The following is a 277,914-nucleotide window of genomic DNA, read 5'->3' on the forward strand; positions in this document are numbered from 1 at the left end:
GGACTGAGAGGTACTCCATGCATTTCCTGGTGACCAGTCACGCATGCAGCCCCGCCCACCCGCACATGCCTCGCTGCCCATGCAACCTCCTGCTGATTGGTCATTATGTGGGCGTGATGACCATTTGCATGTTAGCCTTTTATTATGTAGGATTGTCTTTTTCTTATGGATTCATCTATTTAGGAAAGTAGCTTGTTGGCTGTCATACATGTTGCTTCCTTGTCTTTCATCATTTGACTTTTTTTTAAAAAAGTATTACATTCCATGAAGAAATGTAGAATGACTCTTGTCGGACAAGCTCAAAAGAGTCAGAGACTTTGGCTAGAAATAAATGACAAAGATTTATTCGAGGGTCTTAATGTTTGAAAATTGTAAACACAATTAGGCAATTCCTAAAATTTCCCACAGGAGAAAGAATTTGTATAATAGCACATGTTTGTGGGGGGAAAAAAAGTCTATCCTGCATTGTGAGCCTATGGGTTGACTAAGGATGGCTATCTTTCAGATGTCCGGTGGTCTGCATAATGGTGCCAGGTGGTCTGGATAATGAAACATTCTTTCTTTAGCATGACAAGTGGTTATCTGTAAGAGATGTATGAACCTACAGCACACAAACATTCTTGAGGTTCTTCAGAGGTTTATCTATAAAATTTAGGTATATCCAGGCATTAACACACCACTGAAAAGCCAAAAGTTTAAGTTTCACGCTTAGTTAAAGCAAGATTAGAATAATTTCTTCATGCCTCAATCTATTTGATTGTAATAATGTAGCAGCTTGACCATAGTAACTCCATTTTCTTTCTTCCTTCTTCTCCTCAGTTTTTTGTTATGACTACAAGTATCTGAATACCAAGATGATATAAACAAATCATGCCTTTTGTTTTCTTTAGAAACCAGAGGCTGTATATTAGGGGATGGACAATGAGCAATAGTTCTGACTGTGCAGGAGGGAGCCAAAAAGAATGTCTTCCTCTCCTCTCCAGAGAACAGCAGCCAGTTCCGCCGTGAGGACTGTGGGACCCCAGGTCCAGGCAGGTTCAGAGAAGCCAAGCAGGGCTGAGGAGCTGGGGTTGCTTGTTTGTTCATAGCTGGGCCCAGAGGGCCCTGGGAAAGCCAGTTGGGAGGAACAGTGAGTGTGTGCTTGGTGTGTATGCTTGGATAGAACATTTCAGAGGTGGGAGTGCGTCTTTGGGGAAGGCCAAAGGCTCTGGGGGATTAACTAACTGGGCTCTGGATTCTGCCAGGAATCTCCAAGGTGGCCTCTGTGAGGCTAGTGGGATCCCGCGTCTAGATGAACCACTGGGCTGGGGAACAGGAGTCTGTCTTCGGTCTCTGTGTTAATAGCTGCTTGTGAAGCCCTCAGAGGGTGTTGAGGACCTAAATTCTTTCCAAAAATCAGAACTGTTTTAAAACGCCGCGGGACAAGGGACAAATTGTTAAAAATTGGGACTGTCCCGCCGAAAGCAGGATGTCTGGTCACCTTAGTTTAGGTGTGCAGCCTGGCACTGTGTGGGCTAGCAATGCTGACCCATGAGCGCACAGACTGGAGGAAAAAGGCAAGGCCTGGGGCGCCAGGAATGCTTCGGGGAGGGGAGGGAGGGCGGACACTGGGCAGGCCCTGGAATGGGGAAGTGCTGCTCTGGGGAAGGCTGAGCTGGGGCCTGGGCAGGGCTTGGTCTGAGGTGGAAACCTGGCAGCTCATTGGGAGGGGCTAGCGGTGACCACAGGCTCTCGGCCGTCTGCTCCAAAGGCTCCCCAGGGCTGCCCCGCTATCCCCTCAGAGTAGGTCTGGAGAAAAGGGCCGTGCAGAGGTGTGGCCTGTGTGGCTGGAGGCTACTAGGAAGGGAGGCGGGTGCTTAGCTGTCTCTGAGTTCAGCGTTCCCGTTCTAGCCCAGTGTTTATCCATCTCTAGGGCTGGGTTTGAAACTCCTGGGAACCTTTAAGCAGAAAGATGGCAGGGTAGGAGGATGGGGGGAGTGTCGGAGTGCAGATGCTAGCACACCCACAGACACAGATGCAAAAGTGCTTCCCCAGGCACTCCTTCCCCTGGACCTAGACTCCACTTATACAAGAATGTCAGGCATGCACACAGCGTATGTCTCAGTGTGCAGGCTGAGAAGCCCCATCGAAATGAACGGACATCCACAAAGTGTCCCGAATACACACAGGCATCCCCTCCCTCCACAGAGGCAAACAAGTGGACAGGACTGATTTAGGGGTGGGGGTGGGGGTGGGGGAACTCAGGCCCAGGGTAACCATTCCCCCCCCCATTCCCCCCCCCCCCCCCCCCCACCTCTCTGGGCTTCACATGCCTACTGGAGTGAGGAGGAGAGGGGGAGAAAGGGGTTCATGCCCCACTTGGCCATTTCTCTGTGGAAATGAGGTGGTGGCATGTGGCTAGGGAAACCCTAGGCCAGGCCACCCTGGGTCAGATGACTCAAGAACTGAGCTGTATATTAGGGATCTCTCAAGGAGGAGCAGCACCTGGAAGGGGCTGTTAGGGAGTGCTTTTCTGGTTTTCAATAGTGTGGAGGCGGGTGGGTGCGGGGTGCCGTGCTGACTCCTGGCCTGGAGCTTTTCTGTCCACCTCTTCCGCAATCTTCTACCGCTTGATTGCCCTGGCCTGACCTCAGGAGTGGATCTCCTTCACTCACTCCCCCAGCCCCTCCAAGAAGCTGCCCTGACTGGGTAGGCTCTCCCAGACTACCACCGCCCTCCTCACTCCGGACTGTTCTGGTTCGGACTGAGAGCCTGGCCTTTGCCAGGGAGGGCGAAGGCGGAAGCGCTGCCCTGGGAGGGCGGGGAGGGGGGGGGGCGCAGAGAAAGGTGGCCGGCTGCCAGCCCCGCCTCTACCTGTGTAAGCCGCGGGCCGGCGCCTAGCGGATAAAAGTGGCCAGGTCTGCCTGAAGGTCAGCGAGTTCGGCTCCCTGTCGCCCGCTACTAAGCCCAGCCAGTCCAGCCCAGCCCGGGGCCGCCGGCATGTCCACCCACTTCAGCTCCCAGGTCTTCAGCTCGCGCTCCGCCAGCTTCCCGGGGCGCGGGGCGCAGGGGCGCCTGAGCCCGGGGCGCGCCAGCGGCTCCCGCGGCGGCAGCCTCTACGGCCTGGGGACCCTGCGGCCGCGCCTGGCCGTGCACTCTGCCTTCGGGGGGCCGGGGGGCGCCGGCATCCGCCAGGTCACCGTCAACCAGAGCCTGCTGGCCCCGCTGCCGCTGGACATCGACCCCTCCATCCAGCAGGTGCGCCAGGAGGAGCGCGAGCAGATCAAGATCCTCAACAACAAGTTCGCGTCCTTCATCGACAAGGTGAGCGGCTGTACCCTGCCTGGCCCGCCGCGCTCCCGCCATCGCACCCTCCGCCCCGGCTGCACCCGGTCCGGCGCTGGGAGAACGAGGCTCCTTTTCCGCCAATGTCCGGAGCCCCAGAGGCCCGGACAGGAGTGCCTCTTTCTGGGCCCCTTTCTCTGAGGGGGCTGTGTGGAGTCAGAAGTGGGGTAGGGGTGAAATGCAGTTCCCAGCTGGGGAGCCCGCCTCTCCCCGCTTCCTTAGCCCCATTGTCTGCCCTAAGGCAGGTGCTGAAAAGAAAGGGCCGGAGGGCGGTGGGGAGGCTCCCACCACGCCCACCACGCCCTACTTGGTCCTCTAGCTTCCCTTTGGTGTTAGAAAGTGAGGTTGGGACAGGGAGAGGGAGGGGGAAGGGACCTTTGGTAGGTGTTTTTCCAGAGGGATGGGGCTGGGGTGGGAAGTGAGAGTGGGGGGTGGAAGGAAGGGGAGCAGGCTTGACTGGTGGGTCTAGATGTCAGGCAGAGTGGGGCTGGACTCAGGAACTGAAAGCTAACTCTGTTGGGCCCACTGGCTAGGGTCTCCTCCCTCAGGTGTAGACCAGGCCTTCCCTCTCCGACCTCTCCACTTCCCCACACCTCCAGTGCCCACTTCTCCTTCACCATTCAGACCTTGCATGCCCTTCAGGCTCTGCCCAGGCCCAGGCCTTCCAGGCCTCCCAGGCCACCCAGGCCTCCCAGAACCAGGCTCCTTCCCTGCTGTTGAGCTGCTCTGTCTCACTGTCCACAACCCCCAGGTCCTGCTGCCCTGAGTTGCTGGTTCTGAGAAGGCTTGCTTTCCACTCCCAGTCATACTGGGTGCTCCTTAGGGCCCTTTTGGGCCCCAGGGCGGGGCACATAACATGTGCATATTTTACATTGACTGGTTGTAGCACTCTGTCCTGAGGCCTTGTTGGAAGAAAGGGGAAGAGGAGAAAGGATACTGAAGGAGGACAGGCAGGTCCCAGTCTAAAGGGAGGAGGCCAAGAGATCCAGGACACTGACATGAAGGACACAGAGAGGGAGGTGGAGATTACCCATCATTCAATGGGGTGCATAGGAGGGAGAAGACCTTAAATTGAGACACACTGGTGAACCAGGGACACTTGACCCCTGGGTCACAGTCTAAGACACTTGAGACTGAGAATCCTGGAGAAGAGGCTTGTTCAGGGTTATTTTCCCAGAGGAGAGGACCAAGGGCTGAGGACCCAGGGTGAGGGGACAGCTACTGGGAGTTGGGTTCTGATGGGTGGCTGGGGGACCCTTCCAGTCCCACTGTGGGCAGCACGGTCTGCCCCTCATCAGTTTCCTCCTCCATTTCCCATTTTAGGTGCGGTTTCTGGAGCAGCAGAACAAGCTGTTGGAGACCAAGTGGGCTCTGCTGCAGGAGCAGAAGTCGGTCAAGAGCAGCAGTGTCCCAGGCGCCTTTGAGGCATATATCGCTGGCCTGCGGAAGCAGCTCGAGGCCCTGCAGATGGATGGGAGTCGCTTGGAGATGGAGCTGCGGAGCACACAGGACGTGGTGGAAGACTTCAAGAACAAGTATTGCCTCCCAGTGTGAACTGTGGGGTCTGAGGGTCCTGGTGTGCACCTATCAGCTGGCCCTCTGCAAGTCCCCTCTGGGATAGGGGTCAGAGGGTGAAGCTGCACAGTAACACAATAACCCCGAGTTGTCTTGACTAACACATTCCCTGCCTATCCTAGTCCTTCTTTGTCCCTGAGGGCTGTTTCCAAGTCATCCTGGTCTTTTTATCCTGAATTAGTAAAATATCTCTGCCCTGCCATGCCATTTCCTTTTGGGCACCAGACCAAGACCCCAAGAGCAGGTAGGACAGAAGGTATGACAGATGTTCTTCAAATTTGCACAACCCTCATTTCGTTCAGGTGAGGAATTAGAGACAAGAGAGCTCAGGGACTCGATCAAGATCGTATAGCAGATCACTGGAGAGCTGGGACTGGAATTTTGGGCCTCTGGTTCCCTGGAGAAGACATGGCACCTACTTGGTCTGGAAAGAAGTAAGGAGAAAGAATAATCATTGTGAGCCAGGAAAGAGGGTGCAGAGGCTGAGGGGTGGGTATGATCAGGGCAGGAACCAGAAAGGGCGTTGTGAGAAGGAGTCCAGGGTCCAGGAAGGCTGTGGTTTTAGGGACAGGCTTTTGAGGTGTCCACTAAGTTTTCTCACTGAATAGAAACCAAAGCTTGAGGCTTGAGCTGCCCCACCCTGGCATGCCTGCACAGTGGGCATCGGGAGTGAGTGAGCTCTGTGCTATGCCTGGAGGTGCATGACGAAGCCAGAGCAGGGACACTGGCACTGACTGGAGGTAGAACAAACAAAGGCCTCTGAGGAGAGTGCTCACCCCTATTTCCCTAAGGCCACAGTCAACAGCTAAGCCTCACAGCAGGTGGAGCAAGCAGGTGCAAGGCAGGAAAGGCCTGGGGCAATCAGTGACCCCCTTTTGTTATGTGCATTTGAATTTGTGGGCACACATATTATACTTGCCCTCACCCCAAAGCCCACAGAGCTTTCCTGTGAGTCAGGCTGCTCCAGGCTGGGCTGAAGGAGGCACGGGAAGGGGCGGGGGCAGGGGGGGGCGGGGAGGGGCCTCTGGGTGCAGTATACCCCCTATCTCATCAATAAAGTATCTCCTTGGGTGAAGATTTAAAAAATTAAATGAGCTAATGCATAGCTAGTATATAACAGTGTAGGCCCCTTATGAAGTGGTCTGTAAGCATGACTTTTATTCTTTGTTTTCTCCCAGCATATACAACCTTTGTCCTTTAGTTCACATGTTCTCTGCCCCCCCCCCCCCCCCCCCTCCCCCTACCCCATGCCAAGACTCAAAGCCTTAGAAGCCACCATACGGGAAAGTTGGGGGCATTAGTTTTCATGGCTGACCCTTGTTTTCTCAGGGGTGTCATTAAGGAGAGGGTGAGGGTGATGCAGGGTAGATTTATATATATATTATTTTTTATTGAGAGAAAGGGAGAGGAATAGAGAGTCAGAAACATTGGTGAGAGAGAAACATCGATCAGCTGCCTCCTGCACACCCCCTAATGGGGATGTGCCCACAACTGAGGTACATGCCCTTGACCAGAGTCAAACCTGAGACCCTTCAGTCGACGCTCTATCCACTGAGCCAAATCGGTTTCGGCTGCAGGGTAGATTTTCACACCTGAGGGAGGTGGAGACAAACCTGCACCAACACCATGCCCTCCTCCTCTCCTGCAGGTATGAAGAGGAGATTAACCGGCGCACGGCTGCTGAGAATGAGTTTGTGGTGCTGAAAAAGGTGAGGGGGCAGATAGGAGGGATGGGGCATGTTGTCTGAACACATGGGATAGGGGACCACGTGGCCCTCTCTCCTGAGCAGCCAATGGAGACCTGTGACCACGGTCTGCTCTAGGGACTAAAGAAGGGAATGATGGGCTTGGAGAAGGAGAAATCTGGAAGTCTGGCATTATAGCATAGCCCAGTGGTTGGCAAACCAAGGCTCTTGAGCCACATGTGGCTCTTTGACCTCTTGAGTGTGGCTTTTCCACAAAATACCTCTGCCTAGGCGAGTCTATTTTGAAGAAGTGGCGTTAGAAGAAGTTTAAGTTTAACAAATTTGGCTCCCAAAAGAAATTTCAATCATTGTACTGTTGATATTTGGCTCTGTTGACTAGTGAGTTTGCCGACCACTGGCATAGCATGTCTTGCGTTCGTATGAGTGCGCTCATGCACTGTGTGTGTGTGTATGTGTGTTTGTATGTGTGTGTGTTTATTTGTGTGTGTCTGGTTAGTCACTAGACTTGTTTCTGGGCCTGGAGGGGTTAGAATTAATATCAAAGGATGAAAGTTAGGGGAGATTCCAACACCAAATAAGGAAGTGTTCTAGCACAGTCAGAACATTTCATTACCGACAAATGTGGCACATGGCAGGCTGGAAATACCTGCTGAATGAGTGAATGGGCTGCCTCGAGGCAGAGTAAGTTCCCCGTCCCTGGAGATGTGCAAGCCAAGCTTGGAAGGTCTTCAAAATATCTCACAGGGGCTTGATTTAAGATTCTGATTCAATGCACATTCACTGAGCAGCTGAGTTTTCCAGAACCATTCACATAAATGCAGCTGCCACCTCCTTCCTACCCCCCAAGTGCTGGGCCCTTGGAGATTCAGGGATGCACTTCCTATAGGAGTTTAACCACAGGAAAGTGTGGCTAGAAGGGATCCAGACATCATCTGGACCTGTGGTGCTATCTGTGGTCCACCTGTGCCAGACTCCCATGCTACTAGTTAAACACTCAGGCTTGAGATGTTCCGTATCTGAGAGCAGTGCCCTGGAGTCTGAATGGTTTTATGTTCTCTTATCTGACTGATCAGAAGTTGAGGCTCATAGCTAGTTGGTGGCAGAGCCAGGGGAGTGTCTAAACCACCAAAGCCTTTAGGAACAGGTGAAGTGTTGGGTTTGGGGCTTTAGACTGCTCTGGGCTTCCAGAACGGAAAAAGTACCTCCAGTCCTGGGGCTTCATGGAGATGTCAGTCATGCAGCCTGGGAGAACCGAGTGGAGGAAACTTCCTGCCGTGAGCATGTCAGGCAGCCTGAGAAACTGTATGCTTCTTGGCAGGGCAGTGGTGTTGGCTCTGTAGGTTGGACAGTGCTAGTCTACTCCCATCCCTGCTGAATGGTCTGTGTACTTCTCACCCCCCCCTCCCAGGATGTGGATTTTGTCTACATGAACAAAGTGGAGTTGGAAGCCAAGGTGAATGCCCTGAAAGAGGACATCGACTTCCTCAGGACCTTCTATGAGACGGTGAGAACCTTAGGAGTGAGATACATGTCCTACATGGCCTAACCAGAGGGCCATCTGGTCTACCCCCACCTCTGGGCTAGTCTGGGTGTGTGTTGACTGTGTGGGAGTACCTTTATCCTTAGGAATCTCAATGGATGGGGAGTTTGGGAGGAGCTGGTCTTAACAGAGCAGGGTGGTAAGGATTGGCCTTTCAGAAACATTGAATGACCATTATTCTGAAAGTGGGATAGGGAGGGACTGAAGGAGCCAGGATGATGTCAAGGGATCCCAGGCTGTGATGGATTTCATTGGGGGGCGGGGAGGGGGATAGGGGAGGCAGGCAAGGGAGCTGGAATCCGGAGAGATGAATACCTGAGAGTTTCCACCCAGAGGGACTGGGTGAGGCTGCCTGCCAACTGGCCACTCTGTTCACCCTCCCATCTCATTCTTTCCCACTCACTCTTGCCCTGTGCTGGGCTTCTAGCTCTTTCTGTCATGGAACCTAAAAATCCTTTCCACTGCCATCTGTGTGAGGCTGTGGCCTGAGGCAGAGGATAGGGTGGCCAGTCATCTGGCAGGACTGGTCTGGGACATAATTAGGTGTTAACCTATGTACAGTTCTCATTTCTCATTTCAGTCTAGTCTGTGCCTGAATATTCAGCCTTCATTGGCTCATCAGAGTGAATTTCCACATGTTAATTTCATGGGCTGGATTCTTGAGGCTTTCTTTAGGCATTTTAATCTTAGTGCAGGTCTTCATACATATGTCACATGCCATATTTATATTTATATATAACTGTATGTATATGTCTGTGTGTGTATTATATATATATATATATATATATATATATATATATATATATATATATATATATATAATTATGTTCTTCTCATTATGAAATAGGTACTCATTGCAAAAAAATCCAGAAAATTAAGTAAAGCATAAAATTAGAAACAGGTCACCTATACCTGCTCTTTATCATCTTGGTATTTACCTTTCCAGACATTTTTTGTATATATATACACATAGAGATAGCCTATATAATAAGGAGATAATATGCAAATTGACCATCACACCCTCACACAAAATGGCCACCTCCATGTGGTCACAAGATGGCCACTGCAAGATAATCATCAGGGAAGAGCAGTTGCGGGCAATTGGTCTGGTAGGGGAGCAGGTAGGCATTGATCAGGCTGCCAGGGGAATGGTTAGGGGTGATCAGGCTGGCAGGCAGAGTGGTTAGGGGTAATCAGGCAGGCAGGCAGAGTGGTTAGAGATAATCAGGCAGGCAGGCAGGTGAGCGGTTGGGAGCCAGCAGTCCTGGATTGTGAGAGGGATATCCGACTGTCGGTTTAAGCCTGATCCCACAGGGGCCCCAGATTGGAGAGGGTGCAGGCTGGTCTGAGGGACACCACCCAGTGTGCAAATTTCATGCACTGGGCCTCTAGTAGAAATATATATTTTAATAAAAACAGAACCATACTTTTCCCATATAACAGTATGCCACAGGTACATTTCCCTGTTTGTAAATACAACCATGTCATCAGACTTAAAAGTTGCAGAGTGTTTTGTTATAGAACTTGATTTATTTTACTCACCCCTAATGCTCCCCTCCAGAGTAGAGCTCACACCTGGCAGCACCTCATGGCAGGAGCCATCACAGCTCACCATGCCCTCTCAGATGCTTAGTTGAGGAGTTGCTAAGGGGCTCTTCAGAGAGCCAGGGTGGGTGGAACTATTTAGCAGACGTTGGCCTGTACCCTCTCCCTGCCTGGTGACTCATGCCCAATCTGGCCTCTTCTCCCTTTTTCTTTCCCTGGTGCGTGGGGACTCCCAGGATGGGCATGGGTATGTCATGCTCAAGGTCCCGATGTTCTGTCTGGTCCCTACAGGAGCTGTCGGAGCTACAGTCCCAGATCTCCGACACATCCGTGGTGCTGTCCATGGACAACAGCCGCTCCTTGGACCTGGATGGCATCATCGCGGAGGTTAAGGCCCAGTATGAGAACATCGCCAACCGCAGCCGGGCCGAGGCCGAGACTGCGTACCAGACCAAGGTGTGCAGCCACTGGGGACGCTTCCTCCTCCTGCAGGGTCCTTGGTGGCAGTTTTCCTTCCTCACTCGGTTTTAAGCCTTTAGGGCCTGGTCTCACAGTTCTGGCAAGTCTGTGGTGCTCGCCAGTGTCCTGTGAAAAACAGGATTGCAAAGGACAGGGCCCTGCCCTGATGCGGGAACAGGGCAGAGGAAGTGGACATGGTCTAATAATTTTAATAGGTAAAATGTGGCAAGCGTTCATTGTGTTAGGCAGTGTTTCATATGTTTTACCTGCATTGACTCATTTAAACCACAGAACAGCCCTATTAGGGAGGCACTGTATTGTCCCCTTTTTACAGATGAGGAAACTGAAGCACAGAAAGATTCAGTAATTTGCCTAACTCCACACAACTAGTAGATGGAAAAGCAGCCCAGGCACTGTATGGAGGCAGTACAGCTGACTGTGAAGGTGCTGAGGGAAGGGTCAGCGTGCTGGAGGAGAGTCTGAGGCAGGGTTTAAAGCACCATAGAGGGCTGTCTACAGGATAGGGAGCCATCCATCCGTGGTGCACAGGTGCACACGTGAGAATACAGGTACGCCAACACGACCTGGGCTCAGATTTGCTGAGTGATCCGTGATTCGTGCCTTCATTCCCTTGGATTCACTCTCCTCATCTGTGAAATGGGTGGTGCGGAGGATGGGGGTGCTTGATAGCTGAGGACCTCAGACTTGCAGGGATCCTCTAGCACTATGATGTGATGGGGATGGGAAGAGCCTCAGGATCAGTGAGAGGATGGATCCTGGGTCCCAGGAACCATTCTGGTCCTCTATGTCTTGTCTGGGAGGAAACTGAGCCTCTGAGCCACCTACTGCTCTATGTCTGGCCTCTCAGCCTTGGGTGAAGATTGCTGGGAGTCAGAGTTTCCCTCCCTGGGAAGATAAGCTGAGAGGGTTTGCCACTCAGAACCTTGGGCCTTCAATCATCTCTCACGCCTTGCCATCCTTCTCTGTGTGGCCGTTCCAGTTAGAGACCCTGCAGGCCCAGGCCGGGAAGCACGGGGCGGACCTCCGGAACACCCGGAATGAGATTGCGGATTTGAACCGGGTCATACAGAGGCTGCAGGCTGAGATCGAAAACACCAAGAACCAGGTGGGCACAAGCCTCCTCTTTGCTCCTCCCTATTTTTTAGGGTGTGTGCAGGGCAACCAGCTGACAGTGAGGAGCAGGAGGTTGGCGGAGGCGGGGGGTGGGGAGGAGTGTCAGCCTACCCCATCCCACCCTTCCCACTGCCCAACCCTGGGCCTGGCTGAGGCTGGTGCAGCTCAGGCCCACTTGTGAGAGCTCCAGGATGGAATGTTCTTGGCCTGTATTAGGCTCGGGCCAAAGGGAGAAGAGGAGCCTAGCTGGGCATAGCGCTTTGGAAGCCGGCTAGTGTGGCTGGAGAGGAGCCACCATTCATTACCATCTTGGTACTGAGCACTCCTCTTGCACCTAGCTCTGGTGCCATATGCTGTGCCTGGGAGCTCACAGTGGTGGGGGGTGGGGAGTGGAGCACAGTGGCCAGGAGGAGCCCTTACAGTGGCTCACAAGGCTCTGACTCAGTCCTGACCTCACTTTCCCCTACTCCCTCGCTTGCTATGCTCTGGCCACACTAGCTCGCTTCCTCTATTTTGCATTTATTTGCCAGGCACCTTCATGCTTCAGGGCCTTTGCACTTGGTGTTGCCTCTACTTGGAATGTGGTTCTCCCAGCTCCATACATGGCTGCCCCTTTCCTGTCCCTGGGGTTTAGAACAAAAGATCTCAGGGTTGGCTTTTTCATCTACTTGAATGAAGTACCCATCACTTTCTGAAATGTTCCATCTCATTAATTACATATTGACTCTCCCCCCATATCCACTGGAATATAAAAATGCTACCTTAGAGCAGGGTCCCTATGTGTCTGGCTCACTGCTCCTCCCTTTCCAGCACCTGGCACAGCCACAGAGGTGGGAGGGGCAGCTACGCCTGAGCAGGTGTCTGCAGCGGGGAGGGAGGGAAGGTGACCAGTGAGGCAGCTTCAGAGAGCTAACTTCCAGATGAGCTGGGAGGTTGGGATGTGGGGATGGTTTGCCCAGAAATGTCCTCCCCTCGGAGCCCTGTGGGCCTGTTGACATGAGGGCAGAGGCCTCTGACACAGATGCAGGGCCATGAGTCACCAGTGAAGCAAGTCAGCTTCCAGGCCAGTGGGGAATGGCGGCCGCCCAAACCCTGCAGCTTCTGCTGCATCTGGGTCTCCTCTCACACTATAGGGCAGAACCAGGCCCCAGAGTTAGGGTGTTTGCCACCAGCAAGAGGCCCAGAGACAGTGGAGTAGGCCTTGCCAAGGGGGCACCAGTGTGACAGGGAAGGGCCCTGATAGGTGAATGAGGGGCAGAGAGTGTCAGAGGGCCTCCTGGGGAGGGTTGGGGGGCTGGGCAGAGGGCAGAGTACATGAGCTAAGGAGAGGGGATCTGGGGACAGGGCATGGTAGGTGAGAAGAAAGGAGAAGGAGCACTGGTCAGGGCCTGGGTGGGGATGGTGGCCCTCTAGCTGACAAGATAGACTCGGTGGGGGTGAACCATAAGCAGAGGGAACACCATAGCTGGGCAGGAAGTGGCGGTTATTGCTCCGGTCCGTCATGAATCTGATCACTCCTCCCAACCTGGGGCTCCAAGCAGTGTATCTGCTCCAAGTCCCCCTGCTCTGGGCCTGTTCCAAATGGCTTCCAGTTTTGAAGATGGTTTTGGTTCTATTTGCTGCCTGACATTTGGGAACTTAACTAGGATCCCATAGCTTTGGGGGCCCTCCAGCCATGGGGAGCTGGGCATTTGAAAATCATAATAGGATCCTATTTAATGAAGAGGGAATATGCTAATTGACCATCATGCTCTCACAAATATGGTGGCACCCACAGTGAATAAAGAGGGAATATGCTAATTGACTGCCACACCCTCAAAGATGGCAGTGCCACAGCCACAAGATGGTGACGCCCAGGCCCCTCAGCCACGCCAGGGTGGCAGGCGTGTGGCACGGCTGGGCTCGCCCCCAGGTGGGTCTGGCCACTCCGTGTGCCTGCCTCAGGTGTCCCCCAGTCCCCTCAGCCCCCCAGCTGCCGAGGTGCAGGCAAGCTTCAGATGTTGGCTGCTCAGCCACCCAGGGCTGCCTGAGGCTCAGATAATCAGGGCTGGCTGAGGCTTGTGCTGCCAGCAGTGGCGGCAGCAGAGGTATGATGGGGGCGTCATCTTCCCCTGATCTTTGGGTCGCCTCCTGCCCCTGAGGGCTCCTGGACTGTGAGAAGGGGCAAGCCGGGCTGAGGGACGCCCCCTCCAATGCATGAATTTTCATGCACCAGGCCTCTAGTTTATTAATAACTAGTGGCCCACTGCAAGAAATTCATGCACATTAAAAGGGAATTAATTAGCCGGGACCAGTTTGGCTCAGTGGATAGAGCGTCGGCCTGCAGACTGAAGGGTCCTGGGTTTGATTCCGGGCAAGGGTATGTACCTTGGTTGCAGGCACATCCCCAGTGGGGGGTGTGCAAGAGGCAGCTGATCAATGATTCTCTCTTATTGATGTTTCTGACTCTCTATCCTTCTCTCTTCCTCTCTGTAAAAAATCAATAAAATATATTAAAAAAAGGGAATTAATTAGAGGAAATATTTTAATATTGCTATTTGCCCTTTCTCTATAATAGAAGTGTCAGAGATGAAAGAAAATTAGTAAAATGTATATGAAAATCTCCCTCTTGTCAGAGTTTGGAGCGTGCTGCAGGACCCAGAGTCAAGTCCCCGCTCATCCATGTGTACCTCAAAATCGCATAAGACCCAACCCTAGCCAGCCCCACCCCCATTGGATGAGATCCAGACCTGGCTGGTCCCATCCCTGTCAAGCCCCGCTGGGCTGGGAGTGCAGCCTCAGGTCCTCTGGCTTGGGGTGGGGTTGTGGGCTGAAGTCCTCCATCAAGCCCTGCCAGGTGGGGGGTTGCAGCCTGAGGTTCCCATCATGACTCACCAATGCCATGCAGCCTCTGATCTGCTGATCACTCATGGCTTGTTATGGGAACCCTGCCCGTGCTGTGAGCACAGCCATCTTGTGATGGTGTGATAGCGTGACCTTCTTTATTATATAGGATAGTAACACTAATAGCATTTATTAAGTGCTTGCTTTATGCTGGACACTGCCAAATTTGTATATTGCTTCATGTAATGCTCACAATGTCCTTATGAGGTAGACACCAGGATTATTGCTATTTTAGAAAAGAGGAGACTTTGGCTTAGAAAGGTTGATTCATCCAAGATCACGTAGCACGTAAGTGGCAGAAACAGAATTGAACCAATGTATTGGGCATCAGAACCCGTGTTTTTAACCAGGGTCCTCTGGTGCTTGGGGAAGTAGGCTGGTGCCAGTGAAGCCCTGTCAGCAAGTTGCCCAGGTGCTCGCCACAGAATGGGGAGGCAGGAAGGCAGAGGCTGGTGAGACCTGCCCCCACCTCACAGCTCCTCTTTTGCCCACAGCATGCCAAGTTGGAGGCTGCCATCGCTGAGGCTGAGGACCGTGGGGACATGGCACTCAAGGATGCACGTGCCAAGCAGGAGGAAATGGAGGCTGCCCTGCAGCGAGCCAGGCAGGACATGGCCCGGCAGCTCCGGGAGTACCAGGAGCTCATGAACACCAAGCTGGCCCTGGACATCGAGATCGCCACCTACAGGAAGCTGCTGGAGGGCGAGGAGTACCGGTGAGGTCACAGAAGCTGAGAAAGGGATCCTTCTGGAGCTCAGTAGGGCCTGGGGCTTGACATTTATCCTTTGCAGGGCCCTGGAGGTGGGAGTGCAGCGGGGTACAGTTGAGGCCTACTTCTTTGCCCTTGAGATGACCTAGAGGGAATGACCATGTTCCCATGTGGTGTAAAGCTCATTGGAAAAGTTGAAGTAATAACTTCACGTGGGTGGCCATTAGCAGGGTCATCTTATTTGACCCTTAGAGCACATTCAGGTAAACAGGTCAGGTATTGTTAATACAGAGAGGAACTGTGGTTCAGTTTTATAAATTGAGGGGACAGGGTTGATGTGCAGCCAAGCTCTTCTGATTCCTGGTTTAAGCATCTTCTACAACCCCAGCCTGCTTCTGACTATGTAAAGTGCTAGGTCATGTGGTATTGGCTGAATGTGCTGGAGGAGGTTGATTTCTCCCTGTCCCCAGAGATATGTGCATACTCATCTGCAGCCTGAGAGGAGGCTGGAGGGGTTAGTCTATTTATTTATTTATTTATTTATTTATTTATTTTTATTTTTATTGATTCCAGAGAGAAAAGGAGAGGAAGAGAGAGAATCATTGATTGGCTGCTTCCTGCATGCCCCACACTGGGAATCAGGCCCCCAATCCAGGCATGTGCCCTGATCAGGAATGGAACCGTGACCTCCTGGTTCATCGGTAGATACTCAACCACTGAGCCATGCCAGCTGGGCTGGGATGGGTTAGTCTTATACAGAATTTTTCATGAAAGACATGGAATATATGTCCATGAAGTTGGACCTTCCTTCTCACCTTGGTGGGTTGGTTGATTCATTCAGTCAATAGACAGGCTTTAGAGTATGTCTTGGGGGAAGGTCAGGATTTGAAGAAGGTGAGAGGGAGCAGTGTAAGCAAATTCCTGGAAGTAGAACTCATCATGGCTTGGCCTACAGAGATAGATAATATGTAAGACATATTTTCGCCTTCGGGGACCTTGCAGAGGGGTAGAGGAGACAAAACATCTGCAAAGGAAGCACTCAGAGAGTAGTAACGTGGACCTGTAAAATGCTGAGCCCTTTTCTTTTCTGAGCATTATTCCGGAGGGTTGGGGAGAGAAGATGGGAAACGAATGGAGTAGAGAGGAAGGAGGTGAGGAGGCTGTCCTCTCTCCACCTCTTGGGGACATGGAGATAGACACTTTATTGTTATTCCCTAATCCAGGGTGGGAAACCTTTTTTCTGCCAGGGGCCATTTGGATATTTGTACCATCATTCGTGGGCCAGCAAAATTATGAACTTAAAAATTAGTCTGCTATAATTGATCAAACATTTAATTAACTCACCTCAATGCCTTGGCAGGGCCAGACCAAGTGATTTCACAGGCCTTATATGGCCTGTGGGCTGCCGTTCTGCACCCCATCTTAATCCCTCAGCCCTTCCCAGGGGCAGGTCTAGGGTTAGAAACTCACCCACTCATCCAATTTGAGGGGGGGGGGAGGGCTTTAGTTAAGAATACAAAGTTACAAATATAAAATTAGGTGCAAAACAAATATTTATTTAGGATCAGAAAAGGGTGAGAAGGTGAAGAAAAGAAAAATCGCCCAGATCACTAGAGCCTGAGATATTCAGGTTCCCTTTTGAGTTCTTTAGGAACTGAATTCTTATATGGAATTTCAACCAGGCTTCCTCCTCACCCCACAATTGTCAGTAACGCCCCACACTTGCAGGGGCCATTTAACAAGGGGCCTGGAAGCTTTCCAAATACCTATCTCTTGCCCTTGGCCTTAGCTCTGCCTCCTGCCCCCCGGACTTAGGGCTGCTGAGGCCAGGTGGCTCCCTCACTCCCTCTGCAAATGCAAGGTGTCCCCTCCTCCCTGCAGAGCACACTCATTCCCAAGGCCAAGGGCTTGGTGAGAATGCTTATGTGTCACAGAGCAAACACACCCAGCTGTCCTGGGCGGATTTTTAATTTCCAGTGCGAGACGTGCTTCAGCCCCACTGGCTGCTTCAAGCCAACCCTCCTACCTCCCCATTCCCTCCTCAAGTTCCTGTTGGAGCTGCATTCACTCAGTCAACAATACACTAATTATTTCAACACGTAGTAATTACTACCTGCCAGACCTCATGCAGGGGCTGGAGACACAGCCCGCTTTGAGGATTTTATGGTCTGGTTAGGGGAGGCAGCTGTCTATGTAATAATAAGAGGGGCTACCATTTACCTAATCCTGTGTGCCCAGAGCTTTAGGTACATGGTGTCATTGAACTCTGGCAAACCACCTGTGAGGCTGGTTCTGAGGGAGGCCCTCTTTGTAGGTGAGGAGATGGAGGCTCCTAAGACATTCCCAAGGTCATGTAGCCGGTAGGTAGGAGGGCCTAAGTGAACCCTGCTCCCCACTCCTTCTTGCTCATTTTGCAGCAAGGTTGAAGGAAGGCTGGAAGTGGGGGGCAGAGGACAGACTGGTAAATCCTGTGTGGGGCCTGGATGGAGGGGCCTGGGAGTGCCTCCTCCAGGGCTGAGGGGAGGGCTGCTCTCACAGGTCTCTCCTCTGCCCCCAGGTTGACCGGAGATGGAGTGGGAACCCTAAATATCTGTAAGTCCTTGGCTTCGGCCCACCCCTTCCTTGTGCTCTCCAGACTGGGTCGGACCTATAGGATGGCAAGTGGGCCTGAGGGTCGGGCCTTGTGAGGATCTGGAGCCTGCCTCCTCCTCCTCTTCAGTAGCTTCAAGCAGGTGCCCTGGAGCTGACTTAGCAGCCCAGGGAAGCCTTGCAGGGGGCACCCCACCCCGCACTGTCTGAGGCTCCCTCTGGGTTGGCCCATGGTGGGTAGGGTGGGAAAGGGAGGTGATGGTGGGCGGAGAAGGGCAGCCCGGCAGGAGGGTGGGTGGAGTGAGGGGATGGGGCCTGGGTGGTGGGCCCATGCTGACTGAGTCCTCCCCTCTTCTCCCCCAGCTGTGACGAATACCACCGGTGGTGGTGGCAGCGGGCTGACCTACAGGGGAACCAGTGGTGGCAGCGGACTGGCCTTTGGGGGGACCATGGGCAGCAATGCCCTGAGATTCTCAAGTGGAACCCCAAAGGCCTATTCCATGAAGACCACATCTGCCACTCGCAGGAGTGTCCTCAACTGAGCCCCAGGTGTGGGGACACCCTATCCCTTCCACCAGAGTCATAAGAGATTCCCACCCTGGTCCATCTCTGGACCCAACACTGCAAAGCCGTCTAATGAATGTTATGAGAGCAGCTTCCAATAAGCAGTCTCTTTCTGAGCTGGGGTGAGCCCCTGGCCAGCACCTGGTATCCTGGCGGCATTGGCTGGCAGAGAAGGGGGCAGGGAGGGAGGAGCCTCGAGAGGACGGGTCTGCTCTGGGCACTGGAAGCCTCTCGTGCAGGAGAATGGGGGCGCTGCTCTAAGGAACGTGGCTCTTGTGGAGTGTGAGGCCTTGGCCCCCTCCCAGGGCTGGGCCAGTCCCAGCTCTTCTCCTGAAGCCCAAAGACACCTCAGGGAAGTTGTGGCTCTGCCAGGAAGTGGGCAGCCGAGTCCTCCACGGCTGAGGGTGGGGCTGTGTGATTCCCCCCGCCCCCCTTGCACTTGCTGCCAGAGGACATTCCCAGGCCCCGGTTTCTGGCTGGACCAGCCAACTCTCAGACTGGCTGCCCTCAGCCTTAGCTGGTGCCTTGTCAGCCGGGCCCTGGACTGCTGGACTGTGTGTGTTTGGGACTCTGTGTGTGTGTGTGTGTGTGTGTGTGTGTGTGAGAGAGAGAGAGAGAGAGAGAGAGAGAGAGAGAGAGAGAGAGAGAGTAAGATGAGGAGGCCACCAGAGTCTGGATCCCTGGTAGCGGCTCTGTGCCCACTGGGCTGAGTGGGCTGAGGGATAGTCTGTGTATTGAACCCCAGAGGGTGCATGTGTGCTAGGTCTGTGCTTGATGGGGCCCCTGTGTGTCTGGTCTCTGACTCGGGCTCTGTGTGACTGTGAGGGTGTCTTTGTGGCCTAAGCTTGGGCCATCCATCCAGTATGGACAGCAGTACATACGATGGGTACTGGAAGGAGGTGGGAGGTCTCTCTGAGACCCTCTCGGAGTGGTGGTGGTAGTATGTGTGTGGGCTGGGGTCTACCCAGGAGCACTGGTTTATGGAGGAAGGGGAAGTCCGTATATTTGATCCCATGGTCAGGAACTTTACCATGTTGAGGTGGGTGGGGGCATAGTGGGGAAGTGGAGGGAGTGGACCACTGGTGTCTCAGCAGCATGGGGTCCCCACACAAGGTGTCAGGGGAGCCAGCACCCTCATCCTTGCTCAAGCTCCTCCCTGTTGCCCTTCTCACTTCCCTTCCAGCTCCTCTGTGTGCCTGGGTTTGGGGGCTGCCAGCCTATGCCCCCACACCCTTCAGGAAGTAGGAGTGTGGCACCCTGGGTAGGGTGCCCCAGAGACAGCCCACTCTGCCTCTCTGGCTGAGAACAGCTTCTCTGTTGCCTCCATCGGGGTGAAAACTGGGTGGCAAGTCCACACGTGGAAGCACAGATGCACGGGAAGTCTCCAGCCGTCACTTATGACCCTGAGCTTTATTGGAAACGTGGAGACCAAGCATGAGGGAAAGGGAGAGAGCCCAGGCAGCCGAAGAGCGCTGCTCCCTGGGAGATGCACCTCAGCCATCTGCATGGACTGAGAGGCAGGGGAGGCCAGCACCAGCCCCACTTCCACACCAGCCGGCCCCACGGCCAGCCTGCCCCTCAGAAGCCACAGGAGTCCCAGTTCCCAGGGCAGCCCAGTCAAGATTGGATCTCTGCCCAGGGTTTCAAGAAAACCAGCCATCCAAACTTTTGGGGGCGGGGAGAATTACCAAGACACACCAGCAGGAAGAGCCCACCTCCCTGGAAGAAATGAAGAGACAAGCAGCGGGGAGCAGGGGAATGTGGGGGGGGGGGGGGCGATGAGAAATTAAGACAGCAGTGTGAGCAGGGCAGGGCAGGGCAGGGCTGCTTCCCGAAGCCCAGCTCAAGCCCAGACTCTCCCAGAGCACCAGGCTGGGGCTGGCAGCTGGCGTTGGACCAGCTCGTTTGAAGAGCGGTGTGTGTGCAAAGACAGAGGCACTAGGCAAACCGCACCATGCGGCCACTGCCACAGCTCTGTCCGCAGGGCACACACATTCCAGTGTTCACCGCCAGGTTCCCGCTGCAGGGGGCGCTGCAGGCGCTGCCGGTCACGGGCCTGGAGCCCGACACGCAGAGGTCCCCGCAGACAACGCCACCCCGGGAGCTGCTGACACCTGTGGGTGGAAGATGGGGCTTAGTCCCTGTGCCAGATGGTGGCCAGCCATCCCGTTTGCTGACCAGAGCCCGTTTCTCTTGTTCCGAGGTCCCCCTCTTCATTCTTATTCCTGGCTTCCCCCACACCTGGACATGCCTTCCTGCAGTCTAGCCTCAAGGATGGACCTTGGATAAACTGTTAGTCCAGGCCCCTCTAACGGCAGAAATAGCTATTACAGTTATCTCCACCATTCACTGCCACATTCTTCTCCTTCCTCCCAGGGTCTCCCAATTGTGGCTGTATAATTGTAAATGAAGTTTACAACCCAGCCAGACCTATTTATGAAATATTGCTTATGGTTGTGGTTACTTTCACATTATAATGACAGATTTGAGTAGTTGGGACAGAAACTGCATGGCCCTCAGTCTGAAATATTTACTATGTGGCCCTTTAAGGAAAAAGTCTGCCCTGTAGGAACCCCAAGTCTTTAGTTCAGAACCCACAGTATCGATTACTTACAGACATTTATAGCACCAATCCCTTCACACAACCTGCGGGGAGAGCAAAGAGACAAACATTAATTGGGGAAGAGTGAAGTGTGCAGATCCCCTTCTCAAGTAATCTTGATGCAGATTCGATGAGAGCAAGCCAACATGTTCCTGGCTCTAGGCACAGCTTGGGAGGATCCGAGAGACATCCTTCCCGCAGGTGAGATTCTCACCTCTGCTCCTCGCCCTCCAGCAGGCGCCTGTAGGTGGCGATCTCGATGTCTAGGCCCAGCTTGGAGTTCATCACCTCCTGGTACTCCTTGAGCAGGCAGGCCATGTCCTGCTTGGCCTTCTGCAGGGCGGCTTCCAGCTCAGCCAGCTTGCAGCGGGCATCGCTGATGGCTGTCTCGCCCTGCTCCTCAGACTGCTTCACTGCCACCTCCAGCTTGGTGTTCTGGGAGGCACAGGGTGGGGGTGGGGTGGGGGGATTTACTAAGGCTCCTGTTCTGGATTTGGGGTCAGACACCAGACATCCAATGACCACTGACTGTCAGAGGAAGAAGGCGCCTCACCCATTTGTGAGCCTAGAGGTTGCAATTTAGTGCCGCCAGGAATGTTGGCACAGTGTCTTTAATTTTGGAAATTTAACACAAAAATCAAAATTCCTGGCTTCTCTTGAAAACTATCTAAGGCTCTGGACGCACTGGCTCTGCCTTTCCACGAGGGCCGCCTCAGTTGGATCTGATTGGCTCTGTCCTTTGTGCTTTCTAGTTTACCACACTCCAGTGCCTACATCACGCATTTACTAATCTCTGGGACACCTGAGTGTGTGATCACTGACCTAGAACAATGGGTCACAGAGGTGAAATGGCTTATCCCAAATCATGTGCTAATTAGAGGCAGGACTGGAGCCTTAGTTACCTGCCTCTCAGACCAGTGCTTTTTCTTCTGCCCCTTTTTGACTCCAAGACCAAGAGAATCTTGGTCATTCCATTCCCTTTCCTACTGCTCTCCCCCCCGCCCCCCAACTGTCCCCTCTCATCTCCATTCAGTGGAATGGAGGTCATTTTCCATAGAAGAGATTCATCTAATGCAGGGGTCTTCAAACTTCTCTCATTATGAGAATCACCTGGTGGAGGTGTTAAAACACAGATTCCTGGTAGCACTTCTTATAGTTGGGTTCCGGGAATCTGTGTTTTAACAACTCCACCAGGTGATTCTCATAATGAGAGAAGTTTGAAGACCCCTGATCTAATGCTTGCTGTTTGCTCCTTTTCCCACACTTTGGCAAGGTGTCAACCTTGAGTGCTCCTGCTGCAGGCTTCACCCCTTCTCTTGCTACACTGAGGGGCGGACCAGGCTCCCGTACCTGGCACTTGGCGTTCTCCACCTCGGCGGTCAGCCTCTGGATCATGCGGTTCAGCTCGTTGATCTCCTCCTTGGTGCGCCGCAGGGTCTCTCCGTGACGGATCACCGTGGCCTTCATCTCCTCACACTGGGGGGAAGCAGAGATTCAGGAGGGGACCTGCCACCCATTTAGGTCACCACAGATGAGAGCTCAGGCTGTACTGAGCTCAGCCCGAGCAACCACCCCTGGCAGCCCTGCCCCCTCGGCCTGAGAGCTGTCTGGCCTATTATAATACCATCCATAGGATCAGAATCTCCAAAAGCAGCCTTTTCTAATACATACCTCACGTTTCTCCCACTGCCATGTCTAGGAGGCAGGTGTCCTGTGCCACTCACCTTGCTGCGGTACCAGGACTCGGCCTCGGCCCGGCTGCGGCTGGCGATGTCGTCATACTGAGCCTTGATCTCAGCAATGACACAGTCCATGTTCAGGTCCCGGCTGTTGTCCATCTTGACGACGACGGAGGTGTCTGAGATGTGGGCGTGGAGGACACGGATCTCCTGTGGGGCGGGAGTGAGGGAAGAGCGGCTTTGACCAGAGCCCTGCGCTCACAGTGTCCCCCTCACGGTCCTTCCCTGTTCCCTTCCTCAGCTTCCTCCAAGACTCATTGTCTGTAGGCCCAACCTCCAAGATGCCTCTAAATGCACCTCAGACCCAGAGTCCTCGGTGGAAAGGACCTCACCGCCCTCTCACCTCCTCATACAGCCGCCGCAGGAAGTCGATCTCCTGGGTCAAGGCCTCGGCGTTGGCCTCCAGGTCTGACTTGCGGAGGTAGGCGCAGTCCACGTCCTAAAGGGCAGAGAGCATGCAGGCATCTCCCTGGGAAGACCACACAGAGCTCTTCCCACCGGAAGAGGGGGGTAGAAGGGTGAAGGGGGGGTTACACTCGCTGGACCCTCCTCAGCTATGCAGCCCCGTGCCTGGTGTCCTGGCCTTGGTGATGCCCTTTGGGCAGGGAGAGGGGGCAGGTTCTGGTAAGGAGGGGAGACCCTGAGGTTTCCAGGCACTTCCTCTGGCACCCACTGGGATGATGCCTCTAGGATCCACATCGAGTACCATCCCTAACACGTAGGATCTAGTGTAAAATGGATCAGTTCTACCGATGCCCTACCCATCTCTGCTCTAGAGTTTCGTGGAAAGAAATCTAGATCTGTGGTCAGAGAAAAGGTCTCAGTGATCAGTTCTGCCTCTTTCAAGCCAGTGGGACTCAGGGCAAGACCCCGGACCTCCGTGCCTCAGTTTCCCCATAATGACCCTTGCATTCCTTATATGGAGGCGGTTGGAGAGTCTACACAATGATGAATCAAGTCTAAGAGATGAGGCCCAGCAGCGCTGTTTACACCTTTCCCAGCTATGGCTGGTCTGAGGATTCACTCCAGCATTCGTGTGCTTTTTCACTCACAAATGCTTACTGAGTGCCTCTCTGCCAGGCCCATGGCAGAAGGAGGTGGGAGTTACCAGGATGGAGCAGATTGCCCTGCCGGAAGCAGGCGGAGTGCCCTGGTGTCCAGGGCCACCCGGGGAGCATTAGGGAATTTGGGAAAAAGAATGGAGGAGAGGTCAGGCTATGTGATTCTGGGGGTGTCGCTCAGCCTCTCTGAATTACAGAAAGCTCCTCTCTGCCTCTGCCCTTGTTCTGAGCGGTGGGACGAGCCTTCTGGGGTCACTCACCTTCTTTAGGACTACAAATTCATTCTCAGCAGTGGCTCTGAGCACCGCCTCCTCTTCGTACCTGGGACAGAGAGCATAGATAGGTTCAGTGGCTAGACATTCAGTAGGCTGGGATGTGAAGAGAAAAGAAGCGAATGAGGGCCTACACAAACAGACTCCAGGAACTGGATCCCTTGGAGGTGATCAGGGAATCAAAGTGTTGGGCCAGAAAGGACCTCGTCCACCCCTTTCCTCCCAGTACTCAAACCAACCCTTGCCACCCAATGTGCGTACTGATTCAGGAATTCTCCTTCACGGAGTGGGCCAGGGTGGGTGCCAGGCACATATATCTTCCTAGGCCTTCTCTCTGCTTCTGGATTGGAACTCCAAAGGGAGCAGGAACTCTGCCCTCATCTGACATCCCCCTTACTGCTCTTCCTTCCTTTCTTTCTTTTTTTAAAAACATATATTTTATTGATTTACAGAGAGTAAGGAAGAGGGATAGAGTTAGAAACATTGATGAGAGAAACATCCATCAGCTGCCTCCTGCACACCTCCTACTGGGGATGTGCCCGCAATCAAGGTACGTGCCCTTGACCGGAATCGAACCTGGGACCTTTCAGTCCACAGGTCAACACTCTATCCACTGAGCCAAACCTGTTTTGGTGCTTCATTACTTTCTTACCCCTACCTCACCTCAGGGCCCAACACAACACCTGCAACATAGAGTAGATGTTCAACACCTGCTTGATGAATTAATAAAGTAAGCACGTAATAATGAGGTAACTGGAGTGGCTCAGACCCTCCAATGTTTCAATTCCCATCCCAGAAAAAAAAAAAAAATCCCCACGAACTTCCTGTCACTGTCTTCTTCCTTGTGGAAAGTTCTTCTTGTGATCTAACCTGGATCTATCCTGCTCTGACGTAATCCAGTTCCTTTCTCCAAAACCTCCTCCGGGATGCACTCACTTCTTCTTGTAGCCCTCCATCACCTCCTGCACGTGGTTGAGCTCTGAGGCCAGCCTCCCGCTGTCGGCCTCCACACACTCGGCCTCCCGCCTCAGCGTCTCGACGTAGCCCTCAAACAGGGGCTCTAGGTTGCTCTCGCAGCACTTGCGGTTCTGGTAGTACTGCCACTTGGTCTCCAGCAGCTTGTTCTGCTGCTCCAGGAAGCGCACCTGCCATTGGGGGTGGGAGGAAAGTCAGTGGGAGGAGCCGACATCCCCAGCCCTCCTCAGACAGCAGGCAGAGTCAGACAGAACTGGCAGTGCCACCTTGGGCAGAGGCAAGAGGTGGCTGCAATGGACCCTGCTTGGCTCTCCTGGGTGAGGATGCACCAGAGTCCTCGTTTGACGATTGCTTGTTCAGGCCTGAGCGAGGTTCTGTCCAGGTGGCCCTGATGGGATGGGGGGGAAGCTGAGGGCATATGTGTTGTGCTGGATTACGGTTGGGCTGGGGGACAGGTAGGGGGGGAGGGTCGTGACAGGCCGAGAAGGCTTCCTGGAGGAAAGGATGTAGAGCTGGGGATGGAGGGACACAGGAGGACGAAAGCCTTACACTCCAAGCTCCTCTGGGGCAGGGCCTATGGCTCCTTTAGCTCTGTCCTCAGGGGCGGCCTGGGGCTGGCTGAGCACGTGTTTGAATTGATGGTCAAGCTGGGGAGACCTTCCCTGCTGGCGAGGTCAGAGGGCAGACTCTCTCCTGGGAAGCCGGAGAGAGTCTGGGCTTGGAGTCCTGCTCTGCCACCCACACTCAGAGGGCCCTTGGGCAGGCCCCTTGCCCTGTATCCCTGTCTCCTTTGTGTTCTGTTTGCCCTCAAAGGGCTGGACTGGGCCTGGCAGCAATTTTCAAATAGGAGCCCTTCGCTGGCTGACTTCACAATTTTGCCATCCCCTTGTATGATTTCATTCATGATGTATCTATAAATGAATGTTCTTAACAATTACACTTAAATGAGATTAAAGGAGTAACTTTATATTACCGCCATCGTAAAACCATTATCACTCTGCATTCATAAAAGAAACCATAAAACATAAATTGTAGCTGAAACTGTGGCCCTAGACAGTTCTGAACCTCAAAGCTTGCTCTCTTTATCAAATCGGGAGAGTAGCAAGTACTGGAGGGAGGCTGAAGACATATTAGCACCTAATGAAGATTTTCTCAGCTTCACGTAAAGGATTGAACCACTCATGGAAGGAGAGGAATTTTCTCATCAGGTGCTATTTAATGCTTTAATGCATTAACTAAAAGCATCACATAAAAGATCAGCACTCCTGCCCTGGTCAGGTGGCTCAGTTGGTTGGAGTGTCATCCAGCATACCATAAAGGTTCTGGGTTTGATTCCCATCAGGGCACATACCTAGGTTCCATCCCCATTCGGGCATGTACAAGAGGCAACTGATTAATGCTGCTCTCCTCTCTCCTCTCTTCTCTCTTCTCTCTTCTCTCTCTCTCTCTCTCTCTCTCTCTCTCTCTCTCTCTCTCTCTCTCTCTCTCTCTCTCTCATAGATATATCACCCATTTCTAAAGAGACAGCTTGGGAATCCTAGGTCCTCCCAGGAATTCCAGGCTCAGGAAGGGTGTGCTCAAGAACACCCAAACTTTCTCTGTGGGCACCCTGCCTGCCTGGACAGAGGTTGTGTACAATAACATTGTAATCAAATCAGGAGCCCCTGCCCAACACTCATACAGCCCTCTGTTCCTGTGCCCATCTCCACCGTCAGACTGGGAGCTCACCTGGACCACATCCCTCCTTTCTCTGACTCCTCTTCAGCGCCCAGCCCAGCGACAGAAGGCCCAGGAAAGGGCAGGTCAAGGACACCCACCTTGTCAATGAAGGCAGCGAACCTGCTGTTGAGACACTTGATCTGCTCCTTCTCCTCATGCTTGACGCACTGCGCGTTGGGGTCAATCTCCAGGTTGAGGGGCGTGAGGAGGCTCTCATTGACGGACACGGTGGTGATGCAGGGCGGGCTGGGTCCGCACACGCCGCCTGAGCGGTATCCGAAGCTGCGTCCGCAGGAGCCAGAGCGGAAGGCTCCGCAGACGCTTTGGCTGCCAAAGCCTCCTGTGAGGCCGCGGTAGCAGGAGACCCCGCGGTAGGGGGCGGCGGTGATGCAGCAGCGGCCGGGCCGGGGCCCGCAGGCGGAGGCGCAGCTGAAGGCGCGGACCCCGCAGGGGCCGCCCAGGCGGGTGGAGAGGCAGGACATGGTGCGGCGGCAGCAGCGGCGGCGGCAGGGAAGGGCGCTGAGCCTTGCAGTCCGCGCGGAGTCTTATATCGCTGCCCGCTGGCCCGGGGAGGGAGCGCGCAACCAACGCATTTATGAGCTTGGAGGTCGGCCCTGGTGCCCAGGCCCACTGGGAATCAAAGCGGGCGGCTGCCCGGCCGCCTCCATAAAACAGCGTTCGCCCCCTCGCCCGCGCTTTATGGGGCCCAGAAGTGCCCGGTCAGCTCCGCCCGCCCTGGGCCAAGGGCTCAGGGCGGGCCCGACACCCCTCTGCCAGACTCGGCCTGGGCTCCATCCCCAGGCTGGGCAGTGGGCACACCTGGCCCCTCTGTGGGTCCCAGCCTGCGAAACCACCCTTCAGGCTGGGAAGCCTTGGTCTTAATTGTTTGTGCATTTCCATGTGGTGTGTGTGTGTGTGTGTGTGTGTGTGTGAGAAAGAGAGAGAGAGAGAGAATTGGAGAGAGAGAGAATTGAAGGGAAGGGGTCTCTGAAGTCTGTGAACCATTTTCTTGTCATGACCTTGGAAGGTGAATAACCTTTCTGAATGGAGTTTTCTCTTGTACCAAATAGGGATAGTAATGGTACCCATCTGAGAGCTGCTGGGAGGACCTAATGAGATAATGGACAGGAAGGCAGTTAGGGCCCTGCCTCGCACTTAATGAAAGCTTGAAAGCTCCGCACACGTTTGTTTGTTCTCTTTATTCTATTACTGCTTTGCCATTCATCCTGCCCCCCCCCCCGGGGGGGGGGGCAAAATCATTCTCTTCTCTCTTTCTCAGAACTCAGCTTGTGGCTCCTCTCCCTGTGTGTATGGCACCACCACTTTCCCTTCCAGAAACTGTTTCTTGGCCCCTCTCCATGCTGCTAGGTGGAGGGGAGGGAGTTGCACTGATGGAGTGCCTACAGTGTGTAAGGCCTTTAAAATGCATTTTTCATCCTCCCGAGGTTTATCTGAGTAGGAAGGTGAGCTCAGAGTGGTCTGGTGACTTGTTTAAGGTCCTGCATAGAAGACTCCATAGAGAGGGAGGGTCAGCTTGAAAGGTGGCTCCCAGCGCTCCCCCACACTGGCCCCTCCCAGAGTCTGAGGAGGGTTGCGGTCCTCTAGAGGCAGGTGCTGGGGCTGCTAGGCTTTTAGAGAAATTGGCCTCATCCAAAGCCTTTTCTTCAACAGGTGCTTGGTCATGGCCACCAACTCCAGAAGGCCAAACCTGTCATAATGGAAGTTGATTATGTGTCCAGTTATGAGCAGAGGAAACCAAAGTGTGAGCTCAGCAGCCAGTATGAAACAGAAACATGTAAGTCATCCTTAGCTTCCTTTGTTTTTAAACATGAGTTATTATTATGCAAAGGGTAATTAAATCCTGGTCATCATGGCTACAGTGCCTGCCTTTGGGCTGCCTGGCATTCCATTTCCAGGGAGTGCCCCACGGCCCCCTTTTCAAACCCTTGAGGGCCCCAACCCCTTTGGTTCAGCCTTGGCTTTGTGGGAGTTTCAGCCCAACCTTAGTTGTGTCCCCTGTAGCGGGTGGAGCCCTCACTTCCAGCTGCAGCTGGAGTCATCAGCTCTAGCTGTGTGACTCGTGACCTGGAGATGATGTATGCCTACTCCAAATTTCTCCAGGGAATGGTAGTATGGGTGACATCTTCCTTTGGTGTCCCCTCCTGAGAGGAAATGGCCTTACCCTGAGCACGTAGGACTTAAATTAGTCCTATGGAGGTACTTATGTGATGCTCGCTTGGACCTCTCTCTGGGTTTTGGTGAGTAGATGGGTAGGACTTTCTGTGCTATCACAAGTGATGAGCTTAGTAATCAGCCTTTGTCCACCCATATAATTAAGTGCATTAACACCCAGAGAGACCAGCGGCCTGCGGGTTGATTTGTGCCCACTCAGAGCACAAGCTGAAGGGGAGGGAATTGGAGGTCTGACAGCTAGAACACAGGGATCCCCCAAAGTGTCAGTACCAGTCTCTGACCTGGCCTCAGGGACACATGAGCGCTGCTCTCCTCTTTGTTATTCTTGGAACCCATGCACAAGAGATGGGCTTCAGCATGAGAATGTAGATACACCAAGAAGAGACTTCCCTATAGCGAGGGTTGGTAGTTGCACTACTGTGGTGAAGAGGAGGGTTGCTCCATTCTTGGCCAGATCTTATAGAAATCATTTTCTTACCCCTTTTATCTCCAGTCCATCAGTCTCCCGATGAAAAGCAAATGCTCTGTTGTGGTTGTCAGGTTTCTTCTTAACCCCTATCCCCTCCCAGGAGGCCCGGGACAATGCAAGTTGCAAACACCTGCTGGGCACTCAGGAGGAACCGGCTCAGGGCATGAAGGAGGAGACTGCAGGCCCCAGGCAGGCAGGCAGGCACAGAGGGCCTGATACACAGCTGCAGGGTGTCTGGCTCTCATGGAGGAACGCTATGCTGAGGGGAGTTGGGGGGATAGTGAGCCTCAGTTCACGGGCTTGGGGCCAGAAGACAAGGCAGGGTCCTCAGAGAAGAACACACTTGGATTGGACCTGAAGAATGGTGAAGAACTGAGTGTGCTGAGATGAATGAGAGAGAGGGGAAAGATGTAAGCAAAGACACAAAGTAACAGAGGCTGTGGATGTGAATAGCTGGCGGTCCACTTTAACTGAAAAATAGGAGGTGGAGAGAGGGCAGGGGGAAAGGCGGCCGGCTAGGGCTAGATGGTGGATATGGTGGATGGATGGAGTGGGCATAGAATGTCAAGCTGAGCACTGGAGGTGCTTGACCTGGAGAGGACCATGATCAGAGGTGAGCAAGCCAAAGGGATGGGGGATACTATATGGAATGAATGTGTGTGGAAGTGTGTATGTGTGTGTCTAGTTTTGGTAACCTAAGGCATCATTATGAAACATCTTAAATATCCATGTGCCCATTTAAGAAACACATTTTTTTCTTCTCCCTTCTCTGTGGTGTATTGGTCAAGAGTGTTTCTGGAATCAAATACAACTAGGTTCAAGCTTGGGCTCTGCCACTTACAATCTGGGTGAAAAATTACATAACCTCTCTGAGCCCCAGTTTCCTTTGTATCTAGAATGAAGACCTAAAATTTGCTCAGGGATAGGGTGAGGATAAAGTGAGGTGTGCAGGAAAAGCATTCGTAGAATGTCTGGTACACAGTAAGTGGTCAATAAATTCTAACTGCTATTATTATTGTTGTTATTTCTCTTCGATTGCAGGTACCTGCTCTGGTGACCGTCCCCAGCCTCTCCCCCATGCCAGCCTGCTCCTGCTGTTTGGGACCAGCTCCCCACAAAGGTTCTGAGTTATTCTGATTGCCCCTTTGCAGATGTGACCAGCTCCCAGGACAGTGGCACCAGATACAGTGGGATGTGAGCCTGTAGCAGCAGCTGTAAGCAGGGTTTGAAAAAACACTTCCCCCACCCTGAGGGTCCCAGCTTGCCCTTATGCCCAACCCACCAGGTACTACCCAGTGGCAGGTACAACTGGTTGACCTCACCCTAACCTATGATATTTTCTCTGCTGTCTATTTCTCATTTCTTTCTTCCTTCCTTCCTTTTTTTTTTTTTTTAAAAGCATCATGTTTTCCATTTTATTATTTATTTATTTATTGTTAATCCTAACCCACATATATTTTCCCATTAATTTTTAGAGTGTGTGGAAGGGAGGGGGAGAGACAGAGAGAGGAACATTGATGTGAGAGAGACACATTGATTGGTTGTCTCCCGCATGTACCTCAACCAGGGCTGGGATGGCGCCTGCAACCAAGGTACATGTCATTGATTGGAATGGAACCTGGGGCCCTTTGGCCCATGGGCTAATGCTCTATCCACTGAACCAAACTGTCTGGGGCTACATCTCATTTCTGGTTGTGTGAGAACCCCACTCCTTGTCTCCTGCCTCCTCTAGGCCAACAAAGGCTGCTGGGAGGAGTGATTTCTATACGGAGTGGATTTCTTCTCTGGATTCTGGGCTGCCTGGACCCATGAAGAGGACAGCCCCTCTGCCCCTATCTCCCGACCTTCCCCTTTCCTTGCACTTTTGTTCTTCTCTTCCCAAATCTCCATTTCCTCTTTGCTGTCTGTGCTTAAAATAAAGTCACACATTCCTGTAATGGTTACAGTGTAATCTCTTGTCCATTATTTCAGGCCTGGAGGGTTGGGTGGGATCTCCAGGAGGGCATTCAAGGTGTCAGGGACTGCCACGGTGATGCCAGCTATTTATGCATTGGTGCACTTAGGGCTGGGGACATTGAGGAGGGGTGCTTGATGGCTTGGGATCCTTGAGGTAATTCTCAAGCACTAGGAAGTGTCTGGCACAGTGTTGGCTCATAGCAGGCACTGAGCAATGTTAAAAGAATTAATGAATTCATCTCTAAGGTTTCCAATTTCCCATAGGTCAAAATATACATAATTAAAATTGTTGCAAATTAAGATGTGTTGGAGAGAATATAAGTTTTTTATATATTGCTGGTCAAATAATAAATTAATACAATGACTTTGGCAAATAATTTTGTGTGTGTTGTAATGTATATGCAGATACTGATTCATGACATGAAATATACTTCTTACTTTGAGTTGTGGTTAAAAAGAGTTTGATAGTCAGGACCTTAAAGATCCTCTTTCTGAGCATACCAGTAGATATGTACCAAAGAGTTCATAGCAACATTGTTATAACAAAAAAATATATACACATGCATATCCATAGAAGAATAGAGAATTATTCATACATTGGAATACTATAGCACTGAAAAAGAAATTAATGGATGAATTCCACAAATAGGATGTTGAGGAGGAAAAATGAAATTATAAAAGCATATAAGCAGAGTAATTCTCTCTCCATCTATACTAATAATAGAGGAAGATACAAATTGTCCAGGATGCCATCACAGTAACGACCAATCAGTAGGCTGCATGTGCAACAGGCGCAGGTGGGTTGGGGGCCATGGTGGGGCCTCCAGGCACCTGCACCAGGGGAGGGCCTGATCAGCAGCCACCATGGCTGCTTTGAGGGTTGGAGAGAGACACAGGGCCTGATTAGTAACTGCAGGGGCTTAAGAGGCCCAGAGAAAGAGGTAGGGCCTGATCAGCAGCCGCTGTGGCTGCTGTGAGGCCTGTAGAGAGAGATGGGGCCTGATCAGCAGCTGTGGGGGCTGCTGTGAGGACTGGAGAGAGACACAGGGCCTGATCAGCAGCTGTTGTGGCTGCTGTGAGGCCCGCAGAGAGAGGCAGGACCTTATAGCAGCCACAACAACTGCTGCAAGGGCTGGAAAGAGAGGCAAGGCCTGATCAGTAGCCCCTGTGGCTGCTGTGTCTCGGGCTCATGCAAGAGGCAAACAATGGATATGTCCCTCTCACATTGATGTTTCTCTTTGTCTTTCCCTCTCTCTTCCATGCTCTCTAAAAATCAATGGGAAAATAGCCTCAAGGAGGATAAAAAAAGAAATGTCATATCCTATGAAAGAGACATCTTGAAAATACCTAAAGAAAGTTGTCATTTTTTTGTGATGAAGGGACTGTAGTCCATGTTGATAAAAACACTTCAGCAGCTGCGAGGGCTGAGGGCCAGTAGCTGTGGTGGCTGGCAATGGCAGTGGCAGCAGCAGTAGGTTGATGGGGGAGGAGCCTTCTGATCATCCTGGTGGCCTCCTGCAGAGGGAGGCCATACTATGGCTTAGGCCCACTCCCCATCAGTAGGACATCCCCCTAAGGGCTATGGGACTGTTAGAGGGGGCAGGCTGGGCTGAGGGAACCCTCCCACCCAGTGCATGAATTTTCAAACACTGGGCCTCTAATATATATGGCATAAAGGCAGGCAAAAGTAAATGATTACTTGGAGATTTATTCAATCATGATCCTATATAATAAAACCCTAATATGCAAAATGACTGAATGGTGGAATGACCTGCAGAACTACCGGTTGCTATGATACTCATTGACCACCCAGGGCAGACACTCAACTTAGGAGCTGCCCCCTGTGGAGAGTGTGCTCCCAAGGGGGAGCACTGCTCAGCCAAGAGCTGAGCTCATAGCTGGTGAGTGCAGTGGAGGTGGGGGGAGCCTCTCCTGCCTCTGCTACAGGTGGGCAATAAGGAGCGAGGGGTCCCAGACTGTGAGATCCTTGAACTTCAAGAGGAATTTTTGACTGCCAGCTTAGGCCCGATCCCTGGGTGGGGTGGGGCGAGGGTGCGGGGGTCAGACCTAAGCTGGTAGGCAGACATCCCTTGAGGGGTCTTGGACTGCGAGGGGGCACAGGCTGGACCCCACCCCTCCAGTGCACAAATTCCATGCACTGAGCAAAATAATAAAGAAAAGCAAGAGAATAGTTAACACAAAAACCCAGGAGTGATTACTTTAGAGATTGGATGAGATTAGGGATGAAGGATGGGTCCCACAGGGAGATTTGAAGGTACTGGTGGGTACACAAGGATTTGATTTATTAAATGTATGTTATATATACCCTTTGGCTTGTCTGAGAAGTTTATAAACAAAAAGAAATGCCAATAGAAGCTCATACTCTCTAGTCCCCTGGTTTCTTCTTCAGTTTAGAGTCATCACCCCAAATTTCCTATCAAGTCATGGGACCTGGAATCTCCAGTCCCCGTGTCTCTCCCTCATGTCTGTCTTCCTCATTGCTAACAGATAGGCCTGCCTAAATCGCCTATAAATCGCCTATCTCCTAGCAATGTGGCTGGTCTGCTCAAGCACCTTCCTTCAAGGCCCATTCCAGCCCAGGGACCTCCACTTTCCCATCTGAGCTCACAGAACTGCCCCTTCTACTCCAGGTCAGAACTCTGCAATTGTAACAACAAGGTGAGGTCATAAAGCCCCCAGCGAGGAGAGGCCTTGTCTTCAGAGGTGAGGATTCTGGGAGTTCTTTGGGCTGTAACTTGGCTTGGTGCTCACGGGAGGCCTGGAAGAGACTACAGCTTGGCTCATCATGGTAATATCAGCCCAATGCCCTTATTTATTCTTCTCGTCCCCTGATCCTCCCTCTTACTCTGCTGCCCCCACCCCACAGTGTGAGGAGATAAAGATGACCATGCGGAGACACAGGCAGAGCCTGGGGTACAGCAAGGAAGATCTCAACAGGCTTAACAAGGCCATCCAGTGGCTGACTGTGGATGTGAACAGAGCTGAGAGTCAGGTTAGGGGTGGGAGTGCGGTTGGCAGAGTGGTGGTGGGAGGGATGTGTGTCCAGAATTTTTAACTAGAACACATTCCCCTCTCCCTGTCCTTTGAAATAGATTGAGTTTCTCTTTGTGAATGCCTGAGCAAATAGGAGTGTGGCTATATGTGTATATCATACTTACATTTACCTACGGTTCTCTGTAGTTCACATGGGTAAATGATTGACCTGTAGGTAAATATGTATGCATATGTGTGCTTGTTTGTATATCATTTTTTATGGGTATGTACATTTTTATGTCTATGTGTTCTGTTTTCACTTCATAGCATTACATTTGAGCTCATCTTTAGAAATGGAAAGATTTTACCTAGAAATCCGGTCTTTTGGTTTCTGTTTAAAAATATGTAGATCTGGTAGTATTAACTGTGTCCCACATGGCAGCCTTTGGCTAGGGAATATGTTCCTTTGTGTGTGCAGGCCCCACCATTCAGATTGCCTCCTTTGACATTGAGCCAGAGGGTTCTTTGCCACTTACCGTCACCTCGGCTAGCACTGTTATCCCTGCGGAGAAAAAAGGTGCCGAGGCTGTGTCTCTATCTAAAGTAGAGATATAAGCCATAGCTGGTTTAACTCAGTGGATAGAGTATCAGCCTGCGACTAAAGGGTCCCAGGTTGGATTTGCCAAGGGCAGGTGCCTCGGTTGCCGACTCAATCCTAGGCCCTGTCTGGATCGAGTGTAGAAGGCAACCAATCAATGTGTCCCTCTCACACTAATGTGTCTCTCTCACATTGATGTTTCTCTCTTGGTCCTCCTTCCCTTCTATTCTCTCTAAAAATCAATGGAAAAATATCCTTTGGTGAGGATTAACAAAAAAATAACTTTTGCCCTGCCAATGGCTCAGTTGTTGAGCATTGACCCATGATCCAAGAGGTGGGTGGTTTGATTCCCAGTCAGGGCACCTGCCTGGGTTGCAGGTTTGGTCCCCTAGCAGGCAAGAGGCAGCTGATCAGTGATGATTTTCATCATTGATGTTTCTATCTCTCTGTCCCTCTCCCTTCCTCTCTCTCTTAAAAAACCAAAAACCAAAAACCAAAGAAATATTTTAACAAAATGAGAAACGAAGGGCTGGAAATGTGAAAGTGGTGCTGGTGATTCCAGGACACTGAGAGCATGCATGTTTCTCTGTGGATCTGGATCCTGTTGTGTATAGTTAATGTTTGGCCTTGACCGTTGGACGCCTCAGCCAGGCCTCTGTAGGCATTTGTGTTTGCGACTCAGGCTTAGGCCTTAGGAAGGACAGTTTCCACACGAATTTTTGCTTTCCCCAACTTCTTTCCCTGGCAACCTCCTCTTTTCTCCCAGCCCGCTCTTTGTCAAGCCTTCCCAAATCACGCTCCATATTGTAGGGAAGGGGTTCTGCTTTGGTCTTTTTTTTGCTTTCTGCAGAGACAAGTGTCCCAGGCTCTGAGAGGGGGTTCTCCTTTCTCCAGGAACTGATGACGCCAAGGGCAGATGAGCTGTTCAGGCTCCAGGGGTGGCAGAATGAGAGGGTAGGTACGTTGGGGTTCAGTCCTCCACCAGCCACAGCTCTAGTCCTGCCTCCCCTCTCCCCAGCTGGTTTCCTAAGCAGCAAGCATCTTACCAAGGCAAGCAGTTATTATTGTTTCCTCCTGAAGACTACACATTCTAGTCTTCAGTGAGGACAGGATAACCATCTTATTAGTTCCCCTGGTAAACAATTATCTCAGCATTATGTGCTAAGGAGCATTTGCTGCTTCTCCCACCTGAGCTCATATCAGAAGTGTCACCATACTGATGTGAAGGGCTTTCTCTCAGCCATTCCAAATGGCTGGCCCCAAATCTCCCTCCTGGTAATAGGGCGCGCACACACACACACGCACACGCACACGCACACGCACACGCACACGCACACGCACACGCATACACACATTTCAGAACAGGCATGCTCACTCCACACAACTATCTGTAATCCTCTTTGGCTCCCCAGCCTCTGAGGAAGGCCTTGATCCTTGAGGGAATAGTGGTGGGGACCAAAGATGTCCTTCTGTCCGTGACCTTCCCTTCACCCCCAGCCATGCGAACTAGAGGGAGCTCTGCAGGAGGAGGGTGCCTCTGGCAGTGTCAAGGGCAAGCTGTCCTGGCTGGAGGCTGCCCTGCAAAGGGCCAGGCAGGCTATGGTGCGGCAGCTGCGGGAGTACCAGGAGCTCATGGTCATCAAGCTGGGCCTGGACTTTGAGATCGCCACCTACCGCAAGCTGCTGGAGGGTGAGGAGAGAAGGTAAGGGCTGGGCAGTGCTTCAGATATAGCACACGGGGTATAAGGGGTCACTACCTGGGGCCTCAGCTGCTGGGATGGGGTGGGGAATGGTGACCCGAGTATCCAGGGACTTTTTTTCCTGGAGGCAGTTTGTTCCCACTATTCAACAGCCCTTTATGGAAGGCTAATGAGCACCATGGCACCTGCGTTGGGGCAACTCATACATTCATTCATCCCCAGGACCAGAGAGCAGGGGCTAGTTTGTCCATCATGGCAGCGGCAAGGCCCAGCCAGGGGAATAAGGTCCCAGTGAGGAGGAATTCTCCTCAGTTCTGCCCATCTTCCTGGGACCTGGGGAAGGCAGGGTTTGTGGGAACCAGGAGGGACTGGTTTTTACTCTTAGATAGCAGTAGGGACTAAAAAACTGCCAGCTCCATCCAGCTGGGGACAAAGGCTGAGGGGAGGAGGGAGAGGGAGTCCACCATGCAGCCATGCTACATTATTTCTCTTAAACCCACACCACCATAGGAGAAATGCTGGTATCAAATGAGGAAACAGGGTCTCAGAGAGGGCAAAAGGACTACCTCCGGGATGCATAAGTAGAAAGAGGTTAAGTGAGGCTTGAACAATATTCTTCAGATAATTGAGCTGTCTTTTCTGTGGCCTCCTTTAAAATGCATCCCCAACCATGGTATCCCTTTTCAAGATGTTTAGTCCCCCCCAAAGTATAGATTTTTTTGCCTTCTCCCTGACCCTAGAAGTCATCAATAAAAGTGAGTTATTTAAATGTATGGCAGGAAGAGTTGAATTTAAAGGTTCAAAGGAGCCTTCACTCAAAAGGGCTGTGGGGATCTGAGAGAACCAAGGAGTGTGCAGGATGAATGACTTCTGTAGAAAAGAGAATGGGGACTATTACACCAAAGAGATAGATCCACTTACCTGTGTCCTCCTCCTCTCTGCAGGGTCAGCCTGAGAGGGGAAGCAGAGAGCCTCAGTAAGTAAACAGCAGGGATAGCTTCGGTTGGAGGGGCCAAATCTTATCTGCCCTCCTTTGTTGTGCATCCTCTTTGGAAGGGAGAAGGGCTCTGCTTCCTCTGTGTGTCTTCCTCTGTCAGGGGAGGTTTCTTCTTTTGGGAGTGAGTTGTTGTGTTTGTGTGTACTGGGGGGATATGGGGGAAGGGTTCGGGGGTCTGTTCTTGGCAGGGAGGTTCTGTTGGTTCTGCCTGGGGTGTGGAAGGAAGTTCTGAGACCTTATTCTTATGGGCAAGACATATTCTTGGGTGGGTGGTTGGGGGTGGGGGTGGGATCTGTGTCCGACTTGGGAGAGGAAGGATTCTTGAGTCTGTTTCTTGGGAGAAGGGGGTCTGTGTATCTGTTACTTTGGGGAGTTGGCCTGTCTGACGCCTAGTAGGGAGGAGGGTCTGTGCAGTGCTTCCTGGGGGACTTGCTGGTAGGTCTGTCTCTTGGGGTGGAGGGCAGGAAGGGGTTCCTCCCACCACCCTCCTCCCCAACAGCCACTCTCTGCTCAGCCCTGGACAGCGATCTCACCTGCCTGCCCGGCTTGGCCTGGGGCCCTGACCGCCTGCTACTTTTCAGGAGCAGGCTCTGACGCCCCAGAGATGAGCACTCCTGGCTGCAGCAGCCCGCTCTGAGGCTCCTCTGGCTGTGTCCGGGAATTCGGCTGCAGAGACTTCCCCGGATGTTGAGCACTTCCTCTCCTGCTTCAAGAACAGTAGCCTTTGTCCCAAAGGCTTGGTCCTCTGTCTCAGACGCCCCTCCCACGGATCCAGCCCTCACTTCATTTCTCCCTTGTATCCCTCACCCTGGAGCATAAAGTCTCAGTTTTGCCCTTTGAACTGCCTATGCCCCTGGATTCCTCGGAACAAAGACAAATCTGGCCAAGTTTGGGGTAGGGACACTACCCAGAAGCAACCACCCTAGCCTGGAGTCCATAGTCAGCTCTTTCTGGCAGAGGAGCTGAGAACTGCATCCATTCATCCACTCACTGACTACAGACACAGAGTGGCCTTAGGGGGTCAGGCATAGTGCTTGGTGTGCAAGATGACATGCTAGTCCTGGCTCCTTGGAGATGACATTCTGGTGGGGAGGTGAATTCTAAACAAGGAAACAGACCAGAAAGAGAACGGAGTGGGCCAGGGATGAGGGCACGCCTTCTGTGCCCAGTCAGGGGCACTTTGAACAGGCCCAGGGAAGATGGCCCCTGCAGATTGGGGCTGGGGGATATGAGCACAACTGGGAGGCTCAGGCCTGAGTTCTAGTTTCACAAGTGACCTGATGGTGGGCTGGGAACAATGTATTACGGTGGAGGAAAGCATGCCTTTGGCATCAGACTGAGGTTCCAGCTCTGCTTCTAACTCCAGGTCTATGGTGTAGTTGGGTTTGAGTTTTCAAGAGGTAACTAACTGGACTGTAGAGGACAGAAGACAAGCCAGTGTGGAGGGCTGGGTGGCCAGTGAAGGTCTGGGTTTCTGAGCTGTTGACTTAGCACACAGCCTGAGAGATGCCCCCATCTATTGAGCTCACATTCTTGTCTATTGCACAAAGATTTACATCATCAGTGTGTCCGGGAAACAAAGGTTTCTGCTTTCTAAGTCCCTGAGTAGGGCTAAGGTGCGTCATTGGAACGAGGCTCTGGCTTTACCTGGTAAGGTATACCAGTGCTAGGGTGCCTGCTGTGTTTTCCTGGGTCCCTGCCCAAAGGTATCTAAAAGGCTCCCTTCCTGGGTAAAGAGAGGAATCTCATGCTAGAGGGATGGGATGGAAACATGGTCAGCAGACTACCACCTCTTAAAAGGTAGGGGACATGGCCCCACTGGACTCCTGCAGCAGCCCCATTTGATCCATACTGACTAACACCAACAATATAAACATTCTTACCAACGCTCCCGGTGCAAATCAGCTCCTGGAAAGAGAGCTTGCCCTTCTGCAAGATTTTTTGGTTGGGCATTTTGCCCAGGAGTTTCAGGCAGGATTTCTGAGGAGCCTACTGCAGCCTGCATCACAGAGGTCTGGCTGTTGCCTCCATTTTTCCTTTCTAAATGCCATGCCTGACGTCAGTCCAAGAGATCCCGGGGGCTGTGGGGGAAGGTTGGAATCACTTGCTGAGCCAGGGACATGTGGGCCACCAGTAGTACTTGTCGTTTGGGGACTGATTCTCGGAGTCGCTCCCCTGGCCATGGTCCACATTCCAGGCTGGGGTGGGAGAGAACTATCTGGTGCGTTTATGGAGAGTCATTCATCTCCCTATTTATAAGCGTTATGAGTTGGAATGACTTCTGAAGGGAGGAGGGTTGTCACCAGCGCAGTCATTGCTTTGGGGACCTCAAGATGTCAGCCCTCTGTTGGCTGCTGATGCCTGTCTCACACTTAATTGCACTCAAATATGTTGGATGCAGCTTAGCTGTATTAGTGTCTCTCTCTGAGCCGCAGGTCTGGAGTCCTGACAGATGTTACAGCTCAGAGGGCTGGTTAGAACAATCGCACACTCTGGAACGCTCCCAGGGCTCTGCCCTGCTCAGAGTTACCTGGGATTGAAACTGCCCCTTAGAAGAGCCTTTGGCTTCTGGTCTGTCAATACATATTCATAATTATTTCTGCTGCCCTGAGGGCTGGGGGTTAACATCTCTGCTATAGTTTTCTGGGCCTGGGTCTGGGACTGGAAAGTTAGATCCTCTCTGTTGTATAGATGGATGTTTGGAACTCACCTTGGTCAAGGAGCCATCTCCCAACTCCTGCCACCTCTTACAAGACCCTCATCAGTGACAGAGTGGAGCTTAGAGGGGGGACATTTCCCTGAAGAAGGAACTCAATGACTTTGGAAGACATATATAGTTCTCACTGTACTTGCGATCTCTGATCACAGATATAAGTGTAAAAAGTGTAAATAGGGGCTGGTCATGGCCCAGGTCCCTGGAGGGGTGTCTACATTTTGCAAGAAAATAATACTAATGATAAACATTGTCATTTACTTGTGCCAGGCACTAAGCGACACACACACACACACACACACACACACACACACACACGGAGTTCCTCAATCCTCCCATCAGCCCTGACTAGAGATGTGGAAATTGAAGCTCAGAGAGGGTAAGTAAATTGTCCAAGGTCACTCAGTGAACACAGCCCAGGCCGTCTGGCCCCAGAGTGTGTGTGCTCACCTCTCTGCCACATCATCTTCGTGTTAGGTGCTGTTTGAGAGGTAATTTACCAGTGATGGCAGGTCTCCAAGCCTCAAAGGACTCTATTTTTTAAAAAGTCGCAATATCAAAGGCTTTTTGAGAGTTTAAATTATGTCCGTGTACTTTAAAAAATTCTAATAAATTACTCAGCCCTGAGTTGTCCCTACCACAACAACAATAGTGGTTTCCTTAAGCTTTGAGTGACTGGAGAGTCTAATGTTCATTATCCACCAGCTTCTAGGAGTGCACGGGATGTTTTCTGTGGTTTGGAGACATGAGCTTTAGAGATGCACATAGGCTCAAACCCCAGCTGTACCATTGACCTCAGCATGGAACCCCATTACCAAGCGTCTCGGAGCTCTGGCTTCTTCATCTGCCAGATGCATCATAAAAAGTGATGTGGATGAAATCAACAAGGTGGTGTGAATAAGACTGCAGTGTGTGTAGGCCCAGCTCAACCCTTGGCTAGATCTCAGACTGTTGTGAGCCCAGGGACAGAAGATGATATTGAAGACCCCAGAGTAGGCCTTTTCTGCTCCATGGGACTTTTAGGACCCTCCCAAACTCCAACTTTCGAGGATAACAGAGGTGAACACAAAACCCAGAGTTGGCTACATTGATTTATTGGAAACACAGATCAAGATGGAGAGGAACAAGGGGAGAGGCTGGGGGACTCTGGCCACTGGCCCCATGGCAGCCCGGGAGAGGGTCCTGGATCTGGTCCTTCCTGCCCTGGAACCCCCTTCCTGTGGGCACCAAGGGGACTTTTTTCTGGGGTAGCCTTTCCCAGCGAGGAATGGGGTGGGGTGGGATGGGGTGGTTGGGTGGGGGCAGAGCGTAGGAAGAGGTGATCATGGAAGAGACTAGGAGCAGGACGGACCTTTCAAAGTGTGGGAGAAGTAACCCAGCGCTTGCTCCCCCAGGGCTGGACCAGGCCCTGCTGGGCAAGGAGAGGTGCTGGTCGGGGCTTGAGCTGGGGCACCTAGCACTTGCGGCAGCTGCTGACACAGGAGCCTACGCCGCAGGAGCTGATGCCGCAGGAGCCCACTCCCCCAGTGCCCAGTCCACACGATGTGATGGAATTGCAGGGGCCGCAGGGCGCGCAGGGGGCACAGGGGGCACACATCCCGGTGCTCACCGCCAGGTTCCCGCTGCAGGGGGCATTGCAGGCACTGCCTGTCACGGGCCTAGAGCCCGACACACAGAGGTCCCCACAGACGACTCCACCCCGGGAGCTGCTGACACCTGCGGACCCCAAAGCCTGAGTCAAAATTCTGATGGCCAGTTATCCCATCCCAAGGATGCCCCTCCCCAAGTATCTCTACTTGACAGCTCCAGGTCCCCCCAGGCCACAGCTGCGGTCTTTCCTGTTCTCTGACCCCAAACCCCTTCTGTTGGAATGCCAGCCCTTTTATATTTAGCTCCCCGTGAAATCCCTCCTTCCAGAGTCTGCCATCCTTTAAAGCAAGAGAGTAAACCTACCCATACAGGGCCCCTGTTACTTACAAACATTCACGGCCCCAACGCCTTCACACAGCCTAAGAGGAAAGAAGAAACAGAGCAGGATTAGTGACTTGGCCAGAGTGGCAGACAGAGCTCCATAAATTTTGCAGGTTGGGTCGACAAGTCAAGAGGGGAGGAGCAGAGGTCTGAGGAAAGAGCCATCCCAAATTGACCACTACCCCAAAGTGATCAAGGACAGGTTTATCCTAGATCCTTGGCCCTTTATGGGGCAGAAATGGCAGCTTAGCCAGTTAGGGTCTCACCTCTGCTCCTCGCCCTCCAGCAGGCGCCTGTAGGTGGCGATCTCAATGTCCAGGCCCAGCTTGGAGTTCATCACTTCCTGGTACTCCTTGAGCAGGCAGGCCATGTCCTGCTTGGCCTTCTGCAGGGCGGCCTCCAGCTCGGCTAGCTTGCAGCGGGCATCGCTGACGGCTGTCTCGCCCTGCTCCTCCGACTGCTTCACTGCCACCTCCAGCTTGGTGTTCTGGGGGCCGGAAGAGGACAAGGCAGGTTATGGACCCAGGTCTCTCTGTCAATTTCCTGTATGTGTCCAGTCACTCACACCCAGCTGGGAACACTCCCAAAACAGGCCCCTCACCTCCATGGACTGGGTCTCCCTGGTAATCACACCCAGGACGCTAGTCATGCAAATGGGCTGGGGAATGAATGGTGGAGTCCCTATGGCCTGTGGAAGCCAGGCCAGGCCCCCAGCCTCTCTGGTGGTCTAGGGTGCACGTGCCCCGTACCTGGCACTTGGCGTTCTCCACCTCGGCGGTCAGCCTCTGGATCATGCGGTTCAGCTCGTTGATCTCCTCCTTGGTGCGGCGCAGGGTCTCCCCGTGACGGATCACCGTGGCTTTCATCTCCTCGCACTGGGGGGAAGCAGAGATTCAGGAGGGGACCTGCCACCCATTCAGGTCACCACAGATGGGAGCTCAGGCTGTACAGTGCTCAGCCCTGCCCTGCCCCCTCACCTTGAGAGCTGTCTGGCCTGTTATCATCCCTAGGGTCAGAATCCCCAGACAAAGGCAGTCTTTTCTAATAGATACCTCATTTCTCTCTCATGGCCATGTCTAGGAGGCAGGTGTCCTGTGCCACTCACCTTGCTGCGGTACCAGGACTCTGCCTCAGCCCGGCTGCGACTGGCGATGTCGTCATACTGAGCCTTGATCTCGGCAATGACACAGTCCATGTTCAGGTCCCGGCTGTTGTCCATCTTGACAACGACGGAGGTGTCTGAGATGTGGGCGTGGAGGACACGGATCTCCTGTGGGTATGGGAGGAGGAAGATTATGTGAATGCCACAGCCTCACCCAATCTTGGAATCTACCCAATCTTCTTAGCCCTCCCTGGTCTCCAACCCTCACCCCCTCATGGATGGCAGACTGATACCCAAATCCCTGTCCACCTTATGTTCCAGGCCAAAGCCCGTCCTCGGGGCGGGCAGCCAGTTTTTTGCCTGGACCACAAGCCCTCACCTCCTCATACAGCCGCCGCAGGAAGTCAATCTCCTCGGTCAGGGCCTCTGCGTTGGCCTCCAGGTCGGACTTGCGGAGGTAGGCGCAGTCCACATCCTGGAAAGGTGGGTAGTCATTCAGTTCAGAAGCCTGGTGATTGTCACCCTAATGCCCTCTTCTCACCCATTCATGGAGGCCGAGTGGCAGGGGAAGGATTTTCAGGGTTTCCATTCCCATCCCATCTCCGTACTTTCTGAACTTCCTGGGGTTGGCCTCACAACCTCCACCCCTTCTAAGAACAAACCCTTTTCTGTCTTGGAGATTAGCCACCATCCCTCCCCACTCCCACCTGAGATAGCTTACCCTCCCATTTCTCCTTTTTAACTCACTCTGTTCCAGGACCCTGCCCAGACTGGCTCCCCACTCAGACGTCTTGGCCACTCCATCTCTCCCAACAGCCCTTCCAGACTCCACTTGGCCACTCCTGGTTCTGTTCCATCTTTCCCCCACATTCTGCATCTCTGCCCCTCCTTTTATTCAGACATCCCACAGCTCTACACAGGACATTGTCCCTCAACAGACACTGAAGATGCCAGGCCTCTGTGGGACCCAAGCCCCAGACCACACTTCCAAAGTCAAGCAGGATATCCAGAGTCAACCCAGCCATCCCTGTGTCATAGGACACAGTGGCTATTCCAAGGGTATTGACCTTTGTCTAAGCTCTGGATGTGCCTTCCATGACCTGATCTCTGGGAATTCCCCATGTGATTTGACATGGTCACTGCAGCCCATACTGAGATTGAGATCTACAGGGACTCTCCAGGAAGAGTCTGTCATTCTGGGATCCCTCATGTCTGTGCTCCCCAAACCACATGACTCACCTTCTTCAGAGCCACAAACTCATTCTCAGCTGTTGCTCTCAGAGAAACTTCCTCCTCATACCTGAGACAGAAGAGGCAGAGAGAGGGGTCATGGAAGGGCAAATCTTCCATGAACCCCTCCCACTTCATACCAGGGCAGAGGCAATGTTAGGAACCTCCCACCACAGCCAGACCTCTGGCAATCCTGTTAGGTCCTTGTGGTTGGATTTGGGATGTCTCCACCTTGAAATGAGGGGTCCCTGGGACTAATCTTCTGGGACTTCATAGCTGCTCTGAGGTCACCTCAGGGGCAAATAAGGTCTCGGCACCAGCCCCATGCTGGCAGTGACCAATATCCCCTCTGGGGCACAGCAACCCAGCCACCCCTCAGCTGAGGGTGCATCCTCACCCAGGTGTGGGTCTATGAGCCCAAAGACCCATCAGTACTCTGAGCCCTGAGCTGTGGGACACCCAGAGCCCAGGACCTGTAGCATTTATTTCCCATCTGTGGGCCAGGTGCTATAGGTAGGAGGCCATGAGGAGAAGGCCTGGAAGATGTCAGAAGCCTTTTCCCCACAGATCACAGGCAACAGCTGCTGGGTGGTCAGACTCCAAGAATAAAGGCTAAATAAAGCAGAGGAGAGATGTCCTGGGGGAATCACAGCCCTCCTCTCAGATAGGCATCCAGGCAACAATTGTACCCTGGCCTGCATGGCTGCTCACCCTGTTTGGAAATTCTTCTCCTGTCTAATCCAATGGCTTTTAACCTAAATCCTTCCCTGTGTCCAATGCCAAACCCAGTCACACTCACTTCTTCTTATAGCCCTCCATCACCTCCTGCACGTGGTTGAGCTCTGAGGCCAGCCTCCCGCTGTCGGCCTCCACACATTCGGCCTCCCGCCTCAGCGTCTCAACGTAGCCCTCAAACAGGGGCTCCAGGTTGCTCTCGCAGCACTTGCGGTTCTGGTAGTACTGCCACTTGGTCTCCAGCAGCTTGTTCTGCTGCTCCAGGAAGCGCACCTGCCATTGGGGGTGGGAGGAGCTGTGAGATGGCTCTTGATACCCCCAAACCAATTTGGAGCCTTGCTTTATGTAAGCCCACAAAGCTGGAGCTCAGCAGAGTTTAGGTGGAGTTGAACATTGAGAGACAAAGCAACTTCTGTTTCTTGACTATTACCCATATCTGGATTTTCCAATTTAGGGGTGGGACCTAGGATATGGGAAAGGTCAGCACCTGCTCTGAGGTGAATAGTTTTCAGTTCTGATGAGTCTAGGTGGCATGTAGTCAGGAGCTGAGTGTATTGCTCTTGAGTTCCTGTTCTGTGGCTAGTCTGAGTGGTGAGCATGAGGAGATTTTAGGAAAGGTGTGATCAAGGACACCTTTCACAAGGAGGTCCCTGTGGCCCAGCTCTTACTTCCTATGCACATTTCTTGTGTCTTGTGTGCATGTAGGGCTTCCTTCCTCTGATACAGTTCCAAGCCTTGCCCTTGGATTCCCTGCTTGCCTGGACAAAGGTTGTATACATGTAATAACAGTGCTATCAAACCAGGAGTCTCGGCCTCCCCTATATGCATCTCTCCATCTCTCTGTGTCTGTCTGTGCCTGGATGTGGTCCATCTCCTCCGTCAGAGTGGGAGCTCACCTGGACCACATCCCTCCTGCCTCTGACTCCTCTTCAGCGCCCAGCCCAGCCACTGAAGGTCCAGGGAAGGGCTGGCCAAGGACACCCACCTTGTCGATGAAGGCAGCGAACCTACTGTTAAGACACTTGATCTGCTCCTTCTCCTCATGCTTGACACACTGCGCGTTGGGGTCGATCTCCAGGTTGAGGGGCGTGAGGAGGCTCTCATTGACGGACACGGTGGTGATGCAGGGCGGGCTGGGTCCGCACACGCCGCCTGAGCGGTATCCGAAGCTGCGTCCACAGGAGCCAGAGCGGAAGGCTCCGCAGACGCTTTGGCTGCCAAAGCCCCCTGTGAGGCCGCGGTAGCAGGAGACCCCGCGGTAGGGGGCGGCGGTGATGCAGCAGCGGCCGGGCCGGGGCCCGCAGGCGGAGGCGCAGCTGAAGGACTGGCCGCAGAATCCTGATCCGCAGGTCATGGTGCTTCTGGAGGTTGGGCGGTGGAGTAGAGGATGTGAGGTCTGGAGTCTTGGTGGAAACTCCAATGTGCTCCCCCAGCTGCCTCAGTCCTATTTATGGCCCAATGGGAAGGGGCTTGGCTATGCAGATGGAGTTGGGGCAATTTATGCTTTATGGGCTTGGGCGGTTAGCTGGGTTCACCCCTCTCTAGAATGTGCTTTAATGGTGGAGTGGCCCGCACCCTCTTCTGCATAAAGGATGCCAATCTCCGGGCCTTAGGGAGACTCAGCATGTTTCATCTTCAAAGTGCCTGGCCTGCTGGGCATGCACTCATTTGAGTGTGCTGGGGAGAGAAGGGCAGGGCAGGGCAGGGGAGGGGAAGGATGGTAAGAACTCACAGGGGAAGAGGAGGAGAAGGGAGGACAGATGCTGGGAGAAGCTAGAAGGGCCTGGGTGTGTTGGAAAGTGAGTAGGGAGGAGGCACAGGAAAAGGAGGAGGTGTAAGTGTCCATTCAGGAGGGGACAAGGTGCCACTGAAACACGAATGTGGATGTTCCTCTCCCTAGGGCGGTCAGTGGAGTACTGAAACACATTTGGTCTTTTCTTCCACGGCAGCAGCTACTGCATTTTTAGAGATTTGTATGATGTCCTTTTCAGCTTTTATTATTCAAATTTCCAAACATATAGAAATGTTGCCAAAATTGGTTTGGCTCAGTGGAAAGAGTGTCGGTCTGCGGACTGAAAGGTCCCAGGTTTGATTCCGGTCAAGGGCATGTATGTTGGTTGCAGGCACATCTCCAGTAGGAGGTGTGAAAGAGGCAGCTGATCGATGTTTCTCTCTCATTGATGTTTCTAGCTTTCTATTCCTCTCTCTTCCTCTCTGTAAGAACTCAATAAAATATATTTTAAAAAAAGAAGAAGAAATATTGTGAGACTATATGACAAACATCCTGAGGTGTTTCACCTAGATTCTAAGATTAGATAGATGTTAACTTTGTGCCACATTTCTTTTCACATTGGCCCAATTCTTTGACAGTTGCATGGCAAGAAAATGAGGAATAATTCCAAAAATGATTATCCATTCCACATTCAATTTTCCTAATTGTCTTCCAAATTTTTAAAAACAGACTTTATGTGATTTAATGCATGTCTATCAACTGGAAGTTAACTCTACAGCTTGGCTATTCAGTATGGTAGCCAATGGGACATATGGCTATTTAAATTAGTTGACATTAAATTAAATTCAAAATTGAGTTTCTCAGTTGTGCTAGCCACATGTCACACAGGACTAGTGGCTACCTTATTGGACAGTACAGATATAAAACATTCCCACCATCACACTAGCATCTGTTAGATAGCACTGGTCTAGAGACTTGTTTGGGCTTAATTGAAACATATTTGGGCAGAATACTTCATAAATGGTGCTATGTAACTATGAAGCACAAAGTGTCAGGTTGTTCTATTATTCATGATGTTAAATCAGATCACTTGAATACATTTTCCCCTTTACAGTTAGAAAGTACTCTGTAAGGAAACATATTTTGATAAGAGGATTATAAAAATTAGTCACCTATTACTATTACACTAGAAGTCCAGTGCACGAAATTTGTGCATGGGGAGGTGAGGGATTGGACATCTAAACAAGCAGTTGGACATTCCTCTCACAATCCAGGACTGCTAGCTCCCAACTGCTCGCCTGCCTACCTTCCTGATTGCCCCTAACCACTTATGCCTACCAGCCTGATCACCCCTAACTGCTCCCATGCCAGCTTGATTGATGTCTAACTGCTCCCCTGCCAGCCTGTTTGCCCCCAACTTCCCTCCTCTGCCCTCCTGGTCACCCTTAACTGCCCTCCCCTGCAGGGTTGATCACCCCCAACTGCCCTCCCTTGCAGGCCTTGTGCCTCCCAACTGCCCTCCCTTGCTTGCCTGATCACCCACAACTGCCCTCCCTTGCAGGTCTGGCCCCTTCCAACTGCCCTCTCCTACTGGCCATCTTGTGGTGGCCATCTTGTGTATTGGAGTCAATCTGCACATTACTCTTTTATTAGATAGGATACTATAAATGAACTCTAATTCTCACAACCATATGAAGTATGCACCATTATCTCCATTTTACAGATGAGAAAATTGAGGTTGAGAGAAGCTAAATAACTTGCCCAGTTTTTGGCTTGTAAGTAGTGTAGCTCAGGAGATACCATGTCTTCTCACCTACAAGATATGACAACCCCTGGATTGCCTAATCCCTGGAAAACCAAGAGTATAGAGAGTTGTTTAGGAGGGGATATCTGCGGAGTTAGAGTTGGAAAGAAAGCCTAAGGATGATGGGCACTCAGAGGTGATTAGAATGGTTAAAAAGAGGAGGGGATGCCCTAGCTGGGTGGCTCAGTGAATAGAGCCCCAGCCTGTGGACTGAAGAGTTCTGGGTTTGATTCTGGTCTAGGGCACAGACCTCAGTTGCAGGCTTTTCCCCCATCCAGACCCTGGTCAGGGCTTGTACAAGAGGCAACCAATCAATGTGTTTCTCTCACATCAATTTTTCTCTCTGTCTTTTCCTCTCTCTTACACTCTCTTTAAAAATCAATGGAAATTTATCCTTGGGTGAGGATTAACCCAACAACAACAAAAAACAGGAGGGGGCAATGGGGTGTGAGTATGACAACAGGGCAATGTGAGGCTGAGGCTATGGGTTGGATCAGCAGGATCCTTTGCCTGGTAATGGAAGGAAGGGGATGGAAAGTGACAGTTCTAGTTATTCCTATACCAGTACTTACAGTGTATTGTAAGTAACCTCAATAGATTGAAGTGTATTCTACTTATTCATGAAGCACCCACTCCAATAAAGCAGGTCTAGAAAAATTAACTCATAAAGTACAGAGACTTGTATAAGTAGAAGGGAAGAAAAGAGAAGTGAAGTGACTTGGCTGGCAGCTCCCTATGGCTGCTGTGTCTTTGGGGCAAAGGTAGGCAAAGTAGCTTAGGGGAAAGGAATGGGGCGGGGGGGGGGGCGTAGGGGGGAGGGAGGGCATTAATGGAAAAAAAGAGAAGGAAGAAGGAGAAAAGAAGAGAATAGGGGTTGTCAGGCGTAGGGCTCCAGGTGTCCATGCAAAACATTCAGGAGTGGAACCTTGTGCCAGGAATGACATGGGGTCACAACTGCTTCAGCCATCTGGTCATCCCAGAGGAGGGTGTGACACCTGCTGTCATTTTATGTGTTTGGAGAGCTGGCCAGCACTTTATCCACAATCCTGGGCACTGCCCACAGTTGAGCAGTGGTGCTCCCAGCAAGCCAGCTGGCCGGGTGTCCTGAGGAGAAGCACAGTGAGTCAAAGTGCATTGCACAGTCACTTTACCTTTTCGATCAGTATAACTCCCTATAAAAATGACATGCATAAACACGGGCTAATTACTAATGGCTGGCCCTGGCAAAACAATTAAAAAAAAAAAAAAAGCAAGAAGCAATTTAAAACCAGATAGAAAAAAAAAAAATCAAACGTGACACCATTTCATAAAACTTCAGGCATTACTAGTTGTGGCTAATTTTTGAGGACCTTAAAAGACATTTAACCCGTATGCTTTCTTTGAGTGAAAAAGTTTTATTGGGGTGGCGGGAGAGTTGGCAAAATCATTCTATGGCCTTGGCTCTGGCAATGTGAGCTTTATGAAAGTTAAAATGGTTTTTATTGTGAAATCTGACACACACCCACACAAAAGAATGCATAGATGGTGTACTTAGCACTTACTGGGAGAACGAGAACAGACATGTAACTTCCGAGTTCCCTATGAGCCTCACTGATAGTACCCCTTCCTTCCTGGCCTAGGGATGGTTTCTCTGTGGGATTTTGTGTCAAATCATTCCTTTGTGTTTCTTTACAGACCAAGTGCTAAACCTTATATTACTTACTTTTCCAGTTTTTAAATGTCATATAAATGGGATCCTATTGTGTATATTCTTTTGTGTCTGGCTTCTTTTGTTCAATGTTGCTTCCTGTAGCTTTATAGTGTTCATTTCACTGTGGATTGTACTCAGTTTACTCATCTTTCTACCCAGATGGCCTCATGGTTGATTCCAGAGCTGCCATGAACATTCTCATGTCTTCTGGCATGATCATGCAAGAATCTTTCTAGAGCATTGATTATTTTTTTTAAACTATGCAAGTAGTATATACTTGGTATAGAAACTATTTTATGAATATCCTTTCAAGATCAAAAGAAAATAGCATCTCTTGTTGTTCATCTTGCTTCATACTAGATACTATACTGAGAGCCCAACATGCATTTAATTTTCACAATTGTCCCCCTGAGGCAGTAGTTATTATTCTAATTTTTCAGAGAAGTGCACAGAGGCCTAGGGAGGTTAAGAGACTGGCTCAGGCTGTGTGGTTAGTGGCAGAGCTGGCACTCAGAGCCTGGTGTGTTTGATCCCAATGGAAGGATGAGTTTATCTCATTGCACTCCCACCAACCCACTGTCCACCATTATTAAAAGTATCACACAGAAGATGGTGTTTATATATAACACATTAACACACACACACACACACACACACACACACACTCACTAATCCCCGCCCTCCAGTTGCCCTCTTCTGGGCCTTTCAGAGTGTTCTCAGGGTTTAGGACAGAGGATGGAGGAGTGCTCATCTTTGTTCCTGGTGAGTTTCCACTTTAAGACAAAAGCTGGATACAGATGATGAACAAACATGCAAACCCTGGAGCACACCAAGGGGTACAAATATTTGGTTCCTGGATATTATTCCAAGAGCTTGACACATAGTAGGTGCTCAATAAATATTTGTTGAATGAATAAAATGAATACCAGATGTTTGTTAAGTGCTGAGTAATGGAGCCATCAAAGCTTGGTGGTTAATTGTATAAAGCTTTCTGGTAGGATGGCTTGGGAGCAGATGAAGCAGACCAGAGGGCGGTCATTCTTGGTGCAGGGGGTGGGATAGGGAGACGTTCCTGACTGGGGCTTGAAGGAGGGATGAAGCAAAATCTTACCCTGAGTGACGATTAGAGTGGTAAGGAAAACCAATCAATGAGGGCATGAATCCTGAAGGGTTTAGGGTAGTGTGGTAAGGTTGGGGAAGGAAAGAGAAGTAGATTTCTAGGAAAAAAAGAGGGAGGAGATGCTTGGTTTTAACTTTACTCTCCAGGGCCACTAGAACAAAGAACAAAGACTGGCTGGGGGATGGGGAGGATGGGAAGGAAGGGAGATTTGGGTAGAGAGAGAGAAGAAGAGGGAAAAGGAGAACAGTACAGGTACAATGGGGAAAAACCCAGGAGAAATGGAGAGGGAACATTCTAAGTTTGGAAGAGCAGAGAAAGAGGAGGTTGATGGGGGAAGGGCACAGAACTGAGGGCAAGGTGTAGGTCTACCTAAAGTGGTGGGCAACCTCAGCTCCAGCTTTATAACATTGAGTCTTCACAGGGCAGGGACATGGGCTGGGGAATGTTCAGGGGCTTAGCCTGGTTAATAGACAGACCTCACCAAGGGCAGAACTTCTGAGTCAAGCTTCGTTTCCTTTAGGATTCCTCTTTGGTTCCCTGTTCTCTCATGGATAATTGGCCACTGTCCCAGCTCTCTTGGCTGAGGAGGCAGGGCTCTGACTTGGGGCTCTCCTCAACTCACCAACCCAACCGCCTGAGGTCAATTCTCTCATTAACAGCTCGGGTGCTGTGTAAACACCCACCCCTGCACCCCTCAATTTCTCTCCCTGGAACCTGGCCTGAACCTTCGTTCTGTGAACAGAAAGTATGAGCTGCAAGGTTATAGAAGACATGGCCTCTTGGATACCTACAGGCCTCTTGTGCGATGCTTTGGTATCCTCAAATGTAGAGCCCACAGGCTGCCTCCCAGCCTGCAGCCACAGAGCAGAATCCCAGAGACGACACTGGCCCTACTTCCTAGGTCTCTGTCTCAGCTGGCTCTTCACCATCACAGCATTTCATGATTCATTCCTGCAAGGGCCCTCAGGTGTCTCAACTGTCTGCCCCCTCTCTGAAATACCTCCATGTAAACCTATCTTGCCTGCCTCTTTACGGAAGCCTGTTCTCACTCTTTCCAGGAAGACATTCTTGCCGTTCCCATCAGACCAGCTGCATTCCACATTGCCCTAGAATGGACACTGTCAGTGTCCTGAGCATCTGATGGTACATCTAAGAAGCAGCCCTCTTCAGACTTCTGACCTTTCTCATAAATTAGAGTCTGTCTTCCCTGTCGGAAGGGGAGCTCCAGAATTCATGTATCCTTCATTCTCTTAGTGCATTCTTCCCTCCAAAATTAAGGTAAGGTTCAGGCTATGGCAGAGACATATCAGTCACTGAATCATCAACCCCCCCAACAAGATGTTATCTTGTCAAACCCATAATCCATCTTTGGGGATTGGCCTCAACATCCTCCACAGGAACAGAATGAACTGACAAAAATGTCCTAACATTAAAACCACCCAATTTGCCCTTTCTTTCCTGGAATACCCTGAAAAAAGATCAATTTAGGCTAAAAGAGGAGGTTCTGATTTCCAGATCTGAAGGTCTTATGGCTCATCCTATCTCCACAAGCAAGGTGACCACTCTAGAATAATGAGTGTTCTCTTTTATATAAAGTACTAGAGGCCCGGTGCATGAAATTCGCGCCTTGGTGGTGGGGTAGGGGATGTCCCTTAGCCCAGCCTACACTCTCTCCAATCTGGGTCCCCTCAGGGGATGTCCAACTGTTGGCAGTTGGACATTCCTCTCACAATTCAGGACTGCTGGTTCCCAACTGCTTGCCTGTCTGCCAGCCTGATTACCCTCTAATCACTTCCCTGCCAGCCTGAACTGCTCCCCTGTAGGCCTGGTGACCCCCAACTGTCCTCTCCTGCTGGCCATCTTGTGGTGGCCATCTTGTGACCACATAAGGGGCAGCCATCTTGTGCAAAGGTGTGATGGTCAATTTGCATATTACCTTTTGATTATATAGGATCCCCAAATGGAAGATATAATGGAAGCTCCTTGGGGAAACCATGACTACCTGCCCTCCTTCTGGGATGTTCTTTCTAAACACCAACTTCCAACTGTGCAGCTGCAATGAAATTTTAACTTCTCTTGCTTTCTTTGGCATTCCATTACACTTGTACAGATCATCAATGTCATATCTCTCACCCTTGAATCCATGGTATCCCCTGGGCTACTGCCCAATCAAGAGGTTTCAGTTTTAGGTAGAATGCAAAATGAGTGAGCATGCCATTGATTTATGGCTTGCATTATTATATTATTATTAGAAATCATGAGGATTTTTAGTGACCTATTAAGGCCAAATAAATACACTTTTATGAGTTATTCACAAATAAAAGACTTTTTGGTTTGTCCAAGATTCTCTTTCATTAAGTAGTGTGGTTGCCCAAGGATTGGTGACATATTCCCTTTGCCTAATAAGAGAGATTGTTGTAGAGCCTTCCCTGGGGCAGCTGTGCTATAGGGGAAATTGAAGGAGGGGCATTTGATTTGGGGTTCCTTTCCAGGGTAAAGAAAGTAACCATGGCCAAAGGTCTTCCTGCCCCTGGGATTGATCTGCATGGTAGAGTAACAGTAGATAACATTTACTGAGCACTTATTGTGTGCCAGGTACTGGGTTAAACATTGTCTCTGCATTATTTAATTTAATCCTTCTACTAGTTCTTTAATATAGTCAACATTAGAGAGAATTTTACATATGTGGTTTAGGAAGGTGAGCAGGTATATTCCATCAAACTGTTGATATATCCATGGTAGCAGCAGCAACAATACATCAATAGCATATATCTCTACTTCCCCATCAAACCTGTCACTAAAACTACTGCAGCAGCAGCAGCACCTCTACTAATATGACTACATTCTTAGAGTGTGTCAGGCTCTGTTCTAAGTGTTTTACATGGATTAATTCTTTTAATCCTTACAACTTTATGAGGTGGATTCTATTATCCCCATTTAGCAAATCATAAAATGAGGTACAGAGAGGTTAAGTAATCATGGAAAGTCACAGAGCTGGATTTTGAAAGTAGGCATTTTGGAACCTGGACCTGTGTTCTTAACTAATATGCCAGGTATTTAAATTTTTTAGTTTCAATCATATTAAGAAATGATTTTACATAGTGACAAAATACATATATAGACACCACATACAATTGAAACAAAAAGGTCATGAAATGTTATTCTTACTATATATTGATATGATGCACTCTGATGTTTTCTAATTTAATTTATTTCACTCTACTTGATTTTGTTCTAATTTAATTAAAATTCTGGTTGCTTCCATGAGCGAGTCACAATGGAACTCTGAGAAAAATGCTGCCCCAGAGCCTACTGCTTTTTTTAAAAAAAATTTTTTTATTGATAGAGAGAGAGAGACAGAGAAAGAGAAAGAGATATATCAACACACCACCTCTTGGTGTATAGGATGATGCTCCAACCAACTGAGCCACAAGAGCCAGGGTACCTCCTGCTTCTTAATGATTACAATAAAGAACATCTGCATTGTGCTCTGGAGGTTATGAAACATGTGCACATCCCTGTAATTCCTCAAGGCAGCACTAGAATGGAAAAGGCTTACTCCATTTCCCAGAAAAGTGGAGTGCCTAGTCCAGATCACACAGAGATCATTATGGCAGGGCCTTGGTTCCTGCCCAACCCTTTAGCGTTGAATGCCCACACTAGCCACACTGGATGGGAAGCACACGCCAATATGGATTTGTTGTGACCTCTTCCAAGGTTGCTGACAAATTGCTGTAAAGGGAATGAGGTGGCAAGATTGACATAACATGGAAAGTGGCACAGACTCAGGGGGAATGACAGGGTGCTGGATGCTCTCCTCATATGGCTCTAGCTAGATATAATTAGATCTGAGCCAAATGCCATGTAGATGCATAACAATGGTGTCCACCTTAGACCTTCTGAGCCCTGGAGGAAACACAGAGGCTCCAGGTGAAATCCAGGCACATTATCCTTGCTTGGAATTTTGTTGGAAATGGTTGCACATTCCTGAGGCCAGAGAGCGAGTGTGTGTCCCCTTAGGGCTCATGCAAGACTCTGAGGGAGGGGATGTTTCCCTCAGCATGGGCTGGCCAAGAAAGGTCTAATCAATTGGCTTAGGGTCTGGTCAGTGTGTAAGGAGGGTAGAGGGTAGGTGAGAGTGCACACGACCATGTGAGTGTGTGTCATATTGTGAGTAAAAAGGTCAGCATGTGACCTTCCCACACAATGTCTTATGCATAGTGTGTGTGTGTGTGTGTGTGTGTGTGTGTGTGTGTGTGTGGTGTGTTTACGGGGTGGAATATGTTGATAGATGTGAGGGATTTAGGAACAGTGTGGGAGTGTTGGATACATGTAGGGATAATTGAGAGATTGTGCAACTGTGGAACTTTGGCAATGCAGAACAGATCATCCGTGTGAGGGAAATCACATCCCAAGCTCATCCCAAGTTCCACATCACCTGTGGATCTCACACTCTCCCAGTGGTTTAGGGCAGGTCCGACCAGCACCACGGACAGTGGCGTTGACATCATCAGGTGGCAAGGTACTGGAGGAGCAGCAGCCCCACCTAACCCCCCACTCCAACCTGAGTCACTGCTCCCTCATCTTCCAGTTCCTGAGTCTCCACAGCTGTGTAGAGGGAGGTCGGGGTGGGCGTGGCAGATGTGAGCTGACTCTTTGATGACAAAAATTGTGCAGTTTAGGACAAAAGGCCATAAATATCTGGCCGCATTTGGAACCCAATTAAGTGCATTAAGGGAGAATACAGCAGCTAAGCAACCCAAGCCCATAAAAGATGGCTAATTGCTCCTCATCCATGGACGCACCAGGCTCCCCACATATATAAAAGGCCCAAAGATGTCAGAGGTGTAAACACCTTGTCCACTATACCCTCCACTAGGACCTCTCCCTCTTCAGAGCCTCCTGTGTCCCAAAGAAACACCATGACTTGTGGATCTTACTGTGCTGGAGGCACCTTCAGTTGTGCCTCTGCCTGCGGGCCCCGGCCTGGCCGCTGCTGCATCACCGCCGCCCCCTACCGCGGGGTCTCCTGCTACCGCGGCCTCTCCAGGGGCTTTGGCAGCCAAAGCGTCTGCGGAGCCTTCCGCTCTGGCTCCTGTGGACGCAGCTTCGGATACCGCTCAGGCGGCGTGTGCGGACCCAGCCCGCCCTGCATCACCACCGTGTCCGTCAATGAGAGCCTCCTCACGCCCCTCAACCTGGAGATCGACCCCAACGCGCAGTGTGTCAAGCATGAGGAGAAGGAGCAGATCAAGTGTCTTAACAGTAGGTTCGCTGCCTTCATCGACAAGGTGGGTGTCCTTGAACACACCCTTCCTAAACTCCACCCATGTGCAGGACTCAGTCTGGGCACTGAGAGGGGAGTCAGGGGCAGGAAGAGCTCTGACGGCCTGAGCTCCCCTTTCTGATGAGAGGGGCAGACACACACACACACACACAAGAACAGGCACACACACAAGACCCAGAAGATGCAGCTGGGAGTCGAATAGGCAGAGCTTATGGAAGAGAGCTTATGACCTGGCTGTTCAGAGGCACAACTAGTGTTCAGGAAATGGAAGAGGAAAATGGGAACTGCTTCTGAAGTTACAGAGGTCTCAGGCCCCACCTGAGGACTGTGCTCTTTCTGAGGCATAAAGTGGATTGGCCATCCAGTGAAGGGGGCCAGGGGCAAGGGTAGCAGAACTCTCCTCTAGATGGCTAGTGACATCGCCTCGTGATACCTGTCACCACACATCCCAGCCTCTGATCTGAACGTTGGAACTCTGCCTAAGAGGGCACCTCTTCTAGCTTCAAGGTGAGGGGGTGAGCCCTTCACCTGGAGACTGACTACATGCTACTTGGACTCATCAGGTAGGGATAACTCAGTTCACCTGAGAAGGGACTGATCTTTCCCAGACCGTTGCTCCCACCCCCAAGTTGGAAAATTCAGATATAGATCATAATCAGGGATTCCTGTAGTTGATTTGTCTGCCACTGTCCACCTCTAATTTCTGCTGAACTTCAGATTTGGAAGTTTACCTTAAAGCAACACTCCAAATGGGCTTTGGGGCACCAAGAGCCATCTGACACTTCTTCTCCATCCTGAATGGCAGGTGCGCTTCCTGGAGCAGCAGAACAAGGTTCTGGAGACCAAGTGGCAGTACTACCAGAACCGCAAGTGCTGTGAGAGCAACCTGGAGCCCCTGTTTGAGGGCTACGTCGAGACGCTGAGGCGGGAGGCCGAGTGTGTGGAGGCCGACAGCGGGAGGCTGGCCTCAGAGCTCAACCACGTGCAGGAGGTGATGGAGGGCTACAAGAAGAAGTGAGTGTGACAGGGTTTGACGTGGGACACAGGGGCGGACTTGGGTTAAAGGCAATTGGATTAGACGGGAGAAGAATTTCCAAGCAGGGTGAGCAGGCCAGGGTGGCGGTATGCAGTAGGACCTTTTCACCTGTGCAATTGTTGCCTGGATGCCTGTCTGAGAGGAGGGCTGTGATTCCCCCAGGACATCTATCCCCTGCTTTAGCCTTCTTTTCTTGGAGTCTGACCACCCAGCAGCTGTTGCTTGTGCTCTGTGGGGAGAAGGCTTCTGGCATCTTCCAGGCCTTCTCCTCCTGACCTCCCACCTATAGCACCTGGCCCATGGATAGGAAATGAATACTACAGGTCCTGGGCTCTGGGTGTCCCACAGCTCAGGGCTCGGAGTGCTGATGGCCTCTGGGCTCATAGACCCACACCTGGGCGAGGATGCACCCAGCTGAGGGGTGGCTGGGTGCTGAGTGCTAGAGGGGATGCTGGCTATTGCAAGCATGGGCCTGGTGCTGAGACCTTATTTGCCTCCTGAGGTGACCTCAGAGCAGCTATGAGGTTCCAGAAGATTAGTCCCAGGGACCCCTCATTTCAAGGTGGAGACATCCCAAATCTAGCCACAAGGACCTAACAGGGCTGCCAGAGGTCCAGCTGTGGTGGGAGGTTCCTAACATTGGCCCCTGTGAAGTGGGAGGGGTTCATAGGAGACTTGCCCTTCCATGACCCCTCTCCCTGCCTCTTCTGCCTCAGGTATGAGGAGGAAGTTTCTCTGAGAGCAACAGCTGAGAATGATTTTGTGGTTCTGAAGAAGGTGAGTCATGTAGTACTAGGGAGCACAGACATGAGGGATCCTAGAATGACAGACTCTTCCTGGGGAGACCCTGAGGGTCTCAACCTCAATGTGGGGTGCAATGACCATGTCAAATCACATGGGGAATTCCCAGAGATAGGGTCATGGAAGGCACATCCAGAGCTTAGACAAAGGTCAATATCCTTGGAATATCCACTGTGTCCTGGGGCATGAGGATGGCCGGGTTGACCTCTGGATGTCCTGCTCGGCTTTGGAAGTGTGGTCTGTGGCTTGGGTCCCACAGAGGCCTGGCATCTTCAGTGTCTGTTGAGGGACAATGTCCTGTGTAGAGCTGTGGGATGTCTGAATAAAAGGAGGGGCAGAGATGCAGAATGTGGGGAAAGATGGAACAAGAACCAGGAGTGGCCAGGTGGAGACTCAGAGGACTGTTGGGAAAGATGGAGGGGCCAAGATGTCTGAGTGGGGAGTCAGTCTGGGCAGAGTCCTGGAACAGGGTGAGTGAAAAAGGAGTAATGGGAAGGTAAATTGTCTCAGGTGGGAGGGGGAAAGGACAGTGGCTATTCAAGACAGAAAGGGTTTGTTCTCAGAAGGGGAGGAGGTTGTGAGGTCCATCCCAGGAAGTTCAGAAAATATGGAGATGGATGGGAATGGGAACCCTGGGAATCCTTCCCCTGTCACCTGGCCTCCATGAATGGATGAGAAGAGGGCATTAGGGTGACAATCACCAGAGTTCTGAACTCAAAGACTGCCCACCTTTCAAGGATGTGGACTGCGCCTACCTCCGCAAGTCCGACCTGGAGGCCAACGCAGAGGCCCTGACCGAGGAGATTGACTTCCTGCGGCGGCTGTATGAGGAGGTGAGGGCTTGTGATCCAGGCAAGAAACTGGCTGCCTGTCCCCAAGACGAGCTTTGGCCTGGAACATAAGGTGGACAGGGATTTGGGTATCAGTCTGCCATCCATGAGGGGTGGGGGCTGGAGACCAGGGAGGGCTGAGAAGATTGGGTAGATGCCATGGTGGGTGAGGCTGTGGCTTAAACAAGATCCTTCCACTTCCCATACCCACAGGAGATCCGTGTCCTCCACGCCCACATCTCAGACACCTCCGTCGTTGTCAAGATGGACAACAGCCGGGACCTGAACATGGACTGTGTTATTGCTGAGATCAAGGCTCAGTATGACGACATCGCCAGCCGCAGCCGAGCCGAGGCGGAGTCCTGGTACCGCAGCAAGGTGAGTGGCACAGGACACCTGCCTCCTAGACATGGCAGTGGGAGGGATGTGAGGGATCTATACTAATACAGAGCTAATATGCTAATGAGTGGGACTCTGTAACAGGTAATGACCTGGTCATTAGCTGGGGTGTTGCTCCAGAGATAGGGGTGGAAGCGGGCAGGTGCCCAGAGGAGTTGGTACCATCCCGTGCTGAGGAGGGTGCCCCCCTCACCAGTCCTTCACCACCCAGCATTCTCAATCTGAGTGTCCCGTGGCCCACCTGCCAGGGGAAGGAGCACAGTGCAGCAGATGGGAGGCTTCCATGCTCTCCTCCAGAGCCATGATGGGGTGGATCTGCTGTGTTGCTCTGGAGATGGGGTGAAAACAGAGAGGCACCCAGAGAAGGCAGGACTAGCCCAATGCCACTGGTGGGACTGAGGTCAGGGCTTGAAGCAGCCAGAGAAGGCCAGAGGGTTTGGGGGCTGGGCCAGGCGTACTGGAGCTCTATGTGGACAGCTACGGGTGTTAAGGCGGGGCTGCAGGTGGGTGTGTGGCGCTGCATGATTTCATGCACTGGGATCCTGGTATATTAGAAAAGACTGCTTTGGTCTGGAGATTCTGATTCTAGGGATGGTAACAGAGACAAGACATCTCTCAGGCTGAGGGGGCAGGGCTGCTATGGGTGGTTCCTCGGGTTGAGCTCGGTACAGCCTGAGCTCTCATCTGTAGTGACCTGAATGGGTGGCAGGTCCCCTCCTGAATCTCTGCTTCCTCCCAGTGTGAGGAGATGAAGGCCACCGTGATCCGTCACGGGGAGACCCTGCGCCGCACCAAGGAGGAGATCAATGAGCTGAACCGCATGATCCAGAGGCTGACCGCCGAGGTGGAGAACGCCAAGTGCCAGGTACGGGGCACATGCACCCTAGACCACCAGAGAGGCTGGGGGCCTGGCCTGGCTTCCACAGGCCATAGGGACTCCACCATTCATTCCCCAGCCCATTTGCATGACTAGCGTCCTGGGTGTGATTACCAGGGAGACCCAGTTCATGGAGGTGAGGGGCCTGTTTTGGGAGTGTTCCCAGCTGGGTGTGAGTGAGTGGACAAATGCAGGAAATTGACAGAGAGACCTGGGTCCATAACCTGCCTTGTCCTCTTCTGGCCCCCAGAACACCAAGCTGGAGGTGGCAGTGAAGCAGTCTGAGGAGCAGGGCGAGATGGCCGTCAGCGATGCCCGCTGCAAGCTGGCTGAGCTGGAGGCCGCCCTGCAGAAGGCCAAGCAGGACATGGCCTGCCTGCTCAAGGAGTACCAGGAGGTGATGAACTCCAAGCTGGGCCTGGACATCGAGATTGCCACCTACAGGCGCCTGCTGGAGGGCGAGGAGCAGAGGTGGGTATCATAACCAATCTTCTCTCCCAGCCTTGCCTGGGTTCTCAGCTGGCCCAGTCCCTCACAGGCGTGGCATCAGTCCTCTCTTGTTTCCAAATATCCTGAACATGCAGCTGGACAGGTAATTTGAATAAGTTCTTTGGATATGCTTCTAGCCCCATTTGAGTTTCTCATTCCCACCTGGTGGCGATCTGGAACTGACTCCTTTTACAAATCTGCTCCTCAGTCAGGTCAGGTCAGGTCTAGCTGTTGCAATTGCTGTTCCTGAGAAGCCCAGCCTGGGCTTGGGGTTTACTTCCCTTCATAGTGCTTCTGCCCTCCTGGGCCCTGCACATGTCACTCGGATTCCAGCTCTCTTTTCAAGCCTAGCTAAGGCCTCAGCCTTGGGAGTTCATATTTATCACAGAGAGCAATGTCAATAGGGGATTTTATTAACTCAGACTAGATATTCTAACAGTAGTGAGTATCCCTAAGTGGTCCTCCATCACAGCAGGTAGGACTTGGCAGCAGGATCTGTCCCTTGAGGCAGCTGTGTCACATTCTGGACATTTTTGCTTCTGGATTGCTTTGGGAACCAAGTGCGGGTGAGAGCAGACCCATTGGCCATTTAGCCTTCTGATGGCTGGAGGGCAGTTATGAGGAGAAGCTTCCCAGAATGTGGCCCTTAGGTCCTTGCCCAGGTTGGTCAGGTACTCATACCCTGAGCTTTCTTCTTCTTGTATACAGCCAGGGGGCCCTGGGCAGATGACAGGGGAGTATGAGGATGCAGAGAGAGCACCTAGGGGCACTCTGTGTATTGGGGCAATGGGGACACAAATTTGGTAGCTGATCACTTGGGGAGACTCACAATGTACACAAGGAATTGCAATGTACACAAGGAATTGCATTGGAGAGCTCAGAGGCACTAGGGCTTGTTGGGCCTGGGGTGTTTCATTCATGAAGAATTCTGGGAGGAAGAGTTTTCCAAGACTAAGTTTGGAAGTTGAAGAGACACGTGGACAAGGCCCTGGAAAGGGAGTGGTCTATCTCTCTGCCACATGGGTTTCTGGGAGTGAAGCAGAAGCTTTGATGTGTGTTCCCTATGAAACCTGGGGATAGGTGATTAGACAGTGAATTCTCCTTACACCTCAAGCTAATTTTGACAGCCCTTTGCCACTGTGCTCTCACAGGAATTCCCATGTGTCTCCCTTCAAGAGACAGCAGGCTGAGTTAGATGGCCCAAGTTATAGCCCTGCCTTTGTCATTGGCTGTTTTCTGTCTCTGGGCCTCAGCTTCTCTATATGTCAAGTGAGGGTTTTGGTGTAGATGGTCTCTGTGCCTGTTCCAAGTGGGTTCTAAAATCCCATTTATTCATGCAATGCAACAGTTCTTTACTGAGCTAGGCATTGTTTTAGGAACTGTTGGTTCTGCAATGGGGAAAAGAGAAGAGACAAAAACTTCTGCTTCTGCCCTAGCTGGTTTGTCTCCATGGATAGAGTGTCAGCTGAAGGTTCCCAGGTTTGATTCAGGTCAAGGGCACATGCCCTGGTTGCAGGTTTGATTCCGAGTAGGGGCATGAGGAAGGTAGCCATTCAATGAATCACTCTCATCATTGATGTTTCTATCTTTCTCCCTCTCCCTTCCTCTCTGAAAACAATAAAAATATTTTAAAAACAAGCAAAGCAAAGCAAAACAAAAAACAAACAAAACAAAAAACAAAAACAAAAAAAACTTCGGCCCTCCTAAATTAGTGATACCAAACAGACCAGATTTAAGAAGTTACACCTGCTGCTCTTCAAATGCATTTATTTACTTATTTATTTATTTATCCTCATCTGAGGATATTTTTTCCATTGATTTTTTTTTTTTTAAGAGAGAGTGGAAGCAAAGGAGGGAGGGAGAGACACATCGATTGGTTGTCCCACACATGCTCCTTAACTGGGGCCAGAGATCAAACTGTAACTGATGTATGCACCCTTGACGGGGAAACAACCCTCCCCACCCCCACCACCCATGGGCCAACGCTCCAATCACTGAACCAAACCGGCTAGGCCTCAAATGCATTTATAAGCCAACTAGAACCAATAGAAATGGTAGCAGTGAATATTTCTGAAGTGCTGGCTGGGCGGCAGGCACTAAGCACTCACATGTATCATTTGATTTCATTCTCACTACAGACCTGGGAGTAGATGGTCTCCATGAGGAGGTAGGCGGAGGGAGGGTAAATCAGAGGTTGCTCAGCTAAAGTGGGTGGAGAGCCAGGCACACTGGGCGTCTGTCTCCAGGAGCCACGTGCTGGTGAAGCGCCCCTCCCACTCCTTCTCCTCCCGCTCCCCTCCCCGTTTCTGGATTAGCCCCAGAAGGAGGGCCATGGGTCTCACCTTCCACGCTGGCTGCATCCGCCAGGCGGCTTTGCCACGGCACTGACCTCTCTCTTTTCTTTTCCCAATAGGCTGTGTGAGGGCGTCGGCTCCGTGAATGTCTGTAAGTAGATCAAGCCTTTACTCTTCTCCCGCTGGGGTGGTCCAAGGCCTTTGGGGAGGGGGCGTTTTCGGTTGCCCCAAAGCTGCCTGTCTGTGGCAGCGCCTGATAGAGTCTGGGCCTGTTCTCCCCTCATTCAGGCGTCAGCAGCTCCCGCGGTGGCGTCGTCTGTGGCGATCTCTGCGCACGCGGTACTGCCCCTGCTGTCACCACCAGCGTGTGTAACGCCCCCTGCTGCGGCAACGTGGTGGTGGGCACCGCCAACTCCTGCAGCGCGGGCTGCAACAAGTGCTAGGAGGCTGCAGCCTCTGCCAGGGCACATCACCGGCCTGGACCTCTGCCCAGACTGGACCTCGAGAACCAGGATCGCCCCTCCCGCTGCCCCACGCATTGCCAGAGCTGGCCCCGCAAGAACCAGTCATCAGATGTGCCACGATCCATGTCCTCCCTACCCGCTCCCTCTATGTGCCACTCCCAAGCGCCCTGAGCCTGGGAAGCTGGGGCAGCACTTTGGTCTCTTTCTGTCGCCTTTCTCAGTAGTCAGTTTGTTTTCCTGAGGATTCATCCTTTCTTCTGCTTTCTGATTTTTTCTGGATTCATTGGTCCTACTTGACCCCTTCACCCAAGCTTGGAGGAGCGGGCAGGCCCAAAATCTCCCTGTGCTTGTACCTGCAGAACAGAGATAGGGAGCACTGATGGTGGTTTTCCCATGACTTTGTGAGGGCTGCCTGCAGGAGCTTCTAAAAAAGCCAATGACTCAACTGCCAGCAATTTTGTCCTTGTTTCACTCTGTGTTTCCAATAAACTTACTGTAGCGAATCAAACCTGGTTCCTCAGAGTGTTGAAAACCCGCCAGGGTCCTCCTGCCAGGAAGTTCCTCAGGGCCTCTCCATCCTCTCAAGTATTTTTTCAGCAGTTGAAAATGATGGCATTGCACGCTGCCCTTCTGGCTTGAGCAACCCAAGCCTCAGGAAAGCAGGAGAAGACTGAAGGAGGCAGGGATCTATGCAGTCATGGTTTCTCGAGACCAAGCTTTCTCAACGCTAACCCTATTGACATCTTGGGCTGGAGAGTTCTGTGCGGCGGGGCTGTCCTGTCCATCATAAGGAGGCTGAGCAGTATCCCTGGCCTTCACCCACCTGGTGCCAAAATGCCTCTAGGTATGGTCAAATGTGCCCAAGGGGTTCTCAACAAAGGAATTTTGCACCAGGGGCATTCCTGGAGAGGGAAAGTCCACCAGGAAACATGTGGAGGTAAAAACAGAAGGAAGGCATGTGAGACAAGAGTGTGGGGAGAATCAGGAGAACTGTGCTTCCAATACACAGTCCTGACTCTGCTATTTCCCAAATGTGTGACTTGGGGCAAATTGCTCCCACCTTCCGAGCTTCTGTTTCCTTGTCTGTAGAATGAAGGAGGTTGGGTCATATTCCTAAGGTTCCTTCTGGTTCCTTAAATGAGATTATGCATTTAAAAACATTTTGTTAAAAAAAAAAGTTTGAATGTTGGTTTAGCCATTTATCCTTTCTATTGTATAATTGTGGGAGTAAATTCTGTAAGTATAGGAGCTGCATATATAAGGAGCAGCCCCTACCCTTATGCCTGAGAGAGCATACCCAAGAAAGAGCCCCAGAATGTCAACCTCACCACAGTCTATTGGTCGCAGCTATTATAGAGTCAGTCCAGAGTCCTGGGGAGGGGACATAGACTCTACCTGTGAAATGAGGAGCGACATAAACCGAGAGAGGAGACCTGGGGCCATTTCTAAAGATAATAATCACAGGAGGATAAACAAGACAATATAAAAAAAAATTTAGAGTATAGCATGGCACACAACTGATACTCAAGAATTGCTATTTCTTATTGTTGTTATTATTACTATGATATTACAACAGCACAGATTTCAGAGGCTCTGAATAGCAGGAGGCAGAATGGGATAGTAAAGAAAAACAGGGGATAGAAATCTGGATTCTTAGCTTCATGTTCTGGTTTGATCACCAGGAGCATGTGGCCAGGCCTCTTCAGGCTTTTGAAACTCAATTAGTTTATTCACATTTTGGGTTGACAACTGGCCTATGAAAAGAGCAAGCACATCAAGGAAGGGCAGATGCTGGAGGACTGTTACTTTACGTGCTGTCACTACCACCACTCGCCTTCACTCAGCTGTCAGCACAGAGGACCTGACGTCTAAATAGCTCATATACCTTAGGAATCGGCAGGAACATTCCAAAGAGGAGGCAGTAGTCTCTCTGTGAAGTGTGGAAGGCTTCACTGATTGGCCTACCTCTTCAAAATGATGGGAAAAGTGCCTGGAAGGAAGTAGGAGTGAGGAATGACCTTGGATGAAGAAAGATTTGGTGGGATGAGGTTGGGGATAGGGTAGAAGGGGCAGTGGAGAAGAGTGTAGAAATGAGAGGCTCACTTTAAGCTTCTAGAGGGCACCGGCCTCCCGCTGAAGCCTCAGAGACTAATAGAGTCCCTGATGTTTCCATGCTCCAGCCTCACCTCTTCATACTCATTCTCCCATGTCTAGGGCACATCTATTCTTTCTGGCTAACTCCTTACACTTTTTGCTATAAAATGTAAGCTTCACGGAGGATAGACATCTTTGACTATTTTCTTCACTTATATGAGCCAAGTTTGTATAACAATCCTGGGTCCATATTAAGCACCGAGTGATCATTTGCCGATTGAATAAATGAACTCTTGGTCTTCGTGTAGGCTTCAGCTTCTATATTACTTCCTTCAAGAGGTAACCAGCTTTCTCTGGTTAATAATCTTCCAAATGTGCATCTCTTTCCTCCTGAGACCAAAGCCTCTTTGAAACGACACCTTTCCTTGATGAAGAGGTGGCAGAGGAAGTGAGGCTCAGGTACTCAGGAACGGAGGCTCTAACAGATGGAGAGTCTGCAACATTAGTCTTGCCTGGTCCCTTGAGCTGGTGGGGCTGGAGGAAGGTGCAGTTCCTGAAGCATGGAGCCTCCTTGGGCTCTCCCAGGTGGCATCTGGATGACCTCCCAAGGCTGGTAGTGCTCACGATGTCCTCCCTAAGTCCCTGGGAAGGAAGTGTTACAATCCCAGAGCAGAACTCAGAGCTATTGCCTAAGAAAATCAGGACAAAAAAGACTCTTTCAAAGGTTCTGGTCCAGTATTCACTTCCCCTGAGCCAGAGCAGGAAAAGAAGGTACAGTCAACGGGAAGTGGTGAGAGGCACTGAGACATAAGTCAGAGCCAGGTACTGATATGCTATGTTCAAAGGCCCAGAATTCATCCTGAGGGTAATGGAGACCCCCTGGCAGGTGAGACTTGGGTTTTGTAAAAATCTCTGGTTGCTGTGTAGGTGGATTGGAAGGGAAGGAGAACAGAACTCAACCAAGATGGTGGTGTCTGGACCATGGGTAGTAGTAGCAGGGCGCGAGAGGAAAGAAATGGATTAGAAGGATACTTTGGAAGTAGAGAAAGAAAGCACTTGGGAGTTAGTTTTGAGAGCAAAGGTATAGGCATAGATCATAGGTTTAGATATGGGTAACTATGTTGAGGATCTTGACAGGGGCGATAGGAGAAGACGGGTGGAGAAGGTGAGAAATAGTAAGTTCAGCTTGGAGGTCTGTTCAGTGGAAGGGACTTTAGAACTGCCAAGCAGAGCTTTCCTGTACAAACTGGGGGCATGGGTCTGAGGCTGAGGAGTGAGGTCAGGGCAGCAGGCAAGTCCCCATGACTCTGAAGCACAGTCAGATGATTTTAACTGGGGATAACACCAATGATGGTGGTAGCTGAAGGAGAGCTGCTTGGGAGGAGCTCAGAGCCTGCCAAACAATGAAGTAAAAGACCTGAGACTCTGGGAGGGAGAGAGGGTGACAGGCCAGGAGTCAAGAGGGCCCTAGAGATTCCAGGACGGAGGGAGGGAGAGAAGGTGGTGGGTCCTCCTAGGACAGCATGGTGACATGGTCAGAAAGGTAAGGGCCTGAAGGAAGGTTGGTCAGCACTAGGGCTGAGGTAGGGCTGGGCAAAGAGAGGGAAGAAGAGGGCTAGTGAGATGGAAATTCACTCCACAGGAGTGGGGCTTGGGTCCAGGGAGGGCTAATCCATGCCTGGTTCTTCCAGAGCGGGGCTAGGGCTTCTCAACAGCTTCCCCCTGGAGCTCCCAGCCTCTTTCTAAGTAGAGGACAGGAGCAGTCAGGCCATTTGGGGGCAGAGGAGCCACCTTGGCCTTGGTATTAAAACTCTGAGGGATCTGGGGATGAGGGTAGTCAGTGGGGTAGTCAAGAAAGCAAGTAAATGGTGGGGAGGAGAAGTAGCTCCTTTTAGGAGTAAGAGTTTTTTAAAAAAAAAAATATTTTTATTGATTTCAGAGAGGAAGGGAGAGGGAAAGAGAGAGAAACATCAATGATGAAAGGGAATCATTGATCAGCTGTCTTCTGCACACCCCACACTAGGGATCGAGCCCACAACCCGGGCATGTGCCCTTGGCCAGAATCAAACCTGGGACCCTTCAGTCTGCAGGCCAAGGCTCTATCTACTGAGCCAAAGAAGCTGGGGCAGGAGTTAAGAGTTTTTTAGGAGGCTGTCCTGGGTGCTGAAGAGGTGTGTATGGCAGGGGGTTGAGTTGGGTTGGCGAGGGGTGGTGTCAAGGGTCTCATCTCCATAGTTTGATGGACAATAGTGGGAATGGGTGGTATGGGGTCCAGACTGATACGGGGTGGCCATCTGAGGTGGCTGTTGGCACTTCCGGAGGTTGCTGCTGTGTGCATGTGTGTGGTGGTGTTGGTGGAGGTGTGTGTGGGGGAAGGGGATTAAAGCCAGACACGCACGTGCGCGCGCACACACACACACACACACACACACACACACACACACACCCTGCCTTCAGAATATTCTATGGCCTCCTCTGGTTCCTTTTAGCCAGAGGAACAAGTCTTAAATCTCAAGTCTCAGACTACCTCTGACAGGTGTGACTTAGGGGAAGGTGCTGTGAGCACAGTCAGCATTGCCTGGCCAGGGGAGGATGGAACTACTGGGGATAGGTAGTTCTGTGGGTATCCAGGTTGAGGACAGGCCAGAATGACCCCAGTCCTCAGGTCATCTCACGGGGCTCAGGTGCTCATCAATCGGTGGTCATGGGCTCACTCTGAGCAAGCAAGACATCATAGCACAGAAAGCAGGTCCCCCAGTTTATTGGAAAATCAGAGGACAAGGGGCCAGAGAGGGAAGGGGCACAGTCCAGCAGAGCACCTTTCAGGGAAGGAGAGCCCTCCTGCCTGGGAGGAGCCAGAGAAGATGCAGAAGAGAAGGGTCCATTCCAAGCAGCAGCCCTTTCTGGCAGGACAAGATGAGCAGAGGAGAGGCTGAGGGGAACAAGCCTTGTGGTGCATTCTCAGAACACATGGGGAACAGCTACTGAGGCGCCGCTGTTCTCAGCGGGGGTTGGGGTCAGTGGCACATCTGGCAGGCAGTACAGGCTTCTCTGGCTCTCTCTTGGGGCAGCTAACACCTCCCTCCACAGGTGGTGTTGAGCTGACAGCAGGGCGCGCACATTCCGGTGGGCACAGCCAGGTTTCCACCACAGGGGGCACTGCAGGCACTGCCTACTACTGGTCTGGAGCCAGATACACAGAGGTCCCCACAGACGACTCCGCCCCGGGAGCTGCTGACACCTGTGAGAACAAGGGCTGAGTCAGACACCGCCACCAGCCGCCTCCCTTTGGCCTCTGTGATCTGTCCAGCCCACCAGGGAAGGACTCAAAGGACCCTCAGTTCTAGTTCTGAAGGCATGGAAGGAACCTGAGCCTGGGAGCCAGGAGCCTGGGCTTTTCTGGCTCTGGTTGTCCTCTGTGACCTTGGATAAGCCCCTTCCTCTTTCTGCGCTTCCACACCTATACAAGGGGTGGGGTCAGACTGAGCGATATCCAAGGTCCCTTCCTGCAGTGACATATTACTATTCTTTCCCTCCCCAACCCCATTCATGCTGTGAGGTTCTTCCCATAAATTAAGCTCAGTGTTTCCTGCTGCATGACCAACCTACACCTATTCACTGAAGGAAGTATTGGAAAAACTCTCTCCAGTGCCTATAGGTTCATCCAGGAAATTCTTTTTGTCCAAGAATTTTCTTTTTTAGGACTCGTGATACTTACAGACATTGACAGATCCAACGCCTTCGCACAGCCTGAGTGGGGAAAAGGGAAGAGAGGGGAAGAGAAAAAGAGATCAGAAAGAGTCCTCAGGTTTCCCCTAGGTTATGGGGTGAGCGACAGTCACTTCTTTGTGAAACTTTGAAGAGTGCCTTTTTGGCAGCTGCAATGCCAGGGCACACTCTTTGGCCAGCAGAGTTCAGGCTGGATTCAGCTCTCACTTACTCCCAGCAGGCTGCCTTTGTGCAGTGCACAGCCTGAACAACCGTCCCTGGCCTGTGTGCACGGGCTCAGTTTTAGGAAGGAGAAGGTTCTCTTGGGCAGTGACAGGAGGCCAGGGCCAGGTATGGCCAGCAATTCCACCTTAGGACAAGGTGGCCTTCCAGAAACAAGGGAGGGAATGGATTTTGGAAAAGTTGAGGGTAGAGTAACTCAATGATCTTCTGAACTGATCGGAAGGGTATCTAGGTTCTAATCCTAGCAAGGCCGGGTGCTTTTTGGGACTCTAGACGTCACAGTGGCATTGGCTTTTGTTTTTCCTCTGTATACCAAGTTCCAGTCCTTAGAAATCAAGGATCCAAAGAACCCACAATCTAGCTTGAGGCCAGTTCTTGGGCCTGAGACTGAGATATGGAGGAATCAAAGATGGGCAGATCTATGCATGTGGAGTTCTTGGGGCAATAGGGCAACTGGGTGGAGCCTCACCTCTGCTCCTCGCCCTCCAGCAGGCGCCTGTAGGTGGCAATCTCGATGTCCAGGCCCAGCTTGGAGTTCATCACCTCCTGGTACTCCTTGAGCAGGCAGGCCATGTCCTGCTTGGCCTTCTGCAGGGCGGCCTCCAGCTCGGCCAGCTTACAGCGGGCATCGTTGATGGCAGTCTCACCCTGCTCCTCTGATTGGGTCACTGCGGCCTCCAGCTTGGTGTTCTGGGGACCCAGAAGAGAACAAGATGGGGTATGATTTCTGGGTCTCTCTGTCAATTTCCTGGATGTGTCCAGTCTCTCCCAGCCAGCTGTGAACATCCCAGGAACAGGTCTCTCCTTCATCATCTGGGTCTCCCTAAGTGACCACAACTTATAATTCTAGTTATGTAAATGGGCTAGAGAATGAATGGAGAGATTTAGATTGAACACACATGGCCTGTGAGACCATGGCTAGCCCCTCAGCCTCTTTGGTGGTCTAGGGTGCAGATGCCCCGTACCTGGCACTTGGCATTCTCCACCTCGGCGGTCAGCCTCTGGATCATGCGGTTCAGCTCATTGATCTCCTCCTTGGTGCGACGCAGGGTCTCTCCGTGACGGATCACTGTGGCCTTCATCTCCTCGCACTGGGGGGAACCAGAGATTCAGGAGGGGACCTGCCACCCATTCACAGATGAGAGTGCAGGCTATACCGAGCTCAGCCTGAGCAACCACCCATGGCAGCCCTGCCCTGCCCCCTCACCTTGAGAGCTGTCTGGCCTCTGTTACCATCCCTAGGGTCAGAATCCCCAGACAAAAGCAGCCTTTTCTAATACATACCTCACATCCCTCCCTCTGCCATGTCTAGGAGGCAGGTGTCCTATGCCACTCACCTTGCTGCGGTACCAGGACTCTGCCTCAGCCCGGCTGCGGCTGGCGATGTCGTCATACTGAGCCTTGATCTCGGCAATGACACAGTCCATGTTCAGGTCTCGGCTGTTGTCCATCTTGACGACGACGGAGGTGTCTGAGATGTGGGCGTGGAGGACACGGATCTCCTGTGGGGCAGGAGTAACGGAAGAGGAAGAATAACCAAGTTATCTGAACTTTTCCTCACCTGCTGAGGCTGATGCCTATCATCTCTTTGGCCCATTTGGAGCCAAAGTCTCTTGTTTGGAGAGAAATTCCCTGATGAGATCACATAACATTTGTACAGATAAAAAACCCCTCTTAGAAGAAAATATGACTAGTTCTCAAAGGCCTGCTCCTGGAATTGTTCAGGCCCATATGAACGAAGGCAGTTTCCTGCTAGCCAGCATGCTGTGGGTCTTCCTTGGGGGCAGACCCTGTGGAGGGGCCACGTCACATTCCCCTGGACTGACCACACTGAGGAAGGCCATGGGCTGCCCAAGAAAATCTGGAGAACGGATTGAGGCTGCGTGATGACTATGTGGCCTCTGCTTTGGGTTCCCAAGACACGTTGTTTGTCCTAGAGACTACACACTCTTGCCTCTACTACTTCTGTCCCTCTTGGTTTTCCATTTCTCTGTATCCTTTCCTCCTTTTCCCTGCTCCCCTCCAACCCAACAGTCTCAAGCCGGGTTTCCACAACAGCTGGTCTGTAGGGTCTGGGCAGGGGTTGGGGAGCCCACCATGGCTGAGAGAGTCCCTCACCTCCTCATACAGCCGCCGCAGGAAGTCGATCTCCTCAGTTAGGGCCTCCGCATTGGCCTCCAGGTCTGACTTGCGGAGGTAGGCGCAGTCCACGTCCTGTGTGGGATACAAGAGGCCATGAAGTCAGGGTTCCTCGGGATGCTCTGAGGGTTGGCTGCCATGTGGCAGGGCAGAGAGGACAGGGTGGCCGGGAACTCAGGGTGGGGCTTGGCTTCAGGTACTCACCTTCTTTAGAATCACAAACTCATTCTCCGCTGTGGCCCGAAGTGCAACTTCTTCTTCATACCTGAGGTGGGCAAGGAGAACAGGACCCCGTCTGAGCAGCTCTTAACATGGCCTTGAAGCAGGCCTGCAAACATGCCTGATTCCTAGATCTCCTCTGGCTTGTGCCCCTGCCTCCAAAAGAAATGAGGTGGTGCAAGGAAGAAATCAGGCTGCTGGTCCAGGCCTGCTGGGATGCATTGGAGGACCATAGCATCCATTCTCACATCCCCTCTGGGCTCTCAGTGGGGGTGGGAGGGCAGGATCTGGAAGCTGTGTGTGCGTGTGCGTGTGCGTGTGCGTGTGTGTGTGTGTGTGTGTGTGTGTGTGTAAATTATCAAGGGAGATAGATTTTTTTTTCTCTCCTTTCACCTTTCTTTTTAACCTTCCTCTTGCCCCTGGCTTTGGGATCCCCTCCCATTCTCTTCCTGGGCTCAGCCAAGAGGAGTCAAGCCCACTACTTCCTCCTGCTCTGTGGGCAGGCTGGCTTGGAGCCAGAGGTAGGAGATGTGGTGGAATGGGAAGTCCAAGGCGAGAGCCTTACTGAAGACAGCTGGCCACTCCTCAAAACCGGATTCCTTCAGTCTCCCGTGTGTACCCGTCATAGCTTGTATCACACATGGTTACTGAAGGTCTGTCTGTGCCCGTGCCACCCTGCCTCCCAGCAGACTGAAAGTCCACAAGGACAGGACTGTATCTCCTGGTTGCCCCTGGGAAAGGTATCTGAATCTAGTCTGGCTCCTGATAGGAGCTCAGAAAGTGTTGGGTGAAGGAGTAAACCTAGGAAGAACGTCCATGGCTTTGAGGGCTAGGTGCAAAGGGTCCAGGAATGTTAAATTTTCCGGGGTCTTAAGAGCAAGGTCTGGTGGATGGAGGAAGGAAGAGAACATCATTTCCCTGAGCTGCTGGCAGGAAGCTCTGGAGAGCTCCAGCCCCTGGGGGTCCAGGAAAGACAGAGTGCAGGTTCTTCCCTGTCCTCAGGCAGAGACCTAGCCACAGACCGGGACACATTCCTGTTCTGGGAGCTCCCTCCAAGCCCTTTCCTGAGCCAGCCCTTCCTGCACTTACTTCTTCTTGTAGCCCTCCAGCACCTCCTGCACGTGGTTGAGCTCTGAGGCCAGCCTCCCGCTGTCGGCCTCCACACACTCGGCCTCCCGCCTCAGTGTCTCGACGTAGCCCTCAAACAGGGGCTCCAGGTTGCTCTCGCAGCACTTGCGGTTCTGGTAGTACTGCCACTTGGTCTCCAGCAGCTTGTTCTGCTGCTCCAGGAAGCGCACCTGCCGCCCAGAAGCAGAGCATGAGAATCTCTTCTTGCAGGATCACAGGGCAAGAGGAGGTCCCAGCACTAGGCCCCAACTCTCCGACCCAGAGTCCTCCCTGATGGGGGCTTGTCGTTTCTCAAAGTCACACCAGGGCTTAACCAGCTCACCACCTCGAAGTCACTGGGAGCTAACTTTAACGTCTTTAAGGCAATTTACCTAGTGACCTGAAAAGTGCCAAACCACGCTGAGTCCAGACTCTGCCGCTGCTTGTTAATAATGTGTCCTTGGGCACAGCTCTTAACCCCTCTGCAGGCTGATCGCCTCACTAGGAAGGTTTAGCGAGCCCTCGTACCAGAAGGCACCCACACGCTAGGCAGCTGCTACACCAAGTCAGGTGTGATGGTCAGTGTGTACATGAGCAGTTCAGTCCTTTTAGAAAGGCAGACTATGAAAGTTGAAAAATAAAATAGGTGCCAATTACTGAACCCCTGCAACAACAGTGCAATTAGTCACCTGGGATGCTCTGTGCTCCAACCCCCTCATTTTACAGATGAGGGACCCAAGTGATCCCCTGCCTGAGATCTCACAACAGCAGAGGGAGAACTCAAACTCTGATCTGCTGCCTTCTTGCGGTGTGTGTGTGTGTGTGTGTGTGTGTGTGTGTGTATGTGTGCGCGCGCGCGCACGCTTCTCTCACTATAGTAATTATTGACTGGTTGGCCCAAGGAAAATCTCACATCCATCTCCCTGCCAGGAGGTTGACCCACCACCCCATTTATATCCCTTTGTCTAATAACTGCCACATCCCTGGTCAGTTCTTTCTTAGGTTATCCTTGGTCTCTCATGTTGTTAGGAGTTTCAGATTTTCGGGCTTTTTCCTGGTGAGTATCTCTCTAACCTGGCTTCTCCGAGGTTAGCTCTGAGTGCTCTCCTTGGCCCCAGAACTGCTACCTCATGGGAGACTTCTCCCCCAGATTCACGCACCACTGCCACACAGGGTGCGATTCAGTGGAGGAGACAGCTTCAGACTTGAGTCGGACGCTGACATCTGCAGATGGTTTCCGCTGTGCCTCCCTCCTTATAGGGCCTGGGAGAGTGGGGGCTGTGCCTATTGCATGGTGGCTTGGACAAACCAAGGTGGCCCCTGCCCAGTGTCTAAGTAACCACTGGTATGGAAACAGCTCTGTGTGGTCCATGAGATTCCTGCTGGGCAGTCTTCCAGCACCCACACTCACTAGCCTTGCCCTGGACACAGGGAGCATCTCCTTGCCATGTAAGCGGCCAGTTGGCTTCAAGCACATTGAACACCCACATGGCAGCCCTTTGCTCACAAGATGTTACCTGTCAGCCCTACCAGTTTCTGCCCCTAGTTCTGCTCATGTGTTTTCAGTTTGTCCTGAGCATCAGACTGGCAGCTCATGATCCTATTCTTGTCTTCCTGTCTGTGTCCTAGAGGTATGACTGTCTCTTGGAGCCTCTCTTGGTAAGCCTGCCTCTGGCTTCCCCCTCAGTGCCCAGCCTGAGTCCTGCACATGGATGGAGTTTAGGAAGAGTGTGATCAAGGACACCCACCTTCTCTGTGGGCACCCTGCCTGCCTGGATTGAGGTTGTGTACAATAACATTGGAATCAAATCAGGAGCCACTGCCCAACACACAGCCCTCTGTCCATGTCTGTGCCCTCCATCAGACTAGCAGCTCATCTGGACCACATCCCTCCTGCCCCTCACTCCTCTTCAGCGCCCAGCCCAGCCACTGAAGGTCCAGGGAAGGGCCGGCTAGGGACACCCACCTTGTCAATGAAGGCAGCGAACCTGCTGTTGAGACACTTGATCTGCTCCTTCTCCTCATGCTTGACGCACTGCGCGTTGGGGTCAATCTCCAGGTTGAGGGGAGTGAGGAGGCTCTCATTGACGGACACGGTGGTGATGCAGGGCGGGCTGGGTCCGCACACGCCGCCTGAGCGGTATCCGAAGCTGCGTCCACAGGAGCCAGAGCGGAAGGCTCCGCAGACGCTTTGGCTGCCAAAGCCCCCTGTGAGGCCGCGGTAGCAGGAGACCCCGCGGTAGGGGGCGGCGGTGATGCAGCAGCGGCCAGGCCGGGGCCCGCAGGCGGAGGCGCAGCTGAAGTTCCTGGGGCCAAATCCACAGCCCCCGGAGCCGAACCCACAGGTCATGCTGGAGATAGGGAGGTTATCTGAAGAATAGAGAAGCCGGCAGGGAATGGAGCCAAAAGCCTGTGCTCCCTGGGCTGTGGCAGGCCCTTTTATGCACCAGGGCCAGCTGGCATTAAAAGGGACAGCAAAGAGACAATAGCTGCGTTTTATTGGCTTGGCATCATCCCGGGCTCTTAAGGGCCAGCCCCGCTTGCCTCCTCAGTGTAGCTGTGTCAACAATCCCCAGCCACAGGCCTGTTTCATCTTCAAAGCCCTTTACAAGCTTCCTCAGGGCCTCTCCCCACCCAAGAGGATGTGGAGAAGGGAGAAGGGGTGCTGGAAGCATCAGTTGGATTCCACGCTCCCATGCAGGGAGTGGGTGCAGTGACCTGGGGGGAGCCTGCTCCCCAAGTCCTTTCCTGGAGGGGGCTCAGCTGTGCTGTGGGCCCTGGCCCTCTGACCTGGCCTCAGGTGGAGCAGCTGGTCTGTCCCAAGGAGGGGCATTGTCCCAAACAACCTCTCCAGGGGTCCTCAAACTTTTTAAAGTGGGGGCCAGATCATGGTCCCTCAGAGAGCTGGAGGGCCTGACTATATGAACTACTAATTCCTACTGTAACACCTCGGCTGTGCTCACTGCCCAAAAAACCTGGCGGGCCGGATCAGACTCCTCTGCGGGGCGCATGTGGCCCGCAGGCCGTAGTTTGAAGACGCCTGTAGGCTCTTAGCCTTCCCTCTTGCCCTAAGAATACCCCTTTCTTCAGTATCAACATGAGCATCTCCTAATCTGTTCCTTTCTAGAGCACAGTCAGGGAGGAGGATCGGGGTGGAGGTTTGGGAGGGAGCATGGCCTCTGTACTTGGAGGAATTCCTAGGAAGAAGAAGCCATGGACAACAGCTGGGTCATGGGAGATACCGAGTCAGAGTTCAGAAGGAAACCAGGGCCATTCTTCAGAGTTCTGGGCATCATTGCTGGTGGGAGAGGTTTAGGAATGGGAGTGTGGAATACCTTAGAGTGACAGGGCGTAATCAGGGAAGGCTTCTTGGAGGTGGCTTTAAGGAAGACTGGGTTGGGATGGGGATAAGATTGGGAGGAGACAAGAAAGGAGTCCAGTTCTGATTTGGAGACTAGACTGTGTAATCAGTCACTCCTCATTCATCCAGTAAATTCTTATTGAGTTCCAACTATGTAGGAGATACTTGCTGGGTTCCTGGAATCCAACAGAGACCTGAGGTGTTTGGAGGTAGGAAAGGGTGGCATAAATATGGGGTGCAAGACTGAGTTGGGGTATGATGTGGGGGGTGAGAGTCCTTGAGTTCCCAGCAGAGAAGTTGAGCAATGAATACTGATTGGAATGCACACACTCACCAGGAAGGGTGAAAGGTACTGTGATGGGGTTGGGGAGGTCACCAGGGTCCTAAAATGGCATCACTTCCTCTCCTCACAGGACCCATTGGGTGAGAGGGGGTGAGGGTTCATGTGGCTGTCCCTCAGCCAAACTCCCTTCTTTCTGTTTGGGCTTAGACTGTGATGGGTGGACAGTGGCACCAAGCCAGGAGGTTCCCTGAACCCAAATATCTAAGCCCATAAACTCTTCCAAGCACACGTGTCTTGACCACCTTTGAACCCAAGGATGACTCCTCCAATGAGCCTGTTTACTTACCAGCCGTGACCAAACGCTGACCCAGTCTGGTCTAAAAATAGCCCTTCATGCATCCGCTCAGGGCCTCACCAGGACCTCCCTCATCCCTCTCAGGGCAAGTGGCCTGTTATACCCCAGAGTGAGGGAGGACCCCTGTGTTCTGAAAGGGCGGGTGATGGTGCCATGGAATTCTGTCAGGAAGCTGGGCAACTTCTGCATGCATTTTAAAGGAAGGACACTCCCAGTCTCCCTTTTGGGCCATGTGCATAGATTTGCACAGACTGTTGTTTCTGGGGTGGGAACTCTGTGGGTGTGGGGTGTGGGCTTTGGGCTAGGGGCTTCTAATGTGAGAGACATAGAAGGAGGCAAGGCCTGGGGTCAGGGCATGGCTGATTGCAGCTGAAGGTTGGTGGGGTTTTCAGAGCACTTCTGTGGGAGATGTGGCTTGTGGGTACTTTCATGTTAAGCCTTTTACTGGATTAAATGTCTGCAAGACATTCAAGAAAGAACTAAGTCTTTCTCTCCACTTGGCTCAATCCACATTGGAACTAGTGAGCACCTGGAAGGTTCTCAATTCATGCCCAAGGGTTTATGTCTTGGTAAAATGCTGGGGGATGCAAGGCAGTGAATTCTTCATAAACATTTCTCCATCACTGCATTGGCAATTGTGCCCATCCTCTGACCCCACTCACTTCTCAGCCCGGTGAGCTGGATTATGGAGTGGTACCCTTCACTGAAGGTCTCTGTGTAGACACATCCACCTCCTTGGTTTCCGGGGGGAACCGTGAGTGTGCCCAGGCCACTGTCCTGATTGGAGATGATGAAAGCATGGACAATGGAGATAAAAAGCTGGGTTTTGAGCTTAGTGCTGCCACTTACTAGCTTTGGGATCTGGGACAACTTACATTTCTCTGGTTTTGTTACCTGTGAAATATGAATGGCAACCCAATACTTACTGGGTGTTAGAAGTGGTAATCGAGTGCCTGGTGATAGGAGGCACCCCCTCCAACCCTCTCACTTCTAACAAGGTGACTGGTCTTGGTTACATGCAGCTGGCAGGGCCTTGCAAAGGGATAGTGTGCATGGGCTGTGAGGTGCCATCCCTGTGTGAGCACAAGCAGCCCACAAGCTTTTACAAGGCAATCACGGCCACCTCAGAAAGCCTTAATTAAAGCACTTATTTGTAAATGGCCCAGAACAAAGACAATGACAGACCTGGTAAGCCCTTGAAAACCAACTTAGACAGGAAGCTGACAAAGAGACAGCAACTGGCTGCGATGAGTTCCCTTCTTCACCATAGGCTGTGAAGGCTCTGGCTGAGTCCCAGGCTGGTTCAGTTGCCAAGGCCTATGCCTTGTGTCAGCCTTCCCCCAGCCCACCTGAGACGGCCTTTAGTCGGCCAACGACTGCTCACCCTGCTGTTCTGGTCCTCAGAGGCCTGCCTTCTTCCCTGGAATTGTGAGCACCACCTGAGCTATTCATAACTGTTCTTCTGATGGCCTCCTGTCTGTGTGCCTGCCTGGCTTCTGATCCACTGATGCTCCAACTTTTGTCCTTTCTTCTTGCCTTACTATCCATAGGCCTTTTCACTTTTAGTCCCTTCCTAATGGGTTTACGACAAACAACTCTGTGATGAACATTCATTAATATATGTTCATGTACATCTCCATTAACTTATTAAAAAAAACCACCTTAATAACTCCTGGAGGTAGAATCTCTGGCTGCAGAAGTGAAATGTCTGTGGGGACGCCATACAATGTCTGAAGTGACCCAGCAACCCGAGAGAGGTCCAGCCGTAACATCGAAGGGCAGTTCTGCAAGGACAAGTCATCATGGCATTATCAGAAGGAAGTCGGAGGCAACCTAGATGACTGAGATTGGACAGAGATAAAAGATGATAAATGCATATTATGGAAGCTAAACACCACAAAGTCAACGTATGTACAGACAACATAGTGTTGGGTTAAAAAATGTCAAAACCATACCACTTATCTAATTAAAACATACACAAACTGAAAGCACTGCCACTTACGGCCCAGTAATGAGCACATATTTGGATGACATCACATGTGCTGCAGTCATCTTCTTTTGAGCATTTGGTGCCTGGATAGATGTGCTTTGGAAGCAGATTTTTAGGGAGGCGAAACTGTCAAGTCATGGGATGGAGCAGAGGAGGGAAGCCTGGTACACAGATCTATTATGTTAATGTGTGGTCGCTGCGGGCCCCCCAGGAAGGATACACCCTAGGGCTGCTGAGCATTTGAAAGGAAGCTGCTGGGAGAATGAAAAATCCAGGCTGGGAAGAGACAGGGAAGCCACAACTTGTGTTGATCAACCTGGGAAGGCTTCCTGGAGGAAGAGGGCTTTTCCCCATGAGGGCATTGGGTGCCTTCTGTAGCCAGGCTAGAGTGCCCTCTGGTGGAAACAGTGTGGAAGTCCAGGAGAGTCTTTTCTAAGGCACCTCTGCAGCAGAGCAGTGACTCACACAGCCCCAGGGACTTCTCTGAGCTACAAAAGTTAGGGTTTTGGTCTGTAAAATGGGTTGCACATCATGTGGTTGTGCTGAAACTGGAGGAGCTCCTGGAATAAGACAGGAAAGGGGTAATTATCAGTGTTTTGGGGCCAAGTTTTCTTCCTGTTTGTTTCCTGAAGTTCCTCCTTCTCTGGCAAGCTGCTGAGTTGCTGGAGTTGGGGAACCCTGAAGGGCATTGTCTCCCACGGCACCCTCCAGACAGCTAACTGCCTCCTGTCTCATGGGCCAGGTTGACAGTCCTGGAAATGTTCCTTAAGTAGACCCCAAAGCCGAGTTCCTGTAACTTCAGTCCACTGGCTGTCCTCCATGTCTTTGGGCACCTGTTCCCAGCTGCCTCACTTAACACCTGTGGGTGCACATCCCCTCTCTCTGTCCCAAGACAGACATCAAATGTCCTCTCCTTCAGGACTCCTCGCAGGGCTGGGCCTCAGGGCCTCCCCGCTGGTGCTGTCTTGGCCAGCAGTGACCCTCCAGAAGCAGTGAGAAGGCTCAGGCCGGTCATGCTCCCTCCTGTGTGGCCTGAGCAGCAGAGGGCACCGATGGCCACTGCTCTGGACACTGCATGGCTGAGTGCTGCCTAAGAGAGTAGGAGCTCCTAGAGAGAGAAAAATGAGCTAGCCCTGCTGAGTGCTGCCCAGACTACACAACTGTTTTTTTGTTTGTTTGTTTTCTAGTTTTATTATTTTTTAAAAATTTCTTTATTGATTAAGGTATCACATATTTGTCCTCATCCCCCCATTCCCACCTCACACCCCTCCCCATGCATGTCCCCACTCCCCTGTTGTCCGTGACCACTGGTAAGGCTCATATATATATATACACAAGTCTTTGGTTGGTCTCTCCCCTTTATCCCCACCCTCCCCTACACTCCCTCACAACTGTTGGTTTTTAAAGCTGCTAAGTGTTGGGTGGTTTGTTACACAGCCAAGTTAGCTCCTGGCTGGATTCCATAATTTGCAATCACTCTTGATTATTAGAATCATCTCATTCCAGAGTTTAAGAAGCCTCATTGTAAAATTTCAGGTCTGAGCTCTGCTCAAACCTTTCCTCTCTCCCCACCCTTAAGCCACCTCCCCACGGCTGGCTGGCCTGTTTCTGGTTTTAACGCTCAGCTCAGTGGGGTGGGGTCTTTCATCACAAACTCCCACCTCCTTTTTTTTTAGATTTCTCACCCCCAGCTGCCTCAGGGGAGGTGTCGTCAATCAGACCCTGCCTAAGTGGCCGCTGTGGGAGCAGCAGGTTCTAAAGTGGGGTGGTAGCACCACAAGTCCGACGCTCCAGGGTTGATTCCCATAAAGTCCTCCAGCACTGGTGCTTCCTTGCAACGTTTGGCCAGATCTTGTGGGCCGTGTCCCCTCCTCCCCGCCCCCCCATGCTGCTGGATACTTGCCAGACTGCTATGCTTCCAGCTCAGCTTTCCTCCCAGACCATCTTCGGGCCTGTGACCACGAGGAGAGGTAGCCAGGTCCAACATGTAGCTCTCTTAGAACTTGGGCAGACTAGCTGCCAGCCTGGGAATCATCATCTTGACTCCTCTCCTGTCCCCAACATTTGGTAAATTGACAGGCCCTTCTCATACCTTATGGCTGATTCCATTTCTTTCCATTTCTCCAACACTGTCTTAGCTCAGGCCCATGTCATTTCACATTTCATTTCAAGTGATAGCTTGCTAACTGGACTTTCTGCCTTATATTATGTCCCTACATCTGTTCTTCACCCCACTACTTAGTTGATTTGGTCATCCACCCATCCATCCATCCATCCATCCTTCTATCCATCCTAACCCGCCTCTGTATGTAACCATCAGAGGAAATCCTGCACTGCTGATGGGACAAAGGCCATACTCCTAGAAGGGGCACACAGTGCTCCTGTCTTGGCCCTGCCTATGCTTCCAACCTCACTTGTCCTCACTTTTCAGGAAGTACCCTGTGCTCCTGCCATGCTCCGCTTGCTGCTCTGACCCTGAGTGGGGCACTCTTGCTCATGCCTCCACACCTTTATGCACTCTATCCCCTGGGTTTGGGAACTAAAGGTGGCAAGTTTCAGCTTTCCTTCCCACAGGTGCTACGTGAGGCAGCTAGGGACAGGTGGAATCCAGCCAGGAACTCAAGGCTGGGCTCAGGTCCTGTTCCCTTACAACAGAGTGGGGTATGTGTCTATTATCACACTGCAGATCAGCGATTTCAATGCTTTTCATCTCATGGCACACATAAATGAATTACTAAAAGTCTGCGGCACACCGAAAAGTACATATTTTTTCCTTCCTATCTGAAAAAAATAGGTATAATTTTGATTGGTTTACAAAAAAGGTCACAATAGTGATTACCTACCCTTTTTGCTCCAAAGTGTCTTTAAAAAAAAATCAGATGTCTATACTTGTATATAAGGATTTCTGGTGCCAAGAACTAACCAATCAGATGCAACCTCTTTATGTGATGTGACTGAGAAGATGCAACTCTATTACACGACCTTTATATTTATGATTCAAGACAGGGCATTCACACCAGACAGCTATTGTTGTATTGGCTGTTGGCCTTTTTTTAATTTGACAATTTAAGGGAAAAGATGTCAGGTATTGCATGTTTTAAAATTCTTGCGATACACTGGTTGAAAATCGCTGCTGTAAATGTTTGATTTCTCCATCTTGACAAGTAAGTAGGCTGTGAGCTCCTTAAAGATAGAGAGCGAGGTAGGAGAATGAGTATTCAGTGGCCACCATGCTTCCCTAAGCCACAGAGCACCAGCTTGTGTGGCCATAAGACCCTTGCCAGATACATTCAGGTGCTTGGGAAAGGCTTGCTGCCAAAAAGGCATGCTGGGTAGCGCCGCCTTGGCAGGGTCCGAACAGGGTTCTCTGGCAGCTGTGATGTCTGTTGACAGGGCCTCTCACACTCCAGCCTCTGTGGTTTTCTAGCTGAGGAGTCTGGCTAGGAATTGCCAACTTCCCTCCAGAAGCAGAGCACAGCAGGAGATTAAAGCTGAGATCTCCCCCGCCCCCTTTGCTCCCCTCGCCAAGCCCTTTTCCTGTAGAGGGGCATTCTGGAAGATTCTTTCTTGTTCTTGTCTTGGTGCACAGAGGTTCTCTGCAAAGAGTGCTTCACTCAAGGGCCTGGGGAACTGGCCTCTGGCATAACTGTAGCCTTCACAAAGCAGTGCTCTCCCCATTGGGCTGCATTTCCACCAGCTCTTTCTGTGTCTGGCAAGGAGGCACCTGTAAGATGAAGATGGGAGGCCAGGGGTGAGCAGCCCCAGTGGAGGGCCTGGGCTTTGCAAGGGATCTCAAGAGCTGGGTGATTTCTCTGGTTCCACCCCCTGCCTCAGCCTCTCTGCCAACTCTCCTCGTCCTCTAGGACCTGCCTAGGTCTCCCTCCTTCCTGACCCTCCACTGCCATGAGTGGCCTGAGAAACCAAGAGCACGCCCTCTGCCTGGCCAGTCACCTTTCCCTCTCGCCATGGATCTTTCCTGCTCCCGTCTGGTTTCCCCCTGAGTCCCAACTTCCTCAAGGGCAAACTCTGCCCACCCAGCTTGGTTTTCCTCAGCATCTACATTAGTGCCTTGTTCTTGTTCTGCTGGACGTTAGCACTTGCCCTGAATGAAGGCACCTCCTCTGGGCTGCTCCTGCACCTGGCCAATATTTGTAGACTAGATGAGAAGCTCTCCAGCTATTGGCCACTCCCCCTTGCGTCTAGTCTATCCAACTCAGGCAGTGCTTCCCGAGGGCCTGATATGTGCTGGTTGCCATGTTGGAGATAAGCGCAGATAAGACTTGGTTTCTGAATTGAAGGGGCAGTACCAACGGCAATGACTCTGCTATAAGATGGGATGTGGTTCAGAGCAATAATAGGAAAAGGCTCGAAGAGGCTCACGCCTTATGTGCTCACCTGGGAGGATGAGCCAGGAGTCCTTGCAGCCTTAGGAGGGGTGTGGGATCTGCGTGGAAATACGGCCGGTGGGACCTTGATGGGACATGGGACCCTTCAATTCCCAGGAATGTGCTGGCCCAGGCCTCCACTTGCCTGTGTGGGATAATGACTTGAGGCCTACTCACAGGGCTAGAGGGGAATTGGGGTTGAAAAGATATGTCTAGGCCTGTGGGGAGGAACAGGCCAGAGACAGGCTTATTGGGGTTCAGGGTCTTGTGAATTAAAGGTGGCAAGTTTCAGCTTTCCTTCTCAGCTTGCCCCTGGGGGTGAGTCCCACGCTCATAAATGAAATTAATAACTTTCTCCTGCCTTTCATGCTGTCGGGAGGCCTGTCGTCTGCCCTATAAAAGGTAGGAGCACTCACAGGTCTCTGGGGGTGAGACCTGGTGTCCTTAAGTCCCTCCTCTTCCCCTGGCACTGCTCACAGAGCAGAGGCATGGCGAGCCGGTCTTACCGCATCAGCTCTGGCTACGGGGCCAGGAATTTTAGCTCCTGCTCTGCCATCATGCCCAAGCCCGGGGCTCACAGCTGTGCCAGTGCCATGGCCTACCGAGGGGGCAGTCCTGGAGGCCCCGGCTACAGGCGCCTCGGGGGCTTTGGCAGCCGGAGTCTGTGTGCAGTGGGGTCCCCGCAGATCGCAGTGAGTTGTGCGCGCCCCCTACGCAGTGGGGGAAACTTTGGCTACAGAGCAGGGGGCCTTTGTGGGCCCAGCCCGCCCTGCATCACCACCGTGTCCATCAACGAGAGCCTCCTCACACCCCTCAACTTGGAGATCGATCCCAATGCGCAGTGCATCAAGCATGAGGAGAAGGAGCAGATTAAGTGTCTTAACAACAAGTTTGCTTCTTTCATCGACAAGGTGGGTCTGTGGGTCGTCCTCTGGGCAATGGCTTAGGCAGGGGCAAGGGAATTGGAACCCAATGACTGGCTGGGTTCAAATTCTCGGGGTCCCAGCCCTGCTACTGATGAGCACGCAGCCTTGAGAACGTGGCTGCATCAGGATCTCAGTTTTCAAATGGTTGTGTTGAGAGTCAAAATTGCAACAATGGATGGGAAACCACTGGCCAGAACAGGAAGGGATATTGCTGCTACTTACCCTGCTCAGCAAGAGTGAATGTGTGTCTGGGGCCCCATCCTCTGGATCTCGGCCATCACACAGTGAGGGGTGGATGGGTTAAGCTACTCTGTTTAGGTTGGTGTCTGACCCATCCCCAGCAGGGAGAGGGGGCCAGGATAGGAAGGGGCCAGAAGCTCCTTTCCTGTAGGGACATCTTCGAAGGCTGGGAGTTCCTAGGACTTCTGCCCTAGGTGCCCTCCCTGACCCAGCACTTCCATTGATGAAAGACAGTGAGTTGAGAAACTTCAGGGCGGTCCAGGAGGAGCTGTTGAATTGCACTTTTCCGATGTGGCAGTTTCAGAGCTCTCCTTGTGGCTGGATACACAGCTCCGGTTTCCTTTGACCCGGTGATGCCCCCTCTGGGAGCCTGGAATCTGATCTTTGGGGGAGAACAGCCCCTGGAATCCCAGGGAGGAAAGCCTCACCTTCCAGGGTGGAGTGGTGTGCACAGCCTGCATTGGAAGGTGCACACCGGCTGCTATGGGTGGGAACTCTGCTCTCAGACTAACACCATCAGAAATGGGCGTATCTGCAAGGGAAGGTGCTGTGCACCCTTTCTTAACACGTTCCTGGCTGTCCAAACCACTCTTCCCTCCCATCGGCAGAAGCGGACCCTGGGACCATGCAGGTTGTTCACTGCATAGGGACATCCACCGAGATGGGGGAGGGGAGGTTGAAATCCAGCTCTTGCTCTGTTCACCAGGCTGTGTTCCCTGGAAGGGGCTGCATCTGCCTGGAGGGGCACCTTTTCCTAATTTGCTCGGTGAGGACCCTGAACACGCAGACTTGAAAGGGATCTTTGCATGTGGCCTTTTGGGCATCAACTCAAGTATACTGCTCTCTGTTGGGAAGGGTCAATCCCTCTCCTGGGGTTGCTGACAGCCTCTTATCTCCTTCCAGGGTTCTTCCTCCAGGATGCATTCCTGGTGTGCCAAGTTCATCGCTGTGGTGGGTTTAAGACTGTAGAGCAGGCAGGCCAGAGAGCTGCCCTCATGACCTGGGCCTGCATGTGGAGACCCAAGGCAGATGCCTTTTGGATAGTCAGGGTTTGGGTTCCTTTTCCCACAAAAATGGGCCATTGAGAGTTACTTCACATCAGCTTATTCTCTCAGAAGTTTTGGACTTGAGAACCTAGTTTAGGGCTGGCAGCTGCATGGTGCCTGGGGAATGAAGCCAAGCTGAGAGGCATGCCACCTACAGGGGCAGCTGCTGCCTCTCACTCCAAACACAGGCCCAGCATTGCCCAAGCATCCAGTTCATCAAGGTCAGGGAAATCCGGATACTTGCCTGAAGTCACTCAATTATTAAATGTTGGCAGTTAATCAGATTTTTGTGCAGCCAAATAACATATGCCTGTGGGCCAGATAGGGTCTGTGTATATTGCTGATGTGTTCTCATTGCCTCAGTTTATCTTGAGGCTCAGAGAGAATGAGGCATGGTGGCTCGTTTGGCAGTGAGAGATCTCCTAACTTCTGGTCCAGGGTTCCCCCTCCTGGCTACTGCACTCCAGAGTCAGAGTGAGGGAGGGTCATAGTGAGTGCATTTAAACATCATTTCCATAAGAAAAAGGAATTCCTCATGCAGGGAATGCAGTCTGGTGCAGCCATTGTGGAGAACAGTATGGAGCTTCCTCAAAAAATTAACAATGGAGCTCCCATTTGACCCAGTGATTCTACTTCTAGGAATGTATCCCAATAAATCAGAAACACCAATCAGAAAGGACATATGCACCCCTATGTTCATAGCGGCACAATTCACCATAGGTAAGATTTGGAAACAGCCTAAGTGCCCATCAGCAGATGAGTGGATTAAAAAACAGAGGTACATCTACACATTGGAATACTATGCCGCTATAAACAAGAAGGGATTATTACCATTTGTAACAGCATGAATGGAACTGGAGAACATTATGCTAAGCAAATAAGCCAGAGAAAGATAAATATCATATGGTATCACTTATTTGTGGAATATAATGAACAACATAAACTGATGAACAAAAATAGATCCAGAGACAGAGAAATATTAAACAGACTGTCAAACCTCAGAGGGAAGACAGGGGAAGGGGTGGGGGAGGTAAGCGATCAACTAAAGGACTTGTATGCGTGCATATTAGCATAACCAGTGGACACAGACACTAGTGGGGTAAGGGCACGTGCTGGGGAGTGGAGATGGCCGGGAAGAGGTCAATGGGGGAAAAGGGAGACATATGTAATAACTCTAAACAATAAAGTATTAAAAAAATAAAAATCACTGCCATGAAAATGCCCACAAACTTAGCATCTTAAAACAACATGCATTTATCTCATGAGGCTGAAACCAAGCTGTCAGGAGGACTGCATTTCCTTCTGGAGGCCCTTTTCCAGGGACACCCAGGTTTCTGGCAGAACTGAGTTCCGTGTGGAGGTCCCTGTTCCCTTGCTGACTGATTGACAGGCAGGTATTCTCAGTCTCTAGGGGCTGCCTGTCTTCCTAGACTCATAGCCCTTTCTCCATCTTCAAAGCTGCTGATAGTGGTCACATGCTTCTCACTTCTCCTGTTTGAACCCTCTCTTCTGCCTCCTTCTTCTGGGCATCTCTCTCATTCTTCTGCCTCTCTCTCCCACTACTGTGGGAGTCACCTGGATAATTTAGGATAATCTCCTGATCTTCGGTTAGTAACCTTAATTGCATCTGCAGGACCCCTCTCACCAGATAATGCAACTTATTTACAGGTTCTAGGGTTAGGGCATGGCCATCCTTGAGGGGCTATTTTTTACCTACTACATGTAGTTTGTGGTATTTTTTTTTCAGGATCAGATGTTATTTTATTCTGTGCAGAATAAACAAATCCCAAATAAATTGTGAGCTTTTTCTGGGAGACTGGGGAGGGGACGTTATTTGAGGAACAACGGTGAACTGTTCTTTCAGACTTTCTAAATGATTTGATCTTTGGGGGAAGGTCACAGCTGCTACAGGTCAGGGGCTATTCCAAAAGGCAGAGAGAGTTCCGGGAGACCAGAAACCTCCCTAAACTGCCCACTGAGTCTCTTTTCTTCATCCTTGGTGACAGGTGCGCTTCCTGGAGCAGCAGAACAAGCTGCTGGAGACCAAGTGGCAGTTCTACCAGAACCGCAAGTGCTGTGAGAGCAACCTGGAGCCACTGTTCAATGGCTACATGGAGACGCTGAGGCGGGAGACTGAGTGTGTGGAGGCCGACAGCGGGAGGCTGGCCTCAGAGCTCAACCACGTGCAGGAGGTGCTGGAGGGCTACAAGAAGAGGTAAGCATGACAGGGCCAGGGGATGGTTTAGGCCAGGTGGGGTAGGTCCAAGCTGGGTCAATACAACTATCCTGGAGGCAGAGATGATTGAAGTTCAGGGTCCTTTCAGACTACCAATTAGGTGGTTTGCATCATCAGTTCGCTCCATCTTGTCTGGACTCCCAACTCCTGCAGCTTATCTTGGGGACTTAGCAACAATCTGGAGAGAAGGGGTGCTCCCAGCTGGGAGGGATGGGGCATATGCCAAGGGCACAGACTGACCCAGAGATGGAGAGAGAGAGCAAATGAAACAGGAGGACCATGGTCAATAAGGCTGGAAAGCAGAACATGGGAGCAGCAGTCATGAAAGATCCTGGAAGAGAATTCTTGAAAATGATCAGGCCAATGCCATTAAAGATATCTGATAAAATTGGGTACTTCTTTTATTTAGGCTGCAGATAAATCATTAGGCTTTTGTTATGCAAGGCTCTACAATTCAAAGGTCCAGGTACATCTTTTATTTTAACCTGACTTGTTTAGTTTGGCCATTATCTATAATAATTTTACTCGCTGGATCACTTATCTTGCCCCACTTCTGGTAGACACGAACATGCTGAAAGATGATTTTGACATAATAAGCTCTGGTAATTCTAATTGGAATTCTGGCTTTGGAAGGTCAGGTTTTACCAACAGATGGACCCAGCATTGGGTCTCCACTTCCCTTGGGGGGATGCAAATGCAGACACAGTTCTGTTTGCAGATGCCAAAGTCTGTCTCCTACTCTAGGAGTATGTGGGCCAGTGATCACAGAGCTCAGAGTTTATAGAAGCCTTAATTGCCTGTAATTACAAAACTGTAAAAATTGTGCTATGGGAACTCTGGTCTCTCTTGTTGGCTGGGGCAGGGCTGCTCCAGGGATAAGTCCTCACGGGCAAGAAAGGACCACAGGCTGGTGGAGGAGGACTGTGAAAATGCCCCAGCAGTCTGGGCAGAGCTTCCAGTTTTTCAAGTCCTTGGATGTTGGGGGAGGAGAGAAAGAATGTCATAGGAATGGCTTCATGGAGCTTTATGTTTTATATAATTTTAGGATTGTAGGGCTCTTTGGAGCAACTGTCATTCATTTATCCCACAAACTTACTGAGTGCCTTACCACCTACCAGGCAATTGAACCCAAGTTGCAGGCAGAGTAAATGGCTTGCCTGAGGATTTGCAGGGACCTCACTTCCAAGCTTGGGCCAGAAACAACAGGCTTGGACTCCATGTTCAGTGTCCTTTGGTGGGTTCTCTCTGGCTGGGAAATAGAAGAGAGGCTAGCCTCTTCTCCCAAGGCACACAGGAAGTCAAGGGCAGAAGCAGGGAGTCTTGAAAACCTAGGGTTCACTAGCCGGCTACAGCCCTCAGCTGTGCTCTCTCCCCTCAGGTATGAAGAAGAGGTGGTCCTCAGGGCCACGGCTGAGAATGAGTTTGTGGTGCTGAAGAAGGTGAGTGACTATTTCCATACGTCAAGCAGCTAACTCTTGGATGGTGAATCTATGAGACTGGGCATCTTGCCAAGGTCATGTCAATCCATTGGGGTGGTGGGCACTCAAGTCCCCTGGCCAATGGAGGCTGGTCTGGCTTTGGAAGTAAGTCTTTTGGCCCCCATGCAGGAACCCAGAATGTATTGACCAGGCTTCTTAAAAAGAAAACTTCATCCTACTGCTGTCTGACTTTTTGTAAACTCCCTGATTAGCTGAAATGGTCACTTTTAAACCCATTTTACTCTCATGTAGACATTACCTCTCAGTGGGTTCTCAGCTTGCTAGAGATTTTGTGAGCTGTGGCAATGGCAGATGATGAAATAACAGAAGAAAAACTGCAAATGACTTCCCTTTGACTTTAAGTTGGTGAATTGAAGTGTACACGTATGTAGTTTCACACATAACGTGCTCAGCAGCCACCTTATCTGTGAGTAATCACAGAACAGAGAGAAGGCTGGTAAAAATCTGCCATGGAGGTGTGACCTTGGTCTCAGGCAGGGAGGTCAGCTATTTGGGGGTTGGGTATTGCCTGACCTAGGTGCCAAGCATGACCTATTGGGGAGGTGCACCCATGGCTCTGTGGCTACCTCAGGGTCATGTTCCCAGGGCCAGTTTGACTCAGTGGCAGTAGTCTGTGGTTTTAGGTTAGGATCTTAGGCTATTTGTTTAATCAAAACCCCCAATTCTGGAGGAAATGAAAAGTCTGTAGGGATCAGACTTCTCTTCACTTCCTGTCTCTTATGGTTTATGTGAAGGGAGGTAAAGGCAGTGGCAGATAGCAAAGGGCCTCTTCCCACTTGTAGGGCCCTGAAAGTGACTTGTAATTGCAGGCTGGATGAGCAGGGGCAGGGGGTGGGCCAGGAGGTGGTGCCAGGGCCTACTGAATGCCCACGCTCTCTTGTCTTCTCCACCAGGACATAGACAGTGCCTATCTGCGCAAGGCGGACCTGGAGGCCAATGTGGATGCGCTGAAGGAGGAGATGCACTTCCTGCAGGCTCTCTATGAGGAGGTGAGTCTCCGGAAGAGCTATTGAGAGAAGAGACAGGAGGGTTTCCTTGGGATGTGGCCTGTCCTGGTTCCTTGGTTCTAGGGAAAGTTGTCCATTCCTTACTCATCTAGGATCTCAACCTCCTTTCCTTTTGTGACTGAGACCTCCTTTCAAAATGACAATGGATGATGCCTTCCTTTAAAATAATTAGAAAGACTATATAATTCATTGCCTGTCCACAGCTCAACATGAAGTAGATATTTGATAATAGAGCTCTCTATATATAATAATTATTATTATAGAAACTTAGGATTCTAATTCTTGCCATTATCTGGTTGGCTGGATTTTTACATAAAGCTACCACTGATCTGGAGAGTTTAGGCTTCAGAGATAGTCATTCACTTTATTCCTGATCTTAGAAATCTGCCCCTATTTATCCCAGCATTGATGGAAGTCCACCTTATGCATTGCCTTGAAGCTATGGTTCAGACTCCAGCCTTTTCCTCTTAAAATTATACTTAATGTTTTTCTGACTTGTCAGAAATTTTCTAATTTATTTATAAAATTTTCAACTTGGGACTGTGCCTTTGATTACCTGCAGAGACAGGAATGGGAAGAGGATTGGAGCTGAGGGCCCTGTCTATTGTCTCCTACAGGAAATCTACATCCTTCAGTCACAAATCTCTGACACTTCAGTGGTGGTCAAGATGAACAATAGTCGGGAACTCAACATGGACTCAGTTGTGGCCGAGATTAAGGCTCAGTATGACGATGTGGCCAGCCGCAGCCGGGCAGAGGCTGAGTCTTGGTACCAAAGCAAGGTAAACTGGAGGACTGGACTGCCCCACACACCAAGACTCTGGAGCTTCCCTGGGAAATGCACCCAGGCACTCAGAGGGGCTGTAGTTGTGGTTCCAGGTTCAGAGCTTGGAAAGGAGGTGGGGCTGTTGCAGAAGACTAGACTAGTTAGTCTGGGCTGGGTGGGATCAGTGACCTCTCAGCACACCCCCCAGCTACCTAGTGATGGGTAGTTTCCACGTGTTTGTCTCCTGACCCGCAGTGTGAGGAGATGAAGGCCACAGTGACCCAGCAGGGAGAGAACCTCCGCAGAACCAAGGATGAGCTCAATGACCTGAACCGCATGATCCAGAGGCTGACAGCAGAGGTGGAGAATGTCAAGCAGCAGGTGGGAGACACTGAGGACTCAGCACACCTGCCGTTTCTGATCTGCTTTCTGCTTTCCTTCTACCTTGAGGGGCTCCTGCTATCTTTGGAGAGGCTTTTATTTTAATCACCTGCATCTGAAGGACTCAGGGTGCACAAAACATTGTGGGAAGAGGGTTGTTCTATCTATTTAAAAAATATTTTTATTGATTTCAGAGAGGAAGGGAGAGGGAGAGAGATAGAAACATCAATGATGGGAGAGAATCATTAATTGGCTGTCTCTTGCACGCCTCCCACTGGGGATTGAGCCCTCAATCCCTGCTAATTGGAATTTAAATATTCACTTCTCTGATTAACTAGTGACACCGAATGTCTCCTCATACACTTACTAATCATTTGTATTTCTCCTGCTAAGAATTGCCTATTAATATCATTACCTATTTTTCTATTGAACCTTCTTTCTTCTTGGTGATTTGCATTATTCTTTTACTTATTCTGTCTAGATTGTAACTTTTAATCAGTTACACCAGCTGCAATTAATCTATTATCAATCTGTCACTTGTCTGTTTGCTTTGTTCTGGTATCCTTTACTAAAAAAAATCTTTAACTTGGATGTGACCAAATCCATCACTTCTTACCTTAGTGGGTTATACTTACAAAGGTTTGAGGTCATAGATTTATTCTCTTACATTTTGTCCTCTACTCGTTGTATAGTTTTACCCCTCACATTTAGGCCTTTAATCCATCTGGACTTTATTTTTTTTGTATATAATTTAAATCATCTACATACACTGTAGCAAAAAAACTATATCATGCAATCCATTCTTTGCCCATGGGCTTGTGCTATCACCTCTATCATAACACTGAGTTCCCTCATATCCCTGGCTCAGTTCCAGTCCTCACCCTTCTGTAGGTTGTTCTCATCCTCTGTGTAAGATGTATCACAAGTAATTTGTTACTCTTAATAGCTGAAGTAATAAAATATGGGAATGGTTTACTTTTCAGAAGTGAAATTAGAGAAGATTACTTGCATTCTGATATACTTTTAAAATATTTATTTTATTGTGGTACGAACATAGCATGAGAATGACCCTTTTTAACAAATGTGTAAAGTGTACAGCATACTATTGTTGACTAAGGTAGGATGCTGTTCAATGGATCTCCAGAGCTTATTCATCCTGCATTAGTGACTCCTCATTCCCCCACCCCTTCTCAGCCCCTGGCAACCACCATTCACTCTTTGATTCCAAATCTGACTATTTTATATATGATATTTAATATACTAGTAAGTGGAACCACGCAGTGTTTGTCTTTCTGTGACTGACTTGTTACACTAAGCAAAATGTCCTCAAGTTTCATCCATTTTGCTGCATATTCCAGGATTTCCTTTTTTTATAAAGGGTGAATGGTACCCATTTTATGTAAAAACCTTATTTTCTTTATCCATTAATCTCCCCATGGACATGTGGGTTGTCTTCACATCTTGGCTATTGTGGATAGTGCTGTGATGAACACAGGAGTGCTAATATCTCTTTGAGCGCCTTATTTTAATTCTTTTGGGTAGATAACCAGAAGTGGAATTGCTAGATCATAGGGTAGTTCTGTTTTTAATTTCTTGAGGAACCTCCATACTATTTTCATAGCAGCTGCACCATTTTGCATTCACACTAACGGTGCACAAAGGGTTGCAATTTCTCCACATCTTCACTAACACTTGCCTTGTTTTGTTAATAATAGCCATCCTGACAGGTGTGAGGTGATACTCATTATAATTTTGATTTGCACTTTTATGATGGTAAGTGAGGGTTTTCTTTGTTTGTTTGTTTTGTTTTCTATATACCTGATGGCCATTTGTGTTTTCTTTGGAGAAATATCTATCAGGTTATTAGGTTGATTTTTTTTTTTTTTGAGTGATGAGTTGTTGGAGTCCCTTCTGCTTTCTTAGGTGGGGCACAGGGAGAAGCTGCAGTTAGTGTGCTGGGCATTGTAAATGGGAACTTAGTTCATCATGCTCTTCTCAAAGGAGACCCACACAGTGGTCTCTGAAAACCTGGAGATGGTGCTAACTAATTGGGTAGCTTAGGGCAAGTCACAGCCTCTCTGAGTCACACAATGAGTTTCTGTATAAGGGAATAGCAAGGCCTACTCTGACAAGCTGACAGAATAAACTAAAGGTCAAATACGAAACAACTGTGAAAGTGCCTTGTAAACTAATGACAGCAAACAAGTATAAGATAATATCACTAATTATCAGTCCTATTTCAGTGCTAACAATTCCTCCCTCTCATGGCTCTTCATAGATTTGAGTTTTACAATAAAGTGGTACAAAAATAAAGCAAGCAAGCTCCAAAATGGATATTATTTCCCTTCTCGGTTAATTAAAAATTTGTCCATTTTGAATGGAGGTGAAATACGATGACCAAGGTGTGGGAGACTCACCAGGATCCCCATAGCCTGCAACCTTCTCAAATTCCTTCCCTCCTCTCCTCCCCACAGCGTCGCAAGCTGGAGGCCGCTGTGGCCCAGGCGGAGCAGCAGGGCGAGGCGGCCATCAGTGATGCCCGCTGCAAGCTGGCCGAGCTGGAGGCCGCCCTGCAGAAGGCCAAGCAGGACATGGCCTGCCTGCTCAAGGAGTACCAGGAGGTGATGAACTCCAAGCTGGGCCTGGACGTGGAGATCGCCACTTATCGCAAACTGCTGGAAGGCGAGGAGAGCCGGTGAGGACGGGCTCGGGTCACTTCACATCTCAGGCTGGGAGAGTGCTGGACTACAATCTTCCAGGCTGCTCAAACAGGGAAATACTCTAGAGATCATGGGGTCCAGACACTTCCCCATTTTTAAGATAGAGAAACTGAAGCCCAAAGAGGGGAAAGAGCTGGTCCAAGACCACAGCTACTTAGTGGTGAAGCTAAAATAGTACCAGGCTGTGCTGACTTTGAACCAAGAATTGGGGACAGGTGAAGTCTGCAAGGGAGGGAGCAATGTGGCTTTACACCTGGGATGGTGCATGGGCCTCTAGCTTTGAGGTGGTCACATCGTTACTGCCTCCTAGCTGGGTCCGCTGGAGGGGGGAACAGGCTGCATGAGGGAGTAGAGTATACAAGGTTAAGATCACAGGCTATGAGCCAGATCTCCTGGGTTCAAACCCCAGCCCTAACACTTACTAGCTATGAATTCCCATGCCTCATCTGTAAAACAGGTAATCATAAAACCCACCACTTAAGGCTGTTGCATGGATTAAGTTAGCTAATGGAACATAGTAAGCACAAGTAGTGCTGGTTATTAGAATGAGAGTATCTCTATCAGAGTAACCAGGCAGGGCTGTGTCCACATAGAGGCTCCTTATTAACATGGTTAGTGTTAGAAATCTGACATGAGTGGTACCCCAGGCAGCTGGCCACGCTGCTGGATTTGCACCGTGGTTGACCCCAGCAGCTAAACTTTTCTGTCCATTTCCTCGGGACTTTGGGTGAAGCCACTAGAGCTATCTCCTTTCACCGTTAACACAACCCATTCACCAGCATTCTGGGAAGCACTTGGCATTTGCATAGTGACACTTTCATTATGATAATAATCATTAATGTATTAGGTACTAATAACTTAATCATGTTATGAATAATGTGATGTCCCCAACACACAAGATTTTAAAAGGTGGTTTAGTGTATTCTACTTTGCATATTGAGGCTATCGGCCTTTTAGTAGACCTGTCCTTTAGGGATTCCAGGAAGCAGTGCCTGCACTGGTGCTGTCTGCAGTGGGTGGGCAGCATGCCCCAGTCCCTCATCTCCTCTCCCCTGTTTTAGGATGGATAATAGGTCTGCTGCAAGGGCAGGGAGCTTAGTTCTAATGCCTACTCTCTCCTCTCCCCTGCAGGCTGTGTGAAGGCATGAGCTCAGTCAACATCTGTAAGTGGGGTTGTGGGTGGGCATGGTTCTTTTGGGTGTCAATAGTCTTAAAATTAGGTTGCATCTAAATAGTGACCAAACCTCTGTCTGTGGGGCACAGAGAAAAGTGGTAGTAGCTGAGGTCTCTGGGATCTGGACAAAGTGATGGTCCAAAATATTTGAACCCTACATGGGTCCATCTGGAACATCCATGGAGCCTAGGCTAATGAATGTGTTAAGTCCTTTCCCCCCTGCTCCATTTGGTTCTACAAAAATAGCCTAAGTCTTTCAATTTAACACAGAATACTCTTCAAGTGGTACATGTTTTAATAAGAAGAAACACTAGATGTCTATTCTGATCATTTGGAGCCCCTGCAGGGAATTCTCAAATCTTTAATAATTCAGTGTGTACACAGAACCTAGTCTAGGTGTCTATCTGTTCTCCTCATCTTCCCAACAATCATATTTCTAGATGATTCTTCCACTGGAATCCATCAGATTTTGCTCAAAAATTGAATAAACATATCTCAACATTAGTCTGATTCTAGTAGTTATGTGTCCAATTTGCTAACCAAGTTCCTTCAAGAAGCAAATGGCAGTGGGTTTAAGATTCATGTTGTTGGTCCCTTGGAGTGTGAAGAGAGTTAATTGCTAGTTCCAAAAAAAATGTTGGGTCACACCATGTCTGGGATAAGAGAATTCTAACCTGGTGTCTCCATTCACAGGTGTGAGCCGTTCCCAGGGTGGTGTGGTCTGCGGAGACCTCAGTTCCAACCTCCCTCAAGGCCTGGGGAGCGTGGCCCTCAGCAGCAGTGCCCTCTGCCCCAGCGCTGCAGCAGGGGCATGTTCCAGCGCCAGATCCGTGCGATTTGCATAGTCGGGGGTGGAGGCTAGGATTCTGGACGGACTAGGTCTGATAGGGACAAGGGTGGGGAGCAGGAGGGGGAAATCTTTTTTCTCTCTGGCCCAAATATCAGTTTGGTAATTTGCCCTTGCTGGGAGCCCAGACTAACTCTCCAGTTTCCTTCCTATAATATCAGAGTTGAGATTTACTTAGAGTGCAAATCCTGGGTTTGGCATTATTACCACTTCCATTGATTCCTTCCTCCTGGTGGTCCAGGAAAGGGACCTATAGGCTTTTTTATATAAACTGCTTAGTCACTTTTTCCCCCAAATAACTTCAGGTTAGCAGGCATTTCCTAAGTACTGACCATGTACCAGGCCCTCTGGAAAGGGAGCCAGGGAGAGGGATGGCAGTGTGTGGGCTTTGCTCTTAATAAGGGATGGTGCATGTCACCTCGGTGTTGAGGGACCATGGTGGGAGAGCAACTGGGGCTCCAGGAGGCCCTCACTTGATCTGAGAGATTGTATAATATGTTCCTAGAGCATCCTCCAACTATTCCAGATGGAAGGACAGGCTGAGGCTAATTGGCTGAGGTTTTTATCATTGGTGGTTTGGATTTTATTGTATTTGGGTGATTCATGTTATGGTTCCCTCTGTTTTTTAATGTGTGTGATTAAATGTGGAAGGCTAAAAACTTTCTCCTAATAAACATGTTAATATCTTTCTTCTTACTTTATTCCCCTCCCCACATTCCAGATTGTTTTCATGTTTCTTTAAATGTGGTCCTACGACCACAACCTATATCAGGGTCTGAGGGGGTTGGGGAAGGTAGAGATGAGCCGATAACTCTGAATTAAACATGTCCCCACGTGACTCCTATAAGAACCAAAGTTGAGAACTGCTGGTTTATGTGGGCCGAGGGAAAAGAGGTCAGGTCATTCTGACTGGGGAGGGGATTTTCCTCCAGATTCTCACAGGGTCAGGTTCATCTCTGCATTTCTCTTCTGCCAGCCAGTATAAGACATCAGGCTGGGTGTGGTGGAGACAAAGGTAGAAATGGGGAGAGATGGGAGCTTGTTCCCAGCAGCTGCTAAATATCTCATGTATGTAATTCAATCATTGCCATAGCAGCAGTGTTATTATTTTCATTTTACAGATAAGAAAATTGGGGCCCAGAGAAGTTAAATAGCTTTACTAAGGTCACACAGATAGGCCAGGATGCAAGCAGAGGTCTAGAGAATGCCAAAATTCCCCAAGACTTTCCATTGTCTTACCCTAATTTTTGCTCCAGGCAAGTCAGAATGCTCCTGGACAGGAGGTTCTAACGGATCCTGCCTCACTAATCTCACATTGCAGAGATAAGAGATGGAAAGTGACATAAAGGAACCTCCTGGAAACATTTGTAGAAACATCTCCCCATAGCCTCTGCTCTCTAAGAATCTTGGATAGATCTTATTATGGGATGCTTAATACAGGCCTCCTATATTAAGGGAACCCAGAATTAAAACTCAGACCTCTGGTTGGAGGGCATTTTCCCCAATGGCCTGGAAGGGGGCATTGATTTGGTAAACTCAGTCTCTGACCTATTCCTGAACTGACAGTCCCCAAGAGGTGCCACCTGGGGAAGTCTGTTTAGAGTCCCCTCTGATGCAAAGGTATCCCCCGAGATGTGATGAGGTGGAGAGAGGGGTTTCTGATGGGCAAGTTTATTTCACTTGTTTTATGGGAAAAATTCTACTTCTCCCAGCTTATTTGATTTGGGATTAAAAAACAAGATTAAAACAAAGACCTGAATGTGTAGAAGATATTTTGCCGTAAGAATATGTATTTGATCTCAAGACATGGAAAAACCTTTGAGTTGTTCTCCCTGGCAATGCAGTTCTTCTGATGTTTCCAGAATGTGTTCTCAGGGAGCACATTGGTCCTCTTGGACTTGGGAGGACCAAGATTTCTCTTAGGATAGTGATCCCCTAGTCTCTGCTTCCTGGACCAAGAGGGTCTGCACTCTGGGCACATCATGGTCTGGATCCCACCAAGAGGTAAAACCAGGTTCAAAGGGCTGCCCCAGGGAGGATTGTGGGGAAGCATAGGGGAGAGATTGCCTTTTCTTTTGATGGTGCTGATGCAGGATGTGTATATACATATGTGTGCCTCTGGTGTTTTCTCCAATTTTTAATCCTCTGAGTGCTGCCTCCATTTCTCTTCAACCTCTGGCTACTCACCTCTCACCACCACTGTGCAATAGCACCAAGGGAACAAGAGTGGTCATATTGTGTGGTGGTGGTGGTGGTGTGTGTGTATGTGTGTGTGTGTGTGTATGTGTGTGTGTGTGTGTGGTGTCCCTTTGTTTTTGAACAAAGCAGAAATGGGTGGGGATTTCCAGGAGGAAGGAGGGTGGTGTGAGGCAGTTGTGGGCTAACCCTCTCCCACTGCAGGTCCCCTCACACAAAGAGGGCAGAACTTGGTGCTGGTGTCTTCATTGTTCTAATTTTTAGTGAATAGAACACTCAATTCTGTCTCCTCTTAATGTCCACATTCCTGAGGGTGGCCATGGTGTGACACTGGGAATTTCCAGCTGGTCATTTCCTGTGTCCATGTGCATTGCAGAGCGATTTCCTTGATCATGTGGTTAATTCCAGTTTGTCGCTATGCTTGGCTCCAGTGAGTAATGACACCAATCTGTGCTTCCTGAGATCCCAACTATGGAAGCAGGGGACAGTTGGATGCCACATCCATCACTACTAGGGTTCAGGATCTGAAGAAGGGGCTGCGTACAAATGAAAACACTAGACAAGAAATATGAATTTAGAAGGCATGGGAGCCAGGTGGAAACCTCACTCTAGAGGAGAAGCTCACTGACTTCTGGCCCTTTGCTTTTTATTTACTTGCATACACATTTGCCCTTAGCAGTGCATATAGGCATATCAAAGGTAAAGTTTGGTAAAAAGTAAAAGGACTATCAGGTTAGGGAATTGCCTTCAACTACTAAGCCCACAGCAGGGTAATGTTATGCTGAATATCAAACTCCATTGGCTTTCCCATGGGTCTTTTTGCATTAATATGCTAACTACTGTTGGTTTTAGCCTCTGGCAGTTGGAGGCACTGGGCTGGGAGCCAGAGCCAGTTGGGAGTGGGTGTTGGTGACAATGGTCCAAAGTGGAGGTGACTTGAGACTTGGCTAGGAGTGCTGGCTGCCTCAGAGAGAAAAGGAGACTCCAAAGCCCACGCCTCCCCGAGTTTTTGAAAGGACTGTCCTGCATACTTCTTCATACTTTGGGGACCCTGTGTACTTTTTTTGGGGAAACTGAATAGTTGAAGTAGAGTAGAAAACAGACAGAAGGTCTGATTTTCTCTGATGGAGGTTTTAGCTTGGACTGTGGAGTTTCACAGGAAAGGGGAGTCCAGGGAAGAGCGCTGGAATCACCCACATGGGCCAACCTTATCATCTGGGCCGCCTGCTCTTCTGACTTCCCTAAACTCTTGATTCCAGACCACTGGGCCTCTCCTTTAAATTCGTTTTTTTTTTTCTAATAAAACTTTAGTTCATAGTTACCCTTGAATTGCACCTTTTGCTTTCCATGGGGAAAAGCTCTTTTATCAGGAGAGGCTATGGGAGCCCCAGAATCCTTGAACCAGAGGAGTTTGCTCTGCATTTTGCGGTTGGCTGCAAGGAGGGCTGCGGGGGAACCTCCATCTCCAAAACAACGGTGCCTCTGGCTGACTGATCGGTGGACTGGTCTTTGCACACCAAGCATGGGAACTTATTAAAAGCCTATTAATACTCTAAGCTCCTGACTGTTCGACTTTTTAAATGCATGATGCCATATTTGGGGGGGTGTATTTGGCATTTTAGTTATGCTTGGCCCAGACTCATGGTTACATCAAAGTGTTTTCCCCAAGTCCAGACTTACTCCAGCACCCTAGGACAACAGGAGGTGGCAGGGCTGGAAAGGGTCCCCACGTCCGCAGGCTGATGCCAGAGCATGGAGCCCACTTCTTGCCAAAGGTGTCCCTCAGACAAGAAGAGTTAATGTTCAAATTTTGATCTCCGGACTTCTCAGCCCCTGAGATTTACCCTTTCCTGTGGATGAATGAGGTGCCCCAAATGGAATATTGGCCTCTTGTGACTATGACTATAACCTTCAGGCCCAGACAGGTGGGAGAAAGGAGGGGAACAGGTGTCAGCTGAGCACTCAGAAGAGGCCACTGCCTCCTGTGAAGTTGCAAGTCTTTGGGCCTGAAGTGAGGATTCATAAGAATGACTTAACTTCTCCCAGGAAAGGCTTGGGGATGGGGCAGCAGAGGGGGGCTGGCAGGCGAACATCTGTGTGGAACAGTGTATTGGACTCACCTCCTAAGGATAAATGGAGGTGAGTCTAAGAGGTTTGATGTATATAACTCCTGTTCTACCAGCTGCCTGCATGTATCCATCCACCTCAGGCCTGAAATGACCCAGAGCCACATCTTAGGACTAGTTGAGTGTCAGAGCCAGGAGGAGACACTTCCTGCCCTCAAGGAACTTGCAGCTTGACTCAGACTCCAGGCACACCCAATGACATCCCTGGCCCCAAGCCACGAAGACAAAAACCAGAGATCCTCAGGGTTTTGGACACTGTGGTTCAGGGGGAGGGGGATGTATGCTCGTGAAAGGGAGGGTGCAGAGGGAGAGCACAGAGAGCAATGAGCAAAGGCAAATGGGAGGGGGGTGTGGGATGGCCTATGTGTCCATGTGGGACAGTCCTTTGTAGAGGGCCACTTGGGAAGGCACATGGGCAGTTTTTCTTAATTATCTTCAGCTGAACTCAAGGTGCAGGCAGAGCCACACTTTGGGAACATGTTTCCCCAAGATGGCTGACATGTTTTCAGCTTGGCCTTCATATTAGCCCAGGTGTCAGCAGGGGTGGGAATAGATATGTAAATCCAGACATGCTAGGGCCTACTTAAGAATACAAATAAGTTGGTGTTACTTCCTGGTATTGGGGGAATAAAATAAATGTGCTGAGAGGGGTCACGTTATCTCTCCAGCAGTCAGAATGGCAGCCTACCCAGCTCCCAGCTTTAAATCTATTTTTTTGTGTCTTCTTTCTTTGTTTCTAATATTTCTCAATCCATGGTCACCTCCACTTAGAACCGGTTCATTCATCTCTCTTTCAGTGCAGGACGTGGAAAAGGGAGATCCCCACCACATCAGGTCCCCGCAGTCCTGGGTGGCCTCAGAGGGTAGATCAGTCTCCATTAGGTGGAGCCCTCATCTAGGAAGATCAGCACTGGGTAGGCTGAGGAGCAGGTGGGAAAAGAGGAGATGGAGGGAGCCTGTGCTTGGCACAAGGAGCCCACATATGGGCTGGGAACTGGTTTGAACCAGGCGGGAAGGGGTGAGAGTGATGAGTTTGGGATGGGACTTTTGGCTGCTGGGGGTACACAGGGTATGATCAAGAAGAAAGAGGTCATGAGGGGAGCTGGAGCTGTGGTCCAGGCCTGAGTGGACTGAGGAATACTGAGTTAGAATCAAGCTATGGAGTGAACAGGAACAGGCAGAATCACTGGGGAATTGGGGAAACACTGAATGGGTGGGGGTGGGGCTGGAAAGGCTTGGCCAGCGGGAGATGGGGCAGGAGGGAACTGAGAGTCGGAATGCACACTGTGTTCATAAGCTCACATATCCTTGCATCGCAGCAGCGTTTATTGAAACACCGATCGAGATAACCCAGAAGGCAAGCCACCCACAGACAGTCGTAACAAGCCAGGGACCCAGGAAGTGGCCTAACCTTCTACATCCCACCTGCTGCATGTTGGACAGACCCCCTCCTGCACGAGCAGAGGGAGATCTGGAGCAACTGTGGAGTTTTCTTTGAAATGTATAAAGTGCATTCAATAGCAATACCTGTCTAAAGTCAAAAGGATTTCCCTCCCCTTAAGGGGCCTCTCAATGGGAGATCACGTGACGAGTCTGGCTGGAACTCAGAGAAAGGCTAACTCAGAGAAAGGCTAACTCAGAGAAAGGCAGTCCAGTCAGAGAGACTAGCATAACACACAAAAACAACCACAGGGCAGGTGCTCCCTGCAGAAACCTTCCCAACCAGCAGAGGGCGCTGCGGGGTACATTGGGGGGTAAGGGGACTTCCTCTCGGATTCTCATGTAGTTGGAGACCTGAGGATGGTTAGGTTTGTTTCTTGTTCCAGGGGAGGGCTAAGTTCCCATGATGTCCAGCCACCCTGGTGACTGGTAATGTCTCAGAGAGCTTGGTGAACAGTGCAAATTGGCCACGGGCATTTCTGAGTTAAATTGGACCTCAGTGAAAGGCTGGGAATGACTCTAACTGAAGCCAAGAAACAACTCCCTAAAAAGAGAAGGTGGCGAGACGGCCCCAGGGTCTGTCCCCCAGTAGGAACATGTGGAAAATTCCTGAAGCAAGCACACATTTCCATTCACCCACCATCTGTGCACATACGGACGCAGGTGGCCCCAGACTCTAAGCAAAGCGGACAGACCGGCTGCTCCCGCAACTGAAGCTGGAGGGGCGCGGCTGGCAGGGGGCGCAGGAATCAGGCGCCATCACGGTGATGCTGCCCCCGGTGGCCATGGGCCCGGAGACAATCTGGCGCCCCGGGGTGGTGCTACACGTGAGGCCCCCACAGGTGACTCCGCCGCGGGAGCTGCTGACGCCTGTGGGAAGAGGGGACACCTTGGGGTGAGGGGCCCGCCAGGATCTCACCAACCCCGTGACAGATGCCAATTGGCTTCCACATGGCAGGCGCTTCCTCCTCCTCAAAGTGGTTAATAACTCATGCCCAGCTCCTCTCAGCCTCTCAGCCCTTCTAGGGGACTGGGGCAAGAAGGACCAGGGTACCCTGGGGACTCGAGGGGCAAAGCTGCTTGGCCCCATTTCCATGGCTTGCAGTTCACTTCTCCACCAGGGAGGATGCTCAACCCTTCGTGTCCCCAGTGAGACTCCAGGGAAGGATGAAAGGAACTTTCCAAATTCATGGGGCTAGTCTGTAGGGTTCAGCTTTGCCCATCAACAAAGCCATTTTCTAGGGGGTTTCCAGCAGATACTTACAAACATTCACAGCGCCCACACCTTCACACAGCCTGTAGAGAAAGAAAATGGTTAACTTTGGACACTGAGCTGGATTCATTGAGATGACATTTGCTTGGGCACAGAGAAGGCCATCCTGAGTACAGATCCTACCCCCAGAAGCAGGAAGTGCTCCCCCAAGTCTGTATTGAAGGTTCACTTTCTTTAACTGTTCTCTGACCACGGAGACAAGGTCTGATTTTCAGCAGAGGTAGGTGAGATTATGAACTCTACTATTGCTTTCTATTTGGGAGACCAGAGCCATGCTGGGTAGTATGATTGGGCTAACAGAAAGCAGTCAAATCACATGCACCCGTGTATGTGAAAGGGCTTTGTAGTCAATGAAGAGCTACTACGCACAGGTATGTGTGCATACGTATAGAACGCATTGTCCTTAAAATGGGCAAGCCTGCCTGCAGCCTCTTGTGGGCAGCTGCTCAAGGACCATGGATTTCAGAAGAACATGACTTGGGTGCAGGTCCTGGCTACTGCACTTATTAACTGTGTGGCCAGAGAAAGTCACCAAACACTGAGTCTTACTCCTCATCTTTGGATGGGAAAAACGATTCCTACCTCATCAGATGGTGAGCACTTAGCACATGCTGAGCACATAATAGGCATTTGATAATTGTTACTGAAGCTTGACCTGCACTAGTGGTGTGTGGCAATGCAGCTCACACTTTGGCTTAAGGAAATTTAATCCCCCAGAAACTCCTTACACTCCACAGGTCTTTCTTAGCCCCACCTGTGCTCCTCGCCCTCCAGCAGGCGCCTGTAGGTGGCGATCTCGATGTCCAGGCCCAGCTTGGAGTTCATCACCTCCTGGTACTCCTTGAGCAGGCAGGCCATGTCCTGCTTGGCCTTCTGCAGAGCGGCCTCCAGCTCGGCCAGCTTGCAGCGGGCATCGCTGATGGCTGCTTCGCCCTGTTGCTCTGCTTCTGCCACGGCAGCCTCCAGCTTGGCCCGCTGCGGGGAAGGAGAAGTGAAGACAAGGATGAGAGAGAAGGCACAGCTTAGTTTTCCCAGGCTGATAGATTAGGGCAGGGAGTGGAAGGTCCCAGAGAAAAGGCAGGTTAACTCCCTACGACCAGGTAGTTAATGGGATGTACACATGAAGGAGGAGATGGGTAAGCTTTTCACCATCTCTCTTTGGGGGTGGTCACAGGGTGGCCAAGAAGAGGGTCATCAGTGATACAGCTCATCCCGGCTAAAGTGTGTGATGTGGTAGAGCCCCTGCCCACTCTCTGGGTCACGTGCACACTGTGAAGCCTGCTTCACAGGGCCAGAGGGCAAAGGGCTTGGTGCTGCCGTCTGCCTGTGCTCGGTACCTGAGTGCTCCCCACACCCGTACCTGGCACTTGGCGTTCTCAATCTCGGCTGTCAGCCTCTGGATCATGCGATTCAGCTCGTTGATCTCCTCCTTGGTGCGGCGCAGGGTCTCTCCGTGACGGATCACCGTGGCCTTCATCTCCTCGCACTGAGGGGAAGCAGAGATGCCCCTGAGGCTCAGGATGAGACATCCCCCTCATTCAGGACACCGTGGATGTTAGTGCAGGCTGTTCAGTGATGAGCCTGTGCAACCACCCATGGCAGCCCTGCTCTGCCCCTTCACCCTGAGAGCTGTCTGGCCTCTGTTACCATCCCTAGGATTAGAATCCCCAGACAAAAGCAGCCTTTTCTAATACATACCTCACATCCTCCCGCGGCCATGTCTAGGAGGCAGGTGTCCTGTGCCACTCACCTTGCTGCGGTACCAGGACTCGGCCTCGGCTCGGCTGCGACTGGCGACGTCATCGTACTGGGCCTTGATCTCAGCCACGACGCAGTCCATGTTCAGGTCCCGGCTGTTGTCCATCTTCACGATGACCGAGGTGTCTGAGATGTGGGCATGGAGAATCTGGAGCTCCTAGGAGATCAACAGCCTATGCATGTGGTTCTGTTGCCTGGTCTGTGCCATGTGCTCCACCTCTGGGGGCACTGCCCACTCTCCGGAAGGACACAGCTACCTGACTGCTGCTCCCCATGTTCCCACCTGCTTTCATTCACACACAGTCACGCCATAAAGCAGCAAAGCTGGAAGGGGCTCTAGAGGCCAGCTGGGGACAGCCTGTGATTTAACAGATGGGAAAACTGAGGCCCAGCATATGAAAAAGGCCTAACTCAAAGTCAACTGCCAGGGGAATTGGGGTTTTAATGCCAGGACTAGTGATTTTCCCATTAATTAAGATGCCTGTCTAACTAGAAACCCACCCTGATCCCTGCTCCCACATATGTGCTTTCATATCCTTGTGTAGAATGACATGGGCACAGACCACACAGGCACACAATACACACTGCAACATGCGGAAGTGCTCAGACATAGAGAGGCCCAGCTACACACAATCCAGTCCTCAAACATGTATGCCAGACTCTCAACTCCACATACATACAGATGTCTGTGACAGCCACACACATGCCCTTTTTGCTTGTGTGTACATGCTCTTCTCATTCTTATATAACACACACACATGCAAACACATGCACACAACATACCTTTGTCTTCCCCCCCATCCCCGCCCCAGCCTCCACATCTCCCTCCACTGCCCTGGCTGGTTGGCAGGGGCCCCCTCACCTCGTCATAAAGGCGCTTCAGGAAGCTGGACTCCTCCACCAGGGCCTCCACGTTCGCCTCCAGGTCCGATTTCCGCAGGTACGCGCAATCCACATCCTGGCGGTGGAGAGGGGAGGAAGGGTGTGTGTGTGAGGCCCAATGGAGGAAGGGTGCCTCTGTGTTCAGTGTGGTGACCTCGCACCCAGTGGAGGTTTCACAGCTGGGTGCCCCTCCCTGCCTGCCCGGTGACCAGTCCCCTCACCTTCTTTAGAACCACGAACTCGTTCTCTGCCGTGGCTCTCAGAGCCACCTCCTCTTCATACCTGAGTGTGGGCAACAGAGGGGCAGAGCTGAGGGGTTGGTGCTTAAGATACCAGCTCAGTTCCCAGGCGAGCTCTTCCGGGGGTCAAAGGGGATGAACTCCCTGCAAATGTTGTCTTGTTCTCCTCTTGTTCTCTTGTGTGTGTTACTCAGGAGCTAGCGCTGTGTAGCCTAGCTTGTTCCACCCCAGGTCTGCTTGTGGGATGAGATTAGGGAATCCCTCTCTACTCCCTAAGTCTAGATCCGGAGAGAGTTAATGCCCTGGGCTGGGCGAGCACAGAGCACGTCATACAGGTGAGCTGGGAGGGGCAGAAACAAAGATAGCTGCAGATCCCACTGGGATTCCTCCCCTCACTCCTCTGAAACCAGCTCTGAGACCCACAGGACCTCCCAGCGGTGAGGGTGAAGCCAAAGAATCCAAAGAAATCTAGGTCTCTCCTGGATATTCCCTGGGGATCTAGGTAGCTCCTGTTGATGGCAGGAATCTTAGAGAAGCGGCTTCTAGAAGGTTGTGGGCGAAGCCTTCACCTTTTCCCTATGTCCCCTCTGGTTGTGCTGGACTCACTTCTTCTTGTAGCCCTCTAGCACCTCCTGCACGTGGTTGAGCTCCGAGGCCAGCCTCCCGCTGTCGGCCTCCACACACTCGGCCTCCCGCCTTAGCGTCTCGATGTAGCCATTGAACAGGGGCTCCAGGTTGCTCTCGCAACAGCGCTGGTTCTGGTAGTACTGCCACTTGGTCTCCAGCAGCTTGTTTTGCTGCTCCAGGAAGCGCACCTGCTCAGGGTGTGGAAAGAGAGATGGTGGGGAGTCTGGGGGGTGCATGGTACACAGAGCGCCCTCTGCCTGGATGTTCCCTGAACAGCCAGGTCCAGCCAAGTGCTGAGCCATGGGGTTGAGTGTCTGCAACTCCAGGGCCCTGGCTCCCCCAGAGGGAGGCTGAGTGGGTGTGAGGGAAAGCACTCGGGCTAGACGCCAAAAGTCTGGTTCAAGCCCCAGGTGTGCCACTCTACGTGGGAAAGTTGTCTAACCTCTTGGTGCTTGGTTTTCTCATCTCTATGAGATATGATGATAGCACTTTCCTTAAAGTAGTGAAAATTGAACAAGTTAATCCCTGACACATATATAGTATTGATAAGTGCTTCACTAGCTTAACTATTACCAAATTCACTATAATAAACTATTATAATTCATTTACTAATTTATGAGACACTTACTGAATATTTACTATGAGTATCAGGGCCTGTGCTAGGATATGCACACACTCACACACACATCCATCTATATCCATAGCATCTATATCTATATCATCTATATCTACATATCTATATCTATATCTATATCTATATCTATATCTATATCTATATCTATATCTATCTACTCTTTCTCTATCTATTTAATCCTTACAATCCTTGGGGTGGGGAGATGTTATTGCCATCCACATACAGATGGGGAAACTGTACTTGGTGTGAAATCACCAGCTTATTGCCACGCATTGATTGATGGAGCCAGGATCTGCCATCTTTGGAGTCCACTTCACCTGCCCACCACAGTGCATCTAAATAACTCATCTAAACTTTCTTAGCTTCAATTTGTTATTGAAAAAGTAAAGATAATATACTCTATTGGGTCAGTTTGAGGATTAACTTAGATCACTACAGAGAAAGTGTTAACAGGTCACCCTGTCACCCTTGGAGCCCCCGATCCCAGACCTCAGAGCCTGGGTCTATGTACGCCACCAGAGTGAGGCATCATGGACGCCAGAGAAGCCAGTGCGAAGGGAGGCCCAGAGGTGGCCTTTATGGGTGGCATTTATCACACAGTGCCAGTGGGCTGCCTCTCATCAGCCTGCTTCCTTCCCTTCCATAGGCCCAGCCTGGCATACGTGAAAGAGGCTGCTGAGCCTGCTTGGATAGCGGTCGCACCTCCTTGCTCACCACCATCCTTGCAAAATAATCCTAACAGCTAACATTATGTGCCCACATTTTTCATGCCTGAACCCATAAATCCCCACAACCACCATTTGTCTGAGGTCTCAGACTGCAGATGGGGCAGAGCAAGGATGGGAGAGGCACGGGGCTCCCTGCCATAGCCCAGCCGCTTCCTGTGCTGTCTGGGCCATGAGCCACATGCCTTTTGTTGTCCCCATTCTTTCAGCACCCAACACCCAGTACCCAGTCCAGTTTTTCAGGGGCAGCTCTGATACTCCCGTGTTATCTCAGGAAGCACACAAGCACATTAGACCGCAGACTTGATTTCTGGACCGCTCTGGGCCCTCAATACACTTTGCTGGAATTAAACAGTGAAAATCAACCCCCTCCTCCCCCCACAACGGTTGCATTTCCCTCCCTCGCTGTCTCATGCCTGGCTCCCATGCTGCATCCCCAACAGACCAGGACCTTCCCGTGGGAGGGCAGGGCTGGAGCCTCCTCTGGACCATCCTGGGCCTCACTGACCTTGTCGATGAAGGCAGCGAACCTGTTGTTGAGACACTTGATCTGCTCCTTCTCCTCATGCTTGATGCACTGCGCGTCGGGGTCGATCTCCAGGTTGAGGGGCGTGAGGAGGCTCTCATTGACGGACACGGTGGTGATGCAGGGCGGGCTGGGCCCGCACACGCCGCCTGAGCGGTATCCGAAGCTGCGTCCGCAGGAGCCGGAGCGGAAGCCGCCTACCGCCATGCGGGGCCCGCAGGCACCCAGGTGAGAGAGGCTGCGGCTACCGAAGCCCCCGGTCAGCCCCCGGTAGCAGGACACCCCCTTATAAGGCATGGCGGTGATGCAGCAGCGATTGCCGGTTTTGGGGGCCACAGCCGAGCAGGAGCTGAAGGTCCTGGTGACCCCACATCCCGGGGTGATCCGGTAGGAGCGGCAGGACATGGTGTGGGTCTGAGCTGAGCGTGAGCCAGCGGGCCTCTTTCAGGGCTGTGGGTGTGCTGCTCAGGTTCCTCTGGCCTCGCTGGTCCTTCCTGGTCCTTTTATTGGAGGGGAGAGCGAGGGTTGGAGGCATAAAAGTAGTGAAAAGGCATTTATGTTGTTTATGGGCTTGGGGAGTTTGCCAGCAACTCCCCAAAGACTCGTCTTAAAGGTGAGCTCAGCGGCGACTCTGGGACGGCGTAAAAGTGTTGAAGATGTTATTAGGAACACTGTGTGTTTGCACTTTTCATCTTCAAAGCTCGCTCACATGCATTAAGCAATTAATTTTCTCATACTCTCCCTGGGAGATGGCCTCAACCCACACCCGGAGATGGATGTGAACTCCACAACAGTCTCCGTGGCTGTTTGGAATATAGGCAGGGACCCTGTCTCAGGGGGGAGTGCTAGGGGCCCAGATTGGGTGACACCACGAGATGCTATCACCTCTTTCCTCCTGGCTCCTCGAAGTGTCCCTTGTCACAAAAATCATTGAGTTTCAGGAGGCTGATAGGTTAGACAAACTCATTAGTCAACCGAGCCAAATATGAACAGTACAATGATTGAAATTTCTTTTTTTTAAATTTCTTTATTGATTAAAGTATCACATAGTTGTCCTCAACCTCCTATTCCAAACCCGCTCCTCCCACTTATACCCCCACCCCTCTATTGTCCTCGACCACTGGTTAGGTTCATATGTATGCACATAAGTCCTTTGATTGATCTCTGAAATTTCTTTTGAGAGCCAAATTTTTTAAACTTAAACTTCTTCTAACACCACTTCTTCAAAATAGACTCATCCAGGCCGTAGTATTTTGTGGAAGAGCCACACTCAAGGGGCCAAAGAACTGCATGTGGCTGCGAGCCGCCGTTTGCTGACTACAGCGTTAGGTGAACCTAAACCCACCCAGCAGCATTGCCTGGGAGGTGGGTCAGAACAGAGGGGCCATTCTGACCATGCTCCCTGAAGATGGGGAGCACAGTCTCTTAGAGCCTTCTGGATTCCAGCCCAGAAGACTCTGCTTCAAAGCTTTCAAACCTGCAAACCAGGTAACTTTCAGTGGCCTCAATAACAGCCACTTGTGGGTAATGGGGAGCCTCCCCTTTGGCCACTTTCTCCTGCCTGGCTAGGGATGGAGAACCTTAACCTGGGGTAACTTGACTGCTATGAACGTGCTCTGGGCACCTTCCTTTGACTATTTAAGAAGAAACAGGCCCTTTGAGTCTCTCCCAAAACCACCAGCGAGAGGAGGTACTCAAAACTGTTACCTCCTAGAGAAATATTTATAGACTGCGGGGTGGGACAGTGGCTCTTCTTGTCTAAGCACTGATTTCTGGCTCCTGGGGGCTCTGGGATGCTGGCTCCTTCTAACTCCCCTGCCTTCCCGTGTGTGTGTGGGACCCTTATTGGAAACACGGTTGCTATTCTTTTCAAGTTTAGTGAGCACAGACCTGGGGGATGTGGTCCCTGCTCCTAGGGAGGTTAGCTAGACAGCCGAGGTGTTAGGAGCCGCAGCTAATGTGAAAGCTGATGAAATTCCTTTGAGGGCAACAGCTCCCAGAACCAGACACTGCCACTCTGCCACCTTTCCCTGAATCTTCCCTCTAATGCACGGCATCCTGTACCAGGTCTGCCCTCCTCTCTATGGCTGGACCCCTCATAGGTCTTCACGGGGATCAGGCTGATTCGTTTCTGTCTCCACATTCCACACCTGTTCTTCCGAGTAGGACAGAAGGGCCTTGGGCAGCGGGTGCTGGAGCAGGTGGCCTCATGACCGTCCCAGGTGATGTTCAAAGCAGAGTCACCCCTGGGAAAGCTGCTTAGACTCATCCACCTGGGCGATAGAACCAAAGTTGAAAAACCTGGTTCAAATTTGGACTCTTTCTAGTTGTGTGGCTTTGAGGAAATTCTTAAGCTCTCTGAGCTTCCATGTGTTTTGGCTGTAATGTGGAATTCCTCCTTACCTCTCAGGGTGTTGGAAGATTTAAGTAGATAATAACACACGAATGTGCTTTGGGGACCAGAATATTCTGCATAAATGAAAGGGACTCTTGCTTCTTATCAGAAGCCCCCCACCCCCAACCTCCTGCACCCCTCTCTCAGCAGAGACTGGGCCTGTTCCTTGCCCCACCCACAGTCTTCAACTCCTCTGTGTGTTTATGACTTCTTTACGGTTCTAAGGCTTCTTTCATGTTTTCTTTAACCTGATTTCATTAGTATAAACATTTGAGGTGGAGTCTGGGGGCGGAGACAGGAAGCTATATTGAGGAGCACAGGGGATGGTTTCCCACCTCCACCCCTCAGCAGGGGCTGAGCTGTCCGGGGTCCAAGGGTGTATTTTGGTGCCTTGGACAGTGAGCTCATGGACTGACAGTTGTGTGGGCCAAGAGGAATTCGGCTCTTTGAAAGTGGGGAGGAGGGTGGTGGATGAGTGTGGGAGGGAGAGGAAGGGTGAGTCCTCTGCTCAGCAGCCTCAAGAGCCCATAAAACCTCCCCATCTTCTCTCACGTGTGAGCCTCTGCTTCCTTCAGTTTATTGAAGAGGACGGAAGCAGATCCATTTCTGCTGCTTCCTGGGGGTGGGAGGGAGTGAAGGTTTTTTCCTTTAGGGTGGCTCACGTATCAGCTGCTCCCCTATGCCCCCTTTCGCGCCCCCCCCCCCCCCCCCAAAGACATCCCTCCTAAACCTCCACCCTGAATTGGACATGGATACTGAGGATGGGAAAGGGGAGCTAGGGGATCCAGGAGACCAGGGAAGCCCCACTGCTTTCAGAAATAGGTTTGCCCATCTAGGACCAGCAGAACTATTCAGAACAATGGGCACCTGGGTAGGTCTGGGGTGAGGGTAGGCCCAGTCTGGCACAGGTATGCACTCATGGGCACTAGGTAAAGTTCGTGTCACTGCAGGTGGCAGCTGAGGCCAGGCCGGGGTAGGGCTTCCCAGGATGGCTGTCTGGATGGCACTTTGGATTGGAGGGGCTGGGCTGTTACCAGGTCATTCAGGGCAAGTGAGAAACTCACAGGTCAGACTAGTCTGACCCAGCTGCCCTGGACCCATAGCAGATAGGCCTTTACCTCATGGTTCTACCCAAGGGAAGTATATAAACCCACAGCTCCATGCCTCTCTCTGCCATCACCCACTATCTCTGCTCAGGAGGACCAGATCCCAGTTCTATGCTGAGAGGAGAGCTGGACCTCCCTTCCCTGGCCTCCTTCTCATTTCCTGCCCTTCCTGGGTGACTCCAATCATCCCCTTCCACGCCCTTTCGTCCTGCTTGTTGTCCTTCATCACTCTTTTGGTCTTGTACTCTCCTGTCCCCAAACCTTTTGAAAGTCACACCCAGTGTCAAGAATGCCCACTCAAGAACCCATGTCCTTCCTGTAATTTAAAACACTCCCAAGCAGTTACCTCTTCTAGGAAGCCTCCAAGAGTTAATTGGATGAGAGAGCTTGTTTACCCCACCCTGGAGCCCCAGGCAACTTCCCCCACTCCCTCTGAAGCTGCTTCCTTCCTCTGGTCCATCTCCCGGGGTTTCCCCAGATGCCTTACCGTCCCCATTGGACCCACCTCAGGTGAGTCATCCTGCTCTTGCGTGTTACCTATGCTTGTTGGGGGAATGCTTCTCTTCCCCATTCTAGGGGCTCACTATCTTCCCTTTCCTTTTGCTGCCTCTACTATGCTTACCTGTTTCCCCTCTCCCCTGCCCCTTTCTAGAAATGCTCTGGACTTGTCCAAACATAAGGGAGCTCAGATACCTTTCTGTTCTGCCTGGTTGACCCTTGTGATTCTGTATTTTATCTGCCGGGACGCTCATGGATCATCTCACTGTCTTTGCTGTCTAGCTCTCTGGAACAGACCCTGACTAGCTCCTTATGGACAAGGCACATCCTGAGCAGGGCCTTGGTGGCTGCCTGCACGGCTTATCCATGTCAGGCATCGCCCATCATCTCTGCCGGTCTTCTCATTCTTACTCTGTGGTTGCACCTGCATCACCTCCCTGTGCTGGGACACAGCTCTTGAAGGGTCTTCTAGTGCTGGGACACATTCTTTGGCTTTTATAAAACTTGGGCATGACTCAGAGACCCCATATGACAGGAGTGAGGTTGGACCAGAAGGAAGGAGCTGGATGAACCGCTGGCCCATCCCCAACACATCAGAAGTTGGGCCCCTCATCCACCAGCACAGCTGCTCCCTGGGCTGTCCCACCTCCCCAGGCTTCTTCACCAGGAATTTGGAGGTTCTCTAATCTCCCCCCTGACCCCCTCAAAGCAAGCCCACCCTCCTGCGGGCTGCTTTCCCGGAGGCTTTGCAGTTCCCTGTGGCTGCTTTGGGTCACAGCAGGTGCTGAGTAAATCCAGAACCTCTAATTTCAGAAAGGGTCATATTAATGGTTTGGAAATTTTTTCTTCTTTTATTTTTAGCTCTGGAGTAATTTCCCTAAGTCTTAGGATGAAAACGGCTACCTAAAACAGATAGGTGATGCTATCAGCTACTTGATGCGGAGTGGGGATGTTGTTTGAGGCAGACCCCTCGTGGCCTTGTGCTGGGAAAACACACAGGGCCTCAGTGGGACTCAGGTTTCCCAGATGTAGTTCCTGGCCATTAAAAGAAATCGAACGTGTATACATTCAAGTAAAAACATTACAATAAGCTAAGTTTAATTTGTTATTGAAGAAAGAAAATTTTTTTGATAAACTTAGTGCAGCCTACGTGCATAGTGTTTATAAAGTCTAAGTAACATGCAGTAATGTCCCAGGCCCTCACATTCACTCACTCACTGCCTTGCCCAGAGCAGCCTGCTGTCCTGCCAGGGTGAGGGCCCTTTAGGGTGGACCATTTGTTGTCTTTATCCCATATTTTCACTGCTATGTTTAGATATGTATATATACAAATACCATCGTGGTACAACTGCCTACAGTATTCAGCACAGTCCCATGCTGTACAGGCTTGTAGCCCCGGAGCCATAGGCGACACCATATAGCCTATGTGTGTAGTAGGCTGTACCATGTAGGTTGGTGCAAGTGCACTCTGTGAGGTTCACACACCAATGGAATTGCCTAACGATGCATTTCTGAGAATGTATCCCTGCTGTTAAGAGACACATGACTGCATATATAGTTATAAAAACAGATAGGATTGAAACTGGTCTCTGCTTGGCTTGGCCTGGCCCAGTCCACTCCATTCTAAGCACTGGAGAGTGATCCCCTTAAAACATTAAGTTAGATTATGTCACTCCTCTGCTCAAACACCCTGATGACTCCCCATTTCACTAGGAATCAAAGACAAATCCTAGCAGTGGCCAGCAAGGCCATGCCTGCACTGCCTGCCCCTGCTGTTACCTCTCGCATTTCAGCTTCTTGCTCTTGGCAGTCACACTAATCTTCTGCTGCTCCTCACACAACACTGCATGCTCCTGACTCAGGGCCTTTGCACTGGCTGTCCCTTTTGTCCAGAGTGCTCTTTCCTCAGCCACATGCCTTGTTCCTTTGGTTCTTTAGTCGAAGACTGCCTCTCACAGAGGTCCTGACCCCTTCTTTAAAAAATGGCAACCTGCCCTTTCATTCCTAGGCATTCTCCATCAGGCTTATCTTGCTCAGATCTTTCTCTATGTTCCTTAGCACTTAACACTCTAACACACTCTGTAATTGTTTTATTTATTCAATTTATTGATTATAGTTAATCTTGTCTCTGACCCAAAAATAAACTCCTTGGGAGGAAGGATTTCATGTGTTTTAGTCATTGATGGGCTTCAAGCACTTAGCTCAGTGCTGGGACTACGGTAAGAGCTCAGTAAATATTTGTTGACTGATTGAATGTATAAATGAATAGGTATCTTGGATACATCAGATACTGGATGTTTGGCAGAAAATGCTACCTTGTGGGAAGCTCTGGTGCTTAGGCCCCAAGGAACACTCCCAGTTTGGAAGCCGTGGGACTCAGAGCCCTCTGTGGGTTTTTCCTGCTTTGAGGCTGTGGTTTTCTGAGCACCTGTGGGAACAAGACTGACACAAACACAGAAAAGTGAAAACAGGGCTGTGCTGGGCTGCTGAGACAAGCCATGGGTTTCTTTCTTAAAGTTGCTATTCATTGTTGTAGTGTTTGTGTCCTAAATACAATTTTGGAAGAAAAAAAATGTTTTAAAAGAGTCTAAGCTCCCCCCACCCCATGTCAAATCGCCAAATACTTTGCTTTGGAAATGCCCTGTGCACTGGCACCTTGGAAGTTGGCAGCCAGCAGAGGGCAGCAAACTCCCAGAGTTGGCTAGACAGAGGCTCAGTCAACTGAGCTGCAGGAGTAGGAAAGGCCAGGCAGCTGCCTGCTTGCTGGTGACTCCAGGTTCAGGTGCTTTGGATACCGTTGCTGGAATCAGTCACCTGACACTGCAGCAACCACCTGTGCTTGGTTGGCATTGTACTGGCCGAGCTGCTGAACAAAGCTATTCCCCATTAGTAATAAAACTAGAACCACCCCCCTCCCCATCATCAAAACAATTGTAAGCATTTATTGTGCACCCCTGTGTGCTAGGCAAAGTGCCAAGAACTTCAATTATGCCATTGCATGTAGTCTCCACAGCAACTCTTTGACACTGAAAATATCTTTTCATTTTACAGAGAAAGCAAGAGGCTTATTGCTTTCCTCCAGCATTATTTTCCTTCGTGCTGAAGAACTTCTGCTTCTTTTTAGAGGAGGTCTTCAGGTTGCAGGTGACAGATTCTCTTAGTTTTCCTTCATCTGAGAATGTCTTTTTAATTTAATTTAATTTAATTTATTTATGTATTTTGCATTCACTTCTGAAGGATATTTTTGCCAGACATAGAATTCTGGGTTGACAGCACTTAAAAATGTCATTCTACTCTCGTCTGTCTTTCATGGTTTCTAGTGAGAAATTTGTGGTCATTTGACTTGTTGTTCTCCTATATGTAATATGTTACTTTATATAGCTTAAAATATTATTTTCTAATATCCTTTTCTCTTTATTCTTCAGATTGGATCTTTTCTATTATTTTGTCTTCAAGTTATTAACTCTTTCTTTTGTCCTCTCCTTTTTTGCCATGGAGCATATCAATGATTAAGAAATTTTTAATGTAGTATTTTTCAGTTGTAAAATTTCCATTTGGTTCTATTTTTAGTTTCTTTGTTCTGCTAAGAAACTTTCATTCACTTCCAACGTGTTTTCCGTTATCTTCTGGAACAGAGTTATACTTAGGCTTTAAGGTCTTTGTGTGATAATTCCAACATCTATGGCATCTTAGGCCTGGCATCTGTTGATTTTCTTTCCCCTTCAGAATTGGCCACATTTTCCTGGTTCCTTGAATGTCAAAATAATTTTAGCTCATATCCTGGACATTTAAAATATTCTGATGTATAGATTCTTGTCCTGCCAAACCCTCTGGAGGATTTTAAGTTGTGTTTTGTTTTAGTATAGAATCAGCCTAGTCAGGTTCTGACTGCAAGTTCTGTCTCTCCTACACGGGAAATGGTTCCATACGTGGTTTATTTTCCCAAGCCTTCGTTTACTGCTTTGTGTCTGTCCTGTGTATATGGTGCTTAGAGGTGTGCCTGAAACTGGGGCAGTGGTTTAAATCTTACCTCAGTTCTCCAAACCTTTGACCTGCTGCTTTGTGTCTCTTGTGTGTGCAGGTAAAGGGAGAGCCCAGGATGGAGAGGACTTACACACAGAGGAATCTCTTCCTCCTCCCCCTGCTTCCCCCTTTACCGGGTCTTTTTTCCTGGTTCCCTCAGCCACAAAGAGCAGGTTTCTCTTGGAGGTTGCTGCCTAGGTCATTGCTGCTGCACAGCTCCATGACTGGCAGCTGCTCTTTGGGCAAAGCCAAAGAGAAAAGAGAAACACATGAGCATCCCCCTTCCTTATTTTCCAGCCCCCAGGGGCCCCTTTTCCTGCTTTCTCTGGTTAGAAAGACGGGATTTCTACTGGAGGTTAGCTGGTCATGCTGATGGTTCACAGCCTCACACTGGGGCCCACCCTCAGCTCAGAGCCATGTGAGCTGAAGGGAAAAATACACAGGTCACTTCTGCAAGCTTTGTCGCCCAGCCATGATCTACCTGCTTTTGTTTACTTTTTCCAGTCCTCTGAAAGTTTATTTTCAGACAATTTCATTCAGAGTTTTTTTTTTTTTTTTTTTTTTTTTTTTTTTTTTTTTTTTTTTTTTGTCATTAGTGGGAGAGACAGGCTATAAAAGGCTTACTCCATCATGGATGAAACTGGAAGTCAACTTAGTTTTTACAGGATCACCTGGGCTGATTTTTTTATTTTTTATTTTAAGAATAGACTGAAGGAGGCGAGAGAAGCAGGGAGCCAACTAGGAGGCTACTGGGGTTGTCTAAACAAAAGTCACAGAAGCTCAGGCCTCAGTGGTCGTCATGGAGGTGGGGGAAGCAGTTGGATTCTGGAGATCATTTGAAGGTTAAGCTGATACAACTTATGATGAACTCAATATAGGGATGCTAGAGAAATAGAGAGGTTAGAAATGATTCCAAGATTTAATTTATTTTTGCTTAAGCAACTGAATGCACTTACCATTAACATGAAAGGAGCAGCACGGAGGGGAAGAAGGAAGATGAGTTTGTTTTGGGACATGTTTAGTGTGAGATGCCCATTCGATATGCAACCGTAGATGTCAGAGCGATCTGTAAATACCAGCGTGTAGTGAACGGGAGGTCTGGGCTGGAGACATAAACTCAGGAGTTAATGGCATATGGATGGCATTTAAAGCCACAAGACTGGGTGAGGCCACTTATGGGCTGGGATAGAGAGAGAGGAGGCCTGGTGGCCGGCGCCTGAGGAGTCCCAGTGCTGACTTGTTTGACTGGGAGGTTGGAAGCTACGCCGCCCCAGTGGCACACATTATTCAGGGTCCAATCAAGAGATAGTGGCACACTGTAACTTGAACAGAGGAAGTTCAACATAAACAATGCTGGGGTGGGAGCCATGAGGGAAAAGGAGTATAGAAATGACTAATGTAAGGACTAGCAACTAGGGCTGTGATAGAGGCCCCGAGGGAAAGCCCTGGCTGAGATCCAGACGTCGGTGGGGAGGGCACAGCCACTGCTCACTGGGTTCCAGAGAAGTCACTGTGGTGCCCCACCAATGGGACTTGCTGGGAACCTTCTATCCAGAACCCCACACCCTTTAGGGCTCTGGGGAGAGCTTCCACAAGGAGGTGTCTTGCTAAAGGCACTTTGCTATGTAATTGCCCAAGAAGGATGCTCAGGAAGCTCCTGGCTGCTGGCTGCTGTGCAGGGGGGATGATAGTATAGAATCTGCACTGGGGAAACGGCCGAGAAAGCACAGTGGAGGCAAAGCCCCCTACTTCTCAAGGCCTCTCCAATGTTTATGGAAATGCCTACGGACAAGGCTTAACTTCATAGCAATGGCTCTAAAAATGCCAAATCCATTTGCACAGAGAAGGGTGAATTTGGAGCCGAAGCAATAAATTGATAACTAAATTAATAAATTGAATATGGTTGTGGCTGAGGAGAGGCGCCAAGGCCAGATGGGGACACCCTTGATGTTGCTGTCACCTGAGGGGTGCGTGTGACTGCACATGGGAGATGGGATGGGAAGTCAGGAGCCCCTGGAAGCAGGAGAACAGGAAGTGGCTGGTGAGTCCAGGGTCAGGCAGGCCTTAGGCTGTGAGCAGAACAACCTGTGAGTTCTCGGGTTGCTAGATAGAATCTGAGCATATAAAGATGGAAGATGTGCTTCCTGCTCTCTAAGGAGGACCCTCCAGGTGAGACAGAGCAGCTCCCAGTCCCTGCTGTGGGATATGTGCCCTAATGGGGCTCTGTCATGACTGCACCAAGGCTGACTCCTGCTCCGACCTGTAATACAGACAGATTTCCAAAATGGGCATCTCTCTCCTGTCACGATTTTTACACATGTTGTGGCCTAACTGGGACACTTCTTCCTTCTTAGTGTGGCTAGCTCATCATCCTGGGATACCACATATTCCAGGAAGCAGTTAATGATGCCCCAGACTGGGCTGGGCATGTAGCATTGATTCTATTCTTAACACAGCATTTAGCATATCCAGCCACAAGTGCTTGCTTGCCTGTCCATCTATCAAGTGGGACTGTAAGCTCTCTGGGGATGAGGACCAAGTCTTGTTCATTGCTATTTTCCTGGCATCAGGCCTGGCAAGTTAGTAAGCCCCTATCATATGTTGCATGCACAAACAAAGGATGATAGGTTGAAAGCTGGGGACAAGGGAAGACAGGATGGCAGGGGTGTATGAGCAGATCATTTAGGAGTTAGATGCCATGTTAGGAAGTTTGAGCTATTTGGAGGGCAGTGAGGAGCCACCAAGAACTGTAAGCCCGGTCAGTTTTCTGTATGAGAAAGACCTCTCTAGCAGCATCATGGTGAATGAGTTGGATGAGGGTAAGAACTGGGACAGAAAAATGAGGAGGCCCCTGCAGTGATGCCAGAGGAGTCATGGTATGTGGGGTTGGACCCAGGAACAGATAGAAGGGTTTACCTTGTCAGGAGAGGGGCACCTCTGGGTTGTAGAGCAATGGCTGGAGAGAAGTGGGATGCTTGGCACTTGCTTTCAGAGCCTTTGCTATATGTCTTCTCTCCCTTGCTGAACTGCGAGCTCCTCCAGGGAAGGGTCTGAGCCCCCTTTTCTCAGTACCCACTCTGTCCCCAGGATACCAGCCTCTGCCCAATTCCCAGGATGGAGTCTAGGAGGCAATCTCCCCATCCCCAGCATGATCCAGAAGGAGAGGCCAGAGTCCTAGTGATGTTAGCTTGGCAAGTTTATTGAAAACCCAGGAATACAAAGAGCAGTACAAACAGGTGCCCCAACCCACCCCAGGCCTCCCGGAGCTCGCAGAATAAACTCTGCTGCAGCGGACAGGGCTGGGCCTCCCTCACACCAGCAGTTGTGTGGGGTGTAGCAGAGCTCACCCACCTCATGAGCTCAATTGCTGCAGAGGTAAAGCAACAACCCAGGAAAAGAAGCAGCCAGGACTTATGTCCCTGGAAGAAAAACCATCTCAGGATACTGAGGGGTCCCCTGGGCCATCAAGGACTGTGGATCCATCTGAGTCAGGAAACTAGGAAAACCCCTTCTCCTGCCGGGGAAAGGAAGAGGAAGGAGGCAAGGGATGGTGGCCCAGCTGCAGAATGGACAGCCATTCTCCAAACTAGTCCAAAGCTGGGATGGCCATGGTGCCCAAAGACATTCATTTTGGCTTTGGACTGTGCCTATTCACCCCAGGCACAGATTTTTTGTAATTGTATCGAATCTGCATTTCTTGAAACTGTTCAGCTGGATGGTGAGGAGTGATCCAAGGGAAGGACATTGGGAGCCATGGAAAAACCCATCTGGATGGGGTTGCTGTTGGAGCATCTAGGCAGAGAAGAGTATCCCCCAGAGGACATAGCCAGGCAGAGCTGTGTCCCTTTCCTGGTAGGAGGGGAAGCCCTTCCAGCCCAGAACCCAGGCACCTTGGGGACAGAAGCAGGGGACACTGAGATGATTCTTCCTAGGGCAGTGGCTGGCTGGTCATAGGCTCTCAGTATTTGGTCCGGCGGGAGGTGGTGGTAGACACGAAGCGGACACTGGAACCTCGGTTGCTGCGGCCCCCACTGCAGCTGCTGAAGCCGCCCTCAGTGGGCAGTGGGCAGGGGATGCTTGGGGCACAGGGGTTGCAAGACTCTCTCATCAGCATCGAGCCTCCCCGGGAGCCTGTGCTGAGCAGGTCCCCGCTGCCCATGACGACCTGGGCCCCACCCAGGCTGGAGCCACAGACGCCACCAGAACGGGTGCTGCTGCCAGAGAAGGTGACTCTGCTGCGGGAGAGGGTTGAGCTGGAGACCAGGGGCTCAGGCCCACACACCAGGCCACCGCGGGAGCTGCTCACAGCTGTAGGAGGGAGAGATCATCAGTGAGGCTGCATGTCCTTCCTGCTCCCTCTGTGGGGTGGGAGGCCAGCGCCCTGGGTGGAGGTGGTCCCTATAGTCTACACAGTCAATATTCACTTTTCCTTCTCTTGTCTGGTGACTCAAAGGCTGTGACTCTGATAGTCAAACATTCAGAGTAAATGGAAGGATTCAGCCAATACCCAGATGCTTGCGTAGAGCCTTAGGTTGGTTCTCATTTATTTCTGACCAGTTACGCTGGTTTTGCTGAGAGGATAGTGACTGCATTATCTAGACAGTGGGAGCAGTAACCTTTATAGACCACCTGGCTTCTGTCTTCCACTTACTCCCTGCCCTTCACTGGTTCCCACATGGCCTTTCTAATAAGAGTCCCTTGTCAGTTCTGCTCTGACCTCTGCTCAAGCCTGACTCCTGCAGAAAACCATCCTGGTTGCCCACCTGCCTCGGTGGGCACGATCATCCAAGCACTTGCCACTCTAACCCACCCAGGTTGCACTCAGTTCAACACCATATCTGTGCATATTGGTGCTTTTGGAGTCAGAGATCTGGCTTTGAATTCTGGTTGTGCCACCGACTATGTGACTTCTGGCAAACCACATATTTCATCTGAGTGAGTGAAAGGGGGTTGCCAGTGCCTATTCCTCCACCCAGGACTGCTTTGAGGGGTAGGCTGACAGTGGATAAGACTCATCTTCTCAAGAAGATTATAAATCTAGAGGCAGGGGCTGGGGCTCACCTTCTTTGTACCTCCACCCTGCAGTGCCAATCATGGTGCCCTGTAGGCAATACTTTGTCTGCAGCAGCAGCATGGGGACTTCCATTCAGCTTTGTCCCATCCCCTGCCATCAGGGGTGTAGGAAACTCCCTGGCAGATGCCTTTCGTTCCTCCCCTGGCTTTTGTCCCTATAGGACAAGGCCACTAAAAATGAAAGGGCTGCCGTTCTTCTGGAACCCTCTCCTACCCAGGCTCTGCAAACCTTGGTGATTGCATATTCTGGGGAGGGCAGGCTCAGGGGAGAGGTCAGACCTCTGCTAAGGGGATGCTCTAGTCCAGGGGCCAGATGGTCCCTCTACCCTGACTGTCCTGGCCAGCCTAGCCTTGGCTCCTGACCCCAATGTGAACCCGAGTTTAAAGAAAATTTGAAGGGCACCAGGAGAAAAATGTGTAGAGGAAAAGACTTGAGTTTCTTACATATGTTTACTGGTCCAACACCTTCGCAGATCCTGGAGAGAGAAAGAAACAAGTCAGTTAACAAGTAGCGTTGTTCTCTGAAAACCCGCTTGCTCACAGAAGGGCTTTCTTGGCTGAGTAGACCAGTAGACCAGTAGTTCATACCCAGCTGTACAGGCATCTGGAGAGCTTCGAAAAATGACATGTTCCTAGACCATACCCCAAGATGATTTAATAAGCTAACCAAATCTTTTAAATGAGCTAGCCACATCAAGCTAGCCACTCCACTGATGCAGCCCTTGCATTTAGGAGGCATAGACTTAGAGTCACCTTCTAATCCCTCGCCAGGGTCAACCCAACTAATGTTTGCTGAGAAGGCTGTCTTACTCCTAGAGGTTGATATTTCAGCAGTTCATCACCTGGTCGCTGCCCTCCTCTCCCCCGCTACTTAGTCCAGATGTCCAAGTTTGACCTCATTCCCTCTTGGTGCACTGAGAGCACTCACCGGATCTCCTCGCCCTCCAGCAGGCGCCTGTAGGTGGCGATCTCAATGTCCAGGCCCAGCTTGGCGTTCATCAGCTCCTGGTACTCTCGCAGCTGCCTGGCCATGTCCTGCTTGGCCTGCTGCAGGGCGCCCTCCAGATCTGCCAGCTTGCATTTGGCATCCTTGAGGGCTGCCTCACCCCGCTGCTCCGCCTCAGCCACTGCGGCCTCCAGCTTGGCCCGCTGCAGGGAGGGCAGTTTGATGGTGGGTTTTTGGCAGAGACTAGGGGATCCCCAGGTGGGGCTGGAACACTGCCCCCTTGTTAGTGGGGACACAGCCTGGTGCAAAGTCAGGGATGGAGCCCATGTGGCTTAGGGACTGTGAACCTGCAGTTTGATGTCACCAGAGGTGAAGCATTGCTTTTCTTCAGTTTATAATCCACTGACTTTGCACCTCCTGATATCTGCTGCTCCAAGAGCCATGGGCTCCAGAGTGTAAAACTATTCTTTCCCCTCCACCTGCTCCTTCACGATGACCCCAGGTCTTTTCTCCTAGATGGGAGAACCTCCTTTCCTTCCACATTTTCCTTTCCCAGGAAGTCTTTTTGGACTAATCCCTCTATTCCTCCATTTCTGGGTCCTGATGGTCTCCCCTATGTCATCAGACTTGGGGCTCCCCAAATTCAGAGCCCTGCTTCTCCTTCCTCTTGGGGCTTTCTCTATTTTCCTTTGCTCACCTGAGCCTTGGCGTGCTCGATCTCTGTCTTCAGCCTCTGGATCCTGCGGGTCAGCTCGTTGATCTCATCCCGTGTGTTGCGCAGGTTGTCACAGTGTTGGCCAGCTGTCACCCGCATCTCCTCATACTGTGGGGTGGAGGGGGGAGAGGGAGATGTTCTGAGGGCTCAAAGGTTGGATCAAGACCACAGCTTCAATTGAATTGGGGGCCTCACACCTCCATGGGGCCCACTTCGTTGTACATGAGTCTCACTCTAAGGCTACCTACACCCCTTCCCAGTTTGCCTTTGCCCACCTTGGTCTGGTACCAGGCCTCAGCATCAGCCCGACTGCGCCTAGCAACCTCTTCATATTGGGCCTTGATTTCACTGATGATTCCATCCAAGTCCAGGTCCCGGCTGTTGTCCATCTTCACGATGACTGAGGTCTCTGAGATGTGTGATTGCAGCAGCTGGATTTCCTGTGTTGGAGGATCAGTAAGAGAGAGGGACTCAGAGTCCCATCAGTGGCCAGGATGCTGCCACAGGGTCCCCAGGATGTGGTGTCAGGAGCAGAGAGCATTGCTCGTTCAGAGCAAAGCAATGGGGCAGGCCATCCAAATCAAAAGTGAAGAAAAGGCATGGCCAAGAACCACTTCTGTTTGACTTTAAACTCTTGTAATGTACTCAGAGACATCCCTTTTCCACCCTAACTTTTGCTTAGGTGAATATTAAAACCATGGGGGTCTAGGTTTTAGGTGAAGAGGAGTGAGAGCTATATTAGGGATACACTTTTCTTTGGATTATCCTCAAAGTGGCTGTGCCACTCATGGATTATTGAGAGCTGACAATATTTTAGAGCATGATGGTCTAGGAATTTTACAGCCCAAGTCCTTAACAGAACCAGGGGACATGGAACTGGCCTGTGAGATGAGGATTCCAGAAGGAATTTTCTTTAGCATTTTCACTCAGAGCCAGACATTCAGCTCTGACTGGGTCTGTATCAGACCAAACAGACCATTTATGAAGCAAAAGAGAGCTAGTTCACTTGGCTAATTAGGTCAAACACATTTTTTTTTTTTTAACCTCTCCTAGCAAATCAGTTTTCAAGAGTCTTCTGATCAATAGATTGAAAGTGATTTTCCTAGACCCTAATCTGGATTGGTCAAGAAGTGGTTGTACCATAGATCCAAGAAGTTTATTCATAGATCTGAGTCAGGCTGCTGAGAATCCTAACCTTCTCCACTGGTAGATGCATTGACATATAGAGGATATAGATTTGAGTGGGAGGAAAGATGTATGACACCAAATGCTTGAAAATGTGCCAGTTCAGGGGAAGTTGCAAGGGAGTTCAGGCTAAGGACTGATCTCATATGGCTGAGAGGGGATGAGCCCTTACCTCCATGTAGAGGGTTTTCAGGAAGTCAATTTCCTGAGCTAAGGTTTCCACATTAGCCTCTAGATTAGATTTATTTAAGAAATTTGAATCCACATCCTGCATAAAAGAGAGAAGGATAAGATGCACATTACTTTTCACTGTTTAACCCCCTCACCTTGGTGCAGTCTGGGGATGAGTGGGAAGATCAGACCAGTCCTACAGGGCCAGGCCAGGCTATGGGATGGGTGGTAAAGTCACTGGGCGGAACTGCAGCTCAGTGACTGTGACTCTTCTCCTGTTACAGCAATACTCCCCTGGGGCTGCTGAACCTCTCCTGATGCTTATTTACAGGCAAGAATAATCTGGATAATCCAACGCATCTGAATAATAAAAGGACATCTAAATAATTTAACCTGCCCTGGCTGGTTGCTCAATGATTATTAGAGTGTCAGCCCACAGACTGAAGGGTTATGGGTTCAATTCTCGGTCAAAGGTGTGTACCTCAGTCTGGCCCTGGTTGGGATGAGGGCAAGAGGCAGCCGATTGTGTCTCTCTCACATCAATGCCTCTCTTTCTTTCTCACTCTCACTCTCTTTCCCTCCCCTATTCCCTCCCTCCCTCTTTTCTTCCTTCCACTTTGTTTAAATATCAATAGATTAAAAAATAAATAATTTAACTGATCTTAAATAATCTGAGACCAAATTAGAACTTTGAAGGGACCTTATGTGACCTTAAGGGTTCCCTCTGTGTGAGTGGTCTGAGACACCACAAAGATGCCTGGGGAGTTTCCTGAGGGATCTCAAGGACATTTGCCTGTCTGGAGGAGAAGTTTACCTGGACCTGTTGCTTTCCCTTACCTTCTTCAGAGTCACAAACTCATTCTCAATGTTGGCTCGGAGTTCTACCTCTTCTTCGTACCTGGGTGATTAGAATTTGGAGAGTGAGTTCTCATTCTGAACTTAGAGCCAATGACTTCCAATTTCCCAGTGAGCCTCTTAAGACCGCTCTGCTCTACCCAGGAGTACAATTTCTTGTTGTCCCCTACATGTACTCAGCCCCTCTGTCCTTTCTTTAAGATCTTACATGAACCAGTAGCCCCCATTTTCTCCAAATCCCTTTAACTTTCTCAAATAGGATGTGGGGCCTGAAAACCTGGTCCATTTCTTTGCTTCTCTGTGAGAAAAGATTTAGAGACATTGCCCATGGCCAGAGAGGAAGTAGGACCCAACTTGTTGCTGAACATGGGCACTGTTCTTACAACCAGAGGGCTCTTTTTTTTCTGGGACGAACTCACCCATTTCCACAGTGAGGATTAGGAAAAAAACATGCCCAATTCCAAGCATCCTTTTTCCTTAGGACCTATGGAGGGCCTTCTCCTGCTCCCTTATATATCACTGCCCCCACATCTGTCTACAGACTGGGTATTGAAACCGGCATTCAACCCTGATCCTTTCAGCTGCTCTCCTCTGAGCTTGGCCGCTGCGTTAGGACCAGCCCATGCCCGTCCTTGGTCAGTGCGGTCCAGATGCCACTCACTTCTTCTTGAAACCTTCAAGGACATCCTGCATGTTGTTCCTCTCAGCCTCCAGACGGGCCCGGTCACTGCTGGCTGCATCCAGCTGCCTCTGTAGGTTGGTGATGTAGCACTCAAAAAGGGGCTCCAGGTTGCTCCTGGTACACTTCTGCTCTTGGAGGAAGTTCCACTTGGTCTCTAGAAGTTTATTCTGCTGTTCCAAGAACCGCACCTAAACCCACAGGGCACAGAAAGGGCAATTGAAGTACTTGACACAGTCACTTACATGCCCATCAGTTCTTCAGATGGTCAGAAATGACTCTCAACACTCTGGTGACATTGTTTTCTCCTCTGTTGACATTCATTCCTCCTCTAATTCAGTAGAATATGGAAGAGTAGGCCTGTGACCCCTTCTTTGTGCTCAGCCAGGCTCAGCTACAAACAGAGGCTTTTGAACCGAAGAACCCCAGGACCATTTCTTCCTTCTGTTATATGAAAAAGGTGTAAACCAGTTCACTGGGAAGTTAGAAAGATTGATTCTGCCTGAGCTTGGGTTTGTCTGAGCCTAAAAACTGATGCCAGCCATCCTGGCAGGAAGTGAGAAGCAGAGTAAAGTACAATTGGGGTAAGGTATGTCATTAGGAGGTGGGAATTCTCAAGTCAGAGGTCATACCCATCATCCCAGGTAGTCCATCAGCTGAGACTTATAGAGCTGGAGGAAAACCTAGAATCATTTGCTCCAATCCCTCATTTCAGATAAGGAAAATGAAAAAACTCACAGAAGTGAGTTTCCAATCTCAAATGCAATCAGAGCATTCCCACTCCATGGAGACATGGTATGTGGGATGTCAGTTCCACATCATTGTTCCTCTCAACAGCCTGAAGATCAGGACTACCTGTGGTAATTCCCCACTATTTCCCTCAATCTGGGCAACTGGGCTGAATCTGGATACCCTATGTGGAGGTATGAATTTTTTTGTTTTTTACAAAAATTACTCAACTCTATTATCCAATTTCCTAAGCCTGGTCAAATGTGGCCACCCAGCCTCAGGAACTGTGAAAACTTCAAAGAGAGCATGAGGAACTCAAAAGATAAAACCTGTTAAATCTATATTAGGCAACACCAGGCCAAAGTCTACTGTTTCCAACCAATCTGGGAGATAATTCTAAATGACTAGGTAGTAGGTCTTAGTTTGTCCAGATGCCTTCAGACTTGGCTGGAGATTCCTCTTTCCTCCAAAAGATGCAACCTCTGTTTCAGTCTAGCCCACCATGCAGCACTCCTCAGGCCCATCCTTGCTCTACAGCAGAGTGGTCCAGAAATCATACTGCAATGCCTTTGGTTGACACCTAAAGGAGTTTAGGGTCAAGGCCAATGCCCTAGGCTTGGGCTATTTCTTCTTAAGGAAAAGAACATCCGATGCATTTTAGCTTTAATCATCCCAGACCCAGGGGTTGAACTGTACCTTGTCGATGAAGGAAGCAAATTTGTTGTTGAGGGTCTTGATTTGCTCCTTCTCATCTCGCTTCACCCTCTGAGCATTGGGGTCAATCTCCAGGTTGAGAGGGGTCAACAGGCTCTGGTTAACAGTCACCGCTGTGATAGATGGGGCTGCTGGGACTCCAATTCCTCCAACTCTGTAGCCAAAGCCACCAAAGCCATAGCCAAGGCCACAGCTGGCTCCAAACCCTAGACCAGCACCACACCCACCACCAACACCAAAGCCAACTCCACAGTGGCTGGGACGAGAGCCTACAGCTGCTCTCCGGGGTGAGCATGATCCATAGGTGATGACGCTCCGACTACCAAAACTGCCAAGGCCTCGGAAGCTGGACCCACTCCTGCAGGAGAAGGAGCTGGCTCGGAACCTGTTCAGGTTCTGCGGAGCCATTGCTGAACAAGAGCTGAAGTTGCCCACACGGCGACCAGAGTTGACTTGATAGGAGTGGCAGGACATGATGGCTTCTTGGATGAGAGCAAAGCAGCAATTGCAGAGTGTGGGGTGAGCTGGAGCTAGGAGTCCCTCTGAAGCTAGTGGATTCCTCTCATCCCTTTTATGTGTGTGGGGATCTCAGGATTGGCCCCATAAAAATGATCTCAGGATTGGCCCCATAAAAATGAAAAAAAAAAAAGCCATTTGGAGGCATTTATGAGCTTGGGTAGTTAGCAGAAATTCTTCATGCCTATAACTTCCTTAATAATGTGCTAGTCTCAGGCACACCTATTCTCATTAGGATTAGGGCTATAACATCAAACCTATAAATATTAAAAACACATAAACACAAACATTATGGTTCTATTTTTCCCCACAAGTCCACTACAATTGCCATTATGAGGATATTAATTTTCTTTGGTCATAAATCCAATAGACTTTTGCATTGCAAATGTGGCTAACCACCAGAAAGTTAGGATGGTGATAGCTCTAAAGTTAAGAGGCTCACAGGGATGCATCTATATAGACATATCCCTTTAAAGAGGTGGGATGCGCAGAAGAGAGACAGAAACTGCAGAGTCCAACTAAGAAATAATATGGCACCCTGGCTGATGTGGCTCAGCTTTTTGGCTGTTGTCCTGTGCACCGAAGGGTTGCCAGTTCGATTCCTGGTCAGGGCACATGCTCGGGTTTCATGTCAATGTTTCTCTCTCCTTCTATCTTCCACTCTCTCTAAAAAGCAATAAAACTATTTTTAAAAAAGAGAAAAAGAAATAATATGGCAAGAATACAGTTTATTGCATTTCTGTAGATGAATTAAATAGCCCCAAAACCTTTAGCGGTGTTTTCTCTATCCTCTATGATCTGGTTTGGCTGTTTACATAGGAGTTCAATCTTTAGTAAAGCTGTTAGTATAGACACATGCCTAATTTGAGACATTCAGAGGAGATTCATTCATTCATTCATTCATTCACTCACTCAACAATGATCAGGTGCTTACTCTGTCCCAGTTAGTGTGGTTGGTACTGAAGGTACAGAGAGATAAGAAAGATGGTCTCTGCCCTCTTGGTGGTGGTGGAAGATTAGTCTTGAGTACTTCTGTCGCATAATTTGAGGCCAAAACACACCAATAATTTGGCCATTTGTCTGTGTGGAAAGTCAGCCACATGATTTTGAGCTCCTCCACTCCCAATACACATGAAGGCTCATCAATAGCTCTGTTCATGCAGGTTCCTTTAATTATTGATGAATTTTTGGTTAGATAGACACAGCAATAAGTATCAATATAGAAAACAAAAAGTTCTAAGCAACTGGATATGGTTATCATTGTTATCAATATTGCAGATATTTCAGGAGCCGGAGGCAGGTGTTCACCTTTTCTATTCTAGTGGGTGACATGGTTGGTCTCAACAGTCTTACCTGTGCCTGAAGAAACTTGTGCTTTCTTGGACACTGGAATTTTGGGGGATGCTTGGGATTCTACTTGGAAGGGGGTGTGTGATTTTGACTGGAGCTCCTTTCTTCCTTCCTAATCTCTATACCTTTTCTTGCCTTATTGCATTAGCTATGGTTCCAGTATGATGTTGAAAAGTAGTGGTGAGAGGGGACATCTTCTCTTTATTCCTAATTTTAGAAGAGAAGCATCAAGCTTCTCATCATTAGGCATGCTATTAGCTGTAAGTTTTGGGGTAGATATTCTTTATCAAGTTGAGGAAGTGCTCCTCTATTTCTAGTTTACCACTATTTTTCATAGGCCCAGTTACCAGGTATATGTCTAATGGGAGAAGAAGCAGAAAAATAATAACAAGAATATTTCTTGTGAAGATTATTATTATTCTTTTCACCTCCATGTTGCTAAATTCAGTGCTCTGTTCTCAGATCTCATTTAATCCAATTTATTAGCAAGTATTTGATATAGTGGATCATTCCTTTTTTTTGAAATACTTTCTTCTTTGGTTTTCAGATAGCAAACTCTCCTGATTTTCTTGACATATTACTGGCTGCTTCTTTTCAGTCTTTTTAGCCAGTTCCTTTTCATATCTCCAACCTGTAGACACTGCGGCACTGTTGGACTCAGCCCTTGTACCTTTTCTCATCTTTATCCATACTCACTCCCTTGGTGAGATCATATAGCTTCATAACTTTAAATACCGTACTATCTATCCACTGATGACTGCCAAAGGCAAATTTTTATCCTGGACTTCCTTTCTGCACTCCACATGTATATTTTGATCAATGTCTTTATTTGGATATCAAATAAGCATCTCAACCTTAATATCTCCAACTGTTCTCCCAAATGTTCATGTATGTTCCAACTTGCCAGGCTAGACCCCATGGTAGCTCAGGCCACAAAATCAGAGAGCCATCTTTATTCCTCTGTTTTCTCTATATCCCACATTCAAGCCACTGGCAAATCCCACCTTCATAGCTTATCTGGACTCCTACTACCTCTCACTATCACATGTGTGCCCAGGCTTATTGCTTCTCACAGGGTGATTGTCATAATCTTCAGTCTGCCTCCCTGTGTCTTCCTTTGCCCCATTCAGTCTTTACTTAACACCAGTCAATCATCCATTAAAAACATGTTAGATCATGTCATTTCTATGCTCAATGGTTCTAATGGTTTCCCATCCAACTCAGAGTAAATGTGACACACAGTCTGCCCTCCCCTTTCATTGACCTTGTTGTCCTCAGCCACTCTGGCCTCCTAGTTGTCCATCAAACAGGCAGGAAAACTCCTGCCTCACACACTCCCCCACTTGCTCTTTTCTGTGCTGGGAACTCTTTTCCCTCAAATAGCTACATGGCCAGCCCCCTCAATTCTTCCAGGCCTAGGATCATAGGTCACCCCCTTCTTCTCCTCTAAATCCCCTGTGTATTGCCTGTCTCCCCTCCTCACTCCCTTTTCTCCTTAGCAGTCCTCACCACTGAGGCCTTCTCCTGGGTGGATCTGCTGGCTCATAGTCTGTCTCCCTTGCTGGACTAAAGCTCCAGGAGGCAGGCACTGTGTTTTCAGTGCTTAGTAGAGTGGGGCACATGATTGAATGATTGGATTAAAAGCAGAGGAAAAGGGAGACAGCAGTGGGGTGTAAAAGGAAGAGGGATTTAAGCATTTGTTGGTGCAGACACTCAAGCATTCACAGGGGAACCAACCCAGTTTGCCCTCCAGCTATTTTCTCTTGGGGCTTAAATCTGGCACTTGGAGGAAAGAGCATCCTCCTCCTCTGGGGATCCAGGAAACAGAGGAGGGAGCCCTGTGGAAGTGAAAGGAAGAGGGGAACTAGAGGGTTGGAACAGAGGACACCAGCTAGTGTGCCAGGCCCAGGACAAAAGACTTGATGTAGTCTTTGGAGTTAGATGGACCTAGGCACAGTGCCACTGTGGCCACCTACCAGCAGTGTGACCTTGGACAGGGTGCACTGAGGGCAGTTCTGCTCTAGGGAGCAGGCAATAAGGAGTACTTGACTGTAGGGAACTTAAAATCAATAATATAACCAACTAAAAGTTGATCTGCTTTTTATTGTCACTATACACTGCTAGTCAGCAAACTCTATGGGGTACTAGTTATCTGGGAGAAATTATTTTACTTCTCTAAGCCTCAGTTTTCTAGTCTGTAAAATGAAATGATCCCTACTTCCCAGTATCTTGAGGATTAAATCTGCAAGCCTTTGGGTGTATACTGTGTGGTTATTGTCATCCATTCACCCCTTCCCTCTGATGTCTTTCCTCTCTCTTTCTCTCTTTTTCTTCTGCCTCTTCTCTCTCTTGCACAACCCTCCCTTCCCTTTGAAGCAGTCATCCCTGTTCCAGCCCAGCACCCCACCCCGTTCCCGCTCCAGCAGGTGTTCATTATCCCATCAGCCATTCTGGGGCTTCCTGAGTCTGAGTTCAGCTTCCTTCAACCCTGACCAGCTGGGTGGGGTGGTGGGTAATTGAGATCAGTCAAACATAACCCCTGTTCTGGGATGAGCTGACAACATCAGCAGTTTATAATTCTCAGACATTATTTCGCCAGATCGCGCATAACACAACCCTCAGTCATTTTTAGGGGGTGGCAGGTGGGGAGAGGCTGAGGAGTCATCCTGCAAACCCCAGGTTGAAGGTTTTGCTGCTTCCGCAGTTTCTTCTTACAGTTGTCAGTCGGCCTATAATGTAATCCTGGGGTCTGCTGGCCAGGCCAAGCCACAGCACCTCACTTTGCTGCAGTAGTGTGATTGCTGGCTCATCCCCAAGCTGTGCAGTGGAGAGGGGAAGAGCTGGTTTGGAGGGAGGGGCTAACCAGGGTCTGTGAACCCTGGGCTCCCTGTGGTTGTGTGTGTGTGTGTGTGTGTGTGTGTGTGTGTGTGCGCGCGCGCGCATGCGCGCGTGCGTGAGCGAAGGAGAGTGACAGGGAAATCCCAGATGCTAAGAAGGCTTTGCTAAAAGCCACCTTCTTCAGAGTGTTTCCATTTTGCCCAGAGACAAGTTTGTGCTGGAGAGAGGCCCTCACAGGGAGGTGTTCATGCTGAGACCTGTCCTGTGGGCAGGGAAGCTGGAGTCCCCTGGCAGAAAGAGGGGCCCGTAAGACAGGTTCAGCCAACCCTGCCCTCTCTAGCCCTTTGCCCTCTCAGATTGATGACCCTGAGATGGAATCTAAACGCCTCCCAGGAGAGAGAAAGCACCCCTCTGGTTCAGACCCATCCTTATCCTCCAGGCGGGATGATTATTTTAGGTTTAATCTCAATTCCTCTCATTGTCCACAGAGCTTCACCTGTTCAGGGTAAAATATTGCATCTCATAGAAATCAGGCCAGATTGCTTCAACAAACGTTTATTGGGCACTGATGTGTGCCCTGCTTTGTATTTAGGTGCTGGGATGGCTGGTGCCCAGCCCTCTTCCTCTGTCAGACTCAGAGGTCCTAAATCTCCTTCCTCTGCTCGCAGTCCCATTTCTGAAATCAACACAAGCTCTGGGTGGGGAGTGGCAGTAAAGGGTGCACCTGAGGCCACTGACAGGGCTGGGAAGAGGAAGGGATCCTGGAGAAAGTGCCTCTGGGTGCCAAGGCAGAGAGCACCTGAGGGAGGGGCAGTGGGGGAAGGAAGGACCTTGTTGGGAGAAGAGAAGCCCCGGTGAGAAGTTAAGAAGAGGGATGAGAAAATGGGAGACCTTCTGGGAGACAGACACAGACACAAGGAACTCTACCTGTATCCTCCCTCCCTTCCCAGGCCTTGTTGGGTGGTTCCCCACCATTCCTCACAGGGGTGCTCTGGAAGGGCCTGGATTTGGAGTCCTAGGGGTGATGAGAATACAGTGAGGCTTTAGCTTTACTCATCTGAGTCTCCCTTCCACCGCCCAGTGAGGAGGAGGGGCCTGATCCTCTCTGTATCCCAGCATCTGTGAGGCTGCCCAGGGAGAAAGGAGCCCAGGAGGTGTTTGCCCAGGTGAATGGAGTGTGAATCACTGGGCCACCACCAGGAGGCACCGTTCCCCACCTGCCTTGATTCACCCCCTGGGGAAGCAGGGAGGAGGGGGGTTACTGCTGCACATCACTAAGAGGTTCCCTTAGTGGAAGTGCTGGAGGGGGTTTGCCCAGGCTCAGAGCTCACATCCAGGACTGAGTGGGGCGCCTTCACTATTGGATGGAGTTGTGCCTCCCCTTCCCAGGGTCCTGGGCACTCTGAAATGGGAAGTTCCACATGGACAGTCCTCAGGCCCAAGCCTCAGTGATGGCGGGGAATTGCCCTCCTTCTCCTCCTTTATTCCAGTAGGCGTTTCCTGGTTCCATAGGCAGTCATCTACAGGATAGAGGTGGATGGTCTATTGGGATCTCCTAGACAAGAGCTTTGAGTTATTAATCAGCAAGGAGCTTAGCTGGCTCTCCGGCCATGTCCAGAGTGATGGGAATTCAAGTGGCAACAGAGGCTGTGTGGCCCCATTGTCTGTCCCCTCCTTTCATGTATCCCTGAACCTCAGACCTTAGGGCAGAACCCCTAAGCCTTGCTGTCCTTCAGGATTCAGCTCACCTGCCCCTCCTCCTGGGGACCTTCCCAAGGCCCCTGACTAGGGTAGGACCCTCAAATATGTTCCCCTTCACAATTCTCACATCTGTAATTTCCTGTTCCAGGTCTGAAGTTCCTGCTGTTTATCATTGAGATATATTTCACATAATACATAGCTCACTCATTTTAAATTTACAGTTCAGTGGTTTTAGTATATTCCTAGATATGTGCAGTTATCATCACTGTCAATGTTAGAACCTCAAACTTAGTTATTACACCCCAAATTCCCCCTAGTCTCCCCATCTTCTCCTTCCTCCAGCCCTAAGCAACCACTAATCTGCTTTCTAGCTCTTAAATTTCTATATTCTGGACTTTCATATGAAAGGAATTATAAACTATATGGTCTTTGTGACTTGCTTCTTTTACCTTCCGTAATATTTTCAAGGTTCATCCATGTTGTAGCATGTATCGCTCCATTCCTTTTATGACAGAACATTCCTTTTATATCCATTGTATGAATATACCACATTTTGGTTATCCATTTGCCTGTTAATGGACATTTGGGTTATTTCCACCTTTTGGCCATTGTGAAGTGTTGGTGTAGACATCCACATGCACATTTTGGTGTGGAAATGTGTTTTCCTTTCTCCTGGGTATATACCTAGGAGTGGAATTGCTGGGACATATGGTCACTCTGGGTTTAACATTTGGGGAACCACCAGACTGTTTCCCAACGTGGCTGCACCAGTTTACAACCCCTATAATGGGCTCTAGGTGCTGTGTCTACCGAGTGAGCTGGCCCTGACTGGGACTGTTTTGCTCACCACTGTGTCACCAGCCTCAACAGGTGCTTCGTAAATGCATATTGAGGGAAAGAAGTGAGTGGGTGGGTTCTTTTGAACCTGCTGCCCATGGATATGAACCCGAGACTTCCCTTCACACTCTATGAATCTCTCTCTGATCCCCTTGCTGGGCACAATCATCAGTTGCTCTTTTTCATAGCCTCACATTCCCTGGCTCTCCTCCTGTGTGACACAGAGTCTCTCCAGGGTTCAGAGGGTCTTAGTCACCCCTGTACCACCAACTCCTCATGCAGGCCTTGGTGCAGAATAGATGCTCTGTGTGGGGCTGTGGTGGAAGGGGACCTGTGCCTCAATGCTCAGGAGAGTGGAGCCACAGGGGTTGTTTTGGGTAATCAGTGAAGCAATAGGGAGGGTATCCAGCCCCCCAGAGGGTGAAACTGTTACTACCAAGTCTCATTCCCAGACCTTGGGCTCCCTAGAGAGAAGAAGAGATGGAGGGCTCTCCTTCCTGGCTGGGCTGCCACTCATCTTCAGTGCTTTCCCCGGACCAGGAATGTCCTGCACCCAGACTGGTCCAGGATGGGGAGGCAGAACCCAGGCCTGGGAGCCTGATGAGAACAGACATTCTTGGGGCCCCTTGAACTTTCTCTAGGATACATGCAGGGGACCGTGTGGTGAGGAGCCTATGTATGACAGACACGTGGTTTTTCATGTGGCAAGAGACTTGTACACTGTTGTGGTGTGATGTGCAGTTTTTAAGGGTAATTTGTATGGGTCCACAGGCCACTAGCAATTTGTTCCACAGGCTACTAGCAAATTTATTCCACAGGCCACTAGCAAATTGTTCATATGTAGTTTTCCCATTTATATAACAACCTTCCTTTTTAGCCCAACTTCCCCAGCTTCCAGCCCCAAAGGCGGCTTATTTGTTCTCCCTCAAAGGAGGTTCCTCCTCTCAGACCCACAGAGCAGGTTGAGTCATCCTGATTGCTGTAACCTGTGACCAGTTAGTTTATTGGGAACAGACAAGCCCAGAGGCTCTTGGCAGAGACTTGGGAGGGTGAGGCTTCTGTGGATGCAGCCCTAGGGGCGGGGCCTCTGGAGGGATGGGGTCAGCCCAACACCTCCTCCTCCTTCACAGCCCCTGAGACAGAGCCTCCAGTTGGCTGGTCAGCCCCACATCGCTGTGGCCAGGAAAACACATTCATAGCAGACCCAAAGCAAGAGGAAGTAAAGGGAGAGGGGGTAGGAACCAGGTGGCTGTCTACAGAGGTGGGGGCGGGGCTTGACTTCATTGAGCAAATAATGTCAGCTCTCAATTGTCCCTATGCCAAGTAAATATCCCATGTCCTTTGCCTTTGTTCTAGGCATATCTCCACCATCAACAACCAATGCGAGCTCAGGGAAAAGACACATTTTCTTAGCATGAGCTCAACACATTCACCAGGTAAATCTACTGCTAAAGGTGGCCTGGATTCTGTGTTAACTGAGAGGGCCTGGGTAGGTCCTGAGTGATCCGCAAATCCTGACTTTGGAATTCAGAATGGAATTTTGGAATATCTCCTTTGACATTTGCAATAGTGCATTTTTTTTTAGGTGGGTGTTAAAGGAAATCCACTTTTCTTTCTTTTTTTTTTCTTTAATATATTTTTTATTGATTTTTTACAGAGAGGAGGAGAAAGGGATAGAGAGCTAGAAACTTCGATGAGAGAGAAACATCAACCAGCTGTCTCTTGCACACCCCCTACCGGGGATGTGTCCGCAACCAATATACATGTCCTTGACCAGAATCGAATCTGAGACCTTTCAGTCCGCAGACCGATGCTCTACCACTGAGCCAAACCGGTTTCGGCAAAAGGAAGTTCACTTTTCTTAGGCGCATGAGAATCAGAGGTAAGGGAGGTGGGGAACCTCCAGGGGTTGGGGGAGGCTGGCTTTGTGGGGAAACTTCCATGATTTAATGTGCAAAGCAGAACTGTGATCTGTGATGTGCACAGTTGACCTTCTCATCCGGAAGAGAAGTGTCCAGTGGCTGTTGCTATTCTCTTGGCCATGCTAGGGCCGGACTGTCAGTAGTCTAGGGGCATGGCGATTGCAGTCTCTGACCTTGCATCCCACTGCCGCCCCCAGGGCCTAGCTGGAAGTCTGCACACAGATAAGTAAAAGTTACTCTAGAAGATGTGATGGACCTGAGGAATGGCTCCCAGTGAAAACCTGAGATGGATACAGGAAGGGGAGGTTTTGGAATGTCCTGGTGTTCTGCTCTGGTAAGCATGGGCAACATCCAGGCTGAGGGCTAATGCCCTGCATCCTGAACTCCCAGCCTCGGAGGCAGTGCTAACACTTGTGGCAGGAGGGGCCGTCCCCAGTCCCTAGCTTCATGCTGGAGCAGCCCGGGCGCCCCTGGGGCTCACAGGGGATGTAGAGTTCACCGGTGCTCATGGTGCTGCAGCCCCCACTGCTCTTGAGGCCACTGGTGCAGTATTCGGTCCTCAGCATGGGCGTGCTGACCACACATGGCTCGTACAAGACCGCACCTTTTGAGCTGCTCACAGCTGCGGGGATAGAAAATGATGCTCAGGACCCCACACTGCATGACTAAGGACATTGCCCTGAACCCTTCACTTGCTGCCACCACCTGTAAGCAACCTCCTCCTTCCCACCACCCCCTCCAATTCTCACTCCAGCTGAAAGTGCCTATCAGGTACCCAATGTTTCTCTGTCTCCAGAGCTCTGACTTCTGCTTCACCCTCTCTGTTTCTACTTGTCTGAGCTGCTTCAAATCCTCTTTCTCCAGAAAAGCATTATGTTGTCAGACTTGCTCCTCATTCTGAATCCCAAAGACTTAGCTGCCCTGCAGGAGAGCTTCTCCCTCTGACTAGAGCTCCTGGCAGACAGAATCCCCTTTGGGATGGGGAGACAAGCTGAGGTCTGGTCAGGAGGTTGGTCAGCCTCCAAGACCCCATAGCCCTTGGGAGACGCATCTACTCACAGATATTCACGGGCCCAGTGCCTTCACACAGCCTGGGGTGAGAGGAAAAAAGACACAAAATCACTGTATCAAAGTAAACAAAGCAATAACTTGAGCTCCCCCACACCCACTTCTTCTGCCCAAACCACAGGTCACATTCATGAGAAGGGCCCTCAGACTGTGAGCTGTCCGGGTTTTCCATGACTGCAAGATGGGCAATAGCCACAGCAACCCCAGGACGGAGCTTCTCCACACCTGGGGCCCATCCTTGACTAACCTGTGCTCCTCGCCCTCCAGCAGGCGCCTGTAGGTGGCGATCTCGATGTCCAGGCCCAGCTTGGAGTTCATCACCTCCTGATACTCCTTGAGCAGGCAGGCCATGTCCTGCTTGGCCTTCTGCAGAGCGGCCTCCAGCCCCGCCAGCTTGCACTTGGCATCATTGAGGGCTGCCTCGCCCTGCTGCTCTGCCTGGGCCACAGCAGCTTCCAGATTGCAACGCTGGGGGAGGGGGCACAGAGGGCATTATTGGGGGCTTAGGAGCTCTGGGCTGACTCTCAGAGAGAATGTGGCCAGTGTGAGGTAATGGAATATATATACAGAACTCCTAAAACCTTTGAGATTTCCTAAGTGATAAGAGCATTGGAAATATCTTTTGTTTTAATATTTGGCCTTGGACCCAGAGCTCCTAAATTTCTTGAAATTTCCTGAATGACAGCAGTGTCTTTTGTTCTAATGAGTGACTCTGGGTGGGCCTCTGGGTGGTACCTTGGTGAGGGTCAGAGACAGAGCCATGATTAAAAGCCTGGAATTTTCAGTCTCACCCTCCATCCCCCAGACTGGGGCGAGGGGCTGGAAATAATTATCATGCTTACATGAGGAAGCCTCCACAAAAACTCCAAATGTGGGCTTCAGAGGCTTCCAGGGTGGGAAGCATGAAGAGGTGCTGGGACAGTGGTGCCCTCAGGGCATGGAAGCTCCGCACCCCTTCCCATTTACCTTCCCTACGCATCCCTCCCATTTGCACGTTCACTTGTATCCTTTATCAGCTCCTTTGATAACAAACTGGTAAATAGCAAGTCAACTGTTTTTCCTGAGCTCAGTGAGCTGCTCTAGCAAATTAATCAAATCCGAGGAGGGGGTTCCATGTGACAGCAGATTGGTCAGAAGCTCAGGTGACAACCTGGGCTTGTGATTGGCATCTGAAGTGGGGCTTGCGGGAGAGCCTTACCCTGTGGGATCTGACCTTCTTTCCAGGTAGGGTCAGGACTGAGTTAAATTGTAGGACATCCCGCTGGCCTCACCTGGGCTTTGACATTCTCGATTTCTTGCTGCAGCCGCTGGATCAGCCTGTTCATTTCCTGGATCTCATTCTTGCGGTTGCGGAGGTTGTCACAGTGGGTCCCGGAAATCAGCCGCAGCTCCTCATACTGAGGGACTGAGAGGTCAGAACCCTGGGGCCTTGCTGTGGTACCTCCTCACCCCCTTTCTCACTGCCTGAGTCTTTCCTCCGATGACTCCCTGGCTCAGGCGCTCTCTGGATTCTCACACTTGCTCTGCTCTCCATCCCCTCTCCATTTCTGGTCAGTTTCTGAAGTCCTTTTCCAGGCTGCTCCTCACAGCCCTGCACAGTCAGGCTTATTGAACTTTCCTCCAGTCTCCAAGCTCCCCTCCTCTCTGTTTAGCTGTTCTGAGGCTTGTGCTTTTCTCTCTGCACCAAGTGTCTCCTGCCCTATTCGATGTCCCTCTGGACGTTAGAAAGGGTTTCTGTGCTCATCCTGGAATGCCTAAGAGATAGAGGACTGAGGACAGACAATGTCACCCCCAGGGTGAGCACGGCTGCATATTCTTCTCCAAAGCAATTGAAAACAAAGCAAAATGCTCCTTTGACATAGGAGTAACTCAGTTGCAATGTTTCTTTTGTCCTTTGCTCTTCTTTCTGCCAGGAATGAGTGTGTGATATGACAGTCATCTAGAGACAAGAGACAACTGTGAAGATCAAAGTGGTGTGCAGGATGGCAGAATAGAAAGCTAGAAGGGGCCTGTGTCCCTGATGGTGACATAGACCCCCTGGGAAGTAGGTAGTCTATTTTTGTACTTCAAGTTATTTGAGAAAAAAAGTGAAAACTGAATTGAACTATTTTAAAAAAAAAGTCTAATCCTCACAGCTAATTATGATTTAAAAATAATAGGATTGTCTTTCTGGTTTTGACTTAGGAAGATGGGACACAGATTGTTTCCTCTGAGCCACTTGTTTGACGGGCAGCCCAGGAGACAGCGGGAGGAGGGACCAGCCACCTGATGTGGATGGGCCATGGAGTCACTGGGAACTGACCTCAGGCCAGCGTTTGATTCCTTTGTTCCAGGGCAGAACCTTGCTGGAGGCACTCTCTGAGCCAAATTGTCTTCAGAAAAAAAGCCCAAAGCACTTAACACAACCCTGAAGATTTGCTGTCATCTGGCCCCATGCTACCCCCTCCAGCCCCATCGCCTTGTGGTGCCTCACACTGGAACCTCACTGTCATGCTTCTGCATCCTGCTCAGCTGCCCCTCAGCTGAACGCCCTCTCTCCTCATGCTCTGCTCACTGCAATCCTGCTTGGCCTTCCAGATCCAGACCAACACCACTGCCTCTGCCTTTCCAGACGCTTCCCGCGACCTTGTTTTTCTGTTTGGTTGGTTACATGCTTCTTTCCTGTGGACTGTAATCTCAGGGATGGTCTGACTCCTAGCGTCCTCGTGGTGCCACACACCTCGGTCAGGCCGTCCTTCCCTGACAACCTTACTTAAAATCATGTTCCCACAACACGCCCCATGCTTCACTCTGACTGACTTTCTTCATAACATGCACCACCATCTAACATACATGGACTTATCTGTCTTGCTTGTTGGCTGACCCTCCCTGGCCCTGCCTCTAGAATGAAAGTGACACAAAGGCAGGGATTGCTGTCTGTTCTGTCCCTGTTTAGAATCCAGCATCTAGAACAGTGCTTAGCACGTGATGGGTGCTCAGGAAGCAGTTACTGAATGAGTAAGTGTATGAGAGAATGAACGAATGAATGAATTCATGGTGCCTTTCACAGATAGGGCAGGTGAGACTGGGATGATGATATTTGTTCAATCAAATTGCCCTTGGGGACACCAACTGCCCTTACAGCAAGCCCCTAATTATCTAAGTCTGAGGCCATCTTAATCACCTTCCTGCTCCACCATTAGTAAGCCCTCCATGCCATTAGCCTCCCCTGACTCCTTAAAGCCCAGCGCCCTCTTTGCCATTATTGCCAATTAGTGCTCCTTGAATTCATGTCAAGGGAGTCCCTGAGTAAATAAAGCTGGGGCCCCCTGGCACCCTGATGACAGGCCTGGGCGGTCCGTGGGGTCCACTCCCACATGCTCCGCAGACACCTGGCCTGGGGCCCGGCAGAAACAACAGGGGCTGGGATTTATGGGATTCCCTGTCTCTGTGACATGGCGTGACTCCCTCATTATCTTCTCTCCCACTTTCGGGGGAAGTGGGTCTAAGACTCCCTCCTCCCCTGGTCCTCACCCGGCACTGGTACCAGGCCTCCGCTTCCGCTTTGCTGCGGCTGGCGATGTCGTCATACTGGGCCTTGATATCAGCAATGATGCCATCCACATCCAGCACCCGGCTGTTGTCCATCTTCACGATGACCGAGGTCTCTGAGATCTGAGACTGGAGCAGGCTGATCTCCTGGAGGGAGTGGGAAGAACCAGTGAGCTCTTTGAGAATCACAAGGGGAGGACCTTCCCATAGCAACTTTGCACAGACTGTGGTGGCTGTGACGGGCCTTCAATCACCATCCTGCTCCCTGTCCCACTCCAGTTACATTAGTGTCTCGCTGCTGAGAGCCAGCTATCCCAGGCCAACTTCTCAGTCCGCTTGCCCTGAAATGTACCCACTGGGCTGGAGCTTCTCCACCATCATTCTCATGAACTGGCCCTGATCTACCACCTGTGGGCAACGTGGCTGCAGGTACCTCCTCGTACAGGCCTTTCAGGAAGTTGATCTCCTGGACCAGAGCCTCCATGTTGGTCTCCAGGTCAGCCTTCATCAGGAAAGCCGTATCCACGTCCTGTGATCAGAGCATTGACAACTGTAACCTGAGGCTGGGAGAACATGGGAGGGCCACCCCTCTACCAGGGGTGCCACTCCCCAAAAGCTGGTGGCAGGTGGCAGATGTGGGACCCATCTTTCCTCACGGAAGCTTATGTGAAAGTGAAGAGGTTACAAAGCCAAGAATGGAGGGAGGGGTCCACAGTCCCAGGACCACATGCCTGGGTCTGGCTCCCTATTGGGGAAGGGTCTGAAGGGCATAGAGTTTAAAGGAACCTTGAATGCAGTGTCTCTGAGCTCACTGTGTAGGGCTGGGGCCAGAGAATACCTAGCTATCTGTCTGAGAACTCGTGGCGATGGTTTCCATATTTTGGGGCTTGAGTCGAGAGTTTTTATTTGGATTTGGCATCAGCTGTATTTCCAGCTCCTTGGGCAGGTGTGGACATAACCCTGACCAGCTTTGGCCCCTGTGAATTAGGAGGCACAAGCTCAGTCAGCCACCACCCCTCAGCAAAGGATGGGAGAGGAAATGCCAGCCCCTCTTTCTCAGGGTCACTGAGGCTAGCACCAGGGCAGGAAGGGGAGAGACCCTTCTGCGGTGGGTGGGTTGCAGACTTGTTTGGACACAGTGCAGGGGCTGAGGCACGCTTGGCCAGCTCCGGGGCTTTCTCCCTCTCTGAACCAGCTCCTCACCTTCTTTAAGGCAACGAACTCATTTTCCGCACAGGGCCGCAGGGACAGCTCCTCTTCATATCTGGTAGGATGGGCAAGAAACAATGTTTGAGTCAACCTGTGGGGTTTGGAAGGGGCCTTGGTATCAGACCTGAGGGAAGGGGCCTTTGGGGGCACATCTGCCTCGCACTGGCTGCGTGCCCCAAAGAGTCGCCAGGTGCAGCTCTGTCTCTGGACACTTCTCGCTGCTCCAGCCCTTCCAGACAGGTGATTATTACCATAGCCTGTCATTAGCCACGTTGCCAGTTTACCCCACTCCCCAGTCACCTGCTTCTGTGATAAATCTTCCTCTGGAAGTCCTTCCTCAGGCAAACTTCATTCTGTCTTGGTGCTAAGAAAGCCCACTTTATCTGATCATTTCCTCTGGGAGGTGGTGGAAGCCGGCAGCCTGTTGCTGGCATAGCTGTCTGTGCAGGGTTGTTCGGAGAGTTGGCTGTAGTCACTGAAATCCCAGCTGCCCCGTGCCCTCCTCACCGGATAGTCCTGAGCCTAGCCCCTACCTGCAGCTCCGTTGCAGAGGTAGCAATTACCCACATTACCAGACCCATACACACAGCCCAGCTATTTGCTCTAGGTCCTCGCCCACTCCCTGCCCCCCAAGGCAATGGAATCAGGGTCAAGAGGTTCCTTCTGGCCAGAATGACTCAGTTTGAAGAGCAACTTCAGTCCATTAAAAGCTTCTCTGCGCTTCCTGACGCCCAGGCTTCCTCTTCCCGGCAGAGCTCTGCTGCAGCCGGGTGCTGGCTGCTGGAGCCTAGGCCCTGCTGTGAATCTGGGCTCATCAAGTGCTAGTCTCGTGACTTTCAGTAAGTGACCCGGCTTCTCTGTGTCTCAGTTTCACATTCTGTAGAACACATGTGTCAAACACAAGGCCCGCGGGCCAAATCCGTCCCGCCAGGCCTTGCAATGTGGCCCACACCGCACTGTCATCACTGCACTCCGCTGCGTTTCCATCACAATGACAGTTTATGACTGTTCAGTAAACCATTCGGCCCGCGATTTAGGCTGGATTTTAGATTTTGGCCCCTTCTCTGATTGAGTTCGACACCCCTACTGTAGAATGAGGAAAACACTGGTCCTGCCCCATGGGGCTCTTGTGAATTAGCATATCACACAAGTTAATATCTGCAAAGCACTAAGCCTGACATGGGGTACGTACTATGTCAGGTTGGTTATTATTGTTAAGATACCATCCCATCTCATCCTTCTGCTGTTCCGCTTTTAAAATCCAGAGTCCTCGTCTTCAGCTGCAAGCCAAATCTCTGGCCACTGTGTGTCTTACCCTTTGGGAAGGCATTGCTCCTGCCGAGAGGGCTGCCCTTCACCCGCACCCGGCCTGGCCACACCTTGCCTGTAACTGGCTGCTGGAGTTGTCCCCTCTAACCTGTCACACTCTGGCCCTTCCTTGTTATCTGCTCCTGTCCTCTCTCCTTTTCTAAGCTCTACTCTGGACTCCTATAAGAAGTATCTGCAATGAAACATATTCTTCAAGGCCCTGAGCAAATGCCACCTTCCCCAGTATGCATTCCTAGGCCCCTTTTGCTTTCTCTCTCGGGATTTCTCCCCCCTTCTGGCCTGTACCACCTTGTAGCTGTTGGTGTGTTTACACAAAGGTCTGTGTTTACTGGGCTGGGGCATCTTGAAGGAAGGAGCCAGTCTTTTCCATCAACCATGAGTGGGCATGTGGTTGACACCTGCAGCAAGCGTGTCCCCTATGTGGCTCTATGCCATTGACCCACGTCCCTTCTGAACTGTTGCTCTCAGAATACTCACACCATTTCTTGTTAATGAAAATGTGTCTCTCTGTCTTCCCCCATCAACATGTGCTCCGTGGGACTCTGGTCCCGGGAGAGACTCACTTAGGAATATTAAGCAATTTGCTTTGGTCTCAGCTTCTTGTAAGCACTGGGTTTATAAGCCTTCAAGCTCTTCATTCATATATGCTTATCAATCACCTTTTCCTGCAGTGAGTCAGGCCAGAGCTGCAAGTCTGGCATGCTAAAGATCTTCACCAGGAAGAACTGGGCCAGGAGACAAGGGAGACAGAGGATCTGCTAGTGACAGGAGGGGTGAGGACTTCCAGCTGTGTCAGAGGAGGGGCAGGGTGGGGGGGTAAGGGAGGGGAAAAACCAGAGTCAGGGGGTGAGAAGAAAAGTGAGATAAATTAATCTGAATGTGGTTCATACCGATGATGAGAGGAGGCTTACGAGAAGAAAGAACGGAGGGAGCAAAAGCTTGGAAGGAAGAGGGTTTGGGAATCTGTTTGGGGAATAAGAAGTAGTTCGGGAAGTGCCAGGGGATTGGTGCAAGATAAAGACAAATGCACAATTTCAGAGTTTCTTCCAGGTGCCATGTGGGCCAGTGGTTGGTAAGCCGAGGCTTGCAAGCCATATGCGGCTCTTTGGCCCCTTGAGTGTGGCTCTTCCACAAAATATCACGTGGGGCGCACACCTACAGTACGGTTGAAACTTCGTGGCCCATGTGCAGAAGTTGGTTTTTGGCCCCGGCGAGTCCATTTTGAAGAAGTGGTGTTAGAAGAAGTGGGGTTGTCGGTCGGTAGGGCGACGAGAGACACGGCGCATGTGGAGTATGTGGCTCTCAAGCCGCGGTTTGCCGACCACTGCCCTAGACACTCTGCCTACATTATCCTGCCTATTCGACCAGCTGATGAACTAAGTTTTAGGTTCCAGATTGTTTACGTAGCTTGCCCTGGGATCCCTGGCTGGGTGAAGTCAGAGCAGACTCACTTTTTCTTGTAGCCCTCGAGCGTGTCCTGGAGGCTGCAGAGCTCCGACTCCAGCCCGGCCTGGTCCCTGGCCACGCAGTCCAGCTGCTTGCGGAGGGCGCAGATGTAGGCATCGAAGATGGGCTCCATGCTCCTCTGGCAGCACCTCTGCTGTTGCATGAACTGCCACTTGGTCTCCAGCAGCTTATTCTTTTGCTCCAGAAACCAGACCTGCAGCCAAGAACAGGATGTCACTGGGCAGTGGGTTTCCTGGGGCCCATGGCTTAATAAATGGTGGTGTAGTCCTGATCGGTTTGGCTCAGTGGATAGAGTGTTGGCCTGCAGACTCAAGGGTCCCAGGTTCGATTCCGGTCAAGGGCATGTACCTTGGTTGCGGGCACATCTCCCGCAGGGAGTGTGCCGGGGGCAGCTGATCAATGTTTCTCTCTCATCGATGATTCTGTCTCTCTCCCTTCCTGTCTGTAAAAAAATATCAATAAAATATATTTAAAATAAATAAATAGTGGTGTGGCAGTGAATCAGTTTCTGCTCTCTTCTGTCACACCGCCACCAATACGGTAAATGGACAGATTGGGTCTCTGCATAGACTGGCACATGAGGTTATTTCTCTGTGTCTCCTGCGCCTTGGAGAGCTTATAGGACCCACCTTCCACCCACGGGTTGCACATTGTAGTGGAAAGAACATTTCCTCACGAGGCCTGGGTAGGTCCTCCTTCCAGCCCTGCCTGCCTCCATCAGCCTTGTGACCTTGTCCAGGCCACCCAATCCCTGTAAGCTTTGTTTTCTTTCCTAAAGCTCCTACTTGGGGCTATGCATGGGAAGCGCTTTAATCACTAATGTAAGCAGGTGACATTCTAGCTGGAGCAGTCGGGCTCTCTTCAGTGACAGCCCAGGGACACTTGGGGAGAAGATCCTATCAAAGGCTCTGTCCCCAAAGCTTCAAGTTTCAAGCTTTTTCATGGGCTGCCCCATCCTGCATAGCTGCATCCTAAACAAGTCCCTGTTGCAATAATGTAGCTGTGGCCCCCTCCTCCATTTCTGTGCTTGGAAACTTAGATGAGACACTGAGCGAGTTGACCAGGTCACCCAGCTAGATGCTGGCAGAGGAAAACAGTCTCTACTCCTCACCCTGGGACTTTGCATTTGGTGCATTATTTCCCAGGAGAAGTGTAAAGGAAGTATTTCTGGTCAACGCCATGTCACTAGGAGGCTTCCAGCCCCACAGAGGGTGGTGTGATGTTGGTGACAGCCAGGGCCCATGTTGTTAGAATGAGCTTAGAGCTTTATAGAACTTATAGGTTTTCAAAATTAAACTTCGTGACAGTTCCCTTTTACTAAAGCAAGTTTCTTTTTGGAAGGCTTTTGCATATACTACCTCCTTTAATTTTCCCACCATCATTCCCCTTCTTCTCTCCACCCTCCCCCAAGGCTGGTTTGCATGGGTCCTCAGTGTCATAGTCAGGAGTGAAGCCAACACCAGAGTCCAGGTCTCTGATTTCTGGCCCACGCCTATTTGCACTAAACCTTGGGGTCGCCAGAAATGCCTGTTCAGGCCTTGGCATGTGTCCTGACCCCCAAGAGTCTTTCTGGGGTTGGGAACAGGCCTACAGGCAGCCGAGGGAGGCAGGCCAGTTTAGTGCCTCCCAAAGACAGCACACGACCTTCCCTGAAGGTTTTCAGAGGTGTAGCTCTGGGGTTGGCAAATATAAGACTTTGCTCACACCACCTTTATCCCTAGTTCTCACTGCTCCACCTTCTCATCACAGGCCTAAGCTGATGGCAAATTCTGAAGTCACAAGCCGACCTCCAGGCCCGAAAGTCTTTGCTCACCTCAGGCACTTAGAAAGCAGCTCTATTGTTTAAGCCTAATCAAGAAGGCCTCTTACGTTATTCCTTTCAGTATCTATCATCGCTTTGGAAGTCCCTCTTGTAGTCTGACCTCAGGCAACCTTGGTAATTTTATCAGCTAATATCCAGAGAGAGATGTCAATGAAAATGAAGGCTCAGCAAATAGAAATGTTGAGTGCTGAGCCTGATCTATTGTAACTAGCTTTCAATGGTTAGTGCTCATGAGTACAGGAGAGGCCAATAGATGAACTGTGACCTCCTCTTTGGTCAGTCTTTTCCCATCTCCTGGGCCTGACACAAACTGTCCTCTGCATCCCATGGCCCTGGACCTCTTACCTTGTTGATGAAGGATGCAAAGCGGTTATTGAGGCACTTGATCTGCTCTTTCTCATCCCTCTTCACGCTCTGCACCGTTGGGTCAATTTCCAGCTGAAGTGGGACTAGCAGGCTCTCATTGATGGTGACGGGAGTGATGCAGGCAGGAGACCCACAGGTAGCCCCCACTCGGTATCCGAAGCCAGGAAGGCCACACCTGGAAGCTACCCAGGGCCTCCCAAAGCCCACGTTGCACAGGCTCCGTGAGCGAAGGCAGCCCAGGGCCCGGAGGCCCCCACCAACCCCAGACTGGCATGGCCCCGAGCTCACTGCATAGTGGGTGACCCTCTGAGGGAAGACAGCTGAGCATGAGCTGAAGCTCCGACTGCCAGATCTGGAGCCCTTTTGGTAGGATAGGCACGACATGGCAGAAGAGAGAGGCAGAGAGGCAGGCCCTGTTGGGGAGAATGGGAAGCAAGAGCTATCAAGTCAGCTCAGCTCCCACCCTTTTATCTGTCAGGTGCTGGAGGTCTGAGCTGGGTCAGACCCCCAATCACCATTAAATCAGGTTTATGAGCTTGGGAGACTGGCAGCTCTAAGTAACCAGGTGGATAATTAGAGTAGCAAAGAGTGGAGAAAAGGAGCCAGTGGTCAGTGCTGGCGGCCCTATAAAAGTCCCATGTGTCCTCCTTCCTTGTTAATAGGGGTTATGAAAGGGGCATATTCAGAGGGTCAGTCTCAAGGAAAGGGAGAGTTGGGACTTTATGCCAGTTCAAGGAGAGGGGCCATGAATTACATTCCCTATATGCCCTGGCTCAGAAGCCAAGTTGGATATGCTTGAGGATGCTCTCTTTCCTAAAGGCTGTTTTTATGTTTTTGCAAATGCTCCAGACCCAAGTCCCCTAAGGACTTCTAGGGGATCCTGGGAGTTCCCAGGGCAGAAGGGTTTTGGGTGGGAGAACCCCTCAGGCGAGCCTGGGTCCTGTCTCTGGCTCCCTTACCTCCTGTCTCCCCAGGGTTCCTGAGATAGAAGACTCCAGACACAGAGTCTTGTCTCCAGGGTCTGTTTAGTCCAGAAAGGCCACAGGGGACTCAAGAGGAGCTGCCTCATGCTTGAGGAGAGGAACGAATGCTTTTCCCCAAACATGCATTGATGTCAGCCATTAGGTTGGGGTTCCATGTGGCTATTTCTTTCCCTTCTTACCCACTCCATCCCCAGCCTCTCTGAGGTAGACAGAGCCTGCTCTGGCCCGAGGACATCTCTGGGGACAGTCACTGCCCCCAGGAATTGTTTAGGTGTATTTGGGATAGAGCCCTTCTCCCCAGCACCAGGTCACAGATCTTTGAAAATGCTCGAACTACTACCCTCATCCTGTTCTCTCCCCCCGCTTCCCCCCCCCCCCCTTCCCTCAGTCCCATCAGTGAAACTGCTGCTGTGGCCAATGGGTCTTTCTCTTCTACATTGTGACCTTTTATAGATCAGAATCAACTCGATAATAATAATAATAATAATAATAATAATAATAATAGTAAGAACATTTATTGGGTGCTTACTATGTGCAGGACCACCCTGAGTTCTACATTTACTATCTCATTTAATTCATATAATGTCACCATGATGGAGTTTCTATTTTACAAATAAGGAAAGTGAGGAGCAGAGTGGTTAAACTCCGCCAAGACTGGATTCATCCCATTCTTTCTGACGTCACTGTGCTTGCTGTTCCCGTGGAGAGAAGCGGGTTAGGAATTGGATGCTGCCACTGTGCATTATATTTCCTCTGTTTCTCAGCTTCTACACTTATAGACTAGGAGACTGGAACTCAATGGGAAATTCTCAAACTGTGATATTTCAGTGTCCCTTTTTTGCGTAGTCTTGACTTTGGTCCCTGCATACTGAGGAGAGAAGAGGGGGACCGGGGCAGGTGAGGTTTGTCATGAGACAATGGGTGATGATGGTGTTGGTCCTGTGCATGGTGCAGGAAGAGGGGATTCTCACTGTGCCCTAAAGGAAGTGTCACAGAACTGGGCCCCAGAGATGATATTAGTGGGGATGGTGATGCTGAGAAGCCAGATGAGGGATTAGACTCCCTCCAGACTCCCATCAGAGGAAATGAATGAGATAGTGGGCAGACCTGTGAGGCTGGGTTCACTGGACACTGGAGAGCGTCCCCCAGACACATCCTTGCCGGAGCGTGGTCTCAATGACCATGTTGGACTCCCTAGAACCAGGACCAGAGCTCTGGGGCAGAGAGCAGGGTAGTTAATTGGAAGGCATCTGCTTCTGGAGAACCCCAGGTCCAAGGTTGTCCTTTGAATGTGAGATAAGACAGACTCAGTCAACACCCAGAGAGCTCGGTGACATTTTATTGAAGCTATTTCAGGGAACAGGTAGGCTCAGGGAGCCGGCAGTAGAGAAGGGTTTGAAAGGATCAGAGCGGGAGTGACTGTTCTCTGAAGCAGTGGATGCTCCTGTCTTCATGTCAGCAGCACACAGCCTATCACTCCTCATCTTGTGAGTGCATTTTGGTCTTGAACACATGGCAGGTGTTTTGAGGGTTTACATGTCTTCTAACTAAATAGGAAACCACCCTTCAAAGGCCACCTCAAAAATATTTCGGTGCCTCCCCTGCTCCCCTGTTCCACCGATGCCCTATTTCTGCTTCCCTTAAGGGGCTGAGCATCATATCCAAAACCCCGGGGGAACACCTAAGGAAGAGCTGCCTCTCTGCTGTCTCAGGCCTTCCCTGTGGGGCAGGGCGTTTGGTGGACTGACTGCTTTCAAGAGTTTCAGTGGCTAAAGCTGGGGATGGGCAAGGCCACAGGCAGATATTTCAGAGACATGAATATAGAAGAATGGCCCGGAGAGAGAAAGAATGGAAACTCTACTGGCAAACAAAAGTGGGGAAGTGAAAGGAAGAAAAGAGAAATAAAGAGAGACGAGGAGAGGAGCGGGGAGAGAGAGGAGACATACCGGGTGGCAGAGGATGAGTAGAAAAGGACTGAGTGGGAAAGAGAAGGTGGAAAGAGCAGGGTAACAAAGGGAAGAAAACTTTCCAGAAAAGAAGTGATGTGGCAGCACAGAGGAGGAGAAGTCCTGCACCTGCAGGTTATTGCAGGGGGGCTCTCCCTGGGCAGTTCTAGGACAGGCTGACTTGGTTCTTTCCTCAGTATGTCTGTTGTAGGCATCTGGTGCTGAGCAGCGTCCCACACCTTCACATCAGCCTGCCTCCTCCCCCTCAGCATCAGGACATTTCTGTTTGGGCCCATAATTCTAATTTTGGCTTAAATGAAGCAGATTTGGGAAGAAGGGGGCTATAAAATATTATCAAATGCAGCCCTGGCCATGGAGAACTTTTGGATTCTTGATACAAGTATTGCATTCTCCTGTGAGCAACCAACAGTTGGCAATATTTTAATAGGTGTTGATTTCTCTCCCAAATATTCTGCTGCTGGTGGTTGTCAGGGGAAGTGGCTAGCGTCCTGGTGAGGACAAGAAGGAAAGAGGTGCCGAAACCTGTTTGGCTCAGTGGATAGAGTATTGGCCTGCGGACTGAAAGGTCCCAGGTTCGATTCCGGTCAAGGGCATGTAACTTGATGGCGGGCATGTCCCCAGTAGAGGGTGTGCAGGAGGCAGCTGATCAATGTTCCTCTCTCATCGATGTTTCTAACTCTCTATCCCTTTCCCTTTCTCTTTTTAAGAAATCAATAAAATATATTTAAAAAAATTAAAGAAAAGAAGGAAGGAGGTGAGGAGGCCATATGTGGGCAGCGTTGGCATTACTTCCTGGTCTCAGTGGCCTGCAGGAGAAGTGTTCTGTCTGTGTGAGAAAGCTCACGTGAGAACTCTGGCCTAGACTACATTCAACTTTCTTGGAGCACCAAGGTCAATTCTAAGCTTCCCATGAAGGACTGTGGTTACAGTGGAACCGAGTCAGACAGGAGGAGGGAGACCCAATACACCCCCGCTCTGGAAGCTACTGAAGGACAAAGTCCCACCCAGCCCAGGTCTTGGCTCAGAGCAGTTGAATCAGCATTAGCTAGAATGGATGCCTTTAGCCCCGGAGGGCCCTGGGGTGGGGAGTGAAAGGGGTCCCTCTGTAGGGACCTGTCTGAAGCAGAGGGACGGACAAGGTGATCTTGGAATGCACAGGCTGCCTTCCCACTCCCTGTGCATCCTGCTGCCAGGATTGACTTTGTGCAGGGGTGTCAGCAAAGCTGCAGGCCTTGGGGCTGGGACCTGGGGGTCTAGTGGGTGGGCTGGGGAGGGGTGGGGGAGACAGCAGAGGCAAGTGGAGCTCTTTAGCTCCTATAACTCTTCTTGGTGGACGACGTCTTGGAGATGATGCGCATGCTGGAGGTGCTGCCACCCATGTTACGGCCACTGGTGGAACTGAAGCCTCCGCTGCCACCACCATAGGAGAGGCTGCTGCTGTAGCCGCTCCCGCCCCCGCTGTAGCCTGTGCCTCCAGAGGAGGAGACCACAGCTGTAGAGAGAAGGCACAGGGCACACTGGCAGTCTTCGCCAGTTTCTCAAGAACACCCTCCTAGGCCTGGGGCCCATGGCACTTCCTCAGGGAACAGGAATCTCCTCAGTCCCCCAGGAGCAGGGTCAGAGGGTGGACATGTGCTCCCCATCCCCATCACATGAGCATCTGTACTGGACATTGCACCTTTCAAAGGCCTTCACAGCTGAGACCACACTGTCTCAATAGGTCTGAGAGGACATTATTACTATGAGCACCCACATTTTACAAAGGAGAAACTAGAGGCACGAAGAGATCAAGTGGCAAGCCCAAGATCACACCTGCCAGAAACTAAGGTTGTAGGCTCCCATGCTGTGTTCACTCTTCATCTACACCAGGGTCTCTCACTGAGTGAAGGCCCCCTGCTGTGAGGGGTTCAGGGACTCCCAATCTGGAAGGGGCTGGGGGCCATCCAGATGACCTTTTCCAGGAGTCGAGTCCCTTCTACCGCATCCTGAGTCTAGCTTCTGCTCAGATACTTTCAGCAACAGAGAGCTCACTATCTCTCGATGCAGCTTCCACAGCCTGTCAAACATGTGACCTCCCTTTAAGTGTATGTTTCTCCAGGGGAATTTGTCTAGTTCCCTCTATTAAGCTCTCCCCCATCCTGGTTCTCCAGCCTCTCTAATTCGGTCTGACCCATATGGGGCCCAATGGATCCACTTCTCACGCCTGGGATGCAGGACTCCACGAATGCCACTTGCTGGGACACTCTGGCAGATGACTCCTTCCCATCTCCCTGCCATTGCCTGAAGCCAAGCCAGGCCAATCACTGCTCTGCTTGTTCCATTAATTTGCTTCAATTTTTTACATTTAACCTATCTAGTAGCCTCTTGTCAGTTGTGTGAGTTTGAATCCCTGCCAGAACCAGCTGAAAAATCAGGGACCCATTGCTCTGCTAGCGGACCTGTCCTGAAACTGGGGTCCCTGGGGCCTGGCTGTAGTCATTCCTGTGGACATATGACCCCATTGGGATGGGCCCTAGGGATGAGAAATCATCATAAATCTCTCTTGACTGGTTGAGATGAAGGGCTGGAGAAAAGAGGGGTCTCCGTAGAGCCCCTAAGAGCATCTTAATGATGTCCCTAACCCAGCCTGGTCATTTTATAGTCATTAAGTCCTTGTGATGCCCTTAGCTTCCACTCTGTCTCCCACTTTCCTATCATCCCAAGGCATGTACTCACAGATATTCACAGGTCCGACACCTTCTCCACTGAGTCTGTTGCAGGTGGGAGAGAAAGAGACATTTGCTGAGACTTTAAAGAGCCCCGAGTTCTTTGTGTTTAGAGTCATCGGCACAGAGCACTTACTGGGTGCCAGGCACTGTGCCTACAAGCTATCCATTCATCTCATTAGCCTAAAGAAGTTAACGCGAATCTGTCAGAGGACATCTAGGAGATAAACCCAGTCATAATATGTTGAGGAATGGGGAGAGGGACCCCTGCTCACTAGATAGAGCGGGGCAGTTAGATTGTAGGCATCTTTGGGCAACATAGAGCCCTGAGGCTTGTCCCAGGTGTGGCCTGGTTTGTCTTAGGGTCTGGGCAGAAATAGCCCTGCTTATGGCCTTCCAGGTAGTCATGGGCCACTTTTCCCTGACATCTTTCCCCATGGTCTCTTGCCCTGGGTCCAATAGGAGCTGTGGAAGGAGCTGTGACCTCAGGAGACCTCCAGGGAGCACCTGTGTTTTAACCATGTATCTACCCTTGGAATTTCTCCCCGGGGCTTGACACTGCGGGGCTCTTGACCGCTGTGGCATTGGTGTAGTGCTCCGGTGGAGTCTGTTTGAGCTATGGTGGGAGGAAAAGGTAGCCCACCTGCACTCCTCGCCCTCCAGCAGCTTCCTGTAGGTGGCAATCTCGATGTCCAGGGCCAGCTTGACATTCATCAGCTCCTGGTACTCGCGCAGCTGCCTGGCCATGTCCTGCTTGGCCTTCTGCAGGGCCTCCTCCAGCTCGGCCAGCTTGTGCTTGGCATCCTTGAGGGCCAGCTCCCCACGCTGCTCAGCATCAGCGATGGCGGCCTGGAGCGTGGCACACTACCGGGAGGACACAGGAGTTGGTGAAATCCACAGAGAATGCAGAAAGATGTGGGCTTCGGGTTAAAAAGATGGAGGATTTTTTTTTTAGATGGATTTCATGCAAAGGTGACTAGAGCTTCATCATATTTAAAAATAAGATGAATCTCTGTCCCCCTTGGATGATTCACTCTTTAGCCACGATAGAGACAGTGATTGGGGGGTGGGGAGGGGGTCCTTTTCCCTACTGGATATCTCTGGATAGTGGGTAAGTAAAGCTGGTCAAAGTTTTGCCTTGGATGCCTCCAGAGGACAGAGCCCTTCCTGGAAGAATTGATGTTGGATAGAATTCAGGAAGAAGGTTATAACACCCCTAGACAGGCAGGAGACCACCTTCCTGGGTGGTCACTCATCTGGTGCAGCTTCACTCTGCATGGGCTGAGTTAGGACCAGGCCCAGGTCTGCCCGGGTGCAGGGACTTAGATAGGATGACCTCTGGGAGGTCAGTCCTACCTGCTTCTTCAAGTTATCAATCTCGGAACGCAGTCTGTGCATCAGCCGGTTCAGCTCAGAGATCTCCATCTTGGTAGTGCGGAGGTCATCCCCATGCCGGCCAGCAGACCGCTGCAGCTCCTCATACTGGGAAGAAGGAGAGGCAGAAGGCAGGCAGATTCAGGCCAGAGACAAGGAGGTGGTGGTTTCCCAGGACCCAAAAGGCTTTTCATACACCACTGGAGGCCCCTCCCACTCCCCACTCCATTCTCCATCAATTCCATCCCCATCTTTCCTGGGCTCTGCTCTCACTGTGTCTACAGCTCAGCACCATAATCAGACCTTTCTTCTTGGATCCTGTCTTTGTTCTTCTCCCTTGACACCAGGCATCTCATTCTCAACCTGTAACTCTCTGCTTCTAAAGCTCCTTTGCATCAGATCTCATATTCTTGTGATTCCCCAGCTCAGTGTTTGTTCTAACCTGGAACATCTCATTGTGTGACCCAAATCCAGCCCTTGTCTCCGCCTCTCCCCAAGTCCCTCAGATCCAGACAGTTCCACCTTTCTCCTCTGCATCCAGGAGGCTCAGCCTGCCTTTTGTTCCCACCCCCCCCTCTCTTTTGTTCTTCCTGGTACTGGTGGCTGGTACTCTCCAGCTGTCCATTACCTCTCTTCTACAGGGTGTTGGAGGTGTGTCCATACTCCTTGTGAGGACAAACTATCTCCTGCCTTCATATGGCTATTCCCCCAGTATAGACCAAGAAGTGCTCAGTACAGAGGGTATGCCCCAAGCTGAACTCAAATCTCTTCAACCCCATCTGATTGGGACATGTGAGAGGACAAGGCTCTCATCTAAACTGCCTTGGGAATCCCAGTTTTCCATAATTGTTTCATGAACTTGATGTTGACACCTCACCTTGGTCTGATACCAGGACTCAGCCTCAGCCCTGCTGCGGTTGGCTATATCCTCATATTGGGCCTTGACCTCAGCGATGATGCTGTCCAGGTCCAGGTTGCGGTTGTTGTCCATGGACAGGATCACAGAGGTCTCAGAGATCTGGTCCTGAAGCTGAGCCAGCTCCTGTGATGGGGTCCAAGTGGGAGAGCTGAAGCAGGGTGCAGGAGTGTGCGTGCATGTACATGTAAAAGCTTGTGTGTGTGTGTGTGTGTGTGTGTGTGTGTGTGTGTGTGTGTGTTGTATGCATGTGTATTGGGGCACTGTGACCAGAACCCTGGAACAGATCTTGGCATCAGGGAAACATATGCACTGCTAAGGCCTAAAAGGACTGGGAAGGACATTAGGGAAGTCACTCGGCTTACTCCCAGGCTTTATCATCAACTCATCACAAATAACTTTAGCTGCCACGTCATTCCTGTTGCCAAGGGAATGCACCTTGTTGTAACCTGCCAGTGCCATGATGTCTCATGTTCTGAGGAAAACGGCCTTTAACACTAAATAAGGAAATCATCTTGTGAACTAAAACTGAGTCAGAAGGAGCCAGAAAGCTTTGCTTCCCAACTTCAGTTTTGTTTCCCAACTTCACTCCTCCCAGCTCCTCGGGGACGGGAAATGGAAACAGCAGAAAGGACACCAGACTAAAAAATTCAAGTCTTGGATCTTCAAAGCAGGCTAGATAGCATCCCTGTCCCAGGGAGGAGCATTAAATAGTCCATGTCGATGTAAGATGGTCTTTGAAAGAATAAAGACACAATTTGTTAATGATCACTCCTCAGATTCCTCTAGAGCAGTGGTTCTCAACCTTTCTAATGCCGTGACCCTTTAATACAGTTCCTCATGTTGTGGTGACCCCCAACCATAAAATTATTTTCATTGCTACTTCATAACTGTAATTTTGCTACTGTTAATGAATAATAATGTAAATATCTGTATTTTCCGATGGTCTCAACCTGTAGGACACTACTGTGCCTGAAATGGTATTGCATCGGTGTGGCCTTTCTCCCCCACTGCAAGGAAGCTCCAAGAACTCAGCGGCTTGACGGTGTTTGCTCAGTGCTTTGCTGCAGCCCCCAAGAACAATGTCTGACTCTTAACAAAATGTGTCTTCAGGAGAACCAAGCAATGTGTTGTGTGCTTCTGGAAGCATCTAAAGGCTCACTAACTGTCACTTGATTTGCATAATTGCATCATCCTGCAGCCAAGAATAACAGGTAAATTTAAGCTGAAATGGGTGAACCGGTTGCTCAGGTAGTTCTATGGAAACCATGTATAGTTCAATGATGGGAAGTTCCTTTGTCTGACCGACAGAACATGCTTGGCACAGGTGATCAAGATTAAATTTCTCACCTTACCTGACTCACAACTACCAGATAGAAACTCATTTTCTCTCTAGGTAGGGTTAGTAGCCTCTGCTCCATGAATTCCAACCCAGGGATGGGGTGGGGAGCAGAGAGGAGATCAGAGAAGCAGCTTGTAGCCTCTGTGCCCAGCTGAGGCCCCCCCTCTCCCAGCCTCCAGCCCCTCTGAGGGGAGCAGTGGGCCCTGCTTACCGCTTCATAGAAAGCTTTCAGGAAGTTGATCTCGTCCATTATGGCATCCACCTTGGCCTCCAGCTCTACCTTGTTCATGTAGGCGGCATCCACGTCCTGGGCACAGAACAGACCATCACCCTGAGTCTTACCCAGTCAGGGTTAACCAGCTCCTCTATTGGGCGGGAGAACTTCAGTTCCCAGGGATGAAAGCCGTGTTTTATTCCAGGCTATGGAGTGGACTGACATGGGAGTGGGGAGGGGGAAGGGGAGTCCATTCCCTGAGGACCAAGGCTCTCAGGGAATGCCCATCAGGTTGTCAGCTATGTCATCTCCATGTGGTGAGGACAACCCCATCCTGGGCCCATGAGCTTTCCCAGCCTCTCCCTGAGGCTCATGGTGACTTCCCCTCCTCCTCATACTCTCCTCCCCTTCCTCCTCTCCATACACCATGCTCCATTCTCCCTGCTTCAGCTCAGCTCCGGGCTGGTTCTCCCCTCCCTCTATCGCCCTCCCCAGCCCCATTACGCAGGAAGGTCCACAATGCTAAGAAACTGATCCCTGTCTTGTGCCCATCCCCCGAGCCTGCCTTGACGTCCTGGAGACTCAGCTCAGCATCAGGCCCATTTGCTTCACCTCTCCCTTCCCTGGACTCCACATGGGAGGGGCTGGTGTCGGGATTTACGACTTGGATTTTGAAGCCCTGGATCCTGAATATCTGGGTAACCTGGGGCAACGTGCTTAACCTCCCTGATGATGAGTTTTTTAACTTTTATAGTAAAACCTGTTCCCAAGATTGGTTGCACAAATGAAATAAAGCCTTGTATGCAAGGCCACGAGTTTAAATTGCAGCTGTCACTCCTGGAAGGGGCTGCCTGAGAGTCAGAAGGGAGCATCCCTGTCCCCTCACCTTCTTGAGCACCACAAACTCATTCTCCGCCACTGTGCGCTTGTTGATTTCATCTTCGTACCTGTGGGAAAGGTCATATGTGGACTGATGTTAGGCACAGGGGCTCTGGGAATGAGGTTAAACGGGGGAGCTATAGGTGGGCAGGAGATGGCAGGTCTGCAGAGCAGACCTGGAAAATGTGCTGCTAGAGCAAGGCTCTCCTGCCACACACATGCCTCCAAATCCCATATCAACCAACACCCACCTACCCCTTCTACACAATGCCCAAACCTCAAATAATAACAACAACCCCCCTCCCCAGCCCTCATTCTTTCCTGAGTTTTTCACACAGTTTTGCTTCTTAGAGAGCGTAGGTCCCACGAAGGGGCATACATGTTTCCTTTTATACCCCGTGGTCTTGTCCCAACCCAAACAGAGGCCATGAGGGGAGAAACAGAGAGAACCGTAGGAGGTGTGCAGTCCTAGGCCTCAGCGGCTTCTGCACCCAGGGATGCCCTCATGCCTCTCTGTTCTGTTCTCAGCCACACTGACTCTGGCCTGGGAAGCTGAATCTTCAGGCTAAAAGGAACGACCCACCCCCCTCTTCAGTTTCCTCTCTTCCCCTAGGCAGCATCCCCCTTGCTCACTGATCTCTGGGTGACCCATTTTCTACCCAACCTGTCTAAGTAGTGGGGAGTCCCACCCACTCAGTGGCTCTGAAGGCTGTGGTTGGGGCTTTGTCTCCTTCACCTTCCAGCCCAGTAACCCCAGGCAGGTCACTCAACCTCTATAGATGCCCTTCCCATCTATGAAATGCCCTTCCTATCCTGAACAGGCTCTTAGTCACTCGCCACAGGAACATCACCGACTATTACCTAGGAGCACATTCTCTAACACTCCCCCAATTCCTCCTCTTTGCCTCTTTCTTCCTCTACATCACATGTGTCAAACACAAGGCCCGCGGGCCAAATCCGTCCCGCCAGGCCTTGCAATGTGGCCCGCACCGCGCTGTCATCACTGCACTCCGCTGCATTTCCATCACAATGACAGTTTATGACTGTTCAGTAAACCATTCGGCCCGCGATTTAGGCTGGATTTTAGATTTTGGCCCCTTCTCTGATTGAGTTCGACACCCCTACTCTACATTAAACCTGCATCTCCTTCTCCAGGAAGCCCTCTTGGCTTGAAAAACTGTTACTACACATTTGCACACATATTATAAATTATCCATTTGTATTTGCTTTTCTGGTCACTACATACATATGCCTAAACATCAACACAATAAAATAACTAACACTTATTAACAGTTTACTCTGTGCCAGGAAGTCGGCACCCTACCAAGTAGTTTACATGCAAATTTTGACTTAATATGCTCATACTATTAATATGTCCTTTAACAGGCAAAGGGGCTGGGGCTTACAGAAGTTAGTTTTCTTTAGGCCTTTTAGCTAGTGAGTGGTTGAGCCAGGATTCTAATGCCACTGACTAGATTCCATACTGCTGTCCAATAGAACTTCCTGTGATCATGGATATGCTCAGTATCCACACCCATTAGCCACATGTGCATTGAGCACCAGAAATGTGGCTAGTGAGATTGAGGAGCTTAATTTTAAATTTATTTAAATTCAATGAATTTAAATTCAAATAGGCACATGTGGCTAGTGGCTACCATGTTAGCGCAACTCTAAAGCCTTAACTCTTACTACATTACACACACAGTACCTAAAAAAAAAACAAAAAAACTCTGTATCAAATGACTTATTTTGTTTGGACCAATACAATTAGAAATATTGATAAATTAGAACAATAAAAATAAGAAATTACTTATGTCTATAGGCACAAGATACTATTTGTTTAATGGTGTGTGTGTGTGATTTCAGGGAGAAGGCAGCATGTATGTGTCTTTCTCCTCTGTTCTCTGCCCCTTGGCCAGGGTTGGAGTAAATGCATGGACATTATGTAAATTAGTAATGGGACTGAGTGAAACAAATGCAAGGGTGAGATTATATAGGCTTAATTCTTAACTCACAAGTTGCCACTTATATAAACTTAAATGAGTCAGTCACTCTCTCAGAGCCTCAATTGCAGAATCTTTCATGTTGTTGTGTATATCATGCTTTCTGTGCCCATGTTAGTTATCATCTTGTATAACCTCAGCCCTTCCCCAAAGCCCTAGGGTCCCAGTTCTTTTTCCAAGTAACTTCAATGCCCAAGTGTGTCCCATTTCCCCACTGAACTGGGCTCTTCTGGAAGAGCTGGCCCCGTGTCCACTCACTTGTTCTTGAAGTCCTCCACCACGTCCTGCATGTTCTTCAGTTCCGTCTCCAGCCTTGTCCGCTCCCCACCCAGGCTGTCCAGCTGCCGCCTCAGGTTGCTGATATAGGCTTCAAACATGGGCTCAATGTTGGCCCTGGTAGTTTTATGCTCCTGCAGGAGGCTCCATTTGGTCTCCAGGACCTTGTTCTGCTGCTCCAGGAACCGCACCTGCCCCAGTCAGAGGTGAGAGATTGTGAGGGCTTCCTTGCAGCAACCTCCCAAAGAGCTCTGGGATCCAGGACCCTCCTGGGGTGGGGTTGTAAGACCCCAGAGTCCAGGTAGTAGGCTCCTTTTCATCGTTCTCTCCCGGAAGGTAGAGAGCCAAGCAAAGGTAGGTGCGATGGAAGAGAGTTGGTGGATTGATTTGGAGGTGGGAGAAGCAAGGAGGGACAGAGGGATTGGAAACTGTCTGACCACACCAAACCATGCTGATGTGTCGAAGGTGAAGAAATTTCACCTCACATTACTGGGCGAATTTTTGATTCCCATTAAATGGACAGGAAGTTCTTAGTAGAACATTCAACCTGTCTATTTTCTTTCGAACATGATTTCTCAAGATCTAGACTCTGGACTCAGTTGCTCACACCCTACAGGAATTCTGGAGTGGGTCACTCTGGAGTCATATTGAAGGTATTTGGGCATAATCCCAGCCCTGTCTCTCCAGCTGTGTGGCCTTGATAAGCCCCTTCCTCCCTCTGCTCTCTCAGGTCCTCTGTGCTCTTGTGCTACAAATACGGTTTCCTTGAATTGCACGCATCTGCTCCTCAGCCTGGAAAAATATGCAAAACCTTTCTCCCTAAGCAAAGTCCTTTCACTGGGAGCAGCTGGAATGGCACACAACCTCAGAGAATGAAGGAACAGAGCCTCCAAGACTTTGGAGATGGCAATTTGCCTGCTGACGGTCTTTGACAAATGCACCCACCCCACCAGCTTTCTCATCTATTGTAGAGGAATGAGGGCAGTCCTGGCTCTAAGTCCCTCCCTAGTTACCACCCTTTGGTTCCTAGGTACCTTCCTGACAAACCTAAAATGGCTTTCTTTTCCTCAGAGCCAGGCTCCTGGAAATCTCACAGCTGTTGATGCACACATAGGTCAAGTAGGGTGACATGGGTGATAAAATTGAAGAAGCACTGCCTCAGTGGTTAGGTTTTACACATTTAAAGATCTGAGTTCATATGATGAGGTATTTATAGACTGTTAGGCCTGCAAAGGCAGTGCAGAGTCCATCTATCCAACCTAACTGAGGCCCAAGAACTTAGGGATTCTCCTAGCAGAAGAGCCAAAAATGAGACCTGGGCTGGTTGCCTCTTTAGCACTTTCTTCTAGATCCCAGGTGTGGAGCCTGAATAATCCAGATTCTTGAATTGGTTCTTCCCAGGCAAAAACAACCAGCTCAGGTGTGAAGCAGGGGCGATGACACAAAATAGAATCCAAAATAGAATGATATCTTTCCCCCAAATTGGGGAAATCCCTAGGATTCCAGGCCATATACCAAGGTGGGACCCAGGGCTGAAGTCACAGCTTTCCTCTCTCTAAAAGAAAAGAGTGAAACACTTTGAGCAGCCCCTGGCCCATCACCAGCTTCTCAGACAAACCCCAGTCACCAGGGCGGTTGCCATAGGAGGGCTTGCCCCTATTAAACTTGGCAGGAAAAAGTGACCTCAGCCCACTTCTGTGGACTGACCTTGTAATCTTTCTTCCCTTTATCTCCTTCCTCCAAACCGATCTCCTTTCACTCTCTAATTGTAAGCCCAGCACACGATCACAGTCCATCAAAAGAGCGATGTCCTTGCAGTGGGTCAGAAAGCTCAGGAGCCTGGAGGTGGTCATTTTTCTGCTTCCACCTCAACAAAGTGGGAAACCACCTCCCCCTCCACCCTGTCAGCACTCTTCCCACCCCAGGATCACAGGTCTTGGGCAAGTCACAGTTGACCTCAGCAAAGAACAGAGAGCAGAGATCCCCCAGCGCTTCTAGTGGGGATCCCACTTGCCTCTCACCTTGTCGATAAAAGAGGCGAACTTGTTGTTGAGGGTCTTGATCTGCTCCCGCTCCTCTTTCCGCACCCGCTGAAGGGAGGGGTCGATCTCCAGGTGCAGTGGGGTCAGGAGGCTCTGGTTGACAGTGACCTCCTGGATGCCCCCAGATCCAGGCATCATCCCACCTCCATACCCTCTGTACCCTATGCCGCCAAGACCCATCCCATAGCCAGCGCCACCGAAGCTGCCCCGGCTGGAGCGGTAGCCCCCGCTGACGGAGATTCTCTTGCTGCCCCCAAGGCCATGGAGACTTCTGCTCCCAAAGCCACCCCCAAAGCCACCTCCGAATCTCTTCCCGCCCTGGGTCACGGAGACAGAGCTGAAGCTGGTCCGGGAGCCCGGGAGGAAGTTCGCCGAGGAAGTACTGAAGTTCCGAGTGCCCCCCGACTTGATGGTGAAAGAGGATCGCTGGGTCATGGTGGCAGTTGGTGGCAAAGAGTCAGAGGAGCAAAAATGTCACAGGGATGAGGAGGCTTCAGAGTCTAACTGTCCCAAAGTCTCCTTGGCTTTTATCCCTTTAAGAACTGGGCTTGGCTGGAGAAGATCAAAGACCACTGTGTTGAGTTCACCTCAATGGCATGTCTGGCCATGGCCCATCTTCCTGCCCCGCTAATCATAATGGGGAACTCCCTCCCTAGGGCAGGACTGGGCCTGGGCATTCGAGCCCCGGGCAGGCCTGGGCCCCCGAGGCCCCCACTTGCCCAGGTTCTCTGCCACATGATGTCAACACTCTCACTGTGTCTCATGGGCTCCTCTCTTATTGATCGCCAGGTCTTGGACTTTGAACCCAAGCACTTCCTATCAGTTACAAAGAAACCCCATTTATTGAGGACTCAATCTGTGTAAGACCATGTGACAGATAGTTGCAAACACTGTGTCTTTTGATTCTCATGATAACTTTGTGAGGGTAGATGGCAATAAAAATTGCTAACATTTCCCAAGCGGCTGCCATGGGTAGCTGTTTTACACCTGCCTTCTCATTTAATCTTTACACAGCACCAGTTGGTGGCTATTATTTATTTATTTATTTATTTTATTTATTTATTTTATTATTATTGTTATTATTTGCACGTGAAGCCATTGAGGCATGGAGTAGTTAAGAGACTTGGCAGACCTCAGGTAGCCAGAACTGCTGCGCCAATGGTGGGGCCCAGTGGTCTGACTGCACCTCAGCAACAGAGAGAGGTGGCTTGTTACAGAGAAGCAGACTCAGGACTTCAAACTCCTGACCCCCCTACTCCTCTTGTTCCAGCTTTTAACTTTTAACTTGACCCTACCCCTCCACCAGGGATGTTTAACAATTGTTCTCAGTGCCATCTCTCTTCTTCTTGCCATCCTTTCCTTTTCAATCCTTCCCAATTTTCCCTGATTAGAGGGGTCCAAGAGACTGTAAACTCAGGAATGTGGGCACTTCCGGATGTCTCATTGCTGCAATTATGGGCCTAATTGTCTCCTGTGTTAAGTGAAGGTGCTGCCCTGGGGCTGGCTTTTAACTCCGCTCCTGCCCTGTGATTTCTCTGCTCAGGTCTGCAAGTTTGAAGCTGTCAGGGAACAATGGTCCCTTTTCTGGCAGAGGGCTGGGCTCCCAACCTACGTCAGTGTCCTGGAGGAACAGTCTGGCTTTGGGAGGGATGGCACTGCCCTGCATGACATGTGTAGCGGGGAAGCTGGGCAGAGCTTCTGCCCAGGGGCTGGGGCTTCTCAAAGAAGATATCCCAATGAGGGGTAGGAGAAAGTGGGCAGAAGCTTAGGTACGGAGTCTGCCCTCCTATCCTTCCCATCTCCCCCCAGTCCAGCCTTCTGAGCTCTGGGGAGAAGTGGGGAAGGAAAGTCTGATGTGCGTTGGGTACTCCTTGGGTGAGGCCTTGTGCTGGGAGGAGGAGGAGAATTGTTCTGTGCTCCGTCACCATTCTAAACAGAGGGCTGGACACCAAACACATTACACATACATTTAATTGACACATTCCATAGAGGGGAGAGAGGGAGCCCTCACTCCCAGCAGGCAGCTTGTAAGCACCGTGAGACAGGGGGCCTGACAACCTGGCATTAAGATGGTCTGGGAGACACAGACTCCTCATTTCTGTATCCGAAGGAAGGGAGGGAGGCGGAGCTGAAGGGGAGCCTCTATAAGATAAGCCTAATGTGAATCTTGGAAGTCTGTGCTCTGGCACGGAGAGGGCTCCGTGGGCAGTCGGGAGACTGTCAGGAGGGCAGAGGCTGGCTCAGGTTGGAGTCGGGTTTACCAGGATGCCAGGCTTCCTAGCAGCACAGGTGGGCCTTGTGACAGGGAGAAGAAGGAGAAGGACCCAGGTGTCTAGGGGCGCATGCACACAGGCCAGGTCAGTGGGTAAACCTGGTTTCAGGACCCAGGTGAGGGAGTGGGTGGCTGCATTTAGTGTTTATAGCTCTTTCGGCTGGAGGACGTGGTGGAGACAAACTTGACACTGGAGCCATTGCCCCCGAGGACCCGGCTGCTACTGGCACTGAAGCCAGAGCCTCCCAGCCCCGTGCCCAAGCTGTGCCCACCACTGGTGGTGAAGGAGTAGCCGCTGCCCCCACTGAGACCCAGGCTTCCACCTCCAATGCTGCCGCCACCGCCGTAGCCACTGGAAACAGTGGAGGTGACCACAGCTGTGGGAAGAGAGGAGATGTGGTCAGATTCAAAGGCAGGAGATAAGACACTGGGGGTGTCAGGGCCTGTGCCCTGAAGTTCCTGGGGAGGGAGGGCAGGGTGGTCTTTTCAGGCAGCTGTTAGCCATCTAATTTTCCCTCCCGTGTAGTGGGATCACTGTGCTATGCCTCAGCCGGGTCCTCTCTGTGCAGCAGGTTGGCATCCTCCCAGTCTGGAATGGCTTTCTGCCTCCCCTCCACTACTCTGTGCCTCTCTCTTCTGTTTAGAACTTAATGGAGACTTCTCCCCTCTGGAATCTGTTCCAATCCAGCTGCCTTCCCCTTTGATCCCGCCCCTCTAACCCCACCTGCTGCCCCCAGGCCTGGCTGCTGTCCCATCTCCCTCTGTGGACCCAGCTCTGGTGTCTCCCTTCCTTCTGGAAGCTCATAGGAAGGCACACACATGCTTACCTTGGTGCCCCTCCCCCCCCTCCCAGCTCTGTGCTCAGAATCCTAGAGGGGGGCTGGAATATTCTTGATAGACCAAGTGACAGATGACCCATTTGGCCAGCCAACTATTCTCCTCCCAGCCTGTTCTTTTCCTAACTTTTATAACCACCACCACCTTAAACATCTAGTCTCCTACTTTGGGTTCTTGAGAAGAAAAGTTGAAATAAAAAACAGATTCTGTTATGGGATAAATTGTATCCTCCAAAAAATATGTTGAAGCCATCATCCCCAGTACCTGAGAATGGGACCTTATTTGGAATATTTGCTGATATAATCAAGTTAAGAGGAAAATCATTAGGGTGGGCTCTAATCCAGTATGGTCAGTGTCCTTATAAGAAGAGGGAAGGTGTCTTAATGTGAAGACAGACACACAAGGACATGGCCATTTGACCACAAAGATGGAGATTGGAGTGGTGAGCCAAGGGTTGACAGCAACCACCAGAAGCTAGAAGAGGCAAGGGGTCATTCTCCCCTACAGATTTCAGAGGGAGCACAGTCCACTGGCACCTTGGTTTGGGATTTCTAGCCTGCAGACTGTGAGACAATAAGCTTCTGTTGTTTGAAGCTGCCCAGTGTGTGTACTTCATTGTGGCAGCCCTCAGAAACCAACACAAACTTTCAGGTGCTTTCAAGGGAATGGAAACTAGGGGCTGTGCAGTCCATTCCCAAAATTAGCTTTGAGGATCTCTGGAGACACTAGACAAAGACATCAAGGATGGACACCTGGGTGGTTGAGAGGCTCTGCCTTCTAGAACCATTGGCTAATATAAGCAATGGCTTTTGTGAACCTCACATAGAGAAACAAAGCTCACTTGCAGAGTGTATGTTGTATTATAGAAGTCATTACTGTTGGCCTCAAGGTGCCAGCACTGAGCTCTGAATGACGCCTTCTGCTGGGGGTTTGGCCAGTTTGCTAAAGCTTCTCATTCCTCAGCCGCTGCATCTCCCTGCTATGTGTATAGTGCTCTCACTGCCCTGAAAACCCTTGGTTACTCTCTATGTTTATAATCTATAGAGTTAAGACAAGCAGTGGGGCTTCTTCCCAAATTGTTCTGGGAAGAGGCTGTCTAAATAACAATGCCCTTGCATTCAGCATGAAGCTCCCTCCAAAGGCTGAGGGCAGACCAAGAGCTTTCATAAAGTCTGTCCACATCGAACACTCATCTCTGAGCAGTAGAAGCCCCAGGGAGAACAATGGGAAGTCCTGGGAGAGGGGAGGTGTGGCCTGTGGGTCTTCTATGCAGAAGGAGTTCAGCAAATCTCCCAGTGCCCCTTTGTGGCACTCACTCACTTACAAAGAGGTCAGTTTTGTGACATGGAAGACTCTCTCCTAAGATGGCTCTCTTTTTAACAAATTCAGAATGTCAAACCTACTCAAAATGAGCCCTTTTGATGGGATCCCCTCCAATGCTTCATGTGCAACCACCACCTCTCCATCCCCCAATCACACACACTCCAAATGACACAAAGGATGTCATACTCACAGATGTTAACCGGAGAAACACCCTCTCCACTCAGCCTGATGGAAAGAAGAGGGGAGAAAGAGGTTACTGTTGTGCCCAGAAGTTTGTGGGAATTTGAAACAATGACATTTTTGTAATTGTTTTAAATGCATTAAAACCCCTTTATTTTTATTGCAGAAATAGTGGAGGTTGCAATTATTTAAATACTAATAATATTAAAAATAATAACTTAATGAATGAAATAATGTGGAGTCTGAGATTCATAGGAGTAAAACCTGTAATCCCAGGAATGCATTTTTGGTTTAGACAAGGTAGACACCTTATAAAAATTAAAGCCATCATACACTGGTGTCGATTGAAAATGCAGGACTTGTCATAGAACAAGAAGAATTATCTCTGAACAATGGGCCATTGTTGTGCACTGGGCAGTGCTGAGGTTATTATAGGTGTGGAGGCGAGTCTGAGTCGTAAATATAACACTTGCAATAATCAGTCTATTATCGTGGTAGCAAATAGAGTAATTTTGTTTTAGCATCTTGAGGACAAAACTGGCATTCATTTATAAACACACACTTAGAACATTAAAAGAGCTAACCATTATTGGGTAACTGGTACTTACATTCTGCCACTTAATGCTCTCAACAACTTCATTAAGTAGGTGTTATTATCTCAGTTTTACAGATGGAGAAATTCAAGCTCAGAGAGGTTAATTAATTTGTATAGCATCACAATTTGAAGCCAGATTCATTGGACACCCAAGCCCATATCTTTGGTCACTAAATTGAATGTTAACTATCATTAAAATGCACACTTTTTGTTTTACTCTGCATTATTTTAAGAGCGTCATGTATAGCCCCTATATCAACACTCTTAAAGACATATGAGCTAGAAACGATGGTTATCCCCATTTTGCAGGTGAGGACACAGAAATGGAGAAGTTAAGTAATTTGCTCTGGGTTACACAGCTGGTAACTGGCAGAGCACAAAGTTGCCACTGAGCCAGATCATGTGACCTGCTCTCTATTATATCTTTGAAGAAACAGGACAGGAGAGGGGAAATTTATTTTGCTAAGGTTGCATAGCCTGTTAGTGGCAGGCATGTAAGCCTAACTCCTAGGACAATTTATTATCAGTCCAGAGCCTTTCAAACCACACATCCAGCCCTACCACATAACCAGATTTCTCCTTTGATAGAATTTGATTACTTAGACCTGATCAAGCACTAGATTTCTATGGGGTGCTGTAAGTAGTTATACCTCAAACATGGTAATTTGATAATGATTCACTAACATGAAGAAAATTGCACCTGTATACTTTGTCATAATTCAATTCCACCTACATTTGCTCTCCTTTCCAGGTGAGAAGAGGGCTGCAGCAACCTGAGCCCTTAGGAATAGCCAGGCAGCTGGGTTACTGCTCTGCCCTCACCTGCACTCCTCGCCCTCCAGCAGCTTGCGGTAGGTGGCGATCTCCACGTCCAGGGCCAGCTTGACATTCATGAGCTCCTGGTACTCGCGCAGCAGCCGGGCCATGTCCTGCTTGGCCTTCTGCAGGGCCTCCTCCAGGTCCACCAGCTTGGCTCGTGCATCCTTGAGGGCCAGTTCTCCGCGCTGTTCTGCGTCAGCGATGGCTGTCTGCAGGCTGGCGCACTGTGAGGAAAGGAAGGAGCTGAGGGCCTTCCTGGTAGCCCCTGGACATGTGGTGCTTTTTGGTTGGATTCCTGTGCACATGGCAGAATGGCCCAGGAGGAATGAGTGTGCAGGGAATTCTTGGAACTGCCTAAACTTTACCTGCTTCTTCACATTGTCAATCTCGGTTCTCAGCCTCTGGATCATCCGGTTCATCTCAGAGATCTCTTGTTTGGTGTTTCGAAGATCGTCACCGTGTCTGCCCGCCGTGATCTGCAGCTCCTCATACTGAAGGAACCAGAGCAGAGTCAGTCAACTGGTCAAACGCCAGGGCTGGGACTCCCTGTGTGCACAGCCTGGCCACCAGTGACACAGCAGGCCCATCTATTTGCTGATCATTCACACATTCCCTCACTGATTTATTCAGGTGGTATTTCTTGATGGGCACGTACTAGGCTATTGTAAAGAACATAGACCCCTGCTTACAGCTTATTGGGGGAGATAGACATTAGCCAAAGCAGCATATTATTGAATATATAGTTCCAAACTGAGAAAAGTGCCCCTTAGGAACTTAACAAAGTCCTACCAGAGTGTAATAAAGAAATCTGACCCAGATATGAAAGTGGGGGAAGCGATCAGGGCAGTCTTTCCAGGGATGGAGATGCTTGAGCAGTGCTCAGAAGGATGGGAGGGAGGGAGCTAATCGACTGGTTGGGGAGAGACCACTCCAGATGGGAAACAGCCTATGTGAGGACCCTGGGGCCCGAAGAAGTGTGGTGAGCTCTGGGAGTGAGAGGGACTTGGTCACTGTCCTTGGGAAGCTCCTGGTCACAGAACATACATCCAGACTGACTGTGATCATTTTGGTAGCCCTCCAGACACCACTGCTGGGGAAATGGGATGGCATGCAAGGAAATTGTGCTGGGTGGAGCCGAGACTATAGAGGGTCAGTTTTGAAGACTTTGTAACAGAATCTCCATCTCGGGTAGCTCCCCATCTCATCTGGGTGCACATCCAGGACATACTCATTTAGGAGAAATAAATGCACCTGTGTTGAGTGGACTGGAGTGAAACCCACATCTTTTCCAACAAAAGAAGAGCCCTTGCTGGACCAATTATCTGTTGGATTTTGAAAATGCTGGATAGCTAAGCTCCTGTTTCTGGATACACACAGTTAAAGGGAACAACAGCATTGACAACAAAAGAAATAATTTGCTGTAAATTTCAACCACTCCACTTAGGGATTAAGTGTATTTCACCTCCACTCACCATCAAAGGGCTGCCTTTGCACTGTGCACCCCTGTCAGCTGACTTCCTCTTCCTTCCTACCACCTTGCAGGGTTAGGTACTAAAGCATGAGTGTACAGAGCAAGGCAAGGGATAGGAGGCAGCCTGTAGGTGAGCAGCTGCCCCCTGAAAAGCCTCTGAATTTATGAGGGAGCTCATCTCAGCCACTGGACTATCCTGCTTACTATAACCTCCAAAGCCAGGCCTTCTTGCCATCTGTGCTTTTGGACAGTAGCTCTCTCTGGTTGTCCCAACATCTCTCTTCCAGATACAAATTCTCTTACTTAGCAAAGTGCTAATTTCTGCCTTCCAGTCCCACAGAACTGCTTGCTCAGCCCTGAACACCTTGCTCAGCACTCTTTTGTACCTTGCTGCTTCCAAAGTGGATTGAAAATGCACCTCTTCTTGGAAGCTTTTTGTTGATGTTGTCTTTTACCTTCCAAGATTTTCTATTCACTTCATGGTCTCCCAGACCTTGGGTTCTGTTTGCAGTTTATCCATTTACAACTTTGTAATCTGCTTGGCATATTGTAGGAGCTTTATTAACATGTACTGAATAAATAAGCCATTTAGAAACAGCTTTATGACTGTTTCTTGGATGTTTTAGAGTCTCACTCAGCCCCCAACCAGATCCTAAGTGATGTGGGGCTGGTGGCTGTCCTGAGTGTCTAGCATCGCCTGACCACACAATAGTGTGCATGGGTGGGTTTCCATACACATTTCAAGCCAAGTTTTCATAGGATCAGCAATGCTTCTGCCAAGTTGAAAGAGATGGAAATGCTCACATGTTTCTGGAAGCTTGTGTCTAACAGTTAAATGATGATTTGGGGCTTCAGAAAACACTAGCCCTGGACCCTATCACAGAGGTACCCACACTCACCTTGGTCTGGTACCAAGACTCAGCCTCGGCCCGGCTGCGGTTGGCGATGTCCTCGTACTGGGCCTTGACCTCAGCGATGATGCTGTCCAGGTCCAGGCTGCGGTTGTTGTCCATGGACAGCACCACGGAGGTGTCGCTGACCTGGGTCTGCATCTGGGACAGCTCCTGCATGGTCAGTAAACTCAGTGTCATCAAGGAGAAGAAGGGATCTTGGAATCATACAGTTGACCACCCATCAAGGTCAGGAAGCCCTTCTTTGGTATTCCTGACAGGGCATCTTCTGCTCTTCCCTGAGCACTCCCAGCATTTATGGGGTTCCTTGATAATGGAAAGTTTATTTAGGATCAGATGATTTTTAGGGCCCTCTGTCCCCTGCACAGCATGTTTTTATCCCTCCCTGCTTCTCTCTCCTCCCACAGGCCCAGATCTCTGGTTTCCAAGTACAGTGCCCAGAATGAAGCATCCTCAGAGGTTAAGAAGTTGACCAGTAAGCTGAGGCACAGCTTGTCTTTCTGAACTTTTCTGAGAGGGGGAATGGAAATGTGAGTCTTGATCTCTTGGGAATGCTACCCAATAACCTGGGATTCAAGAATCAGCACTCTTTCCTCAATATGCTATGAGGTGGGGGGCATAAGCCTCACAGCTGGAGTAGGCTTTAGTGTGGCAAGATTTTAACCAGTTCTCCTGGGTCCCCCGACCTTCCAAACCCTAGTTTGGAGCACCTGGGGCACAGTGGTGAGTGGGGCCATTATGGGTATGATGCTCTCTGAGGCACCCCTTTCTTTCCCGGGGCCAGACCTAGGGGGGATAAACACATTTGCAGGCTCTTACTTCCTCATAGAGCATCCGTAAGAAGTTGATCTCGTCGGTCAGACAGCTGACCTTGGCCTCCAACTCCACCTTGTTCATGTAGGCGGCATCCACATCCTGGAACAACAGCACAGGGAGCTCCTCTGAGACCCCAGCCACAGCAGCAAGTCTAAGAGAAGCAGAGCAGACTCCTCTCTGGCCCTCCTAGGTTTGATTTTAGCAAACTCTACATCTGGGGTTGAGGGGGTGGTGGTAGGGGAAGAACTAGAGATTTGAGTTCCCTGGGCTAACAAAACCCTAAGCAGGGGTGGTGGGCCATAAATACAGAGGAACATTTTGGCAGGTTTGAGCTCTCCAAATATTCTCCAGGTCATATGACATTTCTTGAGTGACCCAAGGGTTGGATCTCCCCACACTCCCAGATTCAGTTTTGAATCTTCTCCTTTGAGAGACATTTCCACCCACCTTCTTCAGGGCCACAAACTCATTCTCAGCAGCCGTGCGCTTGTTAATTTCGTCCTCATACCTGTGAGCAGAGGAGAGGGGGGTGTGCTTTTGAGCAATGTTTTGATGGAGTTCTTTCCATGCTGAGGAGGAGGGTGCTGGTGCAATAAGAGCTAAGATACCTCAAATCCCCTCCAGCTCTTCTGCTCACCTGTGTGTGACTTTGGATGATTCACTTAACCTCTACTTCTCCCTTTATAAAAGGAGAATAATTTCTTCTGCTAGATGGTTACCCTCCCCCCTTCTTCTTTCTTTTGTAAGACTAGAAGGTGAGCATGGAATTTATGGGAAATAGAAATATGTATTTATGCAACTCTATCTTCTTAGAGATGTACAATTCGAATTAAAAAATATTTTGTTGTCTCTGCTTGGCTGGTGTGGCTCAGTGGTTGAGCATCGGCCTATGAACCAAGAGGTCATAGTTCCAGTCCCAGTCAGGACATATGCCTGGGTTGTGGGCTCGATCCTCAGTGTGGGGCATGCAGGAGGCAGCTGATCAGCAATTCTCTCTCATCATTGATGTTTCTAGTTCTCTCTCCCTCTCCTGTCCTCTTTGAAATCAATAAAAATAAAAATAAAACATTTTTTTGCTGCCCCAAGTACCTGCTGTAAACTTTGTTCAGGACAGTGTTCTTGGCAGATTTTGGTATATTTTCACTGAGCTTAGGGGAAGCTGTTTGAGCAGTGTGCTTTTAGCAAGTAAGTGTAGCTCTAACTCAGAAACCAGGGCTAAGGCAGCTAAGGGGTCAGTGGAGGACCACCCTTTTCCCCTGGATACATCACTGACTGTGGCCTGGGTGATCACCAGTCAAATTTAGCCTCCCAAGGAGGACCAGATTGCCTCATTTTACTCTAGTGTGCATCCTGGGAAGTGAAACCCATCTCAATAATAGAGCCTGTGCCCAGTGGAGTTAAATAACATGTTCACCTTAAAATAATATTATGCTTTCCAGAGTAACAATATTTTGTTAGGTGATATAGATATCCCTTTTTGGTTGAGTAAACAGTGAAGAATAGGCTTCTTATTAATAGTGATGCAGGGGAGGGGGGTACCTCTGCCACCTCCCACCATGCTGTCTTCATCTTACGGGGTAATGACTGCAAGTTCCAAACCTCCCAGCTGATACTAGCATTTGTTCCTTTGCACCCAGAGATGGTTGCGTGTGACCAGAAGCTCATCTCCCACCTACCTGACTTTGAAATCTTCTACGACGTCCTGCATGTTCCTCAGCTCAGCATCCAGCCTGCCCCTCTCACTGGTGACGCTGTCCAGCTGCCGGCGGAGGTCACTGAGGTAGGCATCAAAGAAGGGCTCCAGGTTCTGCCTCACCGTCTTGGTGCCCTGCTCTTGCAGGAGGGCCCACTTGGTCTCCAGGACCTTGTTCTGCTGCTCCAGGAAGCGCACCTGGAGTGGGAAAGAAGAGAATGGAATCCTGAGACACAGAAGAGAGTTGAGAAATTAGTTGGAGCCAGGTACTCCAATTCATGAAGGAAAGAAGAAAAGTATACTTCTCACATGACACCCATATGTCAACTATTGTATTGACAACTCCAAGTCAAGATGAGAAAGCCCTTGAAGTTACCCCACAGTTCTCAGAGGCTTCCATAGAACTACGGTAGTATAGTGGGGGTTGGAGACCTCTATGGGGAGCCTCTATTCTTGGGTTGACAGTCTCAACAAAGCCTGCTCTGGGTTAGGTTAGTTGGCTTAGTGGGAACTCCTCCTGCAAAGAACAAGTTATCTTTCCTGGTGCTGACTGAACCAGCCTACATGGCTCCCAAGAAGGATAAAAAGAAATTTCCACAAGGTCCCTTGGAGCAAGATGGTCCCACTTTCAAACACCTCACCCCACTGGAGGCACCTGCTAATCAGACGTGCTTAGCAGGGAGGTTGTTGTGTTGCTGCTTCCCCTCTCAGCTGAGGGCTGCTCCCAGTAGTCCTGCCAGCCCAACCCAAGGGAGCAGAAGCAGCTCCTGGCTCACCTTGTCGATGAAGGAAGCGAACTTGTTGTTGAGGGTCTTGATCTGCTCTCGCTCCTCTTTCCGCACTCGCTGGATGGTGGGGTCGATTTTTAGGTTGAGGGGAGTCAGGAGACTGTGGTTGACGGTGACTTCTTGGATGCCTCCAGGGGGGCAGACAGGGAAGCCAGAACTCCCGTAACCTCCACCTACCCCACCCCCATAGCCAAAGCCACTGCTGACCCCAAACCCACTGCTTGCCCTACCACCAAAGCCACTTCTGAAGTTGTTGCCACTCCCACTGATGGAGACCCGCTTGGTCCCCCCTAGGTTGTAGAGGCTGCGGCTTCCAAAGCTGGCCCCCGGACCACTGATTCTTCCCAGCCCTCCACTGCCCCCTGTGGTGCGGGCCAGAGAGACTGAGCTGAAGCGAGGGCGCCCGGAGGCTGAGGTGGTGCTGAAGCCCCTGCGGCTGCCGGTCTGAAAAGTGATGGTGGACTGCCTGGACATGGCTGCTGCTCAGAAAGAAGAGCTCCTGGTGCAGGTGTGTATGAAGGGGGATAGAGAAGACAGGGTATCTGGGGAGCCCCGGGCCCCATGGCTTTTATGGGTCTCTGGGAGGGGCGGGGCAGTGCCAATCAAGGCCTCTGATGGCATCTTCTAGGCATTTGCCAGCCCTGAGCTCACTCTCAGCTCCCTTCTGGAAATGGTGTAGGAGCCACTGGTTGGCTCCCTGGCACGCCTCCCCCATGTGCAAAGTCCTTTCCAGTCACAACTTGATCAGCAAGTGAATGAGAAGCACATTAATTGCTTTCAGTCATGTCCTAATCATGCATCTGATAATGGACTCAAAAAACACTGCCTCATTTCTAAACCGTTTTCTTAGGCCTGGGACCGACTCCCTCCTGTCCAAACATCTTGTGTCATTTCAAGTGACGGCGATTTACTGTTTCCTGTTCCTTCATATCCCTTAGCTATGCTTCCCACCCCTGAGCATTTTCCCAGCTATTGTTGCCCAGTCTCCCGCCTCCCACCAAGCTGTCTCTCCAGATCTTGAAAATCCTGCTTTAACCTCATCTTTCTCAGGAACTCACTGAGTTTTGATTGCCCCTTTATTTTATTCTTAAGCTTCCATCTCTATTGTTCAGGTCACAGGATATTCTGGAGCACCTGGAGTGGGAAAGAAGAATGTGCATGTGCATGTATGTCTTGTCTATTCCAATGCAACATGACTAAAGACCAGGCCCAATGTGCCATGGAGAGAAGCCATGAGAGTAGACAGACAGGGTTGAATCCTAGGACTGCCTTGTACTCATTGTGAGACCTTTGGACAATCACAAATTTCTCTGAGTCTCAGTCTGGATGTCTATAAAGACAGTTTTCTGATGAGTATTCATGTGTGAAAACAACTTTTGCAATGACTTGACCATGTGAGTAAATGTTCAGTCTTCTCTCCTTCTGACACTGTTAAGCCAGTATGAATGAAATGCCAGTCCATTCTGTGGAAGAAACACAATACATATTCTTTTTCTTTTATAGGAAACTCGTGGCCCTGTTGGGAAGATAACTGTGAAGCCCACTGGATAATTTATGAAAAGGTGGTAGACAGCAAAGCACTCCATCGCTGCTGTTTGAGGCTGCTTAATTCTAGAAGTCTCCCAGACTGGCCACTCCTCCTACTGAATTCCAGGGTCCCTACCCTTCAATCCTTGATCAAAGAGCTCCAGTGGTTGCATCAAGTAGAGGATTTTTTCTTTTTCCCAGGTAGTCTTATTGACTATGCCTGCTTTCCTCTATCAGGCTAAAACTGAAGAGTCTACAAGGCTCCTGTTCCCCTTTTATCTGCCTCTCATTTCACACCACTTCCTACCCCCTGACCCCCGTCTCTACTATATGGGAGTAAGACAGAAATGTTAGATCTCTTTCATCTTGCTGACTTCTTGCTCCTTGAAGTGGTTTTGGAGAGTGGCAGAGTGAGAGAGGACCTGAAATGCATTTAGTCTCCTTTTGGTGGATGAGGAAGGTGCATTCCTGAATGGAAAATTAAACAAATGGACATTGCCTAACTAGAAGTAGAGCAAGATCCATAGTCTTGTCACACAGGTGCCCTTCCAAAAGCACACCATAACTGATGGGCTGGCAGACGCTTGGCACCTGAAATGGCAGCTTGGCACCTAGAGGTGTGGATCTCTGTTGTCTGAGCTATTTCCTCCTTGGAGCCGAGGCCAGGGAGTGGGCCTCTGCTCCATCAAGAGATTGTTTGAGAGTCTCAGTTTCCACAGGGAACCTATGAATCATAGCTTTTGTTGATACAGGCCAAGAGGAGCACAGGAGTTCTCACCTGGTGGCCAGTGCTTCCAGGTCCTAGCTCGGGTGGTGCATGCGTCTGGGGTGGAAAGAATAATTGCCTTTGTTTTCTGTACTCCTTGCACGATAATCTTTCTCCCAGAAGAAGGATGCTTGTTTTCTGAGCCGTGATGACTAAACCCTTCAGAGTTTCCTGGGAAACAAAGGGTCAAGACCTGGGGAGTGCCTTGCCTATAGGACTGATGGGAGTGGAAACTGCCACAACTTTCTCTCATCAAGCCTCCAGAGCAAGCAGAAGCTAGCTTCCTCTTCCTTTCCTCCTGGGTCATTAATTTATTTCCCAAATCCCCTCTCTCCCCGCGCCCCCAGGTGCATCCAGCTTGCCTCTCATCCCTTTCCATTCTTGTTTCTCTCAGCCATCACTTTTTGTCTGGAGTGGCACACTTCCTTTTTTCTTTGCCTCCTCTCTCTAAATTTTTTCACCTGGATTGGTGTTTCCAAAGCTGGATTGTTTTACTCACTGACTTCGGTAAGATAGATGGAAATAGATACGTCTTTTACTTCCCTTTCTTCCTCACTCCCTCTTCTGTGACCTTTGACCTTCATTGTCATCTTTACCCTGGTGGACAATGTCTACCTAAACACCTAGACCTTACTGCCAGGGTCGCTGCCCCCTTTAAAACCTTGAAACTTAGAGACTAGGAACACTTTCCTTCCTTGTGCCAAGGAAGGTTTCTTTGTTTTTATTTTAACCCCCAGTTTTATTCTACTTAGAACTCACCCCCAGAAGCCTTCTTAGATAAACTGTGCACAGGCGCTACCTTCTTTACATTGCTCCCTGAGAGCACCCGAGTGTGGCTTTCACATTAGTGTATTTTTCCACCTGCACTCGTTTTCTGGTGGTCTGGATGTGAGTTTACCTCTGAGGTTTAGGGTGTTTCACAAATAGAATTGTGGCAGAAGTTCAGTTGACAGAGGTTGTCTAATTAAAGAACAGCTATGCATTCCTGTCTGTTTTCCAGGTCTCCTGAGTCTCCAACTTTGTATTATTGGGTCTTTCTTGGAAGAGTTTCCTTGAGGTTTTGGGGAGTGGTAGATTCAAGAGTGATGGTATTGGCTCTGGTGCCCAAGCCTGGGAGTGCCAAACACTTTGATGTCCTTGCTCCCTGCCTGTTCTTCTCAGGGTGGTCTCTCCCATCCTCAGAGGGACCCTGAGGCCATTGATAGTGGTGGATTTCAAGGAGACTGGGCCACTAGGACTGTGGAGGTGGGTGGAGGTATGCCTCTTCAGGTGATGGAGTGGAGAGTGCACCAAGGAACTTTGGCTTCCAACCAGGTCAGGTGCAGAGGAGGGCAGGCTGGGAAACAGCAGATATTAAATTCAGAGAGCAGGCTGACCTGCTGCACAGAGCCAGGGTCTCTAGACAGAATCTTTAAGGACTCAGGCCCCCGTCACCCAATCCCTCAAAAGCTATATTTCTCCCAGAAGGCTCTCTCCTACTATCTTGGAGAGTCTTGCCTGCAGTTAATAAATGTTTATTAGCAACTACTTAGTGCCAGGTGTTCAATGTCCTAAGCACAGGCAACAGAGCCTTGAAAAGATAGACAAAGCCCTCCCTCCTGGAGCTCACAGTGAAAGGGAAAGGGCAGCGGAGGCCATTTGGAGGCGCAGTCATAACATGGGTCTCCCAGTTTACAGCTCCTAGAGTGTGGAGAAGATAGTTTCATGTGGTGACACCTGAGACTCCCAATCAGAAACACTTTTCACCTTAACTATTCATGTCACCTTAGAGACACAAATATTGAGGCAGCAGACTTCCTCAATATTTGTGTCTCTAAGGTGCACCCAGCCTCTCTATGGGGGTCAGACCCTCCACCTCATGAACCTCTTTGTTCCCGCATTCAGTGGCAATATTGTTCCCCAAAGGGACTAAATGTGCCAATTGACCTCAAGAAACCACCAAGATTCAGGACTTGGGACATGTACTTGCACATAGCCAGACCTCACCTGATCTGCTCCCTTTACCACCCACATAACCAGGCATTTCACTTGGGCCCACATTTGATGGGCAGGTGGATGCAGAGCTTTGTGCAGGTGAGCAGGCAACCCTCAAGTTTTCTTTAGTTAATTTTAGCGGCAAAATTGGGTGCTTCCCCCCCCCCCCCATTCAAACATGTGTTTAGGAGTAACAAAATGGAGTAGCCACTTCCCTCCAGGGTCAAATCCTTCAGACACATCCAACAAGTATGCACATGCAAAGCATGGACACACATGTCTTAGGAACATCCACAAAACAATAATCCACACACGAACATGCTGCCAACTGGATGCATAGGATAAAGAAGTAAAGCAAAGGTACAGAGTCAGTCTTTTAAAATCTGAAGGAGACCTTAGAGATGAGGACACCATGGACAAGAACATACAGCCATTTGGTGGCCGAGGTAGAGCTCCTGATTCCTCCTGATGCCCACATTCACCCCACGCTTCCCTCACATCATAGAGCCCAGGGAGAAAAGCTCCCCATTGCCTGGGAAGCACAGTTGGAACCGTTCCTATAGCGAGAAGGTCAGTGCAATGCTAGCATCTTCAGGGCCTCACACTATAGTGACTATACTCCCAGAGAAAGCACCTGAAGGGATTTAGACAAGATTATTCCAGGTGCATCTTGGCCATTCCCCTCTGACCACTCTAATGGCCTCATTTGTTCCCAAGACAGGAGCATTTTATCAAGTCTCTCTGGTTGGTGCTCAGGGGCTGCCATAGAGGGACATTGCTGGAGAGAAAAGTGGGGGTGAAATTGGGTGCCCCTGCAGCTCCTCCTGGAAGGGAGTGGCATGACCAATCATAGGATGGAAGTTGAAGGTTTCAGATGAGCCTTGCTCTTCCTGTTGGCTCTGAGGTCACATTTCAGACACACAAAAGAGGATGTAGCCTCCAGAGCATGGGAGGAGAGGCTGGGGAGCTGGCTTGGTCTAACATTTCTCATGGATAAATCACAGAATGAAGCCATCCAAGAATACTTAAGATGGGATTGTTTATCTGCTGAACATAGACCTACCTTGTCTGTAAAGCTGTGCTTCTGTCTGAGGCATCTTGGTGATACATCATTTACCTGGGTGTTTCCATAGGCAGAAGGGTGTGGGGTCCTGTTTTCCACCATCTCCCAGAGGGTTTGGCCCACAGGACAACCAGCCTTGGCCTAGGAACCCTTGCTCATTCTGGGCAGTCTGGTGCCCAGCTGACCTGTGGGCACCAAGTGAGAGCACACCGATAATAAGGATGGTGACAGAGACAATGGTGCTGAGACCACAATTTGTTAAGCTGGGAGATTGACTCAAGCTCCTGGAAAAGGGTATCTGTCAATTGCTCTATTTAAGAGGGGCAAACAATCAAAAGTACAGACACAGAAGGATGAAAAATTACAGCCCATGACTCATTATTACAAAAGAATTTGTTTCTTTGAAGGATTCAACAGAGGACTCAATGAGCCGACTCTGTTTGCACTCAACGTGCAATTGATGTGTAGCTTTGCAGAAGGCTCCTCAGGTGGGAAATCTGACATATTTCTGGAATCTGATGGGATGAAATAGTTTCCACTGAACAGACCTCACCATGCCTGTGATGCAGGTTACATCTGAGCGACCAGGACACTGCTCTCACTCCCTCTCTGGAAAGAGGATAAAAATGTTATATGATCCCACAGGCAGAGATGGCCCAGCACCCTCTGTGAAATTCTGGATGTGCTCCCATCAGGCCAATGAGAGACACGAGTCCTTTTAAAGGAATATTGCAAAGTGCTTTTCATTTGCCACAAGTACTGGCTTAGTAAGCAAGATTTGGTCAACTTGGAGTGAGCCCAGAGACTAATGAAAATGACGAGTGAATTGGGAAATAGGAAGTGTGAGGAAAGGGGAAAGTCATTATGGTGGGAGACCAAACTTGTTTGTTGTTGTTGTAGTGACCAGGGAAAACACTTGAATCTTGGCACGAAAAATTCAATTTAGTATTAAAGGGCTTCTGTGGTCTAATTGTAAACAGGGATACCCTCTCTCCAGAGAAGTTGTGAAACTTTTTTTTTTTTTCTGTAATGATGTAGAGGGTGTGATTCTTCAATGAATGGAATTCTTTTTTATTTGTTCTATTTTCTTGGAGCATTTAATGTCTCTCTAAGATAAGCAACCTGTACTCTCTATTTTGATAAGGTTGTTTAGGCATCATGGTATTTTGTGGATTTAGTTTTAATTTATGATTTTCCTATTTCTTTAAAAATTTCCCTTTGAAAGAACTGACATCCACTTAACCTCTCTGAAGTTGGACCTGCCATTGATCAAATGCTTTCATACTTTGCACACATTGCCCTTGCCTTATGTGGGAGTGTGTGTGTGTGTATAGTTCTGGCTCTGCCAGGAGAGAGATTTTTTTTCTAGGGTAGCCACATAATTCAGTTGAATCTAACATGTACCTACCTTCCTGTAAATTATCTGTAGGGTCCAGAACTCAGCTATGCCACAGGTAATCTTACACTGTATTGCTGAATGACTCTGCTGGATTGCTGAGTGGCATTGGGTATACATGAGCAAATAATGAGGTTTGTAAGACAGTTTTTGAGACAAGGATAACACAGGCTAAAGACAATCACATCCTACTCATCACTCCCTCATTGCCAAAGAATAAATAACAAGTCAGAGTAGGGAAAATAAAGTTCCAGAGATCAGTAAGGCCTCTCAGAAAGAGAAAAGAAAAAATTAAGCTTGAATTGAGTCCAGAGCTGGAGGAGGAGAGAGCATAAGCTGTGCCAGCTGGGGCAAAATCATCATCCCTCTTCCGCCCAGTGTGGGCTGGGATTCTCAAGCTCAAGGGCAGCATGGGTTGGTGTTTGCCCTCAGTGTGTGAATATGGCACCAACTGATATCATCCAGCAGACACCCCATTTAGTGAGCATCCCACTCCTATGCCTGCTCTTTTCTTTCCGGGGGATTGGCATCTCCACCAGAGGGCATGCAAAGCAAGAAAAGGCTAGAGTGCTAGGGTAAGGCCAGGTCAGTCCCTCCTTGTTCTTACCTGCACCTTTCCCCAGGGCCAGAAGGTGAAATGATAGAGCCAGAGTCTGGATGAGATCACACCTCCCTCCCACGGGGGAAGAGCACAGATTCTGAAAGGAGCCAGGTCGATTCTTGGATCCTGGCTCTTAGTCGTCATTTATCATTATAACTGAGATAAAGTTCAGCAAGGTGAGTGGATACAGAAATCAATAATTCTCATGTACTACCTTTTAGTGACTATAAAATATGATAGGAAAGAAAGGATTCTAATTAACAATACAAAACCTCTTAAGATACCTAGGGATACCTAAAGTAGCAATAACAACAAAAGAAAATGCACAAAAGAGCCAGAAAATACTGAAAAACAAACGAACCATGAGTAGGAATTGCTGTATAAGAAATCAACATGGAATACAAAGCTCTAGTAATTACAATGGTGTGATTACACAGAAATCAATGGGACAGAAGAGAAAACCAGCATGTAACAAGAGTGATATTTCAATGGGAAAAATGAAGATGTTTACCTTTATGTAGAGAAAAGTACAGAAAAGAAAAAAACAATTGCCCAAGTTCCCACTTTTTAAAATTAGTCACTATTTATATTTTTACTTATTTACTTTCATCCTTATTTCCATATTAATAACTTTTAATAAGTCACATACATAATAAATAAACACAATGTCCTTTAAAAAAAAAAAGTCCATGGCTCAAGTTCCAGCTAAGCTGGCGAACCAGCTGGTTATGCTGTCTCCCTCCCCCAGGGTCAATCCTGAGAAACTGTAGAACAAATGGAATACATGAATAGGCCTGGGGTAGAAAAGAGGGGATGTCAGAGGAAAGGGTCTTAAGTTTGGTCCTTGCCTATTGTCTGCCCCTTTAAAGTAGAGATCCCGAGCAGTAGTGCCCTGTCTGTTGTCCAGTACAAGAGCAGATCTACTTCATAGGCAGAGTTGCCAGCGTTAGCAAATAAAAATACAAGATGCACAGTTCAAATCAAATTTTAGGTAAACAACAAATAATTGCTTAGTGTAAGCATGTTCCATGCAATATATGGGACACACTTATGTGAATTTATTTTAATTGTTTATGTGAAATTCAAATTTAAGTAGGCACTCTCTATTTTGTCTGAGTGGCCCTATTTATAGGTGATTGAGATAGGTGTCTGCTCTGTATCAAGCTCGCTGCAGAACTGAGTACTCAGCTGGTCTTGACTCTAGGGTGGTGAGGGAGGCCTGTAACCTATTCTCATGGAGCTTCTCATGTGGAGATAGATAACCAGAGTCTGAGACTGTATCATGGGGAAGTTTCCCTATTAGCTTCTAGGATTTATACAGCACAGCAGTGCCTAAGCTTTGCTTCCACCATGTCCTTGATCTTGATCTCAAACTTCAAGTCTATATAATAGAAGGGTAGGGAGGTCTCTAATTATCAAGAGTCTCTTTGCACCCCAAATTTCTGCTTAGTGACCAACTCAGCAGCAAGACTCTCACCAACCTGCAGGCAACCATGGAACAAGGCTAGTCTGTAACTTGACTCACAGGGATTGTACCATGATTTCAGATTATAAAAATATTATTTTAACTGAGTTGATTGTAGTAGTTGTTATTAGAAGTTTTCCTTGCCTATTTATTTATTTATTTATTTATTTATTTATGCCTATAGATAAGATTGGGCATAAAATACCCGATTAGCCAAATTCTAGAATAAGCTTGTACAAACATGGCCTGAAAGATAGAATCCATTTCTGTCTAAAAGTCAAAATATAATCCTGACACTGATATCTGGGAAGAGTTTAATGAATCTCCAAAATCTATTTTTGCTTATCAAAATTTGCATGCATCTTTACACTGAAAATGGTTTTTGGATATCTCATTACAAAAGGAGATTGTTCTCAGCTAGAACCATCTACCTGTTTGTCCACATGGACCATTGTTCAATCTTATCTTTTTGCCAATAGCTTTTCAGAACAAAGCTCTGAAAAGAGCTTTTATTAATATATTTTATTGACTTATTTTATTTCAAAGTTATGGAGATGTAATTAACATACCATCAAATTTACAGGTCTATAAATTTTAACCAGCATTTGTCAAGAGAACTTCTTCAGTGAATCCAACTGTCTTTGGTTGCAAAGGAAATCTTTCCCAACTCATTTAGCACTGTGTGGCTTTATTAATCCATCTACCGTGATCTGGGGATATTTCCTTTTGGTACCAACTGGTTTAATACATCTCAAGATGATATATACTAGTAAGGGCAACTAGCTTTGTGGCAAAAGTCTTCATTATCATAGAGAGGAATCAAACATTTTGCCTCTTACCAATTGGCCTCTCTTGCTGGATCAATACAGTGTTTCCTTGTTTCTGGGCAGGAGGAGTGAGGGGTATCTATGAGAGTCTCAGAGATCTGGGTGGAGACAAAGCCACCAAATGATGGAGCTTGAAAGACAAAACCCCTCAATTATGAGGTTATGCTGATTTAGCTTCCAGGACCCTGGCTTCCTTTTCTCTAAACACTTTTCATTCTGAGAAAGAGACTTGAGTAGCAGATGACTGAATAGTTGTTGGTAGTAATTGACTCACAGGATAGCTGAGTATCACACAATGCTGACTGATGCAGTTGGGCATGAAGCAAGGTAAATTGTCAGTGGGGCTGAGAAGTGGTTCTCTGAACATGAGGATCATTGTGTGGTATGAGAAAGTTTCAGAACCAATACACAATCAGAGATACTAGTATAACACAGATTTTTTGTATTAGAAATATGCTTTATTGAACACAAAAGAAAGCAAAGAGCAGAGAAAAATATTGCAGTAATATAACTCTGTACATGAGAGTGTTGTGTCAATACCATCTAGGGACACTGATGGAAAGATAACTTATTTGTCCTAAGGACAACTCCTGTGTGGAGTTATAATGAGTAGGGCAGTCAGACATCAAAGGCAAGATTCCCCATTCTGTAGACGATGTAGGTCAAGTTTCAATTTTCATGGGGCATAGGTCATTTTCTTACCAGAATTATGGCAGACTGATATAACTGATAATAATATGGGAACATCAAAAAGATGTCTACATGTCTGCATGACACTGATTGTTGACCTTCTTAGAGTGATTAATGAAAGCTCAGATCTAACAGGAATAGACTAAGGAAATGAGGACTTGGCAACTTGAGCTTAATCCAGGGACCAAGAGAAATCTGAGACAGGAGAAAAGAAGCAACCTGAAGAGAGGGCCATGCAGCTGAAGAAGAGGCCTTGAGACAATGTGGGACCAAGAGCCAATGGGAGGCCTTCAGTGGTTGTAGCCCTTCCTGCTGGAGGATGAGGTGGTGCTGTATTTGATGGTGGAACTGCTGCCCCCAACAGAGCTGAGGCCACCTCCAAAGCCTCTGCCACTGCCAGAACTGAAGCCACCTCCAAGGCCGTGACCACTGCCATAGGAGTAGCCGCTGCTTCCGCCCAGGCCAAAGCCACTGCCAACACCACCGGCACTGCCATAGCCACTGGAGACGGTGGACTGCACCACAGCTGTGGAGGGGAGGGGGACAAGGACACACAGATATGGTGAGCTCATTCTGCCAGCCTGAGCCAAGTCAGAAGAACCCAAGGGAAAGGGAGGGAGGCAAGCAAAGATACTTACAGATGTTGACTGGTCCAACACCTTCCCCACTCAGCCTAGGAAGGAGGAAACACAGAGACCATGAGACCTCAGAGAACCACCACTGGACCAGTGTGGGAAGCCTCCATGTGAGGACCACCAATGGGAAACTGCCTTTTCCATGGTTCTCTGAGAGTAGTAATTATGGCCATCACTAGGTGCTTTACATTTGTGCTCACTGGCTGCACATCATGGAGAAGCACCCAGTGACAGAGGAGGTTGTAAGTTGCCCACCTGCACTCCTCTCCTTCCAGCAGCTTCCTGTAGGTGGCAATCTCCACATCCAAGGCCAGCTTGACATTCATCAGCTCCTGGTACTCCTTCAGGAGCCGGGCCATGTCCTGCTTGGCTTTCTGCAGGGCGTCTTCCAGCTCAACCAGCTTATTCTTGGCATCCTTGAGGGCCATCTCCCCACGCTGCTCAGCATCAGCAATGGCGGCCTGCAGGCTGGCGCACTAGAGGGAGAGATAAACAGAATGAACTTGCAATCTAGTCCTCCAGAGGAGACTAGCTGTGGTTCTTATTTCCCAGTGAGGAAGAGAGCCAGAACCCAGATGGCATGGAAATGCAGCTCAGACCCTTTCTGCCCAATCTTTGTCCATTCTGCAAACCTTATCAAACTTATGATTCATCTGAAAAAACCTGTGCCCCTTTGTATTATCCACCCTGCATGAGGATGTGGGGGCTGACTGGTGGAAGGTACTACAGCAGATATAGATTAGGGGACAAAGGAAGAAATGTACCCACTAACTTGTTTTGAATCTTGACAGCTTTTGATAATCTCATGTAGCAGCCACACTAACTTGTACAAAATCACAAACATTCTCATGGAGGTGATGTGATTCTTCCACCTCACAATTTTAGGTGACACTGGTCTTTGTCAGATGTCTTTGCTTGACTATCATTTTTTTTTTTTACCTTGAATCTTGAGCAGATTTGCACCAATCTTCCTCACTTCCTGGCCTGCCTTTTCTTTCCCAGTTTCCTCCATTCAACTGTTCTCCTGTCATCTGTGTTCAATGCTTCTAGGTTATATTTTATAGTTCTGACAGGGGAAACTGGTTTTGTCCACCTGTTTCTATCATGCTCTTGAGTTGGGATCCATCTGAACTACCTTGAGAACTCACTCAGGATAGACAATGAATTGTGTCCTCTTCCTATTGTCTCTCAAATTTCCAGGAATCACAAATGATGGTTAATGACCACATGGTGGTCTAGCAAGGAAAGGATGCTTTTATTATCCTTAGTCCCCACCATACCTGTTTCTTGACGTGGTCAATCTCAGATCTCAGCCTCTGGATCATGCGGTTGATCTCAGCAATCTCCTGCTTGGTGTTACGCAGGTCATCACCGTGTCTGCCAGCTGTGACCTGAAGCTCCTCATACTGTAGCAAAGAGAGAGAGAAGCTGATGTATATGGGCTTTCACATGTTAACAGCACTGTCACACTTCTATTAAATTAAGCCTAATGGCTTCTCCAGAAGGATTTTGGGAAATGCTGATGTTACTAGGTCATTGGATGCTCTACACTAGGGGTGTCGAAACTCAATCAGAGAAGGGGCCAAAATCTAAAATCCAGCCTAAATCGCTGGCCGAATGGTTTATTGAACAGTCATAAACTGTCATTGTGATGGAAACGCAGCGGAGTGCAGTGATGACAACGCGGTGCGGGCCACATTGCAAGGCCTGGTGGGACGGATTTGGCCCACGGGCCTTGTGTTTGACACATGTGCTCTACACTAATCTTAGATCAACGTTGTCATAAAACCAATGCCTTTCTAGTTCTCTTCAGAACCATCAATGCCCTGCACTGATTTTCTGAGAGGCAGAGTAGTGCGAAGCTAATGCAAAAATCATTAGATTCTTATCTACATCAGCGTTTCTCCCGCATGAGTTTCTTTGACTTACCAGAATTGCACATAAATTCTGTCAATATCTACTCTATTGTTGCAGGGTACACATTCTGTGAGAGGCCAACAGCTTCATTAGAAGTGCATTTACACTGTAAAGTCTGATAGTCTTGCTGGTAATTAGGGAATGAACACAGAAATTCATCAGCAGCTGCCCAGTCACTGCTCACCTTGGTCTGGTACCAGGACTCAGCCTCAGTCCGACTCCTCTGAGCAATCTCCTCATATTGGGCCTTGACTTCAGCAATGATGCTGTCCAGGTCCAGGTTACGGTTGTTGTCCATGGAAAGGACCACAGAAGTGTCTGAGATGTGGGTCTGCATCTGAGCCAGTTCCTGCAGAACATAAGATGGTGAGATCATTTTCTCCTATAAAGTTTACAAGCTTCCCAAGCCCAATATCTTCCACCCTTTTGCAGAGCCCCATTAGAGTAACTCAAATGAAGGTGTTGATGCTTACGGCTTCATAGAAGGCTCTGGTGAAGTTGATCTCATCCATGAGAGCATCTACCTTGGCTTGGAGTTCAACCTTATTCATGTAGGCAGCATCCACATCCTGGGGAATAAGCCAACACCCTGGAGTTAGCTGAGCCCTCCTTCCCCATCTGCCCATCTTTTAGCCTCCCCACCTCTTGTCTTCTCAGATGTGAGTGGGAATCCAGATTTTCCTCCTTCAGAAAAGAAACATGAACCCCTGGTTGTCATCAGCTCACCTTCTTCAGAGACACAAATTCATTCTCTGCGGTGGTGCGCTTGTTGATTTCATCTTCATATCTAGAGTGAGAAAGGCATACGTCAGTGGTGACATTGATACAGAAAAGTCAACCTGGGGTCAGAACTTTCCATAATGGGTATATCCAAGGGCAGCTTTCTTGACAGGATGCCTCAAAGATGAAATTGAGGTCCCTAAATTGTTTTCTTCTTTACTCTCCCTATGCACCTATTTGGTTTTTTGCTTCATTTCTTTCAGGTTTGTTTTAAAACAATATTTGTGATTTTCCTTTTTATGGACATATTTTGCTACAAAATCATGACCACATGTCAACCTTGTCTTGAAGTGTGCAATTCTGGAAATTGACCCATATTCCTTCTAAACTCACTTGTTCTTGAAGTCCTCCACCATGTCTTGCATGCCCCTGAGCTCTGAGTCCAGGCGGCCTCTCTCCCCAACGATACTGTCCAGCTGTCTCCTGAGGTTGTTGATGTACTGCTCAAACAAAGGCTCCAGGTTCTGCCTCACGGTCTTGGTGCCCTGCTCCTGCAGCAGGGTCCACTTGGTGTCCAGGACCTTGTTCTGCTGCTCCAGAAAGCGCACCTAGAGGAACAAGTGGTTATTTGCCAGATGAAGGAACAAAGTCATGTGAGTTGTCAGGCCTTTGTGGTCACAGCATTAGGCTGTGTATACAATGTAAATATCTGTGTTTTCTGATGGTCTTAGGCTCTACAGCCACAGGTTGAGAACCTGCTAGCAGGGTCGCTTAAGGCCATCAGAAAACACAGATATTTACATTACGATTCATAACAGTAGCAAAATTACAGTTATGAAGTAGCAACAAAAATAATTTTATGGTTGGGGGTTACCACAACATGAGGAACTATATTAAAGGGTCCCGGCATTAGAAAGGTTAAGAACCACTGGCATAAAGGCTCAAGCTGACAGTTTTGCTCCCTCAAATTGTTTCTATTCACACCCCACTAATCTCCGTGAAGTTCCCCCATGGACACATAGATGCTCTCACCCTCTAAGTAACAGAACCTACCAGAGACCTTCAACATTTCTCTTGTCAAGTGCAATCACACATCTAGTTTAAAAATAGTGTTTCCCTTATATAAAGCACAACATTTTTATTTAGTTATGACACAGATAAATGTTCAGAATCTAATAATTAAAATTTAAATCTAATTAATAAATAGATTCCATCCTAACTGTGTGTGAGTATCCTATAAAACATCCGTGCTGAATGGTCATTCTCTGTTTCTAAAATCAATTAGCGTTTCTATGAGACATGTAAGTGTTTCTGTCTTTTTTTCTAATCCAGCTAGAATATCTTTTTCTTTTATTTTTTCTCCACTTTCCAAGCTCTAAAGCAATTTTTATTGGATTTTTATTTTTAATATCTTAGATTTTCCTCTGAAGGTAAAGTTAATTTATTCCATTTTCTCATTGCTTTTTCTTTGCTTTAGGGTTATCAAAAGTTGAGAATTCTTTCTAGCCTGAAATGAGGGACATTTAAGATATTCAACATCTCTAAATGATTTCCACCAGCTACTCCTATTGGATCCCAGGAGGGAGCCAGTCTGAGTTCCTTTTTCCCTCTACCCTAGTCTCCCCCTGAGAAAACATGTGTTGGTCCTCTACTTTGGAGACTCTGAGTCCCCACTGGAGGACAGGTCCTCTGGCTTACCTTGTCAATGAAGGAGGCGAACTTGTTGTTGAGGGTCTTGATCTGCTCCCGCTCCTCAGTCCTCACCCGCTGGATGGTGGGGTCGATTTGCAGGTTCAGAGGAGTGAGGAGATTCTGGTTGATTGTGACCTCTTGGATGCCTCCAGGGGGGCACACAGGGAAGCCAGCGCCCCCATAACCACCAGCAAAGCCAGCTCCACCACCGAGCCCAAAGCCACCACCATATCCACCGCCATAGCCAAATCCACTCCCGGCTCCACCTCCAAAGCCAAAGCCACCTCCAACTCTGCCACCATATCCTCCACTGATGGCACAGCTGCCACCTCCGATGGAAATCCTCTTGGAGCCCCCCAGGCTATAGAGGCTCCTGCTGCCAAAGCCAGCTCCTCCACACACTCCACCGAGGCCTCCACTGCCCCTGGAGCGGGACACAGAGACACTGCTGAAGCCAGAGCGGCAGCCCCCAGGGACTCTGGCTGAGCTGGCACTGAAGCCACGGTGGCTGCTGCTTTGGGTCCTGATGGTGGATTTGCTCGACATGGTTCCTGAAGATGAGAAGGCTGAAGGAGGCGAGAGAGGCTGGAGGGCAGAGCTGAGAGCAGGTGTGTGATGTGTTGGCAGGCAGCAGTTTATATATAGTGGAAATGGGCCGGGCTCAGTCCTGGAAGGTGAGCTTGCAGATTGGGGAGGGTTGGGCTTTACAAGCAGTGAGATCACAGCTGGATTATTAGAAAAGTTATGAAATATGAAGATTGCATATTGGCTTCCTATAGTCAGGGAAAATTTTCTTGCCTTCTAGCTTTGACTTGATCTGAGTACAATAAGACTATTCTCAATTCAGTGAGCTAGGAGTTAGTCACTGAATCACACAAAGGCTCTGCATTTTATGCTTGTGTATCAGAATGTACTAAGTGCTCTCCTCTGCAACCTGCTATTTCGTTCAGCAGCGATACTGAAGCTCAGTACAGGCTGCTGGATATGCCTAATAGAAAGATTCCTGTTCTTTTTATTGATTACAAAGTTAAAAATGACTTTTCTTCAAGGTAAAATTTGACACAGGTAGGTAAGTAGAATAACACCTGGATGGACCCTTGTGTACTTATAAAATGTATCATGTCACGGCCAGACTTATTTCTTCTACACTCCCACATACATTCTCTTTTCCAATTGTGTTATACTTACTTTATCTCCCACCTCTTGATTCTCTTTTAATACTTAGGATTGTTTTTTCATATATGCTGGCTTTTCTCCACCTTCACCTGTTTGTCTCTTATTATGCATTCAGCAATGTCTTATTTTCTTTGTACTGCTTTCAGTTTGGCCTTCATTTCTATTGTGCCTTTAAAAAAAACAACAACTCCTTTTTTATTCATTTCATAGAGGAAGGGAAAGGGGGGAGAGAGAGAAAGAAAGAGAGAGAGAGAGGGGGGAGGGAAGAGAGAGAGAGAGAGAGAGAGAGAGAGAGAGAGAGAGAGAGAGAGAGAGAGAGAGAGAGAGAGAGAGAGAAACCTCAATGTTGAGAATCATTTATTGGCTACTTCCTGCACACCCACCCTGGGGATCAAGCCCACAAACCGGGCATGTGCCCTGACTAGGAATTGAACCATGACCTCCTGGTTCATAGGTTGATGGTCAACCACTGAGCCATGCCAGCCAGGTGACTATAACCCCACCCCCCTGCTTCTTTTCTGAGCTCTACAGGCTAATGTTTTAATCTTTTCTTGTCTCACTAGGGGTCCAGTGCATGAATTTGTGTACCTTGAAAGGAACTGTGGGATGTGAGGCTGTAGTGAGCACATATCTTGGCCCATTCTCCACGCCCCTGCCTAGCCCCTTCCACCAAGGCCCCTGGTCCCCTGTCTGCCAGCAGCACCACTTCCACTCCTACTGAAGCCACCCCACTCTCACACACTGAAGGTGCTGCCCCACTGGTACCCTCTGATGGTGTGGAGCTATTGGGGCCAGTGCCAGCAGTGGGTGTGAGTGGGGGCGGTGCTATCAGTGGGTATGAGTGGCAGCTGCTATCCAGATTGCCCCTCAGTGGAGAAGTCCTCAGGGGCAGTTGGGCAGGGAGCAGCCACTCCCACCCATTGATGATGCCAAGCTACTGGGGCTAGCAGTGGGTACAAGTGGCAGCTCTAGCATCAGCAGTGGTTGAGAGTGGTGCCAGCACATGTGAGTGGTGCACATGTCCCCTGGTGGTCAGTGCATGTCATAGCAACCGGTTGTTTGTTTGTTCTGCCATTTGGTCTATTTGCATATTAGGGTTTTTTATATATAGATCATGTTACCCCTTTCTTTTTTGATTTTGTCATGGTATTTATTTCATTGACTTTCAAAGTCAATATAATGTTATTTTATTGCAACTTTTTCTGTTGAGTGTTTTTTGTTTTTTCTAGTTTCTGAATTTTTTAAAAAGTAAAGTATCTTCTGGTGGCCCTGGAATGTTTCCTTTCTGACTAGTGCTCCTCTCTGAATGAGGTGAGCTACTTCTGGACCTGAATTTGCAGAAAGGATTCTGAGAGGAGAGGCCAAGGCCATCTCCAGGCTAACAGGAATTCCCATTATGACACAAGGCTGGGGTAAATAATTATTTTAATATTTAATTCAGCATACCAACAAAGATTGCCACAGAGTGGCTCATAATTCAGTCTTTCTTTGCTTCCCCAACACAAGGCTGCCAGCAAGCCTTGACTGATTCTTTGTTCAACGCTGCCTTCAGAGTTTCTTGACTCTTCATGATATATGGGGACCTGCCTCCAGCCCACACACCCAGTTCTGACTGCTGCAACATGAGCTTCTTGGACTTGCACCTGAGGAAGTGTCCTTTTCATCGGCTTAGTGGGAGTTTCATGAGTCAATAGTGCCTGGCAAGTAGGAAAGCCTCAGCATTTGCTTTGTCTGGTATTCTTTTGTGGTTTTCCTGTTGCTTGGTTTGGATTTGTTTGTTTATGAGAATGTTTCCACTGGCTTTTTCTCAAATCTTCAGCTCAGGGAAGCTACTCTCTCTGTTTTCCTAATAATTGTGAGTCAATTCTTTACCTTTGTCATATATATATATATATATATATATATATATATATATATATATATATATATATTTTAAATTTAGGGATTTTAAGATTTTTTTGTGTGATTGAGGGTGGAGTTAACCTTTATGTTTCTTGTTCTTATTGTTTTTAGGTAAATCCTGACAAGCGGGAAATGCCTCCCTTTCCTCTGCTAGGTTATATTCAGAAGTCTCCCATCCACATATTTACATTTAACATATCAACTAAAATGTTAATTTAATAATTTTAAGTTAGAAATATTGATTTTCCTCTTTTGTAATTCATGGAAATAATTTTATTCAATGTAGATGTCATTGACCTCAGGGCTTCTCTCTTTTCTAGAACCATGTTGTGGATCATCTGAAATGTTCTTACAGGACATCATATTTCCCATCACTAGAAATTTAATTCCAAACATATCTGTGCTCTTCTCAGTATGACAGACTACTTTATGACTTACATAAAATTTGTATTATTGAAAATTTCAAACAGATACAATTAAAGAGAATAGCATTCAACCAACATATTCCAATTACCCAGATTAAATGATTATCAATATTTTATCATTATGGTTTAATCTAATTAAACTTTTATTATACCTGTATTCTCTATTTATTTTGTTGAAGGAAATCCAGATATCAGGTCATTTCACTTACGAATATGTCCATGCATGTCTAAGTAATAATTACTTTTTCATCTAAATCGGAATGTAAATAGGTATTAGATTTCATTAAGAAAGGAATAGATTATGATATAATAACTTTTATTCAGTTAGATTAAAAAATGTGGTCAGTGACAAGAATGCTCTGAGTTCAACCAGTGTGTAGTCTGACAGTGAGGTGTATTGACTCTTTATGATTAGGGGACCACAAATAGAGGAAGACAGAGTAAGTACCATTCCCACCTCATTAGATCAAGGGTACACACTGTCAGCGTGGCATCACTGTTGATATTACCCTTGATCACATGGTTGAGGAAATGTTCATTAGATTTCTCTACTGTAAAGTTACTCTTTTACCCCTTATTCCTTTGTAAGGAAGTCAGTAAGCACAACCCTCCCTTAGAGGGGAAGAGTTATTCTCTTCCTTTCTGAAGTGGGAACACCTATGTAAATGATTTGGAGTTCCTCTGCATGAGAATATCTATCATCCCTTATTAATTATTACCCAGTCATTTATTCATATTAGTATGCGCCATGAATATTTATTTTATACTTTGTATTATAACCAAATAATGTATCATATGTTTTTAATTAATTAACTTGTAGCTCAGATAGTTCCAATTTGGCTTTTAGGAGCTCTTTCAGTGGGCTTTTTGATTAATTCCTTACTTTATGGCACTGAAAGATGCTCCTGTGTAATCATATATTTCCCACCCCATTTCTAGAAACAATAGTTTCTCCTTCATTCCTAATAAAGGAGCCTTTAGTTTCAATGGTATTAGCCAGGGTTCTCCAGAGAAACACACCAATAGAAGATATATGAGATATATAAGAGGCCCAGTGTGCAAAATTCATGCAACTGTAGGGTCCCTAGGCCTGGCCTGCAATCAGGGCCTATTTTCCCTGGCTGCTGACAGCTGACACTCTCTTCCCCTCTATCCTCCCCCCACCCCCTGCCTCTGTGTGTGAGGCTCACTCACACCTGCCTTGGCTTGGTGCCACATGGTTCTGCCACCACCACCCTAGGTTCCTTGTTCCCCATTGGGTGATAGGGGCCTGTGGGCTGAGGGCACCTCCTTCACTGAGTGTCTGCCCCCTAGTAGTCAGTGCAGGTCATAGTGACTGGTCATTCTGCTGTCCAGTTGATATGCATATTACACTTTTATATATAGACATGTATACACACATATTATAAGAAATTGGCTCATGTGGTTTTGGGAGGTTGGCAAGTCTAATATCTGCAGAACTGATGTCCCAGTCCAAGTCCTAAGGAAGACAGTTGTTGCCAAACTAGAAAGCACCAGTCCCTAGTAGGAAAATAATTTGGCAAGAAAATTCTCCCTTATTTAGTGGAGGGTCAGCCTTTTGTTTTATTTCAACCTTCAATTGATTGGGTTAGGCCCACTTATATTATGATGGGCAATCTACTTTAGTCAGTCTATTAATTCAGATGTTAATTTTATCTAAATACACCCTCACATGATAGAAGAAATCATAGACACAAAAATCTCAGACATTTCTTGTAGCAATATGTTTACTGAAACATCTCTTAGGATAATGGAAACTAAGGAGAAAATAAACAAATGGAACTACATCAAAATAAAAAACCTCTGCACTGCAAAGGAAACCATCAACAAAACTATAAGAAAGCCCACTGTATGGGATAATATATTTGCCAGTGATACATCTGATAAGGGGTTAATCTCTAAAATATGTAGGGAACTCATACAACTTAACAAAAGGCAGACAAACAACCTAATTAAAAAATGGGCAAAGGACCTAAATAGACACTTCTCTAAAGTGGACATACAGAAAGCCAAGAGACATATGAAACAATGCTCAAAGTCACTAATCATCCAAGTTTGGAGTTCCTTTGCATGAGAGATGCAAATTAAAATGACAATGAGGTATCACTTCACACATGTCAGAATGGCTATCATCAACAAGTTAACAAACGACAAGTATTGGCGAGGATGTGGAGAAAAGGGAACCCTAGTACACTGCTGGTGGGAATGTGGACTGGTACAGCCACTGTGGAAAACAGTATGGTGTGTCCTCAAAAAATTAAAAATGAAGCTCCCAATTGACATATCCTAAGAAACCTGAAAGAATCATCAGAAAAAATATAAGCACCACTATGTTCATAACAGCGCAATTTACAATAGCTAAGATTTGGAAACAGCCTAAATGCCCATCAGCAGATGAGGGAATAAAAAAAATTATGGTACACTTACACAATGGAATACTACATGGCAATAAAAAAGAAAGAACTCTTACCATTTGCAACAGCATGAATGGACTTGGAAAATATGCTGAGCAAAATATGCCAGTCAGAGAAAGATAAATATCACATGATCTCACTCATACGTGGAGTCTAATGAACCAAATAAACTGAAGATCAAAATCTTCAGTTAGATTAGACCCAGAAACATAGAAGCATGAACAGACTGTTGATCCTCAGAGGGAAGATATGGGAGGGTGGGAAAAATCAACGGATGAACTTGTATGCATATATGCATAACCCATGGACACAGACAATGGAGTGGTGAGGGCCTGGCCTTGGGGGAGAGGGGTGCGAGAGAGCTGGAAGAGGTTAATGGGGGGTAGGAGGGAGGAGGACCCATGTAATACTTCAACAATAAAGATTTTAAAAATAATAAAATAAATACATCCTCACAGAAACCCCCAGAATAATTTTTGACCAAATACCTGGACACCTTGTAGCCCAGCCAAGAAGACATAAAATTAACCATCACGTTAATACTGGGTAATAGTTTTAGAAGCCAAGATCTGGGAGCTAGAAGTGCTCATTGCTATTGGAATGTCATTTGTTCTAGGCACCATTAGGTGATAGAAAAATATGTATACTATAGTCTAGCCCCAGTATATGCACATTTCTATAAATATTACTATATGTAACCATCTGTCTGTATTAAACTAAACATAACTTCATGCTGATGTCACCAACTCTAATTCATTACTATGTGGATTATTTTAGCCTTCTTTTTTGTTTATCTATAACCTCAAACACAAACAGTGATAAACCTTGCTCCAACCTTCTGCCTTTTACTTGCTTAATTTTTCAATCCCAGTATAGATGAATAGCAGTTTCAGAATTATTAAACCATATCCCCAGTGGGGAAAAAACCTTATCAACTAGAGCTCAGTGTTTATGTACAGCCTTTAGTCTTGCAGATTTCACTTATTTCCAAAATTACTTAGGTCAGTCAGCCTTTTTAGTCCTCACACCTTTCAATGAGGTTGCTTTACACATTTGTAATACAAAGAGATTCATTTCACATCATGCATTCCATCCTAGGATTTCTTAACCTCCTAGGTTATCCTTTTTAAAAATTTCTACCATTCAGGTTCATGATATGCTGCAAAATTCTATGTTTTTACAAATGCGTAGCATTGTGAATTCACCATTACAGTATCATACAGAAGAGAACCCTCCCTAACTCCCCTTCTCTGTGCTTCACCTATTTAACCTTGCCTTTCCATATAGACTTTAGAATCAACTTGAATCTTTAGAATCCACAAGAGAGATTGCTGGACTTTCAACTGAGATTGTGTTGAATCTGAATAGCAAATTGGGAAGAATTGGTATTTTAACGATATTAAGTCTTCCAATTCTTGAAGGAATATCTCTTCATTTGTTTATACCTGTGATTTTTCTTCATCAGTATTTTACAATTTTCCACATATAAATTATCTACATAGTTTGTTATATTTATACCTAAGCATTTAATCTTTTATTAAAAGATTATAATTTCATTTTCAGTTCTTCATTGCTGACATAATACAAAATCGATTTTTATATACAGTAGTTCTCCCTTATCCACCCATGGGTTCAGTTACCCACAGTGAACCATGGTCCTAACTATTAAATGAAAATTTCCAAAAATAAAGAATTCATAAGTTTTAAATTGCATTCTGTTCTGAGTAGGCTGATAAAACATTGTGCTGTTCCACTCTGTCCCACCTAGCATGTGAATCATTCCTTTGTTCATTGTATCTACACTGAACATACTACTGGCCCATTAGTCACTTAGCATCTATCTCAATTATTAGATCAACTGTCACAATATCACAGTGTTTGTGCTCAAGTAACACTTATTTATAATGGTCTCAAAACCCCAAACCAGTGATGCTGGCTATTCAGATATGCCAAAGAGAAGTCATAAAGTATTTCCTTTAAGTGAAGAGGCATATACTGGTATGCATAGGAATAAAATATATATATATATATATATATATATATATATATATATATATATATATATATGTGGTTTGGTACTATCTATGGTTTCAGACATCCACCGAAGGTCTTAGAATTTATCCCTGTGGATAAGGGGGGACTACTGTACTGGCTTATTAGTTCCAGGCAGTTTTTGGTAATGTTTTCTTGATTTTCTCCACAGGCTATCATAGCATTTGATAATAAAGACATATTTATTTCTTAATTTCTAACCTGTATGATATTTATTTATTTCTCTCATATTATTGTACTAGTTAGAACTTACAGTAATATACATATATATATATATATATATATATATATATATATATATATATATAATTAGTCTAATATGCAAAATGTCCCCTCAGGAATTTGACTGGGAGACTGGGAGTTCGATTGTTCCCTATGATGTGTGCTGACCACCACAAAATGAAGGAAGGCCCCAGCCAGCATCCAGAAGGCCCCTATTGTCCCTGATTGCTGGCCAGGCCTAGGGACCCTACCTGTGCCCAAATTTCATGCACTGGGCCTCTAGTGTTGAATAAAAGTGGATAGAGAACACATACCTACCTTGTTCTTAATCTCAGAAGGAAAGGAGGAAGTCCTCACTAGAAAGTGTGTGTTCTTTATTAAGATGAGAAAGTTGCCCTCTATTCCTTGTTTGCTGAGATTTAAAAAAAATCATTAACGATGTTGGATTTTGGCATATACCTTTCCTGCATTTATTAATACAATCAGATGATTTTTCTTCTTTAGCCTTTTGCTATGGCAGGATATACTGGTTGATTTGAATGTTGAACCAGCCTTGCATATCTGAAAAAAACCTCACTTGGTTGTGGGATATACTTATTTTTATGCATTGTAGGATTTAATTGATAATACATATTTTGTTGGGCATTCTCATGTCTACTGGTATGTCCATAAGAGGTATTGGGCTGTAGTTTTTCTCTCTTGAAATCTCTTTATCTAGTTTTGGTATTAAAATAATGCAGGCCTCATAGAATGAGTTAGAAAGTGTTCATTATGCTTCTCTTTCCCAGAAGAGATTGTCAAAAATTGGGACCATTTCTTTTTTACATGTTTGGTATAATTAACCAATGAAAATATCTGGGCTTGGTGCTTTATTTTATTTAAGGTTATATATTATTTATTCAATTTCTCTAATAGATATAGGACTAGTCTTATGATCTATTTCTCCTTTAAGTTTTATATCTTTCAAAAATATGGCCTATTTTATATAAATTATCAATTTGTCATGTAGTTGTTTATAGTTTTCCTTTATTATAGTTTTAATATCCATATACCATTTTAAGCCTCTTTTGTATATTTCTATATGCTACTCTGTTTTTAAGCCTCTTTTGTGTATTTCTATATGCTAGATAATTTGTCTTATTATTTTATTTCCATTACTAGAGGCCTGGTGCACAAAATTCGTGCATGGAGGGGGGGATTCCCTTCAGCCAAGCCTGCACCCTCTCCAATCCAGGACTTCTCCAGCGATGTCCGACTGCTGGTTTAAAACTGGCAGTGGGACATCCCTCTCACTCTGCTTTATTTAGCAATACAAGTGAGCAATACAACTGGCTCCTAACTGCTCACCTGCCTACCTGCCTGGCCACCCCACACAGTCTGTTGAGTTGTCATTTTGGTTGTTTCAGCTTAGGCTTTTATATATAGATTCTTTGTGGATATGCAATAAAAAGTGTGGTGAATGGGCTTACACTTTGGAAGCCAGTCATCAAATATCTGCTTTTTGGAGGAATTCTGGGCGGAAACTAAATAGGTGCCAAAATGAGAGGCTCCCTATGTTGCTGGAGGAATGGTTAGAGGTGAACACAGCAAGATTCTGACAGAGCAGGATCCAGAAATACCCTTTACAAATTAGCTAAGTCAAAAAAATTTTTGTGGTATGAGAACCTGCAGATTAGGGACCAAACAAACAAACAAACAAAAGAAACACAACGAACTGGAAACAGTGACTGCCCTCAGGAAGCAAAAGCTTACAGACCATTGTCTGAATTTTCCATGTTTATTTATAGAAGTCAAAGCAGGCCAGGCATACCTGAGAGAATGTGGGACCCTCTTTGGAGGCACAAAGACATCGACTTCCTTGAGTTTCTGTGACAGATTTACAGTATAAGTGGGTGGGAATTACCATTCTTGTTTTGCCTTTATACTTCAAGAAATCAACATCTGAGCTGTGAGTCTGAATCACAGGAACCTTAATTAGATCAGCTCTAGTGTTTACACTTTTTTCTGTTATAAAGATTATTGGGATTCACATCTAAGGTGTACAACATCCTGAATTTGCACTACTTTCTCAGGATACATCTCCAGACATGGAATACCAGTAAGGAGTGGGCAACCTACTTTACTCAGGCTTCATTTTTCTTGATTACTAGTATATCAAAGTGCTGTTTATTGAAGTTCTCTAAAGAAGGGGAGTGAAGCACATGGGGAATGGGAGTCTCTTCATTCATGAAAAGGAATTTGTCAGGTGAAACAGCTCAAAATCCATTGGTGACAAATCAAGGCAGCATAAAGCATGTATTATAATACACATCTGCTTTATTTAGCAATTCAAGTGAGCAATACCAGAGAAAACATAGCAGGGATACAGACTGTACATTCTAGAACTAGTGACTTGTGCTTTCATGACCACTGTGTGGAATATGAGAGATTCCTGGGCCAATAGAAAGCAAGAAGTTGCTCTGTTCTAAAGTCTGACCCAACCAGTAACCTTCTGATGGTAAGCAAATGAAGTTCAGATTGAACAGGTATGAGAAGAGAGGAAAAGTGAGGGAACTTAGCAACTTCATTTCTAACTCTAGGACTAAGAGAATTAAGTAGCAAGGGAAAAAAAAGCAAACTGAAGAGGAGGCCATGCAGCTGGAGAAGAGGCCTAAGACAATGTGGAACCAAGAGCCAATGGGAGGCCTTCAGTGGTTGTAGCCCTTTCTGCTGGAGGATGAGGTGGTGCTGTATTTGATGGTGGAACTGCTGCCCCCAACAGAGCTGAGGCCACCTCCAAAGCCTCTGCCACTGCCGGAACTGAAGCCACCTCCAAGGCCGTGACCACTGCCATAGGAGTAGCCGCTGCTTCCGCCCAGGCCAAAGCCACTGCCGACACCACCAGCACTGCCATAGCCACTGGAGACGGTGGACTGCACCACAGCTGTGAAGGGGAGGGGAACAAGGACACACAGATATGGTGAGTTCATTCTGCTAGCCCGAGCCAAGTCAGAAGAACTCAAGGGGACGGGAAGAAGGCAAGCAAAGATACTTACAGATGTTGACTGGTCCAACACCTTCCCCACTCAGCCTAGGAAGAAGGAAACAGAGAGACCATGAGACCATGAGACCTCAGAGAACCACCACTGGACCAGTGTGGGAAGCCTCCATGTGAGGACAACCCATGGGAAACTGCCTTTTCCATGGTTCTCTGAGAGTAGGAATTTTGGCCATCACTAGGAGCTTTATTGTTTTGGCCATCACTAGGAGCTTTACTTCTCCATGATGTGCAGATCATGGAGAAGCACCTAGATGACAGAGGAGGTTGTGAGTTGCCCACCTGCACTCCTCTCCTTCCAGCAGCTTCCTGTAGGTGGCAATCTCCACGTCCAAGGCCAGCTTGACATTCATCAGCTCCTGGTATTCCTTCAGGAGCCGGGCCATGTCCTGCTTGGCTTTCTGCAGGGCGTCTTCCAGCTCAACCAGCTTATTCTTGGCATCCTTGAGGGCCATCTCCCCACGCTGCTCAGCATCAGCAATGGCGGCCTGCAGGCTGGCGCACTAGAGGGGGAGATAAGCAGAATGAACTTGCATTAGCTTGTTTAGTCCTCCAGAGGAAACCAGCTGTGGAAGAGAGGAAGAGAGCCAGAGCCCAGATGGCATGGAAATGCAGCTCAGACCCTTTCTGTCCAATCTTTGTCCATTCTGCAAACCTTCTCTAACTTATGATTCATCTGAAAAAACCTGTGCCCCTTTGTATTAGCCACCCTGCATGAGGATGTGTGGGCTGACTGATGGAAGGTACTACAGCAGATATAGATCAGGGGACAAAGGAAGAAATGTACCCACCAACTTGTTTTGAATCTTGACAGTTTTTGATAATCTCATGTAGCAGCCACACTAACTTGTACAAAATCACAAACATTCTCATGGAGGTGATGTGATTCTACCACCTCACAATTTTAGGTGACACTGGTCTTTGTCAAGTGTCTTTGCTTGACTATCATTTTTTTTTTACCTTGAATCTTGAGCAGATTTGCATCAATCTTCCTCACTTCCTGGCCTGCCTTTTCTTTCCTAGTTTCCTTCATTCCTAAATCAACTGTTCTCATGTCATCTCTGTTTAATACTTCTAGACTATATTGTACAGCTCTGACAGGGAAAACTGGTTTTGTCTCCCTGTTTCTATCATGCTCTTGAGTTTGGATCCATCTCAACTACCTGTGAGAACTCACTCAGTGTAGACACTGCATTGTGTCCTCTTCCTATTGTTTCCCAAATTCCCTTGAATCACAAATTATGGTTAATGACCACGTGGTGGTCTAGCAAGGAAAGGATGCTTTTATTTTCCTTAGTCCCCACCATACCTGTTTCTTGACGTGGTCAATCTCAGATCTCAGCCTCTGGATCATGCGGTTGATCTCAGCAATCTCCTGCTTAGTGTTGCGCAGGTCATCCCCGTGTCTGCCAGCTGTGACCTGAAGCTCCTCATACTGTAGCAAAGAGAGAGAGAAGCTGATGTATATGGGCTTTCACATGTTAACAGCGACTGTCACACTGTGTCAGGATTTTAATAAATTAAGCCTAATGGCTTCTCCAGAAGGGATTTTTAGAAATGCTGATGTTACTAGGTCATTGGATACTCTAATCCCAGACCAACGTTGTCATGAAACCACAGCCTTTCTATTTCTCTTCAGAACCAGCAATGTCCTGCACTGATTTTCTGAGAGCCAGAATCAGTGTGAAGCTAAAGCAATGAGCACTAGGTTCTTATCTACATTAGTTTTCCTCTTGCTTGTGTTTCTTTGACTTACCAGAATTGCACATAAATAATGTAAGCATATACTCTATCAGTTCAAAGTACACATTCAGGTTCCTAGAAGTACATTTTCCCTGTGGAGGCTGGTAGCCTTATAGGTGTTGAGGTAATGAATGCAGGAATTCATCAGCTGCTTCCCAGTCACTGCTCACCTTGGTCTGGTACCAGGACTCAGCCTCAGTCCGACTCCTCTGAGCAATCTCCTCATATTGGGCCTTGACTTCAGCAATGATGCTGTCCAGGTCCAGGTTACGGTTGTTGTCCATGGAAAGGACCACAGAAGTGTCTGAGATGTGGGTCTGCATCTGAGCCAGTTCCTGCAGAACATAAGATGGTGAGATCATTTTCTCCTGTAAAGTTTACAAGCTTCCCAAGCCCAATATCTTCCACCCTTTTGCAGAGCCCCATTAGAGTAACTCAAATGAAGGTGTTGATGCTTACGGCTTCATAGAAGGCTCTGGTGAAGTTGATCTCATCCATGAGAGCATCTACCTTGGCTTGGAGTTCAACCTTATTCATGTAGGCAGCATCCACATCCTGGGGAATAAGCCAACACCCTGGAGTTAGCTGAGCCCTCCTTCCCCATCTGCCCATCTTTTAGCCTCCCCACCTCTTGTCTTCTCAGATGTGAGGAGGAATCTAGATTTTCCTCCTTCAAAAAAGAAGCCTGAACCCCTGGTTGTCATCAGCTCACCTTCTTCAGAGTCACAAACTCATTCTCTGCAGTGGTGCGCTTGTTGATTTCATCTTCATATCTAGAGTGAGAAAGGCATACGTCAGTGGTGACGTTGATACAGAAAAGGCAGCCTGGGGTCAGAAATTTCCATAATGGATATGTCAAAGTTCAGATTTCTTGACAGTAAGCCTCAAAGATTATTTTTTGGTTTCTAAATTGTTTCCTTTTTTTACTCTCCCTCTCTACCCATATAGCCCTTTTTTTTCTTTCAGGTTTGTTTTTAAGCAACAATTATGATTTTTATTTTCATGGACATGTTTTGCGATAGATCATGGCCACACGTGGACCTGGACACCCAATGGTTTTAAAGTGTGCACTTTAGACAACTGAACCCATATCTCTCCTTAACTCACTTGCTCTTGAAGTCCTCCACCATGTCCTGCATGCCCCTGAGCTCTGAGTCCAGGCGGCCTCTCTCCCCAATGATACTGTCCAGCTGTCTCCTGAGGTTGTTGATGTACTGCTCAAACATAGGCTCCAGGTTCTGCCTCACGGTCTTGGTGCCCTGCTCCTGCAGCAGGGTCCACTTGGTGTCCAGGACCTTGTTCTGCTGCTCCAGGAAGCGCACCTGGAAGAACACAGTTTGGTTATTTGCCTGATGAATGATAGAAGAAAGAAATGTGTGCTGGGCTACTACAGAGTGCCTACAGGTATATGTGACAGTCCTGCTTTTCTCCCCCCCTCCTCCACTCCCCATCAATCTCACCACTGAAAATTTCCAAAGGGCACTGAGATGCTCTCACGCCCTAATTTATGGAAACTTAACAGTGACTGCCAACATTACTTCTTTTTCTCTTGACAAGTACAATCGCTCATCTAGTTTAAAATAATATATTGCACAAAGCTTTTTAAAAAGATAATACCTCAGTTAAAAGGAATGTTAAGTTTTAGAACCTGATTACTAAATTTTAATCTTATTATGATTATATTACAATCTAAGTTTCATTTAGTACACATCTTTTCTAAAACAAGCTTCCTCGATGGTCACTACTGAGTCCTACAAATTTAGTATTTCAATGGATATGTAAGTGGGTGTTTTTTTTTTTTGTCTTTTTTTCTAAATCATGCAGAAATATATTTATTTTTATTTTCCTGTCACATTTTTTCCTCTTGTCCAGAGCCCTAGAGCAGTTTTCCATGGAATTTTATTTTTAATATCTTAGATTCTTCAGAAGGTAATGCTAACTCTTTCCATTTTCTTATTGTTTTCCCTTTGTTTCATGGGTATCAAAAGTTGAGAATTCTTCCTGGACAGGAATGAGAGACATTTAAGAAATTCAGCAGTTCTAAATGGTTTCCATCTCCTTTTGCCTGTGGTCAACATGGAACTAATCTGGCATCCCAGGAGGGCCACAGTCTGAGTCCCTTTTTTCCTCTACCCTCGTCTCCCCCTGAGAAAACATGTGTTGGTCCTCTACTTTGGAGACTCTGAGTCCCCACTGGAGGACAGGTCCTCTGGCTTACCTTGTCAATGAAGGAGGCGAACTTGTTGTTGAGGGTCTTGATCTGCTCCCGCTCCTCAGTCCTCACCCGCTGGATGGTGGGGTCGATTTGCAGGTTCAGAGGAGTGAGGAGATTCTGGTTGATTGTGACCTCTTGGATGCCTCCAGGGGGGCACACAGGGAAGCCAGCGCCCCCATAACCACCAGCAAAGCCAGCTCCACCACCGAGCCCAAAGCCACCACCATATCCACCGCCATAGCCAAATCCACTCCCGGCTCCACCTCCAAAGCCAAAGCCACCTCCAACTCTGCCACCATATCCTCCACTGATGGCACAGCTGCCACCTCCGATGGAAATCCTCTTGGAGCCCCCCAGGCTATAGAGGCTCCTGCTGCCAAAGCCAGCTCCTCCACACACTCCACCGAGGCCTCCACTGCCCCTGGAGCGGGACACAGAGACACTGCTGAAGCCAGAGCGGCAGCCCCCAGGGACTCTGGCTGAGCTGGCACTGAAGCCACGGTGGCTGCTGCTTTGGGTCCTGATGGTGGATTTGCTCGACATGGTTCCTGAAGATGAGAAGGCTGAAGGAGGCGAGAGAGGCTGGAGGGCAGAGCTGAGAGCAGCAGGTGTGTGATGCGTTGGCAGGCAGCAGTTTATATATAGTGGAAATGGGCTGGGCTCAGTCCTGGAAGGTGAGCTTGCAGATTGGGGAGGGTTGGGCTTTACAAATAGTGAGGTCACCCCCAGCACCTAGAAAGGTATGAAATGTGAACATTTTATATTTGGCTTCCTGTATTCATGGAGAAATTCTCCTGCCCTCCAGCCTTGTCTTGATCCCCACACAATAAGGCTGGATATGAATTCACTGAAGTCATGAGTTAGTCATGATCTCAAACAAAGGAGACAAGGCACTGATTTGTGTAATTGTATCTTCCTTCTGCTTACTCAGCCACTCCTCTGTGTGTCCCCTTCCCACACAGGTTTTCTGCTCTACCCAGCACCACCCTTCTCATCAGGGTGGGACTGTCTCTGAGGGTTCACAGGTATTTGCTCAATGCCCTGAGCAAGAAGTGGCCTGCAGTGTTTTTTTCCATCTCGTTTGAACCTGCCCTTCTTTTGGGAGCTGTTGCATATTGTTCCTGGTGGCCTTGTCATGGGATGGGGAATACTTTGGAGTTAAAACTTTTCTTTGCAAGGCAAGAAGGGCAAAAGGGTTGCGCCTTTACATTACAATTGCTCTCTGTCCTATTCAATAAGCTTCCCAATTGCTACTTTCCCGAGAGGGTAAGAACCTTCACCCAAGGCTACTGTGCCCAGAGACAGAGACATTTCTGCACAGAGTTTCGCTCCATGCCTGTACCTCCCTCCCAAAGTGTGCTTTTCCATTGAACTGATGAGAATGTCAACTTGTTTTTCCAACTGGAATTCATGGGACACTATTTCTCTGCTGTTTGCGAATGTTCACTTAGACTTTAACTTACAGAATCTAAAATGAGTAGGACAAAAATTAAGAAATTCACTAAATTTTGATTCCCACAGATTTTGATACTTTTTTAGGGTTGAAGGATAAGACATATTAATGGGTGTGGAGAGAACATTGAGGGGAATATAGAAGCAGTGAATCATAAAAATGTGCCCTTACATGTGTGATGCTGTCACAAGTAAATTCCAAGTGTATATTTCTAATCTCAGCTCTTGAAATCTTAAATCTCTACACATCTTCTTAGAGGAGAGAAGGCTGTCAAATGAGTGGTGTGTTTTGTTTAGAGGATGATGCTCATTTTTTTTTTCAGTCCAGACATTAAAAACTGAGTGCAATGAGCACTGAGAGCAATTATAGGCATGTTGTTCTATGAAAACATATGTTTAAATGGGAAACCAGGGGAAGAAAGACAAACTTCCACACTGGGGTGACCTGAGGACAGGACCTGGTAATATTTTATAAGCAGTCCCATCTTTCCAATGTTTTCAGGGACACAGCATCCAGGAAGACAGGGCATTTCCTACTCAAAAAAGGTGCTAACTCAGCGTCTGGGTGTAAAGAGATACCTCCTCAAGAAACGAAAGAAGCTCCCCTCCCTCCACCCTGGTTGCACAATGGTTGACCAAGAAACGTGTTGTCACCAAGTTCTGGGAAAGAAGCATTCCTTCCTGTGGCACTGAGCTTTGATACATGCTACTTTTCTTGGGCCTGAGGCTTTAGGTTTGGCACAGATGATATCAGGTGGGGTAGAAAGCGTTGGCAAGTCAGGTGGGAGCAGCATGCCTTTGCCCACTGTTTTATGTCCACATCAATGCCCATGGCTACTTTCAGGCTGTGATGGCAGGGTTGGGTGGTTGTAACAGAGAATGTATGACTCGCAAAGCCTAAAGTTCTTACTATTTGGCCCTTTCAGGAAAAAGTCTGCCTCCCAGTCGATGTGGCTCAGTGTTTGACTATTGAGCTCTAGACCAGGAGATCATAGTTTGATTCTGGTCAGGGCACATGCCCCAGGGGGTTGCAGGTTCAACCCTCAGTAGGGGGCATGCAGGAGGTAGCTGATTAATGATTCTCTCTCATCATGGATGTTTATATCTCTCCCTCTCCCTTCCTCTCTGAAATCAATAAAAATATATTCCAAAAAAGAAAAAAAAATTGCCAAACCCTGGTTAAGAGCATGGGGTGGAGACTTAGTCTTCAAACTCTTATGTGTCTGTCTGCAAGTTACTCATTTTTACAGATGTCAACTGGGGATGAGAATTGTATCTATCTCTCATTGTTGTGAGGATTACAGGAAATAATTAATGTAAAGGCCTTAGCAGTGCATGCACATAAGTTCTCTATAAAGATGAGCTAATATCATTATTATAATGGAAGTATGGAAAAGACTTGGTGTATCCAGGCACCCACCAGAAGCTTCAAGAACTAGAACACAGCTGCAGCGTGTGTGTGTGTGTGTGTGTGTGTGTGTGTGTGTGTGAGAGAGAGAGAGAGAGAGAGAGAGAGAGAGAGAGAGAGAGAGAGAGAGAGAAATATGAGGGGTGGAGTGAAAAAAAAATGAAAGCAGCATTAGTAAGCACCTAGAAGGCACACATAGGCAGATGCCTAGGCAACATCTTGCCCAAGTTGCTGCAAAGTAGCAGTAGTAGGAAGTCAGAGGGAGAATCAGAGTCATTGGCGGGAACCCAGCAGGCTGCTCCTTCCCTCCTCTGGAGTCAGGCTCCTCTGTTGGGTCCTCATCTGTCCTCTGGTGTGTGCACACAGGGGAGGCTACCATCAACCAGCACAGGTGACCAGATCAGTACTGATTGTATCTATTTTCAGGATGGGGTGGACTCATCTCTGAATGAAGTACATAATTTAATTGCAGCAGGACCCTCACATTCAACCATTTAGCATAGAGGATGGTTTAACTTCAACATATTACCCAATCCCGAGTTTGACATGCATACCAGACAGAGCCATCAATATAAAGTATCACCTCTTGGTAGATTTATAAGACATTATCTAATCTACATATTATGTAGTAAATTATATATAACGAAATACTTTTTTTTCCTTCAAATTTCCATTACCACCTGCCAGAGAATTATGCCCTGGGGTCCAATTCCAGTGAGATTGAGCATGAGTAAGGTCAGTTGAGAGGGCTCATGGGAGATGGCGAGGGCTCCTGAGACAGTAAAGGAGGAGCTGGAGAGAAGCGACCCTGTGGCAGATCCATTTCTGATTCCATTCTTTTCTGGTCCCATCACCGTTATGGTCAACTTTGTACTTGATTCATTTACTCTTGATTTTCTATATCTTTCTTGGGTCTGAGGAGATTCTCTGTGTTTCCAAATTCACTATTAGACAGGTCTCCCCCCACTAAGCTAAGTAGTACTTCTTTCCTCCTCTGGAGTCCAGCCCTCTGCTTTGGCATCCAGGAGTGAGTTGTGTTCATAGGTGGTGGGGGCTTACTGATGGCTAGAGAATTGGCTTTTTAGATAAAAACTCCCCACTGATCCTGAATCATGTTCTATAATAGAGCCCAGAGGAGTTATATCTTCCCAGAGTAACAGGGCGTGGAAGGCCAGATCTTCCTAACAAGATTAGAGCCAAGAGTGATAGTTCAGACAACTATGTGAGAGAAGCTGAAGCAAGCAGTGTGAGTAAGTCCAATGACAGCTGACCTCCCCAGCAGCTTGCTGAGCCCAGCCTCTACTCTCTCCCAGAAGAGCCTCCTTGCAGTCTGGTGTTGTCTCTTATTGCCAGGGGATGAGGAAGACGTGTGGTCTATGGCCAGGGGTTAATTTGTACTGCATTTGCCCCAGCATAGCTGAAAGCAGGAGGGAAACCCTGATGCCTGAGCTCATGGAAAATCTGCCTCAGAAGGATTTGCCTTGTCTTTCTGCCTCCCTGGGTGGAGCTGACAGATGAGAATGAGGGATGTAGGCTTTTGTCATCACCTATCAAAAGCTTAACACTAAGTGCCTACTCCTGCAGGATGATGCTGTTCTGAGGAAAACCCACAGACCCAGTCCTGTCCCTAGGGAGCACCCATTGAAAGAGAAACATGCAGCCACACTTTTATAAAGAACATAAGACAGTAGCACCAACGTTAGAGTAGAAAAGGCAGCCTTCTGTGACATATAGAGTGGTTCAAAAGTATAGAAACTTTCAAAATTTCACTACTTAATAACTAGGCTGTTTATGAACATGCATTATGCACCAAACTGCAGCATTTTCCTATATTTCTCGCATGGTCCAACCACTTTTTGCATAGAACACAGTGACGGGGGTTGCGTCTCTGGACATGATACCTGAGTGGACTTTGTCCACAGCTGCTGGAAGTTTCTGACAGATCCATTTTCAAGCAGGATGGGGCTCTACTTTAGGTCAACCGTGGGGTCCAGAGGCCGCTGAAAGAACACCTTTCGCAGTGCTCGATGAGTGCTCCATTCAAAGCATTGACTTGCCTCTGGAACTGCGATCCCAAATCCCTAAATGTCACTCCATGTGGCTTCTAGTGGGGATAAGTCAAGAACCTCATATTTGGCCAGGCCAGCATGGCTAAGCGATTGACCAGGAGATCATAGTTTGGTTCATGGTTAGGGCACATGCCCAGCTGTGGGGTCAACCCCCAGGAGGGGGCCTGCAGGAGGCAGTTCCTATATCTCTCTTCCTTTCCCTTCATCTCTCTGAATCAATAAAAACATTAAAAAAAAAACCAAAAACCTCATATTTTCCCCACCTGGTCCTCATGGACTGGAGGAGATGTGGGAAGCATTGTGGTTGCCATTTCAACCAACAACAACAACATGCAACACAGGGTCTGGGATGAACCGAGGTACAATCATTAGCCTACAGGATTAAAGCGTGTCATGTGCCTTGAGTATTTATACAATTATGGAAAAAACTATGAATTTAACTAATTTTTGCTCATATTCCTAGAAAACCTAGTTCTTGAGTAATACCTTTTTAAAAGCGTTCATTTTCTTTAGACTTACCATGTACATACTGATACTGGATAGGTGGTACACTTGAATGCTTAAATAACTGGTAAGTGCATAATTGGACTGGGGACTGAAGGACATATTCAGAGAAAGGGGGCCACCCTCGGCTTTCCTAGCCAATGAGGGGGAGCTAGTTGGAGGAGGAGGAGCAATGTGTAAATATAAGAGAGGCATTTAGATGCTCAGAGGCAAGTGCTATTGGCAGTGAAGAGACGTGCTTTAGAGCAGATGGAGGGTGGAAAGAGAATGAGCTGAAAAGCAGGGCTAGTGTATATCATGCCTGGGATGAGCAGGGCAAAAAGGCGTGGATGAGGGAACGAGGTGCCAGAGTCTCCTTCTGTCTGTATTTGAGGTCTTTGACAAGAACAGGGGTTGAAGAGAGCCACACCAGAGCTCTGGGGGGAGAGGGGAGAACAATAAAAAATCTGAGAAGAAATAACAGGTGAATAGTATATTTTTCTCTCTACTTCATCCGTCATGTTCCTACCTCCCCCCGCCCCTTTTTAAAAAATATATTTTATTGATTTTCTACAGAGAGGAAGAGAGAGGGATAGAGAGTTAGAAACATCGATGAGAGAGAATCACCGATCAGCTACCTCTTGCACACCCCCTACTGGGGATGTGCCCGCAACCAAGGCACATGCCCTTGACCGGAATTGAACCCTGGACCCCTCAGTCCACAGACTGACGCTCTATCCATTGAGCCAAACCGGCCTCCCTTCTTAATCCTGCTTCCATTCTGACCTTCTGGTTTCTACCTCCTCACCACCGAAGGTCTGCCTCACTGTACTATGTCATTTTAAAAAGTGTAGTTGGCTAAAACATATTCCAACAATTCTCTAGTGAGATACACAAGTACCTGACTTAAATAGTGTAAATGATTGAATGGGATGCAGCCTTATGGAACAATGCCTCACTACATTTGCTTTCTGGTGAAACTCTCTTTATTTCAAGAAAGGGATACATCTGGTTAATTGTCAATGTACTGCACGATTCCCTCAAATTCAGGATGATTTGGAGTAAGGTATCTCAACATCATCTTATCCTTAGAGCATGAATATCCTAGAGAGCAAAAGTGCCTCAGAAAGTTTCCTCTGAGGTTCCTTCACATTGAGTGGCTACTTCCATCTGTTAATCCCTTATAATCTCACTTTTAGCCTAGGGTTGGAATTAGTAACAGGTCATTGATAACCTGGCATGAGTCTGTGAAATTAAAGTTGTAAAGGAGGTCTCAGGGGGATCTAATAAAGTTAACTTCCTTCTGATTTCTCGCTGGCCCTCCCTCAACTGCTTCTGGGAAATAGTCTGAACTTTTTGAAGAGACAGAAGAATACTCGATATGGCTAGGAGGCAAGGAAAGTTTGTACTCTGTGGTACAATCTAGATTCCATTCCCAACTCACTTCTTTCTTCCCCGTTTCTACTATAGAAACTTGAAAAGTGAAATATTCTTTCTTTTAGAAACATTTGGTTTTTAGATCTATAATGTACACACAGTGAAATACACAGATCTACAGATCTTAAGTACAGAGTTTAATCCATTTTGACAAACTTATGCACTTCTATAGCTCACACAATATCAGGATATAGAACACTTCCATTACTCTAGGGAATTCCTTTGTGTCCTTTCCCTTTAATCCCTTTGCCCCATGTAATCATTGTGTTTTGATTTTTTCCCTTCTTGGATTAATTTACTTTAGAACTTTATGTAAGTAGAATCATAGAACAGCGTTTTTCAACCTTTGTTCCGCGGCACACTAGTGTGCCGCGAGATGTTGCCTGATGTGCCGTAGGTGCAGACAAGACAAGAATTTTATAATTTTTCACTATTTTGTTTACTTAATATTTCATAATAAAGTAATTATAAAATACTTTCTTTGTGTTTATTTGATTCCTATTCAAGAGAATTACTTTATATATAGTCAATATAGGCACAGAGTTAAATTTTTTAACATTTTCTAATGGTGGTGTGCCTCGTGATTTTTTTCATGAAACAAGTGTGCCTTTGCCCAAAAAAGGTTGAAAAACACTGTCATAGAGCATATACTTTAATTGTGTGTGTGTGTGTATGTGTGTATGTATGTGTGTGTGTGTGTGTGTGTGTGTATGTGTGTGATGCAGCAAAATGTTTTTGATATTCATATAGATTGTTGTGATATTTGACAGTTCATTCTTTTTTATTGCTGAGTGATGTGCCATTGTATGAATATACCACAGTTTCTTTACCCATTCAGACTGGTGCATTCCTAAGATATTTCCAGTTTGGGGTTACCTTATATGAAGCAGTTCTGAACATACTTGTGAACTTTTGTGTGGTGCATGTTTTCATTTTGTGCAAGTAAATACCTAGGAATAAAATTGCTGCATCAAGAGTAAATGTATGGTCAGCCCAGCCACAGGCACACCATACACACACACACACACACACACACACACACACACACACGTAAATGTTTATTAGTGTTTCAATTGGTTGTACTATTTTTAATAATGAAGTTTAATTTTTAGAGCTGTGTAGGTTCACAACAATATTGAGCAGAAAGAATAGAGACCAGAGAGTTCCCCTATACCCACTCCCCACTCACACAATAGCGCCCCCCTACGCCACTATCCACATCCCATAGCAGTGTACATTTGTAACAATTGATGAATCCATCCTATATAATAAAAGCTAATATACTAAGTGTTTGGTCATTCAGTCAGCCATTCAACCAATCAAAGCATAATATGCTAATGATATGCTAAGGCCACTCAACCACTATCTATGATGTGCAGTGACCACTAGGGGGCAGACGCTCCAATCAGTAGGTTAGCTTGCTGCTAGGGTCTGACTGATCAGGACTGAGTGAGATGGGCTGGACACACCCTGGGGCCCACCTGTGGTCCCTCCCTGGCTGGTCAACCTCTGGAATGCCTCCTTGGCCCCAATCGTGCACCAGTGGGGTCCTTTGGCCTGGCCTGCACCCTCTAGCAATTCAGGACCCCTTCGGGAATCTCAGAGAGCCAGTTTGGCCTGATCCCACAGGCCAGGCCAAGGGACCCCACTGATGCATGAGTTCTTGCACTGGGCCTCTAGTGCTGCTATAAACATCATGTGTAGGTTTTTGTGTATATAATAGAGGCCTCATGCACAAAATTAGTGCACTGGGGTGGGGAGGGGTGTCCCTCAGACCAGGACTCCTGGTCTGGCAGTCCAGGACCACTCTGGAAGTCCAGGAGCCCTCAGGGGATATCCACCCGCCGGCTTAGGCCCACTCATAGGGGGATCGGTCCTAAGCTGGCAATCAGACACTCCTTTGGCAGCCCGGGGAGCCCTTGGGGGATGTCCTAATAATGGCTAGCGCTGCCACTACCGCTGCTTCTGATCCGGCTAATTCTGATCTGGCTTCTGGCTGAGCAGTGCTCCTCCTGTGGAAACACACTGGTGGTCAGTGCACGTCATAGCAACCATTGTTCCTGGTCATTCCACGGTTAGGGTCAATTTGCATATTACCCTTTTATTATATAGGATAAGTTTTCAGCTCATTTGGGTAAATATTAAGAAGCATAATTGTTGGATTGTTTGGTTAGAGTATGTTTAGTTTTGTAAGAAACTGCCAAATTGTCTTTAGCGTGGTGTACTATTTTGCATTCCCACTAGCAATGAATGAGAGCTCTTGCGTGACATCCTTGTCAGAATTTACTGTTGTCAGTTTGAGGTCTTCAGCTTTCTAATAGGTATGTAGTGCTCCCTTTCTGTTTTAACCTGCATGTCCCTGATGACCTATGATGTGGATTATCTTTTCATGTGCTTACTTGTCATCTGTGTATCTTCTTCGGACAAGTGTCTGTAGTGTTCGGCCTATTTTCTAATTGGGCTGTTAAGTTTTCTTATTGTTGAGTTTTAAATATTCTATATATTTCATATAACAGCCTTTTTATTGCATCTGTCATTTGCAATATTTTCTCCCAGTCTGTAGCCTGACTTCTTATTCTTTGGACAGTGTCTTTTGCTGGGAAAATTCTATATATTGTTTCATTGGCCCATTTTTCAGTCATTTCCTCACTACCACACTTTCTTTTCTTTAATATATTTTATTGATTTTGTACAGAGAGGAAGGGAGTGGGATAGAAAGTCAGAAACGTCGATGAGAGAGAAACATCGATCAGCCGCCTCTTGTACACCCTCTACCTGGGATGTCCCTGCAACCAAGGTACATGCCCTTGACCGGAATCGAACCCAAGACCCTTGAGTCTGCAGGCTGACTCTCTATCCACTGAGCCAAACCGGTTTCGGCTACACTTTCTTAATTACTATATCTTTATAAAAAATCTCAGTATTTGGAACTAAAAGAACTTTGTTCTTTTTTTTCAAGATTGTTTTATATCTTTTTATTACCATATAAATTTTAGAATAGGCATATCAATTTTTATAAAATACTGGCTGAAATTTTATTGAAATTGCTTTGAGTTCATAGTTCAATTGGGGGAAACCGACATGTTTGCAAATTAAGCTTTCCAATTCACACATGTGGCATATACCTCTGTTTATGTGTATGTGTTTTTAAGTTTTCGTTAGTCATTTCCAATAAGCTTTTGTGATTTTCTATATATGAGTGAGATGTAGGTATACAATTTTTAAAACTTTATTTTTTATTGATTTTATTTTTTTAAAATATATTTTATTGATTTTGTACAGAGAGGAAGGGAGAGAGATAGAGAGTTAGAAACATCAATGAGAGAGCGTCATTGATCAGCTGCCTCTTGCACACCCCCTACTGGGAATATGCCTGACGCTCTATCCATTGAGCCAAACCGATTTCGGCTTTTATATTGATTTTAAAGGAGAGAGAGAGAGAGAGAATATTTAAAACTCAACAATAAGCCGAAACTGGTTTGGCTCAGTGGATAGAGCGTCAGCCTGCGGACTGAAAGGTCCCGGGTTCAATTCCGGTCAAGGGCATGTACCTTGGTTGCGGGCACATCCCCAGTAGGGGGTGTGTAAGAGGCAGCTGATCAATGTTTCTCTCTCATTGATGTTTCTAGCTCTCTATCCCTCTCCCTTTCTCTCTGTGAAAAATCAATAAAATATATTTAAAAAAAATAAAAAAATAAAACTCAACAATAAGAAAACTTAACAACCCAATTAGAAAATAGGCCAAACACTACAGACACTTGTCCAAAGAAGATACACAGAAGAAACATCAATGTGAGAAAGAAATATTGATCAGTTGTCTTCTGAACATGCCCTAACAGGGAATTGAACCAATGACCTTTCAGTGCACAGGACAATGCTCAACCAACTGAGCCATTCATGTGGGATAGATATTAGATAATTTTGATGCTATTGGAAATAGTACCTTAAATTTTATTTCCTAATTGTTTCTTGCTAGTATGCAGAAATACAATAGTTTTTGTATTGGTTTTCTAGTGACTGTGATGAATTCACTTACTAATTCTAATAGTTTGGAGAACTTTTTATTTTCTATGTATATAATTATGTTATTTGTGAATAACTATAATTTGCTTTATTTCTTTGTCTTGTCTTATTTCACTGGCTATCACATCCAGTATAATGCTGAATAACTCTGATGATTATAGTTATCTTTGCTTCCTTTCTAATGTCAATGAGAAACTTGATCATTCACTATTAAGGATAATGCATGTTGTCTGGTTTGGGAAAGAGATGACCATTTGATTTCTTTTATTCTATTAAAGTTGTGCATTACATTATTTTTCAAAAATGTCAAACTAGCCTTACTGCACTGATGTTTGGCATGAGGGCTTCTAAGCTCCACTCTTCCCTCTCCCTCTTCTACTGACATTTGAGAAAATGAATAAGAAAGCCTGAGTAACCCCTTCTTTGTGACTGGTGGGAACTTCAAACCTGGCCCCAACCCAACAACCATAAAAATTCCACTATAGTCTCCTTTCCTGCTCTTTCCCAGCGTATTTGGACCAGCTTGCTCTTTTCAGAAAGCTTTATTAGTATCGAGAGAAATATACATTCAAGTAACAGTATTAATTGGCATAAGTAAAATTTATATTAGGAATATGGTTTCTTCAGAACCCAAAAAGGCCTAAAAGATGTTGGGCCTGCTCTAATATTGTGGGTGCTGAAAAGATCAATAGCTATTTCTTAACACATCTACAGTTTGTCCAAATTGCAATACAATGGACACTCCCATTCATCCCCTCCAGAAAGTCCTTCATTCCTGAAGCATCAGCAAGCTCTCTCATGCCTCCTGGAGCCTCTGGACCACTCAGGATGGCCACACCCCATTCTCCCTGTGAATCATCAAAGAAACCAATCACACCTGGACAGAGTGACCCTCAGGACTGTAGACTGAAAAAATAATTCAACACAGCAATTTATATTATAAAAGCATTTTATTGAACACACTCTGAAGGCAGTCAGAACCAGAACAAAATTTTTGAATTGGGGTGGGCGGGGGGGGGGGGGGAGGGGTCTCTGTTTTGATGATTTAGATACTGGAAAACTTTGGATTTTTCTCTCATCAAGGACCACGAAAGGCTGATTTGAAGAATAAAGGATCTAGGAGATTAGAGACCAGGGATTGGACATTTAGGGAACCAAAGACTGTGGTTCTGCTATAGGCTTGTTCTGAACTACACGTCAGCAAAAGAGAAATCTTGGCTTGGTAACTACCTAGAAGAGGCAGTCTCCAGGGGCCGGTTGCTGCCGGGGGTGGCAGTGACTTGCAGTAAGCAGGCTCTTAACTCTTGAAGCTCTTCCGGGAGGAGGAGGTGGTGGAGACAAATTTAACGCTGGAGCTGCTGCCTCCTCCACCGCTGCCGCTGATCCCCATGTTTCGGCCACTGCTCGAACTGAAGCTAGAGCCCCCCAAACTGAGCCCACTGCTCATACCTACTCCAGCACTAATACCTACTCCATAACCACCTCCACTGCCACCACCAAGACCTCCACCGAGGCCGCCGCCAAGACCTCCACCAAGGCCGCCGCCAAGACCTCCACTGCCCAGGCCAGTGCCAGGCATATAGCCACCATAGCCACCTCCGTAGCCAGAGGAGACATTGCTGGTGACGACAGCTGCGGAGAAAGGAAGGAGAACTTATGAGAGCAGTCTGCCAGATTGATCCTTCAAGTCCAAAATATCTGATCCTGCTAGTATAAGCACTGTACTTGGCCACTTTACAGCATAGCAAATGAGACCCAGGAGAACTAAGTCTTTTATTTAAAGTCCCTAACAGGAAGTTGGTGAACATAGTAGACAAGGGATGGTGCTAAGTTCAGGGGGAGGGGGTAGGAGGGGTGGAGAAGGGGGGACCATGGCAGGGGGGCAGGGTACAAGATGTGTAAGATACAGTCCTACCCTTTAAGAGATAAGATCACTTCAAGTCTCAAAATGTATCCTTTCCCCCCACTAAGTGTATGAAATGACCAATTATTGGGATGGGGACTATTTGGAATCCAGAAATAGCAAGATTCTGAGGTGGCACCAAACACTGCATATTATTATTATCACTGTTAATATTTGTTTAAAGTTACTTACAGATGTTGACTGGTCCAACTCCTTCTCCACTCAGTCTGAAAGGAAACAATTGAAATAAGAGTTAAAAACTCCTCCAAAGACAATACCCATAGTCATGTTTAAAGCTTGATCTATAAGCTGCCAGCCATATGCGCAAAAAAACACCAAAAACATACCCACAAAAACAAACAAACAAACAAAAAAACAAACAAACAAACAAAAAAAAAAACACCCACCCCACACCCTGCTTAAATTTAGAGAAAAATATAAATCTCTGAAGGGACTTCCCAAAGAAAAGGACCTGGCCTAAAACCAGGTTATCAAAGGGAAAATTGTAATTCACATTCTCCTCCACCCACTGTATTTAAAGTATGGCTAAGACTGCAGGAGCTATGAAAATGTATGAGGCAGTTTTTGCTCTGCAGGAGCTTACATTCTGTGAGAGGACTTGGCATGGACAAAAATATTTCTACGAGAAAGTAGGCAGAGGGCAGTGTTAGAAGACTGAAAAAAAAAAAGAGTAGCTTGAGAATCCAAAGGCAGGTGGATTTAACTTGGCTGGAGGGATCATGCAAGGCTTCCTGAAGGAAGAGGTACTTGAAAAAATGGGTAGGACATTGATTGAGTTGCTTAATTGTTCGAAAGGGGTAGCATCTGAAAATACCAGTGGTGGGAACTGGGTTAGAAAATTGAATTGGGACCTTTTTGTGTAGGTCAGCTGTATGCCCAGGTGTCAGATTGAATCCAGACTAATGATGGTTAATTATCATGCACAAGATAGTGCCCCCTGTGTGTGTGTTTTACACACTATCCTGGAGAAGAAGCTCCACTTATCAAATGTGAGGCCATCCCGGGCTTGTAATGTCAGCCCTATGTTGCCCACCTGCACTCCTCGCCCTCCAGCAGCTTCCTGTAGGTGGCAATCTCCACGTCCAGGGCCAGCTTGGTGTTCATGAGCTCCTGGTAGTCACGCAGCAGCCGGGCCATGTCCTGCTTGGCCTTCTGCAGGGCATCCTCCAGTTCAGCTAGCTTGTTCCTGGCGTCCTTGAGGGCCATCTCCCCACGCTGCTCGGCTTCAGCGATGGCATTCTGCAGGTTGGCGCACTACACAGGGAAAGGAAGAAAAGTGGAGTGGACACCTTAGTAGTGAGCTGGGCCTGTGGTATCTCTTTCTGAGTTCCCACAGAGAAGTCAGTACATTTATCCTGGTCATTGTAGATGGGAGAACATTGAAACGCTGGTTCTTGTTCCAGCTCTGTGTGCATGCATGCATGCCTGCCTGTGTGTGTGTGTGTGTGTGTGTGTGTGTGTGTATGTGTGTGTTTAAAACAAGGAAAATGTTTTAAACACACACACACACACACACACACCCCATATTCAAAACTCAGGTCTCCTCATTGCCTTCTTTTGACCTTTTCCTACCTGCTTCTTGACGTTATCGATCTCCGCTCTCAACCTCTGGATCATGCGGTTCATCTCAGAGATCTCATGCTTGGTGCTGCGGAGATCTTCGCCGTGCCGACCAGCTGTCTGCTGCAGCTCCTCGTACTGGTGCCGCCAAAAAAGAGAAAAAGTTCCATTTATATGAGGATGAAAGCACTTTCCCAATATTCATGGGCAGGAGCTACCAAGAGGTGGCAAGTGGTGGTGTTATCTGAGGCCTGGGGCTAGTTTTGACTTTATTGAGGTGGGCCTGGTCTTAGAAAATTTCCTCTTTAGTGCTTTTGCTCTCCTGGAGACACTGGTGTGAGATTCTCCTTAAGGTTCTTGAATTTTTGTGGCAAAGGCACATGTGACTGCTCTTGTAACTCAACCCAAGAGTTTTCAGTAGGTCTCAGGAGACCTTAGCATGTTGCCATGGCCTGGAATCCCCAGACACAAGTCCATCCCCTCACTCAGGATACATTCACCAAAACACTCACCTTGGTCTGGTACCAGGACTCGGCTTCTGTCCGGCTTCGGTTAGCAATGTCCTCATATTGGGCCTTGACCTCGGCAATGATGCTATCCAGGTCCAGGGAGCGGTTGTTGTCCATGGACAGCACCACAGATGTGTCTGAGATGTGCGTGTGCATCTGGGACAGCTCCTGCAAGGAGACTTGAAGTCAGTCATCTGAATCTGTTATTTTATGTCAGGTCCATTCAAATATTCCACTCATTGTGGTACATTAGCTTGAGAAAAAAATAATAACCACCTATATCAAACATCTAGTTATGTTAATAATACAAACCATCATTAAAAAACTTTAACCACTCTGAACCTCCTAGAAATTCCTACTGTGTAATCTCTCAGATGTAAGCTATGACCCATCTTCTTGGGTCAGAACTTATTTTAAAAGAATCTAGTTGACTGGCCTGCCACACTGGGACAAACTAAAGAGGGGAGGGTTGGGAAAGGCATACTGTGCCTATAACTCACTCTAGACCTCACTCGTCAAAATGATGGCTGAAGAATTTGCTTTAAATTTGGCTTTTCTTTCTTTCTTTCTTTCTTTCTTTCTTTCTTTCTTTCTTTCTTTCTTTCTTTCTTTCTTCCTTCCTTCCTTCCTTCCTTCCTTCCTTCCTTCCTTCCTTCCTTCCTTCCTTCCTTCCTTTCTTTCTTTCTTTCTTCTTTTTTTTTTTTTTTTTTTTTTTTTTTTTAGGATTGGCTTTATCAGTAATAGTTTGAATAGTACTAAAGGGATAAAAAGGACAAGGGTGTGTCCACAGCTTCAGAGCCTCTGAAAGTCACTTAATCTGGATAACCTAATCCCTGTTGGTGATCCAGTGACCATCTTTCTGGGGCCCGAGTAGGGGGCATTTCTTACCGCCTCAAAGAACATCTTCAAGAAGTTGATCTCATCCATCAGTGCATCGACCTTGGCCTCCAGCTCCACCTTGCTCATGTAGGCGGCATCCACATCCTAGAGATACAGGGATGGTTGGCACTACACCCGATTTCCACCCTGACTTAAATTAATGCCACCCTAAGAGAGCTTAGCCACAGGCAACAGGTTCTCTTCTACCCACGCACCTTTTTCAGCATCACAAACTCATTCTCAGCAGTGGTGCGCTTGTTGATTTCATCTTCATACCTGGGGGTAAAAAAAAACGGAAGGCTTATTAGAAGATGAGGGGCAGGTGAAGCCTAGGGTCTTTATTGCAGAAAGTCAACTGTGGGCCTGCTTCCCCACTGGAAAGAGGCCTCTCTTTATATCATGAAAGCAGGGCGGGAGGGGGTACTGGGAGTGTGACCTCCTGGGAAAGGTCCTTACTCATTAGGATCACCATTTCCTTTTTAACTGCCCATCTATTTTAACTATTATTGCTATAATTCAGTTGCTTGAAGAATATGCTTATAGAAACCTGAGCTGTTTCTTCCCAGCTCTACATCTAGTCAATTTCCTTAATGCTTTTTTCAGCTTTTACAGTTTTTAAAACAACGACAACAAACAACTAGCAGCACGGGGACTAAAATAATTACTAGAGCCATCAAGGTGAGTCATATCATCAGTTCTTGCATTGGAGGCAATCCATCACACAGCCCATGGTGTGTACTCTGAGCGTACTGGGGAAGAAAGCCCCAAAGAGCAGGAAATACACTGCTTGATATTTTCCCAGGGGCATCAAGCTTGTTGCTCTGGCCAGTGGCTAAGTGCCTTGCAAAGGGATTGAGCTTGGGACTGGAACTTTCTAGACATGGACCTGGATTTTATTTCAGTACTTCAGGTGTCCATGGAAGGCATAAGTGCCTAGCCCCCAGGGATGGCATAAGCGGTAATCTGGTTATCAAGTACATCTGGTGCCAAGAAGACATTAGTCTCCACTCCACCCCATCTCACTTGTTCTTGAAGTCCTCCACCAGATCCTGCATGTTCCTCAGCTCTGAGTCCAGGCGGCCCCTCTCCCCCAGGACACCATCCAGCTGTCTCCTGAGGTTGTTGATGTACTGCTCGAACAAAGGCTCCAGGTTCTGCCTCACGGTCTTGGTGCCCTGCTCCTGAAGCAGGGTCCATTTGGTGTCCAGGACCTTGTTCTGCTGCTCCAGGAAGCGCACCTGGAAGGCACAGAGTCTGAGGATGGAGAAACCTGGATTTCATGTCTCAGTGATCATCACCAGCTTCTCTCCCTTCTCATGCTCTCCTCCTAAACATTTCCCATGGCAGTCCCTGGCGCTGGGCCCTGGGAGGGGAGGCACAGAGTGAAGCACCTAACCTCACTGTCATGGGGAGTCAGGGCACAGACAGCACTGGGCATGGCTGGGCAGAGTGGGGTCCAGAGTAGTGGTGGCTGTGAAGGCACTTGGGCTACTGCTCGATGAACTCATCCATCTTTCTTTGCAAGCAGCCCCATTCCATGAAGCACAGAATTCCTTTCTTTGCCCAACAGTAACCAAGGAGCCCGCATGGAGTAATTAAACAGGAAGAACTAAGACCCTGTCTTACAAGCTGCAGTCTAGTTAAAAAAGTGAGCCACAACTCCGGGCCAGAAACAAGTAGAAACACATCAACTGCCAACTAGGAGGGTATTTGCACAAAATCAGAAGTTGTTCTTCTTCCTACATTCTTTGGTATTTGCTCCACACTCATAGCAATTTTTCACAAAGGATCAGGTCCTACCTTGTCGATGAAGGAGGCGAACTTGTTGTTGAGGGTCTTGATCTGCTCCCGCTCCTCAGTCCGCACCCTCTGGATGGTGGGGTCGATTTGAAGGTTTAGGGGAGTCAGGAGACTCTGGTTGATAGTGACCTCTTGGATGCCTCCAGGGGGGCACACAGGGAAGCCAGCGCCCCCATAGCCACCTCCAAGACCAGCGCCTCCCATGAACCCATAGCCACCACCTCCACCGAGCCCAAAGCCACCACCAGATCCACCGCCTAAACCAAATCCGCTCCCGGCTCCACCTCCAAAGCCATAGCCACCTCCAACACCGGCACCAAGTCGGCTTCTAAAGCCACCACCACTACTGCTCATGGAGATCCTCTTGGAGCCCCCCAGGTTGTAGAGGCTCCGGCTGCCATAGCCTCCAGCCCCACCAGCACTCCGAATGCTGACCCTGCCGAAGCCACCACCACCACCACCCCCGGATCGGGACACAGAGGTGAAACTGGTACGAGAGACAGACGGGGTGATGGCAGAGGCGGCGCTGAAGCTGCGGCTGCCCCCACTCCGGAAGGACACACTTGACTGGCGAGACATGATGGCTTGTTCCTGGAGGAGCAAGACGATAGGGCACTAGAGATTGGAGGTTGGAATGCGCGGGAGAGAATAGAGCTCAGCAGGATGCAGAAGGTGGCTCTGTTACCTGGCCCTGCACTCCCCCTTTTATACTAGAACGGGGCTGGGCGGGACAGTTGTGGAGCTGTGAAATGATTAAGTGGGCTGGGCACGCCTGGGGGGGCAGCTGTGAGCTCACCGTCACACCTGCAGATGGTGCAGGGTGCAAACGCTGTCTTCCTGGCAGGCTCTGCTCAGTTAGGAATAACTCTGCCTTGCAGCGCTGATGCCTTGGCAGCAAGTTGCACTTCCCCTTTGGGGCCCAAAGCTGGGACCAGCCCAAGACAGATATGCCAGGAAGCAAGGGGGCACTTGGCCAATGTCCCGAGAGATCCTTACAGGACCAGGGGCGTTGTCAACCGTCCCAGCACAGAATGCACTGTCCGTGAGTGGCAGACAAAGTGAGTCCCCAGTTGCAGTAATCTGCCCTACTCACTCTCCCGGACAGGAGGTTGCTGCAAGGATTTTCAGCACTTGGCAGGCACCTATGGCCTGATATCTCAGCTATGAACTGTAGGAAAATAGATCTATTCTTTGCTGCAGAACGTCCTTACTTGGGGGAGGCACAGTCATCCCCGCAGGCCCAGGGGAAGATTCTCCTGCAAGGTTCGGGCCAGAAAGGCTCTCTGAGCTCCAAGCTCAGTCCCTGATTTGTATTACTCTGCTCTCTGCAGGGGCAGCCCTCCCTCCACAGCTCCTCTTGATTCATCATTTTCTGTGGCGTTTGACCTTGTCCCTGGCATGTGGACCTGGACAGGACCCCGCAGGGTGAGCAAACCCAGGGGTTCCTGCGATCTCTCACAGAAGTCCTGAGACTCAGCCTGACAGTCATGTCCCTCTTCAGGGGGAGCTGCTCTGCCTGATCCCAGCCCCCCAGGTGTGTTCCAGCAAGCCCTGGGTTATGCCACTAGCAAGGAATGAGTCACCGAGTATCTGTTGATACAGGCTGAGGGCCGCCACAAACACATACCTGCAGGAGCTTCTAATCTCATCAGGAACATGTTGAGAATCCGCCGGCCTGTTATAACGGAGAACCGCCCGCTCGAGCAGCGGGAACTGCTGCGCTTTCTCTGGGCTCCGACCCAAAGTCTCCTTTGGGGCCCGGGCAATGGAAAACTGAATTCTAAGTCTTCAGGTTGTCCTGCCAGCAAGACTAGACAGAGCAGGTTAGGGGTACAGGGAGCTGGCATAACCACCTGCCCCAGTTGTTTGAGGGGAGGCCCCTTATGAGTTCCTCTGCAAAGCTTGTTTGGGTGGGCTGTGGCAACAGGTGGAAGAGAGGGGTCTGTTAGGCTTTGGCAAATGTCTGTCCTAAACCACACCTCCTCTTTTTGGCTACAGACCTGAATGGAGCCACCTCTTTGCCTCCCCCAAACAAAAGCAGGGCTCTCAGGCAGCGCTTGGGTCATTAAGAGCTATGGCGGGGCACCTCTGGGCTGGGGTTGGAGGTAGGGGTGGGGTGGGAATGGCTTGGAAGCCTCGGAGCTGAGCGGCTATGTTCTTAAGAGTAAAGGAGTGGGGACCCAGCCTGAGCTCTGGCATCTCTAGTCAGGGCCTGTTCTTTGGCCTCAAGGAAGGCACAGCTGTGGGAAAATCACTTGGAGCTGCTGGGGCTGTGATTGCTCACCGGGGGCTGTGATGGGAAAGCAGCGGACAGGTAAATCCAGACAGACAGATCGATGGCCCAAGCTACCTTACAGGTTCAGGGCAATGAGGTTAGGCTGCCTCCCTGCCTGGGAAATTCTTGAGACTCTCAGAGGTGAATTTTAATGAGTTTACCAATTTTACACGTTGTGGCCTTTCAGGGAACATATGTGAGTGTCTCAGGGGCCCTGAGGCATATGGGGGGGGAGGGGCCCTTCAGCCCTTGATAGAATCGATGCGAGCTTAAAGCAGGTGTCTGGGGACTAGTATGAGTTCTCTTCTCCACTGGAAAGTCACCCTCAGGGTATGTCCCACACACATAGGTCCTGGGTGTTGTGCCACAGTCCTCACTGTGCTTGGAGGAGCTCCACCCTCTTGAGATGCTGGGACATTTTCTTCTCTCCGTTCGTCCTCCTCCCCGCTGTGCTGTGCAAGAGGAAGGACCTGGTGGAACAGGAATGCCTTCTGGCCAGCCTGAGAATCACTAGATTGTGTCAAGCGCTCATTCAGATGACGGGGACCAACGGTGTGTGGGTGGCAAGGAATTGTGGCAGGGAGTGTCTGGGTGCCTGACTGGGGGGCAGTAGAGCAGCAACACTATTCTGTCCAGCTTTGTGGGAGCCCTCTCCTCCAGCAGGCAGGGCAGCCCCTCCCACGATGCCAGATCGGACAGCTATGAACAATGGAGAGGCTCCCCTGAGGGGAGCCAGGCACTCACACGGCAGTGTGGGAGAGTCCCGCCCCAGCCTGGAATTTCACTGTAGCAGGAACAGAGGGATTACATGGAGCTCACCCAGTGCCCACAGGAGCAGTTACCAAGACTTGGCAGGACACCTTTTAACTGTACCAGGCATCATTTTTCTCATCCACAAAAGACGAGAGCAAGGCTAAGTGAGCTGTTGTGGCTGATCCTACAGGCAGGCGTCCCTGCAGAGGGGGACCAGAAGGACTGCCCAGGCCTTCCTCACAGAGGTGCACAGGGACGGAGAAGAGGGGCAGTGTTTCTAAAAAGGGGCGCACCTCCCAGACCTGGCAGGGAGTAGACTGGCCCAAGCATCCATGGGGCAAGGATTAGGTAAATCCTGCAATACCAGCCCAGGGCTCCCTCCTAGGATTTGCCATAGCAGCCTGCATGCCTTTCATAGAGGGGGTATGGAGGTAACACAGACACTTACTGTTTTGCACATGTTCTCCAGGTCTCACAGGACAGTACACTTCCCAAGGTTAAGGGACATATCTGGATCCCCCTCACATGGCCAACCCTGCACACTGGAGGTGCTCAGCAAACACTTTTAAGGGAAACTGACAGACATAGGTCATCTCCCTCTACTCCTCCCCTAGATCTTTGTGTGAGGCCCTGTCCAGTCCATGCCAAATCCCAGAGTGTTGTAGCCCCCTGCTTCTTTCCCTGGACCCAATTCCCAGGTCTCTTGTCCCCTTCTGCCTGGGCACCCTCTGAGGACAGAGTTCATGACTTTTCATTCTTTGGGCTTCCCTTCATTCCTTCCCCCTATCCCTGCCCTGAAGCCACTCTCCACCTGAGCTCACTAGGATCCCCCAGCCACCATGTCCCCTCCAGAAGAGAAAGAAAGCTGCTCTATCTTCATCTCTGCAGATGCAAAGTAGGAGCAATAGCTGAGGCATGAGTCACCTATTCCCAGGGCGATGGTTGGCAGCCCCATGGCCAGTGTTGAGCCAGAATAGGCAGGATGGGGAAGGGCAGGTGGAGCAGCACGAGCCCCAGCAACTCTACACAAAACCCTTGCCTCAGGGGGGAGTTGAGGGAAGAATTCTTCTGCCTCCAACAAACCCAGCAGGAATTCTGCCCACACCCAGCTCTGGGTCCCAGCTTTGATCTAGGCAGAATTCTCAGCGTGGTGGTGGCCTAGAGGAGACTGGCCCTCTGTGGACTGGGGAGCTGGGTACCCTAGACCTCTCTCATGTGCCGTGTGTTGCCAAGATTGCCCTGGGATGCTGGGAACTCCAGCAACTTCTCTAGGACGTTCAGGCCCCACCCCTAACCAGGCTCAGGCGGGCTTTGGAGGTGGCCCCCTTCTGCTTGTTCTGAGGCTCCTGGTAACAAGTGGGCCCTTGAGTTGCACTTTCCTGTGCAAGGCCTTCACACAAACGGTGGGTCACAGCATAGGTGCAAGAGCCAGCAGACCCACGCTGGTCTGGTCTTGTTCCTTGAATTGTGGGGTTCCTGGACACATAGGTCAGCCTCTCACTGCAGTTTTCCACCCAGGTGTTGGGAGATAAGCAATCTGCAGGCGAAGAAGAGAAGGGGCCTGGGCTCCTTGGAGGAGGCCATGCGGGCTGGAATTTTCATTTGGAGCTGGCTAGGGTTGGGCAGGAAGGGTGGGGTACACATGCAAGGGGATGTGAGGAGCAGCCTTGGCCCCCACCCCTCAGATATAGCAGGCGATTAGCACTTGTGCGGGGCGAGACTACAGAGCAGAGCACCCAGCCTCCCTCCAGCAGGTCCCTGCATGTCTGGGGAATGTTCTTCTCTCACTGGAAGGTGTTTTGCCAATGGCATACCAAAGTCCTAAAAAAATCCCCCTCGGTGGATTGAAACTGTGGGCTGGAAATCACAAATACTTTAATTAGTCAGATGAACTAAAAAAAAAAAAAGTGCATGCAGAAAAAAGCCTCTGCCCTTGGCTTTCTCAGGGAGGGTGGTTTTATCTTTTTTAGTAAACGCTGGTATGGGACTTACCACAGGCCAGGCTCCTACCAACTGTGAATCTATAAACCTAAAATGGTGAATAAGAAAAGTTGTTGTTGTTTTTTTGTTTGTTTGTTTGTTTTTACCATTTTCTTGGCATTTGCTTTGGTCCTTCCATGTGCTGCCTGGCACTCTGGAAATGTGCAGCCTGTCCCTACAATGGAGAGGCAGGGACGTGATTCATCTATACCAGCTTCGACGCCTGGGCTCATTGGAGGTGTGCAGGGGAGTGTGTGTACATTCTTAGCCAGCTCATGCTCCTTTCCTCCCTGCCCATTGCTGCTCCCGCCACCGGAGCCACAACAGGAACGGGAAGGTGGAGGTAGAGACTGGAGCTGCCCTCTCAGAGCCTCTGCTTGGCACACCGTGTCCTCATCCCAAGTAGCTTTAGGGCAAGGTGCAGGGGACAGAGTCTGGTTCCCATCTGACTTTCTTTTCAGCTTTGGGTGAGCTCCAATCGCTCGGGGTGAGTCAGTGCAGACAGTTACTGGGTTAGGGACTGGGAGAAAAGAGAGGGCTGCCCTGAGGAGGGAAATGTTGCTGCTCCCGGGGTCAACCTCAGAACATCTGGAGACAAACGGACACCTTCCTGGCCCAGCTGCACATTCCTTTCCATGTCGCATAGGCACATAGACTGCTGGCCTTGCTCACTGTCCACTGGGACCAACAGGCACTATCGAGGGCTTGGGAAATAGGTTAGCTTTGCCCTGGCTGGTGTGGCTCAGTTGGTTGGGTGTCATCCCGCGCACCAAAGAGTTGCTCATTCCCAGTTGGGGCATGTGCCTGGGTTATAGGCTTGATCCCCACTGGGGTCCATTGATGTTTCTCTCTTAAAAAGAAAGGAAGAAAAAAAGGAAGGAAGAAAATAGGTTAGCTTTTCCAAGAGAGACATGGCATCAAAGGCAACAGACAGAGAGAAAAATGTGTTTTCAGCAATTGTGGGGTGCCATGTCCTGGGCTGCCACAGTGGGGGTACAGTAGTGAATGGGACAGGCCTGTGGGGGTAATGAAGGGCCTGAGGACAGAGCTGGGTCTCCTAGGTCTCCTTTCCAGGCCCAGGACAGTAATCCACACCATTCACCTGGTGACAGGGTGGACATTGAAAGACTGGGTTAGGGAATCCTTTCTGACTTGGTTTCAGGAGAAACTCAGTGCTCATAAGCCATCCAAGGCAAGCCATGACCCCTTTCCTATGGCCTGACTAATTCCTCCCCATCCCCTCCCAACCGTGGCCAGGTGTCCCTCAGTGATTCATTCGTATACGAAGAGGCAGAATTCAGAGAGGCAAAGCCCCAACCCCAAATCCCTCAACAAGGCAGGCTCAGGGCCAGGACTAGGTCTGGTCCTGTCCTGCATGCCATCCGTTGTGCTGCACTGCCTTGCCTGGGCTTTTTAACAAAAGCCACTCAAGTCCTACTCCAAGGCTGCATGTCTCTGTCACCTTCAGAGAATAACTTCCCGAGGCCCGTGTGGAAGGAGGCCTGTGTGTGTATCAGACAGCTGACCAGCGGCTGTCATGAGGGAATGTGGTTTTACTGCTTTCCACCTCTCCCTGCCCAGAGCCCTGAGAATTTCTGGCCTGGACCTGGGCCTTTCCAGGGCGGAGACTAGCCTCTGAGCCAAAGTCAGCACCAGGGCCCATTCCCCTAAGGCGCTTGCCTGTGTGTGCTGACACAGGTGGGAAGCGGAATGAGTGGTGGAAACCCCTTTCTGTCTTTCCCCACTCCAACCAACTGATAAAAGGAGTGATAATTCACATGTGACTTGGTGTTTGGAAGCCCACAGTCAAATCAATATCCTCTGAAACAGTTTTCAAGGGCTTCCATCCCCCTCATGCCACTACCAGTTTCTGGGTTTCCATGGCTGATCAGCCTCAATCCTGCACCTCCAGCAAGATGGGTTCATTCTTACTCTCACCCCGGGGCCTACCCACTCCCTGCTTTCATGCTAAGATGGGCATTTACTCAGAGAGCTGGTTCTGTCTCTCTTCTGTCTCTGTTTCTCACCATCTTGGCTTCCTTGCCACAAAACATGAGGCAGAGACCAGGATGCATTCTTAGGCATCTTTTCTAAATGGGTGAGGAGATGCGTCTGACAATTGCTGGACAGGACACCTTTCTGAAACTCTGGACTTTCCATATTCCCAACGCAGCTCAAAATATGGCATGTGCCAGTGCCCAGGGTGAGCTCTGAGACGTGATAGGAGGTGACACAGAAGCCTCACTTACATTGTTCTGAATGTACCCATCACGGTTCTGGGTTTATTAACTCATTTAATCTTTATAGCCTCATGAGGCAGACCTATCATTATCCCTATTTTGCAGATGAGGGAACTGAGGCCCAAAGAGGATAAGTAGCTGGTAAGTGACAGAGTCTAGATATTGATGCATGCAGGTGTGGCTCCAAAAGCCCTTGTCTTCGCCATAGTTGAGTTATCCACCAAGTCCCTGACTTAACTTTGAAGAGAAGTATTGCAACAATGGCTCTGGTCTTCTGTAAGACCAGCGGGCTTTAGATGCCATTCGGCAATCAGTGAGTCTCAACATCTTCCTACAACCCTGGAGACAGGAAGCTCTATCTTGAGTGGTGGATGGATCCTTGGGGAGACTTTTCCCCTCTTTGGACTATCAGAACCCATGGATCTGGAGAAAACTCCAGTGGATTGGGGTCACCTATACAATGTTTCTGGCCATGCACATTGGAGATCACTTACTGTCACTCCTCTCCCTTCTTCCCTGGCCCCAGACACAGGGCAAAGGCCTAAGTGCCTCTGTGGCCATCTCTTCCTAATGGCCACGAAGTGTTTGATTATCACTTCCCCAACAACTGATGTGTGGTCCAGAGACTCAGGTCAGCCTTCAGCTTTTCTTTCTAATTCTCATTTTTCCTGACCCAAAACTCCCTATGGCAAGACACCCAGACAGGGCCCCACAGAACTTTACTCTGAATGAGTAGAGGCCATGAACAGGAAAAGATGATAAGGGATGGCCCAGCTTGAGGTTATTTGGCATTTTTGATCCTTTGGGATGGGCCAAGCTACCCAGTGGTCTCATAGGGATTAGACCATTTCCTTGCATGAGGCTGCTTCCCACTCTGAAAAGAAATTAACCCCCTTTCATTCAGACATGCAGCCTCATTCCTTTTGGCAACATTGGGCCTGATTTCCTCCAGTCCCTCTTTGAAATAAATGGGAACTAGAGTATTACTATGTGCCAGAGATGGTGCTAAGCTTTAACATGCATTGTCTTACATTATCCAGTGGTATTAAGCATTATTATTGCCCCTGTTTTCTGAAGCTCGGAAAGAAAATGTGTTTTATTTAAGGTCACACAGCTAATAAGGGTTGAACCTGATATTTGCTTACAGGTCTGATTGTTCCTAGAGCCTATGTTTTCAACCAGAACATACATGGTGATGCCCTGGGCACTTCAGGGCATCCACCAACCCAATAATCTCCAAGAGCAGCCCACACATCAAAGCATCCTCAACTAAAGAGATCACCTAAATGAAATCCATGTGCTCCCCTGCAAACCAGCTTTGAGACAGGTCTGCCACCTCATACCCTATAGCCTCTTTCTAACTAGACCCTAGCCTCTGAACCTCATGCCCACTCATGAAGAAATTCTGGAGGTACCACTAGGGTGTTGCCACAGTGTCCCTGCAAGATGGAACTTCATACCTCTCTGGATCTCTGAGGCCCTAGTGTTCTCCACTTAACCATCAGCATTCCCAGGCAGGTTATGTGCCAAGGAGTGAACAAAGCTCCATTTACAATGATCCTCCTCCCACTCCTCCACCATACCCTGCTTCTCTCCTCAGCAATCCAGGACTCCCAACAGGTTTCTGAATTTGTCCCAAGGGCTTGTCTGATCCATCAGCCTCCTCACCCTCCAGGCCTTCCCCAGAAGGGGCAGCCTCACTGTCCAGGGCTAGGAAAACACTTGGTGCCTCACAGCCAAAACATCGTGACTTATTAGAGGCTTTTGGGCTGTCTCCAGCTTCCAGCTGACCTGGTCATCCCAGAGGGATGGGCCCCCTCAGTCTGGCACCAGTTATGGCCTTCTGCAGGTTGGCACACTGCCCTAAGCAGAGAACAATAACACTTTATGGTCTGCAAGACCTCAGACATAACATGGCTTCATTGTTTGGAGTCTGGAAAAAAAAAAAAATGATCTCACGCTAACCCTGAGAATTGAGGTTATCTCTAATCACTGCGTGAAGCATAGCTCTTCTTTGCTCAAGAGCACACAGTAGCTACCTATTAGCCTTATTCTCATCCCCTCATTCCTCTCGGGCCCTGTTTCTCACCATCCCTTCTACCATATGTGGTAGTAGAATAATGGCCCCCAAAGATATCCAAACGTTAATCCCCATAACCTGTGGATACATTTTACTACATAGCAAAGGGAAATTAAGGCTGCAGAAGGAAGTAAGGTTGCTAATCTGCTAACCTTAAAATAGGGGAATTATCCTAGACTACCTAAGTATTATAGGTCCAATGTAATCCCAAAGCCCTTAAATGTGCAAGAAGGAGGTAGAGAGGCGGTCAGAGTGATGCCATGTGAAAAGAACTTCATCGTTGTTGCCAACTTTGAAGAAGGGAGGAACCATGAGCCAAGGAATGTGGGCAGCCTTAGAAGCTGGGAAAGGCAGGGACTCTCCCTTAGGGCTTACAGAAGAAATGCAGCCTTGTCAACACCTTGATTTTAGCCCACTGATATTTATTTCAAATTCTGATCTTCAGATCTCCGAGATAATAAATTTGTTTTTGGTTACTTGTTATAGCAGCAATGGGCAATAAGTACACCATCTCTATCCAGAGTCTGCTTTGGCTAAGGAAATCTACTCTGCATCCTCCACACCTTAGGTTACCCTCTCCCAACGTCTCTTCCCTGCCTCCTCTACCCAGCCCTGCTAGCCCTTCCTGAATTCTGCTCCTCACAGATCCCCTCCAAAAGCTGCCCATTGCAGAGGCTCACTTTTCATCTCATTATGTGCTCATTCCACATGTTGTGCCACCAGTCCCTGGACTAGGTCCATGGAACAACAGTGCACAGGCTACACTCACCATCTACTGGGGAGCCTCTGTTGGATGCATATTGTCCTGTCCCAGGGTCTGTATGCATTCTGGCTTTCTGTCCACATATGTTCGCTCTGGATTAGGCCACTGAGTCCATCTTCCTCAGTACAGACTTTTCCCTCCTGACATCTCTCAATTTCCTTGCTTCAAGGCTTAGCAGGAGCAGTGTTCATCATGAACCGACAGGCACAGGTGCTCCCTCATTGGCTGAGGGTGAGAAGGATGCAGGCTGGAATAGACCCATCCATTGGTTACTACTTGATGAGAGTGATCCAGTAAGCCCATGCCTGCTTCATCCTGGGGCCTGTCCTCTTAGGGTGGACCCAGGCTGCTTGATCTGCTTGTTGAAGAGCACCCCATTTTGCCAGGCTTCATTATGCTTTTTGGAGGGATTAGTCTTTTGGTGGCCTCATTTACTGGCCAGTTGATTTCTCCCATTGCTACATTTGTCTGCCCTAAGTTCTCCCCCTATCTCCTACTGTCAGCTACAGGTCTTCATGTTAGTGAGGTCAAGAAAGGCAAGATGGGCCCTAGCTGGTTTGGCTCAGTGAACAGAGCTTGGCCTGTGAACTGAAGGGTCCTGGGTTCGATTCTGGTCAAGGGCACATCCCTGGGTTACGGGCTCAGTCCCCAGTAGGAGGAATGCAGGAGGCAGCCAATCAATGATTCTCTCTCATCATTGATGCTTCTATCTCTCTCTTTCTCCTTTCCTCTCTCAAATTGATAAAAATATTTTTTTAAAAGAAAGAAAGAAAGAAAGAAAGAAAGAAAGAAAGAAAGAAAGAAAGAACGGAAGGAAGGAAGGCATGGTGGTAGTTTGTAAGGGCAAGTTTCTGCGGGATGGTGAGGAATGTGTCCTGGAATGTGACATCATGGTTGGTGTCACCATGAAGACCTTGTACTGGTGAACAAATGCTGACATTTCCTAGTGGTCTAGCTCCTTGTGAGGGAGGCAGTGGAAACCAGCCTCACCTTTCTCTAAGCATCCCTTGAGGGCTCACTCCAAACAGAACAGGCTCTGTCTATCTTCCCAAAGGCCATAGTCTTCTTGGTTGGTAAGAGCAGAGAGCACTCTTTGTGTTAGAATTTTGACAGAGGTGGATTCCTGAAGGAGAACGGGGTCATGCCTAATGAGTTCATCCCATAAGGACCTCAGCTGGGAGCATAAACTAAAGACAGTCTTTCACCTGAAAATAGCTCTGAGCTTCTCAGGAATACTGCCCTCTAATTCACCCTACACCCTCATGAGGATTCCCACAGCCTGTGACCTCTTCACATCCCTCCAGGGAAATGAGCACAGGTTATGGCTCTCCCACTGGTGGTGGGCAGCCCAAGATAGAAGTGGAAGGAGCAGAGTAAGTGATATATTGTATTCAATCCTAAGGAAACCAATTCAACATGGATGTTCTAACTCTCTATCATGGAGTTCAGATTAACCAATTGGGTGCCACCTTGTGAGTCAGTTGGGCAGGATCTTCCAAGGCCTCCAGGGCCATCAATTACCTGCTTTGATCCTGGTTCCAGGATTCCAGCTGAGCCTTGGGCTGGCAGAAGGTTGGCCACATTCTTCACTCTGATATCTCAGATCCAGGCCGTGGTGGTTTTCCATGGACAAGAATCCTGACATGCCTGAGGCAGGGTCTGTGTCCACAGGTCCCCCGAGGGCTGAGGGAAAGAGCACCTTCTCTCAGTTTTCACAGAGCCTCAGTCTCCCTGCTCTTGTTCACCCCACTCCTAACACCTGGAATAGGCCTTCAGCTGGATTCTTAAGTATCTTCCCTGGGTCAGGCAGGTGGCTGGGCCCTGAGAGCACTGGCCCCCAGTCCTCTGGTAGCAGCCTATCTCAGAACACAATAGTTATATCCCTTCTACCTTCCCTCATTGGAAGGCACACTGCACTTGCTGGGAGGAACCAGAGAGGGTGCCCTCCCCCAACCCCACTACAGGTTAGTGAGAGGAGCTCTTCTCTCCTCAGAACCACCAGCCCATTCTCAGACAGTTCTCATTAGAAGCAAGTTCTTCCTCATTGTGAGTTGAAATCGGCCTCCTCCCAACATTCGCTTCTCAGTCGTGGTTCTGTTCAATGGATTTCTGAAAAACAGGATTAAATTCCTCTTACCCTTTGGAAAAATTTCTCTGTTTGGGGTCATTTCTCAGTCACAACTCAGAGGACACTGACCCTCAGGGAGAATAATGTGGTATATCCCCCGCGAGCCACACTGCAACAGATTGCCCCACTGCCCTTCTCGCAGCCCTCTGGAGCTGGCTGCAGGCCTCAAATCCTGCCCAACCCCATGCTGGGATCTGGCCTCTCCAGCCATTGCCTTCTTGCTCCTCTCTAATATGGTTACAACTCCTTAAATATTTCCCAAATGACAGTCATTCAAGTGCCACCCTCAGGATTTTGCCCAAATCCGCAAACCACCTGTACTGTTATTTTCTTTAAATTTATTTTCATTTAAACCAGCTTGTGAGCTTATCTAATATATTTATTATTATAAGACAACTTTGTTAACTACTGGATGCCATCTTTTCTGATACACATCCGTAAAATGCCAGGACTGTAAAGCAGCTGAGCTAGAGCCTGGGATGAGTTTGTGTGCCAGAGATGCTGGTCAGCTCTGCTTTGGGAAATACAGCTTTAACACGTTTGCAGGGAGTGAGCTGTGTTCCAGGGCCTCTCCCTACTCACCTGTCCCCATCCTCAAGCCCTGGCCCAGACTCGTCCCTCACAGACCTCTTCTAGAGCCCAGGGGAATGGGAATAGAGATTCTGGCTCCTGGTTCTTTGTATCTATTCTCCAGCTGCAAGACCAGACCTTGCTCTCTGCTCTTAGACCTCATTTCCCATGAAACAGAGCCCCCTTTGTGGTACTTAGGAGGGGCAAGGGGCAATACCTAGGCTGCTTTCACCCTCAGATGTACAGCTGCACATTGACCAACAAGTACACCTGACCCAGAGTCAGGGAGGTGGCGAGTCCATTTTTGTAATTATATCATCGAGTGTCTGCAAACCACAAATGAGCACCTGGGAAGCCAAATTACAGCCCTAGAGGGTGAGTGTAGCAAGCGGCAGCTTCTGACCAGGCAGACAAAACAACTGGGGCTGTAGGGTGGTTCGGCCCAGGTGTGTGTCAGAGAAGAGTCACCCAACCTTCCCTCCCCTGTGATAGGTAGCACCTATTTAGAGATGTTGAAAACCACTCTCACTCACCAAATGAAGGACCTAGGAGAAATTTCTGAAAAGTAACTCACTTTGAGGAGTTGCCCTGTCACTATTGCACCAGTCTCAAGGCCACACTGGCCACCCCCTAATGATGGCCCTGACCACATGGGCATTTGGACCCTTAGGTGGCCTTGACCTTGTCTGGCAGTCCTGCCCAGTCAACCCTTTGTCCTCCCAGACCCATATCATGGGTCCCACACAATCTCCAACTTCTCTGTTGTCATTATTCTCTGGGATACCTCTGCCAACACCATCTGGCTTCTGGATACAGAGTAAGCCCTGGAGCAGACACAAGAGGGCACAGTGACGTTCCCTCTCCCCTTCTCCAACACACTGTCAGGGTAGGAGAGTGTGAGGCTGCTGACCCCACCAGACTTCTGGCTCTTGACACTAAGCATGTTTCATAGTCTCTCTGGCCCTAAGTTTCCTTACTTATATAGATTGGGGGTGCTAATAGAGTTGTCCATGAGGATTTAATAAGAAATATTAACTTGCCGAAATCAGTTTGGCTCAGTGGATAGAGCATCAGCTTGCGGACTGAAAGGTCCCAGGTTCGATTCTGGTCAAGGGCATGTACCTTGGTTGCAGGCATGTCCCCAGGAGGGGGTGTGCAAGAGGCAGCTGATCGATGTTTCTCTCTCATCAATGTTTCTAACTCTCTATCCCTCTCTCTTCCTTTCTGTGAAAAATCAATAAAATATATTTTTTTTAAAAAAAAGAAATATTAACTTGAAAAATTAGCCTAGCCCATGTTTTAGCATACAGGACACTCTCAATAGACAATAGTTGTTATCATTATTTCTATCTTCCATGCTTCTCTCTGTACTTATTTCCCATCTCCTTGATGAGCTCAGCACTCCCCATATGGCTGCTCCATCCTCCTGACCTTTGACCCAGAGCTTGGCCTCAGTGCCTAGTTTTACTCTAGCCCATATCCCAAACGTGGGTCCTCTATCCAAGAACATCCTTATACTTAGTCACAAGGGCTACTGCTCTGGCCCCACTTTAGTAGGCCCTGCTCTGGCCCCTTCCAGCTGTTCTCTCTCCACAGAGAAAGAATCTGCATGGCCACAGCAGCTACCACAACTGGATCCATACTCCCCTTCAGACCAGCTACGACCCCAGAATTCCCTACTCAGTCTTCACTCATCCCCAGCCTAAGCTATTTACATCTATTGCGACTCTATAGTGGAAATGCTATGTGATCATGTCCCATTGCATATCTCTTTGCAAATCTAATCAGTGACATCTTGTCGGTAGCTTGAAATCATTATTGTGGAAGCATTTACACCAAAAGAATTGCCAAACACTGCCAATCAGATCTTCATTTATTGTCTTGTGGATTGTCCAGAGCTAAACTTTCAATCACAGTTGCTATCAGCCACATGTAGCTACTGAGCACTTGAAATGTGGGCAGTTCAAATTTACATTTAAATGTATAAATGTAAAATTCACACTGGATTTCAAAGACTTAGCATGAAAAACATATCATTAATAGTTTCATACTGATAATATGTTGAAGTCATAACATTTTTTACATATAGGGTTAAGTATACTATAGAATTAGAACCAATTTCAGCTGTGTTTTAAATATGGCTACCAGAAAACTTAAAATTCCATGTATGGCATGCATTATGCTTCTGTTGGACAGCCCTAGTCTAAATTTAATTAAGTGATGAAGAAAATTTTAAGAGGATTAAACTTAAAAGTATGTGTGTCTATAGCCATTATATTGTGAACAGGTAAAAATAAAACTGACAAAATATTCTCCCAGTATTTAAAAACTGCCATCTGATTTAGCAAAAATGTGGCCACTCACATCACTGCGGAACAAGGGAAGTTCCAATGTCCATCTTCACTTCCAGCTTTATGGGCAGTCTGGGGGCAGTTCAGTCCGCATATGGGATGAAAATATGGGCCAGCATGCGAGGTGGAGCTGGACTTGTCAAGTGTAACCATGAGCTAGTTATGGGTATACGAGCTTAGCAAAAAACAGCTGAAAGCATTTTATGAGATTCAGTGGTGTCACAGGGCTTACAATAAAGAGTGATAAATATTTTATTATACTTTGTAAATTGTGAGCTATGTATATATCAGTACAACTCATAGTAAACTTATATACATACATATAAATATGCAATACGTATGTATACATAGGTATTTACATCTATGCATATGTGTGTGTTTATAATGTATATACACATTTTTTTTTTTTCAGAGAGCTGCTTGCTAAGCATTTACCAGCACACTGTCTCCAAGCTTCCTGCTACCCCAGGGCACTCCCCAGGCCCTGGCCTTGGGAACACTGGCAGACGTTCCTCTCCATCCTTCACTTTCCAAAGCTGCAAAGCTCAGAGATGTGGAAAGAGGCCCCTCCAGCTCCTCTCTTCCCTGCCTTTGTGCTCTATTTCATTCAGGAAGACTCTTCAGTCCATTTCTCCTCTCACTCATCCTGGCTCAAACCCCAGTTTCCAGACGGCAGCCCTGAAAAGTCAATCACGGAGCCATGGAAATTCTACTCCCCGGCGTGGCACTGAGCCAGAGCCCTGCCTGCCTGCTCTTGCCCTGAGACCCTTGCAGCTAAAAGACAGCTTTGGCAGTGACTACTGGCACACCTGGCCCTCAGGGCTGTCAGGTGATCCTTCCCAGCCCCATGGAGGATAGGTCTGCAGTGAGACAGGGTGGCGAGTGAGCACAGAGGGGTGTGTGGTGCGGGTGAGCGGTGTTCAGAGCGCTGGGGACACAGCTCCACAGGTTTCTTGGGCCCACCCTCATCGAAAACCCCTCGGCAGCCTGGGGGCAGTTCTGTCCTGAACACTGCCCAAGAAAACAAGGCACTTCCCAGGCTTTGCCCACCAGGGACCCCTGGAGGAAACTATTCTAATCTAAGGCTGGTGGGCACTTGGGGATCAAGCTAGCACTCCTCTTTAAAATAAACCACAAACTTAGCAACACATACATGTCAGGGGCAAGGCCTGGCTTTCGGAGATTCCAGGGGTTTGGTTCAGAAAAAGTACAGGGCACAAGCTCTGTTACAGTTGGGAGAGATGGAGAAGGAAGCTGTGGTGGGCTCTGAAGATCTGGGCGAGCTCTCCGGAGGAGGCGATGTTTTCAAAACATGAGCTCAAATACTTCAGTCTGGGATAGAAGATGAAGAAAGGAGGTGATAAGCACTCTTGCTGCTGGGAAGTCAAATTAGGATCAGAGTCTCCAGTGAATCCCTAAAAACTACTAGTGGTTTCCTAGGTGGTTCTCATTGTCTCTAATAACAGTAATAACAATGATGACAATATAATAATAGCTAACGTTTATTATGGTCCTGGCATGTTATGTCTCAACCACAGTAATGCCAGGAGGTAGTTATTATTATTGTTATTATTCCCATTTTTTGCAGAAGAGGAAACAGACACGGACAGGATAATTAACTTGCTGTAAGGCACAGCCCTGCAGGATGGAGTCTGGGATCTGAGTCCTCTTCAGGATACCCCATCATGCCTTCATTCCGTAGTTCATGCCATTTTTCTACAGGTTTTTCCTTCACTATCCCTTTCTCTGGTTTTCTAAATGGTGAGCAATTGCCTCAGTGGTTTTATTCTCATTGTTTAGACGAGGACACTGAAATACAAAGAGGTTGCACAGTAAATGCTGAGACAGGAGCCGTGCACTACTCTGGAGCGAATGGAGGAAAATAAGTATTAATCTAAAGGACCGAACTTATTCTTAGAGAGTGTCCTTCCTTTGTGCTCTTCCTTTATAAAATGATGAAGGCAGTAGCTGGAAATTGTTGCTTTTTTTAATGTCCTTTAAAAAAATGAACAGAAGACTGGCAGCCCTGACAACTGATTTGAAATCCTCTCCACATCCCACCTTATGGGCCCAGAGTCCTGGGACTTCCTCAGTGCTCACCGCACACCTCTCCCAGCTAGGGCACTTATCCTGGGGCGCTTACACTGCTGAGGAAATAAAGAGGATGCTCAAAGGGTGGTGCCAACCTGCCTCCCGCTGAGTTGGGAAGATGCCCTTCGTTCCTCCTGACTGTGGACAAAGGGGTCTCAGAGAGCACAGGGCCTGGGCTGACTTTCCAACTGAGAATGTCAGAAGGAATACCCTCATCTTTCTGGTTTAGGAAGATGCGGTGTCCTTACCAACCCTCTATTACTAACCTGCCTCAGCTTTTATGCAGCCCCTTTCCCCAACATTCTGTCTTCTGGACCGGGGGAGAAAGTCAACAAGAACCTTCCCACAATCCACACCTGTCCCATCAATTCCTCGGGCAGTCAAAGCCATGATTCATCCACCTTTTATTTGTTTTGAGGATTTGCCATGGCAACCTCTCTCTTGATTTGGCTGTTTCCCAGGACCATCAAAATTCTATTCAAACCAGAAAACACTAGTTCCTAGAAGACACATGTTTTCTACTTGTACTGAATCCCTGGGTCATCTAGGCTTCTGAATGATGTTGTCTGGCCTCGGCTTTGATTTTGGATGGCTTTTTCTCCCTCTTCCACCAGCACTGGCCACGGGCAGTGCTTACATTCCAGACTAGAATGGGAGGAACAAGAAATTGCTAAGGCAGAGATAGGAAGAGACTTGGACTTAAAAATCATATTCTCTCCTGGAGCTGGTGTTGTGACAAGGGAGCAACTGAATGAGGGCGCTTAGAGATCTGGGGTCAGGCTACATGACTGAGAACCTCTAACCCCGAGAAGGCTGATGGGTGAGTGAGGCAGGTAAGAAACAGTCTTTATCACTGGGCAAGGCAACACTTACTTGACAGAGAGTCCAAGTTCCGTGTAGCTGTAGGGGTGACAGTCAGACAGAAAACAGAACTTTCCTAAGGCCAGGCTGTGAAACATGAGGGATCTGGAGTCTCCGCGGGAGGTCCTCATGAGAAGCAGAGACTCCTCTGTTGGGGTGGCTACAGAGGTGGCTGGACTGGTCAACCCATTAATGTCAAGAGAAAGGACCATGACTGGTGCAACCACTGTGGAGAACAGTATGGAGTTTCCTCAAAAAACTGAAAATGGAACTCCCATTTGACCCATTAATCCCACACCTAGGAATATATCCCAAGAAACTAGAAACACCAATCAGAAAGCATTGTGCCCTATGTTCATAGCAGCACAATTTACAATAGCTAGGATTTGGAAACAGCCTAGGTGCTTATCAGCAGATGATTGGGTCAAAAAACTATGGTACATCTACACAATGGAATACTATGCTGCCATAAAAAGAAGGAATTCTTATCATTTGCAGCAACCTGGATGGAATTGGAGAACATCATGCTGAGTGAAATAAGCCAGTCAATGAAAGAGAAACACCACATGACCTCACTCATTTATGGATAATAAAGAAAATTATAAACTGATGAACCAAAAGATAGATATAGAGACAGCAAAGCAATAAGCAGACTGTCAAATTACAGTGGGGAGGTTAGGGATATCTTGGGGAGATAAGAGATCAACCAAAAGACTTGTATATATGCATATAAGTACAACCAATGGACACAAAACTCTGGGGAGAGAGGGCATTTATGGGAGGGGGAGAGTAATGGTAAGATATGTAATTTAATTTAAATTAAATTAATAATAATTTAATTTAAAAAAAGGGAAAAACAAAAAACAAAAAAAAGAGAAAGGATCATGCTGTCCATTAGGTGCTGCCCTGATGTCCCCAACACTGAGAGGAGAAGCTTCTATAACTGAACGGTGACAATGGGGCCACAGCCTCTGCGGCTAGCCTCTGGCAGGATAAACCTGAGATGGGTTACATGGCAACCACGGGGAAAGGGAACACACACAGCCAAGCACCCAGGAATCAGAGACTTCAGGCTTCAGATGACAGGATATGATGGATGGACGTTTTGACAGACAATGGGCAGAGAGCCCACAGGATGTCAGGGCAGGGTGGAAAGGCACAGCAGCTGGGTGGGCAGAGACAGATGGCTCCCAGACCCAGAAGCAGGGTGGCAATATGGAAAGAGTGTGGGCTTTGGAGAAAACGACCTCACAGAATCCTGGCTCCATGCACTGGCTCTTTGGTCCGGGGTTTAGCCTGCTTCTGTCTTAGGAATAACAGCATCCTCCTTGGAGAATTGGCTCAGGGGAGGTGGCATGGGTGGCGTGCCCAGTGCAGGGAGACTCTGGTCCACAGAAGGTGCCCTATAAACACAAGTTTCCATTCCTTCCCTTCAGACCCCACATGGTACCTGGGCCTGGGAGCTGGGAGAGGGTAATGGAGATGAAGCTTCACAGATGCAAAAAAAGGAGTTGAGCTTCAGTCAAGGCCAAGAAGCCTCAGCCCCCTTGAGTGGACCCTGAGCTGCCAATGTGGACCTACTGAAGCATAAGGTGCTTTATAATGAGATCCCAGAAATGGGATATGCAAATTATAATTTGAGAAGCATTGGTCTAATCAAACCATCCTTGCAACTCTTGAGTTCCCTATAATACCCGTCAAGAGCTGTTGAGTCTGTTCTTGAACACCTCCAGCAATGATGAGCACCCTGTCGCTTAAAGTGGCCCATTCTAACCTGAGCTTAGTCTACACCAACCAGCCCTTCAGTGCAAGGTGCCCCACTTCACCTTCATCCTCAGCTTTCACACTTCTCATCTCTTACTTTCACCCAACCAGGGCTACAGGAACTCGGTCCCTACAGTTAGCACCCCAGGAATACATCCCAATCCCAAATCCATAGAAACCCACTCAGGTTAAGGGAGAACTCATTTCGGTGAATTTTCCTGCCCAGATTTCACTGATTTTATTAATCTTCCCACTGCCTGGTGTCTTCCCAGCCTGGATTTCAGGAGGCAGAGGAAGCCCAGAGGAGGCTCTGGTCTTCTAGGACCTGGCCTGGGCCTCCTGCCTCTGGGCCATGTTCTCATGCGTGTGCCCCACACGATGACGCAGTCAGTCCAGGAGTGGTTTGTTACCATGGAGAGGAACATGGATGATCTGTCCCCTCCTACACGACCATGGGAAGCTCAGCCCCAGGCCAGTAGGCCACTTTCCTGGCACAGCAGCATGGGGAGCTCCCTGATCAGGGCAGCACTTCATACTTTGGATGCTTGTGAGCAGGCTTTGCCCTTTTGGTCCTCATGGTAGCTGGGTGTGGGGATCGAGCAGGCATTGTTATGGCAAGTAGTGACATGCGGGAGTCATTGGGTTTGGACTCAGAGGCCTGGGCTGGGACCGTTTCTGGCTTCAGCATAGGTGTGTGGGAACTGGGCATGAGGTGCAGCCTCTGCATGTGGTTCTAGGGGAAGAAGGAAGCAGCTGAGCAGCAGAGGAAACCAGGTTGTGCACAACTCAAGGGCCCCAAAGACCTGTGCTGTCCGGGAGAGACCAGGATTGGCCCAGCTGTAATTCTCACTGGGGCAGCCCCAGTGACGCTCCTGTGAAGCTGGTCCCCTGCTCAGCTCCTCCTCTGGGCCTCAGTCCACCCTCCTGCTGCAGGCCTTCACACCTCGAGGGGAAGAAAGGCCATGGGCATCGTCCCCACTGTAGTGTGAACTTAAACTCCCTTTCCTCTGCCTTGCATTATCTCCAGAGAGCCCGCTCCTCCTGGGCTTCATGGGGCAAGGATTGAGTAGGAATGAGCCAACTAACTGTGCATCATTCACCCTCTGGCTTCCCAGACAGCTGCCCTGCCTCCCCTCCACCGCTGCCTCAGGCCCCACCTGCACCCCCCTCCCACCCCACTGAGTGCCATTGACCAAGATAAAGTTGTGTTCAGCATCCCCTCTGCTCCTGAGACTACCTGACCTGCTCACCTCGGGGACATGACCTCCTCACCCATGCTGGAGAGCAGTGCCACAGAGCTTTGGGAACTGAGCCTGGCTCTGCCCCTGACAATCCAGGTGACCTTGGAAGAGACCCCTGCCCCTGCCTGAGTCTCAGCTCCTCCGGTGGTGAAATAGATAGAGCAGATCCTGCTGTGCAGCAGAGAGGGCCCCACATCAGGGTATCAGGGCTGAGTGAGGAGTCACAGAAGCCCTGGACCCCCTTTCACGTTTACCTTGCAGTCCAGTTCCTCTTAGAACCCACCCAGCGGGAGATGCAGGTGGGGCGGCACCGCCAAGGACAGACTCCTGTCTTGACTCACAGCTGGAGCCAGACCTGGCAACCACTCTCCATCCAGTCCCCAAAGGGCAGGCAATGGACAGGGTACCCTTGGGATCTTCTCCATCCCAGGGTGGTTGTATGGAGGCAGGGGATCTGAGTCTCAATGTTTTATCTGTGAAATGGCAATAGCCAGAATCCCCTTGATAACTTTTAAGACACCAGGGAATGCTTGGACCCCACCCCAGTGGCCTGCATTAATTGGTTTAGGGTAAAGGCTCAGACATGAGAAAATTGTGAACTTCCCAGCTTATTTTTCAGCCTGTGTGTAGAACCACTACTCTTGGTAACCATAATCAAGTGACCTAGTAGCTGCATCTAACGTAATGTCCACCCTTCCTGCTAGTCATTATCATTCACACCTTTTCCTAGGGCCTCTGTTTTCCAAAAATCATCCACCAAGCCCTGCCTGGTCTGTCACCCACACCCAGCCTAGCCCTGTCATTCTGGGACCTGTCAAACTGATAACAGGCAGTCCTACTGTCTCCAACACCTCCATCTGCTGCTCAAGAACAGACTTGGGACAGGAAAACCCTACCCACCTAGGAGACCCCAGTAACCTCCGGGCACAAAGAGATACAGGAGAGTTCTCCACTCCCTCCCTGGATCTGGAGATGAACCAGCAGCTTCCCCAGCAGCAGCCTTCATCCCCACACCTGTGAATTCAGCATTTCTTCTAAGCCTCTGACTGCAAAGTTCTTTCTGCTATCCCACTTCAGTCCTGACTGCTGCAAAGCAAGTGAGGGAACAGAAGCAACAGGTGTGTTTGGATCCTTTGCTGAGGATATGGCAGTGTCTCCACCCAGTTCTGAAAACACACACACACACACACACACACACACACACACACACAAGCTCGCGCGTGTGCACGCACACACATACATGCATGCACATGCTGCACACATACACACACACACACACACACACACACACATGAGCGCAGACACCAGGCCTCTCCTTATCTCCAGGAAAGCAAACTTGTTTCTGGGTCTTAATCTACCCTCTTTCTTCCATCCATACCTGAAGAACAGTGATGTTTACTTCCAGGTTGAGGGCAGCCACGAGACTCTGGCTGAAGGTCACCTTGTGGGTGGTGGAGGGTTGGATTCTGGCTCAGTGACCTTGCTGTAAGCTCCAGCCACCACTATGAAGTTCTATCTGCCAACCCAGCCAACCCAGCCCACCCAGCCTTCCTCCAATTTTTCCACCTCAATCTTCAGAAGCCTCTAGGGCCCCAAGGATCTCCCAGCTGAAGTTTGTGGGCTCGTGCTGGCCACTGGGAACCTGCCCACCTGTCCTCCTCATCTTCTTCCTCACCACAGGGCAGGACTGGCCACCACCACAGTGATTTCAGGGTGAACAGGTGTTTGGGGAGGTGCCAACGACAGTCACTGAAAATCACAGCCTGCCCGAACCCCAACTCACTCCACCTCAGGTTCTAAAATCTTGTTTCCTGTCTTAACTTTTCAGCAGAGGGTGTGCCCCCCACCCCACTCTACCCTCCAGGAGGCCAGGCCTCTGAACAGAGAGGAAAGGGTTGAACAGATGCAGATTCCTGTCTGCCAACCCCCCATCCTCCCTTCTAGGGAAGACCCAGTTCTTAGAAAGAGGACCAGTTCTGCCATTGGGCACCAACCAGGTGGCACACATCCTACCCATGTGACTACTTCTTCCCCAACAAACCCTCCCCCACCTTCCAAACTCTGTGCCATGTCCCGCTCCCTGCAGCCCAGTGGTGTTAGCAGCCCTCCTGCCATGTCTGCTCTGGGAGGTGCTTCTGTTCCCACTCTACAGGGAAATTAACCTAGTGTGATATGTGTTCTGTGTGTCCCTATGTGTCTGTGGAGTGTGTGGGGCCTGCTCGTGTGAGCATCCCTCAGGGAGTCGGTGTACACAGCAATCCTCAGAGAGACCACCATCAGATTGTGCTGTTTATTGAGGATGTGGTAGGTGGGCCTGTGGGAAGAAAGAAGTGAATGGGCCTCCTCTTCTCTGCTGCCGGACGCAGAGAGTGAAGAGAGACGCTGCACTGTGCTTGGTTTCATTCAGAATGAGTTGCGAGTCTGAGCGGGTAAGGTGGGGACTTGGCCTCTCGGTTGTTTGTCCTTTAGTCCTCCCTTTCTTGGACAGAGAGCCAGCTCCTAGCGTAGTCAGGATTTGGGATAAAGGCCCCAGTGTGAGAGGGGCCTTGGTCTGAGATCCAGAGCCCAGACAGAGTAGTTGGAGGCTGAGCCAGAGCCTGGAGCCAGGGGCTGAGCTGATGGCATGGCTGGGGGACCACAGCCAAGGATACCGGGCGTATGCAGGAGGAATTTCACAAGGTTAGTCACCCACACCTGTCCAGGCTCCGGAAGACACAGGTTGGGAGAAGTGAGGTGGCCAAGGCCAGAGGCTGGGGTACAAGAGCAGGGCCAGCAGGTGGGGGCAGGGCTGACAGTGGGCTGGGCAGAGCAGATGTGGGAGCCAGAGCCCCTGCTGGGGACACAGGGGTGGCAGGAGGGCATCAGCAGCCCTCTCTACCGACTGGCTTTCTTGGAGGGGGCGCTCAGGCTGGAGCCTTTCCCCAGGGTATCCTTGTAGTCGCTGGCGCTGCCCCGGCTCCGGGCATCCCCGCCACGGACGCTGCACACTCCAGAGATACAGCTGCCGCTGCTGGCCACGTAGCCGCCACTGACGGAGCTGGGCCGAAAGCCATAGCCACCGCTGCCACTGGTGCTGCTGATGATGGCTGCAGGGGAAGAGCCGGTCAGTACCCCTCGGCCAGAGCGGGGGGGCACCTCTTGGAGCAGTGGGTTGGGTGGGGGCTCTGATCACATCTGACCCTTCCCTGGGGGCGTGGGAAATATCTCCGAGACAGGTTCGCCCATATCCTGCCCTTGGCTTGCCCAGCTATACCCACTCTGGCTGCTTCTTAACTCTCAGAAGCCCATATTTTTGGTCCAGACACCAATATATCCACCTGTCACTCTGGACACTACCCTCTGCCCTTTCTATTAACCTTTTTTGCTAAATTTCCCATCCTCCAATCTCTCCTCTCTGCTAACTGTCCCTCAGATGCAATCTTTCAAAGCTCCGGTTTAACACTGTCAGCCTCACTGAGAAACCCAGAGACCTAGCACTGTCGGCTGGACCTCCAAGGTCCCCGTTCACTAATTCCAGCCCCTCTAAGTCCCTAGTCCAGGTCTGATCACAACTTGCAGATGTGGCTCCCCAAGCCTCACCTACACCCATATTTATTTTCTTGCGACATGTCCTTTGTTTCCCCATCTTAGTGGCATGCCTCCCTGTTCCTAGCTGCCAGCCCTCGGGGACAGTAGATGGAGTGAAAAGGAGGAAGGAGCTCTGGGCGGGGAGTCAGGAGGCCTGGTTTCTGGCCATGCCTCTGCTATCTAGCTCTGTAATCTCGGGCAAAGGTTTTCCCTCTCTGGGTCTTAGATTGCTCATCAACACACAGGTGTGACTAAGCCCCTTTCCGGTCTGCAGATTCTGCAATTTTAGGTCCAAACATACAAGTACTTACAGATGCTGACAGGGGAGGGATATTCTCCCGACATCCTATTAGGGAGAAAGATAAAATGAGAGCATGCAACCATACAACCCACGATCTATTAACCTCAGAGCTGGTGCCTCCACTGGCCTGATGTGGGTTTCTAAGCCCTATGGGCACCTATGGACATTCCAGATCTTCTTTGGCACAAGCAGAGCCAAAGAAGTTGGGGAACTGCCCCTGAATATTTGTGGTAACCAGGCAGCAACCCAAGTCAAAAAGTGGTTCATGTGAGGTGCACATGTGGGGGTGGTAGGCACACTTCCCAAGGGCCAGGGCTAGTACTGAGTCTTTCCGTCTCCCAAGAGCATCGGGGAAGCCAGAATGGAACAACTTCTATAAGCTCATCTTGTACCTAGACAGGTAAGGAGCATTAAACAAGAAGACCTAACATAGTAGTGAGTTGTTGTTGTTTTGTTTTGTTTTGTTTTTCTTTGTTTTGTTAGGGAGAAGTGGGGGGGGGGGGGCGGTAATACCAGGGAGGTTGTGAGGGTTGGATGAGTTCATCCACAGAGCACAGTGCCTGGTATGAAGTAAGTACTCACGCCCATGTAGGGCTTGTTAATAACTATTACTATTATAACTACTCCATCATCAAAGCCCCTTCACTCCCCAAGAACTGATCTTTTCTGGGTTCTGATGTGTTAGGCTTTCTCCTGAGGTCCTCCCCAAACCCTTTCCCGCCAAGCACACCCCCCTCACCGGCACTCCTCGCTCTCCAGCAGCTTGCGGTAGGTGGCGATCTCCATGTCCAGGGCCAGCTTCAGGCTCATGAGCTCCTGGTACTCACGCAGCATCCGGGCCAGCTCCTCCTTGCCCTGGTGCAGGGCAGCCTCCAGCTCATCAAGCTTGGCTCGGGCATCCTTCAGGGCATTGTCCCCCCGCTGCTCAGCATCGGCGATGGCCGTCTCCAGGTTGGAAGCCTAAATAGGGAATTGGAGACGTTGAAAGACTGAAAGGGGTCATTAGAAGCACTTACATCCAATACCACTCATTCTTTGAGATTCCAAGCAGAGATGCCCACCTCCAGCCTTCACACCTCCTGCTCCTCTTCTAGTCTGGGCCCCTCCTGGCATCAGCCAGTCCTTCCTCAGCTCTATCTCCACTCCCCTGTGTTTAGACATTGGTGGTGATAACAAATAGAGTGCCTCCTGCCCTCCTGAGATGATGGCTAATTGACCACCACTTCAGATGAATGCAAAAACCTTTACTTTGGCCAAGGACACAAAATGAGTGAGAGTCACATTGGCTTTCTGCTCCTGAGTTGTTTTAAGTCTGGAATATGGTGTTACAGCTACAATGACAGTGCCTGACCAGGTGTGTGGGACCACAGTGAGGGGACAGGGAAGGACCAACTCCTATTTCCCAAGTGCTTACCATCTGCCTGGCACAACACTTAGCCCTTTATCCACCTTTAATAACGTAAGCTTATCTAGTCCTTATCACACCCTCTACAGTGAGGACAAGTGACTTGCCCAATGTCACAGAGCTCCTAAGTGTTAAAGCTTATCGGAGAGTGGGAAGAGCACTGGACTAGGAGTCAGGAGACTTTGGCTTAGATCACAGGTCTGCCGCTTACCAGCAGTGTAACCTGCTTAACCTCTCTGAGCCTCAGTTTATAGAAAATACTGTTGTTATTATTTTGTACCTGCATCTTGTCTTGCCACCTCCTAAAGCAGAGGCTGCAGCCTATATGCCAGGCACCATACTAGATGTTGGAAAAACAATAGGGAACAAAACAGCCAGCTCTCTGCCTCCGTTAGTCCAGTAGAAGAGATGGACAGGTGTAATTATAGAAGTGTGACAACTTCAGGAAAAGCACTAGTACCAAGACAGCACATTGATTAGGACAGGGGGACAGGGCGCCTGGCACCACACTCAGCCTGGGGGATGAGAGAATGCTTCCTGAGGGTGGGGGTTTCAAAATAGAGGTCCTTGGCTGAGTAGGTATTTAGCCTTTTTTGTGGCCAAAAACCTACTCAGCCAAGGACCTCTATTTTGGAACCTGAGTGCCTAGTCACTCAGATGCCAGGAGGGGCCCAAGACATATAGGGATGTCTGCTCTAAATGTTTGAGGCAGCGACCTCATCTGGCCCCTTTCCTCTCATGGGTGGAGATTTTAGGAGGTTGCCAACTTCAGGCAACTCATCTCCCCTCCAATTGTGCCCACCCGCTCCAAGCCACAGGCAACCTGACCCCTCACCTGTTTCTTCACATTCTCAATCTCTGAGCGGATTCTCTGGATGAGCCGGGTGAGGTCCGAGATTTCATTCTTGGTGTTTTTCAGGTCATCCCCATGCCGCCCAGCTGCCAGCTGCAGTTCCTGGAACTGGGGACCCCAGAACACAGAGTCAAGGATGAGCATGGTAAACACGATGTGGGAGCACCTGATGTCTCGGGTTGGTGATGTCACGGGGCAGGGCACACTGAACACTTGACTGGACACTTCCCAGCCCTCATGCTTGCTGGGGTTGCCCTCTCAGGCCCAGCTCACCTTGGTCTGGTACAGGGCCTCAGCCTCGGCCTTGCTCTTGTGGGCAATCTCCTCGTATTGGGCCCGAACCTCGTCTATGATGCTGTCCAGGTTCAGGTCCCGGTTGTTGTCCATGGACAGGATGACAGACATGTCACTGATGTGGGACTGGATCTGAGTGATCTCCTGCAGGGAAACAAAGATAGTCTCAGGACTTGACTGTCAAAGGCCTAAACCTTTCCCAAGGAAGGTGAGAAAATCCCGGTGATGTCAAACATGAGGTTCCCAACCAAGTCTGTTGCTCCCTGGGCTTGGCGAGTTCCCTCTGGGCCCCAGATTCCTGCCACCATAGAGCCAGTACTGTGTCCAGTTCCTTCTCACCCGGAAGGTGGAGATTGAGGAGCCTCTCAGGGCCAAGGTCAGCAATGAATGACTAACCAGGGAACCTCCTTGAGAGCGAGGGCCTCCTTGCCTCTCCCAGCCCCCAAAATAGAGTTTTACCCACTGCCTGCCTCAGAGGAATAGAGTGGAGAGACAGACTCACGGCTTCAAAGAGACACTTGAAGAACTTGATCTCCTGGTCCATGGAGTCCACCTTGGCCTGCAGTTCCACCTTATTGGCATAAGCTGCGTCCACGTCCTGAAAGATGCCCCAGCCACCCCCTGGTCACTGCCAGTGTACCCGCAGAGGCAACAACTGCCCCAGCCTGGGTGGCCTGCACAGGTGAGTGGCCCCTTCTTTTCCTTGAGGGGCCCATGGGAAAGGAGAGGAAGGAGCACCCTGAAACTCTTCCCCATCAGCAGGGATAGCCACCCCTAAAGGAAGGAGGCCCCAGCAAGGCTGTTGTCCATCATCTGTGTGATGTATGAGCAGACCCTGAGGCTGCAGGGGGAACCTGTGTGTCTCCCTTGGCTGCTCTTCACTATGGACAGACCCACCCATCATCCTCCTGCCTTTGTATTCTCTTTTCTGAGTAGTTTTTCATCTTGGTTCCCTGCCTTCTCCTCACTGTTTCTGAATCAGCTCACTTTCTCTGAGAGCAGAGCACACTGCAGGCTCTCCGGGTTCCAGGCAGCCTCCTGGACTCAGGGTCCGCCTCCACTCACCTTCTTGAGCAGCACAAACTCATTCTCTGCAGCTGTCCGCCTGTTGATTTCTTCCTCATACCTGTGGAAATGCCAGGGCTTGGTTGGTTAATATGTCTCACTGAGGAACCTCATTTGCCCAGGGAAGACCCTGAATAAGGGGTAGTGTGCTTGTCAGAGGGCACAGGTGCTTAGGGGCTGTGGAGTAACTGGACCAGAGGGGCCAGCCAGGCAATCAAGGCTTCCTGAGGGAGGGGACCTGGTAACCAAGTTTGGAAGAAGGAAATTGTTAAAGATTCAGCTTCAAAAATTAAGAAAGAGCATGTAGAGTGAATATCCTGTGGGAAATCTCAGAGGAAGCAAGAAGCAATCATCTCCCTCGATATTTAAATAAGCCTTACAAGTGAATGGGAGGGTTTTTGAAGTTACTCCTCATATCAGTTTTGGGAGGTCGATGGGCTTAATCCCCTTTAACCAATGAGGACACAGAAGCTTGGGGAAACATAGTGGTTACCCAAGGTTTCCCTCACCCTAGAGCTGGAGTTAATCCTCTGACCACTGTCCAACTAACTAAGCTGGACATTTGTCCCAAGTGTCAGGCCAGGAGCTGGAGGGGCAGAGAGCAAGTTCTGGAGTTTTGTTCTGGAGGGTGATTCTGCTTCATGTGCAGATGGCACTGCCTCTCACCTCCAAAAACTTTAAGCTGGGGTAGCTGCCAGGGCCCCAAGGGCAGGATGCGTTCAGAGGGACAGGGCAGCTGTCGAGCTGCAGGGGACTCTCTCTTGCTCACCTCTTCTTGTAGTCCTCCACCACATCCCGCACGTTCCTCAGCTCCGAGTCCAGCCTCACCCTGTCCCCTGACAGTGTCTCCAGCTGCTTCCGCAAGTTGCTGATGTAGCCCTCCAGGATGGGCTCCAGGTTGTTCTTGCAGTTGTTCAGGTCCAGCTGCTGCAGCAGGTCCCACTTGGTCTCCAGCACCTGGTTCTGCTGCTCCAGGAACCGCACCTGGAACACAAAGCCCAGAAACTGTTGAGCCCCACAGAAACAGTCACACCTGTCACTCACAGAGCACTGTGCAAAGCTCTCTAGCCCTCACAACAGCTGCATGAGATGGGTGAGTCCTTAACTGTATTTAGTGGAGAGGAAACTGAGGTGTAGGGTTTACTAGTAGCCTCTTTCCAAGATCTGATGGTTAATAATTGGTGGAGCCCAGGACTAAACCCAGACATGGGTCCCATAACTCATGCATCTAGTCACTCAGAACCCACAGTGGCCAAATCATCACAGGACAGGGATGTGCCTGAAGGTGCCAGGACAGTCAGGCTGGATCCAGTTTTAGGAAGGTTGACCTCTCTGAAGATTGGTCTGCTGTTTACTTTATAACACATCAAGCTCAGCAAGACTCAGTGGCCCAAGAGCTTCCGTTATTCTAAACTCTTGAGAGGCCCAGCTCTACTGGGCTCACAGCCACTTCCTCCTCCCTTTGTCCTGCTCCTCAGAACCATTTTCCCAATGGACAGAGGGGGCTCCTGCTGCCACCATGGCCACACTGGGCCAGGACCCTGACCAGAGGGGTGGACCTGCATATGCCTCTCTTATTTGGTTTGGGGGAAGGGAAAGGAGCACTACTCTTTAAATGAGGTTGAATCTCTAAAGTCAGAAACACAGGACTTTGAGAAACGGTCTGGGACTCAGTGTTAGGATGGGTTAGCCACCAAACAGCTTGCCTCCAGCAGGTCAGCCGCATTTGGTTTGGACTGACCAGTCTTGACTTTTTCATGTATACCCATAAGGCCGAGCACTAACCATAGAGTAAGCCCTACACCTAGGACACCATAATACATATCTGGATCTCTGATAGGATGTACTACTTTCTCTGTATTTTTCTGGAGACTAAAATGGTTTGGGAACTGCCCAGGCTTTTGAGCCTATTTTTTTCTCACCCCAGTCAGACAACTTTTGATCATAGAAATGACTGTCTTTGTGTTTGTCTTTCTTTCCACTTCTCCAGAGTTCATCCTTTAATGGTGTTTGACCAGCCCAGCCAACGTTCAGTTCACCCCCATCCCCCAGCCCCATATCTCAGAACACCTTGATCTTCCAAATGACTTAGAGAAGTAAGAAGCCACAGAAGTGGTATTGGCCCCTTAGGTGAGCAGAGGCAGCAGGGAATCCTTCTCTGAGCAGGAGATGAGAGTTGCAAGGAGTTGGAGGTGTGAGGGTGTAGGTAGGCTCTGGTGGCTGTTGACCATCTCAACCATTGGCTTTGTCCTGGGCTGACCTGTCCTTGGTGTGTCACTGTGATGTAGCTAACATAGCCCTCCAGTCACAAGTAATTGATTTGGAAGCAGGAGGCTGAGTGTCCAGCCCCACCTTCTCTCCCTCAGATGACCTTGGGCATGGACTTCATCTCCATGCTTTTGCTGACTCATAAAATGGGAGCAATAATTTCTTATCTACCAAAAGTCAGGGGCCTGTCTGGACTGGATGATCCCTTGAGGTCTCTTCCAGCCCTTTGATGCTCTTCTTCCCCCTCACTCTCCGGAGATTAAAATGATAGTAACAATAGCAACCACTGTGAGTATTTAGTACGTGTCAGGCACTGTGCCAAGATCTTCCCATGCATTTTCTTTATAAACCTGACAATGACCCCAAAAGGTAAGTATTGTCTCCATTGTAGAGACGAGAAAACAGAGGCACCGACAGGACAAACAACTTTCCCCAAGCATACAACTGGTAAGCGATGGGCCAGGGTGGAAGCCAGGTCTGACTTTCCCAGTGCACTATTCTGCCTTGAGAAAGGCCTCAGCCTACTAAGCAGAGTCATCGTGAATGGCCAGCCCTGATGCTCCTGAGCTTCAGTCAAACAACTAGTGCACGAGATCAGCTGGCTATGGATGGGAGGCCAGTTTTCCTGGTTACTCTGGGACAGATTCCTTCTCCGTGGGTCATTTTCCGCACACAATTTGCATAGACCCAGGCTTAGCAATGGTACCAATCTAGTCCTTGAGAGTTAGAAGCAAGATTATTCCAGACTCTCCTGCCACTAGCCCTGATAAGCCCCTGCCAGTAGAGATTGACCTGCCTCTGTCTTTTCTGGGGAAAGACTACAGAAGGAACCTTATACAAGTCACACTGATATTATCGATAGAAAATACCTGTCTTGTCCACAGTGAATGCCTCTCCATCCTTAATCTCAATTTCTCATGCTGTAACCAAAGCTCACATTCCAAGAAGAGACACTGCCTACTGGTTCCCCAGGTCCTAGCAGACCCACCTTGTCGATGAAAGAGGCAAACTTGTTGTTCAGCGCCTTGATCTGTTCCCGCTCCTGGGCGCGCACTTTCTGGATCTCAGGGTCCAGCTCCACGTTGAGGGGGGCCAGGAGGCTCTCATTGACAGTGACCTGGTGGATGCCTCCAGGCGGGCACACAGTTGGGCACACAGGTCCTAAGGCCACACTGCCAAACATGCTGCCAGCAAAACCACTGGCCCGGCCCCGGCCAAATCCATAGGCCCCTGTTCGCCCGTTGCCACTGGTCACGTTGTAGGAGATGCCCCGGGAGCCCCCCAGGCTATAGAGACTCCGGCTGCCAAAGCCCCCGCTGAGCCCTTTGCCCCCTGCCCGGAAGGAGGGTGAGCTACCCCCTGAGAGCACAGCGGAGCAGCCGCTGAAGCCCCCCTTGGCGGCAGCTCCAGACTTGCAGGTGAACTGGCGGCTCATGCTGCTGATGGAAGCGGAACGCAGACTCAGGAGGGAGGAAGGCAAAATCCCACACGGGTTCCACAGGTTGCTGCGAGGACCAACAAGTGCTCTTCCTTATATGTGCTTGGCACTGGGGCTTGTGGATGGGCAGTCAAGAACTTAATTCGTGGGTTTGGCGTGCCTGGGAGCAAGAAGTCATTTTCTCTATGCTGAGCTAGAAACCAAGCCCTCCCCACCTCTGAGACAACATGAAACCTTCAAAGTGCTGGGCTTGCAAGCCTTGCTCATATAATTTGGGTCTTATCTAATTAACCTGTTGTCATAGGGCAATTTGCCACAGGCCCAGCCTCTCCAGGGGGATGTTGCTGGCCCTTTATCCCTATCCTGATTCATCTCTGGGTTGTGGGCTTCCTCTCAGGGACTCAGGAGGGTGGGAAGAGATGAGCTGCTCTGGACAGAGCAGGCAGGCCACAGGGTAGATAGAATATGTGGGGACTCCAGCCATAGCAGTGTCCTCCTCTTTCCCAAAAAGGGGCAACCCATTCAGGCAGGCACCCTTCTCCCACGCATCCTGGAGGCACAACCCACCCATGGCCTCTTCTCCTAACCCACAGAGACAGCAGTTCTCTCTGCTGGGCTCTTGGGGTGGAGTGAGCCCTCTCCCCTGCATGAGACATGAGCAGCCCAGGCCACAGTCAGCCATGGACACAGGGGGGCCATGTGCTTCTGCAAGTTCCCCAGAGAAAGAGTGTCCACACTTTACGTCTCTCAAACTCCCGCAATGAGGCAAGCAACAATTGATGTCTAGTCCTTCAAGCACTAGACAGAAAGAGGAAGAGGAAAGGAGGATGGAGTTGGGGAAGGTGGCCGAGAAATTCAGGGAGTCATCTGGAAGGAGAAATAGGAGGACAAAGAGAGGCTCGCTCAGAGCCTGGAGGTTTCAAGGGGGACAGGTCCCATTTGACCATTTGTCTTCCCTTTGATGTGTAGGACAGGAACCTGTGCTTAGAGTTCAAATAGAAGAAACTGCTGTCAATGTGAGACTGAACTGCTGCATCTCCCCAGACCCAAGGGAGCCAGGAATACAGTCTTGCAGGGGGTGGAAGGGATGGGGCGGGGGCAGTGCAGGCCTCCTGAAGAAGGTGACCCAATGAGCATGGTGCCATGCTGCTCCAAATGGTCCTGTGGTCCCTGTGATCCCTGTCCTACATTCTGCCTGCTGCCTCTATCCTGTGTCCCCGGCTCTGGGGTGGTCTTGGTTCTTCCACGTGACTGCATTGCTGCTGTGGCCCCTTTTCTTCCCCCTGGAGATTGCCCTTGCCCAGAGATCCCTGCTGGGCCCTGTGACTTCTGGCTGGCAGTGGCCACAGGAGGGAGGATAATTTGGAGACAGGCTGAAGTGAGATTCTCTCTCACTTTGCCTAGGGGTTAACCTGGAATCCCTTTCTCTTACCATTTTGTCTTCATGGCTCTTATTGAAACCATCAGAATTTCTATTTCCTGCCTTCTCTCTCCATCCCTCCTCATCACTCCTCTCCATCTTCTACCCATCCTTCCCCATCTCTTTTTCCACCTCTCCTTTTATTGCTCCCCCAGGGGTCTTCCTGAGTCAGCATAGCCCAGGTCTGCACTCTCCTCCTCTCCCTCAGCCCTCAGCATGGTCTTGGTATGTGCTGGAAAGACAGTGACTCTGTGACAGCTGCCATGAAGTTCCTCTGAAGGCTGTGTCACATGTCATTTCAGTTTTTCTTTGTAAGGAAAGTAGAGGTTCTCCAGATCAGAGACCATCTACAATATTCCTCCCTCCCTTCCTCCACCCCATTCTTATGTTCCCCCTTTGCTAAACCTCTGTTGAGCCAAGTCTCTTGGTTTGATCCACTCGTCAAATATTTACTAGCACTTACCAAGTGCTGAGGGGGGGCGATGCAAAGTACCCTGCCCTCAAAGATTTGGTTTCTGCATCCCTCCAAATACTGTGTTCCTGGGAAAAGCATCTCATCAAGCTATTAACAAGTCATTAACACCTTATCATGAATTAATTAGATCCTGGTTGTTAGGTGAGAAACACCCGATGTTGTTGATGGGGATGATGATAGAACAGGAAGGAGGAGAGTTCTAGGCCACCCACAGGAAGGGTGGGCCTAGGTGGGGCTCCTGGGTTACCTGGTTTTTTGCTGGAGGGAAAGGGGAGGGACAGAAGGAAACCTGGGCAGGGCCACAGTTCGCTGAGGTTTCCAAGGCCTTAACTGAGATTTGGGGAGCCTCAGGGCAGAAGGAGACAGAGCCCCTTGCTTTGGGAGCCCTCTTGGGCTGGTGGTCAATGGGATCTACTGTATTTTAGCTTCATTGCCCTTCATGACTTTCCGGGGTTCTCCCAAATGCTAGGTGGCAATGAAATTCTGAGCGATGCTTGGCCAGGCATGGAAATCACTGAACTGCAGTTTAACTCATCTGTGAAACAGTGGATGGGAGTGTGTCTGAGCTACCAGGATCATCTAGTTTGAACAAGGGAAATTTTAAATTACATATTAAATAAATTGTGTTTTGTATGTCTTTTGGTTTCATAGGCAAAATGTTTTATTTGGTTCACACAATTTGTAACTTAGAAATTTTATTTCTACCTCTATGGTGATGATCACTTTGCCACATTTGTTGTGATCCCTTGGCCCCAATAGGGACCCACTTGCATCCCCTCAGTCTTCTGGGGTCTGAGAAGCCTCCAGAAAAGTCTTGAAAAGTGCTGGGCAAGAACATTTAGTCATTTAGTCCATTCAGTAATGGCTGAGTAGAAGAAAAGGGAATGCACAGAAGAGAGGCAAGACCTGAGGACACTAAGTCCACAAAGGCTGCCCAAAGGAAAGGGTTTGAATCCGAGTCCTTTACAGGGAGAAGGTGTGGGTGGACGGGCAGAGAGGAAATGTGAGTATGGCCCAGGCTGGCAAGAGGAAGGGTATTGAGGAAAAGGGCCCTTTGGGCTGAAGTCATCATAAGATTGAAGGTTGACCATGGTGGGGAGGGTCCCTTGGTCCCAAGCAGTACATGGGATGGGGCAAGTGGGAGGGGACCACTGAGGGCTTGTGAGCCAGGCAGAGTCTGAGCCACACGTGTTCGAGGAAGCAGAATCTAACTGCTGTGTGGGTAGGAGCAGTGGGGGTGGGGAGAGGCTGGAGGTGCCGAGAGTGGCAGGTGGTGCTCTAAGGAAATAATTGACTCCAAAATTAGAGAGAATGAGCTGGGCGATTTGGATGACATCAGCTCAGGCCCTGCCAGCCCTCCTCAGCACACAGACCCAGGAAAGGAGCATGCTGTATGTGAACACCCACAAACCCCCTCCTTGTGCCCCCACATCCTCCTGGAGCTGCAGGCAGGCAGGGTGCTCAGCCCCACACCAGCTGGAGAGAGCACAGTCCCTGGGGGACGTGGCCACAATCAGAGCCACTCATCTAGGGGCAGGACAGCTCTTCAGCAGGTTGGCAGCTGGCAAGGCCAAACGTGTGCTCACCCCAGAGGAGCCAGGATATAAGGGACAGAGGAGTGCTGTCCTGCCAGGCACTCAGCTCTGCTCCCATGCTGCAGTGTGGCTGCCAGAGGTGCCCTCCAAAGCAGCCGGCCCCTCGCTCAGCTCTGAGGCTGGAAGCACCTCCTTTGAGCTTTGCTGGCCATCTCCTTCCTCCGTTCTCACTCCAAGCCTCTGGCAAAGTGTATACCCTTAAGGGTTCTGACCACTGGGCCTGCCGCGTGACCAAGGGAAGGTCTCGCAACTCCCTAAACCTCTGTTTTCACATCTCTAAAAAGGGGTATACTAATACCTATTCCACCTACTCCCCAAGGAGGATGGCAGGCAGCTTGTAAATAATGATGATGATGATGATGATGATGATGATGATGATGATAGTAGTAGTAGCTAACACACAGTGTGAGCTCTGCCAGGCGCTGCTCTGAGCACTTCACCTAGATTAGCTCATTTAATTCTCACAACAGCCCTATGAGGCAGGTAGTGTTATTATCCCCATTTTACAGATGAAGATACTGAGGCATAGGAAGTTAAGTAACTTACCCAAGGTCGCACAGTTAGTGAGTAGCTGAACTAGGGTTCAACCCAGGCAGCCTGCCTGCAATGTGTACTATTAGTCTCCACACCATCCTGGCTTCCTCACATACAAATGCCCAGTGCAGGTACCTGTCCAATTCCAGGTGCATATGCTCAACTCTAGCCTCCCACAAGCTCCAGTTCTGATTTCCTGTTGTCCTTCCTACATCTGCACCACAGTGTGGAAAACTGAGTTCACGCTTCCTATCCCACATGAGCTCTGTCATGAGATGCGTGCTCATGGCCATCCTCGCAGGTGCTCTCCGCCCTCAGGAAGTCACCTGTCCTCTTTTGCCCCAGCTCCTCTGTATCTATCACCACTGCCATGGCCCAGGATGCACCCGATCCTCTCTCCCTCTGGAATTCAGGCAGTAGCCTCTTGGGCAGTCCTCCCCTGTCTGTCCATCTGACCCTCATCCTGCAGGTCTATTCTGACTTCTCCCAGCTGACAGATGCCCCAACATGTTGGAGTGCGTGTGTGGATACAAATCTATATTGGTTGGACCTGAACATGGACATGAGCAGAATACCAGTTGTTAAATACTTTCTTTCTTTTTATAAAAATATATTTTATTGATTTTTTACAGAGAGGAAGAGAGAGGGATAGAGAGTTAGAAACAGTGATGAGAGAGAATCATCGATCAACTGCCTCTTGCACACCCCCTACTGGGGATGTGCCCACAACCAAGGTACATGCCCTTGACGGGAATCGAACCTGGGACCTTTCATTTCACAGGCCGACCCTCTATCCATTGAGCTAAACTGGTTTCGCCAATTGTTAAATATTTTCAATATCTTCTATAAACATGAACTGGTGAGACAATGAGCACATGTCTATGCATGTGTATACAGGCTTCTGATGACCATCGACCTGACAATGGGCCCCATCTTAAATTAGCTATTGTTTGCAGACCTCCATATTTCCATTCTTCTCTACTAATGGCAAACAAGCAAGAGCAAATTGTCTTGTTTTCACTATATTCATTTTCAATAATAGTCATGAAGGGATGTGGTGAAACACAGCTGGTGATCAAGTAAGGGAATCAGAGTCATCCATTCATTCAACATCTCTGAGTACATAAGAGCAGGAAAGGTTCTGACTAGTTGGGTCTGTAAGAATATCCTTCCAAATGGTAGAAGGATGGACAAACTGACTTCTTAACATCACTCAATTCAGCCTGGGGGTCCAGAAAGCCTTCCAGGAGAAGGAGTGTCTCAAAGAAGCAATAAATGTCTGGGCAATAAAAGATGTAAATGACAATCCATGTACAGGGACTGTGTGAGCATGAACATCACTCAGCCAGATGACCCCACCCCTAACTGGAAACTTCACTGGAGGTCTCCATAGAACAAGTGAACCAGATACTTACCCTCCTAGACAGTATGGGTACTCCCTCACTTCCCTGGACTGCTCTCCAACCCAAGCTCCCTCACACCTCTGTTTCTTCTAGTCTCTGCCTTGCATGCTGAAGCTTGACCTATGGAACTGAAGTTGGTCACCACTGGGCATGCTTTCCCCTTTTGGATTTCAAAAACATCCCCAAACTGAATCCTAAATCAATAACATGGTCACCACTGTACACTTCTCAGGATCTTAGACCCCAGATGATAAAGAATCTCCCCATTTCTGATGGAAGTAAGCTGCAACCAGGAGAACTGCCCCTCTGCCATCCTCCATGTCCCAGCACAGGACACATTATCTCTCTCCCCCAAGATCATATCCACGTAACATCTGGGTCCTTCACTGTGCATTCAGGCCTGGGCATAGCACTCGGGCCTCACAATTCAGGGGTCAGAAGCGTGTCTGCATTACGGCCCTGGAAGAGGCAATTTCATGGATGCTCATGGATTCCACTAAAGCCTATTTCAAGAAGTGGATCCCATCTACTCTACTACACCCAGCCCCTCTTACTGGGTCACTGGGAATTTGGCCTTTTGTGAAAGGCAGAGCATCAGTACTAGGAAGGACTTTAGGATATCTGGTCCTGGAGTTCATGACCCAGGGAGTCCATTAATGGGCTTTGGATTGGGGGGGGCGGGGAGGAGGAGGCTGTAAACTTCTGAACATGTAGACATAATTCTGTATACTTTCTAAGGGAAAAGGTCCATAGCTTTCATCAAATCTCAAAGGGGTCATGACCCATCAGGTTAAGAACCACTGATTTGCTCTGAGCATAGCAGGTGACTGGCTAGTGGCCAAATTGCAATAGAACCCCCATAACTCCCAGTACACTCACTGTTCTAAAAACCCACAGAGATGACCCAAAAACATCAAAGAGAGGCATTTGGGCAGAAAGCCCACCAGACTCCTGGGATCTTGTCCTTCCCAAGGTTCATTGCATCCTGGGACACACAGAAGAGGACCTCCTTAATACTTGGAAAGCACAATGAAGTCAATGGAGGCAGCAGCTTAGGACCAGAGGCCTTGTGCTTACTAGGCCCCATCCCTGTTGCCCTGAGCGGTGTTGGGGCAACAACTGCATGCATGCTCATAACACTAGACAAATAAGAAAGCTGACTAACAGGCTGAATTCTTCCAGCCAAATCTGAGGAACTTGGAAACTCAATCAACCCCATTACTGACATCAAGAAATCTGAGCCCTCCCACCCCTCGCCAAAACAAGCTCACAACACTCAAACCTACTGCAATGGAGTAATGTAAGTTCTCTCTCCAGGAATCTATGTGTCTACCTTTTTGGTTATTTGATTAAACTCTCCTCTTCCTCCAGGAAGTCTTCCTTGCTTAGCTCATCCATTCTGATCACTTCTCAGCATTGCTGCATGGGACTGCCATTCCCTGATTTGTACAAGTGTGTGGTTTTGCATGTGCGTCTATATCTTCTATCAGCCTGACCTCACCTCCAGAGAAGGCTGTTCTGGTTTGCCTCTAGCCTCCCAGAAGGTTTGTGCACATGTGCTAGGTGGGGTACATTATCATTATGGGGTGGGCAATTTGGAGAGATTGACACACTGGCAGGAGTGCAGCTCTGACATTAATCGAGGGCAATTTATTGAATATACAGCAGACATTCAAGAGCCCTGACTCATACAAAGGAGGAACTGGGTGTTGCCATTCTTAGACATATTTACATCAAAGGCCATAGCTTCTGGGTTGGGAGGTACCATCAGAAACAGATCAAGCTTCCCTCGCCAACTTACAACTCACAACTCATAGCAAGAAGAACTGAGTCAGAAACTACTGTAGGACAGCCCAGAGAGAAGACCAAACACAAATCACAGTCCTTAACAAAAAGAATAATGAATTTGACATTCCCTTTGTTAAACAGGCAGTGTTGTGCCATGGAAATAACACAGATCCTGAGGTCAGCCTGACCTGGCTCATCTCCAGAGCCTGACACTTAGTGAGTAGATGGGGGCAAGTTCTGCAGCCTCTCAGAGAATGAGTCTTCTCATCTGTCCCAAGGATGCTTATTGCATCTTGCAAGAGGGATGAGAATGAAAGGCATGTAGGGAGCTTGGCATGTAGTAGGTTCTTGACATGTGGAAGTAGCTATTACTGATAATAAAGGTAGAGGGTAGGTGGTGGGTGGCAGAAGATCCCCAATTCTCCTTCACTTGGCCCCGTGACTATGGGCACAGCTGCTGTCTGAGACTATACAAATTTTCTCCTAAATAATGAAGTGGTTCTGCAAAGACCTTTCTCACTCCCTCCCCCTCCTCCATCCTATGCCTCTCCTGACTCTCCTCTCTCTGAGAGATGATCAGAGCTAAGACCAGGAAGATAATTCTAGCTAAGACCCCCACCAGTTGAAGGCAGCGAAGAATACAAGAAGTCACAAAGTGTACATAGGACCTGAGGAAACAGGGAGGTAACAGTTCTATTCAGAATTTGACGGTAAGACAAGCCATGATATGATGGCCCAGGGTTCTAGGTCTTAATGTAGAGAGTTGGGGGTGTGGCAATTGTCTTCAGGCAGGGCATGGGCAACGGCATTTCTTCTCTGAGGTGCTGAAGCAAGAGGCCATGTGGCTCATCGAGTGTCTTTCCTGGCTGGGGTACTGACTGGGACGCTCTTGCCTTGAGAGTCCTTGGGGTCTGCCCCTGGTGCCTCTCTGGTCCTGGTCTGCTCGCTCCAGGTGCTGCCAGAGCTTCCCGCCACACTGCTGGCACCAAGGGTGGTACTGGCGGAGGAGCCAAGGTGGTAGCTGCTTGCACTGCTGATGATAGCTGAGGAGGCAGAGACAAGAGTGGGAAAGGAGGGCAGCAGAGTCCATCAGCAACTGAGCCATCCCCCTTAGTCCCACAGCAATCCTCAGCATCAAGAAACACCATAAAGATAAAGAGAGACCCTCTGGTGAGCCCAGTGTGCTCTGAGGTAAGGACCACTCAGGACAGACCCTCCTGGAGAGTCTAGAACCACTGGCTCCAAAGGCCATATTCTCAACTCTTTCTCTCAATGATGATGCCCAGGGGAGAGCTAGAAAGGACATGGGGTGGGCATTACTTCATTCACTATCTCCATAGGACAAAGGGGGACTAGGTTTCCTTTGAAGCCAGAGAAGTTTCACAAGACATTTCCAGAAACTCCCAGGTAGGAGGAAACAGTGAGTGGAGAAGGAAGATCACCTTATCCCCGCCTTTCCATCCAACCAGAATCCCCACCCAACCCATCTCACAGGGATACTCACAGATGCTGACAGAGGATGGATTCTCACCAGACATTCTGAAGGACAGAAAGTTAGAGGAGAAAACCTCAGGGGTATGTCTAGATTCAGCTAAGCCTTAGCGGGTTTCTGCTTTTATGTGTATATTGTTTTAATTCATCCGTATAACAACCCACAAGATGCAGCTCCTAATCCTCATTTGATAGATGAGAAAATAGAGACCTAGGGACAGTAAATGATTTACCAGAACCAAAGAGCTGTAAGTGGCAAAGCTAGCAATTAAACCCAGGCCTCTCTGACCCCACTAGCTCTTTTCACAGCACCACCAACCACCTGTGCTTCATGGCTCACACCTGACCCTCCCTTACAGGAAGCTTCCAAACGGCCCTCAGCCTAGCCAAGAGCCACCCACAGCCCCTTTTCTCCTGGCACCTTTGCCCCCTCACCGGCACTCCTCGCCCTCCAGCAGCTTGCGATAGGTGGCGATCTCCATGTCCAGGGCCAGCTTCAGACTCATGAGCTCCTGGTACTCACGAAGCATCCGGGCCAGCTCCTCCTTGCCCTGGTGCAGGGCAGCCTCCAGCTCGTCAAGCTTGGCCCAGGCATCCTTCAGGGCACTGTCCCCCTTCTGCTCAGCATTGGCAATGGCCATCTCCAGATTGGCACACTGAAGGGCAAAGAACAGGGAGATCATCAGTACACAAAATAATTTTTAGATCTTAAAGGTTTGGTAGCAAAACCTCCTCACTTTTCAGATGAGGCCCAAGTGACAAAAGAGAATAGCTGCAGAGCCAACAACAAAAGCCGGGTCTCCCCTATTTTCTGTCGCAGATGGATATTTAAAGTTGTTGTGAAAAGTTGTCAGAGTGGTTGCCTTTCAGGAATGCAAGCAGAGACTTCGATGTTTGAAAAGTTGTCTAACGCCTGGGGTTGGAGCCACCAATGGCTGTAGGTTCCAAGTGTGCCAGGTCCAGAGAATCGAGCTGAGAGCCAGCCAGGATACCTCTAAGGATACGATAGCCAAGTACCATGCCATTGTGATAGGATTTCTGCTTGTAGGACAGCTCTCATCGGAAACCCTTTCTACCATTTAGCAATAAGAGTACTCTGTGAGGATGGTCTGTCACTCTAGATGATCCCCAGATCTGGCCTGAAATCAGGCCATGGCCCCAGAAACTGGGCTCTGATGGACATCTGGCAGCCCTGTGATGACAGGTGCTAACAAAGGAGGAACACTCCGTGGAGCCTGTGCCTGGTGTGGAAGGAAGTGAGGTGTGGGGAGGAGAGTGGGCTCTGGTCTTTCGGTTTGGCAAGTCTGTCACTATCAGAGTTGACCTGGTTTTCTGTGGAGAATAGCAAATCATTGTTTGTTCTCTGTGGAGAACACAGGAAGGATTTTCCACCCCTTAAAATCATCTTCCCACTGACAGTGCTTAAGGTTTGCTGCTTCCAGGTAAGACAGGATCCCTCTTGTGAAATAGAAATGGCTTTGGCATAGGGTAGGGGACCCGGAGGGCTTCATTTGCTGTCAATCTCACTCAGCCACCAAGGCCTGTCTCACCCCGAGGGGCCCTGATGCACACCCACACATCCCACATGTATTGAGTGCCTAGTGGGAGGAAGAGGCATGGGGGCTGCCCTCAGAGGGTCATACTTGGAGGGGACATGGGCCAGGTTCATTGCACACAGAAAAAATCTGAGAAAGAAGGAAAAAGAAAGAGAAAACATGGATTTTAATCCTGGATCTATTAATAACCAGCTGGGGCCCTGGCTGTCAGCACAGTTGGCTAGAGTTGTCATCCTGATATGACAAAGTTGTAGACTTGATCCCTAGTCAGAGCACATAAAAATCAACCAATGAATGCATAAATAAATAGAATAGCAAATCATTGTTCTCTCTCGCAAAGCAATCAATAAAATAAAATAAAATAAAATAAAATAAAAATAATCAGTTGAGGATCCAGGATAAGTCACTTCTCTCTCCAGCTCAGGAATCAAATGAAATAAACTCAAGGCCCCTCCAAATTCTGAGCAGGTGCCTGCTCTGACTGTGGGTGGGAAGGAGGGACTGTGGATGGCTGAGGGGCTCCTAAGCCCTGGTGGGCCCAGGTTGGGGAGATTTGATTTTTATTGAAGGGTGCGCTCCAATTTCTCCACTGCAGAGGGTCAGACTGACCCTGGTGTTCTCTGTGGGGTTGCTGCCCACCTGCTTCCTCACATTGACAACCTCACAGCGGATCCTCTGCACAAGCCGGTTCAGCTCTGACATCTCGTTCTTGGTCTTCTTAAGGTCATCACCGTGCCGTCCCGCTGCCAGCTGCAGCTCCTGGATCTGGTTTCCCAGAGATAGGAAGTTGGTGATAAGATAGGACTTCTCAACCCATTAAAAGTAGGAGAAGGGTCCCGAGTAAACATTTCCATCCCTGAAACGAGCCAGGAGATGTGACTTCAGAAGGTGATGGAGACAGGACCTGAGCATCCTTCTAGCTGTTTGGTGACGGTTCTGACTGAGAAGTCCACCTGCTTCTCTGAGCAGAACCTGTTTGCTGGGCCTACCCCCCCTTCTCACCACCCTGCATACAGTCTTGGGTTGGATAAAGGAAAGAGGCAGCTCATATTATTTATTAAGCACTTCCAAAATATAAGAAGAGCTCTGACTCTTTCCACTCATTTAATACTTCTATGTAGAGGCATCTTTTAAAGGCTAAGTTCTGTTCAGGTACTGGGGATACAGCTGTAAACAGGATAGAAGAGAGGTCTCTGCCCCCATGAACCATACATTGTCCTACAGCCCTTTCTTGTAGATAGGAAGCCGAGGCAGCACATATGCTTGGGGTGATGTGATTTGGGGCTCAGGATTTGTAGCTCAAATCTTTCCCTTTCCCTTTGGCCAGTTCTTCAGAGAAGAGCAGCTGAAGTGGCTATGGATGGAGACAAGTGAACCTGCATCCTTGCTGTTCTTGGGCTTTAATGACTGTAGAAGGGAGTGCTAAAGCTGATAGGAGTGAGTGCTGAGAGCCCCGGGAAGGCTCTTCTCAGTGACAGCCTCAAAGCATTTTACTCCAAAGCAGAGCTCCTCTTACCTAGAAAGCACCTAGCACTCTCCTTTCTTCTCTTGGCAGCCCTCCTTCACTGAACAGAAAAGAGCTCCCGGCCTTTTTGCTTTCTGCCACCACCACAGTGGTTGACAAGAATGAGCACCTCATGAAAGGCAGCACAAAGAGAGCCAAGAAGAAAGTGGGTGCTCTATTTTCTAAGAAAAATTGGTATGATGTGAAAGCACCAGATATATTCAATATAAGAATATTGGAAAAACACTAGTCACAAGAACTCAAGGAACCAAAATCGCATCTGATGGTGTCAAGGGTCATGTTTTTGAAGTGACACTAGCTGATCTGCAGAATTGTGGAACTGTATTTAGAAAACTAAAGCCATGCAAAGATGCCTCTACATAGAAGTATTTATGCGGATGTTCAGGACAAAAACTGCCTGACCAATTTCCACAGAATGGCTCTTATCCATGACAAAATGTGCTCCCTGGTCAATAAATGTCAGGCCATGACTGAAGTTCATGTTGATGTCAAGACTACCAGTGAGTATTCGCTTCATCTATTCTGTGTTGGTTTTACTAAAAACAACAATCAGATTAGGAAAACCTATTTTTCTCAGGATCAACAGGTCCACCAAATTTGGAAGAAGATGATGGAATTCATGGCCCAGGAGGTGCAAAAGACTAAAAAAAGTGGTCAGTTAATTTGAGATAGCATTGGAAAAGACAGAAAAGACTTGACAATCTATTTATCCATTCCATGATGTCTTTGTTAGAAAGTCAAATTCTGAAGAAGCCCAAGTTTGGATTGTGAAAACTCATGGAGCTTCATGGGGAAGGCAGAGTTCTGGAAAAGCTATTGGGGATGAGCCAGATGTTAAAGTTGATTGAGCTGATAGACATAAGTTCCCCCTCCAAGAATCTACTTAAAATTCAGACTTATAATGTAACAAATAAAAAATCCTATTCATTATTTTTTTTAAAGAAATAAAAGAGTTCTAGGCTTCCTCTTCTTCTCTGCCCACCCCAGTTCACCCATATACACTGTGCCTTATATCTGTTACTCTCCTTCTGCTCCGTGACATGTTCTACCTCCTGGAAATACCTTTGTTTTATAACAAGAACACCTCACTTTTTTTATTCCACCAGAGGATCACCTATCCTCTATTGGATATTCCCATCCATACCATTTTTAAAAATTATCTTTGACAATGGTCTCTGCCAGTTATTCTTTTTGGGTAGAATGTCGCTAAGCCATTGGTAATAACCTTTTTTTTTTTTTTTTTTTTTTTTTTCATTCAGCACATCTCCAAAGGTATTTTTCCCATTCACTGGTGGAGTTGTACCTTCCCAAGAAAGAAGGGGCTGGTGGAAAAGGGAGATTCCCACCCCAGTGCCCACCTTGCTCTGATACAAGGCCTCAGCCTCGGCTTTGCTCTTCAGGGCAATCTTTTCATACTGGGTGCGGACCTCAGCAATGATGCTGTCCAAGTTCAGGTCCCGGTTGTTGTCCATGGACAGGATGATGGAGGTCTCACTGGCGTGAGTCTGGATCTGGGCTATCTCCTAAGTTGGGAAGTGAGGACAGAGTCAGGGTCCCCCAACTTCTCTCCTGTGCTCATCAGTCTCTGGGCCTGCAGCCCTGGCAGAATGGGCTAAGGTGGAGGCAGGAAGAGATCTGTCTGTGGAGCTGAGGGAGAAGGCTCACAGGAGCAGGAAACCCCCTGCCCTCCTGCCCCCCCTCCCACACCCAGGCAACAGGTAGTGAGAGTCATTTCTTGAGTCTGTAAATCATAAATCCTATGATTTACAGACACAAGAAATTATGCTTTAGCAGAACTTCATGGGGTCATTTTTTTCTGCCTGTGAGCAAGGTCACTTTCAAGGCTCAGATGAGATTTTCTCCTGTGTCTATGGGCTCTAGGGACCAGGATTCTACACTGTCATAGTCTCCCAGTGCAGGGTTTTGCACTCTTCCATCAAAACAGCCTTCATGCTGTTTATCCTAAAACCCTCCTATTGGCATCTTCCTGGAAGAGCCAGGTGATATTCTCAGCTGGAGAGAGGTAGGATGGGGAAGAAGAGGAGTGTCCTTACCTCATCATACAGACACTTGAGGAACCTAATGTCTTTTTCCAGAGAGTCCACTTTGGCCTGGAGCTCCACCTTGACCATGTAGGCTGCATCTGCATCCTGCCAAGAGGCACCAAAGCCATTTGTCAATATAACCTCCTTCCCATCAGCTGTCTTGTCCCTGACCAAAGCTATCTGATTTCCTGTATTTTTTCCCACAAAGGAAAGCACATTGATGAATACAATCACTCAATATTGCTTTTCTCTCAGACTCACTGAATCTTTGGGAATAGGGAAAGGAGAATGAGGCCTACTCAATCTCTGCTATACCTGGAGAAAAACAAAAGCCCAGGGAGGTGGAGTGAGTTTCTTCAAGTCACACAGAAAGGCTGAACTGAACCAAAGTTTCCCAGTTCCCAGACCAGAATTGTCTCCTGTTTGACCCTGTCCATTTCCTGGATGCATGCCCTGTTTCTTCAATTTGCTGGAGACCAGAACTATGACTCCATCCCCATTCAGGCACCAGCCTCTCCCCAGGAGGCCTGGGTTGAAGTCCTGAGCAGAGCTGGTTAGAAGGAAAGAGAAGGAGAGAGAAGGAAAGAGAAGGAGAGAGGAGACTCTTCTCTCTCTTACCTTCTTGAGCACCACAAACTCATTCTCAGCTGCTGTGCACCGATTAATCTCCACCTCATACCTGTGGGCCAGGAAAGAAGATAGAAGAAACCTCAGTCCAAATAGCCAAGTAGCCTTGTCTTCCCTCTGATCGAGCAAGTGCTCAGGATATAGAGTCCCCACAAGATCTAAAGGTGAGCAGTGCGGAAGCTGGTGGTGGCAGTGCTATGTCCCTGAATACCTCATCTACATTTCACTTGCTGGAAAACATTCAGGTATGTCAGAAACTGACCATTGTCCCCACTAGTAGAAAGGTGTGGACAAGGAACCTGGAAGGCTGTTTAATCTTGGAAGCTCTGAAAGGTCAGAGTCAACCACTCACTGTATAGTTGAAACAATGGTAGCTGAAGCTACTTCCACCTATCAGTCTTTTATGTAAATCCTTGCTGATTGGTTATTACTGGAATTGCCTGCTTCTATGAGTGGATCCCAAACCTTAATAAAAGGGGTAGCAAAGGCTGGAAGGGGGTAATCCTCCCACTAGAGTTGGGCTCCCACCTGGCCCTCAATATTGCCAAATTAATATTTTCTAGTCTCTTTCATTTGTGTGTGGCCTCCTCCAGAACCCAAACCCTGAACCTGAACCCTGAACCATGCTGGACATGAAAGGGGTTCTCACACAGGTGTCTATTAGGCTCCCCAAACTGGCCACTGAACCAGTCAGAGAATCAATGAGCATAGGAACTTTTCCTATCAACCAGATAGGAAGTTATCAAACAGGGTCTTTCCCCCACAACCAGAGAAGGGGTATGAGCCATGACCCTTCCTTCCTAAAGTGGCTCAAAAAATTGACTGAGCCCAGGAGCTTCTGTGAACATGATCTTTGGTGGTACCTGCTCACCTCTTCTTGTAGTCCTCCACCAGGACCTGCATGCTCTTCAGCTCTGAGTCCAGCCTCACCCTGTCCCCTAACAGCATCTCCAGATGCTTCCGCTGGGTGCTGATGTAACCCTCCAGGATGGGCTCCAGGTTCTTCTGACGATTGCTCAGATCCAGCTGCTGTAACAACTCCCACTTGGTCTCCAGCACCTGGTTCTGCTGTTCCAGGAACCTCACCTACAACCATAATAAATGCTATTATGCCCCATGGACATATACCATTGACTCCCCAGGTTATATAGATTTTTTTCTAAAGTCATTTGACTCAAGTCCTGACTCTACTCATGGAATTCCACATAAACTAGACCCTTTGCGTGTTCATTCCACAACCTTCTGTACAAAATCAGTCACTGAAAAAGGTGAGTCCATAGCTTTCTTCTGTCACCTGAGCCAGCACCCTGGAGCTGCTCTTCCTTGTTTCTTCTGTACCATGAGTCCTTCCTCTGAATAATTCTGAGTCTGTTAACCCCTTTTCTTCTTTAAAGAGCTGGAGGTTCATCTTCCATCCTTTAGAAAATGATCACTTCTTTCTCAAGGTTTCTAAATGGCTACCCTTATCCAATTTCCCACCCTTCTCTGTAAAATACCCAAAGAGGGCAACACATTCATTTATTTCTTTGTGCTACCCAGATTCCAGGCCTATTCTCTGTGTTATGATCAGGGAGTCCTTCTTGAGGCCCACCTGCAACCTTTTAATTTGCAATGTCCTGTCCACCCCCAGGCAGCAGGAACCACTCATATCTTACTCGACTGTCTTATCCTCCTCCTGTGAGACCTACCTTATCAATGAAGGAGGCAAACTTGTTGTTCAGCACCTTGATCTGTTCCCGCTCCTGGGCACGTACTTTCTGGATCTTGGGGTCCAGCTCCACATTGAGGGGTGCCAGGAGGCTCTTGTTGACAGTGACTTGGTGGATGCCACCAGGTAGGCACATGGAAGGGCACACAGGCCCCAGGGCAACACTACTGAACATGCTGCCAGCAAAGCCAGGGGCCCGGCCTCTTCCATACCCAGAGCCAGGGCAGAAGCTGTAACCTCCGGTCTGAACATCACCACCAGCCATGTGGAGGGAACTACACCGATCCCCTCTGAGATTGTAGAGGCTCCGACTTCCGAAGCCGGCCCCAGCTCCTTTGCCAGCTCTGCGGTGAGAAGCCACACTGCCCACAGCCTTCCTCAGCACTACTGCCGAGTACCCACTGAAGCCACCCTTGTCACCATCAGACGTGATGCTCAGTTGCCGACTCATGATGGGAGAGAGGGAGTTGACAGAGTTGGAGAACAGCAGTCACCAACTGATAGAGGGACGCCCACAGCACTGGCTCCTTTTATCCTGTCAAGCCCTGGACACCGGAAAAGGGCGTCTCTCCACCATATCCTTTTCTCCAGCTAAAGGGCCAGGGGCCATGGGCAATTTGTGGAACAGATATAGCCAAGCCCTTTGCTGCAACAAAGCACCTCTGATAGCAAGAGGAATATGCTGCCCTTGCAGACAGGAGGGGTCTAATCAGACATTTATCTGTACTCCTAATTAGGGACCTGGAGAGTTATCCCCTTCACAGATCTCCTACCTTCACTTTTCCAGTGCTGCCTCCCTCTAGCTTATCTATTACCAAGCAGCAGGGGAAATGCCTGGCTTTTTTCCAAGAGGGCTCATCCCAAACCCCCAGAGGCCCCATCTCCCTATAAGCTGGTCTTATTGAGGAGCTGGGATGTCCATGCAGGGGATGAAGAGACTGGAAAAGAATATGGTGGGTCTTCAAGATCTGGACCCAAGAAAGAAATCCCAGGGTCTACTCTCTGGGTCACTCTAAGGACCACAGCTGTCCAGCATTGAACAGAAACCAAGGAAATAGTGGAAATGGCTGTATGGCCTCCAGCAGCGGTGCTGTCTGGGGCTTTCTATCCTGGGCAGGGCCTGGGTAGTGGTGACTTGGATGTTGCCTTTTCAATAGTGAGAACCTTTCCAGGGAACTGGCGGTTCCTGCAGCTGATATTTTTTCTCCTGGGCAGGGTGATCTTTCCGTCCTAGGAGGTCGGGCCATAGAGCAGCCTCAGGAGCTGGGACATTCGCTCTTCTCTCTCTGGGGATAACATCTGCCCTCACACTCCCTAGGGAAACACTCCATGCCCAGTGCCAAGGTACAGAAGACCCTGAGGCTTACTCCTGGGTTCAGGATGGGCTATTCTGCCAGTTTCCTGATCATTTTAGGAAGCCATTCAATCATGGAACAGAAAGGCCAGTCCTTTATAATAAAGTTCAGGTAGTTCTGAGAAAGGGTGGTGGTAAATTAAAAATGCTAAAAATTATTTTAAAAACAGGCACCTGGTAGCTGCCCTAATGCAGGACTCTGACCATTTCTATAACTAAGTTTGGGGAGCCTGGACCCATTTGGATTAGCCAGAAGGTAATACACAACAGCTCTGGCTGCTGGAAGGGAAAGGGGGAGATAGTGAGCTGGGCACCAAGATGCCTATAGGCCTGGCTGCCTCAGAGGGTTTTCCCTTCATCATGTTCTCCTCTCAGCCCAGAGGCAGCGGTGGAAGCTCCTTCTCCAGGGACCCTGCCTTTCAACCTTCCTGGCAGGGCCCAGGATGAGAGAGCATAAGAGGGCATAACTGAAGTTGGGTTTTGTGCTTTTCTAAAAAAAAAGATTGTATGTGAGCCTAATGTTCTGAATATCAACAAACTAGAGTCCCTTGATTGGGAATGACTAACATATGGCTCCAACCCCAAGGAACCCAAAGACCCATGAATAGAATTAAATCTGGGGCCAAAGCTCCAGAATAACAAAACAAAACAAAACAAAAAAATGTATTGCGAACAGGCATTAGAGGTGCACAGGGGAGGGGCTAAATCTAACTGGCATTTTAGGGGTCTCCAGAAGGCCAGTTTCATACCACCAACAGCAACCGCCACAGAAGCTGGCTCAGAGTAGCCACTCCCAGGCAGGGGCGATTGAAGTATGACCTGAAGTAGGAGGAGCCATAGTGGCAGCAATACAATCAGTTGTGGTCATAGTGACAGTCACAACAATAGAAGTCAATGTTTATGTTCACTTTGCACATGCCAAACGTTGTGCCAAGCACTACAAAGGTTTCTAATTTAACTCTTGTTTTACCTACTTCACTTTACAGTTGAAGAAACCGAGGCTTAGAGATATTCAGGAACTTGCTCAAGGTCACTCAGCTAGTAAAGCAGAGCTGGGGCTGGAATTCAGGAGTGTCCGGTTTCACAGTCCCCACTTCTAACCATCATCATCACATAATGTCATAGAGATTAGTCAGAAATGCAAAGTCTTTCTGATATGAGGTAGGAGAGTCAACCACGGGCTTCTGAGTTCTTTGGGCCGTGTTTCTCTAATTCAGAGAGTCACTCAAAATGGGGATGGGCAGGGGAAGGAAAAGAGTCACTTTTCAGCAAGGCTATTTTATTCCAGACCCCTTCTCCAGTCGCCACCTCTGAGGGGCTCCCTATGGGAAATACACATGGTTCTGGTGGGCTGAGTCTCCTGGGCCAAGTCTGCACCTCCCCTGTGGGGCTGAGTGTGAGCTCCATCTGCTAGAAGAGCTGGACCTCTTACCAAAGACCTTCTCAGAAGAACATTTACAAAGCAGGAAAAGTTCAAAGCTAGATCTTCAAATCTAAAGAAGACGTAGGATGGTTACAAAACAGTTTCAGGTGCCTGGGAAAATGCGGGAAATGAACTAAGCCCATCCATGTTCCAAAGTGATGGGCTGGGGAGAGCCAGTACTAGGGCTGGGGTCCTGGCACCTTTCAGTGTGTATTCCACACATACTGCCTCTCTGTGCCAGGTCTTGTTCTAGGCACTGGCAAGTAAGGGCTCAGTGATAGTGGTGGTGGTGATGATGACAGTGGTGATGGTAGTTGTGATGAAGAAGAAAGGAGGCAGAGGAGGGTTTCCAGACAACAGTGTTGTGACTGTGGCTATACACAGCCCCGACCCCACCCCCACCCCTTCCCCCACACACACCAGCTGATTCCTAGGGAATGCAATTGCAGGCGATTTCCTTTCTTTGGCCTACACCAGTAGTTCTCAACCTTTCTATTGCCGCGACCCTTTAATACAGTTCCTCATGTCATGGTGACCCCAAACCATAAAATCATTTTCGTTGCTACTTCATAACTGTAATTTTGCTACTGTTATGAATCATAATGTAAATATCTGTGTTTTCTGATGGTCTTAGGCCACCCCACTAGCGGTTCTCAACCTGTGGGTTTTGACAAGTTGAAAACCACTAGTGGGGTCACCTAAGATCATCAGAAAACACAGATATTTACATTACGATGAAAGGGCATTAGAAAGGTTGAGAACCACTGGCCTACACAGTCAGATCTCTGACAGCCCCAATTTTCACCTTGTTGGTTACCCTTTAATTAGTCATCACACTCCACATCCCAGTCTTTGAATTCATTGGACTAGTGAATGTCCCAAAGCCTGAAGAGATTGGCTTATTCAATGAGTGTAAAATTGAGTGCCTATTGTGTGGAGGGCTCAATGCTGGACACTGAGGGAGGGAGACTTCTAAGGCTTTATCTTTTTCCCCCTAAGAAATGGAAATTGAACTGGAGGAAAAAAAATATAAGCCGATAAGAGTTGTTTTGCTGTTTAATTCCACATGCTTATATTCAATAATGTGCTTAACTGGATGACTTAGATAAGCTGTTATTAAAATCCTGATTTTAAAAAAATCAAAATAAAATACATTGGGCTCTTGGAGGTAGGTTTGAGACCTGGAAGGTGATCCAAACTGGACAAGTGCATTGCATCTGAAAGGCCATGAGCAGCCCAGGTGGACTGAGGGAGAGGTTTGACTTGGGGAGGGGTGGTCAATGGGAGAAAGATGGTGGCTAAGACAGTTTCCTCATCCCTGCAGAGAGTGTAGAATTGTAGGAGGGTCATGTGGGGAAGAAACATCACTGAGCCAGGGCTTTGGGTTAAAGAACAGATTCCATGTTACACAAGCAGAACTGTGAGAGAGACAGAACCTGAAAAAAACCTGAAGGAGCCAAGTCCATTTGCTTCATGATCTCCTGCCTTGAGTTAAGGGAATTCCTGGAGGGTAAAAGTCCCTTTCAGCCGAGCACACTACCCTGGAGGTAAATAGAAAGTAGTGCCATGAATAATCCCAAATGGACACATCCAAAGTCATGTCTTCTTGGCTGGAGAATGGATGCTGATGGTCATTTTTCCCCTAGCTCACTGGTTTTTTGGCTACTCTTAGGCATAGTCTAGGGAACCAGCATTCTGTAGATCAAGGTCATTAATGGAAAGAGTAAGAAGCTTGAAGAGTTTTTGGGCTAACTTTCTGGTGACAAGATTTGGTGATAAACCACAGCACCCTGGAATCTGAAAGGACTTGAAACTGAGTTATCTGATCATTTGAAAATGAGCTCAGTGCAGAAATCTAAAGCTCTCTGCCTGTCTGAACCAGTTTGAAAGGAGCCTGTTTTTCCATCCTCGTCCAAAGTTAGCTTAAACAATAGATTCATCAGCTTTTCTTCCATTCCTTTACCAACTACCTCCCAACACTATACACCTTCCTGGCATGAAATTCTCTGAGTCCTGACTTGTCGAATCCCACATCAAATAGGAGATGCACCAAGCAGTACGGCAGAGCCATCGCTGCAGTCTGTGGCTCTGACCACCTAGCCCAACTTCCCAGGATTGGCAACTTGTCCAGTGCTATGACCTGGGTGGCTGATCACCCTATCACCCTTTCTATTGCAGAGTTCAGATTCCCAGATTCCCCAGGAGTTTGTAGTGGTCATTGAATTTACATCTCTCTTCATCCCTCTAGTCCCTCTTCCCCATGCCCACCCCTACACAGTCATGTTAACGTGAATCCTCCAGATTATTAAGAAAACAGGTAGCTGGACCTCATCCACTTAAATTCAATTTCACTCTCACTCATCAAACACAGGCGCTGTGCTGAGTGAAATCCCAGAGGGTAATCTGATTTCACTAAATCCCCACCAGAGCCACATTAGTGTCAAGACGTTGCACAGTGAGCTCTACTTGTTCAAGCTTATGAGAGGATGCTTAGTGATCTGACACCTAGTGGCGGTTCCCTCAGCACAGCTGGTCCTAGAACTTTCTAGCAGCACTCCTGGGCGTCTCTCCACAAGCACCTCTCTCTGAGTCTAGGGCCTTCCCATCAATTCCTCAGCATTAGCATCCTGGCTCTTGCTTCTGCCTAGCTCAGGAGGGGCATGTCCCGGCCTTCCTGCCTCAAGAGAGACATGTCACAGCAGTTTCACCAAGTGGCTGCAGGGCCCTTGGGCACCTTCATGCTGGTTAGAAAAATGCAGCCCTTAGTCTGAGTGCACAGCTGAATTTCAGGTCCCATTCGCCCCTCATGCTCACAGCCCTCAGGGCCCTGATTGGTTTGCCTGAACCTCAAGGATAGGCTCAAGACATATAGGCAAGTTGGAGGCTGTGGCCAGAATTCTATGCTCTCAAGGGGAGGGCCATCAGAGTCTCCTGGCTCCCCCAACCCTCAGTTGTCCCTACTCCTCCAGGACTGGCTGAGATCTCTCTTCCAGGCCCCTGGGTCTTTTTCTTCTCTGAGCCCTGGGGGAAGTGGTGCCCCCCCCCCCCCCCCGCCGGGCTCCCCCTTCATCCACTCTGGACTCTGTTCACTGTTAACTATCCTACTCTGCTTCCCTCTGGCAGAGGGACCTGCAGAATCTTTTTCATTTTTCCCAGCCTGAGTGTCCTTTTGCCTACAGCACATCCTGGCCCGTGTCTCACTGAGCTCCTCCGTGCTCCTTTCTCTCCCTCCCCCACCCTGCCTTCTGGGGGTCAATGGCCCCTAGTCCTTTAGTGTCAATAAAGCAGTCTTTAGTTCTCTTTCTTTCCTCTTTTTTAAAAGACAAGCTCTCTGGGCTCTTTGCAATCCCCACCCCCACCATCTGCCTCGTCATCACAGGGAGCTCTCCTCTCAGCTAGATGCACAGAAGTATGTCGGACAAGTGCAGTCTTGCTCTAGGAAGAACACGTTTTCTTCCATTTGCTTGTTTCAAAATACCACCAGGCCCTCGTTTCTGTATTACCGTATTTTCCAGCGTATAAGATGACCTTTGAAACGAAAATAAGTCAACCGAAAATGGGGGGCAAAAGACCAAAATTGCACAAAAATTACCTGCAGATCTTGACGGCAAAGTAAGTCTTTTCTTTGAAGTGGGGGGTAGTCTTATACAGTGAATATAGGCCTAAACCTATGTTTTAACTGTAAAATTAGGGGGTCATCTTATACGCCGGAAAATAGGGGGTATTCATCCAACTCCTTACCTCCGCCCCTTCCACCACCAACCACTTCTGGAAGAAGTTTGTAAGTTATTTTCTGGTCCCCTTTATTGCTGATCCTTTTTTTTTTTTTTTTTTTTTTTTTTGAAAGAGAATAGAGCAGCTGGGGGAAATGCCTTAATCTTTTGATTGTGATTATGAAGTTTGAAGCTTTATCCATCTCTTCTTTTACCCATTTCCAAAGCAAACATGCGGGCTGTACACCAGGTAGCAATTAAGCCAGTCATCACTAATGACATGCTCTCTATCTCCCATCAGAGCACCGTGCACAGCCCTATCCAAACAGGAGGGAGAAGGCCATCCCTGCCCCCACCCCATCCCTTGGAGAAGCTGCTGGAGAGGTGGGCAGGGCCTGGGGTGGAGGAGCACCTGCCTCAGGTGTGGGGGAACAGCCATCACTCTCTCCTGGGCCCACTTTATAA

At 49.1% G+C, this 277,914-nt stretch overlaps 14 protein-coding genes across 23 annotated transcripts in view; 4 read left to right on the forward strand and 10 right to left on the reverse strand.

Annotated features, from left to right (window-relative positions):
• The first annotated feature begins 2,862 nt into the window (after window positions 1–2,862).
• Window positions 2,863–18,173, forward strand: KRT7 (keratin 7). 2 transcript variants are annotated; one of them, XM_045588020.1, is made up of 10 exons: window positions 2,863–3,303; window positions 4,648–4,859; window positions 6,548–6,608; window positions 8,014–8,109; window positions 9,982–10,146; window positions 11,150–11,275; window positions 14,661–14,881; window positions 17,433–17,467; window positions 17,828–17,861; window positions 17,892–18,173. In XM_045588020.1, the coding sequence occupies exons 1-10, from the start codon at window positions 2,980–2,982 to the stop codon at window positions 18,004–18,006; spliced, it is 1,389 nt and encodes a 462-aa protein (XP_045443976.1). In that variant the 5' UTR covers window positions 2,863–2,979; the 3' UTR covers window positions 18,007–18,173. The 2 variants fall into 2 exon arrangements, with proteins under 2 accessions (XP_045443976.1, XP_036310773.1); XM_036454880.2 differs by having other exon boundaries at window positions 17,828–18,173.
• A 512-nt stretch (window positions 18,174–18,685) lies between these two features.
• Window positions 18,686–27,080, reverse strand: LOC118728395 (keratin, type II cuticular Hb1-like). The gene is made up of 9 exons (XM_036454876.2): window positions 26,495–27,080; window positions 24,639–24,847; window positions 23,691–23,751; window positions 22,713–22,808; window positions 22,355–22,519; window positions 21,981–22,106; window positions 20,845–21,065; window positions 20,643–20,674; window positions 18,686–20,142 (listed from the first exon to the last, which is right to left on the reverse strand). Exons 1-9 carry the CDS (start codon window positions 26,876–26,878, stop codon window positions 19,967–19,969), a joined length of 1,470 nt encoding a protein of 489 aa, XP_036310769.1. The 5' UTR covers window positions 26,879–27,080; the 3' UTR covers window positions 18,686–19,966.
• Window positions 27,081–28,432: 1,352 nt separating this feature from the next.
• Window positions 28,433–38,019, forward strand: LOC118729479 (keratin, type II microfibrillar, component 5-like). Its single transcript, XM_045588021.1, has 5 exons — window positions 28,433–29,671; window positions 33,902–34,027; window positions 36,104–36,309; window positions 37,251–37,282; window positions 37,885–38,019. The coding sequence occupies exons 2-5, from the start codon at window positions 33,917–33,919 to the stop codon at window positions 37,938–37,940; spliced, it is 405 nt and encodes a 134-aa protein (XP_045443977.1). The 5' UTR covers window positions 28,433–29,671; window positions 33,902–33,916; the 3' UTR covers window positions 37,941–38,019.
• Window positions 38,020–41,103: 3,084 nt separating this feature from the next.
• LOC118728390 (keratin, type II cuticular Hb1) lies at window positions 41,104–46,485 on the reverse strand. Its single transcript, XM_036454868.2, has 9 exons — window positions 46,040–46,485; window positions 45,119–45,327; window positions 44,329–44,389; window positions 43,469–43,564; window positions 43,093–43,257; window positions 42,737–42,862; window positions 42,254–42,474; window positions 41,994–42,025; window positions 41,104–41,732 (listed from the first exon to the last, which is right to left on the reverse strand). The coding sequence occupies exons 1-9, from the start codon at window positions 46,406–46,408 to the stop codon at window positions 41,470–41,472; spliced, it is 1,542 nt and encodes a 513-aa protein (XP_036310761.1). The 5' UTR covers window positions 46,409–46,485; the 3' UTR covers window positions 41,104–41,469.
• Window positions 46,486–56,264: 9,779 nt separating this feature from the next.
• On the forward strand, window positions 56,265–64,375 carry LOC118728397 (keratin, type II cuticular Hb6). Its single transcript, XM_036454878.2, has 9 exons — window positions 56,265–56,691; window positions 57,493–57,701; window positions 58,440–58,500; window positions 59,262–59,357; window positions 59,568–59,732; window positions 60,493–60,618; window positions 60,881–61,101; window positions 63,533–63,564; window positions 63,702–64,375. Exons 1-9 carry the CDS (start codon window positions 56,323–56,325, stop codon window positions 63,854–63,856), a joined length of 1,434 nt encoding a protein of 477 aa, XP_036310771.1. The 5' UTR covers window positions 56,265–56,322; the 3' UTR covers window positions 63,857–64,375.
• A 4,341-nt stretch (window positions 64,376–68,716) lies between these two features.
• On the reverse strand, window positions 68,717–75,832 carry LOC118728396 (keratin, type II cuticular Hb1). Its single transcript, XM_036454877.2, has 9 exons — window positions 75,354–75,832; window positions 73,370–73,578; window positions 72,266–72,326; window positions 72,041–72,136; window positions 71,260–71,424; window positions 70,888–71,013; window positions 70,392–70,612; window positions 69,690–69,721; window positions 68,717–69,212 (listed from the first exon to the last, which is right to left on the reverse strand). Exons 1-9 carry the CDS (start codon window positions 75,735–75,737, stop codon window positions 69,043–69,045), a joined length of 1,464 nt encoding a protein of 487 aa, XP_036310770.1. The 5' UTR covers window positions 75,738–75,832; the 3' UTR covers window positions 68,717–69,042.
• Window positions 75,833–84,173: 8,341 nt separating this feature from the next.
• Window positions 84,174–97,279, forward strand: LOC118728394 (keratin, type II cuticular Hb5-like). The gene is made up of 9 exons (XM_036454875.2): window positions 84,174–84,672; window positions 87,980–88,188; window positions 89,588–89,648; window positions 90,602–90,697; window positions 91,333–91,497; window positions 91,737–91,862; window positions 94,337–94,557; window positions 95,714–95,745; window positions 96,450–97,279. Exons 1-9 carry the CDS (start codon window positions 84,250–84,252, stop codon window positions 96,599–96,601), a joined length of 1,485 nt encoding a protein of 494 aa, XP_036310768.1. The 5' UTR covers window positions 84,174–84,249; the 3' UTR covers window positions 96,602–97,279.
• Window positions 97,280–102,228: 4,949 nt separating this feature from the next.
• On the reverse strand, window positions 102,229–109,589 carry LOC118728392 (keratin, type II cuticular Hb5). Its single transcript, XM_036454870.2, has 9 exons — window positions 109,012–109,589; window positions 107,124–107,332; window positions 106,500–106,560; window positions 106,259–106,354; window positions 105,389–105,553; window positions 104,999–105,124; window positions 104,393–104,613; window positions 103,630–103,661; window positions 102,229–103,235 (listed from the first exon to the last, which is right to left on the reverse strand). The coding sequence occupies exons 1-9, from the start codon at window positions 109,432–109,434 to the stop codon at window positions 103,042–103,044; spliced, it is 1,527 nt and encodes a 508-aa protein (XP_036310763.1). The 5' UTR covers window positions 109,435–109,589; the 3' UTR covers window positions 102,229–103,041.
• A 1,943-nt stretch (window positions 109,590–111,532) lies between these two features.
• Window positions 111,533–128,674, reverse strand: KRT84 (keratin 84). Of its 2 annotated transcripts, XR_006742841.1 has the most exons (10): window positions 128,101–128,674; window positions 126,658–126,866; window positions 125,979–126,039; window positions 125,143–125,238; window positions 124,061–124,225; window positions 123,768–123,893; window positions 123,053–123,273; window positions 122,569–122,600; window positions 120,927–121,359; window positions 111,533–111,551 (listed from the first exon to the last, which is right to left on the reverse strand). XR_006742841.1 is itself a non-coding variant. In XM_036454855.2 (9 exons), exons 1-9 carry the CDS (start codon window positions 128,590–128,592, stop codon window positions 121,010–121,012), a joined length of 1,752 nt encoding a protein of 583 aa, XP_036310748.1. In that variant the 5' UTR covers window positions 128,593–128,674; the 3' UTR covers window positions 120,230–121,009. The 2 variants fall into 2 exon arrangements, 1 of the variants encoding a protein (XP_036310748.1); XM_036454855.2 differs by lacking the exon at window positions 111,533–111,551 and having other exon boundaries at window positions 120,230–121,359.
• An 8,535-nt stretch (window positions 128,675–137,209) lies between these two features.
• KRT82 (keratin 82) lies at window positions 137,210–149,059 on the reverse strand. Its single transcript, XM_036454869.2, has 9 exons — window positions 148,054–149,059; window positions 145,871–146,079; window positions 143,085–143,145; window positions 142,315–142,410; window positions 141,864–142,028; window positions 139,622–139,747; window positions 138,598–138,818; window positions 138,342–138,373; window positions 137,210–137,904 (listed from the first exon to the last, which is right to left on the reverse strand). The coding sequence occupies exons 1-9, from the start codon at window positions 148,456–148,458 to the stop codon at window positions 137,687–137,689; spliced, it is 1,533 nt and encodes a 510-aa protein (XP_036310762.1). The 5' UTR covers window positions 148,459–149,059; the 3' UTR covers window positions 137,210–137,686.
• A 3,097-nt stretch (window positions 149,060–152,156) lies between these two features.
• LOC118728389 (keratin, type II cytoskeletal 5-like) lies at window positions 152,157–163,804 on the reverse strand. Its single transcript, XM_036454867.2, has 9 exons — window positions 162,755–163,804; window positions 160,716–160,924; window positions 158,462–158,522; window positions 157,573–157,668; window positions 155,981–156,145; window positions 155,086–155,211; window positions 154,373–154,593; window positions 153,740–153,774; window positions 152,157–152,516 (listed from the first exon to the last, which is right to left on the reverse strand). Exons 1-9 carry the CDS (start codon window positions 163,208–163,210, stop codon window positions 152,332–152,334), a joined length of 1,554 nt encoding a protein of 517 aa, XP_036310760.1. The 5' UTR covers window positions 163,211–163,804; the 3' UTR covers window positions 152,157–152,331.
• A 924-nt stretch (window positions 163,805–164,728) lies between these two features.
• LOC118728383 (keratin, type II cytoskeletal 6A) lies at window positions 164,729–190,387 on the reverse strand. 4 transcript variants are annotated; one of them, XM_036454857.2, is made up of 9 exons: window positions 189,760–190,387; window positions 173,676–173,890; window positions 172,447–172,507; window positions 172,003–172,098; window positions 171,172–171,336; window positions 169,167–169,292; window positions 168,805–169,025; window positions 167,398–167,432; window positions 164,729–165,424 (listed from the first exon to the last, which is right to left on the reverse strand). In XM_036454857.2, exons 1-9 carry the CDS (start codon window positions 190,297–190,299, stop codon window positions 165,186–165,188), a joined length of 1,698 nt encoding a protein of 565 aa, XP_036310750.1. In that variant the 5' UTR covers window positions 190,300–190,387; the 3' UTR covers window positions 164,729–165,185. The 4 variants fall into 4 exon arrangements, with proteins under 4 accessions (XP_036310750.1, XP_036310749.1, XP_036310752.1 ...); XM_036454856.2 differs by lacking the exons at window positions 168,805–169,025; window positions 169,167–169,292; window positions 171,172–171,336; ... (1 more) ...; window positions 172,447–172,507; window positions 173,676–173,890 and adding exons at window positions 185,680–185,900; window positions 186,705–186,830; window positions 187,526–187,690; ... (1 more) ...; window positions 188,068–188,128; window positions 188,455–188,669 and having other exon boundaries at window positions 189,760–190,382; XM_036454859.2 differs by lacking the exon at window positions 189,760–190,387 and adding an exon at window positions 174,469–175,039.
• Window positions 190,388–200,263: 9,876 nt separating this feature from the next.
• Window positions 200,264–277,914, reverse strand: part of LOC118728375 (keratin, type II cytoskeletal 72) — a 97,068-nt gene continuing 19,417 nt past the window's right edge. The window contains exons 1-18 of one of the 3 annotated variants that reach the window (XM_036454846.2): window positions 222,505–223,197; window positions 221,728–221,942; window positions 220,920–220,980; window positions 220,714–220,809; window positions 219,829–219,993; window positions 219,329–219,454; window positions 218,790–219,010; window positions 217,928–217,962; window positions 217,416–217,464; window positions 204,964–205,204; window positions 203,853–204,067; window positions 203,458–203,518; window positions 203,205–203,300; window positions 202,916–203,080; window positions 202,312–202,437; window positions 201,285–201,505; window positions 201,001–201,035; window positions 200,264–200,888 (exon numbers count right to left, since the gene is read on the reverse strand). In XM_036454846.2, coding sequence (XP_036310739.1) covers window positions 200,653–200,888; window positions 201,001–201,035; window positions 201,285–201,505; window positions 202,312–202,437; window positions 202,916–203,080; window positions 203,205–203,300; window positions 203,458–203,518; window positions 203,853–204,067; window positions 204,964–205,204; window positions 217,416–217,464; window positions 217,928–217,962; window positions 218,790–219,010; window positions 219,329–219,454; window positions 219,829–219,993; window positions 220,714–220,809; window positions 220,920–220,980; window positions 221,728–221,942; window positions 222,505–223,083 — 2,943 coding nt within the window. In that variant the 5' untranslated portion in view covers window positions 223,084–223,197 and the 3' untranslated portion in view covers window positions 200,264–200,652. Of the gene's footprint in view, window positions 200,889–201,000; window positions 201,036–201,284; window positions 201,506–202,311; window positions 202,438–202,915; window positions 203,081–203,204; window positions 203,301–203,457; window positions 203,519–203,852; window positions 204,068–204,963; window positions 205,205–217,415; window positions 217,465–217,927; window positions 217,963–218,789; window positions 219,011–219,328; window positions 219,455–219,828; window positions 219,994–220,713; window positions 220,810–220,919; window positions 220,981–221,727; window positions 221,943–222,504; window positions 223,199–277,914 lie in introns of those variants that run through there. The other 2 variants (XM_045588015.1, XM_036454847.2) reach the window with 2 other exon arrangements.
• LOC118728388 (keratin, type II cytoskeletal 71) lies at window positions 245,878–271,668 on the reverse strand. Of its 3 annotated transcripts, none has more exons than XM_045588018.1 (9): window positions 270,940–271,461; window positions 251,856–252,070; window positions 251,087–251,147; window positions 250,524–250,619; window positions 250,001–250,165; window positions 249,710–249,835; window positions 248,209–248,429; window positions 247,480–247,514; window positions 245,878–246,687 (listed from the first exon to the last, which is right to left on the reverse strand). In XM_045588018.1, the coding sequence occupies exons 1-9, from the start codon at window positions 271,408–271,410 to the stop codon at window positions 246,476–246,478; spliced, it is 1,602 nt and encodes a 533-aa protein (XP_045443974.1). In that variant the 5' UTR covers window positions 271,411–271,461; the 3' UTR covers window positions 245,878–246,475. The 3 variants fall into 3 exon arrangements, with proteins under 3 accessions (XP_045443974.1, XP_036310759.1, XP_036310757.1); XM_036454866.2 differs by lacking the exon at window positions 270,940–271,461 and adding an exon at window positions 254,343–254,916; XM_036454864.2 differs by lacking the exons at window positions 245,878–246,687; window positions 247,480–247,514; window positions 248,209–248,429; ... (3 more) ...; window positions 251,087–251,147; window positions 251,856–252,070 and adding exons at window positions 261,054–263,050; window positions 263,512–263,546; window positions 263,934–264,154; ... (3 more) ...; window positions 269,243–269,303; window positions 270,123–270,337 and having other exon boundaries at window positions 270,940–271,668.

The sequence above is a fragment of the Pipistrellus kuhlii genome, unplaced genomic scaffold (assembly GCF_014108245.1).
Source record: "Pipistrellus kuhlii isolate mPipKuh1 unplaced genomic scaffold, mPipKuh1.p scaffold_m20_p_3, whole genome shotgun sequence".
In the NCBI taxonomy this organism is placed as follows: Eukaryota; Metazoa; Chordata; class Mammalia; order Chiroptera; family Vespertilionidae; genus Pipistrellus; species Pipistrellus kuhlii.

What these genes read in the sequence shown, in the direction of transcription:
- KRT7 (XM_036454880.2), top strand. Translation starts at nt 2,980, where the DNA reads ATGTCCACCCACTTCAGCTCCCAGGTCTTCAGCTCGCGCTCCGCCAGC. An exon ending in TCAGGACCTTCTATGAGACG is followed by an intron (nt 8,110 to 9,981) that starts GTGAGAACCTTA and finishes TGGTCCCTACAG; the next exon opens with GAGCTGTCGGAGCTACAGTC. An exon ending in CTGGAGGGCGAGGAGTACCG is followed by an intron (nt 14,882 to 17,432) that starts GTGAGGTCACAG and finishes CTCTGCCCCCAG; the next exon opens with GTTGACCGGAGATGGAGTGG.
- LOC118728395 (XM_036454876.2), bottom strand. Translation starts at nt 26,878, where the DNA reads ATGTCCTGCCTCTCCACCCGCCTGGGCGGCCCCTGCGGGGTCCGCGCC. An exon ending in TCGCTGCCTTCATTGACAAG is followed by an intron (nt 24,848 to 26,494) that starts GTGGGTGTCCTT and finishes CCCCAATGGCAG; the next exon opens with GTGCGCTTCCTGGAGCAGCA. An exon ending in TGGAGAACGCCAAGTGCCAG is followed by an intron (nt 21,066 to 21,980) that starts GTACGGGAGCCT and finishes TGTGCCTCCCAG; the next exon opens with AACACCAAGCTGGAGGTGGC.
- LOC118729479 (XM_045588021.1), top strand. Translation starts at nt 33,917, where the DNA reads ATGACCATGCGGAGACACAGGCAGAGCCTGGGGTACAGCAAGGAAGAT. An exon ending in TGAACAGAGCTGAGAGTCAG is followed by an intron (nt 34,028 to 36,103) that starts GTTAGGGGTGGG and finishes CTTCACCCCCAG; the next exon opens with CCATGCGAACTAGAGGGAGC. An exon ending in AGGGGAAGCAGAGAGCCTCA is followed by an intron (nt 37,283 to 37,884) that starts GTAAGTAAACAG and finishes GCTACTTTTCAG; the next exon opens with GAGCAGGCTCTGACGCCCCA.
- LOC118728390 (XM_036454868.2), bottom strand. Translation starts at nt 46,408, where the DNA reads ATGACCTGCGGATCAGGATTCTGCGGCCAGTCCTTCAGCTGCGCCTCC. An exon ending in TCGCTGCCTTCATCGACAAG is followed by an intron (nt 45,328 to 46,039) that starts GTGGGTGTCCTT and finishes CCCCAATGGCAG; the next exon opens with GTGCGCTTCCTGGAGCAGCA. An exon ending in TGCGGCGGCTGTATGAGGAG is followed by an intron (nt 43,258 to 43,468) that starts GTGAGGGCTTGT and finishes CCATACCCACAG; the next exon opens with GAGATCCGTGTCCTCCACGC.
- LOC118728397 (XM_036454878.2), top strand. Translation starts at nt 56,323, where the DNA reads ATGACTTGTGGATCTTACTGTGCTGGAGGCACCTTCAGTTGTGCCTCT. An exon ending in CTGGAGGGCGAGGAGCAGAG is followed by an intron (nt 61,102 to 63,532) that starts GTGGGTATCATA and finishes TTTTCCCAATAG; the next exon opens with GCTGTGTGAGGGCGTCGGCT. An exon ending in CGTCGGCTCCGTGAATGTCT is followed by an intron (nt 63,565 to 63,701) that starts GTAAGTAGATCA and finishes CCCCTCATTCAG; the next exon opens with GCGTCAGCAGCTCCCGCGGT.
- LOC118728396 (XM_036454877.2), bottom strand. Translation starts at nt 75,737, where the DNA reads ATGACCTGTGGGTTCGGCTCCGGGGGCTGTGGATTTGGCCCCAGGAAC. An exon ending in TCGCTGCCTTCATTGACAAG is followed by an intron (nt 73,579 to 75,353) that starts GTGGGTGTCCCT and finishes TCTGGGCGGCAG; the next exon opens with GTGCGCTTCCTGGAGCAGCA. An exon ending in TGGAGAATGCCAAGTGCCAG is followed by an intron (nt 70,613 to 70,887) that starts GTACGGGGCATC and finishes CTGGGTCCCCAG; the next exon opens with AACACCAAGCTGGAGGCCGC.
- LOC118728394 (XM_036454875.2), top strand. Translation starts at nt 84,250, where the DNA reads ATGGCGAGCCGGTCTTACCGCATCAGCTCTGGCTACGGGGCCAGGAAT. An exon ending in AGTTTGTGGTGCTGAAGAAG is followed by an intron (nt 89,649 to 90,601) that starts GTGAGTGACTAT and finishes CTTCTCCACCAG; the next exon opens with GACATAGACAGTGCCTATCT. An exon ending in AGTCTTGGTACCAAAGCAAG is followed by an intron (nt 91,498 to 91,736) that starts GTAAACTGGAGG and finishes CCTGACCCGCAG; the next exon opens with TGTGAGGAGATGAAGGCCAC.
- LOC118728392 (XM_036454870.2), bottom strand. Translation starts at nt 109,434, where the DNA reads ATGTCCTGCCGCTCCTACCGGATCACCCCGGGATGTGGGGTCACCAGG. An exon ending in TCGCTGCCTTCATCGACAAG is followed by an intron (nt 107,333 to 109,011) that starts GTCAGTGAGGCC and finishes CACCCTGAGCAG; the next exon opens with GTGCGCTTCCTGGAGCAGCA. An exon ending in TGTGGGCGCTGTGAATGTTT is followed by an intron (nt 103,236 to 103,629) that starts GTAAGTATCTGC and finishes CTCTTCCCACAG; the next exon opens with GCGTCAGCAGCTCCCGCGGC.
- KRT84 (XM_036454855.2), bottom strand. Translation starts at nt 128,592, where the DNA reads ATGTCCTGCCACTCCTATCAAGTCAACTCTGGTCGCCGTGTGGGCAAC. An exon ending in TTGCTTCCTTCATCGACAAG is followed by an intron (nt 126,867 to 128,100) that starts GTACAGTTCAAC and finishes CTGTGGGTTTAG; the next exon opens with GTGCGGTTCTTGGAACAGCA. An exon ending in TCGAGCACGCCAAGGCTCAG is followed by an intron (nt 123,274 to 123,767) that starts GTGAGCAAAGGA and finishes CCCTCCCTGCAG; the next exon opens with CGGGCCAAGCTGGAGGCCGC.
- KRT82 (XM_036454869.2), bottom strand. Translation starts at nt 148,458, where the DNA reads ATGTCGTGCCTATCCTACCAAAAGGGCTCCAGATCTGGCAGTCGGAGC. An exon ending in CTCGAGGGCTACAAGAAAAA is followed by an intron (nt 143,146 to 145,870) that starts GTGAGTCTGCTC and finishes CCATCCTACCAG; the next exon opens with ATATGAAGAGGAGCTGTCCC. An exon ending in AGGCCTGGTACCAGTGCCGG is followed by an intron (nt 139,748 to 141,863) that starts GTGAGGACCAGG and finishes TCAGTCCCTCAG; the next exon opens with TATGAGGAGCTGCGGCTGAT.
- LOC118728389 (XM_036454867.2), bottom strand. Translation starts at nt 163,210, where the DNA reads ATGACCCAGCGATCCTCTTTCACCATCAAGTCGGGGGGCACTCGGAAC. An exon ending in CTGGAGGGCGAGGAGTGCAG is followed by an intron (nt 153,775 to 154,372) that starts GTGGGCTACCTT and finishes CACCTGCAACAG; the next exon opens with ACTCAGTGGAGAAGGTGTCG. An exon ending in TGTCGGACCTGTGAATATCT is followed by an intron (nt 152,517 to 153,739) that starts GTGAGTACATGC and finishes TTCTCTCTACAG; the next exon opens with CTGTGGTCTCCTCCTCTGGA.
- LOC118728383 (XM_036454857.2), bottom strand. Translation starts at nt 190,299, where the DNA reads ATGTCGAGCAAATCCACCATCAGGACCCAAAGCAGCAGCCACCGTGGC. An exon ending in TACGGATGCTCTATGAGGAA is followed by an intron (nt 171,337 to 172,002) that starts GTAAGAGCCTGC and finishes CTGACCATGCAG; the next exon opens with GAGCTGTCCCAGATGCAGAC. An exon ending in CTGGAGGGCGAGGAGTGCAG is followed by an intron (nt 167,433 to 168,804) that starts GTGAGGGCAGAG and finishes TCTTTCCATCAG; the next exon opens with GCTGAGTGGAGAGGGTGTTT.
- LOC118728388 (XM_045588018.1), bottom strand. Translation starts at nt 271,410, where the DNA reads ATGAGTCGGCAACTGAGCATCACGTCTGATGGTGACAAGGGTGGCTTC. An exon ending in TTGCCTCCTTCATTGATAAG is followed by an intron (nt 252,071 to 270,939) that starts GTAGGTCTCACA and finishes TTTGTGTTCCAG; the next exon opens with GTGCGGTTCCTGGAGCAGCA. An exon ending in TCCCTCCCCTGTCAGCATCT is followed by an intron (nt 246,688 to 247,479) that starts GTAAGTACTTGT and finishes CTTCCCCTGCAG; the next exon opens with CCATCATCAGCAGCACCAGT.